Source organism: Myxine glutinosa, chromosome 1 (genome assembly GCF_964187855.1).
Source record: "Myxine glutinosa chromosome 1, kmMyxGlut1.1, whole genome shotgun sequence".
NCBI classification, from domain to species: domain Eukaryota; kingdom Metazoa; phylum Chordata; class Myxini; order Myxiniformes; family Myxinidae; genus Myxine; species Myxine glutinosa.
In genome coordinates, this window is record NC_136261.1 from 104,890,621 (window position 1) to 105,159,123 (window position 268,503).

The 268,503-nt window shown below is 45.3% G+C and overlaps 7 protein-coding genes across 11 annotated transcripts in view; 3 read left to right on the plus strand and 4 right to left on the minus strand.

Annotated features, from left to right (window-relative positions):
* PPID (peptidylprolyl isomerase D) overlaps positions 1 to 32,717 on the minus strand; it is a 74,610-nt gene extending 41,893 nt beyond the window's left edge. The window contains exons 1-2 of one of the 2 annotated variants that reach the window (XM_078775693.1): positions 32,499 to 32,717; positions 25,255 to 25,395 (exon numbers count right to left, since the gene is read on the minus strand). In XM_078775693.1, the coding sequence (XP_078631819.1) occupies positions 25,255 to 25,395; positions 32,499 to 32,583 (226 nt within the window). In that variant the 5' untranslated portion in view covers positions 32,584 to 32,717. The remainder of the gene's footprint in view (positions 1 to 25,254; positions 25,396 to 32,498) is intronic. The other variant, XM_078775697.1, reaches the window with a different exon arrangement.
* A 24,549-nt stretch (positions 32,718 to 57,266) lies between these two features.
* On the plus strand, positions 57,267 to 93,145 carry MICU3 (mitochondrial calcium uptake 3). Of its 2 annotated transcripts, XM_068116450.2 has the most exons (15): positions 57,267 to 57,548; positions 58,560 to 58,716; positions 61,225 to 61,259; positions 63,540 to 63,618; positions 66,317 to 66,364; positions 68,860 to 68,942; positions 69,845 to 69,916; positions 72,295 to 72,336; positions 81,888 to 82,025; positions 85,203 to 85,297; positions 85,802 to 85,973; positions 86,757 to 86,865; positions 86,993 to 87,150; positions 89,910 to 90,006; positions 92,635 to 93,145. In XM_068116450.2, the coding sequence occupies exons 1-14, from the start codon at positions 57,366 to 57,368 to the stop codon at positions 89,973 to 89,975; spliced, it is 1,437 nt and encodes a 478-aa protein (XP_067972551.2). In that variant the 5' UTR covers positions 57,267 to 57,365; the 3' UTR covers positions 89,976 to 90,006; positions 92,635 to 93,145. The 2 variants fall into 2 exon arrangements, with proteins under 2 accessions (XP_067972551.2, XP_067972559.2); XM_068116458.2 differs by lacking the exon at positions 66,317 to 66,364 and having other exon boundaries at positions 57,307 to 57,548.
* Positions 93,146 to 125,369: 32,224 nt separating this feature from the next.
* On the plus strand, positions 125,370 to 153,991 carry LOC137427208 (cyclin-I-like). 2 transcript variants are annotated; one of them, XM_078775604.1, is made up of 9 exons: positions 125,370 to 125,637; positions 125,955 to 126,075; positions 134,158 to 134,302; positions 135,413 to 135,547; positions 137,214 to 137,288; positions 140,555 to 140,695; positions 142,756 to 142,992; positions 144,702 to 144,850; positions 153,558 to 153,991. In XM_078775604.1, exons 3-9 carry the CDS (start codon positions 134,198 to 134,200, stop codon positions 153,784 to 153,786), a joined length of 1,071 nt encoding a protein of 356 aa, XP_078631730.1. In that variant the 5' UTR covers positions 125,370 to 125,637; positions 125,955 to 126,075; positions 134,158 to 134,197; the 3' UTR covers positions 153,787 to 153,991. The 2 variants fall into 2 exon arrangements, with proteins under 2 accessions (XP_078631730.1, XP_067972586.1); XM_068116485.2 differs by lacking the exon at positions 125,955 to 126,075 and having other exon boundaries at positions 125,394 to 125,637.
* Positions 153,992 to 154,698: 707 nt separating this feature from the next.
* LOC137427203 (septin-11) lies at positions 154,699 to 179,032 on the minus strand. Of its 2 annotated transcripts, none has more exons than XM_078775592.1 (10): positions 178,962 to 179,032; positions 173,441 to 173,555; positions 171,253 to 171,448; positions 169,065 to 169,251; positions 168,791 to 168,952; positions 167,713 to 167,809; positions 167,411 to 167,579; positions 167,146 to 167,278; positions 156,760 to 156,947; positions 154,699 to 155,463 (listed from the first exon to the last, which is right to left on the minus strand). In XM_078775592.1, the coding sequence occupies exons 3-10, from the start codon at positions 171,420 to 171,422 to the stop codon at positions 155,454 to 155,456; spliced, it is 1,116 nt and encodes a 371-aa protein (XP_078631718.1). In that variant the 5' UTR covers positions 171,423 to 171,448; positions 173,441 to 173,555; positions 178,962 to 179,032; the 3' UTR covers positions 154,699 to 155,453. The 2 variants fall into 2 exon arrangements, with proteins under 2 accessions (XP_078631718.1, XP_067972572.1); XM_068116471.2 differs by having other exon boundaries at positions 178,689 to 178,964.
* A 670-nt stretch (positions 179,033 to 179,702) lies between these two features.
* On the plus strand, positions 179,703 to 189,668 carry LOC137419212 (uncharacterized). Its single transcript, XM_068105361.2, has 3 exons — positions 179,703 to 181,091; positions 182,587 to 182,719; positions 189,198 to 189,668. The coding sequence occupies exons 1-3, from the start codon at positions 179,802 to 179,804 to the stop codon at positions 189,410 to 189,412; spliced, it is 1,638 nt and encodes a 545-aa protein (XP_067961462.2). The 5' UTR covers positions 179,703 to 179,801; the 3' UTR covers positions 189,413 to 189,668.
* A 13,903-nt stretch (positions 189,669 to 203,571) lies between these two features.
* On the minus strand, positions 203,572 to 243,507 carry PGK1 (phosphoglycerate kinase 1). Its single transcript, XM_068116498.2, has 11 exons — positions 243,364 to 243,507; positions 229,908 to 229,958; positions 229,228 to 229,383; positions 228,755 to 228,899; positions 213,430 to 213,533; positions 213,180 to 213,299; positions 212,902 to 213,016; positions 211,752 to 211,931; positions 210,485 to 210,662; positions 204,218 to 204,316; positions 203,572 to 204,019 (listed from the first exon to the last, which is right to left on the minus strand). The coding sequence occupies exons 1-11, from the start codon at positions 243,423 to 243,425 to the stop codon at positions 203,979 to 203,981; spliced, it is 1,251 nt and encodes a 416-aa protein (XP_067972599.1). The 5' UTR covers positions 243,426 to 243,507; the 3' UTR covers positions 203,572 to 203,978.
* Positions 243,508 to 247,252: 3,745 nt separating this feature from the next.
* The window catches only part of LOC137427217 (protein SDA1 homolog), a gene marked incomplete in the record, with an annotated part of 71,926 nt that continues 50,675 nt past the window's right edge, over positions 247,253 to 268,503 (minus strand). Inside the window, 6 exon segments of the mRNA XM_078775709.1 lie at positions 247,253 to 248,380; positions 248,625 to 248,786; positions 252,250 to 252,334; positions 258,950 to 259,203; positions 259,367 to 259,425; positions 268,106 to 268,271. Of these exon segments, the coding sequence (XP_078631835.1) occupies positions 248,327 to 248,380; positions 248,625 to 248,786; positions 252,250 to 252,334; positions 258,950 to 259,203; positions 259,367 to 259,425; positions 268,106 to 268,271 (780 nt within the window).

Genomic DNA, 268,503 nt, shown 5'->3' on the forward strand with positions numbered 1-268,503 from the left:
GCCTGCTTGAACCAGTCGTTGATTGACTAGCCTTCTGGATACAGGCACATTTGTCAGTTGCTGCCACTCAGCCCTAAGCCGATTAGCTGACTTGGTACGGCCATTGCGGACTAACCGGTACAGCTGGCGATCATCCCTCCTTGTGGTTCTGCAGGGACGTCCTGGCCTCGGTATTGGAGTAGGGACACCCCTCTGAGCATTTAATAATAATAATAATAATAATTCATTTATTTTGTATAGCGCTTTTCCAGAAGCCCAAAGGCGCTTTGACAGAGTGGAAAACATAATGCATAACAATACATGAAAACAACAATTGCAAAAAGACAAGAATCAAGAAAACAAACAGCAGCGATATACGGCATATATATAAGACAAGAATCAAAAAGACAAGACAAGAATCAATAGGGAAATATTTAAAGCAAAAGGAGGGAGAAGGAGAAGAGATAGTCAGGGGTTAAATGCTGTGGGTTGAATGTTGAATGCAGCGTTGAACAGGTGGGTCTTTAGTGATGTTTTGAATGTGGTGAGTGAGGAGGAGTCTCTGATGGTGTGAGGTAGTGAGTTCCAGAGGGTGGGAGCAGCGATGGAGAAGGCCCTGTCCCCCCAGGATCTGAATTTGGTCCGGATGGAGGGGGTCAGGAGGTTGGTACCAGCAGAGCGGAGGTTGCGGGTGGGAGTGTGTCTGGAGAGGAGGTCAGCCAGGTAGGATGGGGCCAGGTTATGGAGGGCTTTGTATGTCAGGAGGAGGATTTTGTACTGGATTCTCTGGGGGATGGGGAGCCAGTGAAGCTTGTAAAGGACGGGGGTGATGTGGTCACGGGTCCGGGAATGAGTGAGTAGACGGGCAGCGGAGTTCTGAATGTATTGGAGTTTATTGGTGATTTTTGAGGGTGAACCATAGAGGAGGCTATTGCAGTAGTCCAGACGGGAGGTGATGAAGGCGTGGATGAGGGTTTCTGCAGCCGTGGAGGAGAGGGATGAGCGGAGACGGGCAATGTTTTTCAGGTGAAAGAAGGCTGACTTTGTGATCTGTTTAGTGTATTTGTCGAAGGAAAGGGTTTGGTCAAAGATGACGCCAAGATTCCGGATGTGAGGGGAGGTGGATACTGGGATACCGTCGATGTTGAGGGCAAAGTTATGGGTGGATTTTGTGAGCGTTTTTGGGCCAATGATGATTATTTCAGATTTATCACAGTTAAGCTTGAGGAAGTTGATTTGAAGCCAGGATTTTATTTCAGTGATGCAGTTTGTCAGGATAGAGTGGGTGTCGGTGGAGACGGACTTGGTGGAGATGAAAAGCTGGATGTCATCGGCGAAGCAGTGGAATTGGAGACCATGACGGCGGATTAAGTGACCGAGCGGGGACAGGTAAAGGATGAAGAGGAGGGGGCCAAGAACTGAACCTTGGGGGACACCTTGGGGGAGGGGAGCAGTGGGGGATTTGCAGTTATTGATGGAGATGAACTGGCATCTGTCAGAGAGGTATGATTTAATCCAAGAGAGGGCAGTGCCGGTGACGTTAAAGGTGGATTCAAGTCGGGTGAGGAGGATAGTGTGATCGATGGTGTCAAAGGCAGCGCTGAGGTCGAGGAGGACGAGAATGTTGAGGTTGCCAGCGTCAGAGGAGAGGAGAAGGTCGTTGGTGATTTTGAGGAGAGCAGTTTCAGTACTGTGGTTGGAGCGGAATCCGGATTGGAATGTTTCATACAAGTTATTGGCAGAGAGATGATGTTTGAGTTGAGTGGCTACAGCGCGTTCCAAAACTTTTGACAGAAAGGGTAGGTTGGAGATGGGTCTGAAGTTGTTTAGGGTGTCAGGGTTTAGACCAGGTTTTTTTAGAATGGGGGTAACAGCAGCAATTTTGAGGGAAGGTGGGACGATGCCTGTAGACAGGGAGGAGTTTATTGTTGCAATGATAAGTGGAGAGAGAGCAGGGAGGGAGGCTTTGACAAAGCTGGAGGGGATGGGGTCAAGAGTGCAGGTGGCAGTTTTCATTCCTATGAGGAGTTCAGAGAGGTCAGTAGGAGAGATTGGGGAGAACCGAGACAGGGGATGGCAGGACAAGGGGGGGCAGGTGGTTGGAGGGGGAGCGGGTGCGGCGGTGGTCAAGCTGTTGTAGATGTTGTCAATTTTGCGTTGGAAGAAAGAGAGGAAGGAGATGCAGTTGTCTACTGTGAATGACTGGGTGGTGGTGTTCAGGGGGCGGAGGAGTTTGTTTATTGTCGAGAAGAGTGCTTTTGGGTTTCCGGAGCCAGAGTGGATAATTTGAGAGTAGTAGGCAGAGCGGGCGCGGGAGAGGGCATCTTTGTAGTGTTGTATGTGGTCCTTGTAGGCTTGGGAGTGAACTGTGAGACCCGTTTTATTGCGGAGTCTTTCAAGTTGGCGAGCACGAGTTTTCATCAGGTGGAGTTCAGGGGTAAACCAGGGAGCAGAATGGGTGAAAGAAACTGTTTTGGTTTTTACAGGCGCAAGCTGGTCAAGGCAGGAGGAGAGAGTGTGGTTGTAGTAGTCAGTGAGGTCGGAAGGGGTGTGGAGGTCAATGAAGGGAGAAGTGGACATTTTTTCAGAGAGGGTGGATGAGAATGAGGTAGGTGAAAGAGCGTTTAGCTTACGGAAGTTGATTGTGCGATAATGCCTTGGTGTTGGGGCGGGGATGTTGATGGTCAGAGTGATGGCTAAGTGGTCAGAGAGGGTGAGGTCGGAGCCATAGAGATGGTGCAAATTTAATCCAGTGGAGCAGACAAGGTCCAAAATGTGACCACGGATATGGGTAGGAAAGTCGACATGTTGAGTGAGGTTAAAGCAGGTGAGTAAATCAGTGAAGTCAGTGGTTATTGTGGAGTCAGTGGAGTCCATGTGGATATTGAAATCACCAAGGAGGAGGATTGAGGGGGAGAGGGAACATAGCTGGGTCAGAAAGTAGGAGAAGTCAGACAGGAATGATGGGTGTGGTTTGGGAGGGCGGTAGACGACAGCCATGACTGACTGCGTGTGACCAGAGAGTTTTAAAGCCAGGTGTTCAAATGATGGAGCAGATGAGATGGAGATGAGGTTGGTCTTGATGTCTTGACGGTGGATAACGGCAATTCCACCACCTCGGCCCTCCGAGCGTGGTTTATTGACGTAGGAATATCCATTGGGTGTGGTGAGGTTGAGTGTGTAGTAGTCCAGAGGTTGTTGCCAGGTTTCGGTGAGACAGAGAAAGTCCAGTTTGTTATCCAGGATGTATTCGTTCAGGATGAGGCATTTATTGTTGAGGGACCGGGTGTTGAACAGGGTGAGCTTGATGTTGTTTTGAACAGCAGGGATGAATTCAGGTGATTTAGCCAGGGTTCGTAGGCAAGAGGTGCGATCGTGTGGGTTGCTGTGACCAGGTGCGCTGGGACGAAGAGTGAGAGTGCGCTGAGCCGACCAGAGGACGGGGATGGAGTGACCTGATTGCAAATAAACAAACTTGCGACCGGAGCCACGGTGAATGTACCTGGGTCGTCGGAGGAGTCCATTTGATTTGATGGCAGAGATGCATGATGGGGTGGAGCGGGTATTGAGCAGAAGAAGCCTTGCGGCGGAGTACTTCAGAGCCATGCCAGGCAGGAGCGAAGGGACGAGTACGAGGCCAAGGTCGAGGAGGCAAAGCGGCAAACGCAGCGGCAAACGCAGCGGCAAACGACTGCAGCCGCTAATCAAGACCACAGCGGCAAACAAGGCCACAAGGCCACCAAGACCACAAGGCCACCGGCAAACAAGGCCACGGCCACAAACAACGGGAGCGGGCCTTTCGATTCCGTATTCCGTACCATCAAAAGCAGATTCCGTTATCCAGCCGGAGAACACGCGGCACGTGCGGGTGTGAAAAGGCAGGACAGGTGTGAGATGTCAGGTCAGAAAAGTAGAAGCAGACCCTGTACATCCATCCAGTCGGAGAAGCGGCGAATATGCAACGCCAGCGTCCTCTCGCAACCGAACCCGGAACCCGGAAACCAACCCGGAAACCAATCTCGCAACCAACAAACCCATTTCGTTTCAGGATCTTTGACACCTGACCTTGAGTGATGCCATACTGCCGAGCAATGGCACGCTGTTTCATGCCGTAATTTCGCAAAGCCACCACTCCATGACAAACAGCATTGTCGAGTTGACGGACCATCTCCAGAGGAAGCGGCAATAGCTTTGTTGTTTTCCACTAATACAGAACGGAACAACCCTTGTATACCCGACTGTGAAGCCAATCATCAAATGCACCTGTCCGTACATTTTGCCACGCCATCTGTGATATAATCCTGTTGTTGACTTCTTGCTGCGCCAAACAATCAGTGACATGGTTCTTTTAACAAATAAATCACCAAAGTATAAAAGAAACTCACCAGATTGATATACTGAGTTAAGAAAGTAAACCCAAGTCAAGAAAAAAAAATATATTCCATATTAAATGCCAAGTCTGTGTGTGTGTATATATATATATATATATATATATATATGTATATATATATATATATATATGTATTATAATAGGCGAAGGTGATTCTGTCCGTCTGTCCGGGGGTGTGGCTTAGTCTGTTTGCAGAGTAGCTCCACCCATAGCTTGGAGAGGCTTCATGTAAACAAATATCTACCATTTTATTACCTCAAATGGCTTTGAGGCCTGTTTAGTTAGGCTCATGCAGTCTTTCTCACACAGGTTTATTTCAATTCTAATTCGATATATCATTTCATTTTTAACAGTCGCTAACATAGTTTTAGACTCGGTTGAAAAAAAAGGGAAGAGAATCCCAAGAAAGTTTCCGTTTATAGAACGAAATGATTTCTCAAAGGCCTGTAAACTAAAGCCCATTCATTGAGAGTCACCCTCCCGATTTTATCTCGAATTCACCATCTGATTTAATTTTTATCGATGGTTTTAGACTCGGTGTCAGAAATAATTGAGAACATTCACACACACACGGGAAATTGCCGAGATATATTTATAAAAATCGCGCCACGATGATACATGAAAATACAGCGCCTAAAATAACATTCGGGGAAAATGTCGACATAGATTAAAAATTCGCTTTTTCCTTTCTGTTAAGATATATTCCTTTTACGTTTTATGAGAGTCGGCACAAAAACGACATATATATCTTCGTTCTTTCTTATTTCATTCAACATTATTATCTGGAAGTAAAATATTGTTGGGGATATGGGAATTGTGTGGGTAATCTGATGTAAATTTTCCCCTTTTTGTATGCTGTAAATCTTATAAATATCACCCTCCAATAGTATAAATATCAAAAGTCGCCCGTAGTTAATCCATCGCATACACGTAGCCAATCTTAAATTCCCCTCGTAGTTATGTCCTTAATACATGTTAGTATAAGGCTCTGTGGCCCACTAGTTCATTACGTTGCATCAATTAAATAAGACAGGTCCCTCCGACGCCCCATGGCATCTTCCAAGTGCCAGGTTTAGCCACTTTGCTGCATTTCATCTCCCGTCCACTTTGCTGCATTTTGACTCCTTTAGCCACTTTGCTGCATTTCATCTGCCGTCCACTTTGCTGCATTTGACTCCATTATGCACGAGGTAACCTCGGAGAAGAAAGGCGTGCCCCCACCTCGTCATAGAGGGGAGGAGTGAGTCAGCCCCACTCAACCAACCAAGAACAAGGGGTTGGACTTGGAGAGGGTGTGGAGAGAAACATCGAGTAGGTTGGCGAAGGTTCAAGGGTGTGGCATATATAACCCGCACGACGACGACCCCACGAGAGACGCGCAAGGAGAGAGAAATACGTGCGACGATCGCGCAGGCAGGAGATCGGAGAGAAGGACGCGTCAGACGATTTGGAAAGAAGGGGAGGACCAAAAGAGCCAGAGGCGTGCAACGAAATACGTGTGCCGACGTCGCCCTGCTCGCTCCCAGCCTGACAAGGACCGGCTTGCTGTGCACCCTGCCAAGCCTTCCAGCTTGTGTTTCGACCTTCTCCCTCCAGCAAAAACCAACCTGCAATTTCCCCATTCATGTACGTGAGTTTGTTCTGTGTGTCTTGTCCCTGGGTTAATTAAGACTGTTAATCGGTAAGCTAACGATTTCACTGTGTCACCTGCTTTTTCCATTTCCCTGTATATCACCTTGACTGCTCCTTTTGCTTTAGTGTGTGTAAATGATAAATCCTGTTATTCCTCTGTACGTCTTCTTCTTCCTCTTCACATTCGGTCGCTTTAGAGGTTTCCATATTGAATATCTGTGGCGCGATTTTGGCCAACGTTCAGGAATCGGGTTAGTCGGGGTAACTGTTCGGGTGCGGCGGCCATCCGCCTGGCCAATTAACATCCTAGCCGCGTCCGTAACAATATGTTTCAGGAAATTACCGAGAGATATTTCTTCGTTTTTTTTTTATTAGTTATGTGCGCATACACTTTAAATAGGTTTATTTGAAATCTTTACTTTTCACAATGTAATTTACTTGCCATTTGTCATTTGATAATTACGAGACACTTCCTCTTCAGGATCGTGACAATTCATGCGTTGCATGGAAACTTCCATTTCCAAAATGAATGCGACGGTCGATGAAGAACGCAGACTTGAACAGGATGTAGCAAGAAAACGAATGAGATGGGCGAACGAGTCCGTCGACGAACGCCAATGCAGACTTGAACAGGATGTAGCAAGAACCGCACAGAGACCGCACGAGATGGGAGAAGCGCACAGAATGCTGCTGCAACAACGATGAGGAGGGTTGGAGAGGAGCGAGGGCCGAGGGGTTGGACAGCGAGGTGCTAGGGGTTGGAGAGTGAGGAGCGAGGGGTTGGAGAGTGAGGAGCAAGGGGTTTGGAGAGCGAGGAGCGAGGGGTTGGAGAGCGAGGAGATAGGGGTTGGAGAGCGAGGAGATAGGGGTTGGAGAGCGAGGAGCTAGGGTTGGAGAGTGAGGATCAAGGAGTTGGAGAGTGAGGGCCGATTGGAGCGGAGAGTGAGGGCCGATTGGAGCGGAGAGGAGTGTGAGGAGGGATTGGAGAGGAGTGTGAGGAGGTATTGGAGAGGAGTGTGAGGAGGTATTGGAGAGGAGTGTAAGGAGGTATTGGAGAGGAGTGTGAGGAGGTATTGGAGAGGAGTGTGAGGGGTTGGAGAGGAGTGTGAGGGGTTGGAGAGGAGCGTGAGGGGTTGGAGAGGCGCGTGAGGAGTTGGCGAGGAGTGTGAGGGGTTGGTGAGGAGTGTGAGGGGTTGTAGAGGAGTGTGAGGGGTTGTAGAGGAGTGTGAGGGGTTGTAGAGGAGTGCGAGGAGGTAATGGAGAGGAGTGTGAGGAGGGAATTGGAGAGGAGTGTGAGGAGGTATTGGAGAGGGGTATGAGGAGGTATTGGAGAGGAGTGTGAGGAGGTATTGGAGAGGAGTGTGAGGAGGTATTGGAGAGGAGTGTGAGGAGGTGTTGGAGAGGAGTGTGAGGAGGTGTTGGAGAGGCGCGAGCGGTTGGAGAGGAGCGAGGGGTTGGAGAGTGAGGAGCGATTGGAGAGGCGAGTGAGGAGCGATTGGAGAGGAGAGTGAGGAACGATTGGAGAGGAGAGTGAGGAGCGATTGGAGAGGCAATTGACGCACAATTGGAGGGGAGTATGAGGAATTGAAGAGGAGTGAGGGATTGGAGAGGAGTGTGAGGGATTGGAGAGGAGTGTGAGGGATTGGAGAGGAGTGTGAGGGATTGGAGAGGAGTGTGAGGGATTGGAGAGGAGTGTGAATGGTTGGAGAGGAGTGTGAGGGGTTGGAGAGGAGTGTGAGGGGATGGAGAGGAGTGTGAGGGGATGGAGAGGAGTGTGAGGGGTTGGAGAGGAGTGTGAGGCGTTGGAGAGGAGTGTGAAGGGTTGGAGAGGAGTGTGAGGGGTTGGAGAGGAGTGTGAGGGGTTGGAGAGGAGTGTGAGGGGTTGGCGAGTGGTGTGAGGGGTTGGCGAGTAGTGTGAGGGGTTGGCGAGGAGTGTGAGGGGTTGGCGAGGAGTGTGAGGGGTTGGCGAGGAGTGTGAGGGGTTGGAGAGGAGTGTGAGGGGTTGGAGAGGAGTGTGAGGGGTTGGAGAGGAGTGTGAGGAGGTATTGGAAGGAGTGCGAGGAGGTATTGGAGAGGAGAGCGAGGAGGTATTGGAGAGGAGTGTGAGGAGGTATTGGAGAGGAGTGTGAGGAGGTATTGGAGAGGAGTGTGAGTAGGTATTGGAGAGGAGTGTGAGGAGGTATTGGATAGGAATGTGAGGAGGTATTGGAGAGGAATGTGAGGAGGTATTGGAGAGGAATGTGAGGAGGTATTGGAGAGGAATGTGAGGAGGTATTGGAGAGGAGTGTGAGGAGGTATTGGAGAGGAGTGTGAGGAGGTATTGGAGAGGAGTGTGAGGAGGTATTGGAGAGGAGTGTGAGGAGGAGTGGCATTGGAGAGGCGTGAGGGTGGAGAGGAGTGAGGGGTCACATATTATGTGAAATAAATAAATTGTGTTCATTACACCATTTTAACCATTTTGTAAAATTTAATGTGCAGCATGTAAATCAAGATGTCCAAATGTCACACACGTCCATACCCGTGGGATTCCCACAGGTGACCCCACTAGTATATATATATATATATACTAATCGAGATTTAAATTTAATTCAAAAATTGATCCAGACGTCTATTCTCTTTCATACATTCAAACCGACAGAGGTAGTTATTTATCACAGCATCTGGAGAATTTTCACCCTTTTACTCAACTGTTTCACTGTTATTTGGTGCAGCAAAAAGTCAAGAGAGCTATATATATATATATATATATATACACATATGTATATATATATATACACATATGTATATATATATATATATATATATATACACATATGTATATATATATATATATATATATATATATATATATATATATATATATAATTTTTTATATATATATATATAATTTTATATATATATATATATATATATATATATATATATATATATATATATATATATATATATATATATATATATATATATATATATACATACTGAAACGCAAAAGAAACTTGCCACCTTTGAAACCTTTAAATATCAACAATAACACTGCGTGTAGTAAATGTGTGAACTTATTTGTGGACAATAGTGTCCTCACTGTCAGACAAAACGGTCACGGATGGTCACTTGAACCTTCAATGGTCACTTCATAGCACAGCTGTTGAACAGCCGTTTTGACTGTCAGTGATTAGCCAAGAGGTACGGGATGATTTTAATGAGCTGCACGTGATGTCTTGATATTGGCTTTAAAAAGGCCAGTGCAAAATGGGCATTTTGACCGAAAAATTTGACCATTTTGACCAACTTCAAAAAGACCGAAAACACAAAAGAAACTTACCACCTTTGAAACCTTTAAATATCAACAATAACACTGCGTGTAGTAAATGTGTGAACTTATTTGTGGACAATAGTGTCCTCACTGTCAGACAAAACGGTCACGGATGGTCACTTGAACCTTCAATGGTCACTTCATAGCACAGCTGTTGAACAGCCGTTTTGACTGTCAGTGATTAGCCAAGGGGTACGGTATGATTTTAATGAGCTGCATGTGATGTCTTGATATTGGCTTTAAAAAGGCCAGTGCAAAATGGGCATTTCAATCAACATGCCACGATTGTCAAGGGATCAACGGCAGCGTGCCCTGGGCATGCTGCAAGGTGGACTGAGCTACCGTGAGGTGGCACGTCGCCTTGGCTGTTCACACCAGACGATATCGGCCCTGGTGGACAGAGACACCCTCCACAACTCTGCAGATGACAGACCTCGATCAGGGAGGCCAAGAGTCACCACTGCAAGGCAGGACAGGCAGATGGTCCGAAGTCACCTGCGGGATCGATTCCGTCCAGCATCCCGCACTGCGGCAGAAACTCCGGGGCGTGCAAACCCACGGATCTCCAATGATACTGCACGAAGACGACTGCATGACTATGGTCTGACTGCCAGAAGACCATACAGAGGCCCCGTGATGACGGTTGCCCATCGCCGCAACCGTCAGAGATGGTGCCAGCAGCATCAGCGGTGGACCTTGGCGCAGTGGAACGAGGTCGCTTTCAGCGATGAGTCAAGGTTCTGTGTGGACAGTCCTGATGGGCGTGAGTGTGTCTGGAGAAGAACTGGCGAGCGATATGCCGATTGTTGCGTGCGTCAAGCCAACAGGTGGGGTGGCCCAAGTGTGATGGTGTGGGCAGCCATATCAGGCCGGTACAGGACGCCACTGGTGGTTGTGGATGGGAATCTTAACGCCCAGCGGTATGTGGATAACATCCTGCGACCTCATCTGCTGCCATTCCTGCTAGACCACCCAGAACTGAGAACCTTTCAGCATGACAACGCTCGTCCCCATGCTGCTCGCTTTACCACTGCATTTCTCCAAGGCGAGAACATCAACACCATGCAGTGGCCTGCGCTCTCCCCTGACCTGAATCCCATAGAGCACCTGTGGGATGAGCTTGGGAGACGCGTAGTTGGCAGGGCCAGGACACGGGCAGAGCTGCTTCAGACATTGAGGACTGAGTGGGACAGAATCCAGCAGCAATCCATCCAAAGACTGGTAGGCAGTATACGCCGACGATGCACTGCCTGTATCCAAAACAATGGTGGCCATACACGCTATTGAAAGGGGACTGACATTGCACCCTGTGCTGTTCTGTACTGTAGAACAAACTGATGAGATGGTGTATCTTGGTCAAAAACTTGACATGTCATCAATAAAATGATAATGTTTCAATTAGCAATTGTTGGTTTGTTTTATTTTGAACTGTTACAATTTTATTACATTTCAAACAAGTGGTAAATTTCTTTTGCGTTTTCGGTCTTTTTGAAGTTGGTCAAAATGGTCAAATTTTTCGGTCAAAATGCCCATTTTGCACTGGCCTTTTTAAAGCCAATATCAAGACATCACGTGCAGCTCATTAAAATCATCCCGTACCCCTTGGCTAATCACTGACAGTCAAAACGGCTGTTCAACAGCTGTGCTATGAAGTGACCATTGAAGGTTCAAGTGACTATCCGTGACCGTTTTGTCTGACAGTGAGGACACTATTGTCCACAAATAAGTTCACACATTTACTATACGCAGTGTTATTGTTGATATGTAAAGGTTTCAAAGGTGGTAAGTTTCTTTTGCGTTTCAGTATGTATGTATATATATATATATATATATATATATATATATATATATATATATATATATATATATATATATATATATATATATATATATATATATATTGTTACGAATTCCGAATTTATGTGAATTACTATTCAGGTCATTTCCTATTAATGTTTATTCTATTAAAGGTTGTTGTGGTTAAATGGTTAGAAGCGCTCCTGGTAACAACGAGACCGGAAACGGGATCGTGAACCGGAAGAGAAAAGGGGAAGACAAGGTCTGGGGAGAAGCGGCCATCTTGATCTTCGACCAGCTCCGACGCGAGCCGAGTCGATCTTTACCTGCTTTGGAACGCTGAGTTTGAAAAGCCCGTCTGGCGAGAGGAGTTACCTGCGCGGGGTGATTGCTTGTTACGTGTCCGGTTGCCGTGGGTTCCTGGAAGGAACCAAGCGTCCGGCACTGTTCGCCTCGACGCCTAGGAGTGCGTGTACGGGTCGCGCCTGGGGCCTCGCGCGCTTTGCGAGCCGTTCACAGCCCAGAGGCCGCGATCACGGGCTCCGACCTCGGTGGATTGCCGAGAAGGGGTCCGTTGCAGCAGCTGTTCCCGGTACGGGACGTGCACGTTTGGAGCACGTCAGCCAGGGGTCCGTTCAACCGCCCGTGTGCGGAGATCGAATTACGCGAGCGAATCGACCTTCACCTTGGTCTGGAGGGGCCCAGAGACATTGTGAGGGACATTGACTATTGAGGGTGCCGTGAGTGGGGTTCAAGGGGGGAATATATAAGATGGCCATCTTAGAAATATTGTTGGAATATTCATATTGAGCGTTGAAATATTGTGTTGACGATTCTATTCAGGGGTGAATATATTGTTGATTGATCCGGATCCGTGGTGTGGTTTCCTTATTGATTTGTATTGTTTTCTTCGTTGGTCCACTGGAGGGTTTACTTAGCATTGATTGCGTTACGAAAGCGTATAAATCATATATCTTTCTGGCGGGGTTCCTCTCAAGGTCCGGGGGTCACCGAGACCCGGGGGTCACAGGGAGGACCACGTAACAGAATTGGGGGCTCGTCAAATTGAATTCCGGGATATAAAATTGTATAAAATAATAAAATACTATTTTTATTAATTAAAATTAATTAATTAATTATTAATTGGTAAAATTATAAGATTCCCTGAATTTAGTCTGGTAAATTTTTGGGGAAATTGTGGTAAAGTCTTGGGTGAAGGTTAACAGGAGTTAACGATAGTCACCATGGCGTTTGTTGCACAGAACTTTACGGTGACCCCTAGTGAGGCACAGTTCCGAGCATTACTAAAATCGGACCTCTTGAAATTGGCCAAACATTTTAACTTGGAGGTCCGAACTAATTTGAGGAAGGCAGAGTTGCAGACCACGGTGATACAATCTATGGTGGGATTAGGAACATGGGACGAGTTAGCCTGGGAGTGGCTACCCGAAGAACCAGAAGACGTTGAGCTCCGGAAACTGGAGTTGCAATTACGGAGCCAGGAACGGATCAAAGAAGAAGAAAGGAAAGCAGAGGAAAGGTTAGAAGGGAGAAAAGCAGAGGAGAGGAGAGCTGCAAGGGAACTCGAAGCAGAGGAGAGAAAAGCCGAAAGGGAGTTAAAGGAACGTGACATGGAGCTTCAGCAAGAAATTAAATTCAAGGAGCTGGATTTAATGAGAGAACGGGGAGAGGTACCACCCTTGCTGACTGGGCCGACACCTCGCCAGAACATCTGGGATGTGGGCAGACATGTGAGGCTGGTTCCACCCTTCAGTGAAAAGGAAGTCGCTAAATTTTTTCCACACTTTGAGAAAGTGGCTCGACAGTTAAACTGGCCGGAGGAGTCCTGGACCATACTAGTGCAAAGTGTGCTGGTGGGTAAAGCTCAAGATATTTATTCGGCGCTACCAATGGAACAATGTGCAGATTATGAGGTATTGAAGAAGCACATTCTCAAAGCCTATGAGTTGGTTCCTGAAGCTTACCGGCAAAAATTCAGGAATGCCAGGAAGAGGGAGAGTGAGACCCATGTGGTGTTTGCCAGAGTGAAAGAAAACATGTTTGATCGGTGGTGTGAGTCAAAAGGAGTCGGGAAAGACTTCGAAGCATTGCGTGACTTGATCCTGGTGGAGGAATTTCAACAGGGTGTCCACGAGGACATCCAAGTGTACCTGCAGGAAAAGAAAGTACCAAAGTTGTGGGACGCAGCCACCATGGCAGATGATTATGCCTTAACACACCGGATATGGGTCCACAAACCTAACTCCTCGCCTAGACTTCAGCAGGGGAGTTATGGAACACCCGGTGCGGAGAACGACAATACATGGCGGCGGCCTCGAGATGATTATGGGGACAACTCTGATACCCCAACTGTTCGAAATCAGGGGGCTACGGGCCCAAGACAAACTTATTTTCCGGGGGGCCCGAGGCAGACCACGAGTTTTTCCTCCAGGCCTACTTGCGCTTTTTGCAAGAAACCTGGACACTTGATGTCCAGTTGTTACCTCATGAAAAGGGAAAACCCAGAGCGGGTCCGACTAGTACAACTCCGAATGCGATGGCAAACGTAAGAAATCGCCCACAGAAGAGTTACCAACCATTTATTTATGAGGGGTTTGTCTCACTAGAGGGAGACTTGACTAACCCAATACCTGTTAGGGTATTGAGGGACACAGGAGCCCATCAATCCTTAATGCTTGAAGGCATTTTGCCATTGTCAAAGAGTACAGCAACTGGTGATAGTGTTCGGTTACAAGGGATCGGTGGCTGTGTTAGTGCCCCACTTCATGTCATCCATTTGGAATCCGATTTGGTGTCAGGACCGGTCACCGTCGGTTTACAAGCCACGCTTCCTGTAGAGGGAGTATCTGTGGTTATCGGGAATGATTTGGCCGGGGGTCAAGTTTATGGTAACCCGAGGGTTGGTAAAGAGCCCAGCAGGGAAAATAACACCACACCAGCTCGGGATGGCGACAAAAGTACCAAGTTATTTGTAGGGGGACTGAACTTCAAAACAGAGGAAGCAGTTCTGACCTCTGTCTTCAACAGATATGGGCCGCTGGAGGAAGTGCGGTTGGTAAAAGACAGGGAAACGCAACGGTCAAGAGGGTTCGGCTTCGTCACGTTTGCAAGCACAAAAGACGCCAGAGAGGCAGAGAAGAACTGGAATGGTAAGGATTTGGAGGGTCGGACCATAACAGTAGGGAAGGCATTTCGTAGGCGTCGAGAGGTCTACAGAAGAGGACAACTTGGCGGTAGTTTTGGTGTTGGCAGCAGCCGATATTACTATGGAGGCTCCCAGAGTTACGGCATCTCCCGAAAGAATGATTGTCAGAGCACTGGCCGAGAAGGAGACCGCCAGTCAGGTGACTACTGGGACAAGTGGTCCCACCGTAACTGTTAGGAGTCCGGAGAAGTTGAAGCACTATATACAGCGGAGCCGCCGAGCCTGGGCTCCTACATGGACTAACCGTGAACGCCACGTTCTTAAAGGCATCCAGGCAGTGAACTTTCCTGCACGGACGAACCGTGAACGCCACGTTCTTAAAGGCGTCCATGTAATGAACTTTCCTCCCCGGACTAACCGTGAACTCCACATTCCTTAAGGCGTCCATGTAGTGAATACTCAGCTTGGCCTCCCGAAAAAGTGCTATCGAGTTGTTTAACTTTGGGGCTTAGGTCACCACCCCTTAACCGGCATTCAAGAGAAACTAGAAGTTGTTGACGCTTGGTCCAGAGTGAATTACCTTTGGAATCTCTGGCGGTTTTGTGAAATTTTGTTGCTTTATTTTTGAAATGTGATAATTGTGCCCGGGGGAACTGATGATTTGGGGTGTGAGTTATCTTGTTTGTTTATCAAAGTTGGCCTGCAAAGAAAGTTTTTGCGGGGTTCAAACTTTCTTTATTGAAGGGGGGGAGTGTTACGAATTCCGGATTTATGTGAATTACTATTCAGGTCATTTCTTATTAATGTTTATTCTATGAAAGGTTGTTGTGGTTAAATGGTTAGAAGCCCTCCTGGTAACAACGAGACCGGAAACGGGATCGTGAACCGGAAGAGAAAAGGGGAAGACAAGGTCTGGGGAGAAGCGGCCATCTTGATCTTCGACCAGCTCCGACGTGAGCCGAGTCAATCTTTACCTGCTTTGGAACGCTGAGTTTGAAAAGCCCGTCTGGCGAGAGGAGTTACCTGCGCGGGGTGATTGCTTGTTACGTGTCCGGTTGCCGTGGGTTCCTGGAAGGAACCAAGCGTCCGGCACTGTTCGCCTCGACGCCTAGGAGTGCGTGTACGGGTCGCGCCTGTGGCCTCGCGCGCTTTGCGAGCCGTTCACAGCCCAGAGGCCGCGATCACGGGCTCCGACCTCGGTGGATTGCCGAGAAGGGGTCCGCTGCAGCAGCTGTTCCCGTTACGGGCCGTGCACGTTTGGAGCACGTCAGCCAGGGGTCCGTTCAACCGCCCGTGTGTGGAGATCGAATTACGCGAGCGAATCGACCTTCACCTTGGTCTGGAGGGGCCCAGAGACATTGTGAGGGACATTGACTATTGAGGGTGCCGTGAGTGGGGTTCAAGGGGGGAATATATAAGATGGCCATCTTAGAAATATTGTTGGAATATTCATAGTGAGTGTTGAAGTATTGTGTTGATGATTTATATTCAGGGGTGAATATATTGTTGATTGATCCGGATCCGTGGTGTGGTTTCCTTATTGATTTGTATTGTTTTCTTCGTTGGTCCACTGGAGGGTTTACTTAGCATTGATTGCGTTACGAAAGCGTATAAATCATATATCTTTCTGGCGGGGTTCCTCTCAAGGTCCGGGGGTCACCGAGACCCGGGGGTCACAGGGAGGACCACGTAACAGAATATATATATATATATATATATATAGATACACACACACACATATATACACACACATATATATATATATATACACACACACACACACACACACACACACACACACACACACACACACACACACACACACACACACACACACACACACACACACACACACACACACACACACACACACACACACAGCATTCAGACCCCTTCACTTTTTTCACATTTTGTTATGTTGCAGCCTTATGCTGAAATCTTTTAAATTCATTTTTTCCCTCATCAATCTACACTCAATACCCCATAATGACAAAGAGAAAACAGGATTTTAGAAAGTTTTGCAAATTTATTAAAAAGAAAAAACTGAAATATGACATTGACACAAGTATTCATACCCTTTGCTATGACACTTGAAATTGAGCTCAGGTGCCTCCTATTTCTCTTGATCATCTTTGAGATGTTTCTACACCTTTATTGGAGTCTACCTGTGGTAAATTCAATTGATTGGACATGACTTGGAAAGGCACACACCTGTCTATATAAGGTCTCACAGCTGACAATGCATATCAGAGCAAAAACCAAGCCATGAGGTCGAAGGAACTGCCTGCAGAGCTCAGAGACAGGATTGTGTCGAGGCACAGATCTGGGGAAGCCTACAAAAAAAATTCTGCTGCATTGAAGGTTCCTAAGAGCACAGTGGCCTCCATAATTCTTAAATGGAAGAAGTTTGGAACAACCAGGACTCTTCCTAGAGCTGGCCGCCTGGCCAGATTGAGCAATTGGGGGAGATGGGCCTTGGTAACAGAGGTGACCAAGAACCCGATGGTCACTCTGGCTGAGCTCCAGAGATCCTGTGTGGAGATGGGAGAAACTTCCAGAAGGACAACCATCACTGCAACACTCCACCGATCTGGGCTTTATGGCAGAGTGGCCAGACGGAAGCCTCTCCTCAGTGAAAGACACATGAAAGCCCGCTTGGAGTTTGCAAAAAAGCACCTAAAGGACTCTCAGACTGTGAGAAACAAGATTCTGTACTCTGATGAAACCAAGATTGAACTGTTTGGCTTATTTGGGGATATATATATATATATCGAATATATATATATCTTATATATATTATTAGAAATCTTTCTGTACCCTAAATAAGACGCGTCTTATTCAATCTCCCGATTATTTATTCAATGCAAATGAGACGCCCTGCTCGTACTGTGGAGTTTCTACTATTTCTCACAGTTGTGTGTGTGTATATATATATATATATATATATATATATATATATATATACAGTGAAACCTTGACTTACGAGTGCACCAACTTACGAGTTTTCCGAGATACGAGTCGTCGCTCGGGCGGTTTATTGCTTTGAGATGCGAGCCGAGATCTGAGTTACGAGCTTACGCCACCCGCCACCAGGTGGGTTCCGGTCACGTGGTTATCTTGCCGTGCAAGCATCTCTGCCGTATATCGCTGCTGCTTTGTTTTCGCATTTTGGTTATTTTGGAGCTTACGCCACCCGCCACCAGGTGGGTTCCGGTCACGTGGTTATCTTGCCGTGCAAGCATCTCTGCCGTATATCGCTGCTGCTTTGTTTTCGCATTTTGGTTATTTTGGAGCTTACGCCACCCGCCACCAGGTGGGTTCCGGTCACGTGGTTATCTTGCCGTGCAAGCATCTCTGCCGTATATCGCTGCTGCTTTGTTTTCTTTACATTGTTTATTACTACTTTACATTATAAAACCAGTTTATTTCTTTACATTGAAGGAGTCTGGACTCCAGCAGAATACGGATAAAAGGATGGCAAGGCACAAACTCGTCCGAGAAGATGTTTATTCCTAAAACCAACTCGGGAACACTAAAAAGCCCGTTTATCGGGCTGCCTTATAAAGCAAAATCCAAACCGAAACCGAAAGCCACGCCTCTCAAGCGAGGCGTGCTTCGGTGGTCACGTGATCCACAGGTGTAGCTCATTATACCCGCACGCGCAGGACGCTTTGGCGGTCACGTGACCAGCCACTCTGGCGCCGGGGATCCCCGCCGGTGACGTCACCGGCTGGAGCAAGGAGATTCTGATGCCGGTCTTGCTTGGGGGACCCATGGGTCGCTACAACATTCTCTTTTATTATGAACAGTATATACGAGGTCGTGCTTGTTTATACATTATTTGTTATTTATAAAGTACATTTTTCTTATTTAAAAACACGTAACAAAAAAAATTGGTGTGGTTTTTTGGGGGCTGGAACGGATTAATAGCATTTCAATGCCTTTTAATGGGGAAATTTAATTTGAGAAACGAGCAAATTGAGTTACGAGCTCGGTCACAGAACGAATTAAACTCGTAAGTCAAGGTTTCACTGTATATATATATATATATATATATATATATATATATATATATATATATATATATATATATATATATGTGCATTGCATAGGAGGGTCAGGGCGGGACCGAATGAGGGCGGCAGAGAAGCTGACGGTAAGCGCGAGCCGCCAATCAGGGCTCAGAGGGTGTGGCAGCAGCACTGCGTCACAGGGCGTCGTTGGAAGGGTTGAGAAGGTTCGAGAAGGTTCGGTGCGTAGAGATATAAGCGGTTGCGCAAAGCCCCCGAGAGCAGTTGGCACCGAGGAGTTCGAGCAGCAATTGAGGTACGAGGACTGAGTTGGCATTAAGTGAGGAGTGAAGGAGCGCGGTCAGCGGCAGAGGACTTTGAAAGATACGAGATTGGCGAAAGACGCGCATGAACCAGGATACGCGCTCGTAGGAAAGTAACGCTCGCTTGAGCTTGAAGCCGAGCCACATATATATAGTGCATTGAGCTACGCGAGTGATAACGCGCTGTGTAACCGCCAGCCGCACTGAGAGACGCGTACTTTTCCTTCCTACCTCATCGGCTGCCTTTTGTTCGGGAAACGCGCTACGAGGATCCTTCCACCGCCTGCTTGCGTTCTTCGCGGGATGTGCTGGGACCGTGGAGAGCCGGACGGGGCCGTTCCTGGACGACCAAGTCGGCGCGTTTGGCCTGAACATCAACCTGCCTGCAATTCCCTGTGTGAGTGTGACGGGCCCGAGTCTGGGAATTTAAGAATAAGACTGTTTAAGTGCTGCTCTGTGTCTCTGCTTCTACTGATCCTTGTACATACGTGGGAATAATAATTAAATCTGTGTTCTTCCTTCCATTCGATCATTCTTGTGATTTCCTCATTGACTAAGCGTGGTACAAATAGAACCGCTCGAATCGGGGTCCAATATTTAACGGTGACTGCACGGACCACGTGGTACGCAATCCGCTCGGTGTACTCCAATTATACGTGGCTCGTGCGAGGCTCGGTTCCCCGCTTCCGTGGCGGCACGGGTATTTAGGTACGAGCGAGACTTGGTCCCGAAACCCTACCTTGCGTTTGCCCGGAAGAGGCGTTTCAAGTCTCTCGGTTCCGCCAAGCCCAGAAAGAACAAGGGGCTTAATCCCCCCTTGGTAAGGGGAAGAAGGGTGGCGGAAAACCATAACATTTGGTATCAGGAGTGGGGATTTGGAATCCTAACAAATTTATTTTGGACGAATTGGCTCCAATTTGCGAGCGGACGAAATTTAGTTTAAAAACCAAATTTGTATTCGTACCATGGCTAGCCAAGGCGGTCGAATGCCGGTGGGGGTAGAAAAAGCAAAATTGATGACCCAAGACCAGGAGAGACAGTTGGTAGTAGTGGAAGCAAAAAAGGGTGCGGCAGCTGGCAAAGAAAATGGCGGCACCTCGCACGTGGTGGTGAGAGCCGAGCCCGTAGCACCAATGGATTGGGGCCTTTTTATGGCACAAATGAGAACGTACATGGCAGACATTGGCAGAGTCAAAGTGCGACAATAATAAAAGGAGTGAGGAAATGAAAGAAATGAGGGACGAAGCAAGGTGTAACATGGAGAGGTTGGAAAGCAAAATGGACACTCAGAGAGGCGAAGCAAGGTACGGTATGGAAAAATTGATAACAGCGTCAAAGAGGGACATAAAAAAAGCGGGGAAGGACATAAGGCGCAGGTTGAGCGAGGAGGTCGCAATGGGACGCAACGGGGTGAAGCGATGTGAGGAGCGCGTGGGGAGCGAGCTTGAGCGAGGGACGGCTAAGTTGACCGGGGATAATGAAGTTGCGACGCAAGAGGAAATTGTAGAAGAACGGACGGTCGCCGAATTGGAATAGGAAATTTTATGCGCGCCGGTGGTCGTCGAAGAAATGATTATAATTGAAATTGAAGAGACGGGAGAAATAGGAAATAAATCACGGGAGAAAGAAATGGAATCTGCGCAAAGTCTGTGTTCACATCGTGATGTCATGCTTGCTAACAAAAATCAAAAGTTTTCAGGTGCTGGCAGGAAAGAAGGTCCCTAAGGTAAGTAGAATTAATGGCGCGAATGTGTTTGACACGAAAAGGGTTTTGGCGCGCTTGGGAGAGAAACGAAACCCGGGCGGTCGTGGAAGGTCCATTGTGCGGTGTACGAGGGCGACTGGTGCGCGTGTGAGAGAAAGGTGTGCACCGGAGCGTGAGTGTGTGCGAGAAAAGTGTGTTAGAGTGAGGAAGAATGCACACCGGACTGTGTGCGGGGAGAGTGTTACAGTGTGTGCAGGAGTGCACACCCGAGCATGTTGCAGAGTGTGTGCAGGAGTGCACACCCGGGGGTGTTAGAGTGTGTGGTAGAAGAGTGCGTAGAAGAAGAGTGTGTACTGAAGTGTGTGGAAGGTATGCGTGCGCCTTGGTGTGCAGGTGCGAGTGCGGTGTGCGAGGGAGAATGCATACCAGAGGATGTGGAAGGAGAGTGTGCGGTAACAGAATGTATGGGAGGGGCAGGGACGCCTCGGTGTGCGAGTGTGGAGTGGGTCGCGAGTGGTGAGAACGCGGCTCAAGCATCAACACCGACCGGGGTAGCGGTTAGCGCGACGGATAGCCGACGTGAGCTCTTGGTGAGTTGTGTGCGGCAGGGACCGGTGGGGATTGATGCCACGGCCGTGTCACAAGGACCGACGTGCACGATTCGTGCCGGCCCCCGCCCTGTATGGTTGGTTCCGCGCCGTGGCGGTAAAGGCAATCGGCGAGGTTCAAGGGGAGGTAGGAGAATTCGGAGCAGCGCACCCTGGCGGGTGCGGTGCTCCGACCGTGGGCGGTTGGGGCCATCGTGCGTGGGACCGCGAGGCCCCGCGCAGAGATGGGGCCCTGAACCTCGGCCCATCCATGCCTCCTCCCCTGGATCAAAAATGCCGGACGGACACCCCATACAGGAGACAAACCAACCGCATGGATCGCTCGGCTTTTCGAAGCCGAGCCGTGATGACGAGGTATTTCCGCACGAAGAGGCTCGAGTGTAGTAGACGAATGAGGATAGTGTACCCTACGTGGGGGAATGGTAGTTTGACCATTCCTCACACGATCCGGGCCCATGAGCATTAGATTAGGGGGATGGCAGTGTGAAGCACATGGAGGGGCAAGCAATGGTTACCTCTATGGGGCACCGAAGCTAGCCGAGGGAGAGCTAGGATAATTGTTAGGGAATTAGATGACTTTAGAGGACATGATATTTAAGTAGTGACACTTGCACTGTAGTGGGGACGTAGGTAGTTTAGTGGATGTTAATGACGAAGGGTGTGCTTAGTTTAATGGGATGACGGGGAAGCACGAGTTTTAGGGGGAAAAGCAGTTAGCTAGATGATGCTGTGTGTTTGTGGAATTGTGTATTGAGACAAATGGAATTGTTTGAGGTGTGCAAGACAAAAGGAATGTGAGCACAAAAGGTGTGCGAGGAAAAAGATGTGTGAAATAATTGGTGTGCGAATAAATGGTGTGGAATGCTTGGTGCGAAGGAGTGAATGGGGGGAGATGGAACCCATTCACGAATGCCCGGGGTGGGTAGTGTAAAGTCAGGTAGAGGGCTCAGGTAAATTGTATGGATATTGACACCTGTGGTGCAGGTAGTGGCCAAGTCGTGCTTTGGAGGGTGCATGAGTATATGGGATGGCTGGGCGTGTGGTTTAATTGGTGCGTATGGTTATTGGGGCACTCCGCCACTGGTAGTTTGTCGGCCAGGTGAGGCCGCAGGTAGGCTCTGGGAGCCAGTTAGGGTAAGTTGTGAGTAGTTGTTCAGTGGGGCCCGAGGATCCAAGAGAAGGACCCGGGTAGCCCAATGCCAAGGAGGGCAACAGGGGGTAAAGAGCCAGGAGGGGCCTTCCCCAGTTTAGGTAGTCGCAGGAGCAGATAAGCTCGGGTGGCGACTTCAGTGGCGGAGGTGCACAGGTAGTTGGACCTGCTAGTGGAGCCACACGACCCAGCCCCGAAATTGTGCAAGGGCACGGAGAGAAAATTTGTGGGAGTGAGACCCAAATTCAGATGGCATCACAGGGGTAGAGTTCGGTTTTTAGAACCACATAGTTTAAAGATGGCCGATTGGCAGGGTACGACCCCGGGTAGTTTAAGAGTTAATGTCAGTTAGTGTAGTTAGGAATTGAGGAATTCCCTTCGCGCCATCCACAGCCATTCACCAAGGAGGACGAAGCTCCACACCAAGGCCAGGTGAACTGTTTGAGTGTAAGACGCATCATGACGTAATGGGACATTGTGTTTGTTTCATCCCTTCCTTCCTGGGAGGGATTGGGAGACGAATTTGAGATAGAGGGGGATATGGGAGACAAGACGTAGGGACGAATTTGTAAATACAAGGAAGGGCTAGGGTAGTGTAAGCTGACGTTGGGGGGTACGGACGGTTAGGGACGAGCTTGCTCTGCTCGCTCTTCCGCGCCCCTCATGCTGCATTACCTTGTTTTGCTGTGTACCTTTGTGCCATTTCCCCTTTTTCTGGTCGTGCTTCATCTCTCTACCCACCTCAGGACCATTTTGGAGGTGGAACTGTGCAGCACCATCAACCCGTGCAGCAACCTTTCTGCACTTTGTTACACCTGTGCAGCACCTTGCTGCCACAAACTCTTTGCTGCACATATTACACTTGTGGACCACAGGTTTTGTGGCCTTACACCTCTACTGTGCAGTACCTTGCTGCAAATTCACCTTGCATCTTCGGACCACTTGTTTTGAGTGGCATTAATGTCACGCAGTTTGACCACATGAGGTTGGCCCAGCGTGGGAAAGAAATAAAAGGAACACATTTGTTGTGTATTTTTATTATGGTGTGCTCGGGACAAGAAGATTTGAAAGTTTATTTAGCCCTGAAGAGCAGGAATGGCCTGCATGCCGGTCCGATATATGCACACAGAAGATGCAAGAAGCAAGATGCAAGAAGCAAGCAGCAAATGAAGTGATTTTTGAGTGTATTTTGTGTATTTTGCTGTGCTTTCTCTCCCCTCCAATCTTCTTTCAAAGAAGGACAGGTCCTGGGTCATAGAATTGTAAATAAGAGTAGGTTTTTGTGCTTGTATATAAAATGCTGCCCACCGGCTATATGTTTAGTTTGACAAATTCCGGATTCGGTTAATTGTGGGCGTGATTCTGTTAGAGTAGCTACTCAACGCAATATGTGGGACATATTTAGTGTTTTAAAACTGTCGCATACACGGGTTAGAGTAAATGCTAGAGGGAAACACATCTATATGTCACATGTAAAAGTAAAAGTTAATTTCCAGATCTTTCTCAAAACCGGTCGTTCCATTTTTGTAGGTTTGACTCGGGGACGAGTCTGACGAGGGAGAGGGGTCGTGTTGCGGTTTTGAGTTTTGTATAATAAAGGTTAAATTTCCCCCTCATAGTTAGTCACACAAACAACATGTAGCCTCGCGATAGTGCAGTTATCTCTTAGTATTTGTGAGAATAGTCCTTTTCGTATGTTAGTTCTGCATTGAGTAGAGTAAGGAGAATAGGTCCTTCTCCTACTTCCATTCCCTGATCCCGCCTCCAATGCCTCATGCCTCTTTGTGCTGCCTTTGGTTCTTTTGGCGCGAATTAACACGGGGCAGGCATAGGAGGGTCAGGGCGGGACCAAATGAGGGCGGCAGAGGAGCTGACGGTAAGCGCGAGCTGCCAATCAGGGCTCAGAGGGTGTGGCGGCAGCACTGCGTCACAGGGCGTGGTTGGAAGGTTTGAGAAGGTTTGAGAAGGTTCAGGGCGTAGAGATATAAGCGGTTGCGCAAAGCCCCCGAGAGCAGTTGGCACCGAGGAGTTCGAGCAGCAATTGAGGTACGAGGACTGAGTTGGCATTGAGTGAGGAGTGAAGGAGCACGGTCAGCGGCAGAGGACTTTGAAAGATACGAGATCGGTGAAAGACACGCATGAACCAGGATACTCGCTCGTAGGAAAGTAATGCTCGGTTGAGTTTGAAGCCGAGCCGCATATAGTGCATCGAGCTACGCAAGTGATAACGCGCTGTGTAACCGCCAGCCGCGCTGAGAGACGCCTACTTTTCCTTCCTACCTCATTGGCTGCCTTTTGTTCGGGAGACGCGCTACGAGGATCCTTCCACCGCCTGCTTGCCTTCTTCGCGGGACGTGCTGGGACCGTGGAGAGCCGGACGGGGCCGTCCCTGGACGACCAAGTCGGCGCGTTTGGCCTGAACATCAACCTGCCTGCAATTCCCTGTGTGAGTGCGACGGGCCCGAGTCTGGGCTTTAAGATAAGACTGATTAAGTGCTGCTCTGTGTCTCTGCTTCTACTGATCCTTGTACATACGTGGGAATAATAATTAAACCTGTGTTCTTCCTTCAATTCGATCGTTCTTGTGATTTCCTCATTGACTAAGCATGGTACAAATAGAACCGCTCGAATCGGGGTCCAATATTTAACGGTGACTGCACGGACCACGTGGTACGCAATCCGCTCGGTGTACTCCAATTATATGTGGCTCGTGCGAGGCTTGGTTCCCCGCTATCGTGGCGGCGCGGGTATTTAGGTACGAGCGAGACTTGGTCCCGAAACCCTACCTTGCGTTTGCCCGGAAGAGGCGTTTCAGGTCTCTCGGTTCCACTAAGCCCAGAAAGAACAAGGGGCTTAATCCCCCCCCTTGGGTAAGGGTAAGAAGGGCGGCGGAAAACCGTAACAATATATATATAAATTTTTATTTTCTTCAATCCAAGTGAACAATTAATACTTCTTTTCTCCATTATATTAATAACATGAAACAATTTAAGGTTTTTTGGAAATGGAAAAGCACTTTTTGGAGATGGAAAATCATTGGCTCTACCAATTGTTGCCCTACTACTCCACTATCAATTTAACTTTGCTCTTCCATGAGCCTCACTCTTCAAAAAAAATGAAGCCAAACACAACTGGGCATCTTGCATCATTATTCCGATAAAATTCAACCAATCACACTCACTCCTATGGAAGGTGCATCCCTTGTAGTGAAGTGGCTTCCCAGTCACCATTCCCATTCCATGCTCCCCTGTACAGAGAGCACGAAAATTCTCTGCAGTCTTAGGGCATACATCAGCGTAGAGCTCCAGCACAATGCGTCCAACTGAAGGGTGTAAAAAAAGCTTTTAAAAACAAATAAATAAACAAGAAAGGTGTCATCATGATACTTGTGTCTGGAGAGGGTCTATTGGATCTAAAGGTCTACTCACCCAACAAGGGATGGAGGCCCTCAATATCAGACATGAGATCAGGGCCATCTCACTGGACACACCTTGTGCTTTTGATAGTCTAACATCCTGCACTCCTTTCCAAACTCTCTGCCTATGGCATCCAAGGCCACCTTCGCTCTTGCATTACTGACTTCCTCTGGTCTTGTATGTGCCACCCAATGGAATGCTTTCATCTCCTCTTATTGTCAAGGCTGAAGTGCCCCAAGCAGTATTCTGGGCCCAGTAATTTTTTTTTTTTTTTTTTGTATACAAGATCGAGGCTCGTGAAAGAGCGAACATTAATCACACAGAAAGACAAACAGACACACAAAACAAATAACATCGGGAGCGGTAGACAAGATGGGGAGAGAGGGGGAAGGACACAAACACAACATTTGAGAGCAGGGACCGAGAGACATGGAGACATCGAGAGAACTGTGGGAGGGAGAGGGCTTTGGGGGGAAGGCATGGGAAGTGGGGGGGGGGGAGGGGGGGGGGAGAGGTATAAAACATATGGACACTGCCAAGACTTCCAGGAAAGAAGTTGGAATTTCAAACAAGGTGGATCTGGGGTGAATTAGTGGGGGTAGAAAAGATCAAGGTTTTGGATGGGGGAAGATAAGAGATGGTGGTGAACAGCTGTTTTGAAGACCTGGAGGGAGGAGTGTGATTGAAGTGAGTGTGGGAGTTTGTTCCAGAGGCGGGAGAAAAGAGGAATGAAAGAGTGAAGGTGAGCAGAGAGCCGAGATTTCGGCAGTTTAACCATCAGAGGGTGGCTGGCAGATCTTGTGCGACCTGTAGGAATATTTGGGGGACAGAGCACAGAGAGAGCTGGGGGAGCAAGGCCGGAGAGGAGTCGGTAGAAGACAGAAAGACCACCTACCTGCCTGCGGTGAGTGAGTGAAAGGCCCTCAGAGATAGCTTCATCGCGGGAGATTCCAATGATTCTGAAAGCTTTGGATTCAACAGCGTGAAGCCGAGCCAGGTGTGAGGCAGGAGCACCAGCCCATAGGGGAGAACAGTATTCCATTGAGCTGCGGATGAAAGCCTTGTATGTGGTGAGGAGCTCAGGTGTGCCTAGGAAGGACTTCGCACGACGGAGGATGCCCAGTCGGCGACTGGCTTTGGAGGCCAGCTTGGAAATGTGGTTTTCGCAAGAAAGATCATGGCAGATGGTGAGACCCAAAAGCTTGAGCGACAGAACTTCTTGGAGAGGATTGTTGAGAAAGTAGATGGGAGGGTTGTCCAGTCGATCTTTTCGGAGAGACATAGTAAGAGTGTGAGATTTGTCAGGATTGAAAGACATGTTCCACATGTTTGACCAGTCTGTGCTTTTGTCCAGGTCTTCAGAGAGTGAGGAGGCTGCAGACTGCCGATCTGAGGGAAGAGGAATGGAGCGGCAGAGAGTGGAGTCATCAGCAAAGAGATACAGAGGATTTTCCAGAGAGTCGGAGAGATCATTGATAAAGACCAGAAAAAGCACAGGGCCCAGCACACTGCCTTGGGGAACTCCAGCCTGAACGGGAAGGGGAGATGAGAGAAATCCATTCAGGGCCACACGTTGACTACGACCAGAGAGGAAATCCGCAAGCCATGCATGGAGATTTCCATGGATACCATAGGAGGAGAGTTTGGTGAGCAGAGCTGGGTGCCAGATCGTATCGAAGGCACGTGATATGTCAAGGGAGACAGCTCTGATTTCCTGTTTGGCATTGAGGACCTCCATCCATTGTTGAGACAGCAGAAGCAGCATGTCCAGAGTAGAGTGACCTGGTCTGAAACCAAATTGATGATCAGAGATCAAGCCATTGGAGAAGAGGAAAGATTTCATATCCGAAGCAATGATGGATTCCATGACTTTGCTGATAATTGGGAGCAGGCTGATTGGTCTGTAGTTGCAAGGATCTGTTTTTGCACCATTTTTGTGTAAAGCGGTAATGTTTGCTGATTTCCAGGATGCTGGCAGATGACCTTGAGCAAAAGATAGGGTGAAAAGAACAGAGAGAGGGTGAGATAGAGCGGCAGAGCAGGATTTTAGGACCCGTGGGCTGATGCCATCTGGTCCAGTTGCAGAATCAGAGTCGAGGTTTGACAAAAACTCCTCCACCTTGTCAGGAGAGAAGGTCACAGAGTCCAGGAGCAGTTTGGTTCGACTGGGAAAGGTGGGAACAGAGAGAGATGGGTTTGGGACTAAGGATTTTGAGTTTGGTTTGGGACTAAGGATTTTGAGGCAAACACAGAGTTGAGGCATTCGGCTTTGTCACGTGCGATGTCAATTGTGTGGCCATTTGAGGTAAGGGAGGGGATGGAGGGGGAACAAACACCAGAAACGGATTTGACCAGACGCCACCAGGATTTGGAGGAAGGAGACAGGTTTGAGAGTTCATTCTTGAGTGAGGAGAGATAGTGCTTCCTGGCACTCCTGAGGGTAGACACACACTTGTTCCGAGCTTGGTGGAAGGAACTGAGATTTCCTTCAGTTGGATTAGCCTTCCAAGAGGCAAAGGCAAGTTGTTTCAGGGCAACTGCCTCACCACAAGATTCAGTGTACCATGGACGGGAGGAAGGGTAAGACAACTGAAGGCGAGATGGGATAAATCTGTGCATGAGAGAGATCAGTTTGCTTTGGAAGAATTCCCAGGAAGAATTGATGTCAGAGGCAGTGGAGATGGGAGACCAATCCAGACGATTGATGGCTGCTTGAAGACCGTCCCAGTCGGCCTGAGTGAAATGCCAGACTCGTCGACGCTGAGGAGGCTCTCTGAGAATGGCCAGAGAGATGTCCACTTTGACAAGCACATGATCAGAAAAACCGATTGGAGCAGAAGAAGAGCAGCAGACATTAGCAGGGAAGTTAGTCATAACCAAGTCTAGAAGAGAAGATACTCCATTGGCTGAGATCCGGGTCGGGAAATTGACAGATTGTGTCAATCCCAGTGAGTCACAGAAGTCCTTTGCTGAGGTGCCATGACTGGTGAGAGAGGAACCCACACCCAACCAGGTGGCATGATGACAATTGAAGTCACCACATATGAGGAAGAGAGAGTTGGGATGAGTGGATAGAAGTTGGTCCATGTTGTCAGACAGTGAAATGTAGATGGAGTCATCACTGTTTGGGGGACGGTACAGAACACATATGAACAAAAGGTGGGAGCGGAGAGGAAGCCGTAGCCAGAGGTACTCCTGGGGGTGAGGAGGAGAGAGGGCAGTGCAAGGAGAGTGAGGAAGAGAGTTTTTGATAAAGATAGCCACCCCACCACCAGGCCGAGGCTCAGGTCTATCATACCGGAGGAGGGAGTAACCAGGAAGAGATATTAAGGAATCAGAGACATCTTGAAGGAAGAAAGTCTCTGTTAAGCAGATCAAGTCTGGATTGTCAGAAGCAACCTGTATGGAGAGATCAGTCAGGTTTGAGCGAAGGCCCCGGATGTTTGAGGTCCATACCGTTAATGAAGAGAGAGGGGGAGCATCGGGTACAGGACAGGGGAGGGGAGGAATAGGGTAAGATGAAGGATGAGAGGGGGAGGTAGGGAGAGCAGTTGTTAGTGTGTCAGCGATTGCAGAAGAGTTCCAAGAAAGGGAAGGATGAGGAGGATGAAAGGTTTGAAGGTGAAGGGATGAGGCACAGTGAGGGGTTGTTTGAGGGGGGGCAGAGGAAAGAAGAAGGTTGGGGGGGGGGGTGGAGACATGAGATAGAAGGGAGACGAGGTGGGGAGGAGGCAACTTTGAGGAGGGGGGAGGAGGGAGAATTTGAGAGGAATGGTAAGGGGGGAGATTTGAATGGGAGGAGTTGGGGGGGAGTTTTGAAGGGGAGGAGTGAGGCGGGAGTTTAGGAGGGGAGGGGCAAGGGGGGAGTTTAGGAGGGGAGGGGCAAGGGTGGAGTCTAGTAGTGGAGGGGCAAGGGGGGAGTTTAGGAGTGTAGGGGCAAGGGGGGGATTTGGAGGGGAGGGGCAAGGGAGGAGTTTATGAGGGGAAGGGCAAGGGGGGAGTTCAGGAGTGGAGGGGCAAGGGGGGGGATTTGGAGGGGAGGGGCAAGGGGGGACTTTAGGAGGGGAAGGGCAGGGGGGGAGTTCAGGAGTGGAGGGGCAAGGGGGGAGTTTAAGAGTGAAGGGGAAAGGGGTGAGTTTAGGAGTGTAGGTGCAAGGGGGGGGATTTGGAGGGGAGGGGCAAGAGGGGAGTTTAGAAAGTGGATGATTAATGAAAGACGAACATTGATAACAAATTGGGTTTGTTGTGATTTTCAAGTTAGCAATCCGATTCAGAACGATGGAGGAGGGATGGAATGAATGTGAATTTAGACCATGTAGTGAGGGAGACGTATAAGATATTGAATTTCTTTTTTTTGAGGTGGAATGAGTTGGAGAGGAAATTGAGAAAAGCCTTTTAAATAGGAAGAAAAACAGCGTGTTGTAAAATACCACTGAGTAAAACACTGAAGGGGAAAGGTTATACATATTTAAATAATATTTAAACAGAACCGTGAACAATCTTATGTGCACAAAAATACCAACGGGGGGAGAGCCGAGAGGGACCACCACGAGTCACGTGAAGGGCAAACGGTGAATATTCCCTCTTCCCTCTTCCCTCTTTCCTCCAAATATTCCCTCTTCAGACCTTGAAAAAACTAGAACGGCACTCTTCAACATTGTGACGTCGACTGATATGCCTCCACCCACATTGGTAGATCATTATACATACTTGCACCAAGTTTGATTTCAATCCATTCAGCTGTTCTCATGTTTCACATTTTTTTTACGACATGACCTCTGACTTTTGACGCTGAAATCTAATCAGTTCAGCTTTGCATCATAATATATACTTATACCAAGTTTGGTCAAACCCCCATCACAAGGTAGCACAGTAACAGAATTGTTACCTAATGGGACATCTTGCTCAGCTTGATACAGTGGAAAGCAAGGCCTCCAAGATTATTGCAATTTGCGGTGATGAAGCTGAGCCTATCGCTTTTCCATCGCAGACATGTCGGTGGTCTCTCTGCCTTCGACCACCTCCTTTCTGGTCTTGCACCCCTCATCACCCCCTCCCCCTTTCAGGTGTCTGCACGGTACACACGGTCCACTATCAAACACCTTCTGGTGAAAATACCTAAATCTAGGATTACTGCTCACCACTTCTCATTTGTTCCTCTTTTTTCCTGCCTGTGGAACCAACTTCCAAATCCTCTCCAATCTCAGTCTTCCCACCAGGTCTTCAAGACAGCTGTTCACCACCATCTCAGATCATCCCCAATTCAAAACGATGATCTATTCTATCCTTGTTAAAACCACCCAAATCCCTCCTCCTTCCATATTTCCAGATTTCCCTCCTTGGCATTTCCTACTGCATCCTTATTATCAACATCATATATTATCAACTGGCGGACTTCCTCTCTAGTCGTAGTCAACGTGTGGCCCTGAATGGGTTTCTCTCATCTCCTCTTCCTGTTCAGGCTGGAGTTCCCCAAGGCAGTGTTCTGGGCCCTGTGCTTTTTCTGGTCTTCATCAATGATCTCTCCGACTCTCTTGAAAATCCTCTCTATCTCTTTGCTGATGACTCTACTCTCTGTCGCTCCATTCTTCATCCCTCAGATCGGCAGTCTGCAGCCTCCTCGCTCTCTGCAGACCTGGACAAAATCACAGACTGGGCAAACAAGTGGAACATGTCTTTCAATCCTGACAAATCTCACACTCTTACGATGTCTCTCCAAAAAGACCGACTGGACAACCCTCCCATCCACTTTCTGAATATTCCTCTCCAAGAAGTTCTGTCATTCAAGATTTTGGGTCTCACTATCTGCCATGATCTTTCCTGGGAAAACCACGTTTCCAAGCTGGCCTCCAAAGCCAGTCGCCGACTGGGCATCCTCCGTCGTGCGGTCCTTCCTTGGCACACCTGAGCTCCTCACCACATACAAGGCTTTCATCCGCAGCTCAATGGAATACTGTTCTCCCCTCTGGGCCGGTGCTCCTGCCTTACACCTAGCTCGGCTTCACACTGTTGAAACCAAAGCTTTCAGAATCATTGGCATCTCCTGCGATGAAGCGAACTCCAAGGCCCTTTCACTCAATCACCGCAGGCAGGTTGGTGGTCTTTCTGTCTTCTACCGACTCCTCTCCGGCCTTGCCCCCCCCCCCCCCTCCCCAGCTCTCTCTCTGCTCTGTCCCCCAAATATTCCTACAGGATGCACAAGATCTGCTTGCAACTCTCTTATGGTTAAACTGCCAAAATCAAGACTCTCTGCTCACCTTCACTCCTTCATTCCTCTTTTCTCCCGCCTCTGGAACAAACTCCCTCACTCTCTTCAATCCCACTCCACCTCCATGTCTTTAAAACAGCTGTTCACCACCATCTCTTATCTTCCCCCATCCAAAACCTTGATCTTTTCTACCCCCGCTAATTTCACCCCAATTCCACTTTTTGAAATACCAACTTCTGTCCTGGAAGTCCTTGGTGTCCTTGTGTTTTATACTTCTCCCACCCCTTCCCACGCCTCCTCCCCCCAAGTCCTCTCCCTCCCACACATCTCCCTGCTCTTAAATGTTGTGTGCTCTCAAGTGTTTGTGTGCTTCCCATTCTCTTGTCTTCCGCTCCCTCTTTTTATATATTTTGTTTGTCTGGTTGATTTGTTTGTGAAGTAAATGTCAGCTCTTTCACGAGCCTCGATTCAGTATACAACAAAAAAAAAAAAACTCCATGCATCTTCTCTTGAATACCCATTCCTCCCCAAACCCATTGTTTGTCCAAGTCTCCCTCTGGCTTCGCCTTCGGCATGCTGTTGGTGTTGCCCCCCCCTCTTTCTACTGCTCCTTTAAATTTAATTACAAGGTACGAAATACACATATATATATATATACATATAGGCTAGATACACACATATATATATATATATATACACACACACATGTAATGCACTTGTAAACTGTATGTTAATTACGGGCACCACGTGAGATATAACCTGTTCAAGCATGGATTTAAAAATGAAAACGTCAGCTCTCACCAGAGTCTCCTCCAATGGTTATGTCTAAAAACACGACGGGATTCGCCACGTTGGACGGACGATCAGTCGGACTTGAACGACCCATGAGGCTCTGAATGAGACACAAAAATAAATGTTTGCACCACGCACGTGCAGCCCCAGTCCCCACACTGGACTACGTTCGCTAAAAATGGCCCAACATACTAAGCCCTCCTCTTTTCGTGACGTCGTATTATTATTATTATTTTTATTCTATTTTTTTAAACGCTAGTTGGATAAATATTTACTTTTTAATTTCCGATTATATATTGAACCTATAGTTTTGTTTTTGAATAACTGTAAATTTACTCACGTTAGAAAACTGTTAAAAAGTACAGACAAAGAAAGAAGGAAGAGTATCACTTAAGCTTGTACATATATTTATATACATCCTCATGCGATTCCAAACCAGTGCCATTGCATGTCTCCTTTTGGTTTTATTTTTAAAATCAAAGAAAGTCACATTCGACTCACTCCTCTCTTCGTGACATCGTATTTTTATATCCCTAATATTAATTCCGATGATTATATTGGACCTTTAGTTGTTTATTAATAACGGCATGTTGTTATTGTTGTTGGTGTCGTTGTTTTGTTTGTGTTGGGTTTTTTGGTGTTGTTGTTTTGTTGTTGTTGTTGTTTTGTTGGTGTTGTTGTTTTTTTGGTGTTGTTGTTTTGTTGGTGTCGGTGTCGGTGTTGGTGTTGTTGCTTGTTGGTGTTCTTGCTTTGTTGGTGTTGGTGTTCTTGTTGTTTTGTTGTTGTTGTTGTTTTGTTGGTGTCGGGGTTGGTGTTGTTGTTTGTTGGTGTTGTTGTTTTGTTGTTGTTTTGTTGGTGTTGTTGTTGTTTTGTTGTTGTTGTTGTTTTGTTGGTGTTGGTGTTGTTGTTTGGTTGGTGTTGTTGTTGTTTTGTTGTTGTTGTTGTTGTTTTGTTGGTGAAGGTGTTGTTGTTGGTGTTGTTGTTGGTGTTGTTGTTTTGTTGGTGTTGTTGTTTTGTTGTTGTTGTTGTTGTTGTTTTGTTGTTGTTTTGTTGGTGTTGTTGTTTTTTTGTTGTTTTTTTGGTGTTGTTGTTTTGTTGGTGTCGGTGTCGGTGTTGGTGTTGTTGCTTGTTGGTGTTCTTGCTTTGTTGGTGTTGGTGTTCTTGTTGTTTTGTTGTTGTTGGTGTTGGTGTTCTTGCTTTGTTGGTGTTGGTGTTCTTGTTGTTTTGTTGTTGTTGTTGTTGTTGTTTTGTTGGTGTTGGTGGTGGTGTTTTGTTGGTGTCGGGGTTGGTGTTGTTGTTTGTTGGTGTTGTTGTTGGTGTTGTTGTTGGTGTTGTTGTTTTGTTGGTGTTGTTTTTGTTTTGTTGTTGTTGTTGTTGTTTTGTTGGTGTTGGTGTTGGTGGTGGTGTTTTGTTGGTGTCGGGGTTGGTGTTGTTGTTTGTTGGTGTTGTTGTTGGTGTTTTGTTGGTGTTGTTTTGTTGGTGTTGTTGTTTTGTTGTTGTTTTGTTGGTGTTTGTGTTTCGTATACAGCCAATGGCTGCTGATTGCATCATCTTCTGGAGGCGAGGCTGTGCCGCTGATACAGTGCCCCTGTTACTAATCATCTGGTACTCATTTTGCCGACCTCGGAAGAATGACATGCCGAATCAACCCACTTGGTGTTATTTAACGGTACTACAGGGGCTCGAACTGAAGACCCAAGGGGTTGAGGGACATCGGCAGGCCTTGTAGTTGTAGTTGTAGGTAGTTTGAGTATGGATGGGTGATTGTGTATACCGGTATTTGTGCTGATTGTGATATCTGTGAAGGGGTCTTCTCAAGGGATAGTGTGTGGTTGGTGTTGTACATTCTTCACCCTAAAACCGCCTAAACCCACGTCCGGGAGATGGGAGGGGTTCAAGTACAGTTTAGCGGTTGCCGAAGACGATAAGAAGAGGCCATTTCGTTGGGTACAAAAGGTTGTTCATTGTACAGAAATCTCCAGCAACTGCTCGCGAACGGAAGTCGTAACGGCTTACATAAAACCAACAACCCTCTTCGGAGGGCGTGGCTCCAACAGCCGCGCGTGCGTCACGACGACACAACCACAAGCCCGTGTGCGTGGGTTAGACCAAACCCATCGTAATGGTAATCGTCACATGCGGATAAGTTAACCGCGACAAATGAATAAGGCAACCGCGACATGTGAATAAGGTAACCACTACATGCGCCCCTCCAGAAGGCACGCCACGGGCGTGTACGTAGTTCGCGGGTGGAACAGAGCCGGGCCACGGGTGGAACAGAGCCGGGCCGCGGGTGGAACAGAGCCGGGCCGCGGGTGGAACAGAGCCGGGCCATGGGTGGAACAGAGCCGGGCCGCGGGTGGAACAGAGCCAGGCCGCGGGAGGAACAGAGCCGGTCCGCGGGTGGAACAGAGCCGGGCCGCGGGTGGAACAGAGCCGGTCCACGGGTGGAACAGAGCCGGGCCACGGGTGGAACAGAGCCGGGCCGTGGGTGGAACAGAGCCGGGCCGCGGGTGGAACAGAGCCGGGCCGCGGGTGCTGAGCAGCGGGAGCCGTTGTAGTTGCAGCAGTAGGAATTGCGGGAGTGGCGAGCAGCAGTGCGCGCGAAGACAACGAGGCGCCAGTGCGTGCGAAGGTAACAAAGCAGCCGTGCGTGCGCAAGAGATGAGCAGCGGTAGTAGCTGTAGTTGCAGGAGCATCAGCCTTGGGATCCGCCGTAAGAGCAGTAGTAGGAGTGGTGAGCAGCAGTACTCGGCCTGTGTGCGTGGAGGCGACGAAGTAGCAGTACTCGGCCTGTGTGCGTGAAGGCGACGAGCAGCAGTACTCGGCCTGTGTGCGCGGAGGCGACGAGCAGCGGTGCTCGGCCTGTGTGTGCGAAGGTGACGAGCAGCAGTACTCGGCCTGTGTGCGCGGAGGCGACGAGCAGCGGTGCTCGGCCTGTGTGCGCGAAGGCGACGAAGTAGCCATGCCCGGCCTGTGTGCGCGGAGGCGACGAGCAGCAGTACTCGGCCTGTGTGCGCGAAGGCGACGAAGTAGCCGTGCCGCCAACGCCCCGTAACGGCGTTCCTTCGGAGTGCTTCGGACCCATCTCTGGAGGGTCCCAGAGATGCTTCGCCCCTCTAGTCGTAGAGGAGGAACCGAGCGCGATGCGCGAATCACATGGCCGCTCGTCGTTGCTAAAACTCCGGCAGTTCGAGTTTAGGTCTTGTGGAAGAAATTGCGGTCGCAATCCTGCCGTGTTCATTTGGCCCCCGAATAAGTTCGGGGGCAACGGGGTCACCAGTTTAGCGGTTGCCGAAGACGATAAGAAGAGGCCATTTCGTTGGGTACAAAAGGTTGTTTATTGTACAGAAATCTCCAGCAACTGCTCGCGAACGGAAGTCGTAACGGCTTATATAAAACCAAGAACCCTCTTCGGAGGGCGTGGCTCCAACAGCCGCGCGTGCGTCACGACGACACAACCACAAGCCCGTGTGCGTGGGTTAGACCAAACCCATCGTAATGGTAACCGTCACATGCGGATAAGTTAACCGCGACAAGTGAATAAGGTAACCACTACAACAGTATCTATATATATATAAAACACAGTTGTGTGTGTGTGTGTGTGTGTGTGTGTGTGTGTGTGTGTGTGTGTGTGTGTGTGTGTGTGTGTGTGTGTGTGCGTGCGTGTGTGTGTGTGTGTAATGTTACCGATAGACTCCGAAACGGAGAGGCTCACGTGCTTGATATTTGGCATAGACATGGCCATTGAGCCTGGGACAAACATGGCTGAGACCATATTTGACGAGATCCATATTTTTTATTCATATTTACCTGAGCGCATTTCAGCGAAGTACCCGCTAATCTCAGCCAGTGCGAGCAGCTCGCTGATTCGCTCAGAGCGATCACGTGATGTTCCATCCCGTCACACGTCACACGTTTGCACGTGATTCAGGGCGAAAAGCCATTGCGTTTTTCACCTTTATGCGATCGTGTTTTGTGTCGATTTTGTGCGATGTATGAATTAAATTTTAATTCATATTTCGTGTTTACGAATTCGAATACGAAGGATTTCCCCTTTCCCCCTTTCGATTTCGAATACGAATCGAATACGAGCTTGAGTCGAGAGGGCGAATGTACGGGTTGGGAATGTACGGGTCTCCCCTCCCCCACCCGGCAATGCCGGATACTTCTGCTAGGATCACGTGATGTTCCAACTTTGCCGCCATAATCTCACAGTTATGCGTTCGCACGTAATTCAGTTTTTTCACATTTCAGCGAGGAACATTGCCATTCACACCACATAGGTTTTTTTTCACTTTCATCTGATATTTGTGATTTATTTCAAACAAACTGTATTGCCCATCTACACGGCCATGTATTCCTATTAACGTTATGTAAAGTACATAAATTGTGTGGATTACATCATTTCTGGATGTGATCAATTGCCAGTAACCATCTATATCCCTCCCCTCCCCTTCCCTCCTCCCCCTCCCTTCCCCCTCCACCCTACCCTCTCCCCTTCCCCCCTCCCCTTTCCCCTCCCCTAGAGTCCCTGTATATAGAGAGTTGTGTCAACTCAAATTTGGACGCCATTTTGTGTCTAAGTGTGTTGGATTAGATATACATGTACATTCGCGATATGGGGTGATATATTCTAAACCTGCTAAAAAAAAATTTACTACACATATTTAGTCTTATTATTACATACAGGTGATATTTGTTTTGTCAAAAACTCAGCTATTGCCGTGAAAAAGAGCTGTGTGGTGATATTAAAAGTGGTATGGCAAGGCATATTACAAGCCAACACTGCATATAAGAGCTAACATTATAAGTAAGACAAACCAATGCTGTCGTTCTCTGAATTTTAATAACTTTTAGAAAGGAGTGTGGGCATATCCAATATTTTTTAAAGGGTGCCGAGAGCAATTCCGGTGTAGGACTTCCAGCCGACATATAGTCTAACACACTTAAAACAAATTCTGTACATGGTATTGCCATATTTCTATAGTGTACAACTTTAGTTTTATCGACATTTATATTCAATTTCCATTGTAATGACTTAACAAGCTGCAAGTCAGCTTCTGTCTCTGACATAAGGAAAACGTCATCGGCATCTAGTAAGATTGAAACGTTCATTTATTACTACACCCTTGCCCAGAACTCTGATGGATATTGCCTGATCGATTAATATGTTTCATAGCTGGCGACTTAATTAACACTTAATTTTCGACTGCGCCAAGCCGTAATTAAACAGAGAAAAAACTTTTTAAAATACCTGCAGTGTGCACGGTTCGTCGAGTCGAACAGATATGGAAAAGCACAGATAAGACGTCGTATTCACCATAACTTGTTTAATTTCACCAGGAACACGATGAGGCCAACACAGTAAACATTCAGTACAAAACTTGGTTCATACATTCAGTACAGAATCTATACATCTTATATTTCCCAGATTGGTTTGAACAACCAAAAGCAGAACAACCAGTCATTTTGTTTGGCAATAAACAACATTCCCGTACCAAGCTGACGTTCACGCACGGTGAAGTTAGACACAAAATGGCGCCACGAAATCACGTGACCAGAAATCTTGAGTCAGCGCATGGCGCAACTCTCTTTATACAGGGACTCTACCCTCCCCTCCCCCTCCCTTTCCCCCATGCCCCTCCCCCTCCCCTCCCCCTCCCTTTCCCCATGCTCCTCGCTTTCCCCCGACCCCTTCCTTTCTGTCCTACCCCTTCCCCTCCCCCCTCCCCTCCCCCTCTCCCTCCACCTCCCCCTCCTCCCTCCCCCCACCCTCCCACTCCTCTCCCCCTCCCATCCCTCCCCCTCCCCCCTCTCCTCCCCTCCCCCTCCCCTCCCCCTCCCCTCCCCCTCCCCCCTCTCCTCCGCTCCCCCCGTTCCCCTCCCCTCCCATCCCCCTCCCCTCCCCACATCCCCCTCCCCTCCCCCCTCCTCCCCTCCCCTGCCCCTCCCCCTCCCCCTCCCCTCCCCTCCCTCCCCCTCCATCCCGCTCCCCCTCCCTTTCCCCCCTCCCCCTCCCCCTACCCTCCCCCTCCCTTCTCCCTCCACCCTACCCTCTCCCCTTCCCCCCTCCCCTTTCCCCTCCTCTCCCCTTCCCCCCTCCCCTTTCCCCTCCTCTCCCCCTCCCCTCCCCTCCCCCTCCCTTTCCCCCATGCCCTTCCCTTTCCCCCCTACCCCTTCCTTTCTGCCCTACCCCTTCCCCATCCCCCTCCCTTTCCCTCATGCTCCTCCCTTTCCCCCCTACCCCTTCCTTTCTGTCCTACCCCTTCCCCACCCCTCTCCCCCTCCCCCCTCCCCCTCCCCTCCCCCTCCCCCTCCCCTCGCCCTCCACCTCCCCCTCCACCTCCCCCACCCCCCTCCACCTCCCCCACCCCCCTCGCCCTCCCTCCCCCTCCACCTCCCCCACCCCCTCCACCTCCCCCACCCCCCCCTCGCCCTCCCCTCCACCTCCCCCTCCCCCCACCCTCCCACTCCTCCCTCCCCCCACCCTCCCACTCCTCCCTCCCCCCACCCTCCCACTCCTCGCTCCCCCCACCCTCCCACTCCTCCCTCCCCCCACCCTCCCAATCCTCCCTCCCCCCACCCCTCCCACTCCTCTCCCCCTCCCATCCCTCCCCCTCCCCCTCCCCCCCCCCCCTCCCTCTCCCCTCCCCCCCTCCCTCTCCCCTCCCCCCTCTCCTCCCTCCCTCCCCCCTGTTCCCCTCCCCTTCCCCCCTTCCCTGCCCTCCCCCGCCCGGCAATGCCGGGTACTTCTGCTAGTATTTAATAAGGAGATGGACATGGCGGAGCACATTAACATTTAAATAAATTAATCTCATTGGTTGTTCTCATATCAAAGAAGGCCGTTCACAAAAGACATGAGAATCACGTTTTCAATTTGTTTATCGTGCCGAAGCTGTTTTCCCAGACAGCAATGTATCCTCATCACCTCATGTTAAGGGACATCCAAGAAGGCCAGACCACTTTTGCTACCTGCAGTCCAAGGAATGTGAAACTTGGTTAAAGTACCGGTCATAACTGGCCTACCCTCAATGAAGGAAACCGTGGGATATTTAATATCCACAACGAATGTGCTCGTAGATGAGCCAAAACCCATTTTAACGTTCATCCGAGGGATGGCACACTCATCTATTAATCGCCCTGCATATAAAACAAGAAGAAAAAGACATAAAATGTCATAGCCCCCTTGGTTTTAGTAATTATGCTGTCCAGAGTTAAATGCCGCCATTCGGCCATCTTTGGTTGTTTTATAAAACAAAATCTTCTGCATAATGTATTGTCTTTGCACCAAGTTTGAACAAAATTGGTCCATGTATGTCCAAGAAATGGTTGATGACGTGTTCAATATCGGGTTTTTAACAACTAAAGGGCTGCCAGTGTACCAGTCGACCATCTTTGTTCAGATCACAAAATAAAGTGAGGTGCACGTGTGTGCCAAGTTTGAACAAAATCGGACCATGCATGTTCAATAAATAGTTGGGCACACGTTTAAGTAACAAAATGGCCGCAAGTCGGCCATCTTGGATCTGATCTTGAAAATAAATGACTTGCACATGTAAGCCATCATTCATTATCCGTGTGCAAAGTTTGAACAACATCGGTAAATGCATGTTCGAGAAATGGTTGAGGACGTGTTCAACATCGGGTTTATTACGACGTAGCCCATCAGGCAGAGCCGTCTAGAACAGTGTTTGTCCGTCTGTATGTATGTATGTCTGTCTGTATGTATGTTTGTATGTATGCATGTCCCCTCAAACGTATACCAATCAGAGCTGAGAATGTGATCACATGACAGAGTGAGCTGATTATGTCTGATGTCATTACGGCCGTGCAGCGGCTGACTCTCCGCACACCGCAATTTTGATTTATATGCCGTTCATGCCAAACTTATCGTCGAACCTGTCATATATCACAATCGTCATGCTCTGCCTTGACGTTTTTCATTCAGTGTGAAACACAAACAAACCAATTGTTAAAATGACCATCAAATATCAAAAGCATCGGCGTTACGGGTCTTCCAACAATAATGTACGATACGGTATGTATAGGCCTTAGGCGTTATACTTCATGTTCGGAACGCTTCGGACAAATTAAGCCCAGGTTTCTTAATGCAGTAATGTATCGTTTCAGTAGTATCGTTTTTGTAATAACTAGGGCATGCCCGTACTATATATACTAGGGCATGCCCGTACTATATCTATATCTAAAATTATATCCCCCCCTCTATTTACATGAAATGGTTTGGTCCATGAAATGTTTTGGTCCATTCGCAACGCCAAAGCGAACGGCGAACGCTTTACATGAAATGGTTTGGTGCATGAAATGTTTTGGTCCATTCGCAACGCCAAAGCGAACGGCGAACGGCTTGCGAGTACAGTGACAATCCCCCCGGGGTTTTTATTAGTTTTAAAACATAGTTTAACGCCAACATAGCGCCAACATAGTTTGCAAACGTGAAATAAATGAATACGCTCTCAAATGTGCCAAAAAAAAAAAAAAACGCTACCCGTACGCTCTACCCCGCCCGTACGCCCGTAAACAAAAAAAACAACGCTCTTCGCTTCCGCCCTTCGCTCTGACTGAATTGGGAGAAATAATGCGCATAAGAAATCGAGAAATTATTATTTTCTCCGGAAGAAATCGAATTACGTACCGTAATGGCGCACGCGCTGGGCTCAGCATCAGCTCGCTCTCACATCGGCCACGCCTACGCAATAACGCGTTCTGTGATTGGATGCCGGAAGTGCAGTCCTCACTGTCCGGAAGGTCGTATATCGCAGTTACGATGAATCGCAAATTAGTTTTTATTAGTTTTATAATTAGTTTTAAAACATAGTTTAACGGCAACATAGTTTGCCGACGGGAAATAAATGAATACGCTCTCAAATGTGCCATCCGAGGCAGAGTGTGTTCGCCACGTTCGGCACACGTGATAGCTCGCTGCTCTCTGATTGGTTGAATCGTTTTTTGGACATAGCTCGGTAAGTACTTCTGCGATTAATTTAAAACCTTGAAAAGGCACATCCTCGGGTCCCCAGCAATATACCTGGCAAGTTTCAAGTATATCGGACCGGTAGTTGTCGAGAAACAGCGGTCACAGACATACAAACAAACAAACGTACAAACAAACATACACACAGAGATTAGTGGAATTATAGATAGATAATAGCCGGTGAAGCCGGTGTTGTGAATGAACGCGTACGTATTATGTTGAAAAGCTAGATTTTGCAGGATCCTTTGAGAATTTCGAAGCTTTGACGCACCAAACCGCTCCATGGAGGCCGCCATTTTGCGGATTCGGAAGTATGCATAAACAATTGCGAAAAAGTTCAATAGGAGTTTGTTTCACCCGTCTTTTTTTGATTCACAATCTTATGTTGAAAAGCCAGATTATGCTGGATCCTTTGAGAATTTCGAAGCTTTGACGCACCAAATCGCTCCATTGAGGCCGCCATCTTGCGGATGCGGAAGTATGCATAAAAAATTAGGAAAAAGTTAATTAGGCGCCCGCGGAACTACGTAACTTCCGGTTAGGGCACCCTTCGCGACAACAGTCGCGACTCTGAGGCATTTTCTAAATTTTTCTCTGGGCCGAGGTGTGAGCGAGAAAAGTGTGTGCCAGGATGTGTGATGATTGGATGTGTAACAGGAGAGTGCACACCCGAGGGTGTTACGGAGAGTATGACGGAGGAGTGTGTGCCACAGTGTACCGGAGAAGAGTGTGTTACGGAGTGTGTAACGGGAGAGAGTGTTACAGAGTGTGTGCAGGAGTGCACACCAGAGCGTGTTGCAGAGTGTGTGCAGGAATGCACACCCGAGGGTGTAACGGAGTGTGTAACGAAAGAGTGTGTGCCAGGGTGTGCGTGAGGGTGTGCGGTAATGAAGTGTTTGAACGGCGTGAGTGCACCTAGGTGTACAGGTACGAGTACGGAGCATGAGGGAGAATGCACACCAGACTCTGTGTGGAAAGAGTGTGTAACGGAGTGTATGGGAGGCGCGGGGACGCCTGGGTGTGCGAGTGCGGAGTGAGTGGGTCGCGAGGTGTGAGGACGCGGATCAAGCATCGACACCCACCGGGGTAGCGTTTAGCGGGACGAGTAGCAGACGCGAGCCCCCGATGAGTTGTGTGCAGCAGGGACCAGCGGGGATCGGTGCCATGGCGGTTTCACAAGGACCGGCGTGCACGATTCGTGCTGGCCCCCGCACTGTATGGTTGGTGCCGTGCCGTGCCGTGGCGGCAAAGGCGAACGGCGTGGTTCAAGGGGAGGTAGGAGATTTCGGAGCCATGCACCTTGGCGGGTGCGGTGCTCCGACCGTGGCCGGTTGGGTCATCGTGCGTGGGACCGCGAGGCCCTGCGCAGGGATGGAGCCCTGCACCTCGGCCCATCCATACCTCCCCCCCTTTGATCGAAAATGCCGGACGGACCCCACATACAGGAGACAAACCACCCGCATGGATCGCTCGGCCTTTCGAAGCTGAGCTGTGACGACGTATCTCCATAGATGGGGGCTCCTAGTGAAGCGGACTGTGCGAGTAGTGTACCCTACGTGGGGGAATGGTAGTGTACCATTCCTCACACGACCAGGGCCCATGAGCATTAGTTTAGGGGGATGGCAGTGACAGGCACATGGGGGTGCCAGCAATGGTTACCTCCATGGGGCACCGAAGCTAGCCGAGGGAGGGCTAGGATAATGTTAGGGAGCTAGAAGACCTTAGGGACCAGATGTAAGTAGTGACACCTGTACTGTAGTGGGGACATAGACAGTTTAGGTGGATGATAATGACGAAGGGAGTGCATAGTTTAAAGGGACGACGGGGAAGCACGAGTATTAGGGGAAGTAGTTAGATAGATGATGCTGTGTGTGTGAGGAATTGTGTTGAGATAAAAGGAATTGCGTTTGAGGTGTGTGAGCACAAAAGGGGTGCGAGATAAAAGGTGTGCGAATTTGGTGTGTGAAAGTCGTGGTGTGCGAAATAAATGGTGTGCGAATAAGTGGTGTGGAATGCTTGGTGTGGGAATAAAAGGTGTGGAATGCATGGTGCGAAGGAGTGAATGGGGGGGAGAGGGAACCCATTCACGGACGCCCGGGGTGGGTAGTGTAAAGCCAGGTAGGGGGCTTAGGTAAATTTGTATGGATATTGACACCTTTGGTGCAGGTAGTGGAAAGTAGTGTTTTTGTTGGGTGCATGAGTATGTGGAATGGCTTGGCGTGTGGTTTAATTGGTGCGTATGGTTATTGGTGCACTCCGCCACTGGTAGTTTGTCGGCCAGGTGAGGCCGCAGGTAGGCCCTCGGAGCCGGTTAGTAGTAGTGTGAGTGGGGCCCAAGGATCCAAGGGAATGACCCGGGTTGCCCAATGCCAAGGTGGGCATCAGGGGGTAAAGTGCCAGGAGGGGCCTTCCCCAGTTAGGGTAGTTGTGAGTTGTTGAGTGGGGCCCGAACATCCCAGGAGAGGACCTGGGTTGCCCAATGCCAAGGTGGGCATCAGGGGGTAAAGTGCCAGGAAGGGCCTTCCCCAGTTCAGGTAGTCGCAGGAGCAGGTAAGCTCGGGTGGCGACTTCAGTGGCGGAGGTGCGCAGGTAGGTAGACCTGCTGGTAGAGCCACACAACCCAGCCCCGAAATTGTGCAAAGGCACAGAGAGAAAAATTTGCGGGAGTGAGACCCAAATTTCAAAGGGCGCCACAGGGTGGACAATGGGAATTCGGGTTCTTAGAACCACATAGTTTAAAGATGGCCGATTGGCAGGGTAAGACCCCGGGTAGGTTAAAAGTAAATGTCAGTGGTGTAGTTAGGATGAGAAATCCCTTCGCATCATCCACAGCCAATCACCAAAGAGGGCGAAGCTCCACACCAAGACTCTGTGAACCGTTTGAGTTGTAAGACGCATCACGACGTAGTGTGACATTGTGTTTTGTTCCATTCCTTCCTTCTTGGGAGGGATTGGGAGACGAATTCGGAGATAGAGGGGGATATGGGAGACAAGACGTAGAGACGAATTGTAAATACAAGGAGGGCTAGGGTAGTGTAAGCCGACGGGGGAGGAGTATGGACTGTTATGGATGAGCCTGCTCTGCTCGCTCTTCCGCGCCCCTCGCATCGCATTACCTTGTTTTTCTGTGTGCCATTGCGTCCTTTCCGTTTTGCTTGTTGTGCCTTGTCTCTCCCCCCACCCCAGGACCATTTTGGAGGTGGAACTGTGCAGCACCATCGACCTGTGCAGCATCCTTTCTGCACCTTGCTACATCTGTGTAGCCAAACTGCGCAGCACTTTGCTGCCGTATCCTTTTGTTGTAACTTTGCTGCACATGTGCAGTACTTTGCTGCCAACCCCTTTGCTGCACCTTACACACTATGGACCACATGCTTTGTGGCCTTGCAACTCTGCTGTGCAGCACATTGCTGCAAAATCTTCTTGCATCTTCGGACCACTTGTTTTGAGTGGCATTAATGTCACGCAGTCGGACCACGTGAGGTTGGCCCTGCCTGGCAAAGAAATGAAATAAAAGCATTTTTTGTGCATTTTTATTATGGTGTGCTAGGAATGAGAAGATGTGTAAGTTTAGGTAGCCCTGAATATTAAAAATGGCCTGTATGCCGGTGCGGGGGCTAGCCGGTTTGATATATGCACACAGAAGAAGCAAGATGCAAGAAGCAAGCAGCAAGTGTCATGATTGATGAGTGTGTTTTGTGATTTTGCTGTGCTTTCTCTCCCCTCCAATCTTCTCTTCCAACAAGGACAGGTCCTGGGTCATAGAATTGTAAATAAGGTTAAGTTTTTGTGCTTGTAAATATAAAAATGCTACCCACCGGCTATGTGTTTAGTTTGACAAATTCCGGAATTTGGTTAATTGTGGGTGTGAATCTGATATGTGGCTACTCAACGCAATAGGAGGGACATATCTAGTGTTTTAAAACGGTTGCATACACGGGTCAGAGTAAATGTTAGGGGAAACCACACCTATATGTCACATGTAAAAGTAAAAGTTAATTTTGCATGTCATTCTCTAACCGGTCGTTTCATTTGTTGGTTTGGACTCGGGGACGAGTCTGACGAGGGAGGGGGGTAGTGTTGTAGTTTTGTGTTTTTACAAATAAAGGTTAATTTCTCCTCATAGTTTAGTTACACTACAACATGTAGCCTCGTTTAAAGCTCAGTTATTTCTTAGTAAGTGTAAGCGTAGACCTTTCCTATGTTTAATTTTGCGTTGAGTAGAATAATGAGAGTTAGGACCTTTACGATGCTTATGCTGCCTCGATGCTTTGAGTTTTGGCGCAAAATACCACGAGGCCGGCCTGAACAAGTCGATCCAGGCCGAAGGAAGGCGGGACAGAAGGAGTGGGAGTTACCGGTAAGCACGAGCCGCCAATCAGGGCTCGAGGGGAGTGGCTTACCACTGCGGCAAAAGGCGTGGTTTGGAACATTCGATGCGGGCTGGGGCGGGGCCAATATAACCCTGTGCCCGAAGGCTCCACCTCAGTGATGAGAAGGGAGGCAGACGAGTTACAAGTTACGAGGAGTTGGAGGGCAAGTTGCGCTGAGTTCAGTTACGAGAGTGAAAGCGCGCAGTTGTATTAATCGCGCTGTGAAGGACCGCTGTGCCGGGCGAGAGACGCGCATATTTTCCTGCCTGCCTGCTTTGCTGAGATATGTGTCGCGATGATTTTCCTGCCTGCCTGCCTGTCTTCACCGGGGGACATGCGGTGACCACCAGAGGGCCACGCCGGGTGAGCTGTTCCTGGACGACCAAAGCCGGCGCGTTCAGCGCATGAACATTTCTTCCTTCATCCCCCTGTGAGTGTGAATGGGCCCATTGTCTGGGCTTTAGTAAGACTGTTTAAGACTGCCCTGTGTCTCTGCTTCTTCTACCAGTGTACATTGTAAATAATAATTAAACCTGTTATTCCTTTGATTCGACCGTCTCGTGTTTTCCATCATTGACTGAGCATGGTATGAATTATATCGCTCTGATCGGGTTCCAATAGCAAGGTAACTCCACGGACCACGTGGTACGCAATCCGCTCGGGTGTACTCAAATTACGCGTGGTTCGTGCGAGACTTGATCCCCGCTTCCGCGGCGGCGTGGGTACTTAGGTACGTGCGAAAATTGTCCCGAAACCCTGTTCCAGGTCTGACCGGAAGTAGCGACTCAGTCTCGTGGTTGCGAAGACCCAAGGAGAACAACGGGCTTAATCTCCCCTTGGTAAGGGAACGGGCTTCACGCAAAACCGCAACAATATATATATATATATTGTTGCGGAGATGAGGACTGTATTTTTTTGATTGTGTGCTGTATTATTATTATTATTGTTTATTCTGCGCCCCCCTGCCTCCGGAGCTGTGTAAAGGTGAAAGGGCATCCCATAATTAGTCCACAAGCATACACGTCAGCCAAATAATAGAATACCCCTGTTTGATAGTTATCTCTTATTCTGTGTTTTAGGGTAAGGCTGTGTCTCCCATTAATTGAAGTACTCCATTGCACCAGTGAAAGAGAATAGATCCCCTTTCATTCCCATCCCCAAAATCTCCACTTTCATTCACATCCCCTTTCGTCATTGCCGAGCCTCGATTGACAATTACCTCCCCTCCAAAACCACCATTGAACAAGCGCTCGGGTCGGAGAAGAAAGGCGTGCCCGCCGGTCGTCATCAAGGGGGGAGCGAGAGGGTCGCGTGACCAACCAGGGCCGAGGTGAGCACACCGATGGGCGTGTCAGGAAGGCCGGCGGCTTGATCGCTGGAGGCGCTATAAAAGGCGCGCACGCAAGAAGCAAGACTGCAAGAGAGAGAGTCGTGAGGAGTCAGTCAGTGGAGTCGGTGGTCAGTTGGTTGCGTTGGTTGCGGTGAGGAGTCGGTGGTGGTGGTCAGTTGGTTGCGTTGGTTGCGGTGAGGAGTCGGTGGTAAAGAGTGAGCGGACCAAGAAAGAGTTGAGGGTTTGGACCAGACGAGTCGGACAAGGCCTGGCAAAGCACGCGACGTCCACAGCAGCCACAACAGCAGCTTGGGGGCCTGAACGGCGGTTTGGAGCAGGGCCGTGAAGGAACGGCGGCTGCTAAACGCGCCGGTTGTGCTGCAGGACCCCCTTGGACCTTCCTCTCCCTCCAGCCATCCACCTCCTGCCTTTCCACCCTTCTTGTGTACGTGAGTTTGTTTTGTTTGTTCTGTCCCTGGGTTAATTAAGTCTGTATAAGCTAATAATTGCACTGTGTCTCTGATTCTTCTGTATATTATTTTATTATCTTTCCTTCTCCTTGGTTACTTTGAGCATGTAAATAGTAGGAATAAATTTAGTAGTATTTCCAACCTTTTTGTCTTCTTCTTCTTCTTCTTCACATCCGTGTCGCCTTTGTCTTTTCCCTATTGAATAGCTGCGGTGCGATCCGGCCAACGTTTGGGTGGAATCGGGTTCTAATCGGGGAATAACTGTTCGGTCGCGGTTGGACCATCCGCTCGGCCCATCATACCATCTAAACCGCGATCAGTAACAATTGGTGTCTGGGAGTGAGATTCGGGGCCCGAACCAAATTTTTAAAACATCTAGAAAAAATTTGGTCAAAATTTGGAGCGGACGAAATTTGCTTTTGTTTTACAAAACCCGAATTTTGAAATCTCGCCATGGCTGGTCAAGGCGACGGGATGCCGGTGGGAGAGATAGAGGGGTTAGGAGTAACCCAGGATCAAACGGAGGGGAGCAATGAGGAGGCGGTTGAGGGAGTATCAGGCGCGCAAAATGGCGTCCTCGCGCACGTGGGTGTAGCGGCACCAGATTTTGCCGCGCCCGCGACAGTAGCAGCGCCGCCGTTGGATTCGGACCTTTTGTTGCTACAAATCGGGGCCCTTATGGACAAAATGAGGGATGAAGCAAGGGCTGATAGTGAGAAAATGGAAAGCAGAATGATGGGGGTAATGAGGGACGAAGTAAGGGGTACCGGTGAGGCGTTAGACAATGGGATAAAAGAGGTAAAGAATGGGTTAACGGGGGTAGAAAACAGAATGGCCGCTCAAGAGAATCAAATGGAAGGGATGAAAAAGGGGTTAGAGGGGTTAGAAAACAGGATGGAAGGCAAATTGCGGGAGATAGGGGAGCAATCCGCCCGAGAAATTAAACAAATGGGAGAGCAGATAGAGGAGGTAAAAATCGGGTTAGAAAGTAAACTGGATGCTCAGAGGGATGAATTGGGACAGATGAGGGTGGCATCTACAAAAGAGATGGAGGAGATACGACGAGGTGTAAGTGAGGAGGTTTCGGGGCTACGTGAGGAGGTAAAGCGAGGTGAGAAGCGTATGGAGAAAGAGGTGAGAAATGGGACGGCAAAGTTACAAGGGGGAATAGAAGATCTGACGGAGGAGGTGGAACAGCTGACAGAGGGACAGACGGAGTTAGTGGAGCAGGTTCAAAAGAACACTGCGGTACTAGGAGGGTTAAAGGCGACACAAAAATAAATTAAAAACGAATTAATAGCGACACAGAGGCAATGTCAGATGGTACGTGAGGAACTGACAATGAGGGTGGACGAGGTGACAGAGATAATGGAGACAAAGGACCGGCAGGTGAGGATGCACATAGAGACGGTCACGGTAGCCTTAGAGGACGAACTTGAGGAGACGCACCGAGAAATAAAAGAGGTTAAACAAAAATTAGAGGTAGTGGAAGAAGAGGTGAGTGAAATTAAGAAGAGACGGACAGAAACTAAGAGAGAAATCCAGGAGGAGGTAATGGAATTGGTACAAGGTCGGTGCTCAACTCATAATGTGCTGCTCACTAACCAAATAAAGAGTTTGCAGGTGGCAAAGGAGGTGCGGAGACGAGGTGCCAAGGTGAGTGGCGATATAATCGGAAATGTACATGATGTGAGGAAAGCTTCAGTCGGCTTGGGGATTGGTTTGGATCCGGGTGTTCGTGAGAGGCCGTTGGTGAAGTGTGCGACAGGTCTGGTGTGCGAAAAAAGAGGTGTGCGAGAATGTCCGACCATGGGGTGTGTGAGGAAAAAGTGTACGCCGAGGAGTGAGTGTGCCGTCAAGAGTGAGTTGGTCGAAGCGCGTGTGCGAGGGGGTACATGGAAGCGCGGTGTGGTAAGTGTTACGGAGGAAGTAACGAAAGAGGGTGCGCGAGAGTGTGCGCGAGAAAGGTGTGTAACGGACAGGTGCATGAGGAAAGAGTGCGCTGTCGAGAGTAAGGGTGAGTGCGCTGTCAAGAATGGAGGTGAAAGTAGTGAGAGTGGCACGGAGCGTGAGTTGGTTGTGACAGGTGAGCGAGGATGTACACCTGGAATGGAAGGATGCACACCTGGAATGGTAGAGCGTGTGTGGGAATGCACACTTGAGTTGGTCGTGAGGCACGTGGTTGGGTGTGCGAGTGAAAGCACACCTGTGATGGTCACAGAGGAGGTGACCGAGGAAGGGGCGCGAAGAGGTGTGTTGGTGAGGTGTGCGAGCGACGAATGTGTGCCAAGGTGTTCGGTGGTCAGGTGTGTGACCAAGTCTGTGAGCGGAATGAGTGTACCGAGGTGTGTAAGGAAAGGTACGAGGAGCATGGGAACAGCTGGAGGTATGAGCAAGAAAGGGGTAGCGTATGCATGTAAGCATCCAGGTGAGGCATCGACGGTAACCGGGTTAGCGGTTAGAGCGACTCTTAGCCGAATCGGGCCCTCGGTGCGTGCCGGGCTTCGCGTGCCGCGAGAACCAGCGGGGATCCGAGCCACGGCGGGTTCGAAAGGACCGCCGTACGCGATCCACGCTGGGCCTCGCGTGGAACGGCCGCGTCCGGGCTCCACTAGGCGGAGCGGGCAGCCCGATAGGAAGGGTCGTCATGGCGACCACTTTCTATTGAGACGTTCCGGCAGGTCGAGATCGGGCAATTGGATGGCTCCGCGCCGAGGTGGTGCATGGGATCTCGGCACGGGTAAGCCCCCGTCCCTGCACCGAGTGCCGGACGCATCCAGCCGCTGGCACCAAAGAACCCGCGTTCATTGCTCGGCTGTACGAAGCCGAGCTTTAGAAGGGAATTGGCGCACCGAGAGGATCTAATAAGTAGACGGGTGATGAGGTTAGTGTTTTGGACCCAAAATTAGAAAAAGGCGAAATTTGATGATGGTATGGTGATTAGCAGTAAATGGCAAATTGTTGATTTGTTGGATTTGGACGAGCGAAATTGATAGTAGGACCTCCCCGATGTGGTGGGATGGCAAATCCACCATCCCTCACAGACGTGGGGCAAATGCGCTATAGTTTATGGGGTTGATGGCAGTGAAAACTAGCCCGGGTGGGTTAGGATATATCGTATGTAGGGATCTAGCGAAGATGACATTAGGTAACGTTAAGGTTTAGTTAGTGACTGATACCTGTAGTGGGGACGCAGGTAGATTAGAGTGGATGATAATGACGTGGGAGCGCAATAGTTTAAAGGGACGACTGGGAAGCGCAAGTTTCAGAGGGGAGTAGTTAGATGAGATGATGCCGTGTGTGTGAGGATTGAACAGGTGTGATTGCACAGGTGTGCAACTGAACAGGTGTGTGGAGCAGTGTATGAGTGAGTGAAGGTGATTGTGTATTGTGCTGACCAAATGGTCTAGGAAGAGGAGGAGGGTGCAGGTGGCACCAGGTATGATTGCACAGGTGTGCAACGACAGGTGTATGGAGAATGGTTGTGTGAAATACATGGAGCGTGGAATAAATGGAGTATAGGAATGGATGGTCGTGGAGTGAGTATGGTGGAAATTGTGGAGTGGAGTGGATGGTGCGAAGGTGTGAATGGGGGAAGAGTGGACCCCCATCATGGATACCCGGGGCGGGTAGTGTAAGTGTTAGGTAGAGGGTACAGGTAAATTGTGGTTGGATATTGGCATCTGTGGTGCGGGTGACAGAATGGTATTTGGATGGGTGCATTAGTGTTGTGGAAATGGCTGGGCGTGTAGCCTGTTAGTGTGTGTAGTTGGTTGGGCGCTCCACCACTGTGAGGATGTCGGCCAGGTGAGGCTGCAGGTGGGCTCTGGGAGCCGGTAGTAGTTGTTGTGGATGGGGCCCGAGGATCCGGAGGACGGACCCGGGTAGCCCAGTGCCAGAGGGCACCGAGTGGGGTGACAGAGCCAGGAGGGGCTTTCCCCAGTTAGTTTGGTTAGGGTGAGGAGCTAGGTAAGCTCGGGTGGCAACTGCAGTGGTGGAGGTGTGCAGGGGGTAGACCTGCTGGGAGAGCTACACGTCGCAGCCCAGAAATTGTGTGAGGTCACCGGGAGATGAATCGGGGGAGTGAGACCCCAAATTGAGAAGCACCACAGTTTGGTCAATGGGAATTGGTTTGTAGAACCCATAGTGTAAGTTGTCCAATGGATTGGCAGGGAGAGACCCCGGGTAGTGTAAAGTGTGTTAAGGTCATTTAGAGGATAGTTAGGATTGGAGTCTCCTCGCACCATCTGCATCCACTCACCTGAGGTGACAGGAACTCCACACCATGCCATGTTTTGATTATTTTTTACTGTGCAAATGTTTGGATTGTGAGACGCATCATGACGTGGGTGTGACATTGTGCGTAATTCCATCTCTCCCTCCTTATGAGGATTGATGACGAATTGGGTGATGGCAAATTTTGGATAGAGGGATTGTGGAGACGAATTTGGTATAGGAGAAATATGGGGAAGACGTGACAGTAGTGACGAATTTGTAAATGGGTAGATTTTGTAAATATGGGGTAAGGGCAAGGGTAGTGTAGGTGACAGGGGGGTGACGTACGGTAGGGACGAGCTTTCTCACTTCGCCCTCCGTACGCATTTCGCCTTGCATTGCCTTATTGACGTGTACCCTTGTGACCTTACCCCTCGCTCATTTGTCTTTCCCCTTTTGTCTCCCACATGACCTGTGCGCCATTGGGTGCCGAGGGGAGCGTGCGTGAGTCCTCCATTGTGCGCCCGGAATTCCCAGAACCAGCTGTCTGCATCGATGCACCACATTATGGACCACAGGTCTGTGGCCGAGCACCACTTATGGACCCCATGGGTTGGGGCATGGCCCCTCTGCTGGAACCGGCCATGAGGGCCCGAAATCTTGCTGGCGGACCTTGGCCACAGGGCAACGATGCCCCACAGGTGAACCACACTAGTCGGCCCTGTGGGCCATAAATAAAATAAATAAAAATGGACACATTGGGTGCAAGTTTTAATACAAATAGGCCGCCAGTAAGCAAAGCAAAAGAATGACAACATCTGGAAGACCAAATATAATAACCAGCAGAGGGAGCCGAAGAGCAAGAGATCACCTGCAGGGTTAGGGGTTGTTGATTTATTTTTTATTGTTGAACATTGATGAACAATGGTGACTGCACCGATTGGTGCTTGGGTGTGTATTGGTGCGTTTTTGGGTGCTTTCATGGTGCGTCGATGCAGAGCAGACTGTCTCCCCCCCAGAAAGAACAATCACAGGTCCTGGGTTAGTTTTGTAAATAAAAATAGCGTCATTGTAAATAATGCTTCCCACCGTCAGTGTATAGTTTGAAGACCATTCCGCAATTCGGTTAACTGTGGGCGTAAGTCTGTTAGGCAGGGTGCAATGGAGCAGCGGGACACATTTATTTATGTTTTAAAACTGTCGCACTCAGGGTCAGGTTAAAAGTAGAGGGAACTACACCTACGTGTCACACTAAATAAAAGTTGTAGGCCCGGGACGTGCCTAAGAGGAGGAGGGTGCAGTGTTGCGGAGATGAGGACTGTATTTTTTTGATTGTGTGCTGTATTATTATTATTATTGTTTATTCTGCGCCCCCCTGCCTCCGGAGCTGTGTAAAGGTGAAAGGGCATCCCATAATTAGTCCACAAGCATACACGGCAGCCAAATAATAGAATACCCCTGTTTGATAGTTATCTCTTATTCTGTGTTTTAGGGTAAGGCTGTGTCTCCCATTAATTGAAGTACTCCATTGCACCAGTGAAAGAGAATAGATCCCCTTTCATTCCCATCCCCAAAATCTCCACTTTCATTCACATCCCCTTTCGTCATTGCCGAGCCTCGATTGACAATTACCTCCCCTCCAAAACCACCATTGAACAAGCGCTCGGGTCGGAGAAGAAAGGCGTGCCCGCCCGTCGTCATCAAGGGGGGAGCGAGAGGGTCGCGTGACCAACCAGGGCCGAGGTGAGCACACCGATGGGCGTGTCAGGAAGGCCGGCGGCTTGATCGCTGGAGGCGCTATAAAAGGCGCGCACGCAAGAAGCAAGACTGCAAGAGAGAGAGTCGTGAGGAGTCAGTCAGTGGAGTCGGTGGTCAGTTGGTTGCGTTGGTTGTGGTGAGGAGTCGGTGGTGGTGGTCAGTTGGTTGCGTTGGTTGCGGTGAGGAGTCGGTGGTAAAGAGTGAGCGGACCAAGAAAGAGTTGAGGGTTTGGACCAGACGAGTCGGACAAGGCCTGGCAAAGCACGCGACGTCCACAGCAGCCACAACAGCAGCTTGGGGGCCTGAACGGCGGTTTGGAGCAGGGCCGTGAAGGAACGGCGGCTGCTAAACGCGCCGGTTGTGCTGCAGGACCCCCTTGGACCTTCCTCTCCCTCCAGCCATCCACCTCCTGCCTTTCCACCCTTCTTGTGTACGTGAGTTTGTTTTGTTTGTTCTGTCCCTGGGTTAATTAAGTCTGTATAAGCTAATAATTGCACTGTGTCTCTGATTCTTCTGTATATTATTTTATTATCTTTCCTTCTCCTTGGTTACTTTGAGCATGTAAATAGTAGGAATAAATTTAGTAGTATTTCCAACCTTTTTGTCATCTTCTTCTTCTTCTTCACATCCGTGTCGCCTTTGTCTTTTCCCTATTGAATAGCTGCGGTGCGATCCGGCCAACGTTTGGGTGGAATCGGGTTCTAATCGGGGAATAACTGTTCGGTCGCGGTTGGACCATCCGCTCGGCCCATCATACCATCTAAACCGCGATCAGTAACAATATATATATATATATATCTATATATATATATATATATATATATATATATATATATATACATATATATATATATACATATATACAGTATATATATCTTTCGAAGCCATCAGCTGCACAGCCCCACTTCCAGAAATGATGCAACCAGCAGCCACAGGCAGCATACGAAATAATAATAACCTACTTCGAGAAGAGAAAAGAACAACTCATTGACTTTTACAAGCAGAGTTGCAAAGAGCCAAATTGAACCGCATTACGGAGTTTTTAAAGAAGGGTGAGCTATGTGCAAGTAATGGCCGGTAAAAAAATGTTTGACAGTATCGATTGGTAGTTTGACATTTTTATATCGCAGATGAAAAAAAAAATCAAGGCTTCAAGTTAATTCCACGCATAAAGGTTTGAAAGCTCAAATATACAAAACAAGAGGAAATTTTCAAGAGCATCTGAAAAATAATACATAGCCTCGAGTGGGCTCACGATCATCTCTTGAGGTTGTACTTCTGACAACTGATGATTTGGGTGGATTCCCATGGAACCCCCTGACACCCTGAGAGGCTGGCTCCCTGATATGAAATCGAAACATCTAGGACCGATCCTGCGGACCATCCAGTAGAAGGACTATATTGGGTTTCAGAGCAATCATTTGGAAAATATAGGACGAGTAAGGGATCCGACGTTTCAGGGATTAACCCTTTCTCGGAGCATCCGTGATCTGAAATCGAAAAATCGAAGCCTGAGCGATTTTTTGGAATACTGTCTTGTATTCATGTGTCAAGTTTCAGAACAAACAGCTGGGTGATCATTGAAGAGCAGCAAAAATCGCAAAAAGTTAACGGACGGATGGACAGACATCTGGACATCATGACCCATTTTATGTCATCTATTCGAGAATCGAGATGAGATGACCTAATAAGATGAAATTTGAAACTTCTAAAGATGTTGAGAGTATGTAGACTCAAATGAAAAATTATTGGATGAAGAAAGCCAGAAATATTTGTGGAATAATCACTGGCAGGTTTCTAAAGGAACTAAATACATGGTGTGAGAATAACAGACTCCAAGAAGTGCTCAAACAGAAGAAAGATGTTCACAAAGAATGGCAAAGATTAAAATGGCAAAGAAGATTACAAACGTTTGAAGAAGAGAAAATGACCAAGGAAATAGCGAGAGTACAGAACAGCGGATGAATAATTGGGAAAAAGGTTAACCATATCAGAGGCCAAGAATTTTACTTTCCAAACAACTAGGCAGATGGTAAAAATGATCGAAGAGATGTGATAGAAGTGAATTGTTTGAAAAACAAAAACCGATGAAAACCGATGAAACTCTCATGAAAAAAGACGATATTGATAAGAGCAGAATTGAAGCAAGGAATGAAAATCGTACTTTGACAAAAACAAAGAAAACTAGACCGGCACTCAGTAGAGAGCATTCTCCGCCTGCTTGGCCATATCGCTCAATGGTGAAGAATCACTGAAAAATTTCTACTGGCCGGATCCGGATCCGGATCTTCACCAAAATTGAAGAGATTCTTCCTTGTCACACACACAACATGTCCACAAAGTTTCGTCAAAATCCATCCATAACGTTTTGAGATATCCTGCTATGTATCGTTTTTGGCCCTATCTCCCAATGGTGAAGAATCAATTTTAAAAATAAATAATTCTCATATGTGAATCCACATTCAGATCTTCACCAAAATCGAATTTATTTGTCCTTGCCAGGCACCCAACCGGTCCACCAAGTTTCGTCCAAATCCATCCACAACGTTTTGAGATATCCTGCTATGTTTCGTTTTTGGCCCAAAATCCCAATGGTGAATAATCACATTTAAAAAATTCTACTAGCCGGATCCGAATCCGGATCTTCACCAAAATCTAATCATTTCGTCCTTGTCACATACGCTACATGTCTGCCAAATTTCGTCTAAATCCGTCCACAAATTTTTGAGATATTTTGTTCACAGACAAACGGACAGATGAAAAATCACTCAAAGAGCGACACTTGGTAAAACAGAACAAAGTAGAATGGCACTCAGTAGTGCATCCTTTTGACCTCAAAAATAATTAGTGGTTGAATTCAGTGACCTGATATGCAAATCGTTTTCAAAGTTTAAGTCAATCGGATGAAAATTGAAAATTTTATAAATTTGGCCTACGTTGACCTTTTGACTCATGTTTACCTCAGAAATAGTTGGTAGTTGAATTCAGTAAGCTGATATGCAAATCCTATTCAAATTTCAAGTCAATCGGATGAAAATTGAGGATTTTGGAAATTGAAAAAAGTGGTTGACCTTTGGCCTATGTTGACCATTTGACCTCTTGACCTCAAAAAATATATAGGATTTTGTCGGACCACGAGCTCTAACATTGGGTGAAGTTTCGTGGATATCGTTTTAAAATTGTGACCTATAGGCAAGTATAAGTGAGCGGACAGTCAAACAAACACACACAAACAAACACACACAAACAAACACACACAAACAAACAAACAAACACACAAACCGGAGTGATCAACATACTTGTCAAATTTTTATTTTATTTTTTGCCAAGTGACAAACAGACAGGTGTGAAAACATAACCTCGATCCACCTTTGTTGGCGCAGGTAAAAAGTTGTGAAAAGAGAGGGGTTAGGGGTACCAATTTAACGCTAATAAACACCATGGATGCAGGGGGGCTGAAACCCACAAAACCCCTTTCTGGCAAAGGGAAATATAAAGAAGTTATAAATGAAGGAAGGACAGAATAAGAAATGAAGGTAAACATGAATGTGCTTTCCAGCCCCTGAGAATGAAATGGAAAGCAAGGAGGACGGGATCAATGGGAGAGAGAGATACGGGGACATGAAGGAAACGAAGGAGGGAGAAGGCAGCGAAGAGGGAGGAGAGGAGGTTGGGAGATCGGGAGGGGGAGAAGACACGGCAGGGATACGGGAACCATAAAGCGTGTGGACAAACATGGCTTGTAAATGTTCGTCCTTACTATCCCTCAGAGTTTCGTACGCAGCTGCGGGAGCCGCGGCCGCCCTGCTCGGCTTCTGGACCAGCGGACAGACGCAGGGACGCGGACAAGGGCGGGGGGAGAGGACGCAAGCGGACAGCGGGGGCGCGCTTGTTGCGGCAAGCTGTGTGTTCGCCAAGGTGGGCGCGCATTGCGGTCTCATGGTCCACAGCGCTACATATAATGCGTACACGTGTGCGTCGGCCCCAGGATAGCAAGAGCGTGTTTGCCTTTTGCTCGGTTCACGTAATAAGTGCTCAATTTCCCGTTCACTTGTACAGACTGTACCATGTCCGATAATATAATAAAATGAGACCACGCTGGAGCAGTACCAGCAGGGGCGCTGCATTGTAAAGTATGTCCTATGGGTTGGCCCAGGGAAACCGAAGTATAGTTAGAGCAGGAAATTGTCATGTGTTCAGGGTGCCGGCGATAGCTCGCCTACTCTTGGCGAAGGACGCCGTGGGATCTTTAACGTCCAGCAACTAATGCCAACCAACAGGATGCCCAACTTAACGTCCATCCGAGAGATGGCACACACAATGAATCACCCTGCCTGTGAAACACCAGGATGACGGTTTATATCTGCGTCGGGATTCCAACCCTGGCTGGATAGGTTAGATAGATGTGTACCTACCTCTAAGCTATCATGGCAGTCCTTTCCCTGATATTATCGATCCAGGATCAATATTTCAAACACCATCATATATATATATATGGCTTCTGATGTCATCCTCATTGTGATCTTCCATGTTGGCACATATGACGTATGTACAATGGAGAGTCATTTACAATAGCCAGGATGAATGATTCATTGTTGTTGTGCAAGGAACTGGGATCCTTATCAATCATAGTTTGTACACTGCACCTGCAGATGACGGAGCACTTCACAATGTGCTTCGATGATTCAAAAGGATCCCCTTTGACTTTACTTGATTGCTCAAATGCAACACTTTTGGCAGGTAGCCATGCCACCTTTGGCCCACATTCACCTGTGGAAACAATACCGGCTTGATATGTGTATTTGTTAGATGGTGTTGTCAATTAAGTTATCATTATTTGTCTTAAAAAGTGTTTTAGGAAATGAATTCTCACATCAAGGCTACCTCTTCAAATCTCTCCCCCATCGCCCATTTCCCCACACATCTTAGGGTGCAGATAGTGCAGGCCGCGTATGTGCACCCGCACCGCCCCGGCTCTCAGCACGTGAGCAACGATTCCTGCATTTTGCCTCTGTGCGTGTGCGAGAGCAACTCTACCTCACTCCCAGAGACTTCCTCCTTTCCATCAGCCAGGGGGAACCCCAAGGTGTGCTGGAAGCAGTTGTAATCAATATATGTATAACTTAATGATCAGTGGCACAAACTTACTATACACAGTGGAAACAAGAAGGAGAAATCAGAGGTTGCAGACCCTCGCCAGGATGTATTTTCAGTGGTTTTTAAGGCTTTTGTGTTAAAACAAATATGGCGGCCGAACCACGTGCCCGATGACGTAATCATTTTCTTTTTAAACTAGTTTATCCTAGATTATGCTCAATAAATTTCATCTTGATCGGATAAAATTTTGTACTTGTTCAATTATGACTACATAATGGAGGCACGTATGACATTTTAGGAGTCGCGGAAGGCGAGAGAACGAGGCCATTCGTAGGGTTCGAAGATGGTTTATTAGCGCTGAGGAAGCGCCTCTAGCGAATGACTTCCAGCCAGTGTAACGCGAATTCCTGTCACAGGAATTCTGAGATCATATAAGTGTGACGTGGCAGTTCCTGATTGGTTCGTGTTGGGGAACCCCTTCTCGCTGCCGACGTGACGTAAATTCGCGCACGCGCACTGGTGAAGCGCGAGATTCGGCCCAAGGTTCTTATTATTATTATTATTATTATTTTTGTATACAAGATCGAGGCTCGAACCATGATCGAGGCTCGAAATTCCATGCCCGAACCTCAGCGCAATCCAAGAGGATTCACTTGTTGTAACAGCAAGATCCAGCACACTAAAAGCGAACGGAAGTCGGCATGCTTATATAAAGCCAAAAGCCCTCTTCGGAGGGCGTGGCTCCGGCAACCGCGCGTGCGTCACGTCCGCACAACCACAAGTCCAACAGGCCCGTGCACGTGTATTATGCCCAAATAAGGTAATCACATAAGGTAACCGCCACATGCGGTTACCTGCACACAAGGTAACCGCCACAACATCATCATTAACATATTTTATTTCCCATGGAGAGTTCTTTACAATGAGCCATGTCTCAATTTTTTCTATTCAGTGCTTTTGGAGATATGGAGGTGCAAAGTTTTTCGGTTTTTCCAAGATGGCGACCGAACCACGTGACCTATGACGTCATAATTATTTTAAAATTCTACAGGTGGAGTTGCACCGATGGTGAAAAATTCCTGTCAATCGGACCAACGGTTGCAGAGAAAATCATAGTTATTCTGTGCAGACAAACAGATAAACAAACAGACAAACAAACAGACAAACAAACAAACAGACAAAAAAACAGACAAACAAACAAACAGACAAACAAACAGATGAAAAATCACTCTTAGAGCGACACTTGGCAAAAGAGAACAAAGCAGAATGGCACTCAGTAGACCATCCTTTTGACCTCTTCAATAATTGGTGGTTGAATTCAGTTAGCTGACATGAAAATCCACTTCAAATTTCAAATCAATCAGATGAAAATTGAGGATTTTATAAATTTGAAAAAAAAGTGGCTGACCTTTGGCGTATGTTGACCTTTTGGCCTATGCTGATCTCAAAAATAGTTGTTGGTTGAATTAAGTTAGCCGATATGTAAATCCTTTTCAAATTTCAAGTCAATCGGATGGAAATTGAGGATTTTAGAAATTTGAAAAAAAAGTGGTTGGCCTTTGGCGTATGTTGACCTTTTGGCCTATGCTGATCTCAAAAATAGTTGGTGGTTGAATTCAGTAAGCCGATGTGTAAATCCTTTTCAAATTTCAAGTCAATCAGATGAAAATTGAGGATTTTAGAAATTTCAAAAAAGTGGTTGACCTTTGGCCTATGTTGACCTTTTGGCCTAAGCTGATCTCAAAAATAGTTGTTGGTTGAATTCAGTTTGTCGATATGTAAATCCTATTCAAATTTCAAGTCAATCAGATGAAAATTGAGGATTTTAGAAATTTCAAAAAAGTGGTTGACCTTCGGCCTATGTTGACCTTATGACCTATGTTGATCTTAAAAATGGTTGGTGGTTGTAATTAGTTAGCTGATATGACAATCCTTTTGAAATTTCAAGTCAATCAGATGAAAATTGTGGATTTTAGAAATTTCAAAAAAGTGGTTGACCTTTGGCCTATGTTGACCTTTTGGCCTAAGCTGATCTCAAAAATAGTGGGTGGATGAATTCAGTTTGTCGATATGACAATCCTATTGAAATTTCAATTCAATTGGATGAAAATTGAGGATTTTAGAAATTTGAAAAAAAGTGATTGACCTTTGGCCTATGTTGACCTTTTGACCCCAAAATATATAGGATTTTGTCGGACCACGAACTCTACCATTTTGTGAAGTTTCGTGAAGATCGGTTTAACATTGTGCCCTGCAGGCAAGTATAAGCGAGCGAACAGACAAACACACAAACACACAAACCGGAGTGATCAACATACCTGCAATTTTTATTTTTTTTCCCCCAGGTAACAAACAAACGGGACTCAAATGCAACACTCTCTCCTCAGGCGAGGGTGATAAACTGTTTGGTAGTTTGGCGTTCGTGTACTCGTTTGGAATTTTGTATCAGCATCACAATGGCATCGACCTAATCTCAACCTATTGTTTTGTATTTCAGTGGAAAGGGGCCAAGTCAGAATAATTTCTGAGCAGGTAAGTAAACACAGCCGCCAGGCAATTCAGACCAATACATTAAAAGCAAGCATATTCATGTAATCCTACCTACTTCCTTGGAAAAGTGCCTACGAAAACAAGGGAATGCAGTGTTTGATGCCCATTCATGCTGCGATGGTAGTTTAACCACGTCAGCCATTTAAAAAAAAAAAAATTACAAAGATTTTACCTGAATTGTTTGCATTTCTACCATCGCTTCTGGTTCCGGTGTTGGGCTTCCAGGTGGTGGGCTCAGCGCTCTTACGGTAGAACATGCTTATACTTGGTTGTTCTTTGTATTTGTTATTGTGATTTGATGAAAGGTATGATGGATATATTTGAAATCACTTAAGGTTGCAGTCGTGTTAGTAGCAGCTTTGGGTCGAGGGAGTGCGGGGAGTGGTGGGGGCGTACTGAGTGCAGGCATTGGTGGGGGTGTAGCAAGTGTGGGGAGTGGTGGGGGCGTACTGAGTGCAGGCATTGGTGGGGGTGTAGCAAGTGTGGGGAGTGGTGGGGGCGTACTGAGTGCAGGCATTGGTGGGGGTGTAGCAAGTGTGGGGAGTGGTGGGGGCGTACTGAGTGCAGGCAGTAGTGGATGTAGCAAGTGCAGACAAGCATGGGGTTGGAGTGAGTGTAGGCAGGGGTGGGGTTGGAGTGAGTGCAGGCAGGGGTGTGGTTGGAGCAAGTTCTGGGAGGGGTGGGGTTAGAGTGAGTGCAGGCAGGGGTAGGGTTAGAGTGAGTGCAGGCAGGGGTGGGGTTAGAGTGAGTGCAGGCAGGGGTGTGATTGGAGCAAGTTCTGGGAGGGGTGGGGTTAGAGTGAGTGCAGACAGGGGTAGGGTTAGAGTGAGTGCAGGCATGGGTGGGGTTAGAGTGAGTGCAGGCAGGGGTAGGGTTAGAGTGAGTGCAGGCAGGGGTAGGGTTAGAGTGAGTACAGGCAGGGGTGGGGTTGGAGCAAGTTCTGGGAGGGGCAGGATTGGAGTGACTCCAGACAGGGGTGGGGTGGAGTGACTGCAGGCAGGGGTGGGGTTGGAGTCAGTTCTGGGAGGGGCGGAATTGGAGTGTCTGCAGGCATAGGTGAGGTTGGAGCAAGTGGAAGCGGGGGTGAGGATGGAGCGAGTGCAGGCAGGGGTAGGGTTTGACTGAGTGCAGGCATATGTGCGATTGGAGCAAGTTCTGAGAGGGGTTGGATTGGAGTGACTGCAGGCATAGGTGCGGTCGGAGCAAGTGGAAGCGGGGGTGAGGATGGAGCGAGTGCAGGCAGGGGTAGAGTTTGACTGAGTGCAGGCATATGTGCGATTGGAGCAAGTGGAAGCGGGGAGGAAGTTATAGCGAGCGCAGGTGGAGGTGAGGGTGGAACGAGTGAAGTGAATAAATTAACTGGAAAAGAGAAAAGGGAGTAAACACAGAAACAGACCAGAAAGAAACTCGAAAGAGAATGCAGTCTGTATAAGGACATCAATTTCTAATTTCTATATTACGTGACCTGTCACCGGTGTGACACAATTTGCTGCCGGTGTGGAAGAGAGTGAGCGCGAAACTATTATGCTGAACTTCGTGTTGACCGGAACTTTCAGTGGAGTCCTTTTTCATCTCATTCGCACAATGATCTTGAGGTCACAGTCAGAGTGCCGTTCGGGCCCCATGGACTGGACCGTTCCGTCTTGGCTCTGTCTCTTCTCTCTCGCTCTCTAACTCTGTCGTGGCCCTGACTTCGTGAGTGCGGGGTACACCATCCTGGATGTGGATGATCTCTGGGTCGCTCCTGCGAGATCCAATGGCTGTCTCCGTGCCGCAAGCCTATGCGAGAGAACTGTCCGGGGCTATACAACAACAACAACAACAATTACGTATTATAAAAGATCCTTTTTCACGTGTTTTAATTTATTTTACATCTCACTGACAGTCACAGATAGATATGCAGTATGTTTGTGATCAGTACAATATGTGGCATGCCTAGTTCATGCAAAAGTAAACCCATGTTACCAAATGACATTATCCTGCATGTGGTAAATGCACATCTTCATCTTCGAGCCTTAGAAAACTTCTAAAAAAACATTACAAATTCGTATAAAATTGTTATAGAGATATTAAATATAATGTTAAAAAACAATACCGTATATACAATTTAAACTCTTGGCTAGGCATTGTGGTTCTGCCTCTTCAGATGTCAACCGCAGAAATCTTTGCAAAGGCAGTGACCCTGAACAAAAGCATTTACAAATGTTGAACCAACAGAGCTTCTGTCCTTGATCTCCATCTTATGACTTTTTACTATTGCAGGAAGCCGAAGAGATGCTTTCCTACACACCCCCAATTTGGAAGAATTCATCCCGCTTGTTCCGAAACCTTGAACATGATGGTGAGAGGCGCTTTGTGACTTTATTTTTGTTTGAAATCTGAAAACAATAGTAAAAGTCCCTTGGCAACCCAAGATGGTGTTTTTGTTCGATGGAGAAATGAATAATTTATTTATATACTGTCAGTGAGTGGTGTGTAGTAATCTTGGTGGGTTGGATCATCATCTCAAATGTTGGGAGTATAAGTGTTCGAGGCAGATCTACAGAATGGGGTGGTGGCCCTCAAGGACGGAGTCGTGTGAGGCAGGGACACTGATAAAATAGGCCAAAATGTGATGCGTTCTGAGCATGGTTTTGATCTCCTGAATATTTTCACCTTAATTTGATAGTTTAAAGTTATGTTAGTTCGTTTTATCACAAATTACAAATATTTTCTGTCTCCAAAAGTCTTACATATGGTGAGTTTTAATTAGTGTACTAATTGAGCTCAGTGAGTAATGTAAAAAAAATAATCAACAATATAAACTTTTATACAAAGATCTAGGCTCATTAAGGAGCTAAATAACAAAGGACAGCACGTTTACAGACTAACAAAGGGTATGGGGGAGATGGATATGTCCAATGAGAAAAGGAGAAATATCATGTAAAGGAATTTAAAAGGAGGAACATGGCTCAGAGAGGATAAACAGAGTGGGAAAGAATCATCATGTGTATTAGTTAAATTGATATATACGAGGGCATGCCCGTACTATATATATATCTAAAATTATATCCCCCCCCCTCTATTTACATGAAATGGTTTGGTCCATTCGCAAAGCCAAAGCGAACGGCTTGCGAGTACGGTGACAATCCCCCCCCTCTATTTACATGAAATGGTTTGGTCCAAAGCGAACGGCTTGCGAGTACGGTGACAATCCCCCCCCTCTATTTACATGAAATGGTTTGGTCCAAAGCGAACGGCTTGCGAGTACGGTGACAATCCCCCCCCCTCTATTTACATGAAATGGTTTGGTCCAAAGCGAACGGCTTGCGGAGTTTGGTAAAGAAATCGCCATAGCTCGGTAACTACTTGTCCGATTAATATGAAACCTTGAAAAGGCACATCCTCGGGTCCCCAGCAATATACCTGGCAAGTTTAAAGTATATCGGACCCGTGGTTGTCGAGAAACAGCGGTCACAGACAAACATACAGACATACATACACACAGAGATTACTGGAATTATAGATAGAAGATGGGAAGATAACAGGCCCAGACCAGGAATCGAACCCAGGTCTTCTGGTGAAGCGCACCAGTGCTCTGCCATCTGAGTTATCTGGGCGACCCTGACTGAGTATGCAACATTCCCACACATATAATTTCCACTCTTTCCGTCAATGCTTCCGGGGCACTCGCTGCCAACCATAGGAGCACCAACGGCCTGAACACGGCCACCACCCATTCTGTAGATCTGCCTCTAACACTTATACTCCCAACATTTGAGACGATGGTCCAACCCACCAAGATTACTAGAGACCACTCACTCACAGTTTATAAATAAGTTATTCATTTCTCCATCGAGGAAAATAAGGGGATGAATGAAGGCAGGTGAACAACTATCCTGGACTTTGAGAGGGCGAGCAGGTGAGAGTTTCTTGAGAAACACATGTGACCTGAGATGGCTTGGCCAGGGCGGAGGTAGGAAAGGGCAGGGGGAACATGGCCAGATGAAAGGTTGCATAAAATACAGATCCTGTCAATTTGCCACAGTTGGAAGAGTAACAGTGCTTCGTAATCCTATCGTGAGATTCCAATGCAAGAACACCAGAAAATAACTTCAATTAACTAGAACGGCACTCGGTAGAGCGTATACCCACTGGCAGACTAAACAGTTTACATTTTGTATACCACTGATAGGCTGGGTCTGCATCCGGACCTAAAGCAAAATTTAATCTGCTTGTTCGTGTCATCCAATCGACTCATCCACCAAGTTTTGTCATAATCCGTCCACAACTTTCCGCAATATCATCCTATATATTGTTTTTCGCCCCTCTCTTCACGGTGAAGAATCACTTAAAAAATGAAATAAAAATTTCCCCAAAATTTCACCAAAATCGAATGACACACACAACCTGTCCCCCAAGTTTTTTTTTCCGAATCCGTCCATCCGCCCATAACGTTTTGAGATATCCTGCTATATATCGTTTTTGGTCCTATTTCTAAATAGTGAAGATTTTAGTAAAAATAATATAACAGGATATCTCAAAAAGGTAACTAGAAAATATTCTAGTTAACTTTTTGATATATCCTGCTCACAAACAGACAGACAGACATACAGACACACAGGGGTGAAAACATAACCTTCAGTCGCAGAGATAATGAACTAAAATACTAGAGCGAAGTGGCCATGGCGTGCCAAATCCTCACGCTTCCCACCTTACACGCAAAGTTTAAAGATGACAGAGTTGGCATCTTGTACATCCTTTTTGGCTGGCATTGTGTACATTATTATATTTTATTATTTGTATGGAACGCTGCACTGAAGCGAATAATGCTTGTGGCCTTGAAGTATTTCTTCCTTTCTTTCTCCCTGATAAAGGCTCCAGCATCGTCACATTAATTACACACCTACTAGCATGACATCCACTGTGCACTGAATATTTGAACATCTCCTGACTTCCCTTTCCCCAAATGCACTAAATATAAGATATCTTTTTCGATGATCAATTTTAAAGGATGTTAAAGGTATTTCAATAACCATATTTGATTTCTATTTTTTCAGGTTTAATCTCCTACACAGAGTACATCTTTCTTCAATGCATCCTTACAAGTGAGAATTGGATAAAATGTTTTTGATACACTTTGTTTCAAAAGAAACAGAGCAATAGAAACTTGACTCTTGTGCAAAAAGCTAGGTCTTTCAGAGAAAAGTATTTATTGTCAAATACAACAAAGACAGTGGAGGGTATCTTACTTGAGCGAGTCAATGATACCTGCAAGAAAACAAGCAAACATTTTAATTTTAAGATTAACAAACACATAAAACACAAGTGTTTCGGTCAGTGCAATGTTACTTTTGAAACACCTCGTACAAGGGTCCAGGCTCATGGAGGAGCTAAATGACAAATGTCAGCAGGTTTCCAGACCACCAAAGGGTTACGGGGAAGGAGGCGGTGGTGGTGTGGTGGGATGAGAGACAGGAGCCATATATGAGGAAGAAAGGACGAATAACTCAAAACAATTATCCAGAGAGAAACAGAATGGGGAAATAAATGATTGTGTGTAGAAGAGATGATGGATGTGGGAATGGTGGATGTGTATGGGCTGTTTTAAAATTGATATTTTTATGGCACTGACTTGTATGCACTGGGATCCTAAATTCTGAATTGTTTTATCATATGCGTGCTTTTAAATGGGTGTTACGAGTTGCTTAAAGGGGAACCAAAACAAAAAAAAATTCTGCAAACCATTGAAAATCATTAATCACGGCTTCATTTGAAGGAATCAAATTTTTGATTTTCTTTTTGCCAATCACAAAGTGTCGAATCACAAATCACAAATCACAAATCACAAAGATTTGCCAATCACAAAGTGTCGAAAACAGCCCTAAAGTGTCGATTTTTGATTTCGCCGATGGCGTCACACGATGAACCCACCTAATTCCAAATGGAGATTTATATAGAGAAACAGTGCATGTTGAGCTCAGATTCCAATACTGATTCCTACATCATTAGCAACTCTGAAGGTTCTCAGTATATTGAAATGGATCAGTGGGATTTTGAAGAAACTATTGAAGACAAAATTAGTGATGGAAACGCTTTTGGGGGAATTGTGGAGCCATATCGTTTTGAGCCTTGTACGAGCGATGCAGACGAAGATGCTGTTAGTGAAGATAGGGGTGTTAGTAGTGCAGATGAAAATGCCGGTCACATGTTCACTATAGTTTGGTAGGTTTTGTTTTTCTGTTCAACTGACAGTTTATCAGGGATTTTGTATTAATTGATAAATCGGTTAATTACTCCAGAAGAAATGGACACGACATGACACGGACATGACACGGACACGACACGGACACGACACGGACACGACATGGACATGACACGGATACAACATGGACACAGCACGGACACAACACAGCAACGACATGACACAGCATGGATACGGCACGACACAGCAAGGACACGAAAAAAGCATGGCCACGACATAGCATGCCGTGTCTATGCCATGTCCTGCTGTCATGTCCGTGCTGTGTCCATACCATGTCAATGTCCCGCCCCAGTGAAGGGGGAGAGAGGGGTGGTGGCGAGATGAGATCGGTCGCCGGCAGACCAACACTAGTGTTTGATTCACTGCTCAAATTGTCCGTGTCCATATGCTGGTAGCTCGGTAGAGATGGTGTTGCAGTTTCAAGCGATGGTTGTTTCTTCCGCTTAATTATGGGCGTGACATCCTCTCTCAATCGTGGTGGATAACCACAGGATCTACAGCCATCTCTGTTGTTTCATAGCAGTGCTCTGTAAAATGTCCTGAGCACAAAAGCAAACATCTTGCAGTCCCGATCCACACTCGGACAAACCCTGTACAATTTATGGCAACATTTGGACCTTTCGGCCACTGGCGTAGTGGCGTAGCATGAAGCCATGTTGGTTTGTATTACGAAAAATATTCGCCGCTTGAATTCAATGTTACCGTGATGTAACTCGTAGACAGCATGGAGTTGGCGGACAAATTCCAGCGGTCAAAGTCACAGCTAATCGTGAAGAAGAAGCAAATTTCCAAAATTACCTACTTTATAAATTGGAAATCGGAAAAAGACACATCATGCCTATTTTGTGGGGTATCGACTTGGTCTGAGTGTTTGGGTTCCCCTTTAATAAAAATGGATTCCAGTGAATAGATTTGGCATTTCTGAATCGAGCAAAATTGTTTTCAAGTCAATCAGTTGCCTTCACGTAATCAAATGAAAACAACCAATAATAAGAAAAGTGTAAATGTATTTTACCCTATAATCTTGCTATATTTTCAAAAGCTTAGTTGTATACCCTTTTAGAAAAAAATGTTAGGCATAATGATGGCCTCGGAGATTTTACTTCTATTTTTAGTTTTGTACATGAGTATCTCATCGCCGACATGCAGAACTCATATAAAAAAATTTGCTTTAAATTAAACAGGTAAAATTATATTTAGCACAATTTAAGAAAGATGTTATTTAAATTAAGAGATGGATGACATGCCTGAAAATCAGATCAACTGTGTCACTGATTTTACCCTCCGGATGCATGCTATCCTGACGTATAATTTATTATGCTTTGGTCTGTGTTCTAGAACCACGTGCAGGTTTCAAACTTGCATTTGATATGCTGGATACAGATGGGAACAAGCGAATTGACAAAAAGGAGTTCTTGGTGGTACAACTGCTCTTGTGGGGCATGGGTTTGTTACTGAGTTAATGTGAATGACAACGATGAAATATTTCATACGTGTTCCTTATGTAAATAGGTATTCTATCTTTGGTAGGGGTTGGAGGGGCGGGGGCGGGGGGGGGGGGGGAGAGGTTGGGGCGAGTGAATGGCATAGTGGGGTGTATGTTGTAATTGATTTGAACATAAACTTTGGAAACTAGCAGAAACCTGTGGTAAAACAATACCACGGTATTTTTTTTAAAAGGGGAGAAAAGGAAGCCTTTTATTTGTGCGCTAGTTGAAAGTGCTCAAATATGGGAGGTTATATATTTCTTAACAGGAAAGAAAAAAAAACTCGGGAGAGATTGAGGTAGTGGCCTGTTGCTTATACATCACCCGGGTTAAAAAAATATATATTTTTCTCTGATTGAAAAGAATATATTTTCCCGTTCATTTGGATTAATTTGAAGCAACTTTTACATAATGTTTTCTCTCCACCGAGAAGTATTTCCATGTTTCAGGATGGAACAATGAATTTTTACCTTACTTAGGTTGCCAAATCACAAATTACATTAAATTAAAGCTTAATTAGCCAAAGCCATGAAAATCTTATTTTGGGCTTGTGCTCTGATTTGGCACAACTAAAAACATCAGTGCAGAAAGTAATAATAGGTCTTGGATTTTTAATATCACAGAAATAAACTATAACCGTGAGAAAAGGTGTGAAAATGTAGTATTCCCTTTGGTTCGGTTGCTCGACACCAGTCATGACACTTCCTTTAAGTTCCAACTTCATTCGAGGAGATGGGAAGCCTCTTTGATGTCTAGTGATAGGCCAGTAAACAAGTTGTATCATGATGAGGGGCATGCATGATTGAAACATCAGTCTTTTTTGTGATGGTTACCAGCTCGAAGAAATATTCCGCAAAAAGAACGAGAAACGTCCATTACCCGAAGGGAATGAAGAATCTGCTCAGCTGGTAAGTTTAAAAGCATGGGAAGGAAGAGAGAACAAAGGAGGGGGTTGCAGCATTTGATCATTAAAGATTCATCATAATGCGCCTTTTCCCCCACAGTTACTGTAATATTGATTTCATTAAAATAGTGTTCTTTGCTATTTTTCAAACAATATAAAAATGTTTCATTCTTTTCCTCTTCCACCCGATTTCTAATCTTTCTTTTCTATTTTCTTCGCTTTTCTTTGTTCCTTGTGAACCTACATCTTTGTTATTTTTCTGTACCTTACAACCCAATTCTTCACAATCTTCTTTTAAAGTGGAGACGAGGACCCATCGAATCATTCAGAGTTTGAGATCACGCTTGTGAAGAGCGATTTTCAACATGCTCTTATTAATTTAGATCCAAGGAACTAGAATCCGAAGGCGACCTAAACAGCTGACCCCTCTAAAGGTCGGGGAGGTCAACTAGTGGGTCAACAGAAGCCATATTCCAAATTGCTATAAACCAAGTCATGTTTGGTATCAAAATAAACAGAGTGAGAAGGCAAACACTTTAGTCTCATTTTTGACTTTGTTTCACTGAAGTTTGATCGAATATTAAGATAAGAACGTGTAACTAGCAACGGTACCTGCCCTACGGGCGGGGCTTCAATTGGGAGGCCCAAATGAAAAGGCAAAATATCAGGCTTTCTCCCTGATAAGGCTTTTTTTATTTTAAACGATTCATACAAACATCCGTTAAATCATATCACACGCAAATCATCAAAATCTAAACAGTATTTGTAGAATTTCAATAAAAGCCACATCACTGTTCATATCGGTAAATATTATTCCATCGTGTTTGGAAAAACTGGAAAATTGGAAAAACTTTATAGCCTATTTTACTCCAGGGGGTCCTCGGATTACCCACCCAAAATATCGTTGCGATCGGTTCAGCCGTTTTTGCGGTGCCTTCGAACGGACAGACAGACGGACAGACATTTGGTGAATTATAGTAAGATTGTAGAAGTACAACATAGTAGAGGATTGGGCTTACGGAATCTGTGCAGGGACCTTTACATAGTTTGTTACACACCAAACCTTCCTTCTCACATTTGTATGGAACTTTGCATAGCTTTCGACAGTCACACCTGATCTTTAGCTGAAACACTTCAAGGGCGGTGTCTCTGGTTGTCCAAATTGGGATAAGCTGTCTGTCTTCTTTCGGCCATCCAAAGGAACAGGGATTTTTTTTTTACCTGGATGAGATGCCAGATGGCTGGTGGCCCAGATTAATGGCTGGTAGAGTGCCAGTTGAACATGAAGATGCCACGCATCCTGTGTTGGTGGAATCCATTCAACATCTTGAATATTCTGGCTGAACATATTCAGTGCAGGATGTTAACTTTTGCAGCATCTGATGTTGAATCATAGAGAAGGCACAGAAAGTATTCAATCATCTCTCGTTAATCTTCCTATAAGGACGAGAAGGGGCATTGGTATACTTTTGCAAATACCTCTGTCACTTCAGGATACAGTATTTCTTCCATGTTGTCCACCAAAGGAGTTTGCCTTTTGTCTTCAATCCGGCGGTTGTGTCACATCCTGACACAGCATGGAACGTTATTATGGCAACACATCTCTCCAGATCCAGTATTTTTTTTGTACACAAAATCGAGGCTCATGTAAGAGCTAACACATTAAACACAAAAAACATAAATGGACTCATAAAACATATAATAAAGGGAGCGGGAGACAAGAGGGGGAGAGAGAGGGAAGCACACAAGCAACAGTAGGGAACGGGGACATCGAGAGATCTGTGGAAGGGAGAGGGCTGGGATAGGGGGTTGGAGGGGGGGGGGGGTACACGGTATAAAACAAATGAACACTTCTACGAATTTCAGGAATGAAGTTGGAGATTGAAAGAGGTGGATTTGGGGTGTATTAACGGGGGTAGGAAAGATCAAGGTTTTGGATGGGGGGAAGATAAGAGATGGTGATGAACAGCTGTTTTGAAGACCTGGAGGGAGGAGTGGGATTGAAGGGAGTGCTATTTCCACCACTCCTATATACGATCCACAGATCAGCTGCAGGATTTTGTGATAGCAATTGCTAGAACTGCCCTATGATAATGCAATGCCATCAGTATCTCCTCTTCAGACTAGAATGGAGTCACAAGTTTGAAGTGCATTCTCCAAGTGCACAATTCATCTTGTATTCGCCTCTTCGTGACTTTACAGTTCCATCATTTCATTTCCAACTCCGTTGGAACTCCGTTGTCCTCACCCCCACAATTACATTTGAAACTTTTCCAACTATTTATTTTCCTGTTTTATATACTGTATGCTTGGTTTTCTGCAACTGGGTCTCTTCCCTTATTTATATTCCTGTCCCCTTTCCATTTGTGTCTGGTGCTACAGTGTTTGAAGTTGTACGGATACCGCCACCCCAACATGAGAGATGTACGTATAATTTGAGCAGCTTTTCACCAATTTAATCCTATACGACAGACCTGCCCAACTTTATGGATTCTCCATAATATTCATGCAAATCATGATGGAATTGTGGAGGTATGGAAAAGACTAAATGGTTACTGAAATCGGATAAAACAGCAGTTAATTTACATGAGTTCCCTTACAAGGAACTTAAATTAGGTGTTCCCATCCTATATTTGTCTATGCTCTATCCTTTTTAAATGCTGAGGATCAAGCAAGAAAGCAGCAGGTATCATTTTTGAGGTCTTGGGTATGACTCAGTCTGGGTTTGAACAGCTGACCTCCCAGACTCAGAGCAAACACTCGAATCATTATGCCACCAATCATCGATTTTAAATCATAGATCTGCCTTTTTAAATCATAGATTCATACAAGTTTCACTTTACTATGGTCACTGGTAAAATTCACCTGAAAGCTCAATATTGAAAACCCAATAGTCACGCGAGTTGTGCCGTGGTACGTGGAACTGTGCCTATGTACAAGTCAATTGTGGAATTTGGTGAAATGACACCATGTCGAGCAAATATTTGCACAAGGAAGAAGACTATATTGCACGATTAAATTTCAGGTAGACTAGGGCAGGACAGGTGCCTAATGCTAAGTTTGATTGCCTTTGAGTGCCAGACTTTTGAATTAATTTTTAGTGTAACAAGACAATCGTTGTTCTGCCTTGTGTAAATTCACCACTACAAACAGTAGTGATAGGACCAGAAGAGTGGTTTGGATATAAATGGTAGTCGTACGACTTGAGGAAACACATTTTGATCCGTGTGATTGGTTGCCAAAAGGAAATCACTGGTGCTGGGATATTCTGACACAACTTTAATTGGATGAGTGATTTCAGTTTTTGGTTGAGGATTTGTCTGATGAAGTTTGAAACGTGTGTTGGGAATGAAGCTGCATTTTCAGTCCATCATAACGCACTTCCTGACATATGGCATGGCTTCGTAACGCACTTCCTGACATGTGGCATGGCTTCATAACGCACTTCCTGACATGTGGCATGGCTTCATAACGCACTTCCTGAGATGTGGCATGGGTTCGTAACGCACTTCCTGACATGTGGCATGGCTTCGTAACGCACTTCCTGACATGTGGCATGGCTTCGTAACGCACTTCCTGACATGTGGCATGGCTTCGTAACGCACTTCCTGACATGTGGCATGGCTTCGTAACGCACTTCCTGACATGTGGCATGGCTTCGTAACGCACTTCCTGACATGTGGCATGGTTTCGTAACGCACTTCCTGACATGTGGCATGGCTTCGTAACGCACGTCCTGACATGTGGCATGGCTTCGTAACGCACTTCCTGACATGTGGCATGGCTTTGTAACGCACTTCCTGACATGTGGCATGGCTTCGTAACGCACTTCCTGACATGTGGCATGGCTTCGTAACGCACTTCCTGACATGTGGCATGGCTTCGTAATGGTCTTCCTGACATGTGGCATGGCTTCGTAATGCACTTCCTGACATGTGGCATGGCTTCGTAACGCACTTCCTGACATGTGGCATTGCTCCCAAGGCTTGAATGTGGAACGGGTGATCGTCTTCGTTTGTATGCAGCACACGGCCTGGTTATGGCAGGAATTTTGAAATGTGGACGTTGTACCGCTGATAGCTCACCTACTCTTCCCAAAAGACACCACAGGATCTTTAACGTCCACCAACGAATTCTGGCAGACAGGACGCCCGTTTAACGTCCATCCGAGAGGGAACTGGTGATAAAACCTCTGAATCCGACCTCCACCGGAAACGCATGACACTGCCTCCATTTGTCCTTACACCGTTTCTCCGAATATTTGAACCTGGCCAGCTTCCTTACATATGCCACCTCTCATTTCATATTCGTTTGTTAGGGCATTGTCAGGTCCATGATCAGTAATTTTCTCATCATCTTCAACCATAATACCATCTCTGGGCACTGCGTGGTGAGTGAAATCATACTGGAGAAGCTGTAGATTTGCCAATATCAACTCTCTTCTGATGCCCTGCACCTGCAAAGACAATTTGAATGGGTATGCCTGACCTTTGGTATGCCGTCTCCAACCATAGTTGATCTGCTACCTCTGCTAGAACAGGTAGCACCTGGCTGTGCCTCCAAGTGGTGTAGTGCTGCAATGCACGGCCACATGCTGTCAAGACATGCTCCAAAGTTTCTTGCTTGCCACACAAAGCATACCCAGCTAACACAACACCGTTGGGCCAACGTAAGTGCCGACGTTGCTCCAACGTTGGCCCAACGGTGTTGTGTTAGCTGGGTAGGCATCTGATTCATCAAACTTCCATTGGTGTGTAAATTTGCTGGTGTGTGCAAGAGATTGCACACTGAACTGAGGAGGAAACTGATTGTCAAAGATTCTATCTTCCAAACTATGGTCAGCTCACATCTCTACCACCGCTTGCTCTCAAAAAAAGCGACACATATCGAAGAAACAGTTTCAAATGGAGCACCGTGCCCCCATTAGAGCATTAAAAATGCATCAGATGTGGCAATAAATGCGAATTGTTGCTCCCAAATTGTCGGGTCGATGACAAAAGACGCCATTTGCATTTTGCCGCCTCAATTCGTAACCCGTTTCAAATCCCGTGCGGGCACGGGCGACTTGTTCGTATTGTTAATATGTAGATTACAATTATGGCGTCCAGATAACATTGATATGAGATGCAGCAAAAGTCTAAAAGAAAATAATTTGTAGAAAATAATTACCCCCTGAAACTTCGGATCCCTACTAGTCCCTTTTTTTACCAACCGATTGCTCTGAAATCCGATACAGCCCTTCTACTCGATGGTCCACAGGATTGCTCGGCCTTAGATTCTTCAATTTCACATCAGGGACCTGAACTTTCATATCAGAAGATCATTGGATGTCTGAACTACAACCAAACGAGAAAACCGTAAACCCACTTGGGGCTATATTTATTTTATTTTCATATGGATGACTCCATCTTTGCTCTTTACTTCTTCGGGTTCCTTCTGAAGATTCCAATGCAGTATTTGGTTTTCCGTTTCATTAACTTTGTGCCACATCCTGATGCTGTGTGAACTGTGCTTCCCCGCTGACGAACATCTGGTAGCTTGTACCTGTTGCTGTGTCTGAGCTTGGGGAAGAACTGCTGGAATCTGTCTATGTGTTCTTCCCGACATCTTTGTTCTTTTTTCCTTCATACTTCTTTCTACTTTTTCACATTTGTCTTTATTCATTCTAATTCTTGCGTTTTCTTTATTTCTCTCTTTCTTTACAGTGCATTCAGAAAGTATTCAGACCCCTTCACTTTTTTCACATTTTGTTATGTTGCAGCCTTATGCTGAAATCGTTTAAATTCATTTTTTCCCTCATCAATCTACACTCAATACCCCATAATGACAAATAGAAAACAGGATTTTAGAAAGTTTTGCAAATTTATTAAAAAGAAAAACTGAAATATGACATTGACATAAATATTCATACCCTTTGCTATGGCACTGCAAATTGAGCTCAGGTACCTCCCATTTCTCTTGATCATCTTTGAGATGTTTCTACACCTTTATTGGAGTCTACCTGTGGTAAATTCAATTGATTGGACATGATTTGGAAAGGCACACACCTGTCTCTATGAGGCCTCACAGCTGACAATGCATATCAGAGCAAAAACCAAGCCATGAGGTCGAAGGAACTACCTGCAGAGCTCAGAGACAGGATTGTGTCGAGGCACAGATCTGGGGAAGCCTAAAAAAATCTCTGCTGCATTGAAGGTTCCCAAGAGCACAGTGGCCTCCATAATTCTTAAATAGAAGAAGTTTGGAACAACCAGGACTCTCCCTAGAGCTGGTGCCTGGCCAAACTGAGCAATTGGGGGAGATGGGCCTTGGTAAGAGAGGTGACCAAGAACCCGATGGTCACTCTGGCTGAGCTCCAGAGATCCTGTGTGGAGATGGGAGAAACTTCCAGAAGGACAACCATCACTGCAACACTCCACCCATCTGGGCTTTATGGCAGAGTGGCCAGATGGAAGCCTCTCCTCAGTGAAAGACACATGAAAGCCCGCTTGGAGTTTGCAAAAAAGCACCTAAAGGACTCTCAGACTGTGAGAAACAAGATTCTGTGGTCTGAGGAAACCAAGATTGAACTGTTTGGCTTCCGTCTGGCCATTCCAAATCATGTCCAATCAACTGAATTTACCACAGGTGGACTCCAATCAAGGTGTAGAAACATCTCAAAGATGATCAAGAGAAATGGGAGGCACCTGAGCTAAATTTCAAGTGTCATAGCAAAGGGTCTGAATACTTATGTCAATGTGATATTTCAGTTTTTTCTTTTTAATAAATTTGCAAAACTTTCTAAAATCCTGTTTTCTCTTTGTCATTATGGGGTATTGAGTGTAGATTGATAAGGGAAAAATGAATTTAAACGATTTCAGCATAAAGCTGCAACATGACAAAATGTGAAATAAATGAAGGGGTCTGAATACTTTCTGCATGCACTGTATCTATCTGTCCAAGGAGAAGTGAATTCTTGCAGAAGATTATACTGCATGTAAGACTCACTTGGCTGCACCTGGCTGGGTTTGAGGGTTGTGGAGTAGCGGCTGAAGCCCGAATCCTATCCTGGAGCCTCCTGATGATGCCATCTTTCCGCTTTACTTATTCTTGTTCCTTCTGATGACTCCAATGCAATGTTTGGTCTTCCATTGGATTAGTACGAAAAGTTACTTTTAATTTTCATAAATGGGAACCTCCTGGAAAGAACAAAAGTGGAGAGCCATTGAATATGGGTTGGTCTGTTTAATATTTCCATTTGAGCAAATGGCTTATTTGGGAGCCCATCCCAAATTCCTACATCCAAATATGGGAGCTGTGATCTTAGGTTCAAATCCCATATGTACATGTCCATTTCTATACTAATGTCCTTTTAATTAAAGTAAAAGTACGATGATGTCTACTTACCATATTCTCCTGCATGTAGTTAATGTGCAAGCCATTCCAAAAATTACAGAAGAATGCTCAAAAAGTTCAAAGTTCAAAAAGGTTATCGCCCATCCTTAACCACAGCATTTTCCACCCAAATTAATCTTACCTAAGTTAACCCAACAATTTTATTTGTGGATTCATGTTTCCTTCCCCCCTTTCTTTTCTTTTCCTGTTCATTCCAAAAAAAATAAATCATTTCCATTCCCTGTAGTCATAAGCCTGGTGTTGGCTTAGCGGCTAGGGTTCCGGCTTGGGATCCTCGGATCCTGGGTTAGAATCCCGGCCGATCGTTGAATTAACGCCAGGGGGGTTGACTCAGCCCGTCATCCTTCCGAGGTCGGCAAAATTGAGTACCAGTGCACTGGTAATTCCCTGTGTGTCGCAAGAGGCGACCAACAGGATTGGAGGCAGGAAGGGCATCCGGCCATAAAACATGGCTTCAAAAAGGGGACCACGTGTGACCACGGCCCCAAAAAAGGCCAAACCCGCGCTCTGCAGGGAAAAATGGCCTCTAAAGGTGGTTCTTTCCTTTCTTTCTTTTTTCCCTGTAGTTGTATGAACCTGTGGCCACCACTGTGCCAATGGCAGTACATTACCTTTTCATGTTCTGTCACCTCACTTTTCCTTGAGCTTAGCTTTTGTATGTAGGTACTTTGCTCTATTCCTTGCCATTTGTAGATCATTTTGTAATTGCTGGCGGCCTGTTTTTATTATTAAACCAAAAATACCTGACAAAGGTCATAAATCATATAACGCTCTTCCCTCGTCACCCAAAATGGTTGTCCTCTCCTTTATCTCCTCATTGCTGTAATTTATCTCTTTCCTGTTGCCATCTTCTGGGTGTTATACGTACGAGGTATCTGCCGCCCTTTTCACTTTGAGACCCTCTTCCTTTTATGATTTTTACCTCTTCCACCGAAGGTGTACCGATGTTATGTTTTCACCCCTGTTTGTCTGTCTGTTGGTTGGTGCGTTTGTCTGTGTATCAGCGAAATATCTCAAAGGGTTATGGATGGATTTGGACTAAACTTGGTGGATGGTTGTGCGTTTGACAAGGAGAAATTCATTATATTTTGTTGAAGGTCCAGATCCGATAATTTTTTTAGTGATTCTTCACCATTGAGAGATGAGGCCAAAAACCATATACAGTAGGTATAGCATGATATCTCAAAAGGTTGTGGATGGGTTATGACAAAACTTCGTGAATGAGTTGTGTTGATGACAAGAAGAAGCCGATTTGATTTTGGTTCAGGTCCAGATGCAGATCCGGCCTATCAGTGGGATACAAAACGTAAACTGTTCAGCCAGGTGGAGGTATGCGCTCTACCAAGTGCCGTTCTAGTTCAAAATGTGAAGAGCATGAGCAGGTCAGAAGCTGATGTAAACTCAAGAAATGCTTTGGGAAGGCATGTACTCATAGAACTGGGTCTCATTCGACTTATTTGTTTTGATTTTTGAAGGATATAGTATGGTAGTACTCAATATGAGTGTCGAATGGAGCTTTGTGCACTAAGAACCAACTGAAAAAGCAACACATATTATATCGGTCCTCTTGAAAGATGTCTGTCTGAGGAAGTGGAGTGACTTGTCGGTCTAAGTGTGAATAATCTCATTAGATTGGAAGCTAAGCAAAGAAAAGATTGTTTGGGACTTGAATGCAAGACCTCTGTGAAAGGCCAGGTATTGTAGGCTGAGGGCAGGTAGGAGTGTTCAATTTGTGGTATGCCTGCATTTGAGCTGTCTGGTCCTAGGTTCATTGCCCCGGTCTAGTCCACTACTACGAATAATTGAATTCCTGGTGCATTTCTTATACTAGCAACGGTACCTGCCCTACGGACGGGGCTTCAATTGGGAGGCCCAAATGAAAAGGCTAAATATCAGAAATTGAAGGTTTTTTTCTTCTTTTAAACGATTCATATAAACATTCGTTAAATCTCGATCGGTGCAGCCGTTTGTATGGCACCCAGGAAAATAACATCATCCGGGAGCAAGTATCAGCAGGATGTGGCAGTGTGGGAGTCCATGTTTCTGATCCTCCTTCATGCCGAAGTAGCCCACCACTTCTCCAAGCATTCCGCTCTTCAGATCCGCCATGAGAGATTTAAGCTTGATACTGCAGACGCGTGCAGTTAGTACTCCCGATGTCGTATGTACTCCCGATACATGTTTCCTTCATTGTAAAAACTACCAAATCAACAGTTAAAAGGATTTTGAGCCGATAGCTGTTACGGCCTTGGCAAGATCAATGGAGACAGCGATCTGTCAGCGTATTCACCGCCCAAATAGCTATGTGGAATTCTCTCATGTGGAGATTACACTAATAGTGGGGCAGCAACTTAGCATAACAATTGTGCATTTTGTGAGGAAAGCACCAAATTTGGCACACTAGTAGACTATCCTATTATGAACAGATTTGGATATTGGACCATCTCAAATTCCGCCCCTGATGGCTGTGGCAGCCATTTTCCAAAATGACACCTTCAGCTTGTTCCGACAAATTGCATCATCAATTGGCTTGGTCCTTTCCACCAGGCATTCTCTGGTGAAAGCCTGGAACTGCTCTTGGCCAATCTTCTTCACATTCCTGACAGTCTCAACTCCAGCAGGACCTGCAATTTCCTTTGTGTCAAGGACAACCAGATCCATGCTCTCTTCCTCAAAGGGGTTGCCAAGCTCTTCTATGACGCTGACAAGGGCGCGGACATCCTTGGCGAAAGAGGTCTGCACACTTGGTGTCTGGTCGTGATGACGTGTGTCCTCTCGCCTCCCCCAGTGTTGATGGCCATCTTGGAACTCTTCTATGGCCCTGGCAACTTCTGGCCCGGCAATCATCCAACGCTGCAGGGCACTTGGGTTGTCAGTGAGGCCGACTGCTCCACCATCTCCTTTGATGCAGGCGTTATTCTGTTCATGCGCCTGGTCGATTGGGATCGAAGAGGACACCTTCTTCGTCTTCTGTACAGTGAAGTTGCCAGCCCTGAATTCTCTGGCTACATCTGGGTGCTTCATTGGGAGTGCAACCATGTCCCTCAGGTGAACAGGGACCCACCTGGCATAGTGTGTGTGGTCTAGGGCATGGAACCATGGGACCAGTTCCGTCAGGGCATCAAGGTACATCGTGAATGAAGCCTGCCGCAGAGAACGCACGTAGACCAGTACCAACATCTCTAGTTCCAGCACAGTTGCCCAGTACTGAAAGTTGGGAATGTCTTCTCCTCTCTGGTGACACCAGTATTCGAACTCAGACAGGTCTTCTGCATCATCAGCATATGTCATACAGTGGCGTTCATACGCACGGTGTTGCAGGATGTGCAGTGCCGCTGCAGTGATTTGATGAGCTCTTCTTGTGCGGGTGACGTGGGCAGCTCGCAGGAAGGAGTCGGCCGTCCCTGGCGTTGCAATCTCAGCTTGCAAATCTGCAAAATCTGCAAATCTTGCAAAAATCAAATCTCTGAATCTGAGATGGCCCAATATCCAGATCTTTTCATAATATGATAGTCTACTAGTGTGCCAAATTTGGTGCTTTCCTCACAAAATGCACAATTGTTATGCTATATTTAGCTTAGCTGCCGGACTATAATCATGTTCACAATCGCTATGTCGTATGTACTCCTGATACATGTTTCCTTCAGTTGAAATGGGTTGGAATTCTCTCAAGCAGGGATTCAACCCGTGTCCTTATAAAAGGTCTTTGTCCGGGGTCACCGAGTTCGATCGGTGCAGCTGTGCAGCGATCGGTGCAGCTGTGCAGCGATTGATGCAGCCGTTTGTGCGCGCACCCGGGAAAACAACATCGTCACAATGAGAACAATGAACGTCATGCGAACGCGAATGTTATGCGGGAGTCCAAACCTGAGAATGCTGGAGACCAAAGCTGAAATTGGGAAAACTAAATAGCCTATTTTACTCCTTGAAATCCCAGGAATACCCACCCAAAATATCTTTGCGATCGGTTCAGCAGTTTTTACGGTACCTTTGAACAGACAGACAGACAGACAGACAGACATTTGGTGAATTATAGTAAGATGCTGGAGCAAGCTGTCCTTCGCATGAGAACTTAGAGGAGGTTGCCAAGTCAGTTATAGATGTTAAAATTCCCAATGTATCTGTAAATATTAGGTTATTATATGTACTGGTGAGTGTATGCAGCCCACGTTCCCTACCTTGCGATTACATGGGATTTATGGGTTAGTTATTTAAATGATACACATGTTTCTTGAACCAATCTCCATGGTGATAATGAAATTAGGACAACGAAGATGAGTAAATTGGTTGATTAAGTCAATAAAGCACAGGCATGATGGATTAAATGCCTTCAGCAGTTTTCTGGTAACCGGAGCTCAAAATAATTAGAAACAATAATTAAGTGGATTAAATAAAAATTCGAATTGCAAGGTAACATGAACCCTAAGGAAGAGTAAGGTGCAGTGATTGGTTTTTCATCATCAATTTATCCTTTGTCATGATGTTTTAATATTATTTTTGCTTTTCTTTTGCTTTGACTCTTAAGTTGCAGTTTATGCCTCTTGCACTCCCCTCCCACACCATCCCTCGCGGCCTCACAGGTGTTCTGTGGTCAGTGGGGGGCCGGGGGCCAGGGAGACGCAGAGGGATCAGGGGAAGGTTGGGAGGGGGGAGAGCATTCGTGCTGGGATGCCGTACGTCACGGTGCTGGCAGGCTGTTCTTTCCTGGGCTTGCCGAGGTGGGGAAACACCTTTTCATTGCCATTGTGCTTTTTTCTCATCATTCACCTTGGCTCTCCCATATTCTTTAACTCATTGCCTGCTTCGACTACCTTTTCTCATTCTTTCAAAAATCTTACTGTCTCATTTTCTGTTCTCTCGTCCCTCATTCAATTGCATTCTGTCATTCCTCAAAATATTTATTATGGATTAATTATTTTTCAGCTTACCTGTGTCTTATTCTTTAAGGTAAAGTTGAATCCCATAGCTCAATTTGTCCTTCTCTTGTGCAGCATATTCTTCATGAATGCTAAATTCTTCATGAATGCTGCACAGCATTTGAAATTGCATGCTGATTGTACCTAAATGAGGCATGCATGGATCTGTCGTTCTCCACCTTTTTCATGGTATTCCAAACTTGAATGTCTACCCCTACTTCCCTCTGTCAAATAGAGAACAAGTTTGGCTTTTTCGCATTCCGATCTGAACCCTTGGCTCATGATGCAGGAAACCGAGGTTCAAATCCGACATACCATTTATGTTCGCTCATCGTCGATGAACGTCTTTGCAATTCATGTACAAGTGCAATGATGTGTACTGATGTCTTTGTTCCGCATGTGATACAAGTACAAGGTCCCCCATTTGCCTTCGATTACAGTGAATAAAAACGTTTTCTGGTAACCAGAGCTCAAAATAATTAGAAACAATAAGTGGATAAAAAAAACATTCCAACATAAAATGTTATTTATTATTCTATTTGTTTGTTATTCTAACAAAATTATTTGGTTATTCTATTTTGTTATTCTAAATTATTTTTTATTTGTATACAGGAAGTATGTAAATGTTATTTATTGTACACAGGAAGTATTTTGTATGTAAATTAATTATTTTTGTTATTCTAAATTATTTTGTTTGTTATTCTAAATTATTTTTTTATTTGTGTGCAGGAAGTATGTAAATGTTATTTATTGTATGCAGGAAGTATTTTGTATATAAATTAATTATTTTTGTTATTCTAAATTATTTTGTTTGTTATTCTAAATTATTTTTTTATTTGTATACAGGAAGTATGTAAATGTTATTTATTGTACGCAGGAAGTATTTTGTATGTAAATTAATTATTTTTGTTCTAAATTATTTTGTTTGTTATTCTAAATTATTTTGTTTGTATGCAGGAAGTATGTAAATGTTATTTATTGTATGCAGGAAGTATTTTGTATATAAATTAATTATTTTTGTTATTCTAAATTATTTTGTTTGTATGCAGGAAGTATGTAAATGTTATTTATTGTATGCAGGAAGTATTTTGTATGTAAATTAATTATTTTTGTTATTCTAAATTATTTTATTTGTATGCAGGAAGTATGTAAATGCTATTTATTGTATGCAGGAAGTATTTTGTATGTAAATTAATTATTTTTGTTATTCTAAATTATTTTGTTTGTATGCAGGAAGTATGTAAATGATATTTATTGTATGCAGGAAGTATTTTGTATGTAAATTAATTATTTTTGTTATTCTAAATTATTTTGTTTGTTATTCTAAATTATTTTTTATTTGTATGCATGAAGTATGTAAATGTTATTTATTGTATGCAGGAAGTATTTTGTATGTAAATTAATTATTTTTGTTATTCTAAATTATTTTTTATGTGTATGCAGGAAGTATGTAAATGTTATTTATTGTATGCAGGAGTATTTTGTATGTAAATTAATTATTTTTGTTATTCTAAATTATTTTGTTTGTATGCAGGAAGTATGTAAATGTTATTTATTGTATGCAGGAAGTATTTTGTATGTAAATTAATTATTTTTGTTATTCTAAATTATTTTGTTTGTATGCAGGAAGTATGTAAATGTTATTTATTGTATGCAGGAAGTATTTTGTATGTAAATTAATTATTTTTGTTATTCTAAATTATTTTATTTGTATGCAGGAAGTATGTAAATGCTATTTATTGTATGCAGGAAGTATTTTGTATGTAAATTAATTATTTTTGTTATTCTAAATTATTTTGTTTGTATGCAGGAAGTATGTAAATGTTATTTATTGTATGCAGGAAGTATTTTGTATGTAAATTAATTATTTTTGTTATTCTAAATTATTTTGTTTGTATGCAGGAAGTATGTAAATGTTATTTATTGTATGCAGGAAGTATTTTGTATGTAAATTAATTATTTTTGTTATTCTAAATTATTTTTTATTTGTATGCAGGAAGTATGTAAATGTTATTTATTGTATGCAGGAGTATTTTGTATGTAAATTAATTATTTTTGTTATTCTAAATTATTTTGTTTGTTATTCTAAATTATTTTTTTATTTGTATGCAGGATGTAAATGTTATTTTTTGTCTGTAAATTAATTATTTTTGTCATTCTACATTATTTTGTTTGTATGCAGGAAGTATGTAAATGTTATTTATTGTATGCAGGAAGTATTTTGTATGTAAATTAATTATTTTTGTTATTCTAAATTATTTTGTTTGTTATTCTAAATTATTTTTTATTTGTATGCATGAAGTATGTAAATGTTATTTATTGTATGCAGGAACTATTTTGTATGTAAATTAATTATTTTTGTTATTCTACATTATTTTGTTTGTTATTCTAAAAAAAAAATTTTTTTGTATGCAGGAAGTATGTAAATGTTACATATTGTATGCAGGAAGTATTTTGTATGTAAATTAATTATTTTTGTTATTATAAATTATTTTGTTTGTATGCAGGAAGTATGGAAATGTTATTTATTGTATGCAGGAAGTATTTTGTATGTAAATTAATTATTTTTGTTATTCTAAATTATTTTGTTTGTTATTCTAACATAAAATTTTGACATAAAATTCTAACATAAATTGTTAACTAAAATGTTATTATTAGCTTCCCCAGTTTCTTGTCCTTCGGTTGTTGGTTAAAGGAACTCTTAACTTAACTTGATCCAGGCATAATAATATAAATCAAAATATTGCCTTCCTCGTAGTTCGACAGTTTTACTTTTTCTATAACAGTCCTCCATCTTGAACCCACACATAGCCTATAATTTTTAAAAATAAAGAACGTGTTATTTAATTTGGTCAAAAAGGCAGAAATGTTTAAACCTAAGCTCTGGTTACCATCGATTTTTTCACAAAAACTTTAACTGAATCCAATATGGTTTGACCTGCTTTTGAACTTTTTGTACCGTATTCTTCTTTTATGTAGAACCCTGATGAATATATTAATGTGAATACAACACTGCTCATTCATCTTTTTGGCAAGAAAGGGAAGGCAGAGTTGAACTACACGGACTTTTACAAGTAAGTTTCATCTCAAACTTAAGGATCCTCCCAAATGATGTCCAATCGTTTTACCGGAGCTTTTAGTACTTCTTCAAAACATCACAATTGGAGCAGAACATGCAATATCACATGTCCCCACTACGGCAGTAAAATAACGGACAACAGGAAAAAAAAGAAAAAAAAAAGGAAAGATAACCAACTGTGTACATTATACAAATGTTTGGGGTTTATTTACTTTTACACACGTGGAAAAGACACACGGTAATTTGAGACTACCTTATCATAATAGTGATCCTATCTTTTGTGCTGAGACTACATGACTGGTCCTCTCAACTTTAGTTGTTTTTTTAATACATGATGTATTTTCATGGAGTAATTTTTATGAATTTCAGATGAGTTGACGTATGACTGGTAGGTCTGCTACTTAGCTCCAGGCCCTGATGGAACTTAATCTTCCTTTGATATATATTTAAAAAAACAATATTATTCTTAATTCTCCTGCATTCTCCGCAACTTCCCCAGTTTCATGGATAACTTACAAACTGAGGTACTGGAGCTGGAGTTCCTGTCCTATTCAAAAGGTTTGCCTTTCATTTCCGAGGAGGATTTTGCACGTGCATTGTTATGCTACACAGATAGGGAGGAACAAGAAGCCTTCCTTAAGAACCTTCGTCTCCATCTACCTGCAGAAAAGGTGTGGCATATGGGCTACTTACGGTGGGATTGCGGCATGTGGGCTATTTATCATTGGATGAGCTGATGAGGCCACATATATTACCTGCGGAATGCAGCGTTGGGTTTTTTTGGATACAAAGTAGAGGCTCTTGGAGGAGTTAGAACATAGAATGGACCAGGACGTAACATAACAAAAGGAACAGTAGAAAGAGAATGGGGAAACACACCAACAGAAGGGTTGAGGGACAAAATAGAGAGAGACTTGGAGAAATAAGGGATGTGGGGAAGAGTGAGGGGTAGGGAGGTCTCATGGGGTGGACATGATGGATACAGAAGCAAATTCTCAAGAAGGAAAAACTGGAAATTTGGGAAGACTTGGGCTTGGAGAGGGTTAATGGGGGTAGAGATAAGATAATGGTTGGGATGTAAATTGAGAAAAGTAAATTTGAAAAAGGAAGGTGTAGGAAGTGGAGAAAAGCTTGGTAGGTGGGAGCAAAGGAGTAAAAAACAGAGGGAAGAGTTGAGTAATATTTGTGAAAGGGGGAGGCAGGCATAAAAATGACATCATCTTGTGAATGTAATATGTAATATGTGGAATGTAATAGTCCTAAAAATATGTATTTTTGTTAGTCATCCATTTGGTTCAACAACCTTGTGACAAAAAAAATAAACCAGCCAATGAAACAGACACTAAAGCATGTGGTCATCCAAATGATCAGACTATAAAACCAGGAAGTGGATGACAGACTTGTTATGCAGCCCCAACTTTCCGACCCCTTATTGTGAAATCTTTAATCTCCAGGGGATTTCTTTCGAAGAATTTTGTGCATTCTTCCAGTTCCTCAACAACCTGGAGGACTTCACCATTGCCATGCAAATGTACACTGTAGCCAGTAATGCAGTGAATCAAGGTACAACCATCTCTACACAAATGTCTACTAATATATAAAGAAGTGTTGGATTCCTCCATGAACTTATTGATGAGTGCTTGATTATGATCACAAGATGGCCAAGTGAATAAATGTAATGTGTGTGCAGAAGAGTTCCAGCGTGCAGTCCAAGTTACAACCGGTCACGACCTCTCTCCACATCTCGTGCGCACGGTGTTCACACTATTTGACAACGACGGGGACAACCGCCTCGCCTATCGGGAATTCCTTGGAGTCATTGCAGACCGGCAACAGCGTGGTTTACGGGTTAGGCATTGTTGAGGGAGGAGGGAGGGCGGGTATGGAGAAGACTAAGTTATTCAAAAGTTAAGATGACGATTATGATCGAGATCGAGTAACCTCAATATGTCATCTTCGCATATTGAGGTTACTCGGGTATCAAACCCTACGTAATGAAGGAAACCCAGTCATCAATCGGAATTCAGAAATAGACCAGGATAATGAAATGTAATGGCTAACTTGATGGGAAATACAAGAAAATCTATATAGGTGTTCCTCTAGTTGCTTTATTTTAACACATATATGCAATGGAGCAAAAATACACACATGCATGTCGGAGGAAGGAATAGGGTGGAGGGAGGGGGGAGAATGAACCAACGCTCTTTAACTCTTACATGCAGGCGTCAAAAATCCTACATAAACACAGCCATTGGGCCTCGGAGGCCTGGGAGGCCCAACCTAATGTATTCGTGTAATGTTTTTTTTCTTTTTATAAAAATTTTTTCTTTCATATCCTTTTTCAATCCAAGTCGATGCTCATGGATGTGTATTTGCTCAGAAAATGTGAATCATTGACCCTATTGTTTGGAAGAATCCCATACAAGTAATGAATGTTAAAAAAAAAAATTGCTGAATTTCTTTTTTTGTTCTTGCTTTTTCAACTTTTTTTTCTCTTAAAAGTTGAAGCTCATGGAGGAGTATTTGTTCAAAAAATATGATTCACTAATCCTTTTATTTAGAATGTATATGTCCACAACTGTCAAAAATCCTACACCTATGCAGCCATTGGGCCTCGGAGGCCCCACTAATGTATTCGTGTAAAGTTTTTTAAATTTTCACATTTTTGTCACTGAATTATTTGTAACCAAGTTATCGGAGCATATAATGAGGCTCATAATCAAGAAAACAAGTCAAGTGAATCCACTTGGATTCCGCCCAGGTTGGCACATGGAAATTATGATGTAGCATAATTATCATCTCGGGTCAAGATTTGAAATTATGCCATGGTTTTTGTAAAATTGCTACTAGTATTCACATTATGTACTTTCACCAAAACATACATCATCATAGAAACATACATAGAATTTGGGTCCTCTGGGTCATTTGGGTCCTCTGGGTCATTTGGGTCCTCTGGGTCATTTGGGTCCTCTGGGTCCTCTGGGTCCTCTGGGTCATTTGGGTCATTTGGGTCCTCTGGGTCATTTGGGTCCTCTGGGTCATTTGGGTCCTCTGGGTCATTTGGGTCCTCTGGGTCATTTGGGTCCTCTGGGTCATTTGGGTCCTCTGGGTCATTTGGGTCCTCTGGGTCATTTGGGTCCTCTGGGTCATTTGGGTCCTCTGGGTCATTTGGGTCCTCTGGGTCATTTGGGTCCTCTGGGTCATTTGGGTCCTCTGGGTCATTTGGGTCCTCTGGGTCATTTGGGTCCTCTGGGTCATTTGGGTCCTCTGGGTCATTTGGGTCCTCTGGGTCATTTGGGTCCTCTGGGTCATTTGGGTCCTCTGGGTCATTTGGGTCCTCTGGGTCATTTGGGTCCTCTGGGTCATTTGGGTCCTCTGGGTCATTTGGGTCATTTGGGTCATTTGGGTCCTCTGGTTCATTTGGGTCCTCTGGGTCATTTGGGTCCTCTGGGTCATTTGGGTCCTCTGGGTCCTCTGGGTCCTCTGGGTCATTTGGGTCCTCTGGGTCATTTGGGTCCTCTGGGTCATTTGGGTCCTCTGGGTCATTTGGGTCCTCTGGGTCATTTGGGTCCTCTGGGTCATTTGGGTCCTCTGGGTCATTTGGGTCCTCTGGGTCATTTGGGTCATTTGGGTCATTTGGGTCCTCTGGTTCATTTGGGTCCTCTGGGTCATTTGGGTCCTCTGGGTCATTTGGGTCCTCTGGGTCATTTGGGTCCTCTGGGTCATTTGGGTCCTATATTCCTATCCTATAACATATATATCCTATAACCTATCCTATATATATCCTATATCATATAACATAATATATCCTATATATCCTATAACATAACATATAACAAATATATCCTATATTATGTACTAGCGAGCGGCCGCGTACCAGCCAAAGGGGTAGCCCATGGTTAGCCTAAATATAGATTTGATGACGTCATGTTTACACATCTGAGCGACAGAAACTGGCTACACATCTGAGCGACAGAAACGGAGCTTCACTTTTGGAGAGACAGAAATTCCCAGGCAAACGCTATAACGCACCAGGTTTACAACCTGTGCGTTAATAATGATATAACATAGTACAACAACATTTATGCCTGGTCTCTAAGCCCCTGGCCTGCATTCATGTTATGAGTGAAGAATGAAGATTTTCCCACAAACCTGAATGAAATTTTCATATTTTTGTCACTGAATTATTTGTAACCAAGTTATAGGAGCATATAATGAGGCTCATATGAAGAAAATAATGATATAACATAGTAGTACAACAACATTTATGCGGGGCCTCGAAGGCCCCAGGCCTGCATTTGTGTCGGATTTTCTGGTTATAAGTGAAGAATGAAGATTTTCCCACGAGCCTGAATGAATTTTTTTAATGTCACTGAATTTTGTGTAATGAAAGTCGGTGAAAATGAGGCTCATTCCAAAAAAAATTTGTACAACAGTTTTTGCAACAAAAACAAACCTTGTGGGCCTCCGAGGCCCAATCACTGCATCCAAGGGTTAATAGAGAAATGGTATAAAATCATTAACATTTGTAAGTTGATGAAATAACTTTCTTTTTTTTTACTTGTAAGGTTTGTATATTCAAAACCTTTTTGTGTATAATCCCATAGGTTTATAAACATCTACAAGGGTTGGCGGCATTTAAGTCTTGTGTTCGACGAGAGATGCTGAAATGAGAGCTTTGGGGATCTTGAAAACATCCACAAGGTATGGTGGTGTACATGTTGTCACTTGGGTTGCTATTTGTGGATAATATAAAGGGGTGCCCAATTTGATTCATACAGCTGCATGAAGAAGTAAATGTATTTTAACCTATATATGTAGGGCACCCCTTTATATGAATTTTTCTAGAGCATTACTTGGTTCCTCCTAAGAACATGAGGGTAGTCCAGCATGCACACGAGATTTTTTGAATGTCCCTTATTTTCTATCTCCTTGCATTTTCCACAAGCCATGGAATGTCCCTTCTTTTATATAGTTTGCCACATGGCACATACCATACAAAGAGGCCTTTTCTATGCCCCTGGCATTTTCCCAAGAATGTCTTTCATTTTCTATGGCCACTACAAGTGGCCATTTTCTATGGCTACAACGACGGATGAAAAAATATATGGAGACATCACATACATCAATTAAATTACACAAATTAAAAACCAACATATTTCCTGTGGTATCTATGGGGGTGCTGCCCGATACTGTGAACCATCTTTCCCATTGCTCATCATGGAATACAGTATCAATCCAATCCTGGACAAAGAAAAAAAATTGCCACCATTCTTTTTGTGCCTTTTTCTTTCCCTCGGAACGCAACTTCATTTTATATTGATTATGACCGGAGTCAAAAATTTTCTTTGTCCAACCTTTTTCGGGTTCGCCCCTATGAGCCAAGCCAAAACTATAGCACGTAGGACATAGGTGGAATTTATTTCGAAAGCCATTAACTAGACCTATTGGCCGATGTATATTCCAAGTTTCAGCTCGTTTCAATGTATAGCCCTTGAGATATGAGCGCCAACACATTTTGGATGGATGGACGGACGGACAGATAGACAGACAGGCACCAACAATGATTTGAGGGTTTTCTAAATAAAACTCAAGAATGCGGAAACCAACGTTGCTGAAATTTGGAACATATTACCTCAACGCATTTACTTCTGAAATTTTCAGTCAATTTCGTCCAATAGAAGCCAAGAAACGAATTTTCAATCCCCATTTTAAAGTTGCATTTTGTGCCTCCCTTGAATGAATGAATGAATATGAATGATCGTTTTAAGGCCATTTTTCCCCACTAGAGCGGGGGTTAGCCTTGCGGTCCCCATGACAATCATGGTTCCCTCATTGAGGAAATGTTTTTATGGCCGGATGCCCTTCCTGACTCCAACCCTTAGTGTCCTCTTACGATGCGCAGGAATACGGTGTACCTATTCTAAATCGGGGTACACACCGGGATCATTCATCCCAGCAAGCTGGTACTCAATTACAGAGAAACGATCCCATATAAAGGGAGGGGCTCTTTGCGCCTCTCTCCATTTCATTTTGGTTTCAGGATCTCACTAGTGAAGCGACGTTTTGTAACCAGTAACCAGATGAGTGGTTACATCAGCTGGATCTGCAAGGAACGGTTTGAAGAGCTCATGATATGATGCCAGCCATTGCTGTTGATTGTGGGTGTTGATGTTTTGGGGGACCAATCTTGCTGATACCTCGGACAAGAGCAATTGTTTGTGACAAGTCATTATAATGTTTTTCATACACAGGCAGTCTCCAGCTTTACTGGCAGGAGAGACAGCGGTGCTCGCCCGGCCTCACCATAAATCCCTCTAACTATAGTTTGTTATTCCTCTCGTCGTCCCTTATACTACACACATTAGATTTACTCGAATTTATTCATTTTACATTTTAAAAGTACATTTGATAACGTCTTTATATAAAAAACAAAAATTGTGTTTAATTTGTGTTGGGGAACCAATTAATCACTTATTACATGTATTTAAAGAGGATTTATTCTTCCAGTTTATGAACATCCAGCTTACAAACACATATTCAAGGACACATGGTATTCATCAACCAGGGACTTCCTGTACAGTGATCAACCAATCCAGAAAATGTATCTGTTCATTAAACGAGAATCCACTGTATTTTCATTTTGGATGTAAATGACCTTCCTCTCACACTGTCGACAATAACTGAGGATGACGACAGCACAAGAGTAAAGAGGAGGAGGGTTAAGATGGTAGTAAGGCAGGTGTCTTGATGAATCCCATGAAAATCGTCACCCACGTGTGATTCCGTCACATTACCTGGTCTGCCTCACTGAGAGTAGTACTCGTCTGTAGCCATGTGACAGTTCTGGTTCAATACATATAATTGAATTCTCTCTGCTCTTCTTAGCATTCAAGATAATTACCTTATATGTTCAAAATTAGAGTGCACATGGTGATTCCGTCACGATGGAATTCATGTCTTTAATTTAGAGAGTGGTGAATGCATGGAATGGTCCATCTGCAAGGGTCGTGGCAGCAGACTCAGTAGATTAGTTTTAAAATTGAGTTGGATAGGTATCTGGAAGTCGTGGCGATAGGGGAGTTCTAGGATGTTGGCACAATTGCACAAGCTTGATGGGCCTAATGTCCTCTTCCTGCATTGATTATTTTTACATCCTTATAAATATACCCACCAAGAGAGCTGTTTTGCCTCTGGAGGATCAGAACTCAGACTCTGGAGGATCGTAGCAGAACCACATTTATTTTTAAAGTCACCTACGAATGTTTAAATCATGGTTTCCAATGTTTATACTAAGTTTACTAACACATGGATTTTCCAATCTGTTCACAGTTTCACTCTCACATCATGAACTGAAAGAGACCTCTTCTTTGACAGTTCCTTGCTTCCCAAATCTGATCCACCTTTGATGCTCAGGTGGTCAGCTGAACAGACTCGTCTTCGGCATCACGTCTCTATTTAGCATGATTATATATTAATTATTTAACTTATTATCTATTCCATGATTTAATATTTATTGATTGTTTTTCATTTTATTTATTGCCATATGTGAAAGTTTATTTCATGGAGAAATCTTTTAATAAGGACCAATATTATTATTACCTCGGGCACTGAAGGAGGATGAAGGTTATGTTTATTATTTTTTATTATTGTTGAAAGCCTGTTAAACTTCTTGCAAAATCTGCATGTTTTATATTCCCTATTTGGTGCTTTGTTAATTAGTACATCTTGTTCTCTTGCAAGTTATGTTCAATGATAATGCCTATGTATGATGCTATGAAGAAAAGATTTGTGTTAAAGGAAAATTTGTTCTTTTCAAATATTAAAATACTCATGAAACACATCAACTTTGAAATTTTCTTAAAATTGAAATTAAGCTAATATCATTTATGAGAGATGATATCATAGTGATGATTTACGCACACACTCTTATAAACATAGTTAACCTAATCAATCCTGTACTGACTTTATATGACACTTTCAGGAGCTGTGCCCTATTTTAACATCAATTTGCCAATTCTTTTATTCTCAGAATGTGTGTTGGCCCAAGAGCCTAGTACAAACACAAACTTTCTTTTTTAGAAAGGGACCATCAAACAATCAAAAGAGTACTGATGGCTCTTTCCAAAAAAGTTGGCCTGCTTTCAAAGACATCCACCAGTATTGTATCTTACAGCGTTTCTTGTTGGACCCCAACCGAAGATCGATCATAGCCATTTGTGTTCCCAACAAGAGCAATTGTTTGTGACGGGCAGCAGAACCTGAGGAACCCCCGGGCTGAACACCTTTCATTAGCCAGCAGGGCTTTGCATTTTTCAGATGCTTTCTAGTTGATTTTGCATTGCATTCTTTTATGTACAGTACATATGGCAGATACACTACATGGCCAAAAGTATGTGGACACACGAACATCACACCCGTATGTGCTCGTCGAACACCTCAATTCCAAAATCATAGGCATTAATATGGAGTTGGTCCCCCCTTTGCTGCTATAACAGCCTCCACTCCAATGGGAAGGCTTTCCACTGGAACATTGCTGCGGGGATTTGCTTCCATTCAGCCACAAGAGCATTAGTGAGGTCAGGCACTGATGTTGGACGATTAGGCCTGGCTCGCAGTCAGCATTACAATTCATCCCAAAGGTGTCCGATGGGGTTGAGGTCAGGGCTCTGCGCAGGCCAGTCAAGTTCTTCCACACCGATCTCGACAAACCATTTCTGTATGAACCTCGCTTTGTGCACGGGGGCATTGTCATGCTGAAACAGGAAAGGACCTTCCCCAAACTGTTGCCACAAAGTTGGAAGCACACAACCGTCTGGAATATCATTGTATGCTGTGGTGTTAAGATTTCCCTTCACTCAGGGGCTGAGCCTGAACCATGAAAAGCAGCCCCAGACCATTATTCCTCCTCACCAAACTTTACAGTTGGCACTGTGCATTCGGGCAGGTAGCGTTCTCCTGGCATCCGCCAAACCCAGATTCATCCGTCGGACTGCCAGATGGTGAAACGTGATTCATCACTCCAGAGAACGCATTTCCAATGCTCCAGAGTCCAATGGCGGTGAGCTTTACACCACTCCAGCTAACGCTTGGTATTGCTCATGGTGATCTTAGGCTTGTGTGCAGCTGCTCGGTCATGGAAACCCATTTCATGAAGCGCCCGCCGAACAGTTGTTGTGCTGACGTTGCTTCCAGGGGCTGTTTGGAACTCGGTAGTGAGTGTTGCAGCCGAGGACAGATGATTTTTACGTGCTTCAGCACTCGGCGGTCCCGTTCTGTGAACTTGTGTGGCCCACCACTTTGCGGCTGAGCTGTTGTTGCTCCTAGACGTTTCCACTTCACGAAAACAGCACTTAGTTGACCGGGGCAGCTCTAGCAGGGCAGAAATTTGACGAACTGACTTGTTGGAAAGGTGGCATCCTATGACGGTGCCACGTTGAAAGTCACTGAGCTCTTCAGTACAGCCCATTCTACTGCCAAAGTTTGTCTATGGAGATTGCATGGCTGTGTGCTTGATTATATATACCTGTCAGCAATGGGTGTGGCTGAAACAGCCAAATCCACTAATTAGAAGGGGTGTCTGCATATTTTTGGCCATGTAGTGTATATTATAAATAATCCATAATGATGGACAAGCAGACAAGCAAATGAGGATATGATTTTATGATTTTAGCACAAGCATGATGGGCCAAAAAGCCTCCTATTGTGTCAAAGTTGCTTGTAAATCCATGTAAATAATTTCATAGGAATTAAAAGCAAATTGTGCAATGGTTTTGAAAACCTTGTTGGAAAATCAACAGAAACGAAAAAGTGCAAGATTACAAATCCCTATATGTATTGTTACATTGGAAGGGGTGAAGATGCTTCGCGAAGATGTTAGCTTAGCGTGGTCCACGTGTTCGTGTTGGATAAATACATTTCTGTAACCTGGGTGAAGTTGTCCAATTTTTGATTATGCCATGAGAGGCGGTATAGCATATAGTTCATTGTACAGCCTAACTAGGAAAGTGTAATTGATACATGTCCTCTGCATAAAACCAGGCAAGGCCCAAGAAAAGTAAGGAGAAGAGTCTAACTGGATGTGTTGGCATTCCATGTGTGATTTGATAAACCCCATGCTGTCCGTGCTCTAATTGCAAGAATTCCAACATGGCACTGGCCAAAACGAGGCCTGACGGTGATGCCATTGGCGGATTGCAAGACGGCATGCCGAAGGCTCAAGTGGTGCCGGCGGTACTGCACGTTTGCATGACTTGATTGCAGTGGGAGCAGCAAGCTGCGCCATTGGCCAGTGTCAGGCCATGAGTGAAGGATGCTCAGGTGTGTCCATGGGAGAGGGGATAAAAGGCCACACACGGAAGCTGTGGAGGTCTGAGAGTGCGAGGAGTCACTACGGAAGGGTGGAGAGAATCGAGGAATGCAGAATGACATGGTGGCAGTGTGGCTGGCAGTGAGTGTGGGAGAAGCGGGCAGGACAGAAATCAGTGATTAGAGTCCCTGCTTCGCACAACCTGCAGCTTCCATACCTTCCTGGTTCTCGTATTGTCTGCAAAGGACCATGTATCCTTTGAAGCCTTGTCTGGTTCCCCTTTGCGATTGAGTAACGTAGGTCATCTGGCGCCTTAGCTCCCTGATATATGTTAATACTGTTACTGACACGGGGTCAGGGGTTGCCACGAGGTGGTTCCTTGGACCTTCATCCTGACCTTTGCACCCGAGGCCACTAGTAATGGATAACTCCGCAGTCTGGCGGGTTGCTGGTCAAACATGGACGCCAATTAAAACCATCAAACCAAGTAGGGTTCTAGCTCCTTTATTGAGGCAGCTATTACCTTACCGGTCGTTTGGTGATCCCAAATGGGGACCCGGGACTGTAGTGTACCCTCAAAGGCCACCCGTGTATTTATTATGTATGCCTAATCGAACCGTGGATGGCCATTGGCTAATTCCAGAGCCAATCAGTAGGGCAGAATATCACAAAATTGGACCAATGATGGAAAGGATGAAAGTTAAGCCGATGTGGTCTTTTACAGTACAACCGTCTGAGGAAGGGAGTGGGAGCAAGGGAAAGAGAGACAGAGGGGGGTGAGGGAGAGGGGTGATGTGAGAGAGAGAGGAGGTGGGCGAGAGCCAGAGAGGTGGGGGAGAGAGAGGGATGGTGGGGAGGAGATTGTTCCCTGCATTAAAAAAAACAAAATCGGGGTCTAATTAAGGCAGACTATGGGGTTTTGCCCCCCAAAATAGGTATTTGCTTTCTTCCCAGAAACTACACATACAGTTTTGATAAAACTTGAGCACAACGTTGTGTTCATCACCCGTGATGTACCAACGTTTGTTCGCAGCATTAAAAATCATAGGACATGGGTCCTGAAGCTCACTTGGATCAGGTGACAGTCACTCAAACGCCCCCACAAACTCCCTCAGACCCTGATATTATTAATGCCATGAACAAACTTTGGTACATCATGAATGATGCAGGAGGGTTGTGATCAAGTATCATTTAAATAATCACGTGTGTAGTTTCAGAGAAGAGGTCACATATTTATTTTTGGGGATGGGGAGGGGGGGGGGGCTGTGTGAAGTGTGAAGAGAGCGATGTTGCTGTGTGAAGAGAGCAAATACCTCTTTACCTATTTTGGGGGGTCAACCCGCCCTCCCACCCCTTCCCCCATGGACCCCCTTAATGAGCGCAGAATTTGATCTGGTCAATACACCTCCGTTAGGCATCAGATGTGCAGCTTGTGGCCAAGTTTCATCAAAATTGTGTGTTTGGCTGAAGCGATAATGGCTGAAGTGTTGACTGACTCACTGACTGACTGACTCACTGACTGACTGACTCACTGACTGGCTGACTCTGACTGACTCACTGACTGACTGACCGGCTGATTCACTGACTGACTGACTGACTCACCGACTGACTGACTGGCTGATTTACTGAAAATTGTGTGTTTGGCTGAAGCGATAATGGCTGAAGTGTTGACTGACTCACTGACTGACTGACTCACTGACTGACTGACTCACTGACTGGCTGACTCTGACTGACTCACTGACTGACTGACCGGCTGATTCACTGACTGACTGACTGACTCACCGACTGACTGACTGGCTGATTTACTGACTGACTGACTCACTGACTGACTGGCCGACTCACTGACTGACTGACTCACTGAGTGGCTGATTCTGACTGACTCACTGACTGACTGACCGGCTGATTCACTGACTGACTGACTGACTCACCGACTGACTGACTGGCTGATTTACTGACTGACTGACTGACTCACTGACTGACTGGCCGACTCACTGACTGACTGACTCACTGAGTGGCTGACTCTGACTGACTCACTGACTGACTAACTGACTGACTCACTGACTGACTGACTGACTGGTTGACTCACTGACTGACTGACTCACTGTCTGGCTTACTGACTCACTGATTGACTGACTCACTGACTGACTGACTCACTGACACACTAACTGACTCACTGACTGACTCACTGACTGGCTCACTGACTGACTGGCTGGCTGGCTGACTGCCTGGCTGACTGACTGACTCACTGACTGACTCACTGACTGACTGACTGACTCACTGACTGGCTGACTGACTCACTGACTGACTCACTGACTGACTCACTAACTCACTGACTGACTGACTCACTGACTGGCTGACTGACTCACTGACTGACCGACTCACTGACTGACTGACTGAATCACTCACTGACTGACTCACTGACTGACTGACTGACTGCCTGACCCACGGACCCCAACAACTTCTCCGAAACTACAAACACAATTTCAATGAAACTTGATCATAACCTTCATCATCCATGATGTACCAAAGTTTGTTCACGGCATTAGAAGAATCAGTGTCTATGGGGGTTTACAAGGGAGGGGGGAGGTAGGGAGGAGGGTGGTGGAGTGAAGTGGGGGAGTGTGGTTGGGGGGGGGGGGGAATTGACCCCTAAAATAGCTTGGTTTCTTTGTGTGTCTAAAGTCTTATGATTACGTTAGTGTATGGTTCTACAAGCTGCCCTGTCTTCGAGCAACCATTGAAATTGGTTTAAAATACCGTGATGCTGTTTAAAATACCTTCAGTCGGTGCAGTATACTTGTAAAGTAGATATCGATGTAACCAGACCTGAGCCGTTCATTACTATTCTTCTGTGAATTCTTGATGATTCTAGGTTATTGTGCCAGTAGGCGATTTCCGTGAATCATCAGTGCACGGAGTTGATTGGTTGAACAAATGTTATCCTGAAGGAACTGCGCTCCAACGCGAGTCGAAAGAATTGACGCGACCAAAGACGGAATTCGTCCGAGTTGCTTTATTGAAACAAAACAGCTCAGGTATTCTGAAAAGCCCGTTTATCGGGCAGCAATATATATACACATTTATGCCCGGGAAGTTTGCCCGGGAAAACCGAGACCGGGCATGCCCGGGTGTCAAGGGCGAGTCCTGGAAAGGCGAGTCTGGACATGCCCGGGCGTCCTGGACGCGGCCTGGCAAGTCGAGGCTGGGCGTGCCCGAGCACTCTGGGCGAGCCCTGGAAAGGCGAGAGCGGGCATGCCCGGACGCTCTGGGCGAGCCCTGGAAAGGCGAGTCTGGACATGCCCGGGCGTCTTGGACGCGGCCTGGCAAGTCGAGGCTGGGCATGCCCGGGCGCTCTGGGCGAGCCCTGGAAAGACGAGACCGGGCGTGCCCGGGAGGTTCGGGCGTGCCCGGGATCAGTGAGTCCGGGCATGCCCAGGAGAGGCGCGTCTGGGCCCGTCCGGACGAGTCCGGCATGGCGATCGCGCCCTGACCACGTCCTGGCAGGTGCAAGGCGATTGTGTACATTCAGCGGGAACCACTACAATCCGTTTTTTTTTTTTAAGTTGTTACTTGAGAATATTCGGATGATCTTTTTGAGATGACCGTGATAAGTAAGACACTTATAATGCATTTATAGCAAAAACTGTTATGAACTCCCATGATCCTCATCGTCATGGGTTCTGCCATCTTGATGCGTACCATGCGGTCGTTAGCCGATGAGTCGTGGACATTGGGATTAGTCCGTTATCTCTACCATGTCCGTGTAGCTGTCACCGGGGGTTTTTCATCCATCTCCACCTGCAATGCTCAATAAACTGTTGAAGCAAGATCAGTTGTTCTCATCTCACCTTCCACATTTTGGTGTCAGAAGTGGGATGTTGGATGGAGATAAAAACCTGAGGAACCCCCGGGCTGACTAACCGACTGATTATCACGTATCGCTGTCACGAATAGTAATGGCGGAGGATGGTGAAGCAATTTATGCCCTGTCTAGGGAATTGGAGACTTTTCGGCTGAAGGTATGTGAACAAGGGGAGGCCCTCTTGTCTTGTACCACCGACAGTACCACCCTCTTGTGTTGACAACCGGCCGCCAACTCACCAGATTCAAGGACAAACCAGTTCATGATAGTGACACTCCTCTAGAGGAGTGGATAACCGACTTGAAGTGTACAGCTGACACTCGTCAATTGAGGGGTGAGGAGTTTGCCATGTTGCTGTGTGGACATTTCGCCAGGCGAGCTAGACAATAAATTTTGGCGAGAAGTGTTAGAAAGTGTTAGAGTGTTAGAAAGGCACCAGACCAAATCATTAACACTCTGAGAAAGGTATTTGGTGGTGGGGGCAATTTGTCATCAGCTCAACATCGCTTCTACTCGTACCGCCAGCAACCACATCAGGATTTGGTGACTGTTTCCCTCAATGTTATTGAACTGTATGACAAAATTGTTCAGGCCTGCCCATCTTTTGGTGACCATCACCTGCATGAGCCAGCTTTAAAGGGTCAGCTGTCGAAAACCGGAACAAACTACGTATATCAAAAGGAGATACGTCGTCTGAACAAACAGCAGCCAAACCTGTCATTTTTGGACCTCGGAGATGCTGTGATTGACTGGCTGGGAGATAACAACCCAAATGACTAAAAAAACCTGCTATTGTTCAAGAACATGGGGTTGTGACAGATACCTTGAAGCAACAGGAAGACATCATCGCCAAGCAACAGCAACAGGTACAGTAGATGACTTACTTGCTGGGCTGAAGGAGGCCAAGGAAAGGAAATCTCGTTCTTGTTGGTCCTGTGGTGAAACCGGACACCTTCGGCATAACTCTCCGACCAAGAGGTTAAACTACTGGAGCCTATAGTGGTGAACCACACTGCAGGCACTGGTGACTCAAATGTGAATGGTTCAATTATTAACAGAATGGTGGGGACATGTCCGGACATGTCCGGACTTCCGATCCCTCGGGCGACGAGGCTTGCTTCGATCTCTCCACGGCATCGAAGTTTGAGTGTTTTCCCATTCGTGTCTTTGTCGGGTTTCCGCTGGTTGTTTTGTTGTGTGTGTGTTGTTGTGTGTTTCTGTTTAGTTTTGGTTTTGTGGTTGTTGCGGATTTGTGTGTGATTGGTCGTTTTTTATTCGCGCCTCGTGCGCGGCCTGGCCTTTCCCGGCTCCCTTCCCCCCCGTCGGTGTTTTGTGAGTGTAAGTTCTTTCCTTCATAGTATTTGCTTGTTTCTTTGATTTTCTTTTCTCCCCCCGGCCTCTCGCGGCCATCTTACCCTTTGTCCGGCGTTTTTAAAAACAGGATAAACGGATAGACAAAGAATTCTATATTGATTCTTTCTCTCCTCTCGGACACGTGCTTGTTCGCTCTCCTCCTCGTCTCGACTTGTGCCCCGCCCCCTGTATCTCGTTTTTCTTCCGCCTCTGCTCCTTCTTTCTCAAATCCACGTTCTCGCTTGGAGACTTTTCCCAGATTGTTTTTCATGGTTTTCATGGTTCTGTTTGGATATTGTTGGAATATGTTTAAACCGCAGACGTGATGCTGACGCCGCCCCCGCCCCCTCCCCCCAGAATTTCCATGTTTTAAACGTTTCCCAGTGTGTACTGGGAAGGTTAGAAACTGGGAAAAGTTAGTTAGAAAGTGTGTACTGGGAAAAGTTAGAAAAGGTACACCGTATCCCTGCGTGTCGTAATAGACGAAGAAGAGGGTTGGCGTCAGGAAGGGCATCCGGCCATAAAAACATTGCCTCAAAAAGAGAACCATGACAATTACAAGTACATATGGGCAGGGTACAGCCCGAAGTGGAGATCGGTTTCTGAGGTTTGGGACATGGAATGTAGGGACAATGACAGGGAGATCAGGAGAAGTGGTGGAAGTATTGGTCAGAAGAAGAGTGGACATATGTTGTGTGCAGGAGACGAGATGGAAGGGAAGTGGTGTGAGAATGGTGAAGGGTAGGCAGGGACATAAATACAAGTTTGTGTGGCAAGGGTGCCTGGAGGGCGTGAATGGTGTTTAGTTGGTGTCCTGTTTTCTGAGGAGTTTGTAGACAGTGTGGTGAGTGTGACTAGAGTGAGTGATAGGTTGATGATGGTGAAAATGATGATTGGAAAGCTCTTGGTGAACGTCATCTCGGGATATGCTCCGCAGGTTGGTCGAAGCGATGAAGAGAAGGACAAGTTCTGGTGTGCGATAGAGAAGCTGATGGAAAACGTGAAAGATGAGGAAGTTGTTGTGGTGGGAGGAGACCTAAATGGACATGTGGGAAGGAGTATGGATGGTTTTGAGGGAGTTCATGGGGGTTATGGATATGGTGTGAGAAATGGAGAAGGTGAAAGGATTTTGGAGTTTGCTAATGGAGCTGATTTGTTGATTTGTAATACTCAGTTCCAGAAAGAGGATAATAAGCTTGTTACATACACGTCAGGTTGGTCGACGACAACCGTTGACTACCTGATGGTGCGTAGGCGAGATAGGGGGCACCTCCGGGACACAAAGGTGATCCCGGGGGAGGAGGCTGTTTCACAGCACCACTTGGTTGTCTGCGACATAAGGGTGAAAGGTGCGAGGAGAGCTCGGCGGGTGAAGTACCAACCGAGAATGAAGGTGTGGAGGTTGAAAGAGGTGACAGTAAGGGAGGCATTAAAAGAGAGGCTGAGTAGGGTAGAGGATGATGTGGTTGAGCTTGAAAGTGGTTGGATGTCAATGAAAGCTAGTCTTTTGGGAGCCGTTGGTGAGGTATGTGAATGGACAAAAGGACCATCGAGGCACTCGGAAACATGGTGGTGGGATGATGAAGTTGGAAAGAGGATTGACGAGAAGAGGAAGAAGTTCAAGGAGTGGCAGAAGGCGAAGGGTACGGGAGCAGAAACAGCAGAGCATGAAAGTAATAAGGCAGCCAGGAAGGCTGCAAAGAAAGAGGTAGCAAAGGCGCAGGAGGCAAGTAGGAAAATGTTCGGAGAACGCTTGGATTCGGAAGAGGGTCAGAAAGCAGTATTCAGGATTGCAAAGCAGATAGCGAAAGAGAGGTGTGATGTGATGGGGGTGAGTTGCTTGAAGGATGAAGTGGGACAAATCATTGTCGACCCAGATGGAATTAAAGGAAGATGGAAAAGATATATGGAAATGCTGTTGAATACAGAGAATGAATGGGATGGCAACATAGAGAGTAACCCAGTTTTAGGACCGGCAGAGAAGATAACTGAGAAGGAAGTTGAGGAAGCGATAAAAGCAATGAAGAGTGGAAAAGCGGGAGGGCCGAAGGGAGTTGTGGGAGATATGTTGAAGGCAGCAGGAAGTTGGGGTGTGAAGAGAATGACAGAGATCTGTAATCTGGTGGTGAAAGAAGGCCACATTCAAGTGAATTGGGAACTGAGTACCCTCGTCCCTCTATACAAGGGGAAAGGTGACCCTCTGGAGTGTGGCTCGTACCGAGCGATAAAGTTATTGGAGCATGGAATGAAGGTATTGGAAAGGGTGTTGGAGAGGAGGATAAGGAAGAAAGTGAAGATCGACGAAATGCAGTTTGGATTTATGCCAGGAAGAGGAATGACAGACGCGCTTTTCATTGTGAGGCAGTTGCAGGAGAAGTACATGGAGAAGAGGAAAGAAGTTGTTTCTTGGGTTTGTTGATCTGGAGAAAGCATTCGATCGGGTTCCACGCAAAGTATTGACATGGGCATTGAGGAAGTTTAGGAGTGGAGGAATGGTTGATCAGAGTAGTGATGGCAATGTACAAAAGAGCGCGCACAGCTGTAAGGACGAAGGACGGGAACAGTGGTGAGTTTGAGGTGAAGGTGGGAGTGCATCAGGGGTCGGTACTAAGTCCACTACTATTTGTAGCTGTGATGGAGGTGCTGGCTCAGAACGTAAAGGAGGGTTTACTGTGGGAGTTGTTGTATGCAGATGATCTGGTGTTGATTGCGGAAAGTATGGATGGACTGAAGGAAAAGATGAACAAGTGGAAGGAATGTATGGAGACAAAAGGTCTGAAGGTGAATATCGGAAAGACGAAGGTGATGGCAAGTGGGAAAGCATGTGGTGAGGTGGAAAGAACTGGGAAGTGGCCCTGTGCTGTGTGTAGGAAGGGTGTCGGAGTGAACTCCATTCAATGTACAATGTGCGCTGAGTGGGTTCATCAAAAATGTAGTGGTCTGAGAGGGTCATTAACCAGTGTGGCAGCTACATTCAAATGTAAGGTGTGGACAGAGGGAGCTGCAGATGGAGGAAATGCTGAGTTGGATCTTGGAGACGGCGTGAAGCTGGGAGGTGTGAAAACATTTTGTTACCTCGGAGACATGCTGAATGGAGAAGGTTGATCAGACTCGGCAACGGTTGCTAGAGTGAGATGTGCATGGAAGAAGTTTCGGGAACTGAGTGACGTGCTGATGATGAGGGGAGTGTCATTGAAGCTGAAGGGAAAGGTGTATGCTGCATGTGTGAGAAGTGTTATGATTTATGGGAGCGAGACATGGGTAATGAACGTAGAGCAGCAACGAAGGTTGGAAAGGGTGGAAATGCGAATGGTTCGACGGATGTGCAGAGTATCGTTGAGAGAGAGGAGGTCAAATGATGAATTGCAAAAGATGATGGGAATAGAGCCTGTGATTGATGCTGTGAAGAGGAACAGGTTGAGATGGTTTGGTCATTTGTTGAGGAAGGATGAAAGTGACTGGTTGAGAAGAGTGATGGAAATGAATGTTGAAGAAGTCGAGGACGGGGAAGACCGAGAAAGACTTGGCTAAAGATGGTCGAAGAAGAAATCCCGGCAAGGGGGTTAACAAGGGGAGATGCAGAAAATAGGGCAAAATGGAGAAGATTGTCATGGGGACCGCAATGCTAACCCCCGCTCTAATAGGGAAAATGGCCTTTAAAAATAAAATGCATGTTGTGTTGTTGCTCATTTATCTCGATGACATTCTGGTATTTGTGACAACTTTTGATGAAACCTTGGAAAGACTTGATATGGTTCTCATGAGACTTTCAAAGTTTAATCTGAAAGTAAAGCCTGAAAAGCGTCAACTTTTTAAAGAACAGTTGAGATACCTCAGCCATAAAATTTCAGAAAAAGTTATTGCCCCTGACACTGAGAAAATAAGTGCTGTGTCAATGTGGCCTGTACCAAAAACAGAGACTGAGCTACGTCGTTTTCTGGGTATGGCCGGTTATTATCACAAGTTTGTACGTGGCTTTGCGAAAATAGCTGCCCCTCTTCATTCTCTGCTGCAGGGTATTCAACCTGGGAAGAAATGCAAGCAAAAAGCCAGTTCTGGATGTGGTATGAAGGCTTGGGATAGTTCCTGCGATGATGCTTTTCAGGAACTGAAGCGGAAACTTACCACGGTATCAGTCCTTGGACATCCTGACTTTACCAGGCCATACATTCTTGAAGTCGATGCTGGTCACAATGGCCTAGGAGCGGTGTTGTCGCAGGAACAGGAAACTGGCAGGGTAGTACTTAATTACGTGAGCCGATCCTTAAGGCCCAGTGAGAGGAATATGGAAAATTACAGCAGTTTCAAGTTGGAACTTGTTGCTTTGAAGTGGGCTGTCACGGAAAAGTTTTGAGACCTTTTGATTGGTGTTAAATGCATTGTTTATACAGATAACGACCCACTGAGCTACGTTCAGACTTCGGCAAAACTTGGGGCTACGGAGACTTGTTGGGTTGGTGAATTGTCTCAATTCAACCTGACCATCCGACATCGTTCGGGCAAGAAAAACCGAAATGCTGACTCACTCAGTAGGAAAGTTGGCCATGAGGAAGAAGTTCTAAGACTCGAAAGTTTAACAGCAGCAGCCTTGAAACTTCCGACCGAGTCCACCTTTTTGCCTGCAGAGTTAAAGATCCAAGTGCAGAAAGATGTTGCTACCGTCCGCCTTGAACCTGTAACAGTCGTGCCGATACGGCAAAACCCACTCCCAACTACACGAATGTCATCAGTCAAAGCTGTGGAAATTGCCAAGTTACAAGCAGATGACGCCGACATTGGGAGGTTTTTGAATTTTTAGAATCAGTGAAAATGTCCATCTCTCAAAAACTGTCAAACGAGAAAGTCCTAAAACACGGAAGTTACTTAAGAACTGGAAGTATATGGCAGTGGAAAATGGTGTCCTCTATCGGAAGTTAAGGGAGAAAGAAAAAACCGTAAATCAAGCGGTGTTGTCTCAAAAACTGTTGTCGAGAGTTTTAAAGTCTGGCCACGATGAAAGCGGACACCAGTGTTCTGATAGGACTTATCAAATTCTCCGAACTTGATATTTTTGGCCAGGTATGGCCAAGGACATAGGTGAATACTGTACTAAGTGTGAACGGTGTATGTTAGGCAAACATGGTCCCAGTGTCCGGCCAACGTTTGGGTCTATATTGGCAAAATGGCCACTTGAGATTCTGGCAATGGACTTTACACAACTTGAGAAGGGCAAGTATGGTCTCAAAAATGTGCTAGTCCTTACTGATGTGTACACTAAGTATACTCAGGCTTTTCCAACACGTGAACAAACAGCTAAGACAGTTGCAAAAGTTTTATTAAAGATTGGATTGTCAAGTTTGGAGTACCTTAAAGACGTCATAGTGACCAGGGTAGGAGTTTTGAAAGCAAGGTTGTGCATGAACTGTGTAATATCTATGGCGTAAAAAAAAAGCAAAACCACTCCATATCACCCTGAGGGTAACGGGAAGTGCGAACGCTTCAACCGGACACTCCTTAATATGCCAAGAACTCTACCATCAACACAGAAAAGGAATTGGCCTGATCTTCTTCCAGAACTCATTTATGCGTACAATTGTACACCCCATGCCACCACTAGATATTTACCATTTTAGCCGTTCTTTGGGAGAGATCCAAAACTACCAGTTGACTTGATACTCGGTGGAGGGTTGGAAGATGACAACCCCACTGAGTGGGTCACCGAGCATCATCATAGGCTTCAAACTGCTTTCAAACAAGCGAGTCAGTGAAGTGAAGAAGCAGCACTTAAACGGACAACAGCCTTGAACAGGCTGGCCCAGCAGACAACTTTACCTGTAGGTGCCAGAGTCCTCCTAAGAAATCATCCCTTAGGTAGACATAAAGATTCAAGACATCTGGCAACCCGAACCATATAAAGTGACTGAACAGAGAGAGTTTAATGTGTATGCTGTAAAATCACTGAATACACAGTCGAGAAATTCTGGATTCTCGAACTCTAGTTGCAGAAGTTGAACCGGCTTCTAATTCCACTGGTGAGGACACTCCCAACAATGGAAGTGTGTGTGATGTAGTGAGTGGTGATCATAACGTAAAAGATGCGACACTGCCTGAATCTTGTGATTTATATTTATGGGATGATGCTGGCAGCGGAAGGGTGAAGGATGCCAAAACACTGCCCCAATCTATTGTTTCACATGGATGTGGTGATGTGACTGACGGTCCCAGGAGTGCTTCATGCTCAGCAGTGGAGCCCGATCATTTGACTGACAGTCACAGGAGTGGTTCATGCTCAGCAGGGGAGCCTGATCATGTGTGTTTTGATGCCAGAACCAGTGCTGATGCATATAGCGGATTGTGTGCTTAATGTGTCTTCTAATTCCACTGGTGAGGACACTACCAACAATGGAAGTGTGTGTGATGTAGTGAGTGGTGATCATGTCGTAAAAGATGTGACACTGCCTGAATCTTGTGATTTATATTTACTAGGGCATGCCCGTACAAAATTATATCCCCCCCCTCTATTTACATGAAATGGTTTGGTCCATTCGCAAAGCCAAAGCGAACGGCTTGCGAGTACGGTGACAATCCCCCCCCCTCCATTTACATGAAATGGTTTGGTCCAAAGCGAACGGCTTGCGAGTACGGTGACAATCCCCCCCCTCTATTTACATGAAATGGTTTGGTCCAAAGCGAACGGCTTGCGAGTACGGTGACAATCCCCCCCCCTCTATTTACATGAAATGGTTTGGTCCAAAGCGAATGGCTTGCGGAGTTTGGTAAAGAAATCGCCATAGCTCGGTAAGTACTTGTCCGATTAATATGAAACCTTGAAAAGGCACATCCTCGGGTCCCCAGCAATATACCTGGCAAGTTTAAAGTATATCGGACCCGTGGTTGTCGAGAAACAGCGGTCGCATACAGACACACACACAGACACACACACAGAGATTACTGGAATTATAGATAGATAGAATAGATAGATCTAACAATAAGACAGTGGGAAGATACAATCGAGACAGTAAGTCGGCACTTTCGTAAGGCCGGAAGTGAAGTCTTCACTGTCCGGAAGTTCAATTATTCAATTAGCGCCAATTCAATCAAGATATTCAATTAGCGCCAACGCATTTTGGCTTTTTGCAATTTAATCGCAAGGAAAAGTAGAAAGAGAAGAGGAAAAAAAATGAAAAGGAAAAACATTCCAAACCGCGAGGGAAAACAACACGGCACGTCGACACAACAACGTGTCCTGTGATTGGCCGTACGTGGCTGCCAGTAGCTGCCCCAAAAAAAAAACTTTCACCGTCCGGCGACTGAATTTTAGGGGAAAAATATAACGCTCTTCGCTTAAAACAACGCCCTTCGCTCTGACTGAATTGGGACAATGTTTTTATGTTTTTAATTGAATTACTATCCGTAATGGCGCACGCTCTCACAGGAGCTCCGGAAGGTCGCATATCGCAGTTACGATGAATCGCAAATTAGTTTTAATTAGTTTTAAAACATAGTTTAACGCCAACATAGTTTGCCAACGTGAAATAAATGAATACGCTCTCAAATGTGCCGTCCGAGGCAGAGTCTGTTCGCCACGTTCGGCACACGTGATAGCTCGCTGCTCTCTGATTGGTTGAATCGTTTTTTGGACATAGCTCGGTAACTACTTGTCCGATTAATATGAAACCTTGAAAAGGCACATCCTCAGGTCCCCAGCAATATACCTGGCAAGTTTCAAGTATATCGGACCCGTGGTCGTCGAGAAACAGCGGTCACAGACAAACACACAGACATACACACATACATACACACACACACACACACACACACAGAGAGAGATTACTGGAATTATAGATAGATGAGATGATGTTGGCAGCGGAAGGGTGAAGACTGCCAAAACACTGCCCCAATCTATTGTTTCACATGGATGTGATGATGTGACTGACGGTCACATGAATGCTTCATGCTCAGCAGGGGAGCCCGATAATTTGACTGACAGTCACATGAGTGCTTCATGCTCAGCAGGGGAGCCCGATCATGTGTGTTCTGATGCCAGAACCAGTGCTGATGCATATAGCGATTGTGTGCTTAATGTGTCTTCTAATTCTGAGGATAATCAAGTGCAAACTGCTGATGTCAAATCAGGAGTCGTTGAAGTGACTCGATTTTGGGTCAACGACATAAGGACTATAGTGACACTACCTCGAATATCGACAGCATTTCACTACGACGAACCTCTAGAGTGAATGCAGGGCGGCATAGCAACCCGTTTAACCTGCCTAGACCAGTCCTAAATGAGGAAAGCAAATTATATATCAACCAGATGCAGACATTAGCAAAACTCAGTTTCTGCTTGTGCAACTTTTAGTAGAAGCATTTGGCAGATAAGAGACGGGGAAATGACTGCTGGCTAGAACAGACCAGTTAATCTTTCGACGTAACCCTGATAGTTGTCAGGGGTCAACTATGGAGCAGGGGAGTGTAAAGTAGATATCTATGTAACCAGACCTTAGCCGTTCATTACTATTATTCTGTGAATGCTCGATGATTCTAGGTTATTGTGCCGGTCGGCGACTTCCGTGAATTATCGGTGCACGGAGTTGATTGGTTGAACAAATGTTTTCCGTTTTTTTTAAAGTTGTTACTTGAGAATATTCGGATGATCTTTTTGAGATGACAGTGATAAGTAAAATACTTATTGTTGTAAAAACCAGAGTTACAACATTGTCCCAGATTGTGAATTTAATTCTGAATCGATCTCTAGCAATACCTGTAAGAAAACCAACAAGCAACATATCAATATTCAGCAATCATAGGAATCAGTAATGGATTAGCAACTAGTGCAAGCAAACCTGGAACAAAAAGTAATACGCACCATCGAAGTATGCTCAACATTACACAGAATAAATGTCACAGGAATGCTCGTAGCACTGTCTGTCCGAGTTCTTATAATCACCACGCAGCGGACAGAGGCAGCATAACACCTGGGTTCAACTTAGACACAATTTCATTACATTCTCCCTGACATTAAAACTACACTACCCCTAGTGGCGGAAACCAAGCTAGCAAGTCATATCAGCAGAGAAACATCAGTTAGCAGCAGTTCATGTCAGTCAGTCCAGCCGTAGCGACCAGGGCGGCGAATTTCTCTTCCGGCACGCGTCCGATAGGCGTCAGGAGCCTCAACCGCGGACCGAATTCCCCCGCGTCGGAATAACCGTCTCACTCGGGTGACGGCGGTGGCTCCACAAAGCCATCCGGATCGGGCGCGTGTAGTGGTGGGGTAGACGGTAGATTCTCCATTGTCGGATTAACCATGCTAAAGTCTGGCCAAACAGTATCCCCGCATGGCGCAAGATGGCGCACCGAGACTGTAGACTCACGTCCATTTGGCATCAGCACTCGAGCGTGCTCGGGGTTGGCCTGGAGTATACGAACCTTGTCAACGAGGGTGTCGTATTTACTTGAGCGAACCGCGCATTTGAGGAAAGCCGGTCCGGGCTCAGCAAGGCAGCCCGGCAAAGGACGGATACCGCCAGAACGTCGTGAAACACGAAACATACGGTCGTGGGGAGTTTGATTAGTAGCAGTGCACAATAAAGTCCTGATCGAGCTGAGCACCCCGGGTACCACCGAGGTCCATCGGTCGAGTCCGAGACCGCGGGACTTAAGGGCCAGAGCAACGGCTTTCCATGTAATGCCATTAAATCATTCCACCTGTCCGTTCGCCTGTGGCCTATACGGAGTAGTATAGCTAGAAGCGATATTACGCTGGAGCAAGAATGCTCTCACATCCTGGGACAAGAAAACCGCTCCACGATCAGTGTGCACATAGGCCGGATTCCCAAACATAGAAAACAATTCCTGCAGACACCAGATAACCATGGCAGCAGTCATATTGCCGCATGGGAAAGCAAAGGGAAATCTGGAGAACTCATCAACTATCGTGAGAAGATAACGAGAACTACCCGAAGCCGGTATTCCCTGACAAGACGGTAGACACGAAGGCGGCAGGGGCCCTTTGAAGTCCATGGCCAATCGCTCCCACGGCCGAGTAGCCTGGACCAGCGTACCCATCCGAGGGTTGTAGAAGCGAGGTTTGAGTTGAGCACAAACGGAACAAGTACGACATAGCTGACGAATATCCTCAATGGAGTAGGGCAAATTACGACTGCGCACATAATGAGCTAAACGCGTCACGCCGGGATGGCACAATGTGTCATGAAGAATGCGCAGGTCCTCATAGGGGGTGAGACTTGGTTTCTCCTTGGTTTTGGTTACCTATCATGAATTCTGACCTTTGGCCTTTGACCCCATGACCCCAAAATCGAATCAGTTCATCTTTACCTCGACTCCTCTCCTCCACCTCGACTCCTCTTGTTTGGGTATTCTATAAGCCTGGTGTTGGCTTAGTGGTTAGGGCGCAGGCTTGGGATCTTAGGATCCTGAGTTCGAATCCTGGTCGATCGCTGAATAAACACCAGGGAGGTTGACTCAGCCTGTCATCCTTCCGAGGTCGGCAAATTGAGTACCAGCTTGCTGTGATGAATGATCCTGGTGTTTACCCCGGTTTAGAATAGGTACACCATATCCCTGTGCATCGTAAGAGGCGACCAATGGTTGGCGTCAGGAAGGGCATCCGGCCATAAAAACATTGCCTCAAACAGGGAACCATCATTGTCATGGGACCCGCAAGGCTCATCCCCGTTCCAGCGGGGAAAATGGCCTTAAAACAATCATTCATTCATTCATTCATTCATTCAATGGAGGCACCTATGACATCATCATTAACATATGTTATTCCCCATGGAGAGGTCTTTACAATGAGACATGTCTCAATTTTTTTCTATTCAACGTTTTCGGAGCGTTGTCAATGTCAACTGCTCTCCATGCAGTGATAACCAACGTCACGTGTTGGCATTTGCAGTTTTGACTCTGGGACAGCCAGCATGTTTTGACCTGCCATGCTGTGCTAGTCTATGGACGCGGGTCGAACCGCATGGACAGGGATGGATATAACTCACCTGACAACCATTGGGGCATCTGTGGAACGTGATGGTGTGAGCATGATTCTTCCACAGATGATCTGTTATGATTTGTGGACTCTCGGCTTGAGAAGAAAGCCATGGGATTGAATCGGGAAATTGTAATGAGCCGAGCTTATGGGGCCATGCTCGGCTGGTATGTGTATCGAGAAGCACCCTTCTTTGGTGAAATTCGTGAATTGTAAAAAATAATTGACATGGGTAATCTGAGGGTTAGATGCAAACCTGAAGGGTGAATTTTGTGAAGAGGCCATGGTGGACACTGCACAGCAGCAACACCATTATTGATCCAGGAGTGTTTGACCAAAGTATTGGAGGCTGGGACAAAGATGGATAGAGTAGTCGGACACAGCCTTCAACTGGCTACGGGGGCGCCGGCGCCAATATTTGGGACGCGGGATTGTGGAGATGTAGTTGGGTAGTCTCGGGGGGGGGGGGGGGGGGTCAACGTGGTGCTTTGGGTGGCCATGGTGTGTGGACCATGTCTTCTGGGAATGAGTCTCCTGATGGAGCATGGCTGTCGGCTAGGCCTTGGGCATTGTCATGTGTGGGTTTGCACTGGGGGCTGCATGTGAGTGGACTGGGGGATGTGAGAGGTGCAGGGGACGTGATGTGGATGCCACGCACTAAGACTGTGCCCCCCAGGTCCGAGGCCTTGGGAATGGTGGAGTTGGCAGGAGGTGCTCACCATATTGGCCAGATGGGGCTAGTGGAGCTGTGGTCCTCGTGGGGGACCGAATGATGTATGGTGGGTCGCACCCTTATGGACACTCATTGCCCATGTTGGCGTTTTGGCTGGTCAGCTTATCCCGATGGCTGTTGCACGGTAGAGGGGCGGAGCTGTTGTAGCCAAAAGTAGTAGTGTAGTAAAGATCACCGGAGGAGGCGGATCCACATACATGCCAGTACAGAGGACAAAAGGAAATTTGGAAAATCGATAGGCCCCATAGGATAAATTTTGGGATTCAGTTGGGTGGATGGCACTCTTGGACCCGACCAACCTGCAACTACCTGGACAAGAAGGTAAAGCTAAGGCTTTGATGTATATTGTCCCAGGCTTCGGTACTTGCTTATTTAAATGGGGACATGAATAATTTGGAGTAGGGGGTGGGTGAGAGTGATGGCATGGCCGGTGAGGGGATTGGAATGTGTGCCACAAAGTGTCTTGTGGGTAGCGTTTGTTTATGTGTAGAGGTGTTGTGTTTTAGTGTGGTCGTGAGGATGGAAATTGAGTGGTGATTATTGAAATGTGTTTGGAAATGTGAATGGGGATTTCACAAGTAAGCAGGCCATGGCAGCACCTTTTTTTTATGACATCTTTTTATGGAAATATGTGGTTGAGAATTGAATGGCAATGGGGGAGGAAATGTTATTGTGGATTTTGTGGGTGGGGAAGGTGTGTGTGTCCACAGGTATGGATCAAGCTCTGGAGGAGTGGTGACTGCGCTCCCTCTGCGGTAATTGCCCCTGGCAGCCAGTGGTGTCTGGAAATTGGGAGCCCGTCAGTGGTGGGGTCTGTTTGGGCGCCTTGAGGTACGGAGACCCTCGGTGACCCGTGAGGCTGTGTGAAAGCCTGAGGCGATGAAGCCTGGTGTGGAGACCTCCCCGGCGAGACGACAGCTAAAGAAGCTGTTTGGCTGTCACGGGGCCAAGAGGTAAAGGGGGGGGGGGGGGGGCGAATTAGTTGTAAGTCGGGCGACTTGTTTTTGGGACTGCGGTCACCACAGCCTGAAGCACCCCCACCATCTTACTTGTACGGTACCTCCCCGCTGCCTAGTAGAAACACATACACATGTGTTATGACATCTATGCCATTGTCTTGCACGGGGGTGAAATAAGTGCTTTGTTGATTTTTGAAATGTGTTTGAATGGTTATGGGATTTGTGTGGATGGATGGGGGAGAAATCCAATGAGCCATGTCACTCACCTGTAACATCAGGGCAGGGTCCGCGGAAATTTAGGGTACATTGGGATGGCCCCGCAGGTAACGTTGGGTATTGTGGCATCCACCGGGGGATGTGGTCTTTAGACTGGGGTTGTATAAATGTTTTGGGTTTATTGACTTTTTGCATTTTTGATAAGTTCTGTGGTTAACCCTTTGAGTACGGATGACGTCCAGTGCCGCAACCCGCGAAAAAGTTTTGTGTACGGATGACGTTACTACACGTCATCGACTATACCTATAACTAGATCGTCAGTACGTGGTTGCGTTGCCGTAATGCCAAATTAATCCCGTACCAGGGGTATTTTTTATCAAAAAATAATCCTGTACTCAAAGGGTTAAGGTAGCTTTTTGCATGGTCCTGAAGTGGCCAGCAATGAATCCAGATCTAAATCCCATTGAACACCTGTGGGGAGATCTGAAAACAGCATTTGGGAGAAGGCACCCTTCAAATCTGGGAGAATTGGAGCAGTTTGCACAAGAAGAGTGGGTCAAACAGCCAGTAGAGAGGTGTAGGAAGCTCATTCACGGCTGCAGGAAGCGCTTGACTGCAGTTATTTGTCTTAAGGCTGAGCTACCAAATATCAAGTCTGGGGTGTCAATATTTTTGTCAATGCCGTTTCTTTTTATTTTCTGATTTAAAAGGATATATTAAGTTCTGAATCAAAAACAAAGGTTCTGTAATATTAACAGTGAAATAAAGAATGTGGAGACCAAATACTTTTGTCAATTTTAACTTATTTTTAGAGTAAATTGTGAGTTATTTGAAAAAAGTGCAAGGGTGCCAATATTTTTGGCCACGACTAACTTGAGAACGGATTAACGGATTTCAATAAATCCAACTACCGTGGATTCGGGCATGTTTATGATCCCAAAAAAAATTTTGTTATTTTTTTTAAAATGGGTACATGTACTTACTTTTTCTACATGTGAAATTTGCATTTATGTTTATTTAAATTATACAATGGACTACAAAATGTAAATGTTTCATGATATTTGTTATATTATATCACCTTTATCTATCAATATTGTTGAAATGAAGATCAAATAGCTGTATGTTGAAATATGTTGAAAAAGTCAAAACTTTACATGGGGTGTACTTACTTTTTCACGTGACTGTATATATATATATAGATACATATATACATATATATTGTTACGGTTTTTAGAACCTTCACGAGTAAATTTTAGTAAATATATCCCTTATAAATGTTTCCCCTGTAAATATCCCCCTCAATTGGCTTGTTAAAGATCGCACCCTAGTTAGTCCATGAACAACACGTAGCGAACCATAGGCCCTCTTCGTAGTTATTTCATTATTATGTGTTTCAGTAAAGGATCTGTTCCCAGTAGTTGAATCTGCGTTGCATTAATCAAATAAAATAGGTCCCTTTTCGTTCCCTTCAAAAGCAGTGCGAGTGGTGTTCTAACTCCCCACCAGCTGCCATTGGCCATGCGGTCGGCCCGAGAAAGAAGGGGGAGGAGCCACCAGAACAAGGTTTGATACGGCCACGAGCAATAAAGGCGGGCACGGGGGACTGCTTAACGAGATGAGTGCTCCAGCCGAACCGAGAAGTTGAGAGAGTTGAGTGAGAGGGTTCCGAAGGAGGTGGACGGAAAAGGTACGAGTCGGCGAGAAGGCACGAGATAGAGAGAGAGGGGATCCGGCGAGTGGGTCCGTGACGGCGACCACAATACAATTGTCAACTGACATTGTCCTACTGTGTGAAAACGAGACGGAAAAGGTACGAGTCGGTGAGAAGGCACGAGAGAGAGAGGTGATCCGGCGAGTGGGTCCGTGACAGCGACCACAATACAATCGTCAACTGACATTGTCCTACTGTGTGAAAACGATTACGTGGAGCTGACACCAGGCTGTTCGCCTCGAGCCCGTAGCGGCGTAGCGTGGACTGGAGCGACCTTCGACGCTGCGCACCGGCCCGGACCGCCCTACCCTCTCACCTGCACGGACCCTTCTCCTTCTTCCAGTGATTCCTGCCTGCTATTCCCTTGTCGTGTAAGTCTGTTGTCTGTCCTTTTTGTTGTCTGGGGTATAATATAAGACTGTTTTAAGGCTTGCCCTGTGTCTTCTTCTTCTTCTTCTTCTTCTTCTTCTGTAAATTGCTTTAGTTTCTGCTTTGGTTTCTTTGGTTTTGTAAATAATTAATAAATGTCTGTTATTTCTTACCCTTTTGGTTTCATTCTTCCCCCATCGCTTTAGTCTTTTCCCGATTGAGTACCTGTGGCATGATTTGGCCAACGCTTTATAATCGGGTTAGTCTTTTGTTAATGGCCTGAGTCATGGCTCGCTTCACTCGGCGTGTCCATTACAGTCGCGGCTCGGGCGGGGCTCATTTCCTTGCTTACCTGAAGGCGCTGGTACTTAGGTCATAGGAATAATTGGCCTGCTACCCTATTCAGCGCTGACCGGAAGTGGCGAGATAGTTCCAGGACTCGGACGGCCAGCTTAAAAGACGAGGGGATTAAACCCCCCTCGGTAAGGGGAGTGCCGAAACCGAGATCCGTAACAATTGGTGTCGAGGAGTGGGATTTGGACCCGGACGAAACTTTAAAAAAAACATCTAAAAAAATTTGGTCAAAATTTGGAGCGGCCGACATTTTTATTAACAACGAAATTAAATCATGCCATGGATGGTCAAGGCGATCGGATGCCGGTAGGGGAGGTAGAAGAGGGGTTAGAGGCAACCCAGAACCCCAGGAAGGAGGAGAGCAAAGAGGGTGCGGTAGCGGGGGTTACAGGCGCACAAGATGGCGGCGCCTCGCACGAGGTTGCAGGAGCACAAAATGGCGCCTCGCACATGGCGGCGAGAGCCGAGCCTGCAGCACCAATGGGCTGGGCCCATTTTCTGGCACAAATGAGGGCCTCTATGGAAGAGTCAATATATAATGAGAAAAGGGACGCCATGTCAGACGGATCCGGGTGTGATCTGGAAAAATTGAGGGAAGAATCCAGGTGTGAAGTGGAAAAACGGATAGCAGAGGCAAGAAGGGATCATAAAAAAATGAAGGAGGACATGAGGCGCAAGTCGGGCGAAAAGGTCGCGGTGGTACGCGACGAGATAGCGCGACTTGATGAGCGCGCAGAGAGCGAGCTTGAGCAAAGGGTAGCCAAGTTGACCAAGGCTATAAGGGACAAGCCGCGGGATGTAGAAAAGCCGACGACCGTCAAATTGGATAAAAAAATGTCGGGAACGTCGGGGAAGGTTGAATTGGAAGACTAAATTTTATGGGCGCTGATGGTCGAGGTAGAGCAAAGCACAGGTAACTGGACCGGGGTAGAAATCGCGACCCGGGGTATGGGGAAGCCGGCGACCGCTGAGGTAGAAGAGAAAATTTTAATAAAGCCAGCGGTCGTCGAGCTGAATAAAGAAAGAGAAATAATCGAAATTGGGTTGGAAGAGACGCCGGAATTAGAAAAGCACTCGTGGGGTGAAGAAATGGATAATGTGCAAAGTCCGTGCTCGCATCATGATGTCGTGCTGCATAATCCTTATAAAGATTTGCAGGTGCGTGTGGAGCGAAGAAGAAGGACCCCGAAGGTGAGACGGGCTGTGTATGGTGCTAAGAGGTTTTGCGGGAAGGTGTTTAGTACAAAAAGAATTTTCGCGCGCTTGGGATCGAGAAAGCACCCGGGCGTTTGTGGAGGGTCCCTTGTGAGTGGTGTGAGTGGCAATGGCGCGCGTGTGAGGAAAAGGTGTGTGAAGGTGAATGGCGCGTGTGTACGAATGGTGTCGGAGCACGAGTGTGATACCGGGTGCGAGGGAGAATGCACGACCGAGTATGGGAGTAAAACCGAGTGCGAGCGAGAATGCACGTCGGAGTGTATGTGTGATGAGAGTGACACGGAGAGTGAGATGGATGAGGAGCGGGTGCGAGAATACACACCTGAGTTGATGGTGGAGCACGTGATTGGGAGTGTTACAGGGGATGTAACGGAAGAGTGCACGCCCGTGGTGGTTACGGAGTACATAACGGGGGAGAGTGCACGCGAGAAGTGTGCGAAAGACGAGTGTGCACCAAGGTGTGTTATGGAGTGTGCGGACAGCGAGTGGTGTGTAGCAGAGAGTGCGGTGGTGGAATTGACGGAGAGTATGGGATGTATGAGCACGAACGGAACGAGTGGTGTGAGCATGTAAGGGGAGCATCGACGTTAAACGGGATAGCGGTTAGACCGACCTTTAACCGACGCGAGCTCTCGGTCCGTGCCGGGCTGTGTGTATTGCGGGAGCCGGCGGGGATCGGTGCCACGTGGCTCCTCTTCGGGGCGTCATGCACGATCCGGGCCGGGCCCTGCACGGTCGAGTCCGGGCTTTGCCGGGCAGGGCGACCGGCCCGGTTCGAGGGAAGGTAGGAGGGATCGGAACGGCGCCCCCTTGTGGTGGCGGCGTCCCACCCGGGCAAGGTTGGCCCACCGCACATGGGAGCGAAAGGCCCCGCGCCGGGATGGTGCTTTAAACCTTGGCCCAACCAAACCTCCTCTCCTGAACCGAGTGCCGGACGGACCCAACCTGCAGGCGACCAAACCACCCGTATGCATTGCGCGGCTTTGCGCAGCCGAGCTTTGATAATGCAATGACGTTCCGAGAGCCTCAAGTTTAATGGACTGTGATGATGATAGTGTTTTGATTCGAAATTGGGAATAGTGAATAGGATTGGCAGTAATGATTGGCAAATTTGATGGGTAAAAATGATTGGCAGTAATGATTGGCAACTTTTGATTGGCAGAAAAATTGGATGGGCAAAAATTGGTAGTGAGGGAGGCCCGATGTGGAGGGATGGTAAATTCACCATCCCTCACATTCCCGGGCACATGAGCTATAGATTATGGGGTTATGGCGGTGCAAACCAAGCCAGGGAGGGTTTGGATAATTGTATAGGGAAATAGCTGACCATAGGTAACTGTAGAGTTAAGTAGCGACATTGTACCTGTAGTGGGGACGTAGAATAGATTAGGTGGATTATAACGACGAGGGAGCGCAGTCCTGAGAAGCGCGAGTTTCAGAAGGGGGGTAGTCAGCTTAGACGATGCAGTGTGTGTGAAGGAGGTGATTGAGCAGCGTATTGTGAAAAGTGTGAGTTGAGTGCGTAGTATTGAATGAATGGTCCTGGAGGAGAGACGGGTGCAAGGGCCACCAAGTGTGTGTGAGCACAGGTGTGTAAGTGAAGCACAGGTGTATGGAGAATGGTTGCAGGGAATAAATGGTATGGAATATATGGAGAATGGAATAGATGGAATGGAATATGGAATGGATGGTGTGGAGTGAGTAGTGTGGAATATGTGGAGTGGAGTGGAGTGGTTGGTGCGGAAGGAGTGGATGGGGAGGATGGACCCCTTTCACGAATACCCGGGGAGGGTAGTTTAAAAGTAGGTAGAGGGTATAAGTAAATTGTGGTTGGATATTGGCATCTGTGGTGCGGGTAGTTGCACAGGGGTGTTGTGATTGGTGCATGAGTAAAGTGGAATGGCTGGGCGTGTGGCCTGTTAGTGTGTGTGTGGTTAAATGGGCACTCCGCCACTGTGAGGATGTCGGCCAGGTGAGGATGTCGGCCAGGTGAGGCCGCAGGTAGGCTCTGGGAGCCAGTAGAGTTGTGAATGGGCCCCGAGGATCCGGAGGACGGACCCGGGTAGCCCAGTGCCAGAGAGGACACCGAGTGGGGAGAGCGCCAGAGGGCCTTCCCCAGGTAGATAGTTTAGGGTAAGGAGCAGGTAAGCTCGGAGGCAACTGCAGTGGCGGAGGTGTGCAGGTGAGTAGACCTGCTAGAGGAGCCACACGACTCAGCCCCGAAATTGTGCGAAGGCACAGGGAGTTGAATCGGGGGAGTGAGACCCCAAATTGGTGAGCTCCACAGTTTGGTCAATGGGAATCGGTTCTTAGAACCACATAGTGTAAGACGGCCAATGGTTTGGCAGGGAAAGACCCCGGGTAGAGTAAAAGTGTTAAACCTATTTAGAGGATTGTTAGGATGGAAATCCCTTCGCACCATCTGCAGCCGCTCACCTGAGGGGACGACATGGCTCCACACCATGGTTGTTTTGGTTTTTTTTGTGCAAATGTTTTGGAATGGTAAGACACATCATGACGTGGGGGTGACATTGTGCTTGGTTGTTCCATCTCTTCCTCCTTATGAGGGATTGATGATGAATTGATGATGGCAAATTTGGTTTCAGGGGGATTGGTAACGAATTTGGTATGAGGGGAGATATGGGGAAGACGAGACAGTAGAGACGAATTGTAAATTGGTGTAAATATGGGGTAAGGGGCAAGGGTAGATTAGGTGACGGGGGGGGGGGGGGGGGTGACGTACGATAGGGACGAGCTTTCTCCGCTCGCTCCCATGCGCACCTCACCTCTGCATTGCCTTGTATTGATGTGTATCCTTGCGCCCTTGCACCCTGCTGACTTTGCTTTGTCCTCCTTCCCCACCTATGGACCGTGCTCTCTGGGCACTGAGGGGAAAGCGTGCTGGAGCCGCATTTGTGTGCCAGAGCCGCCGCTGCACAACCTGCCTGGATCGATACACCACCATATGGACCACACGTTTCTTTGGCTAAGCACCACACCCTTATGGACCCCACGTATTGGGGCCTGGCCCCTCTGCTGGGACCAGCCATGATGGCCAGAGAAGAGTTGGCTTGCGGACCACGGTGAGGTGGCCCCTTTTGCCCTACAGGTGGACCACCCATAGTTGGCCCCTGGGGGCCCCAAATAAAAATGGACGCGTTTTGTGCCTTTTTATTATTGCAAATAGGCAGCAAGCCACAAGAACAAGAAGGACAACATCTGGAAGAAACATCGGACCAGCAGAGCAGGAGCAGCAAGAAGAACCGGACAACCGTTTGTTTGCTTTTTATTTGAAATATGTGCAATGAGCACTGGATGGTGCTTTGGGTGTTTTTCTGGTGCTGATTGGTGCTGATTGGTGCTTTGTGATGCTCTTGTGCTCGGGGGTGCACTGCAATATCAATTGTGCATCCCCGGGCATTTGAGTATGGTGTATCGGTGCAGTGCAGTGCATGCTCTTCCTCTTTTTCAGAAACATATTTTGTCTCCCAAAATGACAGGTCCTGGGTTGCAGTGTAAATACAAATGAGTGTTTTGTAAATAATGCTCCCCACCGTATATGTGTAGTTTGAAAACCATTCCGTGATTCGGTTATCCTGTGGGTGTGAGTCTGTTAAGTAGGATGCAACGTAGCAGGCGGGACATCCGTAGTTGTTTTAAAACTGTCGCACTCAAGGGTAAGGTTAATAGCAGAGGGCTATTCCACCTGAGTGTCACATTAAGTAAAGTTAGTTCGGGTCGAGACGACCCTAGAGGAAAAACGGGTGCTGTGTTATGGTTTTTAGAACCTTCACTAGTAAATTTTAGTAAATGTATCCCTTATAAATGTTTCCCCTGTAAATATCCCCCTCAATTGGCTTGTTAAAGATCGCACCCTAGGTAGTCCATGAACAACACGTAGCGAACCATAGGCCCTCTTCGTAGTTATTTCATTATTATGTGTTTCAGTTAAGGATCTGTTCCCAGTAGTTGAATCTGCATTGCATTAATCAAATAAGAAAGGTCCCTTTTCGTTCCCTTCAAAAGCGGTGCGAGTGGTGTTCTAATTCCCCAAAAGCCGCCATTGGCCATGCGGTCGGGCCAAGAAAGAAGGGGGAGGAGCCACCAGAACAAGGTGTGGCAAGTCGACGTGTCATCGGAGGTGGAGTCAGCAAGACCTTACCGGCCAACCAGCACCGCGGTGAGCCAACCGGTAGGCGTGCCCTCGGAGCCCGCGGCTTGATACGGCCACGAGCAATAAAGGCGGGCGCGGGGGACTGCTTATCGAGATGAGTGCTCCAGCCGAACCGAGAAGTTGAGAGAGTTGAGTGAGAGGGTTCCGAAGGAGGTGGACGGAAAAGGTACGAGTCGGTGAGAAGGCACGAGAGAGAGAGGTGATCTGGCGAGTGGGTACGTGACGGCGACCACAATACAATCGTCAACTGACATTGTCCTACTGTGTGAAAACGAGACGGAAAAGGTACGAGTCGGTGAGAAGGCACGAGAGAGAGAGGTGATCCGGCGAGTGGGTCCGTGACGGCGACCACAATACAATCGTCAACTGACATTGTCCTACTGTGTGAAAACGAATACGTGGAGCTGACACCAGGCTGTTCACCTCGAGCCCGTAGCGTGGCCTGGAGCGACTTTCGACGCTGCGCACCGGCCCGGACCGCCGTACCCTCTCACCAACACAGACCCTTCTCCTTCTTCCAGTGATTCCTGCCTGCTATTCCCTTGTCGTGTAAGTCTGTTGTCTGTCCTTTTTGTTGTCTGGGTTTTAATATAAGACTGTTTCAAGGCTTGCCATGTGTCTTCTTCTTCTTCTTCTGTATATTGCTTGCGTTTCTCCTTTGGTTTCTTTGGTTTTGTAAATAATTAATAAATGTCTGTTATTTCTTACCCTTTTGGTTTCATTCTTCCCCGATCGCTTTAGTCTTTTCCCGATTGAGTACCTGTGGCATGAGTTGGCCAACGCTTTATAATCGGGTTAGTCTTTTGTTAACGGCCTGAGTCGTGGCTCGCTTCGCTCGGCGTGTCCATTACAGTCGCGGCTTGGGCGGGGTTCATTTCCTCGCTTACCGGAAGGCGCTGGTACTTAGGTCATAGGAATAATTGGCCTACTACCCTATTCAGCACTGACCGGAAGTGGCGAGATAGTTCCAGGACTCGGACGGCCAGCTTAAAAGACGAGGGGATTAAACCCCCCTCGGTAAGGGGAGGGCCGAAACCGAGATCCGTAACAATATATATATATATATATATATATATATATATATATATATATATATATATATATATATATATACAGACTTGGCATTTAATATGGAATTATTATTTTTTCTTGACGGGTTTACTTTCTGAACTCGGTATATCAATCTGGTGAGTTTCTTTTATGCTTCGGTGATTTCTTTGTTTAAAGAACCATGTCACTGATTGTCTGTTGCAGGAAGAAGTCAATAACAGGATTATATCACAGGTGGCGTGACAAAATGTACGGACAGGTACATTTGACGATTGGCTTCACAATCGGGTATATAAGGGTTGTTGCGTTCTGTATTAGTGGAAAACAACTGCTGCACGTCTACAAAAGTTATTGCCGCTTCCCCTGGAGATAGCAGTCAACTCCACAATGCTGTTTGTCATTTAGTGGTGGCTTTACGAAATTCCGGCATGAAACAGCGTGCTATTGCTTGGCAGTATGGCATCACTCAATGTCAGGTGTCAAAGATCCTGAAACGAAATGCTCAGAGGGGTGTCCCTACTCCAATACCGAGGCCAGGACGTCCCCGCAGAACCACAAGGAGGGATGATCGCCAGCTGCACCGGTTAGTCCGCAATGGCCGTACCAAGTCAGCTAATCGGCTTAGGGCTGAGTGGCAGCAACTGACAAATTTGCCTGTATCCAGAAGGCTAGTCAACCAACGACTGGTTCAAGCAGGCTATCGTGCCAGGCGTCCCCTGAGAAAGCCATGTCTGACCAGACAACACCGCCAGCGCCGATTGCAGTGGGCCAGAGTGCACCGTCAATGGCAGCCAGGACACTGGAATCATGTGATCTTCAGTGACGAGTCTAGATTTCTGGTCTAACGTCAAGATGGCCGCGTCCGAGTGCACAGACAAGTGCATGAAGCCCACAACGAAGATGGTATAGTGCCAAGAGTCCAAGCTGGAGGTGGTGGGGTGACCGTTTGGGCTGCTTTTCATGCAGGGGGCAAAACTGACCTGGTTGTTCTGAATGGAAACCTGAACCAGTTCAAGTGCAGGGTCATTCTGGAAGAAACATTGCTTCCATTTGCTCGTGCAGCCTTTTGAGGAAACTTTGTCTTCCAAGATGACAATGCACGGCCTCATCGTGCTCACATGATCCAACACTTTCTTGCTGACCGTGGTGTAGAGCATATGGATTGGCCTGCCATGTCCATGGATATGAATCCGATAGAGAACTTGTGGGCAGAATTAACGCATCAAATTAACAATTTGGACCAGCAGCCTGCCTCTGTGCGTAAATTGCAGCAGACTATTGTCACTGCATGGCAAGCGATTCCTGTCCAAACCTTGGCAAATCTCGTGAACAGCATGCCTCGACGTGTACATGCTCTCCTGAATGCTCGTGGGGGTTACACGAAGTACTGAACTGTAATTTTACTGTCTGTAATCCCAGTCATAATTTAGCTTTTGTTTTTGCTGAAATTTTTTTTGGCTAATGTGCAAAATAAAGAGATACTTCTGGAAATCGTACAGAAGTTTAACACAGTACTGTCCGTGAATTTAGTTCGATATCAGTTTACATCACTTTCAAGGATCAATTTATTTGCTTCGAAATGTCAAATGTGGTTTTTTTTTCTTTTAAAGGTCACATTAACAAAATCTAGAATAATTTCAACATAATTCCAATGAACTTTTGGTTCTAAGTCATCTTGAAAAGTAAGTTCACCCCCACAAAAAAAATATTCCATATTAAATGCCAAGTCTGTATATATATATATATATATATATATATATATATATATATATATATATATATATATATATATATATATATAGATATATATATCATATATATATATATATATCATATATATATATATATATATCATATATATATATATATATATATATCATATATATATATATATATATATCATATATATATATATATATATATCATATATATGCATATAATATATGCTAGCGTGGATCGGCTCGCAACGTTCACGTCACCACACGTTGCTATCGAGACAGGTTTGTTTTACCTGAGGATAATCACACGTGAGTTGCTCCATTGTCATGATTTACACCAAACATTTATTTTTCACAAATGTACAGTATTTGTAATATTCGTGAAATTACATTTTTATAAACAATTTAAGTTGAAGATTTAAGCTGAAAAATAAATATTTATATTTCTAAAAATAAAAAATATTTTCAAAAATTTCAAATAAATGTGTATACCAGAAGTTTGGTCTGGTTCACAAAAGTTTGAGGGCGTAGTTCAGTGACGCGTGGCGTGACGTGACAGACACTGCTCTTTTCAGTATATTGTGGGGGATACCCCATACAGGTGTTCGTAATTCACTGTCACGGGTCTATTGACGGTATGGGCGTGGCGTGCGCTCGGGGATTGGAGCCACGCCCCTGTAAGAGGCTCGGGCGGAAGTGATGGGGGATTTATAAGGAGGAGTTCCGGTCGGGTAGGGAAAAAGTCTTTTGGACATAAAGAAGCCTTGAACAAGTCAAGAAATTTTTAACCTGTCGTTGCTCGCAACTCCTACAATATCATATATACTGTACTTGTAAGAAATTTAGAGTCGCAATATTACGAAATGAATCGTTTTTTCAAATGACATTTTTATTTGCCGAGGAAGAAGTGAAGATGTAACCATGGTTTGGTCACGAGCTCACAGACGGTGATGATCTGTGAACCACAAACATTATTAAAAACAAATCGTGCTTAAACATCTTTTATTGAGAGCGAAAGGTTTGTTTCATCATTTAGTGTTACATCGGATGAATAAAAATCGAATGAATAAGTGAATAAGGAAAGAATGAGGAAATGACCTACAGCTCGCTCATCGACGTCACACGTCGTTCTTCCGCTCCCCGCCATGGCTTGTCTGCATTCCCCTTTTGCTTATTGACCAGCTTTGCTGTTTTATTTCCCCTTGTCCCCCCCCCCCTCCCAAACTCCCCATAACCCATTTTACTTATTATATTTTATCCAAACTTTCCTTCCTTTCATGGACCACGCATCTGTTAACGTCGAGCTTGGCATTGGCTCGCAGAGCCCGGTGAGTCCCAAAGAAACAATCAAAGCCTTCGCTGGAGGGATTCGTTTTATTTGCTGAACATTTGTTTGTCGTACATTGTGCACGTTTTGTTAAGTCGCTTATTTCTTGTTGAGAGTGACAGGTGGTTGGTGAAAATTAGGAAGATAAATATAGACTGTGCTTATATTGTTGGAGACTAGCGAGCCCTGATCGGGAATGTGGAAAATACATCTCCCGAATTGACGCTGTTTGAATTATATGGAAATAGACTTACAGTTGGTTACAAGTACAAGTTGGAGAAAAGGGCGCCGATTACTGCTTGAACTTTTTACTGCCAGAACTTTTCCTGCTGGAACTTTTCTTGCTGGAACTTTTTGCTGCCGGAACTTTTTGCTGCCGGAACACCCCGCTGCCGGAACACCCCGCTGTTTTCCGCTGTTGAACCTTTCACCCGCCTGAGTTCGTACTTGCAAGCACCTTTGATAGCAATTACAGCTGTGAGGCTGGTGGATAGGTCTCCAGCACACCTTGATTGGGCAATATTTGCTCATTCTTCTGTACAAAACTGTTCAAACTCATGTTTTATGGGGACCATTGATGGACAGCTTCAAGTCATGGCACAGATTTTGGATTGGATTTCGGTCAGGGCTTTGACTAGGCCACTCAAGGACATTAAGAAGGAAGAATGACGGTTCCCTTGGTATGCAAGTTTGGGGTCGCTCGGTTTCATGGTTTTGGAGTTATGGAGGAGACGCACTGACACACATTGCCTTTTATTATTAATTATAGAAGAATATTGAACAATCCAACAATGTACTTGAAGTTGTACCTTAATAGGTAATGTAGTACAGCAGATAAGCTCTCATATTTTAACAAATTGTGCATTTTTTGAGAAAAGCATGAAATTTGTAGCATAGTTAGTATATACCATAAGGTTTATTTTCAGATGTGGAGGGAAGTCAGATTTGACCTCTGAGGACAGTGAGAGGTCAAATACAAGATGACCGCCAGTTCCCCAGGGGTAATGTTCAAACGCGCTTAATTGTGGAACCAAAAAACCACCTTTAGAGGCCACGGATGCCCTTCCTGCCGCCAACCCTTTTTGTCGCCTTTTAACGACAAGCAGGGAATTACCAGTGAACTGGTACTCAATTAGCCGACCTCGGAAGGATGACAGGCTGAGTCAACCCCCCTGGCGTTAATTCAACAATCGACCGGGATTCGAACCCAGGATCCTTGGATCCTAAGCTGGCACCCTAGCCGCTAGCCCAACACCAGGCTAATTGTGGAACCAAACGGCATAGAAAAACATTTAACAGCCTCAACAAGACAGAAGAGGGGAAAGGGCACCAGGAAAAGGGTGACTCCTACTGTGATGCCAAAGAACTGGAAGGACTTCCTTCGAGTCGATGAGAACAAAACCGAATTGTTTGCTTTCCTTTCACGCGAAGTTGTTCATCTTCCTCTAGCAGAGGGCAAGGAACTGTATGCAACAGATGGAAGTGGAGTTCTCTGCTCTCCTGCTGAGTCATACTTGGTCCGCCTTGCCCCATGTCGCAAGAGGAGGCCGACACTCGTCTACTTCTGCATGTGGCAGATGCTGTGCAAAAGGGGTGTAAGAAGGTGACCATACGTACCGTTGATACTGATGTGGTGGTACTGCTGTGGCTTCATTCAGCAAGACAGCTCCTGATGAGCTGTGGGTTGCCTTTGGTGTCGGGTTAAGCTTTCGGTACATAGCTGTTCACGAAATGGTTGCCACAATGAATCCAACACAGTGTCTGACTCTCCCAGTCCTTCACGCTTTCACCGGGTGTGACATTGTATCTGTATTTGCTGGCAGAGGAAAGAAGACTGCCTGGGAAACTTGGAAGTCTTTCCCAGAGGTGAATGATGCTTTCAATGAACTCCTATGCATGCCAAGTGAGGTCAGTGAAGGATCAATGTTACTGCTAGACCGATTTGTGGTGCTGATGTACGACCGAACCAGTGAGAGCACGGAAGTGAATGATGCCAGGAAGCAGCTCTTCACACAGAAGTCTAGAGAACATTCCTCCAACCCAGGCAGCACTGAAGCAGCACATCAAGCGCACTTGCTACCAGGCCAACTGTTGGAACCAGGCATTGGTCATGGATCCAGAGATGCCAGAGCCATCTGACTGGGGCTGGATAAAGGAAACAACTGGGTGGCAGCCTCTTTGGACCACTCTCCCTGAAGCATCAAAATCGTGCCATGAATTGATCGACTGTCGCTGCAAGAAAGGATGCACTGGACGCTGCAAGTGTGCCAAAGCTGCACTCAAGTGCACTGCACTGTGCTTCTGTTCTGGAGACTGTTAGATTTTGATCATTACCGATAGGATATTCGTTACTTGATAGTCATAGTGGTGGTAATTTTATAGAACAACAGCATATGTTCCATAAGTTTTTATATTGCTTTGAGAATGTAAAGATAATAATATAGTATTAAAATAGAAAAGCACCATGGGTCTAATCTGTTAATTTTTTTGTATTATTATCCCTATAGTGTCAAAATGGTGGCGAAGTTTCACTAACATTTTACTTTTTTAACGTAATTTGACTTTGACCATGACCTAAATGCATGTTCATGAGTTCTGGCGATCTCAAAAGTATCACCAAATAAATGGGCATCCTCAGTTTAGTTGGAAATGACACCTTAAATGTTTTTCTACACTGTTTGGTTCCAAAATTAAGCGCGTTTGAACATTAGACCCGGTGGACTGGCGGCCATTTTGGATTTGACCTCTCACGGTCCTCAGAGGTCAAATCTGACTTCCCTCCACATCTGAAAATAAACCTTATGGTATGCACTAACTATGTTAAAAATTTCATGCTTTTCTCATAAAATGCACAATTTTTGTGTTTATCTGCTCCACTAATGGAAGTTATTGTACTTGTGTGCATACATGAAACTTTCTCTCACTTTGTGGTGCTTTCCCCAAAAGCAGGTTTAACATTGTAAAAGCAACCCCACGGCAAGGATTATGCCTCAGTTGGTTTGCCTTTGCCTTCGCCTTCCCCTGTAGTACACCAGGCAAGAATTTGGATATTTTTCCGGGTGATGGTGATGACGTGCTGAGTTTTTATGAAAGGCACACATCACAGTGGGAATTTTAAAAAAATGTTCTCCAACTAATGCTAGCAGATTAACACCGAGCTTAGCGCCATTCCGCAGGACGGCACACTTTGCTTCTATGAACCACCAATCTGACATTTTATAAAAAATTAAAAAAAAACCACCTTTAGAGGCCATTTTTCCCCGCAAAGCGGGGGTTGGCCTTTTTCGGGAACCGTGGTTGTTGTTGTTTTTCGGTCCCCTATTTGAAGCAATGTTTTACGGCCGGATGCCCTTCCTGGCGCCAACCCTTTTTGCCGCCTTTAACGACAAACAGGGAATTACCAGTGAACTGGTACTCAATTAGCCGACCTCGGAAGGATGACAGGCTGAGTCAACCCCCCTGGCGTTAATTCAGCGATCGACCGGGATTCGAACCCAGGATCCTAGGATCCTAAGCCGGCACCCTAGCCGCTAGCCCAACACCAGGGTTAACACTGATCCAACACTGATCCGGCACATTTTATAGTTGGATTTAAAATCGGTTACACACCTCAAAGGTAAGTTCGTTATCGTCACACCGTTCTATCAGACGAGTACACGAAACTACAACAGTGTGAACTGAAAAAGTTTTGATGTCATTAATATCGTCAGAAACACAGTCATGGGGATCAGGTTTGCTGTAACCTTTTTGCAAGAAAAACTAGAACGGCACTCAGAAGAGAGCATACCTCCGCCAGGTGAACAGTTTACGTTTTGTATTCCAGAGTAGACCAGAAAATCACAAAACAGAATCACATATCATCAAAATCATCCGTCCACAACTTTTTGAGATATCCTTCTTTGTATCGTTTTTGCCCCTATCTCCCAATGGTGAAGAATCACTTAAAAAATAATACAAGCCGGATCCGGATCCGGATCTTTACCAAAATTGATCATTCTTCCTTGCACACACACAACCTCTCCACCAAGTTTCACCCAACTCCATCTATAACTTTTTGAGATATACTGCTATATTTTGGTTTTAGCCCCATCACTCATTGGTGAAGAATCACTTAAAAATTAAATAATTCTCATATCCGAATCCATATTCAGATCTTCACGAAAATCGAATCTATTTGTCCTTGTCAGACACCCAACCGGCCCACCAAGTTTCGTCCAAATCCGTCCACAACTTTTTGAGATATCCTGCTACGTATAGTTTTTGACCCGAATCTCCCAATGGTGAAGAATCACTTAAAAAATTCTAGTAGCCGGATCCGAATCCGGATCTTCACCAAAATCTAATCATTTCGTCCTCGTCACATACGCTGCCTCTCAGCCAAATTTCGTCCGAATCCGGCCACAACTTTTTGAGATATTTTGTTCACAAACAAACGGACATGCAGACAGACAGACAGACAGACAGGGGTGAAAACATAACCTCCATCCACCTTTGGTGGTGGAGGTAATCACGAAATTGTATGTATTTATAGATATCAAGTGCAATGTAGCAAACCCATTAACCCTGTGAAGGTGGCGGACTCAGCAATTTGTGTGAGAATGATAAGAGCAAAGAATCACAAGAAGAACTGGTTACGGAAAAGATAACCTTGGAAATGTATAATATAGACAATTTAAATTCACTCTGTACAGTGGCGATGCTTCAGGCTTCCTTCATAACTGATATATCTTCATAAAAGATAACCTTCATAACTGATATGCACAGATATATAATTAAATTGAATTCTGCATCCATCACACAAAGCTAACCCAATGCAGTCGCCAGGCTATAAACGATGTATTTGTTTTTGTCAATGAAGGTAATTTATATGAAATACAGATACATGGACGCACCACAAGGGGAAATGAGAGCGACTTCGGCACCAGCGTTTCTTCATGAGAGCAAAGCCTTGGTCTGCTCGATCGGACCTCTTTGCTTTCCGAACTCCTTGTTTAAGCTCATGTACTGTTTCTGGCTCCTCACAAACGCCTCCGATATGCTGGACACCCACTCTCGTGATCCTTTGGCTATTTGTTTTATTAATGTTGCGATCCTCTGGAACCACCTTGGTGTGGGGCCAAACTGGTGGCAGCCAATGGGACAGGCCTTTACTGCTGTTTTTACTTGTGTATCCTCCAGCCAAAATCACTTTTGTGCCTGGCCTACATGATTCCCGGTGAAGTCTATTTCACAGTCACGCTCTGCTCATGTTCCTTTGGGTTGAGCTCGTGTATCTCGTTCTCAAATTCTCCTGCATTGTAGTCTCCAGGCGGTGATGTAAATATTTGTTCTCATGCAGGTTGTGCGGAAAATAGACGTAAGATGGACAGGTCATAAAATTAACAATACTAGGGCATTGCCCGTACTATATCTATATCTAAAATTATATCCCCCCCCTCTATTTACATGAAATGGTTTGGTCCAAAGCGAACGGCTTGCGAGTACGGTGACAATCCCCCCCCTCTATTTACATGCAATGGTTTGGTCCAAAGCGAACGGCTTGCGAGTACGGTGACAATCCCCCCCCTCTATTTACATGAAATGGTTTGGTCCAAAGCGAACGGCTTCCGGAGTTTGGTAAAGAAATCGCCATCGCGTGCACAAACGCGCAGGAAAGCGAATGAATCGCAAATTCGTTTTTATTAGTTTTAAAACATAGTTTAACGCCAACATAGTTTGCAAACGTGAAATAAATGAATACGCTCTCAAATGTGCCATCCGAGGCAGAGTGTGTCCGCCACGTTCGGCACACGCGATAGTTCGCTGCTCTCTGATTGGTTGAATCGTTTTTTGGACATAGCTCGGTAAGTAATTGTCCGATTAATATGAAACCTTGAAAAGGCACATCCTCGGGTCCCCAGCAATATACCTGGCAAGTTAAAAGTATATCGGACCCGTGGTTGTCGAGAAACAGCGGTCACAGACAAACGTACAGACGTACAAACGTACAGAGATTACTGGAATTATAGATAGACTAGGGCATGCCCGTACTATATATAAGCTAGGACGTGCCCGTACGTGGGTGCCCGTTCCTTGCAAAAAAAAAAAAACTGCAAAAAAAAAAAAAACTGCAAAAAAAAAACAATGGTTTGGTCCATTCGCAACGACCACAGAACCCCCCCCCCCTCTATTTACATGAATGGTTTGGTCCATTCGCAAAGCCAAAGCGAACGACCACAGAACCCCCCCCCCCCCCCCTCTATTTACATGAATGGTTTGGTCCATTCGCAACGGCAAAGCGAACGGCGAACGGCTAAATCGCCATAGCTCGGTAAGTACTTGTCCGATTAATTTCAAACCTTGAAAAGGCACATCCTCGGGTCCCCAGCAATATACCTGGCAAGTTTCAAGTATATCGGACCGGTAGTTGTCGAGAAACAGCGGTCACAGACAAACGTACAGACGTACAGACGTACAAACGTACAAACGTACAGAGATTACTGGAATTATAGATAGACTAGGGCATTGCCCGTACTATATCTATATCTAAAATTATATCCCCCCCCTCTATTTACATGAAATGGTTTGGTCCAAAGCGAACGGCTTGCGAGTACGGTGACAATCCCCCCCCTCTATTTACATGAAATGGTTTGGTCCAAAGCGAACGGCTTCCGGAGTTTGGTAAAGAAATCGCCATCGCGTGCACAAACGCGCAGGAAAGCGAATGAATCGCAAATTCGGTTTTATTAGTTTTAAAACATAGTTTAACGCCAACATAGTTTGCAAACGTGAAATAAATGAATACGCTCTCAAATGTGCCATCCGAGGCAGAGTGTGTCCTCCACGTTCGGCACACGCGATCGTTCGCTGCTCTCTGATTGGTTGAATCGTTTTTTGGACATAGCTCGGTAAGTAATTGTCCGATTAATATGAAACCTTGAAAAGGCACATCCTCGGGTCCCCAGCAATATACCTGGCAAGTTAAAAGTATATCGGACCCGTGGTTGTCGAGAAACAGCGGTCACAGACAAACAAACGTACAGACGTACAAACGTACAGAGATTACTGGAATTATAGATAGACTAGGGCATTGCCCGTACGTGGGTGCCCGTTCCTTGCCAAAAAAAAAAAAAAACGCTACCCGTACGCTCTACCCCGCCCGTACGCCCGTAAACAAAAAAAACAACGCTCTTCGCTTCCGCCCTTCGCTCTGACTGAATTGGGAGAAATAATGCGCATAAGAAATCGAATTACGTACCGTAATGGCGGTCAGCTCGTAACGCGCTCAGCTCCGCTCGTCTCACATCGGCCACGCCTACGCAACAAAGCGTTCTGTGATTGGCTGCCGGAAAGCGTGCTGCCGGACAGTCTTCACTGTCCGGAAGTTCGCAAATCGCAGTTAGGATGAATCGTTTTAATTTAATCGCAGTTTGAATTCGTTTTAAAACATAGTTTAACGGCAACATAGTTTTCCAACGTGAAATAAATGAATACGCTGTCAAATGTGCCGTCCGAGGCAGAGTCTGATCGCCACGTTCGGCACACGTGATAGCTCGCTGCTCTCTGATTGGTTGAATCGTTTTTTGGACATAGCTCGGTAAGTAATTGTCCGATTAATATGAAACCTTGAAAAGGCACATCCTCGGGTCCCCAGCAATATACCTGGCAAGTTTCAAGTATATCGGACCCGTGGTTGTCGAGAAACAGCGGTCACAGACACACAGACACACAGACACACAGACACACAGACACACAGACACACAGAGATTACTGGAATTATAGATAGATGAAACGATACGGCAAGCAATTTTAAAGTAAATGAACGTCTTTGTTTAACGCTGCAAAACGGTGCATTTTCCATGATGCTGCACACCAGAGGCAATAACAATACCCAATTGAAGTCTTCTTCTTGTTCTTGCTACAATCATCTTTAAGCAGTAACGATTATTCCTGTGTTATTGTGGGGTTGGCTAGGAGGTTTTTGTTTTTGTTTTTTGGCCCAAGTTTTTCACGAACTGGCTGGCCAGGCCTGATGTTTGACTAAGTAGATAGGGCAGGTATTTGTAATTTGACCATGGTGCTGGCGATAGCTCTCGTACTCTTCGCAAAGGACACCGTAGGTCGTAGGACATTTAACGTCCACCAACTGATCGGCAGTTTCTCGTCGATCCGAGGGATGGCACACACATTGATGAATCACCCTGCTTGTGTAACACAGGGATTGCAGTTTCTAGTTGGGTCGGGATTGGAACCCAGGCTCGACGGCTTAGATGTGTGTGTGGGTACCTCTAGGGCATCCTGCCAGCCCACTCATTTATAGTACATGCCACATGGGAAATGCGTGTAATGAGCAGCACATACAAGAGATTTACTTATTGCTGAAAGTGCGGTGTTCCACCATCCTAGTATGGTTTGTAGCACGCTGTTGTGGAGTGTTTACTGAACTGTGCATACTGCGATGCTCTGCTGCTTTAACCTCCATTCAGGATGTCTGTTTGGACTGTTGTTAACGGAAAAGCTGCCTGTGTGACATTTCTTTCAGGGTGCAGTTTGTGGCCAGGAGGAGGTAGGGGCCTGGTACCATGGCAGGGACGCCATTGGAAGAGTGCAGGTTGGAGTTCCTGCTTCGGGAGGCCCTTTCTAGGGAATCCCGAAATTGGAAGTCCATCCGATACCCTCCCAGTCAGGTGAGAGTATGTTTGGTATGTTTTAGCTACCTCTAGGGTTCTGTTTAGCTAATGTTACTGTTCAAGTGTGTTTAGCTTACGAATGAGGTGGTTTGACATTTTAAAATAAAAAATTCATTTCAACCAGTTCCCTGAGTAACAAATACAATTGAAATGTGAAATGCTATGTTTAATGATGCTGCTATTGTGAATAACGAAGGGTATTTTGGCTTGAGAATTTGCTGCATGTGCATGTAAGCATAATTGTACATCGTAAGGTTTATTCTAAACATTAAAACATCATGATGGCCACTCATAATCAATTTAAGTGGACAATGCCCGAAAAAACAACAACATCTTTTGGGGATATTTTGTTTGAATACTATGTATATTTATAGAACTTGTTTTCGTTTGGAAATGTATTGCATATATTTTAACATCGATTTATCAGTGTACGTAATTTATTAAAACCAAACTCCGTGGCATTGTGGTTAGGGTGTCCGTTCTGAGTCGGGGAAGTGAGTAGTTTGATTCCGACACTGGTCAAATCATACCAGAAACGTTAAAAAAAAGAAGAGTACATGGTGCTTCCTTGTTCGATGCAAACAGCATTTGGAGGATAGGACACGGATAAACCCCACGGGCTGGCATCTCATCCTATGTGGGTGGGACGGGAGGGCTACATCATTCCAGGTTACTGCTGAGACACGAGTGACATCTCAGGATTACGTTGCTGCCACCCAAAGTGCTCCAGGAAGATCCGTTGGTTGTTTTCTGCTGTCTACTGTTTCAAAGAATTGTCGTGTGCGGCGTGTGATTTGTATGGCAGCTCTTCCATTAGCCTTAAACCCTGTTAAAAAATATATTGGATCTCGTAAGAAGTGATTTTGAAACGCATTTTAGTATTGATTTTCTGCTTCTGTCCCTATGCTTTTTTTGTTGAATGATTGGGTGTTGGGTGCTTTTGCTTTTTGCAAATACCTGTTTCTGTTCATTCAGGTGCCTGTCTGTGAGATAAATGATTGGTCAAAACTGGTGCGTTGTGTTAGTGTAGAATTTCAAGTTGTCATGCCATGAACTGAGTATTACTTTTTCCACCTGCATGTTCATCAACATGAGTTATGTGTGCAGAGTGCGGCAGTGTGTCCGGTGTTACGGGATCAAGCCATCAGCTGGCTGTCTCGCCTAGCTGATGAGTTCTCCTTGTGCGCCGAGACCCTGGCACAGGCTATCCATGCTATGGATCGGTTTCTGTCGCTTGTCAAGGTATTTGTATTTCCAGACATATCCACTTTATTTATTTAGTTGTTTTTCCTTTCATTATAAGGTAGAGTCAACCCAAAAAGTGCATCGGGCCATGATAGTGGCTGAGACGTGTATGCAAATTAGTTGAAACTGACGTCAACACAAAGAATGAATCATGACCTTTCTTACAATGTATAATACCTGGGTAACGTATGAAAGCTGGCTTCTAATTGGTGGAGAAAAACTGAGGACAAAAAAGCATTTCTGGGCTACTAACCAGAAAACACCGCACTCTATGGGTTAATGGAAGAGTGGGTTGACTGAGGGTATGAACTGACCATGGGGAAGTGGGGGCAACAGTTTTACACAATAAGCAAGAGACTGAATGAACAGGAGGAAAAGAGGAGAGTATGAAACACAAATAACCTGCCAGTAAAATGGTTTGGTAATGTGGGGCTAATGGGAGTAATAAGGCTTCGTAAGGACGAGGATGACGTGAGGTGGCAGTGCGCCGCCTGTTTGCAGCTATGTGTGGAAGAGTGTGATAAAAGAGCCTCTGGGAAGTGCTTCCACAAACAGAAGAAGCAACAAATAAAAGAGTTGAGGCGTGCAATCAGGCTGGATTTTTGAAGTTTAACCGGGGCGTGTGGGGGTTGGGGGGGGGGGGGTGTAACTGGAAGAACGTTTGGAGGGCTGAGAGAGCAGAGGGATCTAGACCGAAGGACAGACGTTTAAATATAAAACGAGGATATCGCCTGCCGACCTGCCTGCCACGTGAAACAGAGTTTGCTTCGGCCGCATCACAGGAGATTCCAATAATGCTGAGAGCTTTAGATTCCCCAGAACCCGGAAGACGGGATTGTGTTGTATTATTGTATAATTAATTACCTCTGCCACCAAAGATAGACTGAGGTTATCTATTCACCCCTGTATGTTTGTGCATGAGCATGATATCTCAAAACATTGTAGATGGATTCTGATGAAACTATGTGGACAAGTTGGGTGTGTGACGAGGATGAATTGATTAGCTTTTGGTGAAGATCCGGATCTGGATATTAGAACTTTTAAAGTGATTCTTCACCATTGAGAGATGGGGCCAAAACGGTATTTTAAAAAGTTATCAACGGATTCAGACAATACTTGGTGGATGAGTTGGGTAGATGACAAGAACAAGCCGATTACAGTTTCGTTCAGGTCCGAATCCAGATCCGGCCTATTTATAGTGGGATACAACACAACAACAACATGCATTTTAAGGCCATGTTCCCTGCTAGAGCGGGGGTTAGCCTATAGTGGGATATAGATATAGTGGGATATAGTTAGCCTATAGATATAGTGGGATACAAAACCTAAATTGTTCAGCCTGGCGGAGGTATGCGCTCCACCGAGTGTCGTACTAGTTTTTTGTTTTTTTTCTCTCTCTCAAGAATTACTCTAATTTTTTTCTTCACCCTTTTTCCTTGTATCATTATTGAAGTGTAATAACATTTTATATTTCCCTTTTTATGACAGGAGATAATGCCTTGGTGGAGCGAGGAATGCCTGCAATGAGTATCCATTGTTCAGCGATTCAATGAATTGATCTGCTGTTCAATTTTATTCCATCTTTTTTATTTGCAGTAATTAAAATTGTGGTGAATAGGAACAACATCTGGGATAAATTACTTTATCTTTTTGCTCTCGATAGGCTCACCCTCGCTACCTCCGCTGCATCGCCATCACCTGCCTCTTCATCGCTACCAAAACTTTTGAGGAAGACGAGGTATGATAAATTCATCATAAGGTTCGCCTGTTTGGCATTCCTACTCGAGCACTCGAGCACATATTAAATTCCCACATCCGATGTTGATTTGTCGACTGTTTGTAATGAAAGTTACTGTTCTTTGGTGAAAGAACAGTTGAACCCCCTCCCTCTTCCTTAACGGTATGGACCTAAAACATCCGGGGCCTTCGATTAAACCTGACTGATCTCTCCATACAGGTTGCTTCTGACAAACCAGATGTAATCTGCTTAACAGAAACTTTCCTCCTTCAGGATGTCTCTGATTCCTTAATATCTCTTCCTGGTTACTCCCTCATCCGGTATGATAGACCTGAGCCTCGTCCTGGTGGTGGGGTTGCTATCTTTATCAAAAACTCTCTTCCTCACTCTCCTTGCACTGCCCTCTCTCCACCCCACCCCCAGGAGTACCTATGGCTACGGCTTCCTCTCCGCTCCCACCTTTTGTTCATATGTGTTCTGTACCGTCCCCCAAACAGTGATGACTCCATTTACATCTCCCTGTCTGACAACATGGACCAACTTCTATCCACTCATCTCAACTCTCTCTTCCTCATACAGTATGTGGCGACTTCAACTGTCATGCCAGCTGGCTGGGTGTGGGTTCCTCTCTCACCAGCCATGGCATCTCAGCAAAGGACTTCTGCGACTCACTGGGACTGACACAATCTGTCAATTTCCCGACCCGGATCTCAGTCAATGGAGCATCTTCTCTTCTAGACTTGGTTATGACAAACTTCCCTGCAAATGTCTGCTGCTCTTCTTCTGCTCCAATCGGATCATCTGATCATGTCCTTGTTAAAGTGGACATCTCTCTGACCATTCTCAGGGAGCCTGCTCAGCGCCGACGAGTCTGGCATTTCACTCAGGCTGACTGGCACGGTCTTCAAGCAGCCATCAATCATCTAGACTGGTCTCCCATCTCTACTGCCTCTGACATCAATTCTTCCTGGGAATTCTTCCAAAGCAAACTGCTCTCTCTCATGCATAGATTTATCCCATCTCGTCTTCAGTTGTCTTACCCTTCCTCCCGTCCATGGTACACTGAATCTTGTGGTGAGGCAGTTGCCATGAAACAACTTTCCTTCACCTCATGGAAGGCTAATCCAACTGAAGGAAATCTCAGTTCCTTTCACAAAGCTCGGAACAAGTGTGTGTCTACCCTCAGGAGTGCCAGGAAGCACTACCTCTCCACACTCGACTGAACTCTCAAACCTGTCTCCTTCCTCCAAATCTTGGTGGCGTCTGGTCAAATCCGTTTCTGGTGTTTGTTCCCCCTCCATCCCCTCCCTTACCTCAAACGGCTACACAGCTGACTCCACAGGTGAAAAAGCTGAATGCCTCAACTCTGTGTTTGCCGCAAAATCTTGTGTCCCAAACCCATCCCTCTCTGTACCCACACTACCCAGCAGCTCCTGGACTCTGTGTCCTTCTCTCCTGACAAGGTGGAGATGTTTTTGTCAAACCTCGACTGATTCTGCAACTGGACCAGACGGCATCAGCCCACTGGTCCTAAAATCCTGCTCTGCCACTCTTTCTCACCTGCTCTCTGTACTCTTCACCCTCTCTTTTGTTCAAGGTCATCTGCCATCTGTTTGGAAATCAGCAAACATTACTGCTGTACACAAAAAGGGGCAAAAACAGATCCTTGCAATTGTAGACCAATCAGCCTGCTCCCAATATTCCGCAAGGTCATGGAATCAATCATCGCTTCTGACATCAAATACTTCCTCTTCTCCAATGGCTTGATCTCGGATCATCAATTTGGATTCAGACCAGGTCATTCTACTCTGGACATATTGTTTCTGCTGTCTCAACAATGGTTGGAGGTCCTTAATGCCAAATAGGAAATCAGAGCTGTCTCCCTTGACATATCACATTCCTTCGATACGGTCTGGCACCCAGCTCTGCTCTCCAAACTCTCCTCCTATGGTATCCATGGAAATCTCCAAGCATGGCTGGTGGACTTCCTCTCTAGTCGTAGTCAATGTGTGGCCCTGAATGGATTTCTCTCATCTCCCCTTCCTGTTCAGGCTGGAGTTCCCCAAGGCAGTGTTCTGGGCCCTGTGCTTTCTGGATCGGCAGTCTGCAGCCTCCTCACTCTCTGCAGACCTGAACAAAATCAGACTGGTCAAAGAAGTGGAACATGTCTTTCAATCCTGACAAATCTCACACTCTCCCTATGTCTCTCCGAAAAGATCGTCTGGAAAACCCTCCCATCTACTTTCTGAACAATCCTCTCCAAGAAGTTCTGCCACTCAAGCTTTTGGGTCTCACCATCTGCCATGATCTTTCCTGGGAAAACCTCATTTCCAAGCTGGCCTCCAAAGCCAGTCGCTGACTGGGCATCCTCCGTCGTGCGAAGTCCTTCCTTGGCACACCTGAGCTCCTCACCACATACAAGGCTTTCATCCGCAGCTCAATGGAATACTGTTCTCCCCTCTGGGCTGGTGCTCCTTCCTCACACCTAGCTCGTCCTCACGCTGTTGAAACCAAAGCTTTCAGAATCATTGGAATCTCCCGCGATGAAGCTGATTGTGAGGGCCTTTCACTCACTCACCGCAGGCAGGTTTGTGGTCTTTCTGTCTTCTACCGACTCCTCTCTGGCCTTGCCCCCCCCCCCCAGCTCTTTCTGTGCTGTCCCCCAAATATTCCTACAGGTCACACAAGATCTGCCTGCAACCCTCTTATCGTTAAACTGCCAAAATCAAGACTCTCTATTCACCTTCACTCTTTCATTCCTCTTTTCTCCCGCGTCTGGAACAAATTCCCTCACTCTCTTCAATCACACTCCTCCCTCCAGGTCTTTAAAACAGCTGTTCACCACCATCTCTTGTCTTCCCCCATCCAAAACCTTGATCTTTTCTACCCCCGTTAATTCACCCCAGATCCACTTTTTTGAAATTCCGACTTCTCTCCTGGAAGTCCTAGCAATGTCCATGTGTTTTATACCTCTCCCAGCCCCCCCCCCCTACCCCTGCCTCCTTCCCCCAAGGCTTCTCCCTCCCACAGATCTCCCGATGTCCCTGCTCTCAAATGTTGTACTTTGGTGCTTCCTTCTCTCTCCCCATCTTGTCTCCCGCTCCCTTTATCTTGTGTTTTATGTGTCAGTTTGTCTTTTTGTGATTAATGTTAGCTCTTACATGAGCCTCGATCTTGTATACAAAAAAAAAAAGCACCTGTGCAAATTGTAAAGGCCTTTGGAGGTAAGTAGCATGCCAAAATAAATCGGAGCTTTGCGTTACCAGGTGATTCCAGGGCTGAGAGAGTTGGTGAGCAGCAGTGATTGTGGCTTTTCCCACGGTGATGTTGTGCGGATGGAGAGGCTCGTGCTTGGCAAGCTTGACTGGAACCTATTCTACACAACACCCCTGGCCTTCCTCTACCTTGTACGTAAGACATCGTCGCTTGTTGTGGTAAATATATCGGTTAATAGCACAAAGACAGTAACATATTCTGAGACAGTAAGGAATTGTTTTTTTCACATTTCACTCCAATATTATTGGTGGCACCTCAAATTAACACAACTGCTCATTTTAAGGTAATGCACATAATTGCTTTAATTTTGTGTTTGTTTTGAATTCCGGTGAAAAATTACCGGCATGTTTTGAAGCTTGATTGAATGACTAAATATATATTCTGGATTAATTGACTTTAAACTTGAAGAAGTGATCCCTGAAAATTGGACAAATAGAGCACTTTTTGTACCTTTGTTCAAGATGAAGTGGGATCCTTTACTATGTTCATCCTTCAGGGGACTTAAACTGATTAGGCAGGCATTGAATTTTGTGTTATGAATTTGGGTGGAGGAATATCTAGAGCCAGATAGATCTGTATAGGTATGTATTTGACTGTCGCGATAGGGAATCTACCCTGTAATAAGTTCTGTGTTTTTAGGCGGTTTGTCGGGATAAGAGTATACCGGTGAACATACCAGGATGTTCGGGTGTTAAATAGTGTAGGGACTAAGATAAACCCCTGTGTGTCACACCTGGTAATCCTTCCTTTGTCCCTTATGTCAACGCACACCTATAAACACTTAGATAGGTCCTTAGTGCGCAACAGTAATTAAATTCCCTTCCCTTACAAAGACTGTGGAAGACAAACAGAAAGCCAGATCGGGGCACCGCCGATGGGGCCGCAGCCAGCCACACCTCCGGCTGGCCTAGCAACATCGCGTGACACGGACTCTAACCACGCCACAGGGAACGGGTGTCTTTGGTTGGCACGAAAGGCACGAACCTCCAGCCAATCCGGGTGGGAGGCGCGAAGACGCAACTGAGGAGGTTGTTGTTCATTGGAGGGAAGGCGGGAGAAGGTTCGGTGGACGGCGGGAATCTGGAAGGGACTGGTTGGTGGCGCGCCAAGGCTGACGTGACAGGCAAAGTTATAAAAGGGTGCGCGGCACAAGATTTTGTCTCTTTCTCTTCGCTCTGGGCTTCCTCGCTGGTCTCTTGTCTCTGCGCTTCCCTTCTTGGTCTTGAGAGGTCCTGGTGGTCGTTGATTCGCCATCTGCATGGAGCTTGGAGTGGTGCTCGGTGCTTCTGGAGCTTGGAGTGGTGCTCGGTGCTTCTGGAGCTTGGAGTGGTGCTGGGGCCTCGTGTGCGATCGACTCGGAGCTTGGAGCTGGACAGGGCCTCGTGGAATGACAGACAGATAAGGCCGCACCCACAGAACATTTTACAAGTACACGACGAGACATTTCTTTTCGTAACTCATTCCTGTGTGGCGTATTTGAAGTGAGGTGTGTGGGATCCCAATTTAGGATCATCATTTATTTACCGTCGCGTTCCATTGTATCGGGTCCGTAATAAATCTCTATTTTTGTACATTAAATTTGGTGTTTGCTCGAGTTCATTAATACCCCTGCAGGATCGGAGCTACCGTCGGTTCGCTCAAGGTAAGCGCTTTTGCTGCATCTTCCTCTTCCCTTCTTCCTCCCGTGGGTTTATAGCAAAGTCCGTGTTTGATCGTCGCCTCCAGTAAATCCGTTTGGTCCATCCGCGGTCCCTGGTGTTAACCTTGAGGGATTCGCACGACAATATTCTGAGACGGTAAGGAATAGTTTTTTGCACATTTCACTCCAAGATTATTGGTGGCACCTCAAATTAACACAACTGCTCATTTTAAGGTAATGCACATAATTGTTTTAATTTTGTGTTTGTTTTGAATTCCGGTGAAAAATTACCGGCATGTTTTGAAGCTTGATTGAATGACTAAATATATATTCTGAATTAATTGACTTTAAACTTGAAGAAGTGATCCCTGAAAATTGGGCAAATAGAGCACTTTTTGTACCTTTGTTCAAGATGAAGTGGGATCCTTTACTATGTTCATCCTTCAGGGGACATAAACTGATTAGGCAGGTATTGAATTTTTTTTAAAAACTATTTCCACCTTCTTTCACATGAGCAAACATAACATGCTATTTGATTCCCCTTATCTTTAGCTGCATGCCCTTGCAATGGGCCGTCACATGGGATTGCAGAAGCAGCTGGAGGCTCTGCAAGGAGGTGTGGCATGCCACGCTGCTGGTTTGGCAGCAGCGGGCTGTGCCATGCTGCAGAGACATCAGCTGGCAGCATTCCCATCCTCGCACCTTGCACTGGCGCTGCTCAGTCTCGAGCTGGAGTACTTGCTTCCGGACTGGCTGAGCGTTACCATCAGCCTGCAGGGTCTGCTAGGGGTAAGCGTTTCTTGCAATCGTACAAAATAAGGTGTGTGTGTGTGTGTGTGTGTGTGTGTGTGTGTGTGTGTGTGTGTGTGTGTGTGTGTGTGTGTGTGTGTGTGTGTGTGTGTGTACACGTCTGATCATTATAAAATCAACTAGAAAGACACTCTTTGACGTCACAACGTCGACCGATGTGCCTCCGCCCACATTATTACATCATTATAATACTTGTACCAAGTTTGATTTAAATCCATTCACCTATTCTCAAGTTATCACATTTTTACCTGACTTGACTTCTGACCTTTGATCTCTTGACCCCAAAATTTAATCAGTTCATGTTTAAATCATTATACACACCTGTACCAAGTTTTGATTTAAATCCCTTCAGCCCTTTTCAAGTTTTAGACCTATTACAGACTTTGACCTCGTGACCCCAAAATCGAATCAGTTCATCTTTACATCACTATACATACCTGTACCAAGTTTGAATTGGATCACTTCAGCCGTTCTCAAGTAATAGACATATTACAGACTTTGACATTTAACCTCTTGATCCCAAAGTCTAATCGGTTCATCATTACATCATTCTACATAATGGTACCAAATTTGATCAGAGTCCCATCTCTGGTTCACAAGTTATCGCGGTAACAGGATTTTTACCTAACATGACTTCTGACCTTTGACCTTGTGACCCCAAAATCGAATCAGTTCATCTTTACCTCGACTCCTCTCCTCCACCTCGACTCCTCTTGTTTGGGTATTCTATAAGCCTGGTGTTGGCTTAGCGGTTAGGGCGCAGGCTTGGGATCTTAGGATCCTGAGTTTGAATCCCGGCCGATCGCTGAATAAACACCAGGGGGGTTGACTCAGCCTGTCATCCTTCCGAGGTCGGCAAATTGAGCACCAGCTCGCTGGGATGAATGATCCCGGTGTTTACCCCGATTTAGAATAGGTACACCGTATCCCTGCGCATCGTAAGAGGTGACTACGGGTTGGCATCAGGAAGGGTATCCGGCCATAAAAACATTGCCTCAAACAGGGAACCATGATTGTCATGGGGCCCGCAAGGCTAACCCCCGCTCTAGCGGGGGAAAATGGCCTTAAAGCGATCATTCATTCATTTACCTCATTATACATACCTGCACCAAGTTTGACTAAGATCCCTTCAGCCGTTCTCAAGTTATCACGGTAACAAAAACCTATCACAGATGGACGGACGGACAGCTGGACGGACAACCTGAAAACATGCCTCCAGTGACTTCGTCAACGGAGGCATAAAAACGGCTTGGCCAATCTCCACCAAATTTTTAATACGTGCTTGGGATACCCAGGGTCAGGTCATGGGCACAAAACAATTCTCCCTTGAGGGAGATGAGAATGGGGAGACGACTTGCCATTTTCACCTGTACATGGAGAATAGTGCATGTCGTTTAACCACTGACTCCGGCTGAAGGGAGTGGGTATTGGCACCTTTTTTCACTCCCAGAGGGAACGGTGTTACTATTACTCAAAGAAGCTGCGTCCATCCGTCCGTCACACCAAGAAGAAGCAGAATCTAGAGCAGGGAGGGGGTACTGACACCATGTTTCACTCCTGGTGGGAGCGGATATTTTATTCTCATCAAATTTATAATCGGTGTAAAATCGAAAAGGTTAAGCCTCTTGGATGATAGGATTATGTAACATGTTGTATTTGGCAATCTAATTTTTGCTTCTCACTGCTAGGTTTCCAGCCAGCAATTGGTTCATTGCCGAGAGGCCATCTCCCTACATTTGGCCCCTACGGGGACCACCTGGGCTGCCTCGCACCTCGTTCCCACCACTCTGTACATCTATCGTCCACCGCTTTGTGCTTTGCAACCATCTGAGTATATGTAAGTAAAGAAGTCGAAAAAGGCAGAAATAAAGGACATACATGCAAGAAATTATTTTCCTATTTTATTATCCAAACTGTGTGGTCAATCATTGTATAAAAGATCCTAATCACAAAACCAAGACTAATATATGGGCTGATGCAATATTTGCAAAGTATTGTATCGCCTTTAAGAAAACAACAAACTATAAACGCCATGGTGTTTCTTGTGTGAAGTCGGTTATAGTTTACGTCCTTCATATTTGTGCCGACTCGGTAGAATAGAAAGTGTAACTGAAATCACGGAAGAAAATGTAATTGCTTCGTTGAGTGAAGAGGGACTTCATACGATACGAGACAAAATGTATAAAACGTGAAACTTATCGGTCAACTGTGGCTCGACTCCTGAAGAGGCATGAGGAAATGGGCAGTATGAAGGGAGAAAGGTTTCTCGAAGTGACAATAATAATAATAATAATTCATTTATTTTGTATAGCGCTTTTCCAGAAGCCCAAAGGCGCTTTGACAGAGTGGCAAACATAATGCATAACAATACATGAAAACAACAATTGCAAAAAGACAAGAATCAATAGGGAAATATTTAAAGCAAAAGGAGGGAGAAGGAGAAGAGATAGTCAGGGGTTAAATGCTGTGGGTTGAATGTTGAATGCAGTGTTGAACAGGTGGGTCTTTAGTGATGTTTTGAATGTGGTGAGTGAGGAGGAGTCTCTGATGGTGTGAGGTAGTGAGTTCCAGAGGGTGGGAGCAGCGATGGAGAAGGTCCTGTCCCCCCAGGATCTGAATTTGGTCCGGATGGAGGGGGTCAGGAGGTTGGTACCAGCAGAGCGGAGGTTGCGGGTGGGAGTGTGTCTGGAGAGGAGGTCAGCCAGGTAGGATGGGGCCAGGTTATGGAGGGCTTTGTATGTCAAGAGGAGGATTTTATACTGGATTCTCTGGGGGATGGGGAGCCAGTGAAGCTTGTAAAGGACGGGGGTGATGTGGTCACGGGTCCGGGAATGGGTGAGTAGACGGGCAGCGGAGTTCTGAATGTATTGGAGTTTATTGGTGATTTTTGAGGGTGAACCATAGAGGAGGCTATTGCAGTAGTCCAGACGGGAGGTGATGAAGGCGTGGATGAGGGTTTCTGCAGCCGTGGAGGAGAGGGATGAGCGGAGACGGGCAATGTTTTTCAGGTGAAAGAAGGCTGACTTTGTGATCTGTTTAGTGTATGAATAAATCACAAAAAGAATAAATCACTCGTAGAGCGACACTCGACAAAAGAGAACAAAGTAGAATGGCACTCAGTGGAGCATCCTTTTTGACCTCAAAAATAATTGGTGGTTGAATTCTGTGACCTGATATGAAAATCCTATTCCAATTTCAAGTCAATTGGATGAAAAGTGAGGATATAAAAAATTTTGGAAAGGTTATTGACCTTTGGCCGATGCTGATCTCAAAAATAGTGTTTGGTTGAATTTAGTTCACTGATATGAAAATCATATTCAAATTTCAAGTCAACTGGATGAAAGTTCAGGATTTTTGAAATTTGAAAACAAAGTGGTTGACCTTTGGCATATTTTGACCTCAAACCTTTTGACCTCAAAAAAAAATAGGATTTTCTCAGACCACGAACTCTACCATTTGGTGAAGTTTCGTGAAGATCGGTTTGAAATTGTGACCTGTAGGCAAGTACAAGTGAGCAGACAGACAAACACACAAACTGGAGTGATCAACATACTTGTCCAATATTTATTTATTTTGCCAAGTAACAAGGGCTCTTACAAAGTTAAGAGGATCGAATGATGAATTTCTTTTATCTCACGGGATTGGGGGGGGTGGGGGGGGCGGTGGGGGGAGGGGTGGGCGGGCGAGAGGAGTAAGAGCAACATCAATTGACATTGGACATATGGACCTCCCTGCCTGTCGGCCTCAGAGAAGCCATTTCTGACCATAAATAATAAGGTGAATAGTATGGATTACGATTGATTTTAAGCTTCCCAACCCATCTGCAATAAAAGGGAAGTGGTCACATTTGCTTGGTGAGGGCGAGTGTTGTCGTGCACCGAGACAGCACCGGTGGCTGTCGTCTGTGGATTGCTCATCCAACGCCATTGTGTAACAAGTCTCGTACCAAACATTGAGAGTGATGTCACGTTCAAGAAATTTCAAACCAATTCAATTTTGATGGTCTCAAAACACATTACCATCAGCTCTCCAGATGATGGATGAACGTTTAATTTATTCGATGGTGGTGACCAAGAATCCACTCCATGCTGGTGTAAAATCATGGATCGAGATCTCTTCAAATGTTCAATAAATCGTCTCTCTCCCTCTGCTTGTATTGCAGAGCTGTTGCAATGGTCCCAATTTGCCTTTTAATCAAACCTAATCATTCATTACGCACACTAGTGAGATACCCGTGCTATGCACGGGTGGGAGGCCGGAAGCAAACAGGCAATGCAGATACGGCGAATGCTAAAGCATGAAACCAATAAATTCCACATTCCTGTAGCACCTTCAGTCGCACGTCAGACATGAACAGCAAGTTCGTGAAGGACTTCCATGAAAAACGGACCCGTTCGCAAACAAACGGGTACGTTCACGTATAGAAACATCGATCGTGGGTCCGTGGCGAATCTGCATATGGCGATCCGCGAAGTTCACGTTCAGAAAGTAGAAACCATCACGGCATGTCGTCATTCACTTGAACTCGATATCTCTTTTTTCATTCCAAACAACATAACTCCAATTAATCACAAAATAAACTTTTAACAACATTGTTAATGTTTCCTTCATTGTAAAAACTACCAAATGAACAGTTAAAAGGATTTTGAGCTGATAGCTGTTACGGCCTTGGCAAGATCGATGGAGACAGCGATCTGTTAGCGTATACACCACCCAAATAACTATGTGGAATTCTCTCATGTAGAGATGAAACGTCGTTTGAACTTTGGCTGAGGTCATTATCTACTTTTAATGATTTTTATATACGAATGATGTTTAGTGATGATTATATTGGTTTTGGGTCGTCCTTTCCGCATATCTCGTGGGATTGTAAGTTGAAGAGACGTCCGTGTTGGCGGGGAGAGGTTTGGAATTCTCTCAAGCAGGGATTCAACCCGTGTCCTTATAAAAGGTCTTTGTCCGAGGTCACAGTTCGATCGGTGCAGCCGTGCAGCCGTTTGTGCGGAACCCGGGAAAACAACATCGTCACAATGAACGTTATGCGAACGCGAATGTTATGCGGGAGTCCAAACCTGGGAATGCTGGAGACCAAAGCTGAAATTGGATAAACTAAATAGCCTATTTTACTCCTGGAGATCCCAGGATTACCCACCCAAAATATCATTGCGATCGGTTCAGCAGTTTTTATGGTACCTTCGAACGGACAGACAGACGGACGGACATTTGGTGAATTGTAGTAAGATTGTACAAACATTATTGCATTGTGATAATGAATGATTGCTTCTGCATTTCTATCACCGTGCCGTTTCTTCAGCAATTTCATGGAAATTATTCCAGCACTTTCCAAATTATGTTCAACACATTTAATATTTATCGAGTGACAGTTCAAGATTACTCACCAATTCACAGTGACATGAAAAATCATTGCACTATTTAAACGTGTGAAAGATGCAATTATTGCTCTAACGGCCACAATTATTCCCACGTTCATATTTTTAGTCCAAGTTTTTCACGAACTGGCTGACAGGCCTGACATTCGACTAAGTCGTTGGGGCAGGAATTTGGAATTTGGCCTTGGTGCTGGCGATAACTCACCTACTCTTCTTGGACACCCTGGGATCTTTGACGTCCACCAACTAATGCAAGCAGATGATACGCCTTGTTTAATGTACATCCGAGGGACGGCACACAAAATGATGAATTTCCCCACCTGTGTAACACTGGGACGGCAGTTTATAGCTGGGTCGGGATTGAAACCCATACCACACAGCTTAGTGGCAAGTATGCGTACCTCTAGGCCATCCTGCCAGCATTTCAGCTAATTGTACACCGCTCCTTTCCTATTCCATCTCGAGAGCGCTGCATGACGCGTGCTGAAAGGGAGTACTCAGTTTTCACTCCGGTTGTTTGTTTGTTTGTCCGGGCGATATGTCAGCCATCCTTTGAGCTAAGAAGCTGAAATTTGGGCACAATAGTGCGGACGTGCTTTGGCAAAAACGGTATGTTTTGTTTTTTGATTAATCGATGAATGTTTTAATTACTTAATTATCAATTAATTAGTACTTATTTTCTTTCTCATCTGGGCATTATCTCAGGCACCTTTTGAGCTGGGAAACTGATATTTGGACATGCCAATGAACACGTGATTTGGCTGTAAAAGGTATTTTTGATTTGTTGATTTATCAATTAATCGATAATTTAATTACTCCATTAATGACAATTTTTTAAAGTTAGATTTGGATGAAACGGTGGTGGTTTAGGTATTCTATTAGTTAGCCAATTGATTAATTAATTATTTAATGATTATTTATTTTCATTATTAATCATTTATTTATTTTCTTTCTTATCTGGGCAATATCTCAGGCACCTTTTGAGTGAGGAAGCTGATATTCAGACAGGACAGTGACAAAGTGATGTGGCTATAAAGGATATTTTTGATTTATTGATTAATCAATTAATTATTTATGGGTTAGTCCAATTTTTTTTTTTTTGATTAATGACAATTAATTTTCAAAAAGTTAGCTTCGGATAAAACACTGGTGGTTATGCTATTAGCAAATTGATTAATAAATTATTTTACGATCACCGTTTATTAGGTTTACTCTCCATGAAATGAAGAATAACCTATTATTACTGCTAGAGTTTTTCTTATTATTATTCTTCCACCCTATTTTGCACCTCCGAAAACTTCATAATTATGTTTCTCAGCAACCGCTGGTCGGATTGACAGGAAATTTTCATCAAATGATCGGCTAGGCTCGTATAATTTTTTAATGCTAATTATGACGTCATAGGTCACGGTGGTATGGGCGCCATCTTGTAAAACACCTTCAACTTTGCCCCTCTGTATCTCTGAAACGGCTCAATGGAAAAAATTTGAGGAATGGCTCATTCATTCTAACAAAAAAAATAATAATAATAAAAAATTCTGCGATGGCAACAAAAAACATGTTTATTGAGTATATTAAAAATGCTAACTTTAAGAGGTTAGAATTCGTCAAACATTTTTTTCTCCCCTGAAAGAGATTTTTTTCCCAGATGCTTCGTTGAAAAAAAACTCAGAATGCAAAAAATTTCGAAGTCATACGTCACATGGTTCGGCCGCCATATTGTTTTTCGTGAAAAATACGAAAACCCATTTTTCTCCGCAACGGCTGAACGGATCGAGCCCAAACTTGGCATGCATATTCACATACCCGTGGCGAACAAAAAAGCCTCTGAGCACGACGTCATCCGTCACATGGCTTCAGAGTTATGACGTTTTTAAGCATAAACTAGAAATGGTATCACCTCCATAATTTGTGAAGATATCGAGTGGAAACTTTACACAAATGTTCCTGATGGGGGGATGTTTCAATGTTACTTAAGACGTTTTGATAAGTCACATGGTTTGGCCGCAATAAATAATGGAAGGAAAATCCTAAAAAGCTTCTAACTCTTGAACCACTGCATTGATCGACTTGAATTTTTAAAGCAATGTAGCTCTCATCAAGCGGAACAAGTGTGCAAAATTTCAAGATGATTGGATGTACGGTCTCGAAGCTATGTCTTTATTGTTGAAAGAAGAAGAAACCCACCATTTTGTCCTACCAGGCCATGTCACCCAGTGCTATTGCCATTTTAAGTTTTAATTTCCTTTAAAAAACATTTCTCTGCAATAATAGGACCGATTGAGATCAAATTTTCACCATAGGAGGGACTCCGTCTGTAGAATATTTAATGGTAATTATGATGTCACAGGTCACGTGGTTCGGCCGCCATATTGTTTTTCGTGAAAACATGAAAACCCCTTTTTCTCTGCAACTGCTGAACAGATCGAGGCCAAACTTTGCAGGCAGAATCGCATACCCATGACAAACAACAAAGTCAGCGAGCATGATGTCATGTGTCACATAGTTTCAGAGTTATGACGTTTTTAAGCATGACCTTTAAAACCTAGCTCCTCCCTCATTTTTGATCCAATCGAGGGGAAACTTCACAGATCTGTTCAGCATGTCAGTCTACTAATCTGTCATTTTGGAATTTGCGATAGGTCACGTGGTTTGGCAGATATCATTAATTAAACGAAAATATTTTTAAAATGGATACCTCTTGAATCGCTTTATTGATCGACGTGAAACTTCATACTATAGTAGAAGTCATGAAAAGTAACAAGTGTGCAAAATTTCAAGATGATTGGATGTACGGTCTGGAAGCTAGAAGTTCTTATTGCATGAAGAAGAAGAGGCTTCGAGTGTGCGGATTTAATTATTTATCACATGTACAGACTGAAGGGATCGTTGCACGATCTCTCGCGGTCATTTTAACCTCAAATAAAATTCTAATTTAAGATTTATCAATAGCTGAGGTATATTAAACGAATAAAACAGATTTGGTCAAATTCTGACTTTTTTAACTCGATCGCATTTGACACAGAGTTGTGAGAAGCTGAAGAAGAAGAAACCTCGCATTGGCTTCTCAGACAAAATAAATAATTCTGGCTCTGCAATTTCAGGTTTATTTTCTTTTAAAAATCGCTTTTTCTGCAATCATTGCACGGATTGACATGAAATTTTCACCATAGGTGCGCCAGAGATTGAGACATATCTCATTGCATAGACTATCCATGGAGAATAAGCCTTGTGAATTATGTCATATGTGCCTCCATTATGACGTCATAATTCGACAAGTACAAAACTTCATCCGATCAGGATGAAAATTTTTGAGCATCATCTCGTGATAAATTGATGGAGAGAAAAAATAATAATGTGAAAGCGGGGTTGTTGTAAAGTGTGGGGATGTGTGTGTATTTGGGAGTGTGTGTGTGTGTGTGTGAAGGGGGGGATGTGTGTGTATATTTGGGAATGTGTGTGTGTGAGAAGGGGGGATGTGTGGGTGTGGGTGGGGGGGCGTGTGCATGTGGATGTGTCTTGGGGGGGGGGGGGGGATGTGCGTTTGTGTGGATATGTGTGTGCGTGTGGGAGGAGGGGTGTTTGTGTGTGTGTGTGGAGGTAGGGGGGATGTGTGTGTGAGGATGTGTGTGGGGGGATGTGTGTGGGGGGGGGTCGATGTGCGTGTGTGTGTGTATCGGGGTTGTATCCAAGGGGGTTGTGTCAAAGCATGTCCCATGAAAGTGGGGTTGTATCAAAAGTGGGTGCGAGTAAACCGGTCATCACTGCCAGCAGTTTAAGTGGCAGTTCTAGTTGATTTTAATTTTGCAATTAATTAATCAATCAATCAATCAATTGTTCACCTCTCCCTCCCAATACTGTCTGTGCTGCTGAAAGTGCCCTGGAAATTCCGTGCTGGAGGATGTTATTTGTTTGGCATGGAGGTGGTGTACTTTGAATGTATCTGTACTCGTTTGATTTATTCATTCATCCTTCAACAGGAACTTGATGATACATCTTTGTTTCGTATTGAGTACATCTAGCTGTCACTCGCTATGTTATCTCATTGTAGATATTAACCGATGTTATCATTAAACTTATTTTTACATGTCCAAACTAACCTTGAACCACCCTCAGTTTTCACCCCTTTTTGGTTCATACAAAGTCAGTTTGAAAATGCCATTGTTGCTATGCTGGTTTGTGGCCATCTGTTTCATATAAATAGTGGAACTTTGACCTTCAGTGGCACAATTTGTGAAAACATTCCTATCATGGCCAAGACCTAAGCAACCATCATCCATGACTGAGAACAGATATACACTAATTATGCTTGGTTAACCACCGTTTAGAGGCCATTTTTCCCCGCAAAGCGGGGGTTGGCCTTTTCGGGGACCGTGGTAGTTGTTGTTTTTTGGTCCCCTTTTTGAAGCAATGTTTTACGGCCGGATGCCCTTCCTGACGCCAACCCTTTTTGCCGCCTTCAACGACAAACAGGGAATTACCAGTGAACTGGTACTCAATTAGCCGACCTCGGAAGGATGACAGGCTGAGTCAACCCCCCTGGCATTAATTCGGCGATCGACCGAGATTCGAACCCAGGATCCTAGGATCCTAAGCCGGCACCCTAGCCGCTAGCTTGGTTGCTTGCTGATATTTTATTATTCCTCGATTTGATTCTAGGAGACCAAATCATTATCAGGGTTTCTGAATTACAAGATAATTGATTAAATTGTGGTGAAAAAACTTGGGGGGGGGGGGGGGGGGGGGGGTGGGTGGGGGGAAATTAAATGTTATTTTAAACAAGTGGGGTTTATGTACTCAAATCTATACTTGATAGCCCTTGTTTATAAATGTGGACATCATTTACCAGTGATGAGAAGGTACCACCATTAGAGTTTCATTCACAAATGCAGGAGCCTTGACACGGTGGAGAATCGTGTACACTTAAAAACCAAGTACCATTTGCAATGGTTCATCCATCAAGAGTATATCTCAATAGCTTTCATTTTTCTTGGATTTATCTTTTTCACTGCCAACCCATGGTCTTTCGCTCGCACAAGATGGAGAGAGTAGGGAAATTCAATGCACACGCAAGGAATGAATAAAGCCCTGAATAACTTAAATTTGTATCCTCTGTCCCAATCACTCAATTTCTCCCGTTCCCCTCTTGTGTAGAACACCTACTGGAAATAAGAACAGGGCCAAGATCACCGAGGTTGAAGCAGTTGCTGGGCGAGTGAGCGGTCGAACGTTCGGCAAGCGGAAGGTGCAACCCGGTGACGTCGAAGATTTCTACGATGGGATCAAGCGCTTGTACAACGAGGAGCCAGCTGACGGTGGGGGTAGTGAGCCCTATGGTTCACCTTGCCCCCCTCTTCAGCCCCCATCACCTGTAGAATGCTAATGCCAATGCCCCATGTTCCCTTCATACCATTCCCTTAACTTCCTGTTCATCTTTACGATCATTCTCACTAATCTGTAAATTGAGCCACAACTGAGTCTTGCAATATTAGGTGTACCTGCATTAAAACATGACAGCAAAATTAAATAAAATACTAATCTTTGTGAAGGTTGTGGTCAGCACACTAATAAAACAATGGATTTGTCAACTGAAAGCCAATAGTGCTTAACCAAATGGGAAATTAGGTATGCTTGTGGTTTTAAGCCTTGATGAAGGGCTAATGGTCAAAATGTCCGCTGCATCTTGCTTCCCACCTTTAAACACGCTCAGCTTTCAGTGAAAATGCATTATTTACAGCAAAATTCAGAGCTGTCGTTACTTCATGGAAAAGTGGTTGAAAGCTTTTGAAGGACAGTTTAACACATTTTTAAAAAGTGACGCACTTACAGGATCTTGAGGGAAGGGTATGTGCATGTTTGTCATTGTCTCACATGCCGCTATTCAAATGCACTTTAAAAAAAGTTCCAAAAAAAAAAAATACAAAAGAAAAACTATGGATAAAAAGCTGATCCGATTCGGATGCTCTTACTTGTTTGAGCTTTAATAACGAATTTTAGAAAAACCCTCCTGCCAGATATAGAGGGTGGAGAGGTAGATACCCACCCCTCCTTTACTCGCCAATTTTGAATCAATACAAATCCTTCTACATTTTGAAAAATCTGCAAAAATATACAGGATATAATTATTGTTAAGATCGAAGCTAACACTGGTACATATTTCCAACGTGTTCAAATCTCTCCAGGCAGAATCAAGTACCAGGGGTGTCATTCTTGTGTTGTGCGTGCAAATGTTGTTTTAAGAGTAAGATTTATGCAGATGATGATGATGTAGATGCAGAAGAACCCACAAAACAAGTGCAGCAACGGATGTTAATGTTTGAACATTATGACCAACAACTTTTTGCCCCATGTCGAATCTAGTATTCGCTCCACCAGCAAAGCTCAAATAAAGGCACATTTAAATTTTGAACAAAGTGAATGTTTTTAATAATTGTACATGTGTACCTTACACCATTGGTTAACACTACACTACAAAAATGGTACAGCAAAAAGCAAGCAAATAAACAATGATGCCTTGGATTACATAATGCACAATACTTTGGAATAATGTAGTAGTAGTAGTACTAGCTATGTAGTTATATAAATTATGTTGATTTATATGATATTACTTACTGTCTAAAGGGGAGGTGGGAGGGGCAAATGTGGTTTTGCTCCTGAAACCTTAGATGGAACAACTTTTCTGGCAAAGTAATGACAATGAAGCGAGCAAGGAATGTTTTTGCATTCGTAGACTTAAGTCTGTACAAAATACTTTTTGGAAAGAATTGACCCTCCTTCCAGGACAAATGCAAGTCTTTGAATGAAAGGATACCATCATCGTCCCTGTATATTTCTCTTAACCACAGAAAATGAGGCAACAAAACATCTTCTTCTTCCTTGAACTGGTCAGCTGTCCTGGATCCTGCAGGTTTGCCTGGAAAAGCTAGTTTGTTTTTGGAAAAAAAAATTTGCATTTCAAAATCAACCAATGTTGGACAAATGTTAACTGATGGACGTTTATTAATACTTGTCAAGTTTTCTTTCTAGTTGATGAACGACCGGCCCATCAGCTCACAGGAAACTGGAGAAAGACAGTAAAAAGGTTAAGAAAGAATACTCCTGGGTCATACATTTTGCAAGTTCAGCGTCACCAACAATATACCAGCAGATAATACCGATCAAGGATGACTGAGGGGATGGAATGGCATTTGATGTGATAAGGCCATAAAACAATAACAATCATGTGACTAATTGAAGCTAGAACAAAGGTAGTTGGCATACAAGGGGCAGATAAATGGGGAAGAGACATATAAGTGGGCTCAGTAAACCCAGGAAAATGTAAGTGGACAAGAAAAGCTCAAATAGGGTAAATGTGGAAAAGTGAAGGCAGACACGAGAGGAGAGTAGGAATATAAACGATTGGGAATAGCGAGAAGAACATGATTGGACAGACTCGGGGAGGTGACTCCACAGTCGAGATAAGAGGAGGATAAAAGTATGGAGGTGAACAGTTCACCGAAATTTGGGGAGGATAAGACTTGGATTGCTAGCAGAGTGAGTGTGGCCTGTTCAGGCTCATGAGACAAATAGCTAAGGCGCAGGTAGGGTAAAATCAGAAATGAAGCAATTGAACTCTGCTCGTTGACCAACCTGTCTGCGGTGGAGAGGAGCAGGCCTTGCACCTTAGCCTTAAAGACTTAACTGATGGAGATCATTAGGGGTGTGTCATGAGCACACGTACATGTTTTTTAACCAGTGACAAAGCATCAAATTTTGCAGAAGTTAATCTTTACCATTAAGAGATATGGCCAAAATGATGTTTGAACTGGAATAACACTCTTCCACGTCACAACGTCGACCGATATGCCTCTGCCCACATTATTACATCATTATACATATTTGTACCAAGTTTGATTTAAATCCATTCAGCTGGTGCCAAGTGTCACATTTTTACCTGACATGACCTCTGACCTCACCAAAATCACCTCAATCCTCACCTTTTATGCTGAAATGTAATCTGTTCATATTTGCATCATAATATATACGTATACCAAGTTTGGTCAAAATCCGATCGCTGGTTCACAACTTCGCTCGGTAACAGAAGTTTTATAAAATGGGACCTCTGATCTTTGACCTCTTGACCCCATAATCTAATCAGTTAATCTTTGCCTGACTATACAGACCTGTATCACGTTTGACTTTGTTCCCTTGAGCCGTTCTTAAGTTATCATGGTAACGAAAACCTATCACGGATGGAAAACCCGAAAACAAATTGTCGACAAAGTCGCCGGAGACATAAATGGCGTTCAACAAAAACGTTGCACTTAACCTTACCATATAAACTTTTCTTTATGACCACAAATCTCCATAAACTTACTTTTTCTTGTCCTTGTCCTTTTTGAGGGTGGGCTGTGCAGAGGCCTGTCCACCCTGCTGCAGCATCTGAGCAGCTGCTTTGCGCTTATTGAAGATGGACATCTCGTCATCCAGATTAGCCCGAGTCTCTTCCAGTTTACGTTTGTCCTCCTGGTGGTGCCTTTTCAGTTTCTCAAACTTCTCGTGCAGCTGACAGAGAGGAGCGTTATAGTGGGATCAACATCTCACCTTCAGTCGCACAGGGCAGTTTCAAGTTAACAATGCACTTGTCGTTAAAGATGATTGTAAAGTAACGACTGGCAACTGTTGTGAAGTGACAAAACTACAAAAAGCATTCTGGGTACTTCCAAGATGACATTATGTTGGTATACAAGGTTACGGATCATGGATGAGCCAGAACATAAAATGGATCAGTATGCAACAAAACAAAAGGAACAGAAGAGAGGTGGCTGCAGGAAATAGACGGGTCAATATACTGCCTGACCCCAAAAAAATTGCAAATTTTTGTTTTATGCTTATTTCTAGTAGTTTATGAAGTGGAAGACAACATATTAAAAGTTGGACAATTTTGACGCATGGGAAAGTCCCTCAGTGACGTCAGAAAACAAGATGGCTGCCGGCAGATAAAACGTAAAAAAATTGACTGATAATCATCAGACCACTAACAATTTAAAGTTAATTTTGCACCAATATTTGTATTATGATCGTTGCTGGTAGTTTATGCAGTGCTAATCCTGAGACCATTCGCAATTTAAAGTAAATATTTGCACAAATATATGTTCTTTGATTGTTTCTGCCAGTCTATGACATGGAAAGCAACATATAAAAAATTGGACAATTTTGACACATGTGGAAGTACCATATGCCTTCTAGTCTTAGATTCCAGTTTCATCGTCCTCCTCCTCCTCCTCTATGTCTGGTTCAACACTCATATTGTCACAGTTGCTGTCCTGGCAATGTCCACATGCACTGGTGCACTCTAATCCATGCTTCCTACATGAACACCTTAGTGTTTTGCACCCCCCTGAACAGTTGCAGTGAATCATCTGAAGTAGTATGTCTGGAGCAGGGCTTTTGTCTGTCATCACTGGAACAAGTTTTCCTCCTTCTACCTTCCATCCCCACTCCGTTGGCTCCATTCCACAACAAAGGCCCATCCATTCCATTACCTGGTAATAGGTCCGCAGAGAATGAAACTTGCAGGCAGCGGATGAGGGTGGCAGTCTTTCAGGAGTGACAAATGCCTTAGCCCTTGCAACCTTTTTGCAGAGAATGTTGTATCTGATCGATGCCAATGAGTCGTTCTGATTTGCTTTAAACAATGCCACCATTGCTCTGCAGCCTGCAGTTTCAATAACATCCTGACTCTGCTGTGGTTTACAGAACACCTTTGAGCTGTCTATCAGTTCCTTTTCTTTCTTGATGATTCTTTGAAACCCTGACTTCTTTCCAATCCCAAAGACACGAGACGTTGCGTCACAGCCAGTTAATGCATGAAGGAACAATATATCTCTGCAGGCTGCATTTCCAAGTATCTGCTGAAGGACTTTGATATTGTAGACATTTGATTTTGCCTTGTCAGAACGGAAATAGAGTTCAATGCAGTTTGTCTCCACCATATAGAAGAGCAGGAGGAGAAGGAGATCTGTATCTTCTCCAATGAGGGTTGTAGATCTGGAAGCCGCATTTGCGACGGCCGCTTTTGCAATCTCAACATCAGCATCTCCCTCTGCTTGGATCACCTCACAGCCTTCCTTGTGCAACACCTCTATAATCAACAGTATCATTGCCTGCTTGTTTGACTCATTCGACAGAAAGTCCTCCTTTTTCCCAACAAATTTTGTTGACTCCGTAATGTTAACCTTGGTGGCATTCGTGTTTCTATTCCGACGTTGATGAGAACAGTCCTTTGTGCTTGGCCCAGCCTCATAACCATCAAACACAACAGCAGCTTTGCCATAGTGTCGTACTGTAAATGAGGCATATTCATCTGCAATGGAACTGTAGGTGAATCCCTCTGTCCACTTTAAGCGGTGAATAAGTGATCCCCCGTCAAGAACATAGTGATCTGTTCCTGGAACTGTCTGGTTGACAGCATTGTCAGATTTGGTTGTAGCATAATTCCTTATTGCCTCCGCCAACTGTGGTTTATCTGGCTGGCGCAGGATGTTTTTTGCCTCAAAAAGAGACATTGGGTATGGGCAGAGTTCATATTTCATCACTTCACCTATCTGGAGATCTCCCGTCTGTGACACCACTAAGAACCTCTGGAATAGTAACGCTGGATCTATTGTGCGGTCCTCAGCAACTTTGACTGCCCTGCTGAATGCAAGTGTCTTGGCTTTAGAACTCCTTTTGTGTGAATAGGAGTAAGCTGGGTGATCATCCATCTTCTTGACAATGTCACTACCTACTTTGAATAGGTCATGAACATTGACATCCTCATTTGCAGTAACCCCTGTGATGATATTGCGCAATGACTTGTCATCAGAAAATGGTGTGAAGCTGTCCAGTTTTTCGGCAACTTTGCCACGATCAGCTTCATCTCGACTCACCCTGGATGTTGTCAACTCCTTATGTTGTTCACTTGTTGAGTAGCTACTCGAGGTCAGTTCTTGCATAGCAAGGTAGTAGGAGGACGATATGGTTGAAGACAGAGTCCAAACTGCTCTCTGGTGCTCTGACATCCCACTTCCTCGAGTCAGCCCCCCTTGGCTTTTCAGTGAGCGCATTAATGTCTGTTCTATCACAAGATCAGAGCCTAGGCCAGCCCAGTATTGGTCACTGCGCCGGATTACATGATAACCAGATTGGAACTTCTGATGAACCTCAGGGTTGTCATCCTCTAACGCAAGCAAGCTGATATGGCTTGGAGATGCATCTCCCAGGACCCCGTCCGATCAGCTGCCACAAGTGCCCTTGCAATTCCCAACATACGCTGGTAGTTGATCCAAAGTGCACTGGTTTTCGAGTCCTTTGCAAGTTTATTCCTTTCCTGATTCAATCTATTGTCAATGAAATGAATGCACTCTGATTGCAACACAGACTCTATAGTGTCACTTTCGACAGTCTCCAGGGAAATGTACAGTCGCTCCAGTTCTGCCACTTGTTCTTGAAACCCAGGGTCAACTTCCACAATCTTGCCAACAACCTGACGTGTAAGACACTGATCCACAAGCAAATGGCCACGAAAAGCACGTTGCACCGCCTTCCCACTCAGCATGTGCACAACAGCATTTTGACCATACACTGTTTCCAGGATCTCTTTCAGTCCACTTCCATCCATCAAACTTCCAATGGCACCCAACAAATTCATTAATGTGTGGAAGCTCCCAAGCAGTAGCACTGCATTATGGATTGGGTTATCAGCAGGAAGAGCATTCACTATCTCAGAGGCCTTCCAAAACAGCGGTTGGTCAAATGTGATGATTGCTGGCATGTTGTGTTTTGATGCAAGTTTGCTCAGGTAATCAAGAGTTGACAAGATGCAGGTTTTGTCACCTGGGTTCATATCAATCATTGGGAGAAACTGTATTGAGGCTTTCCCTGGGTGATCACACTCCTCATGCAGAAAGTGCATCATGCCTTGCCAATATGGTGCACTCTTTTCGAAGCAAAATGACATCTCCCATAATATGTCAATTGGGCGATCACAAATTGATAACAAAGGGAGGGGCTGAAATTTGAGGTTGCGGTTGACGTGCTCTGCATAGCGGTAATCTATTATATTGATCTTCGTCAGTTCGACGAGCTTCCTGTCAGACATTTTCTTTCTAGATATGATGTGGCTAGATTGACGCCCTGGTGTAATAGCTGCTATCATGCCCATCCCATGAAAGGTACCCTTTCCATCCAACATTATGATGTTGTGGTCCACATTGTCTCCAGCAAATAACAAGGATGTATCAAGAATGTCGGTGTCACCTCCAAACACATCCGGAGCAAGAGAAGAGGCTGCATTTACTTCAAACCGTTGCACTTCGGAGTAAGATGAGGAAAAGCCAAAGGTTGATAGACTATCTATCAAGAAACGAGACCTATACAAGTGATGCATTTGCACTGCAAGACCAAGCTGCAATGGTGCAATTACAGCCCTTGGACGCACTGCTTGGATGACTGCTTGTCCAATACCAGCAACCTCCCTAGATGTATCTTTCCCGACCAAAAGATGCTGCAGCAAGAATCGCAGGCTAGTTGGGACATACCCCAATGCAGCAGTAAGGCTTAGGTCTGCAGTAGTTGGGTATGTATCCCCATGTGGTGCAACTGTTGTTTTTATGTCACTTTTTATTAGTTTTGCAGCAGTCTGAAGAATTGCACGTTTTTGTGCTTCTTCATCATCTTCTCGTGGTGCATTGTAGTGGTCACGGAGGATCTGGGACATTTTTTCTCTGAATGTCACAATGTCTTTTAAGCCTCTACCCTCTGCCATGAATATAGATTCACCATATCGTTTTTTAAGCTGTTCCTTCATGTATTGGTTCCCATATGCATTGGATTCACTATCGCCCAGGTATTGTTCCATTCTAGCCACGAGGTCTGTAATTGTTAACTGTTCCTCATCATTGTCTTCAAGAAAAGAGCACACCTTATCGAAAGCCTCATTCTGGTCACTGTCCTTAGGCCTTCCCATTTTTCGTCTCTTGTTTGACTCAGTCGGCTTGAACCGTTGTGGAATGTCTCGCATTGTGCGGAAATTAATGTTGCAGGACTTGTGGTACACACAGTCAGCTGCATGGAGATCACCCTCAAAATATTCAATGCGGCCTTGAACAGCAAGGGCCCATTCATCGCTCCTTGTTTTGCAATGAACTGATATAGTTTTAACAAATGCGTCAGTCTTCACGTAGCCAAAACTGGCTGTTTCTGCATGGCCTCGCTTTGGGCCCTCTTCCTTAACTTCAGTGCCGCAGAAAAGGCAATGTGTTTTACTGTCATATGGTCCCAGGGAAATGCGAGCACTCCTCTTGACTGATGGACCTGATTCCGCATGATCCTTCTTGGTTAAAGCAATGTCCTTTTTGTTTATGTGATTCACTCGGCATGATTTGTGAACACTGGTACCAGCTAGAATTCTGATGTCAACACCCCTTTCGGCACTTGCACGGTTGATGCCTTCTGCTCCTTTCTCACGAACTGATACTGTTTCCTCACAGTCCAATCCCCTTTGGCATAAAGGGCAGGTCTCTTTACCATATAAAGAGTTCATTTTCTATCTCTGAAAATACAAAAATGAGATCTTTTAGAAGCATGCAGTCAATTTACATTGGCCATATACATTGAATGCCATCAGAGCATTCTCCGCCCCTGAAACTGAGATATTTATGTAAGATATATATTAGGAGGAAACATACTATGGAATAATCTGCATAGTGGTCATTCCATTGCTTTCTGCATCTGAAATGAATTATATACAAGGGCTCTGTTGCTTAGTCACAAGGTGCACCAGGAAAAGATATGTATAGTCCAGAAGAAAAACATACTGATAGAACCCCCCCCCACCCTTCCCCCAATCAACTGGTCCCATTCCTATTAAATAAATATGCATCCCCACAACTCTAGAACCTGGAAAATAAATACCATCATACACTACAGTTGTAGGAGTACAAAATACATGTAGAATATATGGGGCAATTGTATGCATAGGCCTACCTGTCTTTTTGCTACTGCCTTGGCCTTGGTTGTATTGTACTGTATCTCCTTGGTTGTATTGTATTGTATCTCCAATGTTTACCATACAACGTTGTCCAATTGAGTCCTAATTAGGTGTAATTAACTCATTCATGTGGAGTTGTTACTCAGTCAAGCTGCACAACTACCAGTGAGGAATTAGGTCATTAGCCTACATGCTGGGAGGTCATATTGTTAAAGACATGTGTCAGGTAGCAGATGTAAACATTGTTAAAGACACGAAACAAGTGTTATAAAATGTTGCCTTTGCAGCTGGTCTCAGTGGAACAAATTAATTTATATAAACAAAAAGAAACAAAAATAAAAAACCAAAGACGTTTTCGACGTAGTGAATCGTGCATGGTTTTGTGACATTTTTATCATGTCAAAAATTTTTACTTTCCCATGGTCCATTTCTGTCCAACTTTTGATATGTTCCTAAGTAAGTCTTAAAATATAAGGAAATGCAATAAAACTAAAATTTGCAATTTTTTTGGGGTACGGCTGTTCTGGTTGTATATTGACCCGTCTAAAAACACCAACAGCAGGGGACAAAATAGAGGGAGACTTCGACAAAAAGGATGTAGGGAAGAACAAGGTGTATGAGAGGATGCACAGGGTAGACAAGATGGACACCGAAGCAAACTCGTGAAGGAAAAACTGGAAATTTGGAACGATGTGGGCTTGGAGGAGGGCTAATGGAGGAAGAAAACACCATGGTTTTGGATGAAAAAACGAGATCCTCATATGGTTGTGAAATCTATTAAAAGATGTCGAAGCTTGTGGTGTTGGGAGTAATCACACAATTTTTTTGGGGATGGGAGTAATTGAAATGTACAGATTAGCTATACTTTGATGATAGGCCTCCAATGCATGCACACGTGTTTTAGTGGTGCAGAAGGTTAAAAAAAAAATACATGAATTGGTAATGGACATGTTCATGTGCAACCAAGTGTGACTGTACACATTGCTGATGCTGAACAGTTAATTGTGGGTAATTTCCACATCAATGTGCTTGATAATTAATGTAAGGTACTCCCATTTGTTCAGAAGGCAGTTGGATTGAAAAGTGTTCACCACCTCATGACTCCCAAACCCATCCCATAGTCAAGATATGCCACCGTGCCATTTCCATCTGTTTGGACCACCCAAGGAGAATCATCATAACTGTTTCGAAGTGATGATGTGAAAACAGATCTAATCGTCGTGTACCTATCCGTTAATATATTCATAAGCTTGTGGTATTAGGAATTACACAGCTGCAAACTTGCCGGTCTAGCAAGATAAGCAAATTGGCCCCTTAACTACATACAGTGCACAGGCTTACGAGCAAGTCTCCACTCTCCTATCAACTCGGTTTGAGAACGTCCGTTACAAAGAACGTCATTGCCATCCGCACGACTGCCTGATTAATATACAGTGCATTCAGAAAGTATTCAGACCCCTTCACTTTTTTCACATTTTGTTATGTTGCAGCCTTATGCTGAAATCGTTTAAATTCATTTTTTCCCTCATCAATCTACATTCGATATCCCATAACGACAAAGAGAAAACAGGATTTTAGAAAGTTTTGCAAATTTATTAAAAATAAAAAACTGAAATATCACTGACATAAGTATTCAGACCCTTGGCTATGACACTTGAAATTTAGCTCAGGTGCCTCCCATTTCTCTTGATCATCTTTGAGATGTTTCTACACCTTGATTGGAATCCACCTGTGGTAAATTCAATTGATTGGACATTATTTGGAAAGGCACACACCTGTCTATATAAGGTCTCACAGCTGACAATGCATATCAGAGCAAAAACCAAGCCATGACGTCGAAGGAACTGCCTGCAGAGCTCAGAGACAGGATTGTGTCGAGGCACAGATCTGGGGAAGCCTACAAAAAAATCTCTGCTGCATTGAAGGTTCCCAAGAGCACAGTGGCCTCCATAATTCTTAAATGGAAGAAGTTTGGAACAACCAGGACTCTTCCTAGAGCTGGCCGCCCGGCCAAACTGAGCAATCGGGGGAGAAGGGCCTTGGTAATAGAGGTGACCAAGAACCCGATGGTAACTCTGGCTGAGCTCCAGAGATCCTGCGTGGAGATGGGAGAAACTTCCAGAAGGACAACCATCACTGCAACATTCCACCGATCTGGGCTTTATGGCAGAGTGGCCAGACGGAAGCCTCTCCTCAGTGAAAGACACATGAAAGCCCGCTTGGAATTTGCAAAAAAGCACCTAAAGGACTCTCAGACTGTGAGAAACAAGATTCTGTGGTCTGATGAAACCAAGATTGAACTGTTTGGGTTCCGTCTGATATTTCAGTTTTTTCTTTTTAATAAATTTGCAAAACTTTCTAAAATCCTGTTTTCTATTTGTCATTATGGGGTATTGAGTGTAGATTGATGAGGTAAAAAATGAATTTAAACGATTTCAGCATAAGGCTGCAACATAACAAAATGTGAAAAAAGTGAAGGGGTCTGAATACTTTCTGAATGCACTGTACATTTTGATTTATTTAGGTGCCTTTGTACTTGTTTTATGTCCATATGTATGTATTATTGTGCTGTACTTACTTTATATTTACTTTAATAACTTTACTACACAATGATTTTTAATTCTGATTAAAAAATCTGCCCAAACGGGCAGATTTTTTTTTAATGCCGTCAATAAACTTCGGTACATCACGGGTGATGAAGGTTGTGGTCAAGTTTCATCGAAATAGTGTGTGTAGTTTCAAAGGAAAAAGCACATTCCTATTTTGGGGGGTCAAACCCGGATCCTCTTTGACCCACGGTAAACCCCCCTTGGACTCCAATTTTTTTTTCTAATGCCGTGAACAAACTTTAATCACAACAAGTATCATTTGTGCCAACTTTGGTCACAATCCCTTCAGCAGTTTCGGAGAAGAAGTTGCAACTGTTTATGGATGGACTGACGACGCGCCATCGCAAAAGCTCCCCTGAACTTCGTTCCAGGTGAGCTAAAAACTACAACACATAATTTGACGTCAAAAAATTCCTAAGAACCTGTCCTTACATACAGCATAATTCCCCCAGAATTGGTGTATATTAGCACAACTTGTAATACCTGATCCCACCGGGAGTGGCAATATGCCATATATTTAAATAGCATTGGGGTCCTCCGCCCACCCTAAATGCACGGGACTTAATTTTTTTTTACCACCTAAAAGCTTCCCCTGCACACCCCAGATACAACCAGCAGTTTTCAACTCATTTCACCATGAGCTCAGGAGTGCATCAAAGTCAAACAAACCCACAAACAGGCACTTCCCAAATTACAGCAGTGTATAATTAAAAGGCAGATTATCAGCACTAGCAACAGTACCCGCCCTACGGGGGGGGGGGGGGGGGCTTCAAATGGGAGGCCCAAATGAAAAGGTAAAATATCAGAAATTGAAGGCTTTTTATTTTAAACGATTCATATAAACATCCGTTAAATCATATCGCACGCAAATCATCAAAATCTAAACAGTATCTTACTATAATTCACCAAACTAGGGCATTGCCCGTATGTGGGTGCCCGTTCCGTGGCCAAAAAAAAAAAAAAACGCTACCCGTACGCTCTACCCCGCCCGTACGCCCGTAAACAAAAAAAACAACGCTCTTCGCTTCCGCCCTTCGCTCTGACTGAATTGGGAGAAATAATGCGCATAAGAAATCGAATTACGTACCGTAATGGCGGTCAGCTCGTAACGCGCTCAGCTCCGCTCGTCTCACATCGGCCACGCCTACGCAACAGAGCGTTCTGTGATTGGCTGCCGGAAGATAAGTCGTCACTGTCCGGAAGTTCGCAAATCGCAGTTAGGATGAATCGTTTTAATTTAATCGCAGTTTGAATTCGTTTTAAAACATAGTTTAACGGCAACATAGTTTTCCAACGTGAAATAAATGAATACGCTGTCAAATGTGCCGTCCGAGGCAGAGTCTGATCGCCACGTTCGGCACACGTGATAGCTCGCTGCTCTCTGATTGGTTGAAGCGTTTTTTGGACATAGCTCGGTAAGTAATTGTCCGATTAATATGAAACCTTGAAAAGGCACATCCTCGGGTCCCCAGCAATATACCTGGCAAGTTTCAAGTATATCGGACCCGTGGTTGTCGAGAAACAGCGGTCACAGACACACAGACACACAGACACACAGACACACAGACACACAGACACACAGACACACAGACACACAGAGATTGCTGGAATTATAGATAGATGTCTCACAGTGATCGATACACTATGATCGTGATGATCGTGATCGTGAATCGTGATCGATAATCGTGTTCACAATCGCTATGTCGTATGTACTCCCGATACGTGTTTCCTTCAGTTGAAATGGGTTAGAATTCTCCCAAGCAGGGATTCAACCCGTGTCCTTATAAAAGGTCTTTGTCCGAGGTCACCGAGTCCGATCGGTGCAGCCGTTTGTGCGGCACCCCGGAAAACAACATCGTCACAATGAAAACATCGTCACAATGAACGTTATGCGAATGCGAATGTTATGCGGGAGTCCAAACCTGAAAATGCTGGAGACTAAAGCTGAAATTGGAAAAACTAAATAGCCTATTTTACTCCTGGAGATCTCAGGATTGCCCACCCAAAATATCGTTGTGATCGGTTCAGCAGTTTTTACAGTACCTTCGAATGGACAGACAGACGGACGGACGGACATTTGGTGAATTATAGTGAGATAATGTGGGTGCGCAACCGAGTTTACCTCTTTCTCAGCCTCCTTTAGCTCGGCCTCCTTTTCCTTGACACGCTGTACAAACATCTGCCGCATTTCCTCCTCCTTACGTTGTAATTCACCAAGATGCTCATTTCTCTTTGCCTCGTACGTTTCCTGTAGGCTATAGATATCGGCAAAGGAATAAATAAATTAAAAAGGGGTCGGCGTATTTTTTAGGATAGTCTATTATATACAAAATGGAATCGTTATTGTATACTACACTTTTATTGCACTAAATCAATGTGAGCGGCACCTGAAGGGTTTGCTGTCAGGGTCTGTGTCCTGGAAACCCATTTCTTCCAGCTTGCAGCGGCGGTACAACTCGTAGTGGCGAGCATGTGTCTGCTCACGCAGGTCCTCCATGTTCACACGGATCAGCATCTCGCGCAGTTTCACAAAGTCACAGTGGTTTTCATTTTCCACTGCAGAGCATGGCGGAACGGGTTATATGGGGACGAGTAAAAATAAAAGAGCATCATGTTAAAGGAAGAGATAAGGTGCAGAGGAATCAAATTGTTGTGCTCGAAGGACAAACAGGTCTCAGCTGAGCCTCACCCTGTACTGTTCCCCAAGGGTACTGTCGTGCCTTCACCATCTTGTTTCCAACCTTTGTCTCATCTGTGCTTCCCACCACTGCAAAAGGCAGGTGGCCCTGGGTGCCACACATAATGATTGGGGTGTTACAAGGTCTGAAAATTCAAAGTAGTCTTCCACAGCGTGAGCCAGAAATATGGTCATTTTTGAAATTCGTTTGAAGGAAATAAAAAATTGTATTTCAAAATAAATTCATTCATGATATTGAAGTACATGACATGCATTTTTATTACTTTTATTTTTTACTGATTTAGTTTTATTTTTGCAGGCAGAACACTTGAGTGACCATGTGGAACTGGTTGGGTGAAGAACGCGCTTTCGCTATCATAGTGTGTGGTGTGCACTTTCGTCGTTTGGCATCATAGGGCTTTACTTCTTTGAGAACGATAACGGAAATGCCGTCACTGTTATTGCAGCTCGATATACCGATATGGTTTCTAACTTCCTCTCTAGAGAATTAAACAGATTTGCAGCAGTGAGCCCAATGACGTCGTTTCAGCAAGATGGTGCAACCTCCCAAAACGCCAGAGTGTCCATGACTACTGTAAGGGTGCACTTTCCAAAGCATGTCATTTCCAGAAACGGCGATATTCCATGGCCAGCGAGGTCACCCAATTTAACTGCATGTGATTATTTCTTGTGGTCATATCTAAAGGACAAAGTGTATGTTAACCGTTGACAAACTCTTCATGAACTTAAGGAAAACATCAGACGTGAAATCAATGATATTGACGTGGCCATGTTGCAGAACGTCATGAATAATTGGCATCCAAGATTGGAGGAATGTGTCAGACGAAATGGTGCGCATCTCTTAGATGTTCTTTTCCACAAATAAATGGCATGTTATGTACTTCACTTTTTTGTAAGAATTTGTTTTGAAATACAACTTATTACCTTTACACGAATGTTTAAAATGACCATATTTCTAGCTCACCCTGTATATGGTAGAAGCAGAAAGAGGAATTGTTGCAATCACTATGTATCACATGCATTTTTGCTGAGCTCCTCCACCCCTTTTGTCTTTTTATCATAAACTCACGTTCATTGTTGCATTGATTTCTGCGACGGTTTCATCATCGGTCGGGAACTGGTAGATCTGGACACCGTTGCTCACGAGTTCGCTCATTATCTTTATCTTGAATTTGTGGAGTTCACTTTTCGAGATGGTGTCGGCCTTGGCAATTACAGGGATGATGTTCACCTGAAAGCAAAGAACATGGTATTGGCAGAGGGAAACAAAACTAGTGCAGTTCATCTCTCAGGAAATATGTGAGGCAGAGCTCAGAGGAAAGGAAACAAGATGCACAGGGAACCTTGCTGTCGAGTTTCTTCATGGTAACGAGGTCGAGTGACTTCAACGAGTGCCCGGTAGGTGTGATGAAATACAGGCAGGCATGCAGGCGTGTGTCATGGTACTCGTGAAGGACACGGCGGATTTTCAGCTCCTCTTGCAGAAAGGATTCAAACTGTGTGTCGATGTACTCCACGATAGGTCGGAAGCTGAGCAGAGCAGAATAATGAATATTTCACTTATTCACACAGGTATTCTTCTTCTTTAAAGTACAAATACCCAATTATATGAATTCAGTAACTTTAATCTGGTCCGATGCAGCCAATCCAATTCAAACACCAATATTGCAATTAGAATATGTCCAGGGCTTCTCTCTTTTATAATATTACTTTTCAAAGTCATTGCTGTATACGATAGTTATATAATCGATATGTCCAAATGTGTATATATTGTCGCATTCCTGGCGATTAAAATCTTTCCAAGGAACGAATAGCCGAACAAGCTGTTACTCCCAGGTAAAATGTCCAAAAATACTGGCTTTATTAAAATAAATGCCGGTAATACAGAATAAAACATGGTCAAATAAATGCCTAAATTGGGACGTCCCCACAACAGACTTGAAACACGGACACAGGGAAAGATAAAATAACTGGAAAATAATTGTGTGTGTGGGTGCACTTAACTCTGATCACTGGTGGGGTCTCGTCAGGGGTCGTCAAGGTTGTTGGCAGGAACCGCTCGCTCCTGCGCTGCTAGGCCTCCGCACGCCCTCGCTCACGAGGCCGCGCCCACCAGCACGCAACAGGCCTTCCGCGCGAATCGAACGGGCCGGGTGCAACTCGCTCCTCCAGCTGGGCCTGTCCCCGTCGTTCCCGGTGGGAAGCTGCAGCCCCCTTTGCCTCTGCACGTCCACCAGTGGTGTCTCCGAACACGGCTGGTCCGATCGCTTCCTTGAGCCCGTGGTCCAAGCACAATTGTTCGCTTTATTGTCCAAAACGAGAGAGACAAATGCCGACTGCCACGATCCAGACCAGGCGCAGAGAGCAGAGCGAAGCGAAGAGCAGAGAGCAGCGAAGAGAAGAGAAGAGGCGAGAGCAAAATGTCCGCTAGCACGTCCTTTTATCACCCATGCTCTCACATCATCGGCCGTGCTTTGCCAATCAGCGAGTCCCTTCTTACCAGTCCTCCTTCAATCAAGAACCATGACCAACCACGGCTCCTCGGGGCGTGGCCTCGGCCTGCCCTGCCTGTGTGTGCCTCTCGAGTCGGGGTTGTCAGCTGTCGGGCTCAATGCATGACTTCCGGTAGGTTTTTATTAATGAGTGTTTAAATGTGGGATTCTAGCCCTATGTGTCTATGGTGTGGTACCAAAAGAGACAAAGGAATAGATACAGAGGTAACGACGTACAAGGGATAATTTCATCCATAAAAATATAAAAAACCACCTTTAGAGGCCATTTTTCCCCGCAAAGCGGGGGTTGGCCTTTTTCGGGAACTGTGGTTGTTGTTGTTTTTTGGTCCCCTTTTTGAAGCAATGTTTTACGGCCGGATGCCCTTCCTGACGCCAACCCTTTTTTGCCGCCTTTAACGACAAACAGGGAATTACCAGTGAACTGGTACTCAATTAGCCGACCTCGGTAGGATGACAGGCTGAGTCAACCCCCCTGGCGTTAATTCAGCGATCGACCGGGATTCGAACCCAGGATCCTAGGATCCTAAGCCGGCACCCTAGCCGCTAGCCCAACACCAGGGTTAGCACGTCCTTTCATCGTCACACAATTTCATCCATAATCCCTGAGCTAATTAGCACAAGAGCCGCCCTTCGTATGGCCACATGTAACACTTAATCCAAACACATGGCCTACCGGATCCCTACTTATTACATCCGGTGGTTCTTTGGCCACACGTAACACTTAATCCGAACACATGACCTACCGGATCCCGACTTATTACATCCGGTGGTTCTTCTTCTTCACGACAATGGGAGCATGCTAATTCTACCTGAACCAAAGTAATCACTGCCTACCCCCTACAAACGTAACTATATATATATATATATATATATATACAGTATAAAAAGATTCAGACTTTATGAATGAAAAAGTAATTATTGCCAATTTGACTAGTTTCTGGAATGTATGGATTTGAATGATCAAAAGTGAACCTTTCATTTCATTCAACCATGGACCTTTCATGCCCGTGCATCTCACCTGTCATCTTTGTTTATCTGATCACCGAAGCCGACAGTATCAACAACAGTGAGCTTGAGGCGAACATTGCTTTCCTGCAGCTCGTATGTCTGTGCCTTAAGACGCACGCCTATTTCGTCGTGAGATGCCGGATTGTTCTCGAAGCTCGTGTTGAACAGTGTGTCCATCATCGTCGACTTCCCAATTCCTGTTTCACCTGCCAGTGATAAGTGTGGTCCAGATGTGACAGTTTAAGTACTTAATATAACCTGGAGGTATTTAATTCATAATCAGACTCAAGGTGTCATTTGCATTTACTGAATGATTAACATTTATGTCAGAATGTGCATGCTCTCAAGGCAGCCTTGTATCTCTACTTATTTTAACGGCCCTGATTAATCCTGGTTAGCCAAGTAAAGGTTTTCTTTTTGACCAAGTCTTTCATGAACCGGCTGGCCAGGCATGATATTCAACGGAAGGTGGCAGGAATTTGCAATTTTGCTGGCGTTCCGGCTATAACTTGCTTTCTTTCGTGAAGAGGGATATTTAACGTCTACCAACAACCAAGGCTGGAGAACTGATACTCCAGCACAACGTCCCTCAGATGGATCATGCACAGAACAACAACAACAGGCATTTTAAGGCCATTTTCCCTGCTAGAGCGGGGGTTAGCCTTGCGGGCCCCATGACAATCTTCTCCACACATTTTATGGATAAAACACCAAGGGGGCAGTTAATACCGGGGACAAGATTCAAACCCCCGCAAGACAGATCAAAGAGTGCACATACCTCCAAGATATTTTCTAGGCCTCAAGGCAGCCTTACGTACAATGTACAATTATTTAACCCAACAATCCCACTTCAAGCAGCCAAGGATTATGTAGTTAATCAAACTAATTCTGCACTCAATACTGTGGAATTGTCTTGTATATTCTAATGGAGAGCCCAACATTATGTTTCCAAATAATGGGTTTTTGTACTGCCAAGCACATTCCTATAGGCCTAGTTAATAGATTAGATGGGATATTTATCTTTGCCACCGAAGGTGGATGGAAGTTGTGTCTTCACCCATGTTTGTTTGTTTCTCTGTCTGTCTGTGAGCAGGATAGCTCAAAAAGTTACGCATGGATTTGGACGAAACTTGGTGGACAGATTGGGTGTGTGATAAGGACCGATTTCCATGAAGATCTGGATCTGGATACTCGAATTTTTGAACTGATTCTTCACCAAAAACGATATAAAGCATGATGTCTCTAAAAGTTGTGGACAAGTTATGCCAAAACTCGGTGGATGAGATGGTTAGGTGACAAGAACAAGCCGATTTGATTTTGGAGGTCCAGGTGCAGATCTGGCCTATCAGTGGGCTACAAAATATAAACTGTTCAACCTGGCGAAGGCATTGCGCTCCACAGAGTGTTGTTCTGGTTATGTTATGTATTTAAGATGTTTAAAGAAAGTAAATGGGGCCTTGTAAAATAATAAAAAATAAAGTCTATGGATACATTGAATTAAACAGATGTAGATACAGCAGAGGAATGATTGATCAAATACCTGTATGTCCAACTATGCTTGTATCCTACTTTATTAAAAAAGGCAATTCTCTGTTTGGGTGTGTGTGTGTGGGTGTGTGTGTGTGTGTGTGTGTGTGTGTGTGTGTGTGTGTGTGTGTGTGTGTGTGTGTGTGTGTGTGTGTGTGTGTGTGTGTGTATATATATATATATGTTTGTGTGTTCATCAGAAAATCATAGACAAAAACAGGGCTAACGCATTCTCCCCCAAATTTTGGGTACATGTTGCTAGTTAGTACACAGGGTCAGGTAATAGGCACAGGGGAAGAAAAAAAACTTCCGCCCATCCTGCTCCCAGCTTGCGAGGAGGAAGGCGGCGAGGAGGAGAATCATAAGACGACTTATGATTTTCACCCAATCTCCACCTACTTTTCTAAATGCTCCACACTTTCCATCCTTCCATCCACTTTTCAGAGAAACAGCTGCCAAAACATTCCAAGCAGAATGACGGTGCAGATAACCACACCCAAATGAGACAAAACTATCTCCGAGCCATCCTGTCAGCCCATGCATCAATCACTCTTCCGATTTTGTAAAATGTTACCAATGGAATAGGACGGTTGGGAAATAAAGAGTACGAGCACAGATATTTCTGTAAAGTGATCTCTTTTAGTTATGCTCATACCATTTGTGCCACTCACCTATGCACAGGATGTTGAAGCAGAAACCTTGTGAAATAGACTTGTTCACCAATTGGTCAGGCAGGCTGTCAAATCCCACATGGCCAGCTAGCGAAAGGTTTCTGAGATCTTCATTCTACGCAAGTAAAATGAGAATTAAGGACACATACACATTTCCCTCCAGCTTACACTTTGTCCTCACTTCCAATACACCTTCCACTAATTTTACCGATACCCCTCCGGCCCTCCTCCATATTAACACTCACCCAAACCCTCTCTAACTGCGAAAATAACAAATCGGTTTTCACTGGGTTTGATTGGCATGTGTTCAAAAGGTAATGTGACAAAATAAATAAATAACAGGTGTTACACACAGACAGACACAACAACGAAGAACACTCATGTAGACTCATGTTAGATAAACAAACTCATGTACAGCAGCAACGAAGGCTGGAAAGGGTGGAAATGCGAATGGTTCGGTGGATGTGCGGAGTATCGTTGAGAGAGAGGAAGACAAATGATGAATTGCGAAAGATGATGGGAATAGAGCCTGTGATGGATGCTGTGAAGAGGAACAGGTTGAGATGGTTTGGTCATGTGTTGAGGAAGGATGAAAGTGACTGGTTGAGAAGAGTGATGGAAATGAATGCAGAAGGAAGTAGAGGACGGGGAAGACCGAGAAAGACTTGGCTAAAGATGGTGGAAGAAGAAATGCGGGCAAGGGGGTTAACAAGGAGAGATGCAGAAAATAGGGCAAAATGGAGAAGATTGTCATGGGGACCGCAAGGCTAACCCCCGCTCTCGCAGGGAAAATGGCCTTAAAATGCTTGTTGTGTTGTTGTACACACAGACAGACACACAACGCAGACGCACACACACACACACACACACACACACACACACACACACACACACACACACACACACACACACACACACACACACACACACACACACACACACACACACACACACACACGCACACACACACACACACACACACACACACACACACACACACACACACACACACACACACACACACACACACACACATCAAAGAAGGCATGTACTATAGACCTTATCAGTGGTTCTACAGTAATTAGCTGTATCACTTGTATGCCCAGTCATTGGATCTGCAGTAACATACTAAGTGTTTGGGCATACCTGGTCACAGGATTGGCAGTAATGATGCATGTCTGGTTTTCCTGCTCAGTCTTAGACGGATAACTCATGATGTTTGCTTATCAACTACGTGACCAACACTCACGTGGCAATGTTTCTGTTCAATCTTCCACAAGGTTTATATATTTAAAGATGTAAAGACCCATGGAGGAACCAAGAATAAAATAAAGTGCTGCAAAATAAATAAATTAATACTTTTTAAAATAAGTGGGCATCTCTGCAAGCATATTCTACATTGCACTTAAACTTATCATAAACAGCTCAAAAGCCAGGTTTTATTAACTTTTCAGCTTATGATACTACTACTACTACTACTACTACTACTACTACTACTACTACTACTACTACTACTACTACTACTACTACTACTACTATTACCACCACCACCACCACCACTACTACTATAATCAGCCCCAATGATTACAAACCTTTGTGTGGGATTAGCCAGGGAAAGTTTTTGGCTGACATCTTTCGCGTATCAGTTGGCCAGGGCTGACATTCCAGTGAAGGTGGCAGGAATTGGGAATTGGGACTTTTAACGTTCACTAATTAATGGAGTCACGACTCAGTTTAATATCCATCTTATCCGAAATGTATGGCCCAGTCTGTGAAATACCAGGGTGATGGTTTATAGCTGGGCCGAGATTCAAACCCAGGCTAGACAGCTTAGAGGTGAGTGCGCATACCTCCAGGCCATTGTACCAGCTATACACAGCTCATGGTGCATTATCTATTATAACCCCCGTGACCCACTCCCCCATGTGTCTGTGACCCACTCCCCCGTGTGTGTGTGTGTGTGTGTGTGTTTGACCCACTCCCCTGTGGGTAATCCACTCCCCGGTGCAGTATACGTGATGTGGGAGGGATTGGGGAAGGGGAGGGGGGTGGGGGTGGGGGGGAGAGGATTTGAGCGCTTGAAGTCACGTTTTACATGAGATGTAATGACACATTTCAAACTGTATTTCCCATGTACATTGTACACGCACATGCATTCACATGTTATGAGAAGTAAATACATTGTGTAGATTACATTATTTGTGGATCTGATAAATTGGCAGTTACCAGTTTGTAAAACTGAATGTGCAACATCTAAATGAAGACGTCCATGCCCGTGGGATTCCCACGGGTGACCCCACTAGTCTATTTATATAAGGTGAACCGTGGTGTCTGTCCATGTATTTGTTCGTCCGTGTCCCGTTAACGGCGGCCATTTCCCACACTGCATTTGAAATGCTCTGCATGCCGGCAAAGCTCAACATTCCACCAGAAAAAAGCATGATACCAAATGAGAGACATTTTAAACGTATAAAGACAACATGCAATTGCAGTTTAAGTGTGTTAAGATGCGACATGAGGTTTATCACAAAGTTGAACAAACCATGTCAGCGTTGTTCATAACAGTAGCCTTTACTGAAAGTGTTTGAATCAAGGATGCATTGCAAGGCGATCACTTGATTAAAGAAAAACCTCCATTTAGCATTGTGCCCATAAAATAATGTTTAATAATAAACTTCAAAGAGATCCAAAATAAACTTAAATTGAATATTTGGTGGACTCGATGACATAATTTGTTAGCGTAAGAGCGTCCGCTCCGAGTCGAGAAGGTTGGCGTTTCAAACCCCGGGACCCCCGGGAGTTATATCAAAGACTTTAAAAATGGTGCGTGGTGCTTCCTTGCTTTACTCTCGACATTCAAAAAAGGGATAGAGCACGGATATAGAGAGGGAGTGAGGTGGGAGAAGTTTCCTTCTGTATCCATCCTGTTCACCCCATTCCTCACCACACCCATTGTTGGCCAATTCTCCCTCTATTTTGTCCTTCTTCTCTCTCTATTTTGGCTGCATCGGACCAGCCCCCCCCCCCCCCCCCACCGAAACTTGACTCTGTATAAAAAAAACACCAAAAATATCATAGGTTGACAACCATTGTGCAGGCTTGATGGGCTGAATGGTTTCTTTCTGTGTTGAAATTCCTTGGAAGGGAAGTCATCTGTTATATACAGTATATTGTGAAAAGTGGTATCTGTTCGTGCGTTTGTTTGTCTCCCGTTTAAGGGCGGTCGCTTCCCGCACTGTGTTTGAAAAGCTGCCGAATGATTATTTCACATTTTCATTTCACTTTTCCCAATGTAATATAGTCAGTCACTCAATTGTCCCTTCCAGTAATGTTTAAAATCAACATGAACATCAGGATTGAAGTAGATTTAATACCGGTCTTCATCATGGAGTAACACAATTTAAAATATGTCGCTATATGTTGCCCTCTTTTTAGATGAACTGAACGTCCGCCACCACATGTTGCACCACCATAAGTAGCTCAGTGGTTTTAAAGTCCATGAAATAATTTAAGTTGATAGATTCACTCAAAACTTTTTCCCCGTCACTGGGGACGCGTACTTTCACTCGTAAACCATACATCTCAAGAGGATTTTGAAAATATTTATCGTCATCCTGCGATAAATTTAACTCTAGAGGCGAGAGTGTCACGAGCATGCGCATTATCATTGTAACTTTGTAACATCTGGTTTATACTCTTTGGAAGGAATTCCGAGCATGTTTTAGCATCATGATGATCACGTGTTAAATAAGAGAATTGTAACTAGACTTGGAGATGGGTCTCATATGCAAATGCACATCTTGTGAAGCAGGTGACAGGGTCTGTAGCCACACGTCACAATGAAGGTCTAAGCTCTCAGGGGAGGTGCAACCAGGACTCAACTAAAGTACTTGGTACACTCAACTTCCTTGGTACACCTGAGCTCCTCACCACTTACAAGGCTTTCATCCGCAGCTCTATGGAATACTGCTCTCCCCGCTGGGCTGGTGCTCCTGCCTCACACCTAGCTCGTCTTCACGCTGTTGAAACCAAAGCGTTCAGAATCATTGGAATCTCCCGCGATGAAGCTAACTCCAAGGGCCTTTCACTCACTCACCGCAGGCAGGTTGGTGGTCTTTCCGTCTTCTACCGACTCCTCTCTGGCCTTTCCCCCCCAGCTCTCTCTGGGCTCTGTCCCCCAAATATTCCTACAGGTCGCACAAGATCTGCCTGCAACCCTCTTATGGTTAAACTGCCAAAATCAAGACTTTCTGCTCACCTTCACTCCTCTTTTCTCCCGCCTCTGGAACAAACTCCCTCACTCTCTTCAATCCCACTCCACCCTCCAGGTCTTTAAAACAGCTGTTCACCACCATCTCTATTCCTCCCCCATCCAAAACCCATATCTTTTCTACCCCCACTAATTTCACCCAAAATCCTACACTTTTTTATTTTTATTGAAATACCAACTTCTGTCCTGGAAGTCTTTGGTCCCCTTGTGTTTTATACCTCTCCCTTCCCACGCCTCCTCCCCCCAAGCTCCCTGCTCTCAAATGTTGTGTTTGTGTGCTTCCCCTTCTTTCCCCATCTTGTCTTCCGCTCCCTCTTTTTATATATTTTGTCTGTCTGGTTGATTTGTTTGTGAAATAAATGTTAGCTCTTTCACGAGCCTCGATTCAGTATACAAAAAAAAAAAAAAAAGAAAGTAAAATACATTATTTTGGAGAGTTACACTTCTTTTTCTTCACCTCTTCTTCTTCTCCTTATTCTTCTTCTTGTCGTCCTTGTTTGACGATACTCCTCCACTTCCTTCTGTCCTCGGCCAACTCTCTCAACACCCCACCCCGCACCTCACTGATATCCCTTTTCACACAACCCCCCCATCTCAACCGCGGTCTACCAGTCACACCGATAAATCGACATGGAGTGGTGAATCATTGGAGATGTCCATGACAAAACAATTACAAAGTACGAATTAGTATCACATTGATCGAAATCGATATGCATATGGTGGTTGTTATCATCGAAAAAAAATGTTCTCGGCGAAAAAGCCAACGGATGTCAAATTTCCGCGCCGGCGATCACGAGCTATCTACCTGTACATCGTAGGTTACAACTGAGAACACGACTACATTGCATAAAGGAAGCACTACCGGACTAAGGCCGACATACCGACATACCGCATTCCTCCCCAAGACCAGATCTCCATCAAACTCAAAACGCATTCCGAACGTGAATAAACTACCTCAACTCTGCCCCATCGACTTACCCTCTGCCGGGCCAAGATAGTCGCGGCCATACTCGACTTTGATGTATTTAAAAATAAAAAATCACTTTTACTCCCAAATAGCACTTTATCGTCCAAGGAAGGCAGCCGCGCCTATCCGGAAGTGTGTATGTTCTCTTCAGTAATCTATTTTAACAAAACAAAAATCAATCTGAAGAGAGTACAATTGTAAAAAAAAAATTTTAAATCAAATAACTTTCTCATGGTAACTTTCTCTATAACTCCCAAAACTTTATTCTTATTATTAAAACGTACGCTTTTTGATTGGCCACCACATTGCCATATATGCTAAGACGCAATCTGGCGATGACGTCAACACATAAACCGGAAATGTCGTCACGGTCACACCCACTCCACACGCCACGCCACGCCTCCCTTGAGATTCCATTCTCTCCCGACTTTCACCTCTTTCTCTTTCCTATAATCCTTCCTGTCGTGTTAAAGGAGGGACACGATCGCATACATGAGTGTAGTCGAACTGATTGCTTTAACTCAACACTTCCTCCTCTTCCTTCACTCAATGTAATATGGATTTAAGCCTCCCTTGCATATGTAATAGATAGATGACCCCGTTAATTTTTTGCAGTTGTTTTGCTTCTCATATTACTTTAAATCTTTGTTTCATTGAATGAAAATTTTATATAATATATGATCTTTCGCTGTTTCGATTCCTCTAATTTCGCATTGATGCTTCGTGGCGGTGTAAACGTTGCGGAATATTGGTTGCTTTACTCTTTCTTCAAGAGTCGAATGTAAATATAGGGCACTCGTTATAATACCAACGACACTTGTCTTGTCGCCGTTTTTTAGAGATAAATAAAATTACAAATAAGGAAAGCCATCCTCATTCACAGCTTGATCCATTCCACCATCCCTCCCACATATTTTTCAACGCTCTCCGTGCCCCGCCCCCAGAACCCGCCTACTACTCCGCCCACGAATTTGTCCACCACCACTTTGAAACCGGAAGTCAACAAACTTAGCTCCTCCCCCGTCGTGCGCGGGACCTTTAATAGGTGCATTCAACACGCGATGCGGCTTGTGTCGTCTCGTGAGCGTTATTTCTGAGGAAAACTTGGAGTTTGGAGTCGAACTATGGATACTAGACAAGAAGCGCTGATTACTTTGCTTAGAAGAGCAGGTGGGAAGATGTGCAGCGCAGAACTAATCCAGGCTTTCAAAAAACTGCCTACTGAGCCTGAGGGTAGAGTCGTAACCCTGGAAACGCTGAAAGGGCTGATTTCACTTGTTGCATTTGTGCATTTGGAGGGTGAAGAGCAAATGGTTGTTCTTAAAAATAAATGGGCAGAACAAAAGTGTCTGACAGATTTGTGTCCATGTTCAAATGAAATATTGAGTTCTTCCCAATCTCAACTAGGAATGTCAACCAGTTTGGACGTTCATGCTGAGGCTGTACCAATTAACTTGAGTCTAGATCAATGGGAAATCCAAACAATAAGTAATATAAACCTCGATTCGATGGACAACTCTTCCTGTCATGGTATCGAGGATGAAACCATGGTGCCTGGAGAATCACGGTCGATTATCATGGCAGGACCAGCTGAACCAAAGTTGGAGTATGATTCAAGAACTGAGGACATTAATTGTATGGAATTGATGAATTCAGGTTATGCTGGAGGTTTAAGTGGTGATGATGTAGAAACAGAACTCACTTGGAATTCAAATGATGTTAAAAGGGATATGGACGTGGAGGAAAAGAACGATTTCTGGGTGAGGGGACCATTTTTACCTACAGCGTGTTCACAAGAATGTAAATCAGAGTCAAGGTGCTCTCTAGACAGGTCTAGGTCTTCCTGCTCTGAAATTTATATTGGGAAGAAGGTCAATCTGGTCAATCGGGGGTCTTCATTGCCTCGACAGCTGAGACGGATGACCTCTCCGTGTTTCTCTTTTGATCTACAAAGGCGATTGGCAACCAAAAGTGTTTTAGGCGATGAAGAGATCTCGTCTTCATCTTGGTCACTTCGCAGACCAAGTTGCAGTTGCAAACGGAGAAGCCAAGGGTCATCCGCGAGTAGCAGTTGGTGGCTCTGGGGCAGTGTTCATGCAATTGCTGCGGCAGAACAACACTGGCTCCTTGAAGTTGCCAATGGCCACTGGTTGAGTTTGAAAGATATAGTCAAAGTAGAGCCAGGTCTATGCCGGCACCGAGACCCTGTGACCGGTTACACTGCGTTGCACTGGGCGGCGAAACGTGGAGAGACGCAAGCGGTTCTGCAGCTATTAAATGACCGATCGGGCACACCCGAGGATGTCGATGCCCCAGCACGAGGTACAGGCTACACGGCACTCCACCTAGCAGCACTGCATGGTCACCTGGAGGTTCTCAAGATGCTGGTCGGTGCTTTTGGTGCAAACACCGAGGTAAAGATCATTGAAACATGTGAATAAGGTAATTCAAAGATAATCTAATTGAAAACAAAGGTGGCCTGTAATTTTTAACGCACATGCGCAAAGTGAAAAGTGTGGTTAAGCAATTGGGTCACTTTGTCTGTCCATTTGTCCATCTGTGTGTCTGTGTACAATCGTCAGTTTATGATCGAGGAACGACTTGATTTCCATTGAATGTTGAATTTGAACTCTAATCTGAACATAAATCAGATCACGAACCTGAAGTTTAGTAAATACTTTGGACCTGAAATCATCCCGATCACACATTCTCAGAGAGGAGTCAGATAACTATTTTTTTTGTCCATCTGCGTCCATCTGCGTCTGAAAGACATTCCAAACAGGAAAGTTACTGTTTTTAAGGATGTCATAAAGGAGACAAACAACAGGCAAGAAGAACGGCTGTAATGTGTTAAATAAGGTGGCGTAAAAGATGCTACATCAAGGGCGGCAAACTTCTGATTCATTTTTCTACAATCTTTACAATACTCATTTTAATTGAATTGAATTATATAGTTGAATTATAGAACCCAAATCAAGAAATATCAATAAATCGCCTTTTTGGCACTTTCAGTAACCTTCGGTTTAGCAGTACCTCGACAAAATATTATGGCATTTTACTTCATCTCGACCAATCAAATTTGCCACTCGTTTCCGAACGGCACTCCACCTAAATTTACTGGAGTCCTCCAGCTGAGTCATCTGATCCATCATCCGATCCATTTGTGTGGAAAGTGGGTATCCAACCAATTACGAACTCCAAGTGAGAACTGTGGTGGGGCACCATGTTGCTTTCATGTGTGTTGTCCCATGGCTGAATTTTTGGAAGAGGAAAGCTTTGAATGATTTCCCAGTATCTCTGTCCGTCCATTGTATTGCAGAGGATGTCAGGTTCAATGAGTTGGGTTGAAGTCATTCCGCACCAAACAAGCATTCAACTTTGGCTGAGTTTGACTATTATATCATTTCTGGATCAATTCCTGGCCAGTTAATGGCAGTTACACCTGTTGACAAAACCACCAACGTGGAAAACAGCCTCGTCACAACTATGGGATATGCCTCTTTGTGGTGGTTGTACCCCCCAATGCAAGTCGGGGGCCAAATCTTCCCCATTCTTTCCTGCTGTCTGGATTTGTCAGGGCAGTGCGGTCACAGTCACAGTCGCAGTCAGAGTCCCGATCGGGCCCCATGGACCAGCCCATTCCCTCTTGTCTCTTTCTCTTTCTCCCTCTATTTTGTCATTCAACTCTGCTGTTGACGCGCGCCCCCCCCCCGCCCCCTTCCTCTATTTCTGCTGTTCCTTTTGTTCTATTGCATTTTGATCCACTCACTCTACAGTATGTTCTCGCTCTTCCACGAGGCTTGACTTTGCATCCAAAGAAACTTTTTAAAATATGGAATTAATTATGGATCACCCTGCTCATAAATTGTCTACAATATGACTCCTTATTCATGGAAGTGATTTTTGCAGGTGCGTGATCACAGTGGCAAAAAGCCATGGCAATACCTACCCTCAGACCTATCTGATTCTCTGCATGAATTGCTTGGGGCACCAGATTCTTACCTCAAAGGAACTCCATCTTTCAAAGATAATTGGCTCAGAGGTAAAGTACCCATCCATCCAGATTGTACTGGATGGCTTTTTGGAGATGTCACCCTCTGCTTGCTCTATTTTGTTTTTACATTTATGCTCTAATTGCTGTATTGTTTATTTAATTATTTTTTTCCTCAAGATTCATGTCAAGCCTGGTGTTGGCTTAGCGGTTAGGATGCCAGCTTGGGATCCGAGGATCCTGGGTTCAAATCCCGGTTGATGGCTCAATTAACACCAGGGGGGTTGCACCAGTTGACTCCAGTTGACTCACCAGTTGACTGGTGACTCACCACTCACCAGTTGATTAACACCAGTTGACTCAGCCTGCCATCCTTCTGAGATCGGCAAAAATTGAGTACCAGTTGACTGGTAATTCCCTGTGTGTCGCAAGAGGTCAATCGGGGGTCTTCATTGCCTCGACAGCTGAGACGGATGACCTCTCCGTGTTTCTCTTTTGATCTACAAAGGCGAATTGCTTGGGGCACAGGGTTGGTGGCAGGAAGGGCATCTGGCCGTAAAACATTGCTTCAGAAAGGGGACCACAGTGCCCCTAAAAGGCCAACCCCTGCTCTGCGGGGAAAAATGGCCTCTAAAGGCGGATCCTCAATTTTAATGTCAGTTAATAAGCGCATAATCAATCATGCTAAAAATTCCAATAACTTTGAGACTTTGAAACAATGACGTTAAATTTTGAGTGTTGGTTCACTATTCCAGCTATAAGCAGCATTTGCACTTTAAAATGTTTTATTTATTATGTTCTCACCTTTCTTTGCTGTATTTTTTTTAATACAGTCGGACCCCGCTATTCACGGGGGAATAGCGGGGTTCCATGTTCCTGGAAAATCCGCGAATAGCGAAACCTGCGAAAAGCGGGGCATTGTTTCAATAGAAAAGGGGGGGTGTGGGGGAGATATGTTCCCGAGTCACGGAAAACCGCGAATAGCGAGGAACAAACCACGAACGGCGAGGCAAAATCCGCGAATGGTGGCGCAAATCCCGAGAATGTCGACGATAATCCGTGAAGGTTGATGAAAGTCCCGGAAATGGCAAGACAAAACCCTCGACGATAATCCACGAAGGTCGATGAAAATCCGTCAATGTCGATGAAAATCCGTGAAGGTCGATGAAAATAAGTGAAGGTCGATGAAAATAAGTGAAGGTCGATGAAAATAAGTGAAGGTCGATGAAAATAAGTGAAGGTCGATGAAAATCAGTGAAGGTCGATGAAAATCCATGAAGGTCGATGAAAATCCGTGAAGGTCGATGAAAATCCGTGAAGGTCGATGAAAATCAGTGAAGGCCGATGAAAATAAGTGAAGGTCGATGAAAATAAGTGAAGGTCGATGAAAATAAGTGAAGGTCGATGAAAATAAGTGAAGGTCGATGAAAATAAGTGAAGGTCGATGAAAATAAGTGAAGGTCGATGAAAATAAGTGAAGGTCGATGAAAATAAGTGAAGGTCGATGAAAATAAGTGAAGGTCGATGAAAATAAGTGAAGGTCGATGAAAATAAGTGAAGGTCGATGAAAATAAGTGAAGCTCGATGAAAATCAGTGAAGGCCGATGACAATCAGTGAAGGCCGATGAAAATCAGTGAAGGCCGATGAAAATGAGTGAAGGCCGTTGAAAATGAGTGAAGGCCGATGAAAATGAGTGAAGGCCGATGAAAATGAGTGAAGGCCGATGAAAATGAGTGAAAGCCGATGAAAATGAGTGAAGGCCGACGAAAATGAGTGAAGGCCGACGAAAATGAGTGAAGGCCGACGAAAATGAGTGAAGGCCGACGAAAATGAGTGAAGGCCGACGAAAATGAGTGAAGGCCGACGAAAATGAGTGAAGGCCGACAAAAATGAGTGAAGGCCGACGAAAATGAGTGAAGGCCGACGAAAATGAGTGAAGGCCGACGAAAATGAGTGAAGGCCGACGAAAATGAGTGAAGGCCGACGAAAATGAGTGAAGGCCGACGAAAATGAGTGAAGGCCGACGAAAATGAGTGAAGGCCGACGAAAATGAGTGAAGGCCGACGAAAATGAGTGAAGGCCGACGAAAATGAGTGAAGGCCGACGAAAATGAGTGAAGGCCGACGAAAATCAGTGAAGGCCGACGTAAATGAGTGAAGGCCGACGAAAATGAGTGAAGGCCGACGAAAATGACTGAAGGCCGACGAAAATGAGTGAAGGCCGACGAAAATGAGTGAAGGCCGACGAAAATGAGTGAAGGCCGACGAAAATGAGTGAAGGCCGACGAAAATGAGTGAAGGCCGACGAAAATGAGTGAAGGCCGACGAAAATGAGTGAAGGCCGACGAAAATGAGTGAAGGCCGACGAAAATGAGTGAAGGCCGACGAAAATGAGTGAAGGCCGACGAAAATCAGTGAAGGCCGACGTAAATGAGTGAAGGCCGACGAAAATGAGTGAAGGCCGACGAAAATGACTGAAGGCCGACGAAAATGAGTGAAGGCCGACGAAAATGAGTGAAGGCCGACGAAAATGAGTGAAGGCCGACGAAAATGAGTGAAGGCCGATGAAAATGAGTGAAGGCCGATGAGAATGAGTGAAGGCCGATGAAAATGAGTGAAGGCCGATGAAAATCAGTGAAGGTCGATGAAAATGAGTGAAGGGCATTGAAAATCAGTGAGGGCCGATGAAAATCAGTGAAGGCCATTGAAAATCAGTGAGGGCCGATGAAAATCAGTGAGGGCCGATGAAAATGAGTGAAGGCCGATGAAAATGAGTGAAGGCCGATGAAAATGAGTGAAGGCCGATGAAAATCCGTGAAGGCCGATGAAAATCAGTGAAGGTCGATGAAAGTCGGTGAAGGTCGGTGAAGGTCGGTGAAAATCGGTGAGGGTCGGTGAAAATCGGTGAGGGTCGGTGAAAATCGGTGAGGGTCGGTGAAAATCAGTGAAGGTCGGTGAAAATCGGTGAAGGTCGGTGAAAATCGGTGAAGGTCGGTGAAAATCGGTGAAGGTCGGTGAAGGTCTGTGAAAATTGGTGAAGGTCGGTGAAAATTGGTGAAGGTCAGTGAAAATCGGTGAAGGTCGGTGAAAGTCGGTGAAGGTCGGTGAAGGTCGGTGAAGGTCGGTGAAGGTCGGTGAAAATTGGTGAAGGTCGGTGAAAATTGGTGAAGGTCGGTGAAAATCGGTGAAGGTCGATTAAAATCGGTGAAGGTCGATTAAAATCCGTGAAGGTCGATTAAAATCCGTGAAGGTCGATCAAAATCCGTGAAGGTCGATGAAAATCAGTGAAGGCCCATGAAAATCAGTGAAGGCCGATGAAAATCCATGAAGGTCGATGAAAATCAGTGAAGGTCGATGAAAATCAGTGAAGGTCGATGAAAATCAATGAAGGTTGATGACAATCAGTGAAGGTTGATGACAATCAGTGAAGGTAGATGAAAATCAGTGAAGGGCGATGACAATCAGTGAAGGTCGATGAAAATCAGTAAAAGTCGATGAAAATCCGTGGAGGTCGATGACAATCAGTGAAGGTCGATGAAAACCCGTGAAGGTCGATGAAAATCCGTGAAGGTTGATGACGATCAGTGAAGGCCGATGAAAATCCGTGAAGGTTGATGACAATCAGTGAAGGCCGATGAAAATCAGTGAAGGTCGAAGAAAATCCGTGAAGGTCGATGACAGTCAGTGAAGGTCGATGAAAATCCGTGAAGGTTGATGACAATCAGTGAAGGCCGATGAAAATCAGTGAAATTCGATGAAAATCCGTGAAGGTTGATGACAATCAGTGAAGGCCGATGAAAATCAGTGATGGTTGATGAAAATCCGTGAATGTCGATGATAATCTGTGAAGGTTGATGACAATCAGTGAAGGTTGATGACAATCAGTGAAGGTTGATCACAATCAGTGAAGGTTGATGACAATCCGTGAAGGTTGATGACAATCCGTGAAGGTTGATGACAATCAGTGAAGGTTGATGACAATCAGTGAAGGTTGATGACAATCAGTGAAGGTTGATGACAATCCATGAAGGTTGATGAAAATCCGTGAAGGTTGATGACAATCCGTGAAGGTTGATGACAATCCGTTAAGGTTGATGACAATCCATGAAGGTTGATGAAAATCCGTTAAGGTTGATGACAATCCGTGAAGGTTGATGACAATCAGTTAAGGTTGATGACAATCTGTGAAGGTTGATGACAATCAGTGAAGGTTGATGACAATCCGTGAAGGTTGATGACAATCCGTGATGGTTGATGACAATCCGTGAAGGTTGATGACAATCGGTGAAGGTCGATGACAATCGGTGAAGGTCGATGACAATCGGTGAAGGTCGATGACAATCGGTGAAGGTCGATGACAATCCGTGAAGGTCGATGACAATCGGTGAAGGTCGATGACAATCCATGAAGGTCGATGACAATCCGTGAAGGTCGATGACAATCCGTGAAGGCCGATGACAATCCGTGAAGGCCGATGACAATCCGTGAAGGCCGATGACAATCCGTGAAGGCCGATGACAATCTGTGAAGGTTGATGACGATCAGTGAAGGTTGATGATGATCAGTGAAGGTTGATGACAATCCGTGAAGGTCGATGAAAATCCGTGAAGGTCGATGACAATCGGTGAAGGTTGATGACAATCGGTGAAGGTTGATGACAATCGGTGAAGGTTGATGACAATCAGTGAAGGTTGATGACAATCAGTGAAGGTTGATGACAATCCATGAAGGTTGATGACAATCCGTGAAGGTTGATGACAATCCGTGAAGGCCGATGAAAATCAGTGAAGGTTGATGACAATCTGTGAAGGTTGATGACAATCGGTGAAGGCCGATGAAAATCAGTTGAAGCAGGATGCCCGTTTGGCGTTTATCGTCCATCGACTAATGCCGGCAGACAGGATGCCCGTTTAAAGTCCATCGACTAATGCTGGGATACGGTATGCCCGTTTAACGTCCATCGACTAATGCCGGGAGACGGGATGCCCGTTTAACGGCCATCGACTAATGCCGGCAGACGGGATGCCCGTTTAATGTCCATCGGCAAATGCCGTCAGACGGGATGCCCGTTTAACGTCCATTGACTAATGCCGGCAGACGGGATGCCCGTTTAATGTCCATCGACTAATGCCAGCAGACGGGATGCCCGTTTAATGTCCATCGACTAATGCCAGCAGACGGGATGCCCGTTTAACGTCCATCGACGAATGCCGGCAAACAGGATGCCCGTTCAACGTCCACTGACTAACGCCGGCAGACAATACCCTCATTTAATGTCCACTGACTAATCCCAGCAGACAGGATGCTCGTTTAACGTCCATCGACTAATGCCGGCAGACAGGATGCCCGTTTAACGTCCATGGACTACTGCTAGCAGATGGGATGCTCGTTTAACGTCCATCGACTAATCCCAGCAGACAGGATGCTCGTTTAACGTCCATCGACTAATGCCGGCAGACAGGATGCCCGTTTAACGTCCATGGACTACTGCTAGCAGATGGGATGCTCGTTTAACGTCCATCGACTAATGCCAGCAGACAGGATGCCCGTTTAACGTCCATCGACTAATGCCAGCAGACAGTATGCCCGTTTAACGTCCATCGACTAATGCTAGCAGATGGGATGCTCGTTTAACGTCCATCGACTAATGCCAGCAGACAGGATGCCCGTTTAACGTCCATCGACTAATGCTAGCAGATGGGACGCTCATTTAACGTCTACGGACTGTTGCCAGCAGACGGGACGCCCGTTTAATGTCCATCCGAGCACACTTTGATGTTTCATCCTGACTGTGAAACACCAAATGACAGTTTATAGTTGTCAGGAATCAAACACAAGCTAGACAGCTTAGACATCAGTGTGCACACCTCTAGGCCATCCTGCCACCCACTATATACCGGTACAATGAAACCTTTAAACGTGCTGATCATATCCAGGAAAAGTGAAACCAAACACCAAATCTGCTTAACACCTTTTCCTCCCAAGTACTCGAGCCTTCATCATAAATGCTTCCCACGACTACAGTTATCAAATATGTAAGTGAGGTTGTAGTTTCCTAACTAGGCTTTCCATTAAATTTCTGGGGATTAAATGTGTAGAATTGTCACATTTGTTACAATACAAATTGGATGGTAGGATACACCTTCACTTCTGAAACGATGAAATGGAGGTGACATTAGATTCACCTTGTAAGCCGGGGACTTCCAAACACCTGTTAAATACTAGACAGAAGTCAGAAGGGAACAAATGGATAATTGTATTTGTTTTCTGCTTGACCATGAGTTTGATGCCGTTTGGTCATTGATTCTAAATATGTTTTATTTTATTTCCACAATAATCAATCTTTTACCTGTTTATTCCTGTTTTTCCCTTTTTTTGGTGAACATGTGCTCATTCAGTAACAAAACGAATTGAGACCACCAGACTAACCTCCATCCTTAGCTGAATTCCAAATCAAAAGTCTTCTCCGAATGAAATTCTCATTTCAAAGATTCTGATACTTTCTTCTTCTTTCTGGTACGCGTACCAGGCAGATGGCTGTTCAACAAATCACCTTCAATGCATCAAGTTTGTGAAGGGCGGCTGTCGTCTGCACTCCATGGTGCTGGAACCAGGAAGAATGTATACCAGGAGCTGTGCTCGACAAAGCTTGCCAGGGCCTGGTTTAGAATGAGTGGCCAAAGCAGCCCAATTTCTAACGAGGCTCGCAGGCGTCCGGTACTCCGCACACGCTCAAACTTCTAGTGCTGTTGAAGCCATGGCTGAAGAACTTGATCACTGATCAGCGTTTGCTTCAATCGTAACGTCCTTGCTATCTGTGTCCGTCGTGGTGCTGTTGATTACATTCGTGCGCATTTTCTGGTCGTTTTCACATCGCAGATTTTTGTTTTGTTCTAAGATTTTGGTGTACATTGAAGAACCAAAATGAGTCCGAGGTGTTTGTCCATTTACAGTTTGTTTATGTTAATGAAATAAACTATTTTGCCTTTTCCTCCCCTTTTAACGAGAATTTATTGCAATTTGAAAATCATAACCTTTCACTTTCACACTCCAGCCTGGGTATAAATCCTAACCAAGCTATAAACTGCCATCCTGATGTTTCGCAGGTAGAAGATTCATGGAAGTGTGTGCAGTGCCATCCCTCAGATGGACGTTAAACTGGGCATCCTGTCTGCTGGCATTAGTTGGTGGATGTTAAAGATCTCACGGTGTTCTTCATGAAGAGTAGGGAAGCCATCAACAGCAACCTGAACAAATTACAAATTCCTACCCGAACGACTGCTGGGAGAGGAATAGCAATAACCAGGCCGCATGACCCTTGGCTATTAACCTGCTTTGGCGGAACCAACATTCTGCAACAGACTATGGTACATGAGTCACCTTTCGCATTTAGCACCTCAAATCTCACCTGTCCTGTACTGAATGACAACAACAGGGAGTTTGATGTCAAAAGTTTTGCCAATACATGTTTTTTTTGGTTCACGAGTTATCAAACAGAGTGACCACTATATTCGTCATGGGTGTGTGTCTGTGTGTCTGTCTGTCTGTCTGTCTGTCTGTCCGTAGCATAACTACCCGATGATATCATCCGATCTTGATGAAACTTGGGTGGGAGGTCGATATCATGATCTAGTTGTGTCCTGCCTAGAGTGGGCGTATTGCGCCCATTGTGGGCGGAGCCACGCCCGAAAAAGATGTCTTTTTTAGGGGGTAATCGAGTTCAAGCTACATCTTCTCCGAGGGAGTTGGTGGAATCTGACAGGGGTTTCGGTATTTGGTTAGGCCAATGTCATGTGTCTAGCCCCACGGAGCTCGATTTTTCATTTTCGCCCCAAGGTCAAGGTCACAAGGTCACGAAATTTAGAAAAGTCGATTTTTGATGGTTTTATTACATTGTTCGCTTCCTGATAGGGTGAAATGTCGTACATTATCTTATATTATCACATAAATCATGACATACAAGTTTTCCAACAAATTTCAGAATCTTCGACCTTTGACCTTTGAAGGTCACAAAGGTCAAATTTTCAAAGTTGTCAGAATCGAACCGAATTTTCGGTATTGTTTAAATAACTAACCTCATAACTGATTATACATTATTTTCTATCTCATTTCAAGGTCAGTAACCTTCGTTTTGACATTTCCAGGCCAGCACCACACACAATTACGTACAGCTGGCTCTTAAAGGCCTGTGCACGCAGCGCATTGGGGCCCTTTGTAAATAGGCATGTACACCGCATGTCGGGGGCCGACACCTGCCACGTGGGCCCCAGACACCCCAGTTTGGGCCTGTTTCGGCCATAGTCCGTCCTTTGTCATTGAATACCGCTCGCTCGTGAACCATCGTCGTCTCCTGACTTGTTTCTTTCTAAAACCCCTTAAGACCACTGAGAAATATGAATCTTCAGTGGTTTGCGGAATGCAGCTTTGCTTTCCAGACTGAAGTATTGATAAATGTGCCTATATTTGCCTTTCCAGACTTCTTTATCTTGGATCTTGGATACAGATTTGAGCAGGAATGCTGCATAAACTACTGCACTGGCAGAGTAGATGATGAGGAACATTTTGATGCAGCACGTTTCTAAATCGTACATACAATCATGCCACTCAGACAGGTTTTACACACAACCATGGTATCTCAGACGCAGATGTACACCAGAAACAGACAGGTGCAACAAGTCCAGGTGAAAAAAGGTAGATTCAGTTTGTACCGCTTTATCATGAAAGTTTCTCTCACACAACCATGACGAACTACGTCTACCGAAGCAAAAGGCTTCTGGATGGAGAAAAGGGAATGAGGATTTGGATTTTGTTTCACCAGTTGAATTGAGCGCAGATGAGCGTGTGTTGAGAGTTGGTAAAGAATTTCGCCCATTTGGAACTCTGCAGCACGCCAGTCTGAGGCACAAGTTGCGCCATGGGTGCAGCACCCAGCATATGGTCAGACAGACAGAAATACATACCTGTAAGCCGTGGGACGTATGCTCAAAATCGGATTAGTTTATGTTTAGTTTACTACCTCAGTGGCATGACGAGTTACAATGTACACTGTGAACATAACCTCAAACCAGGGGCACATGACTTTATCATGATCCTTTTATAACTTATTTTCTAAATACTTACTGCCTGAAGTACTTTTCGAATATTTTCAGCTTATTTTAGAAGCTTTGTGAGCCATGTTAAGAACAATACTTATCTCTGACACAATATACTTGACTAGCGGGGTCACCCGTGGGATTCCCACCCGTGGGAATCCCACGGGCATGGATGTGTGTGACGAATTTTAAATATATTTCGACTGTTATTTTAGGCGGTGTATTTTCGTTTATCATCATGGCGCGATTTTAAAAAATATATCTCTACATTTTCCTCTCCAATACCTCCTCACACTTTACACACACACCGGCCCATGTTTACATATACACACACACACACACACACATATACACCCACACACATATACACACACGTACATCGACACACATGCGCACACACACACACACACACACACACACACACACACACACACACACACACACACACACACACACACACACACACAGACACATATACACATATGCACATATGCAAATATGTATACACATATGTATCCACATATACACATATATGCACATTATACACACTAGGGCATGCCCGTACTATATCTATATCTAAAATTATATCCCCCCCTCTATTTACATGAAATGGTTTGGTCCAAAGCGAACGGCTTGCGAGTACGGTGACAATCCCCCCCCTCTATTTACATGAAATGGTTTGGTCCAAAGCGAACGGCTTGCGAGTACGGTGACAATCCCCCCCCCCTCTATTTACATGAAATGGTTTGGTCCAAATCGAACGGCTTGCGGAGTTTGGTAAAGAAATCGCCATAGCGTGCACAAAAGCGCAGGAAAGCGAAAGAATCGCAAATTAGTTTTAATTAGTTTTAAAACATAGTTTAACGGCAACATAGTTTGCCAACGTGAAATAAATGAATACGCTCTCAAATGTGCCGTCCGAGGCAGAGTCTGTTCGGCACGTTCGGCACACGTGATAGCTCGCTGCTCTCTGATTGGTTGAATCGTTTTTTGGACATAGCTCGGTAACTACTTCTCCGATTAATATGAAACCTTGAAAAGGCACATCCTCGGGTCCCCAGCAATATACCTGGCAAGTTTAAAGTATATCGGACCCGTGGTTGTCGAGAAACAGCGGTCACAGACATACAGACATACATACAGAGATTACTGGAATTATAGATAGATATATACATCTACACACACACACACATACACATACACATACACAAAAACAGACACACACGTACAGACATATATACACACATACACACACACAGACATATATATACACATACAACAACAACATGCATTTTAAGGCCATTTTCCCTGCTAGAGCGGGGGTTAGCCTACATACACATACACACACACATATATACACACACACACACATATGCACGCGCGCGCGCGCACACACACACACACACACACACACACACACATATGCACGCGCGCGCACGCACGCGCACACACACACACACACACACACACACACACACACACACACACACACACACACACACACACACACACACACACACACACACATACACATGTCCCACATGTATATATCCCACATCCCACATGTATATACATGTTTAAAGTGTACGTGCCCTTCCCCCTTCCCCCCTCCCCCGCCCGGCAACGCTGGGTACTTCTGCTGGTAACGAATAAAATAAAAACGAAGAAATATTTCTCGGTAATTTCATGAAACTCGGTGGAATTGGATGAAATTCGCTCGGTGAATTCACTCGGTGTATTCGGTTCGGCTCGGTTCACTCGGTTTAAAGAGCGATAATGTCGACATGTTGCGGTCTGTGTCATGTTGGGCGGTGTATGATACTTGTTGGCTGTTGGGCGGTGATATGGTGTATTTTCAAATATATATCTCTGCATTTTCCCGCGTTGCTGACACCGAGTCGTTCTTCATCGACTGTGTCATTCATTTTGGAAATGGAAGTTTCCACGCAACGCATGAATTGTCACGAGTCAAGAGGAAGTGTCTCGTCATCATCAAATGACAAATATATTACATTGTGAAAATTAAAGATTTCAAATAAACCTATTTAAAGTGTATGCGCAAATAACTAATAAATAAAGAAACGAAGAAATATCTCTCGGTAATTTCCTGAACCATATTTTACTTCCGGCTAATAATGTTGAATGAAATAAAAACGAAGAAATATATGTCGTTTTGTGACGACTGTCATCAAAAGTAAACGGTGAATTCATTAGGTTCGGCTCGGTTCACTCGGTTTAAAGAAAAAGCGATAATGTCGACATGTTGCCGTCTGTCATGTTGGGCGGTGTATGATACATATTGGGCGGTGTATGATACATATTGGGCAGTTGTTGGCGGTTTGGCGGTGGGCGGTGATATGGTGTATTTAAAAAAATATATCTCTGCATTTTCCCGCGTTGCTGACACCGAGTCCAAAACCATCGATAAAAATGAAATCAGATGGTGAGTTAGATTGGAGATAAAGGCGTGAGAGAGACTCAATGGCCTTGAAGTTACAGGCGTTTGAGAATTCATTTCGTTCTATAAACGGCAACTTTCATCGGATTTTCTTCCCGTTTTTTTTCAACCGAGTCTAAAACTATGTTAGCGACTGTGAAAAATGAAATGATATATCGAATTTGATTTGAAATAAAACTGGGAGAGAGAGCAAGACACCACGGGCCTACAAAACAGGCCTCAAAGCTATGCGAGTTAATAAAATGGTGGATATTTGTTTATAATTATATGAAGCCACTCCCAGAATGGGTGGAGCTATGGGTGGAGCTACTCTGCAAACCGAGTAAGCCACACCCCGGACAGACGCCCAACAGACAGACAGACAGAATCATCTACGGCTATTATAATATAGATTATGTTCTGAACGCCGACATTTCTTGGGGTTTTCGCGCTTGCCGGGGCGGAATACATGATTTTTAAAGTCGGTATTTTACACCAATTCTCAGCCTGAAAAACAATGACATCATAGAAGCTCTGTGGTTTATCCAGCACAGATACGGCTATCTCCAATTCATACATAAATGCCTAAGAAAAGAGGGAAGGCGGCATGGCATCAAAGGAAGATTTTATGTAGTTAATAGAAATACCGCACTGCACTTGTATTTATATTAACTGTACAAAATCTCCACAAATACCAGAGTTTACATGAACTTGACACCTTTCAAGTAAATTCAATAGCTTCACGATTACCAGACTTTAATTGAAATAGAGGAAACTTCAAAAAAGAAAAAGAAATTTAGGGGAAAATAGATCCAATAAAAATGTTAAAATAAATTAGAACACACTACCAATTAAAAAAATATGTTAAATACTTGTTTGTTCCTCTTTTACTCCATGTTGGTGAATCACCTTCCTGAGGCCGTTGAATCAGGGCCATGTCAAACCTGCTTACCTTCGTTCACCTCCTCCATAAGGTATAACCTTGATTTTAAAAAACCAAAAAACCGTCGGGCTTTATCAGGAGGTGCACCACCATTTTATGTCACTCCTACCCCGATAACAATGTTTTATAACCCAATTGAGCCTACCTAACCCTCCCTCTTAATTGCCGGCCAAAGCACAGAAAGGGCAGAGAGGGCAGAGGGTGCAAGACCAAAAAGGAGGTAGAAGACAGAGAACACTGACCTGTCTGTGATGTGAATGTGATAGGCCCAGAGACTCAGCTTCATAGTGGGAGGTTCCAATGATATTGAGGGCCTTGGTTTCCACAGTGTGAAGGTGTGACGCAGGGCCCAGGGGAGCCAGCTCAGAGGGGAGACCACCTCCGAATGTACATAATAAATTGATTTCCCCTTCACCCAAAAAACAAATTTGTGGGTTTTTTAAAATTAAAATTTGTTATCTAAATATTATCACCTCGTATTGAACTTAGTTCAATTTCTCTGAAAGTAAAGAGCATTTCTCTATGTTGTTCCTAATTCCTGGATTGGAGATGACACAGTTTTTTGGTAATTACCCTGCGCTCGCGAAACGAAAGGTAGGGTTAAGCAATCGGGTCCGTCCGTACGTCGTATGTACTTGCGTACGTGTCTGCATTTTAAAAATTAATTTTCTTGGCAACCGTTGGTCCGATTGACATGTAATTTTCACCATAGGAGGGACTCCTCTTGTAGAATATTTTAGTGAATATTATGTCGTCACAGGTCACGTGCTACGGGCGCCATCTTGGAAAAACCAAAAAACTTTGCACCTCTATGTCTCAAAAACCGCTGCACAGAAATAATTGAGACAGGTCTCATTGCAAAGAACTCTCCATGCGGAATAGCATATGCGAATGATGACGTCATAGGTGCCGCAGTTATGACGTCATAATTCGTCAAGTAAAAAACTTTATCCGATCAGGATGAAATTTCTTGAGCATCTTCTCGCTATAAATTGATGCAGAAATAAAATTATAATGACGTCGTAGGTCACGTGGTTCGGACGCCATATTGTTTTGAGTGAAAAACCACTAAAATCCAATTTTCTCCTAAACGACTGAACAGATCGAGGCCAAACTTTGCAGGCAGAATCGCATACCCATGTCGAACAAAAAAGTCAGCGAGAATGATGTCATGCATCATATGGTTTTGGAGTTATGACGTTTTTAAGCATAAACTTTTAAAACCAAGCTCCTCCCTCATTTGTGATCCTATCGAGGGGACACTTCACAGATGTGTTCAGCATATCTGTCGACTAAAATCACCTTTTGGAATTTGTGATAGGTCACGTGGTTTGGCAGATATAAGTAATTAAACGAACATATTAAAAAATTTATACCTCTTGAACTGCTTCATTGATCGACGTGAAACTTTATATTATGTTGGAGGTAATGAAGTGTAACATGTGTGCAAAATTTCAAGATGATTGGATGTACGGTCTGGAAGCTAGAAGTTGTTATTGCATGAAGAAGAAGAGTCTTCTAGAGTGGGCATGGAATTAATTATCACGCTGCAAATGACTAGCAGGCAAAGTACGGCGCGACCTCACGGGGTAATTTTGACCTCAAATAAAATTCTCATTTCAGATTTGTCAATCGCTGAGGTATATTAACACACGACCAAAACAGATTTGGCGAAATTCCGCCGATTTTTGACGAAAATATAACATTTGTGTATGCATTTCAGTAAAGTAAAGTGTGTGCCGTGTCACATTTTTAAAATTGAAACATGGCTCATTGTAAGTAACTCCATATGGGGAATGGCGTTGTTAACCATGACGTCATTGGTGCCATAATTACGACGTCACAATTACGATGACAGGGACAACGCTTAGTTTTATCAGTTTGAAATGTATTGAGCGTGATCTATGCAACAAATACAGAATTGGCATTTAATATGGAATATTTTTTTGTGGGGGTGAACTTACTTTTCAAGATGTCTTAGAACCAAAAGTTCATTGGAATTATGTTGAAATTATTCTAGATTTTGTTAATGTGACCTTTAAAAGAAACAAAAACCACATTTGACATGTCGAAGCAAATAAATTGATCCTTGAAAGTGATGTGAACTGATATCGAACTCAATTCACGGACAGTACTGTGTTAAACTTCTGTATGTTTTCCAGAAGTATCTCTTTATTTTGCACATGAGCCAATTTTTTTTTAAACAAAAACAAAAGTTAAATTACGACTGGGATTACGGACAGTAAAATTACAGTTCAGTACTTCGTGTAACCCCACGAGCATTCAGGAGAGCACGTACACGTTGAGGCATGCTGTTCACGAGATTTGCCAAGGTTTGGACAGGAATCGCTTGCCATGCAGTGACAATAGCCTGCTGCAATTCACGCACAGAGGTCGGCTGCTGGTCCAAGTGGTCGATTTGACGCATTAATTCTGCCCACAAGTTCTCTATCGGATTCATATCCGGGGACATCGCAGGCCACTCCATATGCTCCACACCACGGTCAGCAAGAAAGTGTTGGATCATGCGAGCACGATGAGGCCGTGCATTGTCATCTTGGAAGACAAAGTTTCCTCGAAAGGCTGCACGAGCAAATGGAAGCAATGTTTCTTCCAGAATGGCCCTGTACTTGAACTGGTTCAGGTTTCCATTCAGAACAACCAGGTCAGTTTTGCCCCCTGCATGAAAAGCAGCCCAAACGGTCACCCCACCACCTCCAGCTTGGACTCTTGGCACTATACAATCTTTGTTGTAGGCTTCATGCACTTGTCTGCAAACTCTGTCAAATCTGCACACTCTTCATGTCTGTCAAATCTTCCCCCTTGCCCCTCCCCCCCAAATCTTCCCAAACACCCATCCCTTTCAAATCTCCCCCCCCCCCCTGCCCCTTCCCTCCTAAACTCCCCCCACACCCCACCCCTCCGAGACTCTCCCTCACTCCTCCCCTCCTAGACTCCCCTCTCACCCCTCATCCTCAAAGCATCCTCCCCGCTTCTTCCCCCTTCCAACTTTAACCCTCATCTTCCTCAACCTTCTGCCTCACTCTTCCCCCTCCTCAAATAACACCTCACTGCGCCTCACCCAAACACCATCAAACCTTTTGTCCGCCCCATTCTTCCCTTTCTCCAAGCTATTCTGTAATCTCTGACACACCTGCAACAGCTCTCCCTACCTCTTCCTCCTCTTCCACATCCTGCCCTACCGCCCCCCCCCCTGTTCTGTATCCGATGCTCCCCCTTCCTCTTCCTTAACAGTATGGACCTCAAACATCCGGGGCCTTCGCTCAAACTTAACTGATCTCTCCATACAGGTTGCTTCTGACAAACCAGACGTGATCTGCTTAACAGAAACCTTCCTCCTTCATGATGTCTCTGATTCCTTGGTATCTCTCCCAGGTTACTCCCTCCTCCGGTATGATAGACCTGAGCCTCGTTCTGGAGGTGGGGTTGCTATCTTTATAAAAAACTCTCTTCCTCACTCGCCCTGCACTGCCCTCCCTCCACCTCACACCCAGGAATACCTTTGGCTACGGCTTCCCCTTCGCTCCCACCTTTTGTTCATATGCGTGTTGTACCGTCCACCAAACAGTGATGACTCCATCTACATCTCGCTGTCTGATAATATGGACCAACTTCTATCTACCCATCCCAACTCTCTCTTCCTCATATGTGGTGATTTCAACTGTCACCATGCCAGTTGGCTGGGGGTGGGTACCTCTCTCACCAGCCATGGCTCTTCAGCAAAGGACTTCTGTGACTCACTGGGACTGACACAATCTGTCAATTTCCCAACCCGGATCTCAGTCAACGGAGAATCTTCTCTTCTGGACTTGGTTATGACTAACTTCCCTGAAAATGTCTGCTGCTCTTCTTCTGCTCCAATCGGCTCTTCTGATCATGTGCTTGTTAAAGTGGACATCTCTCTGACCATTTTCAGAGAGCCTCCTCAGCGTCGACGAGTCTGGCATTTCACTCAGGCCAACTGGCACGGTCTTCAAGCAGCCATCAATCATCTGGACTGGTCTCCCATCTCTACTGCCTCTAACATCAACTCATCCTGGGAATTCTTCCAAAGTAAATTGCTCTCTCTCATGCACAGTTTTATCCCTTCTCGTCTTCAGTTGTCATACCCTTCCTCCCGTCCATGGTACACGGAATCTTGTGGTGAGGCTATTGCCCAGAAACAACTTGCTTTCGTCTCCTGGAAAGCAAATCCAACGGAAGGAAATCTCATTTCCTTTCACAAAGCCCGAAACAAGTGTGTGTCCACCCTCAGGAGAGCCAGGAAACAATATCTCTCCGTCCTCAGGACCGAACTCTCTTATCTGTCTCCCTCTTCCAAATCCTGGTGGCGTCTGGTAAAATCTGTTTCTGGTGTTTGTTCCCCCTCCATCCCCTCCCTCACCTTAAATGGCCACACGGCTGACTCCGCACGTGAAAAAGCCGAATGCCTCAACTCTGTGTTTGCCTCTAAATCTTGTGTCCCAAACCCATCCCTCTCTGTACCCACCGTACCCAGTCGTACCCAGCTGCTCCTGGACTCTGTGTCCTTTCCTCCTGACAAGGTGGAAAAGTGTCTGTCAACCCTCGACTCTGATTCTGCAACTGGACCTGACGGCATCAGCCCACGGGTCCTAAAATCATGTTCTTCCGCTCTTTCACTCCCTCTCTCTGTTCTCTTCACCCTCTCTTTTGCTCAAGGTCATCTTCCATCTGTTTGGAAATCTGCCGTCATCACCGCTTTGCACAAAAAAGGTGCAAAAACAGATCCCAGCAACTACAGACCAATCAGCCTTCTCCCAATTATCAGCAAGGTCATGGAATCCATCATTGCTTCAGATATGAAATCTTTCCTCTTCTCCAATGGCTTGATCTCTGATCATCAATTTGGTTTCAGACCTGGACACTCCACTTTGGACATGCTGCTTCTGCTTTCTCAACAATGGATGGAGGTCCTCAATGCCAAACAGGAAATTAGAGCTGTCTCCCTTGACATATCACGTGCCTTCGATACAGTCTGGCACCCCGCTCTGCTCACCAAACTCTCCTCTTTTGGTATCCATGGAAATCTCCACGCATGGCTGGCGGACTTCCTCTCTAGTCGTAGTCAACGTGTGGCCCTGAATGTGTTTCTCTCATCTCCTCTTCCTGTTCAGGCTGGAGTTCCCCAAGGCAGTGTTCTGGGCCCTGTGCTTTTTCTGGTCTTCATCAATGATCTCTCTGACTCTCTTGAAAATCCTCTCTATCTCTTTGCTGACGACTCTACTCTCTGTCGCTCCATTCTTCATCCCTCAGATCGGCAGTCTGCAGCCTCCTCACTCTCTGCAGACCTTGACAAAATCACAGACTGGGCAAACAAGTGGAACATGTCTTTCAATCCTGACAAATCTCACACTCTTACGATGTCTCTCCGAAAAGACCGACTGGACAACCCTCCCATCCACTTTCTGAATAATCCTCTCCAAGAAGTTCTGTCACTCAAGCTTTTGGGTCTCACTATCTGCCATGATCTTTCCTGGAAAAACCACATTTCAAATCTGGCCTCCAAAGCCAGTCGCCGACTGGGCATCCTCCGTCGTGCGAAGTCCTTCCTTGGCACACCTGAGCTCCTCACCACATACAAGGCTTTCATCCGCAGCTCAATGGAATACTGCTCTCCCCTCTGGGCTGGTGCTCCTGCCTCACACCTAGCTCGCCTTCGCGCTGTTGAAACCAAAGCATTCAGAATCATTGGAATCTCCCGCGATGAAGCTAACTCCAAGGGCCTCTCACTCACTCACCGCAGGCAGGTTGGTGGTCTTTCCGTCTTCTACCGACTCCTCTCTGGCCTTGCCCCCCCAGCTCTCTCTGGGCTCTGTCCCGCAAATATTCCTACAGGTCGCACAAGATCTGCCTGCAACCCTCTTTTGGTTAAACTGCCAAAATCAAGACTCTCTGCTCACCTTCACTCCTTTATTCCTCTTTTCTCCCGCCTCTGGAACAAACTCCCTCACTCTCTTCAATCCCACTCCACCCTCCAAGTCTTTAAAACAGCTGTTCACCACCATCTCTTTTCTTCCCCCATCCAAAACCTTGATCTTTTCTACCCCCGCTAATTTCACCCCAATTCCCCTTTTTGAAATACCAACTTCTGTCCTGGAAGTCCTTGGTGTCCTTGTGCTTTATACTTCTCCCTCCCCCCCCCCCCTTCCCATGCCTCCTCCCCCCGGGCCCTCTCCCTTCCACACATCTCCCTGCTCTCGGATGTTGTGTTTGTGTGCTTCCCCTTTTCTCCCCATCTTGTCTTCCGCTCCCTCTTTTTGTGTATTTTGTTTGTCTGGTCGATTTGTTTGTGAAGTAAATGTTAGCTCTTTCACGAGCCTCGATTCAGTATACAACAAAAAAAAAAAAAAAAAAAAAAAACTCGGACGTGGCCATCTTGACGATAGACCATAAATCTAGACTCGTCACTGAAGATCACGTGATTCCAGTGTCCTGGCTGCCATTGACGGTGCTCTCTGGGCCACTGCAATTGGTGCTGGTGGTGTTGTCTGGTCAGGCGTGGCTTTCTCAGGGGACGCCTGGCATGATAGCCTGCTTGAACCAGTCATTGGTTGACTAGCCTTCTGGATACAGGCACGTTTGTCAGATGCTGCCACTCAGCCCTAAGCCGATTCGCTGACTTGGTACGGCTATTGCGGACTAACCGGTGCAGCTGGCGATCATCCCTCCTTGTGGTTCTGCGGGGACGTCCTGGCCTCGGTATTGGAGTAGGGACACCCCTCTGAGCATTTCGTTTCAGGATCTTTGACACCTGACCTTGAGTGATGCCATACTGCCGAGCAATAGCACACTGTTTCATGCCGTAATTTCGTAAAGCCACCACTCCATGACAAACAGCATTGTTGAGTTGACGGACCATCTCCAGAGGAAGCGGCAATAACTTTTGGAGACGTGCAGCAGTTGTTTTCCACTAATACAGAACGCAACAACCCTTGTATATCCGACTGTGAAGCCAATCATCAAATGCACCTGTCCGTACATTTTGCCACGCCACCTGTGATATAATCCTGTTGTTGACTTCTTGCTGCGACAGACAATCAGTGACATGGTTCTTTTCACAAATAAATCACCAAAGTGTAAAAGAAACTCACCAGATTGATATTCTGAGTTAAGAAAGTAAACCCAAGTCAAGAAAAAAAATTATTCCATATTAAATGCCAAGTCTGTATATTAGAGAATACTAGTACCCGACTGCAAAGCTGCAATGAGCCGGCGAAGCCAAAGCCTCTTGCCAGTATTTTACCCATCACTATGGCATCAGTAGGTTAGGTAGTTGGTAGTAGGTAGGTGTAGTAGGTACCGTACCTAGTTCAAAATGACACCATTTGCATTCTGGATGAGATTAAAATTTATAGCCGGCAAAGCCGGTGTTGTGAATGAACTCGTACGTATTATGTTGAAAAGCCAGATTTTGCTGGATCCTTTGAGAATTTCGAAGCTTTGACGCACCAAATCACTCAATGGAGGGTGCCATCTTGCGGATGCGGAAGTATGCATAAAAAATTGCGAAAAGTTCAATAGGAGTTTGTTTCACCCGTCTTTGTTTGATTCACAATCTTATGCACCTCTCATGTGTAATTAAAATACTTTGAGGCTTTGGCTCCGCCGGCTCATTGCGGCTTTGCAATAGGGTACTAGTAAAATGTCCTTCTTGATTAATTCGGTGAATTCCGTCTCAACTTCGGATATTTTCGGCTGTGAAAAACTATGCCCCACGGCCGTGAGATTTCTAAAAAATAATTCTTCGTCAATTTTAGAATATTTGACGCCGTTTTCAACCTCCGAAACGTGCTACCGGTAATAAGCTTTTTTGAAATACTTTTTCAAATACTCGAATCTCATTGGTTCCGGTGTTTGGTGACGATTTTCGTTGAAGATGACCAGGACCCGAGGAACGAGGTTGGTCTTAAAGTATTTTAATTACAAATTAGAGGTGCATAGGATTGTGAATCAAACAAAGACGGGTGAAACTGAAACAAACTCCTATTGACCTTTTTCGCAATTGTTTATGCATACTTCCGCATCCGCAAGATGGCGGCCTCCATTGAGTGCTTTGGTGCGTCAAAGCTTGGAATTCTCAAAGGATCCAGCAAAATCTGGCTTTTCAACATAATACGTACGCTTTCATTCACAACACCGGCTTCGCTGGCTATATATTTATGATGTCATCGCGCACGTGGTCTGGCAGCCATATTGAATAAAAAAAAATAAACGTTCAAAAATAGAAGAGTTGGCTCACACCAAGTTGACTGCGCAGGTTAAGTATTCTATGAATACCATCTAGTTCCCTTAAAGTAATGGTTTAGTCATTTAGTAGGATTCTTCTGATCAAGGCATTACTGTTGTATCATTCATAAAAACCCATAAAAATAACAGGGAAAAAATCAGCTTGATGAACAAGGTCGTGGGGAATTTAATCGAGAAAGAAATTAATGACATCACAGTTATTTGTAATATTTTGCACGACATTCCACTTTTGAATTGCATATGGACAATTCATATCCCTGAATATCCATTACATGAAAAGAAAAGATATTTCTGGAAAAGAAGGTGGGGTTTTCTTCCTTAATTAAATATATCCGAGTTTTGTTTCTTTGCATCAATAATTATTCGGTTTGTGACCGAAAGGTCTTGAACTTTAGAAATCAATAGTCATCAAGGCGGGGAAAATGGCATAAAATCAAGCCGAAGCTGTTTCTTTCCGAAAGTTTGACATTGTGGTGCAAATGTAAATAAGTGCAACTTTTCTTCTGTCTTCATGTTGTCATTAAAAAGCAATAAGTGATGCATAACAAGCTATGCATCATTTAGTGCTGCCACGCCAGGAAGCACCTTGCCTGAAGGAACAAACAAAGCAGGGTTCAAAGAAATGATTGAACGGAATAATCATCTTCTATATAAAAGTGAATGAGTTGTTTGTTTGTGACCTTATTCCTCTGAGCTCCCAAGATTAATCGTGACGAAACTTTATAGGATCACTTTTTTTTTTTAACCACAATGCACTCACTGTACTAGGGGTTTTAAACAGTACTCACCTTCCAGAAGCTCAAGGCTGGCACCACCACCAGTGCTCACATGGCTCACTTTGTCTGATGTTTTCCACTTCGCACAGCAAGTTGCTGTGTCACCCCCACCTGAGCCAAGGTAAAGAGCTCATCATATGACAAGTGGTCTCTCATATCATCATCATCACTGTTTCTATTGATTCTTTTAAATGTATTTTCACTTTTTTTCTTTATTGCTATTTTGACCTAAACTAAAGAGAATTTTCTTTCACGAGTACACCCGCTCACTATGGGAGCGACAGGGGGAGTTATGTTATTATCCTTATTATTATTGCCAAATATTATTACGACAACTTATGTTGGATCAGGTCATTGAAAAGATCAGACCGTCCGTCACCATTCTAAATTCCATATAATAAAATGTACTTCTGTGAGGGTGTCGAGGTGGGGGAAAAGGGTGAGGCAATGTTTCAAGTCACAAACCCCTTGGGGAGGGGGATATTATTGGTTCACGAGTTATCAAGTGACCACTATATTCGTCGTGTGTGTGTGTGCGTGTTTGTGTGTGTGTGTGTGTGTGTGTGTGTGTGTGTGTCTGTCTGTCTGTCTGCAGCATAACTACCCGATGATATCATCCGATCTTGATGAAACTTGGGTGGGACGTTGATATCATGATCTAGTTGTGTCCTGCCTAGAGTGGGCGTATTGCACCCATTGTGGGCGGAGCCACGCCCGAAAAAGATGTCTTTTTGGGGGGTAATCGATTTCAAGCTACATCTTCTCCGAGGGGTTTGGTGGAATCTGACAGGTGTTTCGATATTTGGTTAGGCCAATGTCATGTGTCTAGCCCCACGGAGCTCGATTTTTTTTTTTTAAATGTTCATTTTATTTATCTATTTATTTATTTATTTATTTTTCATTTCATTTTTCACCGAATTTTCGGTATTGTGCAGCTAACTAACCTCATAACTGATTATACATTATTTTCTATCTCATTTCAAGGTCAGTAACCTTCGTTTTGACATTTCCGGGCCTGGCCTGTCCGGGCCTGTTTCGGTTATAGTCCGTCCTTTGTCATTGAATACCGCTCGCTCGTGAACCATCGTCGTCTCCTGACTTGTAAGTATTAATATTGATTTGTCATCTATATTATAATAGCCGTAGATGATTCTGTCTGTCTGTCTGTCTATCTGTTGGGTGTCTGTCCGGGGTGTGGCTTACTCGGTTTGCAGAGTAGCTCCACCCATAGCTCCACCCATTCTGGGAGTGGCTATAAACAAATATCCACCATTTTATTAACTCGCATAGCTTTGAGTCCTGTTTTGTAGGCCCGTGGTGTCTTGCTCTCCCCCAGTTTTATTTCAAATCAAATTCGATAAATCATTTCATTTTTCACAGTCGCTAACATAGTTTTAGACTCGGTTGAAAAAAAACGGGAAGAAAATCCGATGAAAGTTGCCGTTTATAGAACGAAATGAATTCTCAAAGGCCTGTAACTTCAAGGCCATTGAGTCTCTCTCACGCCTTTATCTCCAATCTAACTCACCATATGATTTCATTTTTATCGATGGTTTTACTTTTAGACTCGGTGTCAGCAATAATTGAGAACAATCCACACACGCGGGAAAATGCAGAGATATATTTTTTAAAATCGCGTCATGGTGTATCATACACCGCCCAACATGACACCGCCGGCAATGTGTCGATATATATTAAAAATTCGCTTTTGCTTTTCCGTTATGATATATTACTATTTCGTTTGATGATAGTCGTCACAAAAACGTCAACAATGATGCCGACATATATTTCTTCGTTTTTATTTCATTCAACATATTAGCCGGAAGTAAAATATGTTTCAGGAAATTACCGAGAGATATTTCTTCGTTTTTTTTATTAGTTATGTGCGCATACACTTTAAATAGGTTTATTTGAAATCTTTAATTTTCCACAAACATTCCACACACGCGGGAAAATGCAGAGATATATTTTTTAAAATCGCGTCATGGTGTATCATACACCGCCCAACATGACACCGACGGCAATGTGTCGATATCTATTTTAAATTCGATATATCATTTCATTTTTCACAGTCGCTAACATAGTTTTAGACTCGGTTGAAAAAAAACGAGAAGAAAATCCGATGAAAGTTGCCGTTTATAGAACGAAATGAATTCTCAAATGCCTGTAACTTCAAGGCCATTGAGTCTCTCTCACGCCTTTATCTCCAATCTAACTCACCATATTATTTCATTTTTATCGATGGTTTTAGAGTCGGTGTCAGCAATAATTGAGAACATTCCACACACGCGGGAAAATGCAGATATATTTTTTAAAATCGCGTCATGGTGTATCATACACCGCCTAACATGACACCGACGGCAACGTGTCGATACATATTAAAAATTCGATATATCATTTCATTTTTCACAGTCGCTAACATAGTTTTCGACTCGGTTGAAAAAAAACGGGAAGGAAATCCAATGAAAGTTGCCGTTTATAGAACGAAATGAATTCTCAAACGCCTGTAACTTCAACTTCAAGGCCATTGAGTCTCTCTCACGCCTTTATCTCCAATCTAACTCACCATATGATTTCATTTTTATCGATGGTTTTGGACTCGGTGTCAGCAATAATTGAGAACATTCCACACACGCGGGAAAATGCAGAGATATATTTTTAAAAATCGCGTCATGGTGTATCATACACCGCCCAACATGACACCGACGGCAACGTGTCGATATATATTAAAAATTCGCTTTTGCTTTTCCGTTAAGATATATTACTTTTTCGTTTGATGACAGTCGTCACAAAAACGTCAACAATGATGCCGACATATATTTCTTCGTTTTTATTTAATTCAACATTATTAGCCGGAAGTAAAATATGTTTCAGGAAATTACCGAGAGATATTTCTTCGTTTTTTAAAATTAGTTATGTGCGAATACACTTTAAATAGGTTTATTTGAAATCTTTAATTTTCCACAATATAATTTACTTGCCATTTATCATTTGATGATTACGAGACAAATTCCTCTTGAGGATCGTGACAATTCATGCGCTGCGTGGAAACTTCTATTTCCAAAATGAATGAGACGATCGATGAAGAACGCAGACTTGAACAGGATGCAGCAAGAAAACGAATGAGACGGGCGAACGAGTCCATCGACGAACGTCAATGCAAACTTGCGGGGTCACCCGTGGGAATCCCACGGGCATGGATGTGTGTGACATTTCGACATATTGAGTTAGATGCTGCACATTCATTTTTACAAAATGGTTACTGGCAAGTCATCAGATCCAGAAATGGTGTAAAAACCACCGTTTAGAGGCCATTTTTTCCCCGCAAAGCGGGGGTTGGCCTTTTCGGGGACCGTGGTAGTTGTTGTTTTTTTGTCCCCTTTTTGAAGCAATGTTTTACGGCCGGATGCCCTTCCTGACGCCAACCCTTTTTGCCGCCTTCAACGACAAACAGGGAATTACCAGTGAACTGGTACTCAATTAGCCGACCTCGGAAGGATGACAGGCTGAGTCAACCCCCCTGGCATTAATTCGGCGATCGACCGAGATTCGAACCCAGGATCCTAAGCCGGCACCCTAGCCGCTAGCCCAACACCAGAAATGGTGTCATGAACACAATTTATTTACGCACAAGCACAAAAGCAAGACGGGCCGATTTCCGATTCCGACGGGCCGACGGGCGAGACGGGCCGATTTCCGATTCCGACGGGCCGATTTGGAGCAAGAAAAAGAACGAGACGGGAGAAAAAGGAGAGAAACGAGACGGGGAAAGCCGATTGGAGAGGCGAGTGAGGCGCGATTGGAGAGGAGTGTGAGGCGCGATTGGAGAGGAGTGTGAGGCACGATTGGAGAGGAGTGTGAGGCGTGATTGGAGAGGAGTGTGAGGCACGATTGGAGAGGAGTGATTGGAGGGGAGTGTGAGGCACGATTGGAGAGGAGTGTGAGGCACGATTGGAGAGGAGTGTGAGGCGCGATTGGAGAGGAGTGTGAGGCGCGATTGGAGAGGAGTGTGAGGCGCGATTGGAGAGGCGTGTGAAGGATTGCAGAGGAGAGGAGTGTGAGGGATTGGAGAGGTGAGGGATTGGAAAGGAGAGGGATGTGAGGGTTTGGAGAGGAGAGGAGTGCTAGGTGGAGAGAGGAGAGTGTCAGGTGGAGACAGGAGAGTGTCAGGTGGAGACAGGAGAGTGTCAGGTGGAGAGGAGTGAGGGGTCACATATTATGTGAAATAACTAAATTCACACCATTTCTGGATCTGATGACTTGCCAGTAACCATTTTGTAAAAATGAATGTGCAGCATATAACTCAATATGTCGAAATGTCACACACATCCATGCCCGTGGGATTCCCACGGGTGACCCCGCTAGTAACATTAATATTATGCTATTATCATGAGAATTGTTGTTACTTTTGTTATTAGAAGCGGCTTTGGAAAAACGCCACGATTAAGCTATTTTAACACGGATATACACCTCAACACACAACACCCTTGGTGGGGAAAACCCCTTTAGGTTGGAGGGGAAGTTATTTCGCTATAACCTCCATTGTGTGACCCTTATTTTCCCTGTCAAGTGTGGCTGAGATTGGACAAGTAACGACCGAATGTATCGCGGTCAAAAATTGTCAGACAGACAGACAGACACCAAATTCTGTATTTTAGTACGATTACTATCAGCCTACCTCAGTTAGTTATTCTGAGGGACAATGTTATGCTATAGAGTGGGTTGTATGAATTTTGAGTTTGTCCCTTGCATAAATACACAATTTCTACCATGGAAAATATCTAAAATGTGATGGTTCCTTGATCATGAACAACAGCTGCTCCCCCCATGATAGCAGTTTGTTTAAGGTGCGCAGTGGCGTAAAATAGCACGTTTCACGTGCCATCAATAAATTGAAATTATCAGTCTTTCCAGTGAAGACAAACCATATACTGCTTAGAGTATATGGAATATACCCCCCACAAACCATATACTGCTTAGAGTATATGGAATATACCCCCCACAAACCATATACTGCTTAGAGTATATGGAATATACCCCCCACAAACCATATACTGCTTAGAGTATATGGAATATACCCCCCACAAACCATATACTGCTTAGAGTATATGGAATATACCCCCCACAAACCATATACTGCTTAGAGTATATGGAATATACCCCCCACAAACCATATACTGCTTAGAGTATATGGAATATACCCCCCACAAACCATATACTGCTTAGAGTATATGGAATATACCCCCCACAAACCATATACTGCTTAGAGTATATGGAATATACCCCCCACAAACCATATACTGCTTAGAGTATATGGAATATACCCCCCACAAACCATATACTGCTTAGAGTATATGGAATATACCCCCCACAAACCATATACTGCTTAGAGTATATGGAATATACCCCCCACAAACCATATACTGCTTAGAGTATATGGAATATACCCCCCACAAACCATATACTGCTTAGAGTATATGGAATATACCCCCCACAAACCATATACTGCTTAGAGTATATGGAATATACCCCCCACAAACCATATACTGCTTAGAGTATATGGAATATACCCCCCACAAACCATATACTGCTAGAAAGCTTAGAGTATGAGGAATCCAAAAATACAGACACAAGTGAATTTCGGATACAAATAAACATGTGAGCTTTCATTTTCTAGACACATACAAAAATATGTTTTTTTGGTTGACATAATTGAAACTGGAACTACTGCTAACTGCCTCAGTCAATCTGTTATTTACCCCTTTGGGTAGTTAGTATGGGTATATCCAAAGAGACCAGTGATGGCTTTTCAGTAAATTGTAATGATAATTACACAAATTACACAAAATTAAAGCTCACAAAATATTTTTTCTTTGTTTTTAAAGAAAAATACAAGGATTTTTTTCATAACTCAATTTGTAGTAGGGGTATCTTAAAAAGCCATCATTAATTCATCCAACATGTTAAGATGATTATTAATGCCAAATTTCATTCAATTTGGATGATTAGTTTTCAAGTTATTTCAACTTAGTTCTTTGGAAATAAGTGATTCTTTGGAAATACTTTGGACCAAATTTCTTTGGAAATAAGTACCAATCAAAACAGTATGATTCTGAAAATATATACTTCAAAGAACACTTTGACATGAAAAACAACAATGTTTTAATTTTTTTATTTTTTACCCCACTGCGCACCTTAATTTTTTTTGCAACACTTATCTAATCATGAACTTAAAAGTTGGTGTTCTCAAACTGTGCATCTATTTTAAAACAAACATACCTATTATGCTGATGCATCCTTTTGCGGTTGCAGCAGTAACGCTATCCATCAAAGCCTTGGTTCCAGCAGCGAAATGGTCAAACTCGAAGACGCCAACAGGTCCGTTCCACACAATCAATCGAGCCTTTGCCACGGCTGCACAGAACAACTCTGAGCTCTTTGGACCACAGTCCAGGCCCTGAGCATGACAGAGTGAAAATATCAGATTGGTGATCAAGATGGCAGAATATCAAGTACCTATATGTCCCTCTCTGAACCCTGGTGTTGGGCTAGCGGCTAGGGTGCCGGCTTAGGATACCTAGGATCCTGGGTTCGAATCCCGGTCTAATCGCTGAATTAACACCAGGGGGGTTGACTCAGCCTGTCATCCTTCCGAGGTCGGCTAATTGAGTACCAGTTCACTGGTAATTCCCTGTTTGTCGTTAAAGGCGGCAAAAAGGGTTGGCGTCAGGAAGGGCATCCGGCCGTAAAACATTGCTTCAAAAAGGGGACCGAAAAACAACAACAACCACGGTTCCCGAAAAAGGCCAACCCCCGCTTTGCGGGGAAAAATGGCCTCTAAAGGTGGTTTTTTTTTTTTTAAATATGTCCCTCTCTGCAACAACCAAAGATCATTTAATTCCCCTGCACAATTATCAATGAAAATCATCACTACCCATTTACCCCACCCCCAACCCCCGCCCCAGCTCTCAATTATCACTCAAGCAATAACTGTGTAACATTTCCACGAAATGGCCGGGGGTTTTATTTTGTTTGTATACAAGATCGAGGCTTGTGTAGGAGCTAACATTAATCACAAAAAAAACCAATGGGACACATCAAACATAATAAAGGAAGCGGGAGACAAGATGGGGAGAGAGAGGGAAGCACACAAGTACAACAGTAGAGAACAGGGACATCGGGAGATCTGTGGGATGGAGAGGGCTTGGGGTGGGGGGAGGAGGCATGGGAAAGGGGGGGGGGGGGTGGTAGAGGTATAAAACACATGGATACTGCCAGGACTTCCAAGGAAAGAAGTTGATATTTCAAAAAATGTGGATCTGGGGTGAATTAACCGGGGTAGAAAAGATCAAGGTTTTGGATGGGGGAGGATAAGAGATGGTGGTGAACAGCTGTTTTAAAGACCTGGAGGGAGGAGTGGGATTGAAGGGAGTGTGGGAGTTTGTTCCAGAGGCGGGAGAAAAGAGGAATGAAAGAGTGAAGGTGAATAGAGAGCCTTGTTTGTTGTTTTTTGTTGTTGTTGTTGTTTCTCACAACCGTTCAGTACCAGCCAGCCATCAGGAATGCCTTGTGAGAGAGTAGCTGCTCCGACTTTTGCATTTTCATCAAACTTGTCTGCCGTCACGAAATCCATGGGAAGGTTGATGGTGACTCCATTTTTCTGAGCCTTTGACATGAGGTCTTTGACTAACGCAGCACCTTCTTCATCATACAGAGAGCTACCAATCTGGGAAAAAAGACCATAAAAAATGGAAACAAGTAAAACAGATGTAAAACAGATGGCAAGACAGGGCATTAGGGAAACAAAATGGACAATTTTAAGACTAAGGTTGTGAAAATTTGATTTGTGCCAAGTCTTTCCTTGGCAAATGCAAACTTCTAACAAACAGATCCACAGTTAGATTGAGTACTGCTTTCCCCTTTGGATTGGCACTCCTGCTTCAAACATTTCACGGCTTGGCATAGTGGACACAAAGGCCCCCAATTCAATGGTATCTCCCACAATGAAGCTGAGTCTCTGGGCCCATTAGGAATTATTTTCACCACTTACCAGATGGCCATGACCCTTTGATTATTCATTGCCAAAGTACAAAACAAATTTCTGGTATTTGGGATCGATGACAAATTGAAATGGAGCAAGAATTCCCAAGTGTTGGCTGCTAAAGTAAGCCAAACATTATACTTTATAAGGAGATTGAAAGAGTTTCATATCGATAATAGCAATTTGGTTCTTTTGTATCAGTTGTTGATTTAAAGTATTCTTACCTTCAAATTAATATGTACATTTGCTAACTTGTCAAAAGAAAATGTTAATAAATCTGAAAGACCCAGATAGATTGTCCAGCGTCTAATGCAGACATACCTTCCCTCCACTTGCCTTGTGCTTTCACTTTCGACAATAATTTGTGCCAAATTCAATTCATATGTTTAATGCAAATGCAAAAATGATGTAATGCAACCTTTTTAAAAAAAATTCAATTGCCAGTGGATGATGAAAAATTTCCTTGTTTCACGTGGACAAGAAAAAAATTATTGAATGGAATTGCTATGTTCACCCCATACTGTACAAGTTCAGCCATAAATTTCCTTCCATATGACATTAAAGTTTGCGTTTGACATTTAGGGCATGATGTGGTTTCAGGTGGTGTTTTTAAGCATTAAAGAAAGATGTGGTTTTAAGCATCAATGTGGTGTACCTTCATGTTATGCAGCACTTTAAGGAATGTGAAAGCCATCCCTCCTCCAATGATCATTTCATTCACTTTGTCCAGCATGTTGTTAATCAGCTGGATCTTGTCTTTCACTTTTGCCCTGGTTATAAAACATAACGAGGACTTTTACTATAATGCTTTTTACCATAAGCACCACATGTCCAGTTGTGAATGAGTATGGTGTTGAAAACTACAGCAATGCCCTTTAGATTTGGTACATTCCCAATACCAATGTCAGTGAGTGAAAAAAGTGAATGACATACCCCCCCAGGATCGCCAGGAATGGTCTCTCGGGCTTATCCAAAGCCTTGGCGAAGTAATCCAACTCCTTCTTCAGTAAGAATCCAGCACTTTTTACAGGGAAGCCACAGCCCAACATGGAGCTGGAGGGGAATGATGTCAAATGGAGGTAGAGGGTAGGGACAAATAAAGTCATTCATAGTAACAATTAATAATCTCCGTTTTTATCATTCTTCACAAATAACTCAAAGTTGGATCGAAAGAGAGATACACCTGTGTGCTCTGTGTGCGGTGCCAAATGCGTCGTTGATATAAACGTCTCCAAGCTTTGAGAGCGATGCACGAAATGCCTCGATGGCTGCCTTGTCTGCGACAACCTGGAAATATATAATGAACTTGATATCCATCATATAAAACAAAATGTTCGTTTGTATTTTTTGTGCCCTTGTACAGATGTCTTGTACAAAATCTACCAAAATCTTGAATCGATTCGGTCTGGTCACACACCCAACCTGTCCACCAAGTTTCGTCGATATCTAGCCATAACTTTTTGAGATATCCTGCTATGTATCGGTTTTAGCCTATTACTCAATGGTGAAGAATCACTTTTAAAATTCTCTAATCTGGATCCGGATTCGAATCTTCACCAAAATTGAATCAATTCTTCCTCGTCAGACACCCAACTGGTCCACCAAGTTTCGTCCAAATCCGTCCACAACCTTTTGAGATATCCTGCTATGGATCGTTTTTGGCCCTATCTCCTTATGGTGAAGAATCACTTTAAAAATATTGTTGCGGATCTCTACGTCAGCCTTTTTCCCCTTAAGAAGGGGGGGATTAATCCCCTTTGTTTTTGACTGACCGATGTGAGTCCTGAAGTTTCACAGGTCCCTCCGGAGAGGCAGGGGCGCAACCTCGTTCGCGACCGCGGACAGATGTTAATTGCCTAGCGGTTTAGCAACCGCGGCACGAACCATTAGCAGAGACTAAACCTGATCCTGAAACGTTGGCCAAAATCGAGCCACAGGTTTTCAATGGGGAAATCACAAAGACGACCGAACGAGCATGAAGAAGAAGAACGAAGGTAGGAAATACAAATATAATTTATTACTAACTATTATGTACACAATCAAAAGAACCAAGGAGAAGGAAAGAAAAGAAAATAATTTACAGAAGGAGGGAAGGACCAGAAGACACAGTGCAATTCTAACTTAACCTATACAAGCTTACTTAAACCCCAGGACAACATAAAAGACGGACGACAATCAGACCTACACGGGGGATGATGACAGGAATGGCAGGAAGGAGAGGAAGGTGCAGCTGGAGGTGGATGGCTGGACGGACGAGGAAGGTGGGATCACAAGGCGGGAAGGATGCGGGTGGTTGGTGTGATCCCAGCTCGAGTTGAGCAGCCGCCGACTCTCCTCAAAAGCAACGCTGTCATCAACGCTCAAGCTGCGGTGGTCAAAGCTGCGGTGGTTCAGCTCCACGCTGCTGCTCCTCCTCCACTGGGCTCAACTCCACTCTCGGTGGACTGCTCTTCCTCCACTGATGGACTTGAACTCAACTGGTGGACTGCGGTACTCAACAACTCTCTGACGCATCTCTCGTGGGGGCGTCGCGCTGCGGGTGATATCACACCCCTACCAAGCCATACCCACTGAGTCCTGGTTGGGTGCGAGGGCTTCCTGGCTCCACCTCCTGGTGACGAGGGGGTGGGCCACGCCCGTGATTTGGCGGCTCCTCCCCCCTTCTTCTCCGAGAGAGAGCACATGGCCAATGGTGTCTTGCGGGATAGAAAACCACTCGCACCGCTGGGATAGAAAACCAAAGGGGACCTATCTTATTTGAATTCGGTGCAATGCAGTGTCAATTAATGGAAGACACAGCCTTAAACTAATACATATAATAAGGAAATAACTATTTAGAAGGATATATGATTTGCTACGTGCATGTATATGGATTAACTTGGAGGACGACCTTTGACCTTTACACTACGGAGGGTGATATTTACAACAAGATTCAATTCACGACACAGGGTGATATTTACAGCAATTCTCAAATCCACAACACTGCACCCTCATCCTCTAGGCACGCTCTCGGGCCTATAAAACTTAACTTTAGTGTGGCACGTAGGTGTAGTTCCCTCTACATTTAACCTGACCCTGAGTGGGACAGTTTTAAAACACAAATAAGTATGTCCCCCTGCTGCATTGCACCCTGCCTAACAAATTTACGCCCACAGCTAACCGAATTGTGGATTTGTCTTCAAACTAAACATGAACGGTGGGGAGCATTATTTACAATTGACGCTAATGGTATTTACAAAACTAACCCAGGACCTGTGATTGTTATTTTGGGGGGGAGACAGCCTGCACTGCATCGTTGCACCAGCACCATCATCAATGCATCATAATGCACCAAAACGCACCGGAGTGCACAGTCACCACAGTTAATAATAAAGAAAACAAGCGTTACGCCTAGGTCCCCCGTCGGTGAAGTAATGTGAGTTGACAAAGTGGAAGACGCAGAAAACATGCTATGATATGATATTTCACTCACAAGGTTCAGACATACATGGAGGCGGCCATCTTGGATTTTGACGTGGCCACTCAATTTTCAATAGCGTTCTTCCTTATGCCTAGATACACCCACACACCAGATTAGAAGTTGGTACTTCGCTTATTTTTCAAGATATTCCGCTCACAAGGTTCAGACATACATGGCGGCGGCCATCTTGGATTTTGACGTGGCGACCCAATTTTCAATAGCGTTCTTCCTTATGCCTAGATACACCCACACACCAGATTAGAAGTTGGTACTTCGCTTATTTTTCAAGATATTCCGCTCACAAGGTTCAGACATACATGGCGGCGGCCATCTTGGATTTTGACGTGGCGACCCAATTTTCAATAGCGTTCTTCCTTGTGCCTAGATACACCCAAACACCAGATTAGAAGTTGGTACTTTGCTTATTTTTCAAGATATTACGCTCAAAAGTTTCAGACATATATATGGTGGCGGCCATCTTGGATTTTGACGTGGCGACCCAATTTACAATAGCGTTCTTCCTTATGCTGAGATACACCCACACACCAAATTAGAAGTTGGTACTTCGCTTATTTTTCAAGATATTCATCTCACAATGTTCAGACATACATGGCGGCGGCCATCTTGGATTTTGACGTGGCGACCCAATTTTAAACAGCGTTCTTGCTTATGCCTAGCTACACCCACACACCAGATTAGAAGTTGGTACTTCGCTTATTTTTCAAGATATTTCACTCACAAGGTTCAGACATATATATGGTGGCGGCCATCTTGGATTTTGACGTGGCGCCCCAATTTTCAAAAGCTTTCTTCCTTATGCCGAGATACACCCACACACCAAATTAGAAGTTGGTACTTCACTTATTTTTCAAGATATTCATCTCACAAGGTTCAGACATACATGGCGGCGGCCATCTTGGATTTTTACGAGGCGACCCAATTTTCAATAGCGTTCTTCCTTATGCCTAGATACACCCACACACCAGATTAGAAGTTGGTACTTCGCTTATTTTTCGAGATATTTCGCTCACAAGTTTCAGATATATATATGGTGGCGGCCATCTTGGATTTTGACGTGGCGACCCAATTTTCAATAGCGTTCGTCCTTATGCCGAGATACACCCACACACCAAATTAGAAATTGGTACTTCGCTTATTTTTCAAGATATTCATCTCACAAGGTTCAGACATACATGGCGGTGGCCATCTTGGATTTTGACGTGGCGACCCAATTTTCAATATCGTTCTTCCTTCTACTTAGATACACCCATACACCAGATTAGAAGTTGGTACTTCGCTTATTTTTCAAGATATGCAGGTTACAAGGTTCAGACATACATGGCATCAGACATACATGGCGGCGGCCATCTTGGATTTTGACGTGGGTTGCACCCACACACCAAATTCGAATGCGGTCCTTCGCTTACGCACGCACGCACGCACACACGCACGCCTGCACGCACGCCCGCATGCACACATGCACGCCGCACACACGCACGGACGGACGGACGGACACACAGACAGAGGGGAAAGCCATAGTCCCCCTTTCGCTCCGCTGTGTGACGGGGGACAACAAACCCCTGGTGCTCTTGCTCTTCGGCTCCCTCTGCTGGCCAATGTTCTTCCAGATGTTGTCTTTCTTCATGTTCTTCTTGCTGGCGGTCTATTTGGACATAATAAAATGAAAAATGCACAAAACGTGTCCATCTTTATTTATGGCCCACAGGGGCCGACTAGGGGTGGTTCATCTGTGGGCTTGGTGCCACCTCACCGGGTCCGCAAGCAAGATCTTGGGCCATCGTGGCCGGTTCCAGCAGAGGGGCCATGCCCCAACCCATGGGGTCCATGAGTGGTGCTCAGCCACAGACATGTGGTCCATAAGTGGTGCATCGATGCAAGCAGCTGGTTGCGGGGGTTCTGGCACACAATGGCGGACTCCCGCACGCTCCCCTCGGTGCCCAGAGAGCACGATCCATGGGTCGGGGAAGGAAGACAGAGAGGGCAGGTTAGCGAGGGGTAAGGTCACAAGGGTACACATCAATAAAGGCAATGCAAGGTGAGGTGCGTCTGGAGACTGAGCGGAGAAAAGCTCGTCCCTACCGTACGTCACCCCCCCCCCCCCCCTGTTACCCACTCTACCCTTGCCCTTACCCCGTATTTACAAAAATCTACACATTACAAATTCGTCACTAATGTCTCGTCTTCCCCATATTTCCCCTACACCAAATTCGTCACCACAATGCCTCTAATCCAAAATTTGCCATCATCAATCGTCATAAGGAGGGTGAGATGGAACATCAAAGCACAATGTCTCACCCCCGTCATGATGCGTCTCACAATCCAAACATTTGCACAAAAACAACAACAACAAACCATGGCATGGTGTGGAGCACCGTCGTTACCTCAGGTGAGTGGATGTAGATGGTGCAAGGAGATTTCAATCCTAACTATCCTCTAAATGACTTTAATCCACTTTACACTACCCGGGGTCTTTCCCTGCCAAACCATTGGCCATCTTACACTCTATGCGGTTTTAAGAACCAAATTCCCATTGACCAAACTGTGGTGCTTCCTCAATTTGGGGTCTCACTCCCCCGATTCAACTCCCTGTGCCTTTGCACAATTTCAGGACTGGGTCGTGTGGCTCTCCCAGCAGGTCTACCCACCTGCACACCTCCACCACTGCAGTTGCCTCCGAGCTTACCTGCTCCTTACCTAACCTATCTACCTGGGGAAGGCCCTCTGGCGCTCTCCCCACTCGGTGCCCTCTCTGGCACTGGGCTACCCGGGTCCGTCCTCCGGATCCTCGGGCCCCATCCACAACTCTTCCGGCTCCCACAGCCCACCTGCGGCCTCACCTGGCCGACATCCTCACAGTGGCGGAGTGCCCATTTAACTACACACACTAACAGGCCACACGCCCAGCCATTTCCACGTCACTAATGCACCCATCCAAACACCATTCTTCCACATGCACCACAGATGCCAATATCCAACCACAATTTACCTACTCCCTCTACCTAACTCTTAAACTACCCTCCCCGGGTATTCGTGATGGGGTCCATCCTTCCCATACACACCTTCGCACCATCCACTCCACTCCACAGTTTCCACCATACTCACTCCACACCACCCATTCCATACTCCATATATTCCATACTCCATGTATTCCACACAACCATACTCCATGTATTCCACACAACCATTCTCCATACACCTGTATTGCACACCTGTGCCATCACACCTGGTCCTTCCTGCACCCTCCTTCCTCCAGGACCATTCGGTCAACACAACACACAATCACCATTACTCAGTCATACACTGCTCCATACACCTGTTCACTTGCACACCTGTGCAATCACACCTGGTGCCTCTTCCACCCTCCTTCCTCCCAGGCTTCTTCAATCATTCAAAACAATGCACAACCGCAATTGTTCCTCATGCACTGCTCCATACACGTTCATGCTCAATACACACATCTCTCCCGAGCATTGCCTAGCAATTCCTCATTTGCTCGATACTAAGACTCTCACACACACACGGCATCATCTGATCTACCTACTCCCCTCTGAAACTTGCGCTTCCCAGTCGCCCCTTTAAACTAAGCACATCCCACGTCGTTATCATCCATTCTAACCTCCCTATGTCCCCGACTACGTGTCCCATGTCGCTACTTAAATCTACAGTTACCTATGGTCATCTCTAGGTCCCTATACATTATCCTAACCCTCCCGGGCTAGTTTTCACTGCCAAACCCCATAAAAGTATAGCTCATGTGCCACCTTGTGAGGGATGGCAGAGTTGCCATCCCACCACATCGGGCATCTCTCACTACCAATTTTGCCATCAAATTCCAACCAATCAAAAAATTTCTAATCATAAATTCCCTATCCCTACCAAATGTCCTTTAACTTGAGCCTCGGTGCGTCGTTACCTTCGCAAAGCTCGGCTTCGCGAAGCCGAGCAATACATGCGGGTGGTCTGTTGCCGGCAGTTGGGTCCGTCCGGCAGTCGGTGCAGGGAAAGAGGTTTACTCGGGCCGGAATCGGACGCACCATCTCGGCACGGAACCGTCCGATGCCCCCATCTCGGCCGGCCGGAACACGGCGACCACAAGGGGTCGCCGCGCCGACCCTTCCCCCCTGTCCTCGAACCGGGCCGCCTGCTCCACTTAGCGGAGCACGGACGCGACCGTTTAGAGCGAGGCCCGGCGTGGATCGCGTACGGCGGTTCCTTCAAAACCGCCGTGGTTACGATCCCTGCTGGTTCCCGCTGCGCACAAAGCCCGGCACGAACCGAGGGCTCGCTTCGGCTACAAGTCGATCTAACCGCTGCTCCGTTTAACATAGATGCTCCACTTGCATGCTCACACCCCGCGTTCCGTTCCCTGCTCACACATCCAGCTGTCTCCATGCTCTCCGTCATTGCACCTTCTCTTACACACCCCCCAGGTACACTCATAGACTTCGTCACACACCTGACCACCACACACCTTGGCACACACTTGTCGTTTGTACACCTCACCAACACACCTCTTCGCGCCCACTGCTCGGTCACATCCTCTGTGACAACCATGGGTGTGCACTCAACTGCACACCCAATCACGTGCTTCACTACCAACTCAAGCGTGCATTCCCACACGCGCTCGACCATTCCAGGTGTGCATCCTTCCATTCCAGGTGTGCATCCTCTCTCACCTGCTACAACCGACTCGTGCTTCGTGTCACTCTCGCTACTCTCACCACCACACTCGGTCGCGCATTCACCCTTACTCTTGACAGCGCACTCTGTAATCATGCACTCCTCTGTTGCACACCTTTTTCGCGCATCCTCCTGCGCACACTCTCCCGTTACGCCCTCCGTAACACTCACCACAGGTGTGCATTCTTCCGTTACATCCCATGTAACACTCCCCATCACGCGCTTCCATGTGCCCCCCCACACACGCGCCACGACCAACTCACTCTCGACAGCACACTCACTCCTCGGCGCGCACTTTTTCCTCACACAGCCCATAGTCGGACATTCTCGCACACGTCCTCCTTCACACTCTGTACCTGTCGCACACCTTACCAGCGGCCTCTCACGAACACCCGGGTCTACACCAACACCCAAGCCGACGGAATCTCCCCTCACACCATATACATTTCCGAGTATATCGCCACTCACCTCGGCACCTCGTCTTCGCCCCTCCTCCCCCACCTGAAAACTCTTTATTTGGTCAGTAAGCACATCATCACGATTTGAGCACAGACCTTGTACATATTCCATCACCTCCTCCTTTATCTCTCTCTTAGTTTCCCTCCGTCTCTTCTTAATTTCACTCACCCCCCCTTCCACTTCCTCTAATTTTTGCTTCACCTCTTTCATTTCCCGGTGCACCCCCTCAATTTCTTCCTCTAATGCCACCTTAGTCGTCTCTATGTGCGTCCTTACCTCCCGTTCTTTCGTCTCCATTGCTTCTGTCACCTCGTCCAACCTCTTTGTCAACCCCTCATGTACCATCCGACATTCCCTCTTCGTCGCTATAAGTCCCTCTTTTATCTCCTTCTGAGTCGCCTTTAACCCCCCAATTACCGCAGTGTTCTTTTCCACCTGCTCCACTAATTCCTTTTGTCCCACCGTCAGCTGTTCTACTCCCCATGTCAGGTCTTCTATGCCCCCCTGTAACCTAGCCGTACTATTTCTCACCTCTTTCTCCATATGCTCCTCACCTCGCTTTACCTCTTTGCGTACCCCCGCGACCTCCTCGCCCACACCTCATCTGATCTCCTCCCCCATTTCTCCCATCTCTTTGGTAGATGCTGCCCTCATCTGTTCCAAATCATTCCTCTGGGCATCCAATTTGGTTTCTAACCCGATTTTCACCTCCTCTATCTGATCTCCCATCTGCTTAATTTCCCGGGCGGATTGCTCCCCTATTTCCCGCAATTTGCCTTCCATTGTGTTTTCTAGCCCCGTTAACCCATTCTTTACCCCTTCCATCTGGTTCTCCTGGGCAGCCATTCTATTTTCCAACCCCGTTAACCCCTCCTTCATTTCCCAAATTTGATTACCCATGTCCTCTAGTTGGCCCCCCAATTTACCTTCGAGCCCCCCGATTTGGCTTTCTAATCCCCCAAATTTATTGTCTAAACCCTCAAATTTATTTCCCATATTACTTAACCCGTCTCTCAATTGCTCACTGGTACCCCTTGCTTCGTCCCACATTGCTCCCATTTGGCCCCTCAATTGCTCACCCTGAGCCCTCGTTTCTTCCTTTTGGGTGTCTATTTTACTTTCTAATCGCTCCCCCATTCTGTTTTCCAAACCTCCGATTTGGTTTCCCATTTGCTGCCCCATTCTGTTTTCCAATCCTATAATTTGGTTTCCCATTTCTGCCCTTGATTTGTCCCCCGACTCGGCCATAAGGGCCCTTATTTGCTCCATGAATAGGCCCCAGTCCATCGGCGGCGCTGCTACGGTCACGGGCGCGGTGACATTTGGTGCCGCTGCAACCACGTGCGCGAGGGCACCATCTCGTGTACCTGATACCCCCTCAACCACATCCTCATTTCTCTCCTCCTCCATTTCCCCCCTGTGGTCCTGGGTTACCCCTAACCCCTCTTCTAATTCCCCCACCGGCATCCGGTCGCCTTGACCATCCATGGCGCGATTTTAAATTTAGGATGTTAAATAAAATTGTGGGCCACTCGTAATTTGAGCGCGCTAAGTGGGCTTCAGGTCCGAATCCCACTCCTGGCACCAATTTGTTGCGGATCTCTACGTCGGCCTTTTTCCCCTTAAGAAGGGGGGGATTAATCCCCTTTGTTTTTGACTGACCGATGTGAGTCCTGAAGTTGCACAGCTCCCTCCGGAGAGGCAGGGGCACAACCTCGTTCGCGACCGCGGACAGATGTTAATTGCCGAGCGGTTTAGCAACCGCGGCACGAACCATTAGCAGAGACTAAACCCGATCCTGAAACGTTGGCCAAAATCGCGCCACAGGTTTTCAATGGGGAAATCACAAAGACGACCGAACGAGCATGAAGAAGAAGAACGAAGGTAGGAAATACAAATATAATTTATTACTAACTATTATGTACACAATCAAAAGAACCAAGGAGAAGGAAAGAAAAGAAAATAATTTACAGAAGGAGGGAAGGACTAGAAGACACAGTGCAATTCTAACTTACCTATACAAGCTTACTTAAACCCCAGGACAACATAAAAGATGGACGACAATCAGACTTACACGGGGGATGATGACAGGAATGGCAGGAAGGAGAGGAAGGTTCAGCTGGAGGTGGATGGCTGGACGGACGAGGAAGGTGGGATCACAAGGCGGGAAGGATGCGGGTGGTTGGTGTGATCCCGGCTCGAGTTGAGCAGCCGCCGACTCTCCTCAAAAGCAACGCTGCCGTCAACGCTCAAGCTGCGGTGGTCAAAGCTGCAGTGGTTCAGCTCCACGCTGCTGCTCCTCCTCCACTGGGCTCAACTCCACTCTCGGTGGACTGCTCTTCCTCCACTGATGGACTTGAACTCAACTGGTGGACTGCGGTACTCAACAACTCTCTGACGCATCTCTCGCATCTCTCGTGGGGGCGTCGCGCTGCGGGTTATATCACACCCCTACCAAGCCATACCCACTGAGTCCTGGTTGGGTGCGAGGGCTTCCTGGCTCCACCTCCTGGTGACGAGGGGGCGGGCCACGCCCGTGATTTGGCGGCTCCTCCCCCCTTCTTCTCCGAGACAGAGCACATGGCCAATGGCGTCTTGCGGGATAGAAAACCACTCGCACCGCTGGGATAGAAAACCAAAGGGGACCTATCTTATTTGAATTCGGTGCAATGCAGTGTCAATTAATGGAAGACACAGCCTTAAACTAATACACATAATAAGGAAATAACTATTTAGAAGGATATATGATTTGCTACGTCCATGTATATGGATTAACTAGGAGGACGACCTTTGACCTTTACACTACGGAGGGTGATATTTACAACAAGATTCAATTCACTACACAGGGTGATATTTACAACAATTCTCAAATCCACAACAATATTTTAAAATTCTCATATCCGGATCCGGATCTTCACCAAATCAAATCAATTCTTCCTTGTCACACACCAAACTGGTCCACCAAGTTTCGTCCAAATCCGTCCACAACTTTTTGAGATATCCTGCTATGGATCGTTTTTGGCTCTATCTCCTTATGGTGAAGAATCACTTTAAAATATTTTTAAATTCTCATATCCGGAGCCGGATCTTCACCAAATCAAATCAATTCTTCCTTGTCACACACCCAACATGTCCACCAAAGTTCGTCCGAATCCGTCTAACTTTTTGAGATATTGTGCTATATTGTTTTTGGCCCTATCTCTAAATGGTGAAGAATCAAATAAATAATACTCGTATCCGGATCTGCATCCGCATCTTCACCAAAATCTAATCAATTCATCCTTGTCGCACACCCAACATGTCCACCAAAGTTCGTCCGAATCCGTCTAACTTTTTGAGATATCGTGCTATATATCGGTTTTGGCTCTGTCACTCAATGGTGAAGAATGACTTAAAAAATAAATAATACTCGTATCCGGATCTGGATCTTTACCAAAATCGAATCAGTTATTCCTCATCACACACCCAACATGTCCACCAAAGTTCGTCCGAATCCGTCTAACTTTTTGAGATATCGTGCTATATATCGGTTTTGGCCCTGTCACTCAATGGTGAAGAATGACTTAAAAAATAAATAATACACGTATCCGGATCTGGATCTTTACCAAAATCGAATCAGTTATTCCTCATCACACACCCAACATGTCCACCAAAGTTCGTCCGAATTCGTCTAACTTTTAGAGATATCGTGCTATATATTGTTTTTGGCCCTATGTCTTAATGGTGAAGAATCAAATAAATAATACTCGTATCCGGATCTGCATCCGCATCTTCACCAAAATCTAATCAATTCATCCCTGTCGCACACTCAATGTGTCCACCAAATTATGTCTGAAGCCATCCACAACTTATTGAAATATCCTACTCACAGGTAAACATACAAATAGCCAAACAGACAGACAAACATTGGTGAAAACAACATCCGTCCACCTTCAGTAATGATTCGCTAAAGAATAGTGAAGGCAGTTTGTTCCATCATACCTGTGTATTGTCTACATGCCAGTACTTATATACCTATTGCAGGTAGTGCAATTATCCAGCAAACTGGAAACAGGGAATTTAGTCACCGTACTGTCGCACTGGTGATTATATTGATGAAGTGGCAACCTGTGCCCTTATGCATTTATAATGCATAAGGGGCACAGATAAAACAAACAAAAGTTATACTCATGGTTAAAATTGCACTCCCCCCACCCCCAAAAAAGAGAATAGTCCTATTTGTAATGCCCACTGGGGCTCTAATAGGTTTCTGCTTACTCAGAAGTATCCTAGAGTAAGTTTCTGCTTGCTCAGAAGGTCTAAAGTTAGGGTGCATGTACACCCCGCAAAGGCTTTCAGCCAAGAAGTGAAATTGACTCCTAACATGAGCTAAAGATAGGTCGGCCCAGGATTCCAGGAAAGGCAAATCAGAATTTGACCTTTTGTCATGCTTTGACATTCACTTCCTTCTCCCACTTGGCCTGATGCTTGACTCTCAATTTCAAATCATGTGAAGGTCAATACTGTATAGATAATTTTGGATGTATCGGCAGGTGAAGTGCCTTAAGCTGACCATACACTGAGGAGATCGGCCATTTGCAAGTGTTTAGTTTGGTGTGATTGTCACATGAGAGTATTATTCACAAGTGATTAACAAGCTGGGATTCACTCAACGAATCGCCTCAGTATACAGAGGTCTTTAAATGTTAGTAGAACTGGGTCTGTTAGAATATTGTGAAGGTTGTGGAACCGGCTCCCATGGAGAGAACATCCATGAACACGTAGAACTCCCTAGAATCAGTTATGCCATTAAATTATGTGCACAGTAGACCCCACCCATTGGCTAGAGCGAAATGGGATAAATGCATTGTGGGATTTAGTTAGGTCTTTCCCCTTCGCTTCAATTCTCTTACATTATGCTCTCGCATCTTTCAAAAACAACCACATTACAGATGGCAACCTCCATCTTGCTCCTTCATTCATTCAAAAGAGCTAGGCAGGAAAGATCGCTGGCTGGGATGAAAAAAACTTTAAAGGAGGAGCAGCCGACCCCGAGGAAGAGCCGGACATTTGGAATGATTGTTGTTGCGGGGGTGTCAGCTCATGAACGCGCCCAATGAGGATGTGCTGCACCGAGTCGAAAGGCACGCCACGACCTCTGCTCCCAGGAACTCCACCTCCCATGAACTTTGCTCCCTCGTGCGTTTGCCCAGCCCAAGTGGTTAAAAAATCCGGATCACCAGAGCATCCGTTGCTGTTGGAGCATGCTAGGTACCCGAGGAGAAGATGCCTGCCTGTTCGTGCTACAGAGCGATTGCCTACCACGATTAATTTAGCTAGCAGTGGGTGGACTGTACTGCGACGAGTCGAGCATGGGGCAGAGGCACGAGGGCAAGAGAGCCACGAGGTCCCTAGTGTGGGAAGATAGCTCCACTACTGATATACACGACCTTTCTCTTGCTTTCCTCAAAAGCCGCTAATTAGTCTACTTGAGACTTACAAGGAATATCATAATTGAAAGAGCTATCAATGATTGTCCTCTTGATCTGTCTGGGCAAGGTTTACATGAGCACTTCACACTTTTCCTATAAAAGCTTACACTGCATACTGTTACGGATTCTTCACTTCCGTTGTTGTGGTTTTCATCCACTGTAAACATTTTTGATTCCATGTATTATTATTGTTTGTTTGAGGGAAGTACATATTGTTATTTTCAAAAGGTAAAAAAAGTTAATGTTTTAAATGAAACCGGACCCAGATGACGAAGAAGAGGAGGAGAAAAAGAAGGCGGAGCGAGTGAGTCGGACAAGAAGAAGCCGAGCGGCGTTGAGGTTTTGAGCTAACGCTAGCGAACGGACGTCACTAGCGAACTTTTGGGTTTCCCGGGAAAGAGATTCCTGCGACAGAGTTGTTATCGCTGTGACAGATCAACCTGCGTGTCAGGTTTTGCAGTGGATTCTGAAGAGAATCATTGGAGGGCCGTTACATCTCGAGTATGGGCCGTCAGCCATTTTACCTCGCGCATTTGTGCTTCTCTCAAGGTTTTTTGCTTCGCTTTAATCACTGTCACCGCATTCAGACGTGGATCTGGCATGTGTGTGTGACGTGGCTCTTTGTAAATCTGCGATTCGCTGATTTGGAGCCGTGAAACGTCCATACCCGAGGGTGTGATTTCCCAGTCGCCTGGAGGGCGCCTTTGTGCAGCTTTGGCAGCGAGACTGTACTTGTCATCCGAACTGGATTCTGGTCTCGATTGGACATTGTTCTGACGATCACTGGAGCAGATCGACTTTGGCTTGAAGCCGGGATCGACTTTGGCTTGAAACCGGAACCAACTCTGGGTTGAAGCCGGGAAAGAGACATTGGGGATGTTCTTGTTTCACTCACTTGGAGCACAGTGAGTTATATATTACGAAACTGATGGTACCATCATAGGATATATATTGATTGTACTTTTGGTTACTATTATTGTTGTACTGTTATTCTTGTGTGACCTTAATACAATATTTGTTTGTTGGTAACAATTGGTGTGGCTTCACCAATGATCTTTGACATACAGAATAACACATTTTTCTGCCGTGACTCCTCTCGGGGCTCGGAGGTACACCGTGAGCAGGGGTTTGGGGAGGAGCACATAACAATACGCTGTCCTCATTCACTCTCACTCCCTTCTCCTCCAAGTACCCCTCCCTTTTCCTTGTCGTCTTCCCATTGCGGGATTGGAACGCACCCATCAATGCGTGCCGAGGTTGAGTCGGCGGCTGACAATATATTTTGCCATACCCCTTTATCCTCTTTACTTCCTCTATTTTTCCAAAGGAATGGTTCTGTTGGCGCCATGTCCTGTGTATAAATAAACAAGTCAGATTCCCTAAGGGGGAAATAAGTATGCAGGTAAGATCTGCTCTGCTGTGCCTTTCTTGATGCTTGGTTATTGTTGAAAATATGTGCTTCGTGATTGTTGAATCTTACGTGCTCCTTTTATTTGGTAAAACTGTTTTCCATCCTGCTCGTTTTTGTCTCGTTTCCTGCATTGGCTCGATTTAGTATGTACAAATAGATAGACGGGGCATTTTACCCCACCGATCGCTCATACCACCAACCAACGTGCACTCACAGTCTGCTCCGCTGTATGTAATAAATAGATACAAGGGTAAGCGTTGATGTCATGTACCCCAACTGGCATCACCAAGCCACCGGAAAGGTAACACATTTGCAAAAGAGTGAAAACCCTGCCGGGTTTAGTGGTCTCAGTCGGCTCCTGTAGTTGCGTAACAACCAGGCGGGCCACAGACTTATCTGCGGTGTGGCGGCCTGCAGGTGCGGAGGTCGGGGAGAGTCCGAGAAGTCTCTCTCATGGTGAACCCTAGACCCCGCGTCCTTAACAATATTAACCAGTCAGACCCATTTCTGTTGTGTAGGCATCACTCTTTGCAAATTCTTGTTTTCTAGATTCTCAGTGGAGAACAATTTTATGGAATCAATATACAGACTAGAAGAGAAATGTTTATTTATATGTGAATGCAGTTCCATTACGCACTTTAAAAAAAAGTAAACTTTTTTAGTTACAGCCTTTCAGTGACTAGCCTGCCAACTTAGCAATGTTATTGCAATCAGTGACGCAAGAGCAGCAGTTATAATTTGACAATAGTTTGAAATTGACTTGCGTTGCATTCCCATCTGGATCTCTGGCTCATGACGTAGAGAACCAAGGTTCAAATCCCATGTACCAACCATGTGTTTGTGCATAGTCTACAAATGTCATTGTAATTAATGTAAAATTACACTGACGTCTTCTGTCTGTCTTTCATGTGATTTATGTACAAACCCCACCATGAGCCTTAGGTTAATGCAAAATAAGAAAATACCTTGTGTTTTCTTTAAATCAGGGTATATGTTGGAGTCTGACCTTGTTCCCTGCAGCATCCTTGCCCTTTCCTTCCTCTTCAGCATGGAAGCGAAGATTTTCCAGCAATATGACAGAACCAACAGCTGGCGCATGGCAAGCAGCTTCGATGGCAGGTCCTACACAGTCTGAGAGGAATGTCACCTCCCTGTGGGAAATGGGAGTCAGTGATGACGTAAATATGTCGTCAGTTATTCAGAATATTGGAGAGAGTTAACCAACGAATACCAGACTCTAACTTTTTGTGTCATTGTGAGCATGTTAAAAGCACAAGTATAGGATGCCCGAGATCTAGAGTTGGCCTATTGGGGGAGGTGCATCAGTGGCACAGCCGCGCTCCCAGCCAATGATACTACTCACAGCCATGTGCTGCATACGTAAGTAGAAGAAACAGAAGAAGAACAAGTAAAGTAACAAGAAGGTTAACAAGTATGAGAATCTGCTGATCTTCACCAGATCCAGCTTCCCAAACTGACCTTCCCAGCAGATGTTGCAGTTCAGCAGCCACGGGTGCCAGGGAGAAACGGTCAGGAGATGGACGGCCATCCGGCCGGCCAAGATGGCTGGCGATGACGACAGATCTTGCACCATGGGACAAGCAGTGCTGCACGGTAGGCAGGGCAGCAGCGATTCTGCACATAAGGATGGATGGGAACAATTGATAAATGACTGATATATCCACATAAATCCATTTTACCGATGTTTGCACATTCAGCGAGGATTCTCGTCTCATTGGAAGTTGCAGTCTGGAACTCCATGCTGGAATATAATATAACAACTAAAGCCGAAATGAGTTTAAATCTGAAACCCTTTGAAATCTGAAAGTTTTAAATGCACGAAACCTTTCAGGGCACAAGAAGAAGATCTCCCATTGTCCGACAAATTTTAATTGTGTTATGCATTGGATGATAACATTAATTAATTAATACTGTAATTATGAATCAAATGCATTCAGAAACACGGGCACGCGACCACGCGCATGCACACACACACACACACACACACACACACACACACACACACACACACACACACACACACACACACACACATACACACACTATTACAATTATGCTAGTCATCCAGTCTTTCAAAGAAGTGATGGGAAAATAAAGGAATAAAAAAGAGCAAAAAAGAGAGTCTGCAATTAACTTACCGTTGGTTGTTTGTTATCTCTTTTCCTTTCATAGGAACATTAAAATCAACCCTGGAAACAACAAATCACAAATTAAATCCCATCAATTACATTTGACATTACAGTAATAGCAGCAAGAATAACAAGGGTACACATACAGACTACCTAAGGATTATAGCCAGATACAGATGCAAAACTAGACTTCATAGAACACCTTACTCTGAACAGGGTTTTGAATGTGTGAAGAGGCGATTTGTGTTCCATAGTGTTCAAGTTTATAATTCAATTGAAATAAAATAAAGATTTGAAATGTTATAAAAAAAAAAATTGGGAACTTTACCACCATTGATATAGCGTCTTTTACACCACCCTATCGATCACGCAACATTAGTTATTCATGCCTGGTGTTTGTGTCTTTTATGACGTCCTTATAAACCGTTTCCTGTTTGGAATGGTTTTCAATTTTGTTTGACTGCCAGACAGGCAGACAGAATAAAAAATATATTATCTCGCTCTTCTCTGCGCCCACTCCTCTCAATATTGAAAATAAGTTGTTCCTTGAGCATAAACTGATGTTTGTGGGAACACAGACAAACGAAATGAAACAATTGCTTAAACCATAGGTAGTAGGTTTTAGAAAGCAACCGCCCAGGGTAGTACTACCGTTCAGACTTAGGAGCGACAACCACCCAGACTCGTTATGCACTTTTCTTCTCTTTTATTTAAGGCCTGAGTTTTCATTTTATGAGTCGTATGATCCATTTATGATCCATTTTTCAAAGACATCACACCATTTCTTTATGAGTTTTCAGGAAGGAGAGGCTCGATCTCAATCTCTCACTCCATACCACAAGGATTGGCTGTTGAACCCTCAGTTTACTTCTCTGGCCAAACTCTGAAACAGGTGTCATTCCTGATGTTCACAGGCTTCACTATCTGTCACAACCTCCGAGTAGACCATATTTCCAAAATGGCGTCTATGGTTTGCCAACGCATTGGTAGCCTCCACAGAGCCAAGTTCATTCTGAGCCACCATTATAACTCATCACAGTGTACGAGGCCTCCATCTCCTAAGTACTCCTGAGTATGGCTTCATACTCGAGGCTCTTCCTGCTGCTTCCCATCTTGCAAATCTTTTGACAGAGAGTTCAAGGCCTTTTGTACTATTGTGTATTCATAGCTGAATGAAATGTGTATTCGTATCCAGATCTACATGGGAATGTAACAGTTGCACCTTTCAGATATCTGCCCTTGCACTCTGCCCCTTGGAATCAGAATGTTGTGTTCCTGTCTGGTCCTGCTCATCAGACACCAAGCTCGTGGTTGTGCAGTGACGTATGACACAGTGCGAATCAATTATTAGGAACCTGGCACCCCACAATTAGGAACCTGGCACCCCACAATTAGGAACCTGGCATCCCACAATTAGGAACCTGGCACCCCATAATTAGGAACCTGGACCCCGCAATTAAGAACCTGGCACCCCACAATTAGGAACCTGGCACCCCACAATTAGGAACCTGGACCCCACAATTAGGAACCTGGCACCCCACAATTAGGAACCTGGCACCCCACAATTAGGAACCTGGCACCCCACAATTAAGAACCTGGCATCCCACAATTAGGAACCTGGCACCCCACAATTAGGAACCTGGACCCCACAATTAAGAACCTGGCACCCCACAATTAAGAACCTGGCATCCCACAATTAAGAACCTGGCACCCCACAATTATGAACCTGGACCCCACAATTAGGAACCTGGACCCTACAATTAGGAACCTGGACCCCACAATTAGGAACCTGGACCCCACAAGTAGGAACCTGGCATCCCACAATTAGGAACCTGGACCCCACAATCAGGAACCTGGCACCCCGCAATTAGGAAACGGGCACCCCACAATTAGGAACCTGGCACCCCACAACTAAGAACCTGGCATCCCACAACTAAGAACCTGGCATCCCACAATTAGGAACCTGGCACCCCACAATTAAGAACCTGGCACCCCACAATTAGGAACTTGCAATCCCACAATTAGGAACCTGGCACCCCACAATAGGGAACCTGGCATCCCACAACTAGGAACCTGGCACCCCACAATTAAGAACCTGGCACCCCACAATTAGGAACCTGGCACCCCACAATTAGGAACCTGGCATCCCACAATTAGGAACCTGGCACCCCACAATTAGGAACCTGGCATCCCACAATTAAGAACCTGGCACCCCAAAATTAAGAACCTGGCACCCCACAATTAAGAACCTGGCACCCCACAATTAAGAACCTGGACCCCACAATTAGGAACCTGGCACCCCACAATTAGGAACCTGGCATCCCACAACTAGGAACCTGGCATCCCACAATTAGGTACCTGGCACCCCACAATTAGGAACCTGGACCCCACAATTAGGAACTTGTATCCCACAATTAGGAACCTGGACCCCACATTTAGGAACCTGGCATCCCACAACTAGGAACCTGGCCTCCCACAATTAGGAACCTGGCATCCCACAATTAGGAACCTGGCATCCCACAATTAGGAACCTGACACCCCACAATTAGGAACCTGGCACCCCACAATTAGGAACCTGGACCCCACAATTAGGAACCTGGACCCCACAATGAGGAACCTGGCATCCCACAATGAGGAACCTGGAATCCCACAATTAGGAACCTGGCACCCCACAATTAGGAACCTGGCATCCCACAATTAAGAACCTGGAATCCCACAATTAGGAACCTGGAATCCCACAATTAGGAACCTGGAATCCCACAATTAAGAACCTGGAATCCCACAATTAGGAACCTGGAATCCCACAATTAAGAACCTGGCACCCCACAATTAGGAACCTGGCATCCCACAATTAAGAACCTGGAATCCCACAATTAGGAACCTGGAATCCCACAATTAGGAACCTGGAATCCCACAATTATGAATCTGGAATCCCACAATTAAGAACCTGGCACCCCACAATTAGGAACCTGGCATCCCACAATTAAGAACCTGGAATCCCACAATTAGGAACCTGGAATCCCTCAATTAAGAACCTGGAATCCCACAATTAGGAACCTGGCATCCCACAATTAAGAACCTGGAATCCCACAATTAGGAACCTGGCATCCCACAATTAAGAACCTGGAATCCCACAATTAGGAACCTGGAATCCCTCAATTAAGAACCTGGAATCCCACAATTAGGAACCTGGACCCCACAATTAAGAACCTGGAATCCCACAATTAGGAACCTGGAATCCCACAATTAAGAACCTGGACCCCACAATTAAGAACCTGGACCCCACAATTAAGAACCTGTACCCCACAATTAGGACCCGGCACCCCACAATTAGGTCATGCCGATCAGAATAATTTTTTCTTTTGCTCCACCACTTACCCATCGTGAGGACACAACAACTAAATTGGTAGCAAAGGTCCAATAGTCACCATACTTACCACTTTGGACGATCTATTTCTTGTTTGTTTACCACATCTGTGCCACCAGCGAAAGGACTCCGATGACAACGTGACCAAGTTTGTTTTCCACAATTTAAACCACACTGGCAGATGATCCTTTGCAATCAGAAAAGCTTAATAATGCAATAACGTGAAATTTTATCCACCCTGTACTGATGTCCTTGGAATTCATGTAAAGGTAAACTGAAGTCTCCTCAAGTCATTGTTCTGCATGTGGTTTGTGTTCAAGCCCCAAGACAGCTTTGGATCAAAGAGAAATCCCAGTTGCAGACATCTAGACAATAAGTGAGAGTTTATACGTACAGAAAGTTATTAAAAAGTCTGGAAAGCTCCCATTTCTTTACTGAATAGGTGCGCGTATCTCTACAGGTGGCCTGCTTTGGCATGGCTGGGGCTGCACAGACAACACAAAGGTAGCTGGCCTTGTACATTCAGGCTTAGTCCGCTCACTGGACCTGTTCAAGCCACGTGAGCAATCCGACGATGGTTCTCTCCAGGCTCACTCAACTCTGAGGCTGCACGAAAGGAGTCTCAAATGTCGGTCTCGGTGTGTGCACACTGGCACCACAAAAGAGATGCTTCACACACTTGACTACACGTATCTCTGTAACTGCACACCCAGGTGAAGCTACTCCTCACCTCAAAGGTCTTCGCCAACCTTACTGTGTTTGGTTTTGATCTCCCACTGTCTCATGAGACCACCCCCTTGTGACATCACACCAATGATAACTCATTGTGATCATACCTGGCTGAAGTGTCCTGTTGCAGGGCAATCATCCAATCAGATATCTTAATTGTCCTTAGTTTGTGGCCTCGTGGAAATATATAGTAAATCCCCAATTGACGTTGTATGTTTCTCACACTACACCTCCTACAGTTCTGGCCCGATTACATCCAGACTTGCTACATAGGATCAGCATGGCCCTAATTAGTGTATATAAGTGTTTTTATATTTACCCATGGTCTTGGGGGCAGAGAGGGGGCAGGGGACTCAAATGCCTTATGTAAATGTGTATTGTGTAGCGCCACCACCAGGTGGGAGAGGGTATTACAAGTCCCACTCTTTAAAGTACAGTATTCCTGTCCCCACGTCATAATCCCAGTCCTAGTCCAGTCATAATCCCAGTCCCAGTCCAGTCATAATCCCAGTCTCAGTCCAGTCATAATCCCAGTCCCAGTCCAGTCATAATCCCAGTCCCAGTCCAGTCATAATCCCAGTCCAGTCATAATCCCAGTCCCAGTCCAGTCATAATCCCAGTCCCAGTCCAGTCATAATCCCAGTCCCAGTCCAGTCATAATCCCAGTCCCAGTCCAGTCATGATCCCAGTCCCAGTCCATTCATAATCCCAGTCCCCGTCCAGTCATAATCCCAGTCTCAGTCCAGTTATAATCCCAGTCTCAGTCCAGTCATAATCCCAGTCCCAGTCCAGTCATAATCCCAGTCCCAGTCCAGTCATAATCCCAGTTACAGTCCAGTCATAATCCCAGTTGGTTGACAGGCACTTCTGAGTCCACCCAGCATTCATGTCATGTGACTTTTCTGTCCAAGTGCTTAGCTGTCTACCATTGGCCGATCAACCACATTACTTTCTAATCAGAATGACCTCAGCTACCTTGTGTAGTTTTGTATCGAGTTTTACATTGTATCAATATTATACTTTGATAGATATATGTTGAAATTATTATTCACTTTCAAAAATACTACTAACTTATGCTTATCAAATGACTCGAGCAAAGGGAACCTGGCATTGCCTGGTGCAGTTCTTATCCTGTTGGGATTTTGAAGAAATCAATTTTGGTTTTTAAATTTATTTTGGGAGGGGAGAGGGGAGGCTAAAACAATTCCCTACACCCACTAAGGAATGGGATCGGAGATGATATAATATTGTCTTTCACATAGCTACAAAGACGTAGGCCCTATTGAGCGAATAAAAAAGGAATTCCAAAAAAATCCAACTTTTGTTTTTAAAATATTTCAAAAACTTTTTTTTTGCCTAAAACACTCCCTGCCACTCACTGATGAACCTCTGTAAGTTTGATGATCTGTTTGGCCATCCCTGAGACAAATGGCGACACACACACACACACAGACAGACACATAAGGCTTTCTTATAGTATAGATTAAATGCATTCATAAACAAAAATCTCTACTATTCTAAAGGTAAATGATAAATGACTACATCAGGAAGTACGAGTACCAATCACATATTGAGCAGGTCATGCATTGCAACAATAAATCAAATAAAGAAATCAAAAAATTTAAAAAAAAAAAAAATCAAAAATGTTGAAAAAAAAAAAACGTTTTAAAAAAATTCTAAAAATATTTTTGGGAAATTTTTTTACATTTTGAAATTAAATTTGATTTAATTTGATAATTTGAAATTAAAATCAAATTAAATTAAATTTGAAATTAAAATTAAATTTGAAATAAATTTGAAATGAATAAATGAAATGCAATAAATGAAATAAATCATAAATAAATGAATAAATAAACAATAATATAGATTAAATGCATTCATAAACAAAAATCTATACTATTCTAAAGCTAAATGATAAATGACTACATCAGGAAGTATGAGTACCAATCACATATTGAACAGGTCATGCATTGCAACAATAAATGAAATAAATAAATAAAAAAATTGGAAAAAAAAAATCAAAAAAGTTGAAAAAAAAAAAACGTTTTAAAAAAAATAAAAAATATTTTTGGGGAAATTTTATACATTTTGAAATTAAATTTGATTTAATTTGATAATTTGAAATTAAAATCAAATTAAATTAAATTTGAAATTAAAATTAAATTTGAAATAAATTTGAAATGAATAAATGAAATGAAATAAATGAAATAAATCATAAATAAATGAATAAATAAACAATAATATAGATTAAATGCATTCATAAACAAAAATCTCTACTATTCTAAAGCTAAATGATAAATGACTACATCAGGAAGTACGAGTACCAATCACATATTGAACAGGTCATGCATTGGAACAATAAATCAAATAAATAAATAAATCCTGATTTTTGTAACATAAATAAATAAAGTAACCCTTGTGCCCCTTCCCCTTAGTACGTCCAGAGAGAGAATGCGCTTGATCCATAAATGTTCGCTGTTGTCGCCCCTTCACTAAAATTTGATGACTCCATTCTTACTGATGTTTTTGGGTTAATTTGCCCAAAGTACTACAATTCTGGGTGCATCTGGTGAGTGCAAGTTACCATCTACTTTGTATTCGTGAGGGGTGAAAGATGTTATTAGAAACAAGAAACATCTTTGGGTCGACCTCGATATGAAAAAACCAACAACAACAAAAAGTCGGTTGTTGTTGGATGGTAAAGATCACTCAATATCTTTCATAAAGAGGAGGTGAGTTACCATATCACCAGCATCCTCAACAAAGTCCAAATTCCTGCCACAACCAGTCGAGTATCGTGCAATGGAGTGGCGATTTGTCCAGGATTGGATTGGTTCTTACCTTGAAAGGTTTTTCGACTTGTCATAAACACCCCCAAATATGTGGAATATGTCTTTCAATCCTGACAAATCTCACTCTCACTGTTTCTCTCTGGAAGGACCATCTAGCAAACCCTAATATCTACTTTCTTAACAGTTCTCTTGAGGTCAGAAGTTCAGTCATTCAAACTCCTGGGTCTCTTCATCAGCCATGATCTTTCTTGGACAATCCACATTTGAAAGTTTGCCTCCAAAGCCAGCCGCTGACTGGACATCCTGTACAGAGTCCTTCCTTCGCACACCTGAACTCACATCCACCCATAATAGTCAGGTGGCTTAGTGCTATATTTAAAGATTAGTTACCAGGCGGATAAAAGCACAATATTTGGCATGAGGCCAAATTAGGGGCCTATTAATTAATGTTAGTCTAGGAGGCCTCCAGAGTTTAAAAACAAACAAAAAAAAAACAATTGTGTATCTTTGTGACCGGCCAGACACACAAAATACATTTGTGTGTCTGGCCGGGCATCCCTTCCAGCTGCTGGATTTCGACGATGAACCTTTCCAGAAGCTCGAGAGACTGACTGTTATCCTGTATAACAAAACCAGTCCTTTGAGCTCTGTCAACGAGACAAGAAGGGAACTCTTCTGCCATAAGAATCGAGCAATGGACAAACTGCCACCCACCAAGGATGCGCTACTCCAACATGTCCGACGCGCAGTGTATCAAGCAGGAATCTGGACGACCAGCACACAAACACAGCCGGTGGTTCCTTCTCCACAGGATTTTGCCTGACCAAGGTATCACAGTCATGGATACCAGTTTGGGTGACAATTCCAGAGGTTTCCAGATCGTGCAGGGAGCTGATCAAATGCTCCTGCAAAGGAGACTGCTCTAACTGCAAATGTGGCAAAGCAAATCTGGACTGCTCACCACTTTGCAAGTGCAAATGTACTCCATGGAGCATTGCAAACTGTGTGTTACTGCAAGAGACATCACAGGACAATGCCTCATACTTTGTAAGAAACTGTGACTGTTATTATAAACAAATTGCATTCCAACTCAACTCCATGAAATGGCCTACTATTGTCTCCGTAGTGTGAGAGAGTAAGGGGAATTGAGAACTACTTGGAGACCTACGAATAAAGCACAGTGATGTTATTTGCTTGAAAATTGGGTTTTGTCTGTACAATTCAAATTACTGTAGTTATTCTAATAAATGCCTTGGACCTTTTAATATCGCCTTGACTAGCACAAGGCCAGTTACTGAAATACATGATTCACTATTATTCACTTTATTGGATGATAATATTTCCCTTCCAGGAGAGGGTGGATGCTTATTTGAAATTTGCCATTTATTGGAATAATAACGGTCTTTATAATATTTTACAATGTATTGGTACTATTATAATGTACACAATAACATTCAACTACCTCAAAATCCCAAATTTGTCAACCACCCTGGGTTTCTCATGACTACCAGGACTCGAGAAAAGCTATATTTTGTCATCGATGTCGGCCATCTTGAATATTGGTGTTCGACATGAATTTGTTTTTAAACTCCGGAGGGCTCCTAGGCTAACATTAATTAATAGGCGCTAAGGGAGCCTCATGCCACATATTGTGCTTTTATCCGCCCGGGAACGGTACTTTCACTAAGCCACCTGTCTATAAGGCCTTCGTGTGCAGCTTGATGGAGTACTGCTCTCCCCTCTGGGCTGGCTTCCCTGCCTCACATCTTGCTCAACTTGACACCGTGGAAACCAAAGCCTTCCAGGTTATTGGAATCTTCCATGATGAAGTTGAGTCTATGGATTTCTCACTTTTTGCCATCGCAGGCAGGTCAGTGGTCTTTCATTCTTCTTGTGCCTCCTTTCTGGTCTTGCACCTCTGCTCTTTCCGTGCTTTGACCCCCCCGGATTTCTCTAGGCACACAAGACTCACCATCAACCCTCTCCTGGTGAAACTACCTAAATCCACTCATTTGTTCCTCTTTTTCCCACCTGTGGAACAAACTCCAACATCCTCTTCAATCTCATTCTCCCATTCAGGTCTTCAAGGCAGCTGTTCACCACCATTTCAGATCATCTCCACTCCAAAACCATGATTTTTTTACCCTCATTAACCAACCCACCCACCCCAATTCCTCATTCTTTCAGATTTCCAGTTTTCCCTCCTGTGAGTTTCCTTCTGTATCCATCTTGTCCACCCCATGCATCCTCTCCTATCCCCTATTCCTTCCCACACTCATTTATTGTCCAAATCTCCCTCTATCTTGGCCTCCAATTCTGCTGGTGTTTCTCCCCTCTCTCTGCTGTTCCTCTTGCCCTGTTGCATCCTGATCCGTTCTGTGTATAAGTACTAGCTCTTCCATGAGCCTCGACTATATGAACTGGAAACAAAAAATTGTTTAGCATACGGAAGAAGAAGTCCGAATACAAAGCAGACGTGGGCAGGCTTTGCATTTTCAGAAGCTTTCTAGTTTTACATGCACATGTTTTATTAAAACTTTATGCTCATCTCCATTTTCTCATCCCACTGCGTTGATGACAAATAAAACAAGAAAAAGAGCAGAAATTGCAAACCCTCGCCAGGATGTGTTTTCAGTGATTTTTAAGACTTTTGTGTTAAAACAAATATGGCGGACGAGCCACGTGACCGATGACATCATTTTTTTTCTCCCACCAATTTATGCCTACATGACGCTCAAGAAATTTCATCTTGATCGGAAGAAGTTTTGTACTTGTCGAATTATGACGTCATAATGGAGGCACCTATGACATCATCATTGACATATTTTATTCCCCATGGAGAGTTTTTTACAATGAGCCATGTCTCAATTTTTTCTATTCAGCACTTTCGGAGATATAGAGGTGCAACGTTTTCGGTTTTTCCAAAATGGCGGCCGAATCACGCGACTTATGACGTCATCATTATCATTAAAAATTATACAGGTGGGGATACAACTATGGTGAAAATTTCCTGTCGATCGGACCAACGGTTGCAGAGAAAATCATATTTATTCTGTGCGGACAAACAAAGAGACAGACAAACGGAATCAAATGCAATACCCTCTCCTCTGGCGAGGGTAACAAGTTCGAATTCACAGTTAGTCATAAAAACACTTCCATTAAATCTTCCCATGTCACTTGTCATCGTTGAGCAATAATATGGAAATAGATGAAAAATTTCATAGAACCTTGTAGCTTCGTTTTCGGGTACCTGTGTTTAAAATGTCTCGTCTGGGTTCCAGTAGTGACAAAACAGGCATTGCATTTTGAACATTCCAGCCTTTAAAGGAACATTAAGTACGTTGTCCCATAGCACTTTCTCATGCACGCTCAACATTCCATGGTGCCATGAGAAGTAAAGGCCATTATATGCTAGCCAAGGTCCAACTGAACAAAGAATATGATTTATTTGTGCAGCCTGGTTGTCAAAGTCTCTGCTCCATCAGCCAATCATGCTGGGAGTCTCTGGTTGTCAAAGTCTCTGCGGCACTAGCCAATCATGCTTGGAGTCCCTGGTTGTCAAAGTCTCTGCCCCACCAACCAATCACGCTTGGAGTCTCTGGTTGTCAAAGTCTCTGCCCCACCAACCAATCACGCTAGGAGTCTCTGGTTGTCAAAGTCTCTGCTCCACCAACCCATCATGCTAGGAGCCTCTGGTTGTCAATGTCTCTGCTCCACCAACAAATCACGCTAGGAGTCTGTGGTTGTCAAAGTCTCTGCCCCACCAACCAATCACGCTAGGAGTCTCTGGTTGTCAAAGTCTCTGCCCCACCAACCAATCACGCTAGGAGTCTCTGGTTGTCAAAGTCTCTGCTCCACCAACCCATCATGCTAGGAGCCCCTGGTTGTCAATGTCTCTGCTCCACCAGCCAATCATGCTGGGAGCCTCTGGTTGTCAAAGTCTCTGCTCCACCAACCAATCACGCTAGGAGTCTCTGGTTGTCAAAGTCTCTGCTCCACCAACCCATCATGCTAGGAGCCTCTGGTTGTCAAAGTCTCTGCTCCACCAACCAATCATGCTAGGAGTCTCTGGTTGTCAAAGTCTCTGCTCCACCAACCAATCATGCTAGGAGTCTCTGGTTGTCAAAGTCTCTGCTCCACCAACCAATCATGCTGGGAGCCTTTGGTTGTCAAAGTCTCTGCTCCACCAACCAAATCATGCTAGGAGCCTCTGGTTGTCAAAGTCTCTGCTCCACCAACCAATCATGCTGGGAGCCTCTGGTTGTCAAAGTCTCTGCTCCACCAACAAATCACGCTAGGAGTCTCTGGTTGTCAAAGTCTCTGCTCCACCAACCAATCACGCTAGGAGTCTCTGGTTGTCAAAGTCTCTGCTCCACCAACCAATCATGCTTGGAGTCCCTGGTTGTCAAAGTCTCTGCTCCACCAACCAATCACGCTAGGAGTCTCTGGTTGTCAAAGTCTCTGCTCCACCAACCCATCATGCTAGGAGCCCCTGGTTGTCAATGTCTCTGCTCCACCAGCCAATCATGCTGGGAGCCTCTGGTTGTCAAAGTCTCTGCTCCACCAACCAATCATGCTAGGAGTCTCTGGTTGTCAAAGTCTCTGCTCCACCAACCCATCATGCTAGGAGCCTCTGGTTGTCAAAGTCTCTGCTCCACCAACCAATCATGCTAGGAGTCTCTGGTTGTCAAAGTCTCTGCTCCACCAACCAATCATGCTGGGAGCCTCTGGTTGTCAAAGTCTCTGTTCCACCAACCCATCATGCTAGGAGCCTCTGGTTGTCAATGTCTCTGCTCCACCAACCCATCATGCTAGGAGCCCCTGGTTGTCAATGTCTCTGCTCCACCAGCCAATCATGCTGGGAGCCTCTGGTTGTCAATGTCTCTGCTCCACCAACCAATCACGCTAGGAGTCTGGTTGTCAAAGTCTCTGTTCCACCAACCAATCACGCTAGGAGTCTGGTTGTCAAAGTCTCTGCTCCACCAACCCATCATGCTAGGAGCCTCTGGTTGTCAATGTCTCTGCTTCACCAACAAATCACGCTCGGAGTCTCTGGTTGTCAAAGTCTCTGCTCCACCAACAAATCACGCTCGGAGTCTCTGGTTGTCAAAGTCTCTGTTCCACCAACCAATCATGCTCGGAGTCTGGTTGTCAAAGTCTCTGCTCCACCAACCCATCATGCTAGGAGCCTCTGGTTGTCAATGTCTCTGCTCCACCAGCCAATCATGCTAGGAGTCTCTGGTTGTCAAAGTCTCTGCTCCACCAACCAATCATGCTAGGAGCCTCTGGTTGTCAAAGTCTCTGTTCCACCAACCAATCATGCTCGGAGTCTGGTTGTCAAAGTCTCTGCTTCACCAACAAATCACGCTCGGAGTCTCTGGTTGTCAATGTCTCTGCTCCACCAGCCAATCATGCTAGGAGTCTCTGGTTGTCAAAGTCTCTGCTCCACCAACCCATCATGCTAGGAGCCTCTGGTTGTCAAAGTCTCTGTTCCACCAACCAATCATGCTCGGAGTCTGGTTGTCAAAGTCTCTGCTTCACCAACAAATCACGCTCGGAGTCTCTGGTTGTCAAAGTCTCTGCTCCACCAACCAATCATGCTCAAAGTCTCTGGTTGCAACTGCAGAGTTGATATCAAATGCTTTCCTTACCCCCAGAGATTATGTGCGTTATTCTGATCACATTCTGCCATCATGGTAGACCTAATTCCCATACATTATTTAGACCAATAGCTAAGGGCACAAGACTGAAGACTGATCTTGTCTAAAGGAACCTCGACGATCGAGGAGGCATTAGGCTTGCGCTATTATTATATTACCAACCTATGGTTGTCCGTGCTCTCTAGTTTTTAAATGCTGAGCATCAAGTCAAGCAAGGAAGCAGCATGGGCCATTTAAAAAATATTTGGAATGACTCGGTCTGGGGTTCGAATAACCGACCTCCCAGAATCAGAGCGGACGCCCTAACCACGACATGCACCAACGAGGCTGATCAAAGAGTTATAAAGATGGGAAAATGACATGGAGGATGTTGGAATTTAACGCACGACCTCTCGCATGCTAAACTAATAATCTACCACTTGATGCAATCCCTTACCTTACCTTACCTAATCTTAATCAAACCCCCTACCTATATGTCAATCCTTCAAAGTTCCTAAATACATCGTCATCGTGCTACCAGACACCTGTTTCTATTACTTTGCGGATTCCTTGCATTGGTGCATCATCCTACAAACCGGGTAACAAACTTGCTTTCTCTTTATCAAACTTATCCTAAAATTTTCCTTTTGGGAAAGACTCAAACAACCTTCCACATCATACCCATTTGCCATTTTCCTAAACCTGTTCCAACAACCTTCACAAGGGGAAACAGATTCAAACTAGATAACTATACCGATTCATATCCTTTGCCGTGTCCAGAAACTTTTTAAAAAAGTAACCGAAACTTCTGATATGTTACAGGCGAGACCGACATCAAATGAACCATCCGTTGAAAGACTTTGGTGGTTTCTCTCGGAGTGCACTTGTCGTGTCACTTTGCTCGCAAACTCGTGTAAAGAGACGAACACCAAACTCACCTCATGAACACTCGTTTGTCCTTGAGGTCCACGCGGTCGATAGTCAGCTTGTTTAGAGACATGGCCGCTTCTTCGCTCTTGGATCTGGAAGATGAGTAACGATACCAGGTCGGACGCACAGAGGGCGACGAGTTTAAAAAGGGTGATCATAGCGTGAGGAGGGGAGGAATCCCAATATGGAACAGAGACGAGCAAAGTGACGTGCTCGAGCAAATGGGGCGATCAGGGGCTCATGGTGGTTTATGAAGTTCCGTAAACTCCTCTACCCAACAACCCCAAACCTTATAGTTTTGATCAGTGGAGTACAGTATGTAGATGTACATGTAGCAAACAGAATGAATATAAAATCGGCCGATTTATGGCAGGGTTCACAGAAACACGATATGGCAGCAATTGGACAACATAGAGTTGTGGCATTTGGTGTGTTCCATTACCAAGAGCCTTGTAGAGCGCACACCAAGTTGCTGAAGCCCTCAAGCAACACAGCTGACAACACCGGTGGGCCAACGTTGCCATTTGGTCACAAGCGCATTGTTGACGTCGGCCTAACGTGGCCTATTGGTTGCAATTGCGACGTCTATTTTCCAACGTTGGCCTGACGTTGTCCATTGCTTGCAATTGTGATGTCTATTTTCCAACGTTGGCCTGACGTTGTCCATTGCTTGCAATTGTGATGTCTATTTTCCAACGTTGGCCGGACGTTGTCCATTGCTTGCAATTGTGATGTATATTTTCCAACGTTGGCCTGACGTTGTCCATTGCTTGCAATTGTGATGTCTATTTTCCAACGTCGGCCTGACGTTGTCCATTGCTTGCAATTGCGACGTCTATTTTCCAACGTCGGTCTAACGTTGCCTCTTGGTTGCAATTGCGACGTCTATTTTCCAACGTCGCCTATTGGTTGCGCAATTGTGATGTCTATTTTCCAACGTCGGCCTGACGTTGTCCATTGCTTGCAATTGTGATGTCTATTTTCCAACGGTGGCCTGACGTTGTCCATTGCATGCAATTGTGATGTCTATTTTCCAACGTTGGCCTGACGTTGTCCATTGCTTGCAATTGTGGTCTATTTTCCAACGTCGGCCTGACGTTCTCCATTGCTTGCAATTGCGACGTCTATTTTCCAACGTTGGCCTGACGTTGTCCATTGTTTGCAATTGCGACATCTATTTTCCAACATCGGCCCAACGTTGCCTATTGATTGCAATTGCGACGTCTATTTTCCAACGTAGGCCTGACGTTGTCCATTGCTTGCAATTGCGACGTCTATTTTCCATCGGCCTGACGTTGCACATTGGTTGCAATTGCGACGTCTATTTTCCAACGTCGGCCTGACTGTCCATTGCTTGCAATTGCGACGTCTATTTTCCGTCGGCCTGACGTTGCACATTGGTTGCAATTGCGACGTCTATTTTCCAACGTCGGCCTGACAATGTCCATTGTTCGCAATTGCGACGTCTATTTTCCAAGTAGAGTTTTTAGCTCTTACACGAGCCTCGATGTTGTATTTTTAAAGAAAAAAACCCCAAATAAACATGAGCTATCTGGGCGACCCCGACCGAGCATGCAATTTTCACACACATATAATTGCCACTCTCTTTCCGTCAATTCTTCTGGGGGACTCGCTGCCAATCATAGGAACACCAACACCCTGCTCACGAGAGGGTCTACCTCCAATGGGGGTTCAAATCGTTGGTGCTCCTCTGGTTAGCTCAGATGGCAGAGCACTGGTATGGTTACCAGAGGATCTGGGTTTGATTCCTGGTCTGGGCATGTATTTTTCCCACATATGTCAAATACATTGAACATTGATAGATCAACTTAAACTTTTCCCCGATGGGTACGTTTACTTGCTTCTCTCATATGGGTACGGGGATGGATACTCTTCCCAGTAGACTTATAAGATTAACTTGATGGATATGATCATAAACACTCCATTCAGGGATAGATAACCAACATGAGCTAACCTTGTTGTACCTTGTGTGAAGTCATTTAGTGTATTGGATCAGTGATTTACCACAAAAAACGAGTCACATATTCAGAAAACGACAATACAGGATCTCAATATCCTTGTCTTCCAATTGGCTGAAGATTTCACATTCATTCTCTAGTAGTAATGGCGATATCATTTTATTGCCTCCTGATAAAACTCCAGTCTTGAAAAAGTTACCTGCTGCCAATAAAATAAGGGCACATGTCGTGCTGCTGCTTGAGAATATTTTTGATAAGCACCTGACTCAGACTTGCACGTCATGATCTGCATAAGTGTTAGTTTGAACCCCTCAACCTCCTGGAATTAGCAGGCTTTGAGACCCTGAATTGTCAGATTAAATCTGTGCATTGATACATCAACACAAGCCAATGGCATTTACAAAGTGGATAAGTGAACTTCATTTTTAGTCATATGAATGAAACAGAGCTAAAATGATGGCCAAGACTACAGGTACGCACACTCGCCTCCAAGAAATCGAGCCTGTGTTTGAATCCCGATTTAGCTCAAAAGGGTCATCCCGGTGTTTTATCAATGTGCGTGTCATCCCTCAGATGTACGATAAACATCTCACGGTGCTCTTCGCGAAGAGGAGACGAGCTATCACTGGTACCATAGAAAAATTCCAAATTCCTGGGAGAGGGATGGCAAGCTCCTCAGCAACTGAGGAAACATGACCCTTGGCCAAGAAATTGCTCTGGCAGAACGAACACTCAAACAGAGTATGGTACATCGGATCAGAATGAAACAAAAATAAAACATATGTCACCCACAGGGTGAACCGTATCTTGCCAAAATGCGAAAATTCCGTTTTTTCGTCATGACGTCATCAAATGACGTCATAGCGTCAAACTGTTTACAGATCTGGGAAGCACTCATCAAGGGCATTCATATGAGGTATTACTCGATATGGTACCTACGATTTCAAAATTTGACCTTGGGGTCAATAATTTTCGACCTCCAGCGCTAACCATGAAGGTCAAGGCCGATCGCCACCAAAAACTAATCAGCTGAGCGCCGGACCATATACTAGATTCCCATGAAGTTTGGAGACGATCCGATCAAAGTTACTCAAAAAATAAGGGTTTCGTTGACCTCCATGATTGACCGCAAAGTGACCTTGACCTTTGACCTTGACCTTCAAAATTTTGTGTGCTGAAGGGTATCTCTATAGGACTCTGATATGCGAAGTTACAGGAGTTTCCAATAATAACTGTGGTCTACAGAGTGATCTAAACGTGAAAAAAAAATGATTAACCACAAACAAAAAAACAAACAGACAAACATACAAACATACAAGCTGACTAATACATCTTGCAAAAACTTCGTTTTGGCAAGATAAAAACCGTTTATTTCACAATCTTGACATCAATCTTTTTTGATAAACCATAATTCAAGGTATCGGGCTGACAGGATGGTGTGGAGGTACACGCACTTGCCTTTGAGCGGTCTAGCCTGGGTTTGAATCTTGACTGGGATACAAACCTTCACCCTGATGTTTCACAGGAAGGGGGTGCCATCCCTCGGATGGATGCTAAACGGGGCGTCCCATGTCTATTAGCATTAGTCTGTTAACTTTAAAGATTCCAACGTGTCTTTTGCAAAGAGTAGATGAGTATATAAACAAATTACAAAATTCTACCCCAATCCTCAAGGCAAACCTGCTTTTGTACTTAGCCTTCTGGCTAAGGAACAGGATGGGTGGATGCTGGATGGAATTCAAGGTACTGTATTTGTACTTAAAGGAAAACGGAACCATGAGTTCCTGTTCCTCCCAATGGATTAAATCTGTTCGTCCCAATGGATCATTATCTATATGGGGCTGCTCAGGATCAGCTAACCTTGCAATTGTAGTGGCACTTTGACCAAGAGTGCAAATGTAAATGCTTTCTTTAACGATCATTTTTATGACACTTATTTTTAAATGTTTCAAATTAAAGGCAAATCGACAATAAATTGCTGCATGAGAAAGAAGAAGAAGAAGCAGGAAACTCTTATTCGACATGTTTGGAATTAAACAGATCATTATATCATTTTCCTGACAGTGAAAGTAAAAACACAACCAATGTGGAAACGAAATTACATAGTTACTTGAATGTAGGCCAGAAAAACTGCTCAATTGTATTAGCCTCTGGACAACATACATCCCATGTGATTCATAAAAATAGTTCACCGACTGATAAAAACCCACCTTCAGAGGCCATTTTTCCCCGCAAAGCGGGGGTTGGCCTTTTTCGGGGACCGTGGTTGTTGTTGTTTTTTTGGTCCCCTTTTTGAAGCAATGTTTTACGGCCGGATGCCCTTCCTGCCGCCAACCCTTTTTGTCGCCTTTTTACAACAAGCAGGGAATTACCAGTGAACTGGTACTCAATTAGCCGACCTCGGAAGGATGACAGGCTGAGTCAACCCCCCTGGCGTTAATTCAGCGATCGACCGGGATTCGAACCCAGGATCCTTGGATCCTAAGTTGGCACCCTAGCCGCTAGCCCAACACCAGGCAACACCAACACCTCACCGACTGATAACACTCCGCAAAAATGTCATACCTTTAGTTAATGTAATTTGCTGGTGTCATCGAGACCGAGAGAGAGCGAAGTTGAAAGAGTGGCTGGATCTTTCCTTGGCAACTACGGATTGTCAGATACTCCAAAATGTCTTTTGTTCTGGTTAAATATTTGGGATGGAGCCCATTCTTCAATCCAACAAAGGAAAACCAATCCCAGTTAATCTACTTTGAACAATTTGCATTGCAACAAAAAAGGATGGCAAATGCAGGAAAAAAACATAAAAAACTTAAAACATTTATAACTGAAAGGAATAATAATAATAATATGTATATATAAAAATATACATTGGGGACTAGTATTGAATAAAACTTGAACCACACACTGTCTGAGATCACTTAACAAATTCCTGTCCAATGTTATTGCAGTGACAAAAATGTCAAACTAGACTTGGGGCAAATCTTGTGGATTATTTCTTCATCAATATTTTCTTTTTCCTCAATAGAGCATCTCGCAGAGCAATCTGAAAGAGAATGAAACGTTCAAGAAATAAGAAGAGGATGCATGTCGTCCATCACATTAAACTTGTGTCGATGTCAGCTTTATACGTGCGACTAAAGATAGTCAGATGCTCGAATGCACAAACCTCATCAAGGTACGTACTTAATATAGACTCGTTGGATTTCAAGTATGACCGGATCCAAGCTATTTCACAAGACGAAGGTGAGATAGAATAAAGTGGACTGAACATGTTTTGCAAGACAAACCTGTTTATCACGGAAAGACCGTTTTTGCTTTCCACGCACGGCACTGCTATGCTGTATCATGATGTAATTCTTTGTTTTCTGCTTCTCACGGTTTGTTGTGCTTGAATGTGGGTTCATACGTCGGAAGCGCTTCACAAAATCCTTTCGATCAGCCTTGCCAGCCTTGATACAAACACATTTTAGGGGGAGGAAAAAAAAGAGAGTGACATGTTAGGGAGATGGCAAAAGAAGCAAAAGGCAAAAAACCCAATCTCTCAATTCAAACACTCAACCACCAATAACCCTGCCCCAGACAAAAATAAAATAAAATTAAAACGTTTTCTCATTGTTCGGTTCCATAGGACAAAAGGTTCTCAGAAATGTCAGTCATAATTAATGAATACCGAAACTGAGCTCACATTCATTTCTACATGAGGCAGGGTGAGGTGTCAAGAAAACAAACATATAATTAGCCAATGTTACATCTGTGGTCTGGGTGAAAAGGGATATGCCACATCTGCAGAGAAATGCAAGCAGTAGTGTTGAAGAAAGCAAAGAAAATGAAAAAGGGAGCTAAATTTAAAAATAACTAGAGCAATGCGACTGTCGCCAATATGCTTCCACATAGTCCCTGCCCATGACAATGGGTAGATGCTCTCGTTCACTGTCCTAAAAATAAATAAGGTTGGTTTAAATCCCTTACGCTGTTTTGAAGTATCACATTTTTACCACAGGACAGGTTTCACATCAATCAGTGAAGCGTTTTCAGAGAAGGGTTTAAAAAAAAAAAAAATCGGCTTTGAAGCTAATATGGCTGCCAAACCACGTGACCTATGACGTCCGTCATAATTTCCAAACTATATGCAACAGTGGTGTTAGATGACATTTGTAAAATTTCGCATCGATAGGGTAAGCGGTTTCAGAGATATAATAATTTAATATTTTCCTTCAATCCAATATGGCTGCCAAACCACGTGACCTATGATGTCATAAATTTAATATTTCAATACAAATGGGTCATAGATCATGTGCATGCAATTTCAGATTTTTAGGATAAGGAATTTGATTAAAGCATTTATGGCTGTTGGAATTCACTTCATTGATGATGGCATCACTTCATTGATGATGTCGTCATTATCATGCTTTTGTTCCCCATTGAGAGTACTTGACAATGTGCCAAGTTTAAAAAAATTCCATTCAGCGGTTTCTGAGAATTTTTTCATTACTATTTGTGTTTAATCCAAGATGGCTGCCATACCACATGACCTATGATGTCACAATTATCATAAAAATTCTGCCTGGGTGTCACTCCTGCTAAACAAGGTTTAGCCCGTATGGACGGACGGATAACCTGAAAACATAATGGCTCTGGCCACCTTCAGGGGTGGAGGCATAAAAACGTTTTGGCATCACCATATTCTCATTCTCTAGATCAGGGGTGGGGAACCTTTTTCCTGTCGAGGGCCATTTCGATTTTTAGAACATCCTTCGAGGGCCATGCTAAATTATTGAATACATATATCGGACTCACCTAATGCGATGGCTGGAACTGTTTCTCTTTGGCGAGGCGTTTGGTGTCAGGTGGTAGTGATGATGATGCTACTCGCAGCTGGTTTTGCAGGTTTGGGTCAGTCAGTCTTGAGCGAAACCGAGTCTTTGCAAGAGTCAGTTTTGAAAAGAACTGCTCACAGCTGAAGGTCGTCCCAAACAGTGATGCAAACTTCAGTGCATGTCTCCTCAGAATGGGAAAATCCTCAGCACGTACATACAGTTTGTAGAACTCGAGCAAAGGGAGGACAAATCTCACACTCTTACTATGTCTCTCCGAAAAGATCGACTGGACAACCCTCCCATCTACTTTCTCAACAATCCTCTCCAAGAAGTTCTGTCGCTCAAGCTTTTGGGTCTCACTATCTGCCATGATCTTTCTTGGGAAAACCACATTTCCAAGCTGGCCTCCAAAGCCAGTCGCCGACTGGGCATCCTCCGTCGTGCGAAGTCCTTCCTCGGCACACCTGAGCTCCTCACCACATACAAGGCTTTCATCCGCAGCTCAATGGAATACTGTTCTCCCCTATGGGCCGGTGCTCCTGCCTCACACCTAGCTCGGCTTCACGCTGTTGAAACCAAAGCTTTCAGAATTATTGGAATCTCCCGCGATGAAGCTATCTCTGAGGGCCTTTCACTCACTCACCGCAGGCAGGTGGGTGGTCTTTCTGTCTTCTTCCGACTCCTCTCCGGCCTTGCACCCCCAGCTCTCTCTGTGCTCTGTCCCCCAAATATTCCTACAGGTCGCACAAGATCTGCCAGCAACCCTCTGATGGTTAAACTGCCGAAATCTCGGCTGTCTGCTCACCTTCACTCTTTCATTCCTCTTTTCCCCCGCCTCTGGAACAAACTCCCTCACTCCCTTCAATCCCACTCCTCCCTCCAGGTCTTTAAAACAGCTGTTCACCACCATCTCTTATCTTCCCCCATCCAAAACCTTGATCTTTTCTACCCCCGCTAATTCACCCCAGATCCACCTTGTTTGAAATTCCAACTTCTTTCCTGGAAGTCCTGGCAGTGTCCATATGTTTTATACCTCTCCCACCCCCCTTCCCATGCCCCCCCCCCCAAAGCCCTCGCCCTCTCTCAGATCTCTCCATGTCTCTCGGTCCCTGCTCTCAAATGTTGTGTTTGTGTCCTTCCCCCTCTCTCCCCATCTTGTCTACCGCTCCCGATGTTATATGTTTTATGTGTCGGTTTGTCTTTCTGTGTGATTAATGTTCGCTCTTTCACGAGCCTCGATCTTGTATACAAAAGAAAAAAAAAAAAAAAAATTTTTTTTAAAAAAATAGATAGATGAACGCGGGCCGGATCAAACGGTCTCGCGGGCCGTATACGGCCCGGAGGCCGAAGGTTCCCCACCCCAGCTCTAGATACATTAATCGGTATGCTCAACAATAAGCGTAAGTATCTGCATTTGCTGTAATGTCCTTGCTATGGTGTCTTTGATCTGACCATGGTCAGTGCACGTGAACTCATTCAGCCAATGAATGCATGTGCAGATCATGGAACATGCACCTTTTGTGCGAATGCATTAAGAGACTTGACCGACGATGCCAGTTTTCAATAGTTGAGCAAAGGACGATCAAATGCAAGTGGTGACCATGTTCAATGTTGGCACTCTAGTTAAATAGAGACAAACGTTGGGCATAAAAAACAGTCTATGGCTAGGAAATTGTGGGTGAAGGACAGAGACTGGGCAAAAAGTTTATCGACCTTGAAGTGGGCATCCAAAAGTAATAAGATGGACGACTCATCAATTAAACACAGAAATGCCGAGAAATGCAACTTAACTTCATCCGGATAACTCATGGTTTGCGCCTACATCTTTACATTCCGCTTTTGATTAATTATTTTTTTTACCATTTTCAGGCTTGACTCCAATGGTGCTGTGATCCTCCGAGATGAACGCAAAAATGCGCAAAATAGGAAGTGAAGACATTTTGATTCATCAGATGAAAAGACACTGACATACTTGAGACGGGTCTTAATGGATATCCACTATATTTAAACACCGGTTAATAATGAGGTAGTTGGCCTCTGAATCTTTGTTCCACAGCTTTTCCGTCTGTTTAAAGTACCCGGTCCCAGGCCTTACCTGTGCCAACGCTAGTCTGGAAGCTTTGTCTGGCTTTGGCTTTTTATGCAGGTGCTCAATACAGCTTAGAGATAGCAGCTCTCTTCTGTACACAAAGCAGAAGGGATAAGGGAAGGAAGGTATACGTGGGTGCCATGCAAGAGGGAAGAAATTGTATGCATGAGGGCTGGAGGTTTATGTATGTACAGTAATGGAAACAGTGTAAAAACTAGATATAAAATGTGAATAACGTGCGACAGAATCATGTCTCGTGTGTAAAAATGAAATGCTCCATCATACAGTCGTGCATTTACATCGTACAATTTGAATGGTTTTCATGTCAGCAATGAAAAAGTTCCACACGTGCAGAAAGACTATAAAGGTATACGCCATGATATTCCTGTAATGAGGAGAATATTAAGGCTCAGAGTAAGGAAATATCACATTGTAGCGGCTACCGCTGGGTATACACAATCGCCTTGCACCTACCGAGGACGCGGAGCGATCACCATGCCGGGCTCGCCCAGGACGCCCGGGCACGCCCGGTCTCGCCTTTCCAGGGCTCGCCCAGGACGCCCGGGCATGCCCGCTCTCGACTTGCCAGGCCTCGTCCAGGACGCCCGGGCATGTCCAGACTCGCCTTTCCAGGGTTCGCCCAGGACGCCCGGGCACGCCCAGCCTCGCCTTTCCAGGGCTTGTCCAGGATGCCCGGGCATGCCCGCTCTCGACTTGCCAGGCCTCGTCCAGGACACCCGGGCATGTCCAGACTCGCCTTTCCAGGTTTCGCCCAGGACGCCCGGGCATGCCCGGTCTCACCTTTCCCAGGCAAACGCTCTGGGATAATGTGTATATATATTGCTGCCGGATAAACGGGCTTTTCAGAGTACCCGAGTTGATTTTACACAATAAAGAAACTCGGACGAATTCCAGCTTTTTGTCGCGTCCATTCTTCCGATTTACGTTGGAGCCCAGCTCCTACATTGGTGACCCGACATGGACACGGCAGTTGCCCTCAAACTGCCTACCTTCTGGGAGGCTCACGCGGCGGTTTGGTTCGCCCAGGCGGACTCCCTGTTCGCCCTGCGAGGCATCACAGCCGACGACACCCGCTTCCACCATGTGGTAGCAGCACTCGGCTCAGCCACCGCGGCCCGCGCCCTGAGCCTCCTCGAGAGCCCACCAGCCGCTGACAAATACGACGCGATTAAAAAGCTCCTCCTCGACGCTTTCGCCCTCTCATAAGCGGCACCCGCACGGCGCCTGCTCGACCTGCCCGAGCTAGGCGACACGCGCCCGTCCGAGCGAATGGACTACATGCTTTCGCTGCTCGGCGAGCACTTTCCGGCTTTCCTGTTCCGGGAGCTGTTCCTCCGTCAGCTGCCTAGCCAGGTACGCCTCGCCCTGGCAAGCACGCCGATCACGGATCCCCGCGCCCTCGCCAGGGAAGCCGACAAGATCTCCGCGGCAGGCCAACGCATTGGAGCAGCGACCTGGAGCCCACCGCCGTCTGAAGCAACGCCCATGGCGCCCGAGCACCCGGCACGGTCGACGACCGAACTGCCGGCGCAAATGGCGGCCGCTACGCCGCGCCGACCACCTCCAGCACGACGACCGGGGCCTCCACCTGACCAGGCGTGGTGTTATTATCATGTCAGGTTCGGACAGAAGGCCCGGACATGCCGACCCCCGTGCACCTTCGGCAAGCCGGGAAACGGCCGGGCCGGCGTTCATTACCAGCCACGAGCGCCGGCCACACGGGCAACGTACTTTTCATCAGGGACAAAGCGTCCGGATGGAGCTTCCTGTGTGACACTGGCGCCCAACTGAGCGTCATACCCGCCTCCGATCAGGACAGGCAGTCCGCGGTTTGCGGCCCCTCCTTGGTTGCGGCCAACGGATCGGCCATCCGCACCTTCGGCCCGCGCAACGTCACCCTCTGTTTCGGTGGCCAACGCTTTAATTGGACTTTTGTAACCGCAAGCGTGCCCATGGCTATGCTAGGCGCCGACTTCCTCTGCGCACACGGACTGCTGGTTGATGTCAAACGGCGTCGCCTCGTCAACGCCGAGACCTTCAGCTCCCTGGCATGCACATTGAGCAGCTCCGCTCCGACCGAGCTGGCATGTGCCCTCCCGGCGGCGAACGAGTTTGCTCACGGAGTTCCCGGCCCTCACGCGGCCGACGTTTTCGGCCGTCGCAGTACGACATGGGATCGAGCACCACATACCAACCACGGGCCCGCCGGTCTACGCCAGAGCCCGCCGCCTCGACCCAGCCAAGCTCGCCGTGGCCAAAGCCGAGTTCGACGCTTTGGAACACCTCGGCATCGTGCGGCGCTCCGATAGCGCGTGGGCTTCGCCACTACACATCGTCCCAAAACCAGGGGGCGGCTGGCGCCCATGTGGCAACTACCGCCGCCTTAACGATGCTACCACCCCCTACAGGTATCCGATCCCGCACATCCAAGACTTCTCCACCCGTTTGGCAGGACGGGTCATTTTTTCGAAGATCGATTTAAAACGGGGATACCACCAGGTACCTGTGAGGGCGGCCTACGTCCCAAAAACGGCCGTCATCACGCCGTTCGGCTTATTCGAATTCCTGCGAATGCCGTTTGGCCTCAAAAACGCGGCTCAGGCGTTCCAGCGCTTGATGGACGGCGTGCTGCGCGACCTGCCGTTCCTCTTCGTTTACCTGGACGACATCCTCGTCGCCAGCACGTCCCGGGCCGAGCACCTCCTCCACCTCCGAACACTGTTCGGGCGCCTCAGCGAGCACGGCCTCATCGTCAACCCGGCCAAATGCCACTTCGGCACGACGGCCGTTGATTTTTTGGGCCACCACATCACCAAGAACGAGGCCGTGCCGCTGCCAACCAAGGTCGAGGCCATCACCACGTTTCCGCGTCCCCGCTCCATAAAGGCCCTGCAGGAATTCCTGGGAATGGTGAATTTCTATCACCGCTTCGTGCCCCGCGCTGGTAAACTCATGCGGCCCCTCTACGAAGCCCTCCGGGGCAAGCCGGCCAAGTACGACGTCGTCTGGTCCGCAGCAATGGACGCGGCCTTCAAAAACTCAAAGCAGGCCCTCGCCGACGCAACACTGCTCGCTCACCCGGTGCTCAACGCTCCCATCGCCCTCACCACGGATGCCTCCGACTACGCGGTGGGCGCCGTACATGAGCAATGGGTGAACGGGGTTTGGCAGCCACTCGCTTTTTTCAGCCGGCAACTCCGGCCGAACGAGCTCAAATATAGCACGTTTGACCGTGAGCTCCTCGGCCTACACCTGGCCGTTCGCCATTTCCGCCACCTCCTGGAGGGCCGACCCTTCACGGCGTTCGTCGACCACAAGCCGTTGGTTTACGCAATGGCCAAGGTCACGGAGCCGTGGTCGGCCCGCCAACAGCGCCACCTCTCCGCCGTGTCGGAGTTTACCACGGACATCCGGCACGTCGCCGGCAAAGACAACGCCGTGGCCGACTGTCTTTCTCGGGCCAGCGCGAACGCGGTCCACCTCGGCGTGGACTTCGCGCTTATGGCGGCGGACCAAACCACCGACACCACGGTGCAAGCCTTCCGGGCGGCGGACACGGTCCTCCGCCTGGCCGACATCCCCTTCGCCGGACACTGTCCTGCTCTGCGACGTCTCCCAAGGCCAGCCTCGCCCCATCGTGCCCGTTACCTGGCAACGCCGCATCTTCGCCTCCCTCCACGGCCTTTCCCACCCGGGCCGGAAAGCTTCCCAGAAGCTGGTGTCGGCGCGATTCGTCTGGCACGGCCTTCGACGGGACGTCTGCGATTGGACCAGCACCTGCACAGCCTGCCAACAGGCCAAGGTCCACCGACACACCCAGGCCCCGCTGGCACCTTTCACCGTGCCCGAACGACGTTTCGACCACGTCAACGTGGACCTGGTGGGCCCCCTCCCCCCATCACGGGGTTTCACACACCTGCTCACCATGGTGGACAGGACCACCAGGTGGCCGGAGGCCGTTCCCCTCGTCTCCACCACCACCGCCGACGTGGCGCATGCTTTCATCGCCACCTGGGTCGCCCGCTTCGGCGCACCGGCGGACATCTCGTCGGACCGCGGACCGCAGTTCACCTTCGAGCTGTGGGGCGCGGTCGCCCGCAACCTGGGGGTCAAGCTCCACCGTACCACGGCCTACCACCCCCCAAGCCAACGGGTTGTGCAAGCGGTTCCACCGCTCCATGAAGGCCGCGCTCATGGCCGGCCTTCAGGATGGCGGTTGGGCCGACCGGCTGCCGTGGGTCCTTTGGGCCTCCGCACGGCCCCCAAGGAGGACCTCCGGGCGTCCACCGCCGAGCTTGTCTACGGCCAGGCACTACGCGTCCCGGGCGAATTCGTGCCCGACGCTACCAGTCCCTGGTCCGCAGCTCACCAGCGCTCGGACCTCCAGGAGACCGCCCGACGGTTTGCCACCGTGCCAACGTCCCACCACGGTGACCCCCAGTCCTACGTCCCCCCAGCGCTTCGCACAGCGGAGTACGTTTTTGTGTGTCATGACGCACATCGGGGGCACTCCGGCCGCCGTACGACGGGCCCTTCCGGGTCCTGCGACGGGACGACAAGTCGTTAATCATCGACATCGGCGGCACGTCGGACCGGATTGCGGTGGACCGCCTCAAGCTGGCGCACCTGGACATTGACCAACCGCCACGGTTGGCCCTTCCGCCACGGCGAGGCCACCCCCCATCCACGGTGCCCCCCACACCGGACCCCCCCCCCCACGACCCGCCAGGGGTCACTTCGGCCGGGTCATCAGGACCCCCCTTAAATTGACCCTGCCGGTGCAAGTCGATTCTGGGGGGCCGTGTGTAGCGGCTACTGCTGGGTATACACAATCGCCTTGCACCTACCGAGGACGCGGAGCGATCACCATGCCGGGCTCGCCCAGGACGCCCGGGCGCGCCCGGTCTCGCCTTTCCAGGGCTCGCCCAGGACGCCCGGGCATGCCCGCTCTCGACTTGCCAGGCCTCGTCCAGGACGTCCGGGCATGTCCAGACTCGCCTTTCCAGGGTTCGCCCAGGACGCCCGGGCACGCCCAGCCTCGCCTTTCCAGGGCTCGTCCAGGACGCCCGGGCATGCCCGCTCTCGACTTGCCAGGCCTCGTCCAGGACGCCCGGGCATGTCCAGACTCGCCTTTCCAGGTTTCGCCCAGGACGCCCGGGCACGCCCGGTCTCGCCTTTCCCGGGCAAACGCTCTGGGATAATGTGTATATATATTGCTGCCCGATAAACGGGCTTTTCAGAGTACTCGAGTTGAACCCGAGTTGATTTTACACAATAAAGAAACTCTGACGAATTCCAGCTTTTTGTCGCGTCCATTCTTCCGATTTACGTTGGAGCCCAGCTCCTACAACATGACGATATAGAAATCGAAAGTCTTAGCTAGGGAAGGCCCCAACTTGCAGTCCGAGTCCATGTTTCAGCAGGAGCTATGCAAGTCACGGAGGAGGAAACCTTTGCTGATGTTGCCTCTCCACAGCAAAGGTTTTCGAGAAGCTCGACACCCATCGAGACAACATTACACGAACTAGCAACGGTAACCGCCCTATGGGCTTCAACTGGGAGGCCCAAATGAAAAGGTAAAATATCAGAAATGGAAGGCTTTTTTTATTTTAAACGATTTATATAAACATCCGTTAAATCATATCACACACAAATCATCAAAATCTAAACAGTGTTTGTAGAATTTCAATAAAAGCCACATCACTGTTCATATCGGTAAATATTATTCCATCGTGCTTGGAAAAACTGGAAAATTGGAAAAACAATATAGCCTATTTTACTCCAGGGGGTTTGGAAAAACTGGAAAATTGGAAAAACAATATAGCCTATTTTACTCCAGGAAGTCCCAGGATTACCCACCCAAAATTTCGTTGCGATCGGTTCGGCTGTTTTTGCGGTACATGGGAACAGACGGACGGACAGACAGACAGACATTTGGTGAATTATAGTAAGATGTGTAACTCACTGTTCTTGAAGAAACGTTAACACCCATACCTTCAGCTCGGTTATTCGCAAATTCACTACTGGATCGTCATCTACACCTGAGCTACTTAACAGCACTATTGGAGAGCTTCGCCTTTCTTTGTTGCCCGCTTCTACAGTATTGTAGAAGTAACAGTTTCACGCAATCCACTCAGAATTGTTGTGTACAGCTCCTGCTGAAACCTGGCCTATGAACCGTCAATATGGCTCAAAGGTAGTGCACTCACCTTAGAAAAGTCACATGTGGGTTCAACCTGCAACAGGAAGAGGACTGGACTACAAACTGTCACCATGGTGCTGTGTGTGCAGGGTTTCTCATCAAAAATACTATATCCATAATTTTGGAGTTGATGTTAAGCCGACTGTCACATACTCATTGGTGGGCACGAAAGACCCCATCGTGCCATCATAAAAAGTTGATTGGGTTCCAAATAGATTTCTGCTCTTGTCAACGGCTGCTTTGGAAACACTGGACGCTTTGACGAAGATGCTGCGCGATTGCTGGGTTGCTGCTCGTGACCTGCCTTTGGCACGCTCGTGATCCATAGGGAATACCAGAATACTGACCGACTGATAAGAATTTTAAACTTGTATGTGAACTAATACTGTAATTGAAAAACAAATGGCATTGGCTAACAAATGTTACAAAAAAACCTACTTGATAAATACAATAGAAACCATTTAGACAAAAGTAGCAACAAACCCTCGAGTTTCTTCATCTGATTGATCGTCCTCCTCCTCCTCTTCTTCTTCTTCATCTTCTCCTTTTGTCTTTTTCTCTTCTTGCTTGTTATGAACAGTAGATCTCTTCCTCTTCTTTCCCTTTGGAGCCGGAGCTTGCAGCTCCTTGGCAATATGTATTAGCCGAATCTTCCTGAAATCCGACTGAGTCAACAACCGTGAAGAGCTGATGGACGTGGCAATGGACTGTTTTGCTACAAGGTCGTCGGTGGTTTCCTGCACAGCAATTCACGGAGTAAAATAGATCTTGAATCAAAGGGAAAGCAAAATAATATTGAGTAGAGCTGTGGAACAGCAAGGGGCAAAGGTAACCTCTGTTTGAATAAATATTAACTCAGCAATACAGATCATGGACTACTTCCTAAACCACCTCACTCACCTTGACTTCTTCTTTTCCTACTCCCTCATTGTCATTTAAGTTGATGCTTTCCGAACCATCTGTACCGAACACACACCAGTTGGTATTGAGGAAAACACACACACACACACATACACACACACACACACACACACACACACACACACACACACACACACACACACACACACACACACACACACACACACACACACACACACACACACACACACACACACACACACCTTTAAAGTGACCATTTAAAATGAACAAACAAAAGTAGCACCACTGATATTAGCATCGTTAGCAAACCATATAAGATAACTTTTAGTCTACCGATCCAAAAAATGGAATTATTTACAAATAAGTTGTAACCTTAAAATTTGGGTTGTGCAGCAAAAGAGTATAGAAAGGATTATGAGAAATAACTAACTGTACTAATAAATCGATAATTGAAAGGCAAACAACACCAGTTGAAGAAGTCATATCGCAGTTATATTGTACACCGCTCCTTTCCTATGCCATCTCCAGGCATTGCAAATCGTCACTGCTGGGCACCGAAGGGGGCTCGGCGGTGACGCACGCTGAAAGAGAGTACTCAGTTTTCACTCTGGTTGTTTCCTTGTTTTCTTGTTTCCTTGTTTTCTTGTTTGTTTGTTTTCTTGTTTGTTTGTCCGGGCGATATCTCAGCCATCCTTTGAGCTAGGAAGCTGAAATTTTGGCACAATAGTGAGAAAGTGCTTTGTCAAAAACGTTTTTTTTTTTTTTTGATTAATCAATAAATTGAGGAGTTATTTAATTATTAGCGATTAATTAAGTACTTATTTAATTAATCAAATTTCCTTTCTCTTCTGACCATTAACTCAGGCACCTTTTGAGTTAGGAAGCTGATATTTGGACATGCCAATGACCAGGTGATTTGGCTGCAAAGGATATTTTTGATTTATTAATTAATCAATTAATCGATTAATTATTTAATTATTCGATTAATGACCAAAAATTTTTTTTTTTTAAAGTTACAGATTCTGATGAAATAGTGGTAGTTTATGTGTTCTCTGACCAAATTGATTAATAATTTAATTTTTTTATGATTATTATTTATTTATTTTCATTATTAATCATTTATTTATTTTCTTTCTCATTTGGCCAATATCTCAGGCACCTTTTGAGCTGGGAAGGTAATATTTGGACATGAGTGACCAAGTGATGTGGCTATCAAGGATATTTTTGATTTATTGATTAATCATTTCATCTATTAATTATTTATTGATTAATCGATTAATTATTTATTGAGTAATCAATTAATTTTAATTAAGCGGCACAATTTTTTATAAATGACTTATTTAATTAAATTTCTAAAAGATACATCTTCGGATGAAGCACTAGTGGTTTAGTTATGCGATTAGCCAATTGATTATGAAAATATTTTGTGATAATCTTTTATTGATTTTAATTATACAATTAATCAATCAATTAGTGTACACCTCTCCCTCCCAATGCAGCCTCAATGAGCTGCACTGCGGTATTGCCGGGCGCCGGAGGCGCCCTGGCAATGCCGCGCTGCAGCATATTTAATTATTTGGCATGGGGCGGTGTACTTTGAATGTATGTGTACTTGTTTTATCTTTTTTTAAAGTGTTTAGCCCATTGAACCCAGTCTCTTGCACTTCTGGGCCTCACCATCAACTACAATTTCTTGGCTGACCATACAGCAAAGCTCATCTCCAAAGCAAGGCACAGAGTGGGCATCCGTCTTCGTCATTCCTTGAAAAATCAGAACTATTCATAAGGCATTTGTCCACAGCTCAATGGAGTACTACTCGGACAGTAGTACTGCTCTCCCCCTATTGGCTATCACCTCGTCATCATATCTGTTTCTCCTGGATCCGGTGGAACCTACAGTTCTCAAGGTTATTGACATCATCTCTTGCGATAACGCTGAAGCACAAGGCCTGTTTGATAACGCTGAAGCACGACCATTGCAGACAAGATGGTGGCCTCTTTTTTCTTTTTTAAACAACCTCTCCTTCAATCGAGCTTTCTGTGCTCTCTCGCAGCCTTCTGATACTCGAAGACGTTCACAGTCTTCCAGCAAGCACTTCCTGGTTTGTTTACCTTCCAAAATCAAGGCTCACTCCCCACACTCCACTCTTTTGTTCCTCGTTTCTCTAGTTTGTGGAACTGCCTTCTGGAGGCAGTTAAATCACGCTCTTCCCTCTAGGACTTCAAGCAAGCAGTAAACCACCATCTGATGTCATTCTCCATCCCAAACCGCAATATTTTCTATGCCAATTAATATCCAACTCAACCCCCCAAACTTGTAGGTTATTGAGTTTCCTCCTATCCACTCTCTCATCCTTACCTGTTCATTCATTCTTTTGCTTTTGCTTGTATTTAACTGTGGCCTCACTGTACATTGCCTTTTTACCCTGTGTTACGGATTTGTCACTTCCGTTGTTGTGGTTTTCATCCACTTGAAACATTTCTGATTCCATGTATTATTATTGTTGTCATTTAAAGGGAATAGATATTTCTATTTAAAAAAGTTAAAAGTTAAGGTTTTAAATGAAACAGGAACCGGACGGCGAGGAAGAGGAAGAGAAAAGAGGGCGGAGCGAGAGAGGTCGGACAAGAAAGCCGAGTTGCTCCGGGTTCTGAAGCGAACGTTGGCGAGCAAGAGTCACTAGCGAACTTTCGGGGTTCTTGGGAAAGGAATTCCTGTGACCGAGTGGTCATCGCAGTGACCGATCAACCTGCGTGTCAGGTTTTTGGAGGTGGATTCCGAAGAGAATTATCGCCGGGCCGTCCCGTCTTAAAAGCGGGTTGTCGGCCATTTTGACTCGCGCAGGACTTGTGCTTCGCTCGCAGTTTCGTCTCTTTACGACCATCTCCACCGCATTCAGACGTCAATCTGGGGCATGTGTGTGACGTGGCCGTTTGAAGGTTAATTCGTCCATACCCGAGGGTGTGATCTCTCAGTCGCCTGTAGGGCGCCTTTGGATTTCCCAGGCGCCTTGAGGGCGCCCTTGTGCAGCTTTGGCTGTGCGACTGTATTTGCCATCTGCACGGGATTCTGGTCTCAATTGGACCTCGTTCTGGCGATCGCTGGGGCGAATCAATTTCGTCTCGAAGCCGGGAATAAGAGACATTGGGGAATGTTCGGGTTTCACTCACTTGGAGCACAGTGAGTTAAATATTACAAAACTGATGGTACCATCATAGGACATATTGATTGTACTTTTGAATACTATTATTGTTGTACTGTTATTCTTGTGTGATCTTAATACAATATTTGTTTGTGAGTAACAATTGGGGTGGCTTCTCCCTTGATCGTTGACATACAGAATAATACATTTTTCTGCCGTGACTCCTCTCGGGGCTCGGAGGTACACCGTGACTAGGGGGTCGGGGAGGAGCACGTAACACCTGTCATTTTGCTTTTACACGAGCCTCGATTTTGTATGCAGTCGGACACCGACATTCACGGGGGATACGTTCCTGGAACATGCCGCGAATGTTGAATCCGTGAATGTGGGGGCATTGTTTTTTGTTTTTTTTAATACATGATCAAGGCTCGTGGAAGGGCTATGACACAGAACAAATCAGGACTCCACATAACAAAGGGAACAGCAGGAGAAAGGGATAACGGCCACAGAAGGGAGAAGGGAGAAGATAGATGAAGATGGACAAACCGTGGACATGGATTTCATTTTTCAGGTAACGATGAGAGATGCAGGTAAGGTTGAGGGATAAGGGAGAATGCAAAGGGTGGACAATATGGATACATAAAGAATGTTTTTGGGAGGGGCAGGGGTGGTTTAACAGGTGTGGAAAAGATCATCATTTTGGATGGGGCATGACCTGAGATAGTGGTGAACAGCTGTCTTGAAGATCCGGAGGGAAGAATGAGATTGAAGAAACATTAGCAAACTTGCAACTCAGCAACTCAGCATTAGCAAATCAGCAAACATTACCGCTTTACACAAAAAAGGTGCAAAAACAGATCCTTGCAACTACAGACCAATCAGCCTGCTCCCAATTATCAGCAAAGTCATGGAATCCATCATTGCTTCGGATATTAAATCTTTCCTCTTCTCCAATGGCTTGATCTCTGATCATCAATTTGGTTTCAGACCAGGTCACTCTACTCTGGACATGCTGCTTCTGCTGTCTCAACAATGGATGGAGGTCCTCAATGCCAAACAGGAAATCAGAGCTGTCTCCCTTGACATATCACGTGCCTTCGATACGGTCTGGCACCCAGCTCTGCTCACCAAACTCTCCTCCTATGGCATCCATGGAAATCTCCATGCATGGCTTGCGGACTTCCTCTCTGGTCGTAGTCAACGTGTGGCCCTGAATGGATTTCTCTCATCTCCCCTTCCCGTTCAGGCTGGAGTTCCCCAAGGCAGTGTGCTGGGCCCTGTGCTTTTTCTGGTCTTTATCAATGATCTCTCCGACTCTCTGGAAAATCCTCTGTATCTCTTTGCTGATGACTCCACTCTCTGCCGCTCCATTCCTCTTCCCTCAGATCGGCAGTCTGCAGCCTCCTCACTCTCTGAAGACCTGGACAAAATCACAGACTGGTCAAACATGTGGAACATGTCTTTCAATCCTGACAAATCTCACACTCTTACTATGTCTCTCCGAAAAGATCGACTGGACAACCCTCCCATCTACTTTCTCAACAATCCTCTCCAAGAAGTTCTGTCGCTCAAGCTTTTGGGTCTCACCATCTGCCATGATCTTTCTTGGGAAAACCACATTTCCAAGCTGGCCTCCAAAGCCAGTCGCCGACTGGGCATCCTCCGTCGTGCGAAGTCCTTCCTAGGCACACCTGAGCTCCTCACCACATACAAGGCTTTCATCCGCAGCTCAATGGAATATTGTTCTCCCCTATGGGCTGGTGCTCCTGCCTCACACCTGGCTCGGCTTCACGCTGTTGAATCCAAAGCTTTCAGAATCATTGGAATCTCCCGCGATGAAGCTATCTCTGAGGGCCTTTCACTCACTCACCGCAGGCAGGTAGGTGGTCTTTCTGTCTTCTACCGACTCCTCTCCGGCCTTGCTCCCCCAGCTCTCTCTGTGCTCTGTCCCCCAAATATTCCTACAGGTCGCACAAGATCTGCCAGCCACCGTCTGATGGTTAAACTGCCGAAATCTCGGCTCTCTGCTCACCTTCACTCTTTCATTCCTCTTTTCTCCCGCCTCTGGAACAAACTCCCACACTCACTTCAATCACACTCCTCCCTCCAGGTCTTCAAAACAGCTGTTCACCACCATCTCTTATCTTCCCCCATCCAAAACCTTGATCTTTTCTACCCCCACTAATTCACCCCAGATCCACCTTGTTTGAAATTCCAACTTCTTTCCTGGAAGTCTTGGCAGTGTCCATATGTTTTATACCTCTCCCACCCCCCCCCCCTTCCCATGCCTCCTCCCCAAAGCCCTCTCCCTCCCACAGTTCTCTCGATGTCTCCATGTCTCTCGGTCCCTGCTCTCAAATGTTGTGTTTGTGTCCTTCCCCCTCTCTCCCCATCTTGTCTACCGCTCCCGATGTTATTTGTTTTGTGTGTCTGTTTGTCTTTCTGTGTGATTAATGTTCGCTCTTTCACGAGCCTCGATCTTGTATACAAAAAAAAAAAGAAAGAAAAAAAAAAGAGAGTATGGAAGGTGGTTCCACAGGTTGGAAGAAAGAGGATTGAGTGTATGTGAGCAGTGGTTCTGGATTTAGGGAGTTTCACTAGGAGGGGGTTGCTGATGGATCACGTGTGCCCTGAAGATATATGAGGTAGACAAAGCACAGAGAGGGCAGAGGGTGCAAGTCTTGACAAGGCGCCACCAGGTTTTAGAGGAGGAAGACAAGTTTGAAAATTCAATCTTGAGATTGGACAGATGTTTTCTGGCTCTCCACAGAGTAGACACACTTGTTTTTGCGAGCTTTGTGGAATTATCTGAGGTTGTCTTCAGTTGGATTTGTCTTTCAGGAGGAGAATTCAAGTAGTTTCAAAGCAACTGCCTCACCACAGGATCAGAGTACCAAGAGCGGAAGGATAAATGACAAAACTTGGTGGATGAGTTGGATAGGTGACAATTATGGTGATAATTGACAAGGATGACAATAACGAGCCAATTTGATTTTTGTGAAGATCTGGATCCAGCCTATGAGTAAGATGCAAAACTTAAACTGTTCAGCCTGTCGGAGGTATGCGTTCTACCGAGTGCCATTATAGTTCTGTTCCTGTGCTCCCTCAGCCCTCTGAGGAGAATCACACACCGACACAGTATTTGTAGGTGCAATCAATATCAATTCGAGGATCTATTTCTCTACATTACTACTAATTTTAGGATTTACCATCCACAGAGTTATGTACAAAATGGACAGATATGGTCAGGCCGCTTGTGGACACCAAGATGTGGGTTAGGTCATGTCCCAACTCAAGGTGGTCTTGCTAAACTCCACTTAGATCAGGCTGTACTATACGATACACATTTAAATAGAGAGAATTAGGGTCCTCCCTTACACTGGTCTTCCCTCTACCCTGAAGAGCTACAAATGGGGGGTTTTTTAACCACCTACAACCCTCCCGTGCATACCCCGAGTAAAACCAATAGTTTTCAACTCATTCAGTCAAACGGTTCAGAAATGCTAAGAAGTCAAACAAAAACACAAACACAAACAAAAGGACACTTCTCTAATTAGATCGAGGATGATACTCAGTTCTGATCCTGAGACTTTCAGCACAAAATTCCCACATATCAAAATCCAACAACTTCACAATTCATTTTTAAATTAACTTTTGTTTGTTGTTCTCCTCCTCTTCCCTTTCTAAGGGGTGAGGTCCAGAGGCACCAAGCTCTTGTCCTGCCTTGACCAAGATACTCCTCCACTCCCCTTTGTCCTCAGCCAAATCTCTCCACCCTCCAACTACCCCTACCTTATTGATATCCCTCTTCACATAATCCTCCCATCTCAACCGCAATATGTCCCCTTTCCTCCAACCTTGTTCCCTCAACATATCCGCTCTCCTTGCCATTCTCTCTTCTCTCATCTGCACCAAATGTCAAGCCCATCTCAGCCAGCATTTCACCAATCTCCCCATCATGCTCATCTGCACAAAAATCTCCTCCCTCAGTTCATCCATTCTCCTTCTATCTACCCTCTTCACTCCCACAATACTCCTGATCCAGTTGTTCTCACAAACCCGCAGCATCTGTTGTCTCTCTGTCAGTGCCACCATCTCCAGACTGTAAAGGTAGGCCGGCGTTACACATGACATCAGAACCTTTACTTTCAATCCCCTTGAAATATTTGTCTGACATTACACCCTTCTCCACTTAGTCGCATCCACCTGAATCCTCCTCCGCACTTCTGCCTCCGATTTACCATCCACAGTTACTGTTCCCCCCAGATACTCAAACCGATTTCCTTGTCTGATCTCATTCCCCTCTACCTAACAAGTTATGTTTCCCTCTACCTCTATCCCCATATGCAAAATTCCCCTAACTACCCTGCACTGGAAAGGCCTGGTGTTGGCTTAGCGGCTGGGGTGCTGGCATGGGATCCTAGGATCCTGGGTTCGAATCCCGGTCAATCACTGAATTTACACCAGGGGGGTTGACTCAGCCTGTCATCCTTTCGAGGTCGGCAAATTGAGTACCAGTTCACTGGTAATTCCCTGTGTGTGACGCAAGAGTCGACTAACAGGGTTGGCGGCAGGAAGGCATCATCCAGCCATAAAACATTGCTTCAAAAAGGGGACCACGGTGCCCGAAAAAGGCCAACCCCTGCTCTGCGGGGAAAAATGGCCTCTAAAGAGTCTGTGGTGTATCTCATTCCCCTCTAACCTGATATTCATTTCTTTTCTCTGCTGCCCGACTATCATCACCTCCGTCTTCTCCATGCTCATTTTCAGCCCATGTTTCTCAAATGCCTCCTTCCACTTTCCCAGTACTTCCTGCATCTACCACCCACTTACCACCACAACAGCCAGATTGTCCACGTACAATAGCCTCCCCAGAATAGCTTCATGTTTACCTTCCTCCTTACCAGCTCCATCACCGTGATAAACAGGAGTGGGCTGAGAGCACTTTCCTGCCTCAAACTGATGTTCACATTGAACTCCTCCGACATCCCAGGACCAACCCAAACTCTTTCCTTTGTTCCCTTGCACATCCCTACCTTCAGCCTCTGGCACTCCCATCCATCTCAGTGTCACAACCACCATCTCTCTCTGGACAGCGTTGTAGGCCTTCTTCAGATCCACAAATCCAAATGCCATTTCACCTTGCACCCCCAACCTATTCCCCACCAGCTATCTCAGCGTGAACATCCCATCTGTTGTTCCCTTACCCTTTCTGAACCCCTGTTGTTCTTCAACGATCTCCTTCTCCACACTCTTCCTTATCCTCCCATCCAGAACTCTCTACAGCCCCTTCATGACATGACTAAGGAGTGTAATGCCCCTGTACGACCACGGATCTTGAATATCCCCCTTCACTTTCCATATCAAACAGATCTTGAACTTATAGGTTATTGAGTTTAACCTTAAAGGTTAAATGCGACAGAATCCCTTCGCTTTCACAATTAACCTTTCCGTGATCTTGTCCTTTCACCCCTCCGGAATTGACCCATCTCTCATAATACAGTCAACAACCTTTTTATCCACCCGACTCCGACTTCCACCTGTTTGATTGTATAAATTTTTTCAAAATAAATGGGAAAAAAAACATTTTGCATGCATTGTCTCTCATACTTACCCTTGGTATTTCCTTCTCCTGGGCCATCTTGCTCTTGTTCTTTTGAAATCCTTTCTGCATCTTTCAATTCCTCCACCAGAACCTCAGCTCCAGGGATATGGCTCAGTGCTGTCATTTCTCCATATTTTAGCACAGACTGCTCTGAACTCAGTAACGACGGCTTTCCCTAGAGCACACAAAAAACATTAAGTGATGAAATGCTTCCGTAAACCTAGTTGATGACAATCTTGCATTCCTCAACAATCCTTGCCTAGAATGAGTAATCTACTTTACACCCAACTATAATCTTTTCCAGAACAGACCCTGCATTCACGAATATGTTTGGCAGCATGATGTGGCCACTACCCCCACCACCACCTCATACGAGACTTCACCATAATGTGTGTGTGTGTGTGTGT

What these genes read in the sequence shown, in the direction of transcription:
- LOC137427203 (XM_068116471.2), bottom strand. Translation starts at nt 178,718, where the DNA reads ATGGCCGCGACTATCTTGGCCCGGCAGAGG. An exon ending in CTTCAACATCCTGTGCATAG is followed by an intron (nt 171,449 to 173,440) that starts GTGAGTGGCACA and finishes TATCACTGGCAG; the next exon opens with GTGAAACAGGAATTGGGAAG. An exon ending in CCCTTGGGGAACAGTACAGG is followed by an intron (nt 167,580 to 167,712) that starts GTGAGGCTCAGC and finishes CATGCTCTGCAG; the next exon opens with TGGAAAATGAAAACCACTGT.
- PGK1 (XM_068116498.2), bottom strand. Translation starts at nt 243,425, where the DNA reads ATGTCTCTAAACAAGCTGACTATCGACCGCGTGGACCTCAAGGACAAA. An exon ending in AGGATGCTGCAGGGAACAAG is followed by an intron (nt 213,534 to 228,754) that starts GTCAGACTCCAA and finishes ATATATTTCCAG; the next exon opens with GTTGTCGCAGACAAGGCAGC. An exon ending in CAGCCTTGAGCTTCTGGAAG is followed by an intron (nt 204,020 to 204,217) that starts GTGAGTACTGTT and finishes TTGTTCCTTCAG; the next exon opens with GCAAGGTGCTTCCTGGCGTG.
- MICU3 (XM_068116450.2), top strand. Translation starts at nt 57,366, where the DNA reads ATGGCTTGTAAATGTTCGTCCTTACTATCCCTCAGAGTTTCGTACGCA. An exon ending in AACTACACGGACTTTTACAA is followed by an intron (nt 85,298 to 85,801) that starts GTAAGTTTCATC and finishes CAACTTCCCCAG; the next exon opens with TTTCATGGATAACTTACAAA. An exon ending in CAGTAATGCAGTGAATCAAG is followed by an intron (nt 86,866 to 86,992) that starts GTACAACCATCT and finishes ATGTGTGTGCAG; the next exon opens with AAGAGTTCCAGCGTGCAGTC.
- LOC137419212 (XM_068105361.2), top strand. Translation starts at nt 179,802, where the DNA reads ATGGATACTAGACAAGAAGCGCTGATTACTTTGCTTAGAAGAGCAGGT. An exon ending in CTTTTGGTGCAAACACCGAG is followed by an intron (nt 181,092 to 182,586) that starts GTAAAGATCATT and finishes TGATTTTTGCAG; the next exon opens with GTGCGTGATCACAGTGGCAA. An exon ending in CAAAGATAATTGGCTCAGAG is followed by an intron (nt 182,720 to 189,197) that starts GTAAAGTACCCA and finishes TACGCGTACCAG; the next exon opens with GCAGATGGCTGTTCAACAAA.
- LOC137427208 (XM_078775604.1), top strand. Translation starts at nt 134,198, where the DNA reads ATGGCAGGGACGCCATTGGAAGAGTGCAGGTTGGAGTTCCTGCTTCGG. An exon ending in TCCGATACCCTCCCAGTCAG is followed by an intron (nt 134,303 to 135,412) that starts GTGAGAGTATGT and finishes TTATGTGTGCAG; the next exon opens with AGTGCGGCAGTGTGTCCGGT. An exon ending in GCCTGCAGGGTCTGCTAGGG is followed by an intron (nt 142,993 to 144,701) that starts GTAAGCGTTTCT and finishes TCTCACTGCTAG; the next exon opens with GTTTCCAGCCAGCAATTGGT.